The 288,358-nt window shown below is 40.9% G+C and overlaps 2 protein-coding genes, 2 long non-coding RNA genes and 1 pseudogene across 4 annotated transcripts in view; 2 read left to right on the top strand and 3 right to left on the bottom strand.

The window, feature by feature from the left end:
* The window catches only part of LOC140694402 (uncharacterized), a 44,985-nt gene extending 31,549 nt beyond the window's left edge, over nucleotides 1-13,436 (top strand). The window contains exon 2 of the long non-coding RNA XR_012070056.1: nucleotides 13,180-13,436. This is a non-coding gene — a long non-coding RNA (uncharacterized lncRNA). The remainder of the gene's footprint in view (nucleotides 1-13,179) is intronic.
* A 61,557-nt stretch (nucleotides 13,437-74,993) lies between these two features.
* On the top strand, nucleotides 74,994-246,706 carry LOC140694505 (netrin-1-like). Its single transcript, XM_072957723.1, is given in 6 exon segments — nucleotides 74,994-75,117; nucleotides 75,584-76,106; nucleotides 76,109-76,663; nucleotides 209,547-209,623; nucleotides 233,944-234,110; nucleotides 246,646-246,706. Coding segments are annotated over 5 exon segments (1,281 nt in total). The 5' UTR covers nucleotides 74,994-75,117; nucleotides 75,584-75,646; the 3' UTR covers nucleotides 246,668-246,706.
* On the bottom strand, nucleotides 90,383-90,658 carry LOC140694396 (small integral membrane protein 36-like). Its single transcript, XM_072957658.1, has one exon. The coding sequence runs from the start codon at nucleotides 90,656-90,658 to the stop codon at nucleotides 90,383-90,385; it is 276 nt and encodes a 91-aa protein (XP_072813759.1).
* On the bottom strand, nucleotides 141,109-141,729 carry LOC140694455 (matrix-remodeling-associated protein 7 pseudogene; annotated as a pseudogene).
* On the bottom strand, nucleotides 220,360-268,419 carry LOC140694506 (uncharacterized). Its single transcript, XR_012070135.1, has 6 exons — nucleotides 268,185-268,419; nucleotides 265,521-265,635; nucleotides 260,443-260,577; nucleotides 233,920-234,094; nucleotides 233,646-233,743; nucleotides 220,360-220,730 (listed from the first exon to the last, which is right to left on the bottom strand). It is a non-coding gene; the product is annotated as an uncharacterized lncRNA (long non-coding RNA).
* Nucleotides 268,420-288,358: the final 19,939 nt, after the last annotated feature.

Here is a 288,358-nt window from a genome sequence, read left to right as displayed (position 1 = left end):
AATAGTGCTGCTACGAACACTGGGGTTCAGGTGTCATCCTGAAGTAGGGTTCCTTCTGGATATAAGCCCAGGAACGGGATTCCTGGGTCATACGGTAAATCTATTCCTAGTCTTTTGAGGAATCTCCATACTGTTTTCCACAGTGGCTGCACCAAACTGCATTCCCACTAGCAGTGTAGGAGGGTTCCCCTTTCTCCACAGCCTCTCCAGCATCTGTCATTTGTGGATTTTTGAATGATGGTCATTCTGACTGGCGTGAGGTGATACCTCATTGTAGTTTTGATTTGCATTTCTCTCATAATTAGTGATATTGAGCATTTTTTCATGTGCCTATTGATCATTTGTATCTCTTCCTTGGGGAATTGCTTGTTTAGGTTGTTTGCCCAATTTTGGATTGGGTTGTTTGGTTGTTTCTTATTAAGTCGTATGAGCTGCTTATATATTCTGGAGATCAAGCCTTTGTCAGTTTCATCTGCAAAAGTTTTTTCCCATTCCATAGGTTGTCTTTTTGTTTTACTTATAGTTTCCTTTGCTGTGCAGAAGCTTGTAAGTTTAATTAGGTTCCACTTGTTTGTTTGTTTTTTTTTTTCCACAAAGACTTTCTTTAAAGCCCCAGCAGACAGAATGTATCTACCCTTTCTGTAGCATTAACACTTTTTGCCTCCATTATCATATTTATCATATATGCTCTTGGGTTAGAGTTATTTTGTGAAGCCCACGAGGTTTCAAGTACCTGCATAGACAGAAATTGCTCCTTATTGGTCTTTACACCATCCTTGGACCGGGCTCCACCACCACCATCTTCACAATACACACAGTGCAGGCTACCGTGCCTTATACACTGCAGGCATTTGACAAATATGAGTGGGGTCTGTGAATTGCTGGGATGTAGGAAAGTATAAGTGGAATGGAGATGGGGAAGAATTCCTTATCTTGACCAAATGGGGAAAGGAAAAGTGGGTGGCTATAACCCAGGGGCTGCAACCGCTTATTAAAATTAGATCTTCACTGTCAGAACAAATTCTCACACGTGCTTGGTATTAGGTATCTTTCAGGGGCTGGCTACTTTCACACCCCCTTCTAAGAAAGCTGCCTCCCCTTCAGCCCCTGATGAAGTGGTGGATGAGTCAACTCTATTTGTTCTGCCGTAGTCCACCCTCCAGCCTGGGTTAATTGGATCAGGGCAGCCAATTCACAGGAAGCCTGGTTACGTGTAGCCTCACATAACAAGATGACTTCAGTCAATGGCTCTTCCACTGAGAATGTCAGATTGGGACTTGGAGCAAGTATTCAACCAGGAGCTATAAACACCAGAGTTTCTGTAACAATAAAAACAACATAGCTATATTTATCCAGCATGTACTGTGTGCCATGACTAGGCTGTGTATTTAAGGACAGTATCTTACTTACTCCTCACAGTATTCCGTGAGTTCAAAGCCATTATTAGCTCCCTTTTATACATGAGGAAACGACACAGAGAAGTTACATGATAAATCAGGAGTCAAACTCGAGCAATCTTTCTCTAGAGTCTGTTCCCCAACCTCTGTGCTGACATATTTGTTTCCCCAGGACGGGGCAGGGTGGGACAAAATGTCCTGAAGACCCAGGGATGGGGCACCCCTTTGAAGGTCATGGGCAAGACAAGGAGTAAGTGGAGGAAGGCAGTCTACGGAGGAAAACAAAGCAAGCAGGGTGGGAGGAGGGTCAAAGAGAATGTAAATAAAAGATGATGAAGCCACAGATAGGCCTCATTTCCCGGCAGCTGTAAAATTCCCAGGGGCTTGGCAATATTGTGTTTCCTGCCATAGGGTTTTGTGACCCGGCTGCTTATGATAAACTGACTTGTGTGTGAGCTAAATCGAGGGGGACTTTGCAGTGACAAGAACTCGTGTGCACGTGCTCAAATCCTGTGTGTTCCCGCATTGAAACACAGTTAGTTGTGGACTCAGAAGTCACAGTTATTGTCCGGCCCCCAGCTCAGCTCTACTCCAACTCTGCAGGCCCTCCAGCTCAGGAAATAATTCCTTACTCAGAGTCAGAGGACGTGGTTGGAGTTCCATCTCTGCCGTCTTATTACCTGTGTGACCTTGAACTGGTCCTTGATGTCTTTGAACCTCAACAGTTTCATTTAGCAAGTGTGCGGGGGAGGGGACAGCTAATAACAAAACATTTGCCCTACCTCCTGCCTCTAGCCAAGAATCCTGACTGCAGCTTCACTAAGACAGAGTAGGTGAAGAGGCTGTGCAAATATGGAACTTTTTTTTTTAAGCTTAGCGTTCCTTAGGGCTTGGGTGTAAATTATGGCTTTTATCAGTGGTGCTGGGCTAGTCAGTAAAGGAACACAGTAATGTTATCACCATCGCATTTCCCTTACTCGTGTCTCTGTTTACAAAGTCACAGTTATTGCCAGAAAATACTCACATTCCTTTGTTCTCATTGAGTCAACTCTGGAAACACCAGTCTCTTTATCAGTAAGATGATCTGTTTTTCCTCTGCTCTTTTATTCATGAGCAGAAACACCCTCCTGGGCTGGCTCTCCATGGGCTTGGCTCTCCATAGTCTTCCTCTGTTTCTCTGCTTCACCAAAGCTTACCTACTCTGCCAACTTGGGCCGAAACGGCCTCCTCCCCACCTACAATGAAGGGGTGTCTGTGACTGCTGTCTAGGGGACCCTAATTGATTGTTGGAGAGAAACTTGCCTGGCCACAAAGAGATGGGCCTGATAGGTATTAGCTTGAGAACCCAGCCAACTGTGTGATTCTCTGATACAATTAAGATCAATTGCATCTTGTAATACAAGTCACAGAGGGGTTTTGAATTTAGTGTAATTTCTTTGATGGGTTTGTTTGTAAATGAATCATGTCTCCTTCAGAAGTATCATTTTGTGGTGTTTTCCCAACTTCAGAAACTTTTAGTGTCTCATCAAAACCACAAAACTCACTAAATCATAGTCTTCCTTTTGGAACTCATACAGACATAATCCAAGTTTACTATAAATAAATTATGAGATAGTTGATGCTTGCTTTATTAAGTTTGGGAGTTGGGAGGGTCCTGAGACACAGGAGCCCTGAGGTAGGCTGGCAGATAAAACACAGGACGCTCAGTTGAGTTGAATTTGAATTTCAGGTAAATAACAAATAAACAACTAACTGTCGATGAAGGATGTTGAGGCCATCAAGCCATCGGCCACTGTAGCTGTGCACCCAGAGGGGATTCAAGAGGGAGAAAAACAAGATACTGGTCCTAGATAGTTAAGGTACATATCAAAGGAATGATTTCAGTGAGCCCAGATTCTTGCACCTTCCCATACATAGAAAAGCACTAAATTCATTCTCCTGAGATGTTTGTTTTCCTTTAATTAGCAGCAATGTTTTGATATTCTGACTACCCTAGTTTTGTTTTGTTTATTTTTGTTTTGTTCTGTTTATGCAAAAACTTCTATATATCCTGGCTCCTCCCTTACCTCTTCAGACTAGTCCCTCAGAGTTATCTGAAAAGCTGTCTCCTGGGCTTAAGTCCGCTGAATAAAACATAATTCTCAACTTTTAGGCTGTGCATTTTTTCCAGTCGACACAACCACTACTAAGCTTTTCCAACAGGAACGCAGAAGGAGGCTAGGTCATTCCAGGAACATGGCCTTGGGCTGCTGGAAGCCACAGTGTTGGTCTCTAAGTGTAGGGGTTTGAATGAAATCCTTGTGTGCCCAAAGCTCTTTGTAGTTCTTGCCTTCAAAAGTGCCTGGCACAGGAAATTGTGCTTAACAAAAATAGTCGTCCTGTTAACAAGTTAAATGTGAGCCCCAACCCTGACCTCCAACCTTGGAGCTCTAACTGAATCAAAGCCCCTGGCCTGGTGGTCAAGAAGTTCTTTCCTGCTCAGGGTCATGCTGTCAATTATGAAACTGAGTTTGGTGCTAGCAGGACAGATGTTTATTCAATGCCAGAGAGTGAAGAAGAGGAGCTCAAACTCTAAAGATAACTTCTCCATGAAGAGAGGAAAAGGGGGGGAGATTTTAAGGGGTAAGAGGCAGGTGCAACATCAGAAGCTGAAAAAAAAAAAAAAACAGAGATTTCCAGGAACAGATGGCATACACAGGCCCTCAGGCCCCCTTGTACATGGCACAAATTGTCCCTAGCCGAATACAAATCCCCTCTTTGGATGGGGATCTTAACACAGTAATGAAGCAAAAGCTGCTTTCAGATGCTTCCAGATTTCATCTGCACAGGTGCATTCCTGTGGTCAAGTCACAGCTGGTTTGATGCAGTTGACCACAGTATATCTCTCAAAGCAAATATCTCTCAAAGGATAGCTGCAAAATATCTCCGCTAAATACCAGGTAGTCTTGAAACAAGCACAGAGATAAACCAAGGCAATGAAACTGGGGACCTTTATCCTACTTTGCTTCCTATCTTGGATCTAGATGGTTAGGTCTAGTTTTGTTGCCAGCCTTTCTGGCACCCTGCAGATAAAACACAACTGGCTTGCATAGTTAAAGACAACTTCTGCCCCCTGGGGCTTGGGTTGTATAGCATAGGGGACCATTTCTTTATTAATTCAAAATACTATAAGATCTTTCATAATCAAACTGTATCCAACCAGAATTTTTTACAACTTGTGTGTGAACAAAGGGCTTTTGGCAGGGGTGAGTTTAGCTCAGCAGTAGAGCATGTGCTTAGCATGTGCAAGGTCCTGGGTTCAAACCACAGTAACTCCATTTAAAAAAAAAGGAGGGGAGGGAGCTTTTGATGCAAACTTTCAATGTTAAAAAAAAAAAAAGGGACTAGGAAACTTGTTTAACTTGCTTAAAATATCATTAACTCTTAGGAAATTGTTCACAAGCAATGGACATGCTGCAGTTTAAAATGAATCTCATTTTTCCACTGAGTCGTATTTAAGACTTGCCATCAATGTTTTAATTGACGTAGAATTGGTGATCTATAGGTACAAACTACACATATTTAAATTAGTCTATAATTTGTACCATATGTTAGTTCTCAGCTTGCCCTCCCTTAGTCCAAAATACAAACATTTCTCAGTTTCTGAATAGGTCAAGGTACTTCGTTGATTTAATTATATCTATATTGCAGCCAGTCTGAGCTGGGTCTGGAGAAGAATGTGTGTCCTATTTTTGTTTCTCTTTACTCATTAGATTTCTATTTTTAAATGGTACTGCATTGTGAGTTTAACTTAATGCCCACAGAAGCAGCCATGGATGGAATTCTATTCCTCCTTGAGTTTTCACAGATTCAGGCTTTGTATAAAGAGCCTGTTTATCCTTCTCAGATTAGCTTCTTTCTCTTTACTCTGACGGCATTACCTTAGTTCTGACCTTCATCACTTCTTGGCTGGATTATTCTAATCATATTTCACCTGGTAATTCTCTTCCTGGCTTTACTCACAGTGTCTGATATGATAACTTGCATGTGACAGAAGCCCAGAATAAGAGTGGCATAAATGAGATAGAACTTTACTTCTCTGGTGCTCAAAAGTCTGGCTAGAATGGCAGCTCTCGACCAAAGCCATGGGAGCCCATCTCCGTCCATCTTGCTGTTCTGCTCAGCCACATACTCCCCGCATTGCAGTTCAGTCTTTGGGGAAGGGGACATGGATGAGAGGGCAGTACAACTTTACCTTTAAAGGCGTAACCCAGACGTTGCACTTCATCTTCCATCCCATTGCCCAGAACTTAGTCATATGGCCCACCCTTAGTTGTAAGGCAAGCTAGAAAATGCAATCTTTATTTGGTGCCCAGCTAAAAAATTGGGGTCTCTATTAATGCAGATAAAGAAGAGAAGGATATATAATGGTGCTGTCCAATATGGAAGCCACTAGCCACATGTGGCTATTTACATTTAAATTTATTAAAATTAAATAACAGCATAAATTCAGTTTCTCAGATGCACTAGCTGTATTTCAAGTGCTCGGTGTTGTGAGTGGCTACATGCCATGAGATTGGGCAGCACAGATATAAAACTTTTCTATCATCATTGTAAGTTCTACTGGATAGAGCAGATATAGAAAACCAACAATCTTATTGTCACCCCACCAATTCTTCACACAGAATTTAACATAAAACTAATCCCCTTGTTTGTGTGTTTAAAGAGTTTCAATGGGTCTCTACTGCTTTCAGCATAAACCCCAAATCTCCCTAGCCTAGAACATCAGCCCTTTGTTTAATCTGAACCTTTCTTACCACTCCATCTTCATCTACTACACTTCTCCATAAATGCCTTTTACTTATATCATGTGGCATTGCAGGTCTTGAAACAAATCATGCTTTTGCACATGTTGTGTTCTCTCTGTTACTGGAAAACTGGGTTTGCCTCTTGGTGGGTGTCAAGCCAAAAGACCCCCCTACCTTATCTGCTTACAAAATTCCCCCTTGATATATTTCACTGTTAAGTCTAGAGGTCTATCTTCTGTAATTGCTTTCTGCTGAGAATGGGTGTTGTAGTCTCCCTGGTTAGAAGAGTGGAAGTCTGTCATTGCTAGAACTAGGTAAGTTTTGGGGTCCACCAAAGTACTGTCTGAATCTCGCTTGAATAGCATTATTCTAGCAGATGTGGGAGAGACACAGCAGGAGAGAAAATTAGCAGCATCTTTGCAACGTCATCAGCAAAGACTTGAGGCAAGGACGCCCTAAACCAAACCATTTTCCTAATATTTTCCCAAAACTAGGAAGGGGATCATTCCGAGAAGAGATTTGATTTTTCATTTGCATGATAAGGTGAGCCACATTAGAAGACTCATCAGGTATAGAAAACAGCATTTGGGAAGTTTTATAGTATAAGTTCCTCCTTGAGAGGCTGTTAAGACATCAGGGGCCATGTGGTTTTGTAGGACCATATTTTTTATCTGAGAAACATTTGCATTCAGCTGATTGGCAGCCTGATTATTATCTCTTTAAAGCTTGCTGGGTAAAATTTGTTAAGCACGCTATGTGAGGGATGATGTCCTCTATTTTTTATCTCTAAATGCATGCCTCTTCTCAATGGCCAAAGCAGATGTACAATGCATGTTCAACAGTCCACAAAACAGGCCATTCTGGTCAATGTAAATTTAAACCATGTAGCAGTCAGAATGACTTCCCCATACTTCAACTGGAAATTTTTTTTATCACTTCCCCTTTTGATTGCCAAGCTTTTGATAGATCAGAATATTTTTCCCTTAATGACAGGGTGGTTGCTGCCTGCTATGGGTCCATCATGTCATGTCCGTTGGTGCTAGGCCTCCTTTTGTTCATATATTTACCTAGTTATCCACGTTGAGGGAAAGCTAATCAGACACAGTGAACAAGTTCAGAGTTATGTTAACGGGGAAATGTGTTTTATAAGCTGTACATGTCATCAATCATGCCAAATTGTCACACAAACGTTATACATGCGCTTTTAGCAGTAGACTTAAATCAAGCCATGATACATATTGTGAGTAGTTAGTTATACTCTGTGATAATCTCACCGGAGAATTTCCTTTCCATCCTAAACCCTGGGGAAACTTTCAGTGTTAATAGGGAGACAAACATTTGATAAACACTTCAGTTAAATTAGTAGGATGGGTCTTAGAGTTCTGGTCCGGATTTTTGGGTCAACTGCCTGCCACTGCTGTTGTCTTTTTCTCCTCCTGCTATGGATGTCTTAAGGCATCAGCACTCCTCTCTGTAGACCAGTCCAATGCAGAGCTCCTTGTGCATAAGGGTCTGATAAGGGTCCTTTTAATATCTCAATTAAACTTTACAATAATATAACATAACAGCAAGGAGATATCTTGAAAGTGAGTCTTAGGTAGTAAATATAGACCTCAGTTAAGAAAACCAGAATTTAATATCCACTGAAGCATAATCTTGTTCCCTCTAAAATTACCCCCATTTCTACCAAATACAAATAAGACTAATTTGTTTGCAAAATAAGTCTGGTTAATGGGCCACATAGGCTCTTTGAATTGGCTATGCTGGAACTTTTCATAAGGTTCCATCACATAAACTTTCTGTTAATAGTCTTATGAAGCCATCAGCTTTTGCATTAGGACTTTTATTTTCTTATCCAGTTCCACAGTATGACCTGAAATTTATCAGAAACCTGTACTTGTCAAAAGTTCTTCCTGTGAATCTTCTTGAAGATGAAACATTTTTGCAAAACATCAGAGTAAAATAATAACTATCTATAAATGACAAAAGACTTAATAGTCATGATTAAACCCCTGACCACAATGCAGTTGACAAAAAAACTTGGTTACCATAACTAGACTTATGACTGATAATATTTTATAAGGACATACCAGATTTTTTGGAATTCCCCATAGTTTTTAGAAATCTATATTAATATTTACCCATACAGTATAACCTGAAGAGGCTTGTTACCACTCATTTGACAATGCTTCCCATGTCATTAAACATATCAAATAATCCTATTTAATTTAGTCTCTCTCTGAGATGCCTTGGGGTTCCTTGGAAGAATCTTAAAGTTAGCTAGAGGTCAAAAGAACTTCAATTAGTATTTGCTATTTGGGAAGTTGTCAAAAATGTCATAAATTTTCCAAATACCTGGTCAAATAGGATCATAGGTCACTGTGAAATAACCATTCACTTAACCAAAGTGACAATAAAAGATCTCATAGGCAAATATAGAAAGTTACAATCAGATCTCTCAAAAGGCAGAGAAAGTCATAAGCTATTATCAAAAGCAGCTCAACACCGTAAGAAAACTTTGCTTTCCCAGCAGAGACAGAAAACCAAATTCTAGTCTTGCTTAAGACTATTTTCAATAACAAAATTCATTTACTTCATTATGTTTAATCTAATCTAAGCCAATCCTGACCATGTACGGAACTCTTTTCTCAGTGATCCTTCTCCACAAACCTTCTAACTTTTTGTATCCATATTATTTTGTCCCTTATTTTCTTTCCCATTTGGAAACAACCAGCTCTTGGACAAAACTACCTTTTTTCCCTTTTAGCAAAATACTTTTCCATTCCTCATACCTTCTTTTACTGAAAATATGTTTCCTACTTTCCTTGCATACTGAAACATTTTCCTTATTATTTTAGTAGCTTTAATTACATATATTACAATTTTAACCCTTAAAACCCCTAATCTCTAGCAAAAACCAAGAAGCAAGTAATTGTGAACTGTTTGGCATACCAGTACTTCCTGGCTGGCAAACTTATGAACATACTCTATTAACTGTAGAAACACACATTTTCTCATAGCAGCATTTCTTCCCTTAATGTGTTACAACATGTGCATTTAATAAAGCCAGACATCTTTACTTTCCCATTTCCCTCCTGTAAGATGACAAAAGTGGGTAAACTTAGACCTGCTTAGCAATTAATGTTCCAGTATTTTATTTTATTTGAAATGACCTGGATAGCCAGTGAATTCATTTAACTTTATATAGTTTCAAGTTGCCAAAATCTGGAAAGACTATTTTTAATTATTCATAAAATGAAATTACTCCTAACAAGTTTACCTTAAAAAAAAAAAACCTCATCTCATTTATATTTAATTTACCAAAAAGTTTCATCATATCAAGTTATTTTCCTTTCTGACAACTTTGCAACATATATAATTTTATTTGACTTCTAGTAAACCTAGGTACAATAAAAGTATTATACTTAATATTGATGACTCTAAAGACGTGTTTATATTAATTAAACCAACAAGATTTTTTTTAACATTTTTTATTGATTTATAATCATTTTACAATGTTGTGTCAAATTCCAGTGTAGAGCACAACTTTTCAGTTATACATGAACATATATATATTCATTATCACATTTTTTTCTCTGTGAGCTACCATAAGATCTTGTGTATATTTCCCTGTGCTTTACAGTATAATCTTGTTTATCTATTCTACAATTTTAAAATCTCGTCTATCCCTTCCCACCCTCCACCCCCTAAACCAATAAGCTTAAGCTAGTTTCAAAACTAGATATTGATTTAATATTAAATATTTTCTAGATCACATAAACCCTAAATTCATTCTAGGCAGTTTCTTTTATATTTCTGGGAATTTATATAAGCACTCAATTTCCCTTAAGACTATTAAATAGAGCTCATTCTCAAATTAATTTTGATAATACTATCTGGATGTAAAGACATTTCATATCTATAATGAACATAGACATACTTACATCCACATATACACAGAGATCTCATAGTTCTGCTTGAGTTTAAAAAGGCCTTTTTTTTTTTTTCAGTCTCAGAAATTAAGAATGGTCTAGAGGAAGGTTCCTGAGAGCCTGGGTAGAATATTTACATCTCAAAAGCACAGGGAGAGATATGCAAGTTCCTCCGGAAAGCAAAACGAGTTTTGGAACAGTTAAGGAATCTCAGAAAAGAAATGGAGCTATTAAAAAATTGAGCCAAGTGGAAATTCTAAATCTGAAAACTGTATGTTAAGGAAAAAGTTTATTGGAGGGGTTTAACAACAGATGAGATACTGCAGAAGAAATGAACTTGAAAATGGATAGGCAAGCCCCAGCCTGGGAGAAAACATTTGCACTCTCTATGTGTCTGACAAAGGTCATGTATCTCAAATATATAAAGGACTCTAAATCAATAATAAAACACTGATTCTGTAAAAATGGGTAAAACACTTGAACAGACACTTTACAAACAGAAAGGTACACAAGTACCCAGCAGCCCTTGAAGAAGCGCTCAGTGTCACCCGTCACCAGGGAAATCAAGGAAATGAAAATTAAAACCTCAGCACGCCAGCAGTATACACCCTGTAGAATGGCTAAAATTAAATCTAAAAGACTGATGCCACCAAATACCAGCAAGGAAGTGAAATAACTGGAATCCTAACACATTGCTGGGGAGAGTGCAAAACGGTAAAGCCGCTTTGGGAATTCATTTAGCAGTTTATTATAAAATTAAGCATACATTTATGACTCGACAGGTATTACCCAACAGAAATGAAGACATATAGCTACGAAAGGACTTACAAAATAATATAAGTATGAATTTTTAATTCATGATAGCCCCCAAATGGAAAGAATTGATAAATTTTGTTAAATCAATGGAATGCTAAGTAATAGGAATGACCGTATACATTAGCACATGCGTGAATTTCAAAACCATTATATTGAGCAAAAAAGAAGACAGACACAAAAATGTACATACAGCATAATTCCATTTATGTGAGGTTCTGGAACATAAAGGCTTAGTCTGTGGCAACAGCAGTACAAACTGGTTGCCTTGGTGGAAGGGATTGTCCAGAATTGGGAAGGGGAACCAAAGAGCTTTCTAGGGTGTTAAGATACTAGTGTATCTTGGTGGGGGTATAGGTTACGTAGGTGTGTGCATTTATTAAAACTCCCTGTTCACTTAAGACCTATGCATTACACTATGTAAATTAACAATTTTTAAAATGACCACCCCCCCCACCCTCTGCCAAAAAAAGAAAACAGCGAATGTAATTTCAGGAAACTGACCACCTTGGTTCTCAGTTCAAATCCTGATTCTGACACTTAAAAGCTATGTGACCTTAGTCAAATTATTTAATCTGTCTGTGTTCTAGCTTTCTCATCTGTAAAGTTGGGATAAAAATAGCACCTAAGTTAGGGTTGTGAAGATTAAATGAGTGCTTCAAACAGTTCCTGGTACATGGAAACACAGTAATGACCATAATTAAGAAGACATACCTGTTCCGTTTGTTTTAGGATTAACTATGTCCTGGTTCTTTGAAAGTGGGTAAGGCAGGTGTTGTATCTTGAACTATTAGCAGAACGTGTGTCAAAACCAACCTGCAGGCTTGGTTTGGTCTGTTGTTTATTGTTTCAGCAGAGGAAAAGAGTGATGTCTTTGTCCAGGTTACTTTGTGTCTCTGGCCTTAGTGTCTTCATCTCTGAAATAAGGGGGTTGTGTGGGATGAGTGACTCATCACTGGGAGTCAGATGCCCCTGTCCGATTCCTGTGAAAACCTTAACCCTCTCAGAAAAATGCCCCTAATACACGTACACAGTGAATATTGTGTAATTAATGGATATTAATTGCTTTAAAACCTTTAGGAAATAGTGTGTGGGGGGTTATGTTTTGCTGTGTTTTCCTTTTTAAAGAAAATGAAATCTGGGGTGGTGAGATGTCCGGTATTTGAATTGGCCCCTTCCTCATCTTTTGATCCCACAAAATCCATGGTCCTTATGAGAGCTTAGACAGAAGGGCTGATCCTCACCTTGGCCCTGGACCTCACAGCTGACTCTCAGCTCTTGTCCTCCATGGCTGCCGTGGCCTTGGCCTGGAGCCTCCCCGCATTCCCTGTGAGGCTTGGCCTCAGGGACCCGCCCTGAGGCTCACAACGTCGCAGCTGTCAGTGCCCTGGCCTCTGGGACTTCCACACGCGTGTCCCCTCTCAAGGCTCTGCCGCGACCCAGCTTAGGCTTCCACTCGCCCTGCGGAGCCGGAGACCTTTCTCTTCCTGGTTCCCAGGAACCCTGGCTTGTTTCCTCATCCGCTTCCTGAGCCCTGCCCCTGTTCTCCCCTCTCATTCACACAGCCCCGTGAACCTTGTAGGTCTTTGGAAACCAAGGGCCGCCTATGCGTTCTCCTTTTTGTGCTGAAGCACACACGACGGTTAATTTCCTGCTAAGCTAAGAAACTCCCAGGCCCGAAGACAAAAAGGCCTGGCAGCATCTAGAAGGCTGGAAGTCCATTGTTCACCTCGCACCCCAGGTCGCACCTCGCAGTGACTTCCTGGTCAGCCCCGAGGAAGCTGTAAGCTCGCAGAAGAGGGAGGAGTCTCGGAAAAGGGATTAGTGTAGCCCAGTGTCGGAGGAGGACGGAGGGTGTGGGTTGTAGGTGGAGTGGCGTGGGTGCGCCTGAGTCGGGAAGAGAGCTCTTTAAGGGGGAAGATGAGAGCTGGGATTGTACTTTATTAAAATGGACCGTCCTGTCTGGCTGTGACTGCAGCCTGCTTACACCTGCGGTCGACGGCAGGTGGCGCTGCTTTTCACCGTGGAACCTGTGACCTGACTGCTTGGTCCAGTCAAGACTGCCGACCCAGATAGGAATCCAGGTCGATGTATGAGACAGACTTCTCAGTGTTGCTCCTGTTTACAGAGCAGGATTCTGTCTCTGCAAAGCTGCTTCATTGTCTGGAAACTCAGGAGGCTTAGGGGGAGTTGCAATGAACTCTTTGGCTTTTAACCTCAGCGTGACGTCATTTTTCCTTCTGTCGACAGAATAACACCGATGGACTCCACGAACTTGCCGGTGGGGGCTTAATTTATTGCCTGGGAGTTGTGTTCTTCAAGAGTGACGGCGTCATTCCGTTTGCCCATGCCATCTGGCACCTGTTCGTGGCCACGGCAGCCGCCGTGCACTACTATGCCATCTGGAAATACCTTTACCGAAGTCCAACAGACTATGCGACACTTATGACCAAACTGTACTAGGTCTCCAAACCAGTATTATTTCAATTATGGCACTTAGGAGTCGGGTAAGAGCTGAAAATTGCACAAAGGAGGAAAAACAAAAAAAAGAAGACTGCACTGACTTTCTTTGTATCTTTTGAATATAATTACTGTGAAAGTGTAAAAGCTGTGTTCTGGAATTTCCCCCCCTCACAGCTAATAAGGCAGTGAATTAATTATTCATTCCATTCCACTATCATGAAGGACTCTGGATAGACTTGGCCAGCTTGATGTTTACAAACCAGAATTTTGTATTTTAATTTTACAGATTTTACTACATGATTTTTTCTGAATTACTAGGTCAGGTTGTCAAAGTCAGTGCAATAACAAAACTTCCTTTTTAGGAGACAGTGGATTCTATCACTTTCCCATTAGCTGTGTGAAGAATCATGGACAGAACTTTCACTACTTTTTTTACCATGTTTCATCTTGGCATGATGTGGTCATTTTTTAAATAGAAACTTCAGTTTTTTGTAAATTTTAAAAAAAAAATACTTCATTGAAGTGCATCTCTGTGGTTCCTCATCCTTGTGAATTTTTGCAGCAAGCTGTCAACATTCCACAAGTGAACAGACAGACCTCTTCCGATCGTTTTATTAAACATGGAGAAATTGCCGATTTTGAAAAACTGCAAGTTTTCCAAACTTTTCTGCCAACCTCTGACTCTGAATTCCATGCTGCTTTGGGCCACATACTTGACCTACTTTGGTTTACCCGTGATGAAAAAATATTTTGATATCATTAACTTTTTCAAAAGACTCAACTTTTTCTCTGTGTCTTTGCCATGTTTTCTTCAGGGTCTTTTTCCGCAGTGGATGAGAATTCAGTCTGTCCTGGGAGCATGTTGTTGGGCTGACCGTCCGCTGGACTCCAGTGAATAGTGGGAATGCCTATTTGGTGCCCAGTGGTTACGTCATTGTCACTTAGCTTTATATTATCAGTTTGATATTCGTTTTAAATTGTGGAACTAGATGCATAAATTCACATTTCTACCTTTCCTTTGCATCTCCTGATATACTTTTTTCCTTTTTTTATAGAAAAATATTTAAAGCGTTGTCTGCCAGATAGAAACTCATGTGTCTATGGTCCATGGGTTATATCCAGGCTCAGTGGAGTGGTATTTAATATATTGTTTTGGTTTTCCCTCGGTGTCTTATATTAAGATTAACGTATTAGTTGCTTTGTTGATTAATCTCTTGTTGGTGTTTTAATAAGTGGGATAACCTTGCCTTTTACTTTTAGATCAGGTGCTGATACTGCCTGTGTTCTAGTAATGGGTTTGATCATTGGAATTGTTGGATTGACAATACATTGAATTCAAATTCATTGAAATTGTGGGCTGTTGTGGCTTTAAATGAGGGTTTATTTTGTGGGTGTATGTTTAGAACTCTTTGAATTTGGTATATTATACGGGAACAGAAGAACTGCTTTTTGCTGGTGACTTCTTAAATATGCAAGGTATACCCAGTGATGACACTGACCAGACCACCCCTGGCTGCATGATCCTGAACATCTGAATGCCTATTATTTTATTGAGTATATTTTATTTTTAATATATTAACTTTTGTGGATTCATTTAAAGTCTGCTCAGAAGTAACACTGTCAGAACCACTAAAATGTATGTAAAAAATTGTGCTGTAGACTAAAATAAAATTGCTACTTGGATTTGTTCCACTGCCTCTAAATTAGATGACTATGAAAATGATAATATATTTTTGAAAGCTTGAGCTCATCCAGCATTTGTAATTCGTATACTGGCCTTTTTTTTTTTTTTTTTTGGTAAAGTCAGAATGGAAAGGAAAACAAAAGTGCCCTATCATCTAGAACTTTCCAGTCCACTTTTTTATGGTAATGGAATTGCCAGAGCCAGCGTAAACATTAAAATCAACCCACATTTTCAGTTTAAAACATGCTGGTCTGGGCCTAAAGCTTATCAGTTTTATAGATGATCTATCTTCACCCAGAGAAACCTTTGGCTTAGTTTATGTAACATATTACACTATAGGGCTGAAGTCACAGGCTTTTCTGTTACCAAGCAGACACACATCATGTTGCAAGCCTAACAAGTTTGTAGTGTTAGAGTTCCCTCTGCCTATTCTGCAGGGCAGGTAACAGAGAGCTTCCACTGCTTCATCCTTGGTCCGGGAGCTGGGCCAGGAGCCCAGGTCTACATCCAGTTCCAAAGCCTCTTTACACCACAGCATTGGTAGGGTCAGCAGAAACAAATGACTCGAAAAACTTGACCTGAAAATTGGCCAGGAACGCACACGGAAAAGAAAAATATTCACACAGTTTAGAGCCTCCGTGAACCATTAGGCAAGCCTCCGTCAAATCGAATTTTGAAGATTGAGGATCCTGAAGTGTAATTATTCCCAAGAATTCTGTCCTCCGTTCCACCGGGGTAACCTCATGTCTTTCTGGACAGTCTGCCCACTTTTGCCTTCCTTGATCAATATCTCCAGCCTAAATCTGTTTTCTGAAGGCCAGACCTCTCTGATCAACTGCCCAGATGACCCCCGCACAGGCACATTTTACTCACCCTGCCCCAAACTGAATTCATTCTCTCTCCTTATTCCCCACCAAACCCACTTCTCTGACATGTCCTGTCCTGGTTAATACCATGGCTGCAGCCATAGCCGCCTGTCCATCCTTGATTTCTCCCACCCCTCAGTTCCAGCCAGTCAGCCAGAGCTGCCACTTACGTTCCAGCTGCCAGCTCCCTGATCTGAGTCCTCACCCCCTCCCTACTTCGGGGCCCTAGAAAGCCCTGCTTAGCAATCCTCATATTCCTGCTGCTACCTTCTCATTTATCCCCCTGCCACAGGTTACACCTCCAGACACGTCCACCCTCCACCCTGCTACCAGGGTTTTCCTAAAAGAATCCAAGCTTGCCTCTCCCTGGCTTCAGAACTGCCATTGACTGTGAAGCCGACCACCTCCGCATGGCCTCTTCACACACGAGTTCTTCCTGATCTTCCTCTTCCCAGCTGAACCCCACAGACCAGCCTCAGCACACCTTGCCCTCACAGTGCCTTTGAAACTGCATGTCTGTCCCTGCTGCTCCTTGGCCTGGAATGCCCTTCCCCTGCCCTGGAAACGTTGGCTGGGTCCAGTCCTCCACCAGGACCACCTCTGCTGTGCAGTGAGCGGTGCCTTCCCCTGACTCTGCAGCCCTGACACTCCGTGGCCCTGGCGTGTCACCCTGGGACACGTCTGCTTGTCTGCCCTCTCTCTGGCCCGGGACTGACTTCTCTCCAGGCAGAAGCTGAGCTGAGGGGCACCCATGTTGGTCCCCAACACAGCACTGGGCTCAAAGAAGGAGTGGAAAGAGGGCTTGTGAATGAAAGGAGAGCCAGATGGGCAGTTTGGAGGATGGTGTAGTGGGAAAGAGATTGAAAATAAAGTGGTTTTAGGACAGACTTGGTTTTCACCCAGCTCATCTGGTCCATGAAAGCCAGGCAGTTCTCACTGACTGGTGGGAGCCTGACTTCCACTTCCTTGGCCTCACTGGCTTCCCTGACCCAGGGTCAGCTAGAACGTCTGTAGCAACCACAGCAAAGCTGCTGAGAAGTTGACATGGAAACATTAAACAGTGTGTCCTAAATAAGGAAGAATCCAAGCTTGTTTACTGAAGGGTTCAAAGAACCGAGTATTTATGACTTAAAAGTCTGGAGTGGGGAGCACCTAGCATGCATAAGGTCCTGCCTCAATCCCCAGTACCGTCTTTAAAAATAAATAAACCTAATTACCCACCCCCAAAACAAACAAAAAAAGCCCCCCTTCGCCCCACAAAAGGAAAACTAATTTGCCTAGCCTGCCTCCCTCTGGTCGTCTTTTCTGAACACAATAAAATAACTGGAGGTAACACTCAGTTCTGCAACCCTTGTGCCTCAGTGCAGACTACACTCAAAAAGGAACAACTTGAACGTAATTCTAAATACTATTTTGTAAATTTTTACTCAAAATCATGCAACTATATAAAGCACTTTGGAAAACAGAGAACAGAAAACCAACGATTACACAGTTTACTCATCCTGATGAATTTTCATGTCATTCTCTTTTTCCCTGTTTATGGGATTTGGTGTTGGTTTTAACACAGTTGTACATATGTCACAGATGCAATTAGAAATAGTTTTTTCCCGCTTATAAACATTTAAAATTTATCATATAGTTTTCAGAGCCAGAATTTTTATTCGTTCCGTCATCTTTCCAGACCAGACATGCAGCCTGTATTTTGCTTAGTCATTCACCTAATTTGTGGGTTTTGGATTCAGATTTTTCATTATTGTCATCAGTGCTGCATTGAGCAGCTTTGAGTAAAACTGTCCATGTTTCTGTCTGGCTCTTGAAGGTAATAATGAGAAACAATGGAGGGCTTCCTGTGTTTGGGGGACTGGTACTGTGCTAATTACCTGCATTATCTCACTTCATCTTTACAGAAAAACTTATGGGTAGATAATTCTATTATCTCCATTTCACTGATGAGGAAGCAAGCACAGATGAGTGAACTTCCTCGTCCAAGGTGAGTATCAGGGTCAGACTGAACCCAGGAAGCCTAGAGTCTCCATGTTTTCATTCTCAGGAGGGGATTCCCTGGGACAAAGGCTTACTAATGGGTTTACCCAAAGGAAGACCTTTTAAAAATAAAGCTCATCCAAACTTCCACTTTTTACTTGGCATCTTCAGGTTATGTCTACTCTTCTCGTGGGCCAATTAAATGGAGAGTGGTAGAGGAAAATCTCCAAATGAAACTGACCTTGAAGAAACTTGTTCACCTCCCTCCTTGGGAAGCAAAATAAAGTTTCCCAAGAGGGCCCGAGGAATCTTTTTAGTTGAATGAGGTTAGGATTATTGCATGCATGTCTTTCTGCTGCTTTTGCTGGTTGAAACAGACAGCACCAATGCAATCTCACACACTATAAACCTTCCTCCTGCAGCCCCGCGATGTGTCTGTGGGTGGGGTGATTGTCCCAGGAAACAGTGCACCCTAGCCGCTTTGCAAAGGGAGTTAAACTCTTCTCCTCAGGGGCCCGTTCCACACAACAGCACATTCTCGTTCTCCTACACAGTCCATCATCTGTCAGACATCACCACACTCCTGGTCAGAGGTCCCTTTGGTTCTGTGCCCGGCCAAACTTAGTACACCCAAACAAATGTGTCAGTCCCTGAAAAAAGCCAGAAAAATGTTTTCATCGGAAAGGTTTGGTTCTCTTAAAATCACGAGTGTTTTCTGAATCTCACTTGCGAGCTGCATGTGGCATCGGCATGGACTCAGCCAGCCTGTGACAGATCGGCTGGTGAGCTCAGGCAAGTTCCTCATCACCTTGGGGCCTCGGTTCCCATCAGCAGAAGGGGCCCAGCACCTCCCGAGGATCAAGTGAGACACCAAAAGTGTCTAGTCCATGTATCCTGCTGTATGACCAGCTCTAGACGAATGTTAGCTTCCTTCCCATACGGCTAAGCTTTTAAAATGATGGTTGTAGCCCACCTGCAGAGATGTTTCTGCAGACACAACCTGAAGGAAGTGTGGCTAGCACTCTTCAAAAAGTCTTGTGCACTTTTTGGCTCTCAAAAATGGTCCTGGATCTTACTGTGGCCAAAGTTAAACTGAGATACATGTGGCCACCCCGGCTTTGTAATGATTTTTTTGCTCTTTGTAACAAATGCCCTTTAAATATTCAATATTTCTTGAGACAGGCTGAGCCCTCCATGGACAAAGGGTGGATGAGGAAAGCTGAGTGGTTCTACGTCTGTGCCCAGGTGGGAATGAACATCTTCCACTTGGTCAACCCAAAGGCCTTCAGTTAACGGGGCCCCCACTCTGGGCCAGTCATTTGGTCACTGTCTGTTGTTGTATGAGTGTGCCGCTTGGGAGACTCACCCATCAGCCCCACTTTTGGCGGCTTATTAAAAAATTCCTTCTGGGTTGGGGGAGGGGATAGCTCAAGTGGTAGAGCACATGCTTAGCATGCATGAGGTCCTGGGTTCAATCCCCAGCACCTCCATTAAATAAGTTAATAAATAAACTTAATTACCTCCTCCCACCAAAAAATAAAAATAAAAAGGTTAAGAAACGAATTTATTAAAAAAGAAAAAATAAGAATTCCTTCTAACCGTGGGGCTACACGGTTTCCTTCGTCTTGTTCCTTTCCCAGTGATGTCGTCGGATCCTCCTGTCACACATTCATTCAGCAGGTTTAATGGGTGCAGGTCTGTGCTGGGGACTAATGTAGCCCTGGGGATGCTGGGAAAAAGACAAAAACCCCTGCCTGTTGCTCAGGCTAGGTGATCCCCGGGCTCTGCTCCCTTACCTGGTTCTGAGGCTTGGTGGGTCTCGGCTGACCTGCTTTTTGGCACTTTCCGGACGACTGTGGGCAGCGAACACAGCAGTGGGAAGAGGCACACAGAAACCCATGCTTCTCAACAGGGGTGACTTTATGCCACAGACTTGTGTTTGCTGGGCCACCTTCGAATTCCCTGTCTGAAAAATCAGCCCTTGCCTTGGAGAGCACTGAAAGCAGCTAATGATTTAGAGGCAGTGTGTGTGGACTCTGCCCTCAGATGTGGGAGTCCCTGAGGAAGCTCATTTGTTCATGTGTGTCGGCCACCTTTGAAGCAGGCTTTCCCCAGCCTCCCCGGCAAGGGGTGAGGAAGGAGAAACCTGCCTTGGTGTGGACAGTGGCTGGGCTGCCTGGAGCCCCTCCATCTCTCCCCCCTAGTCCTGGGGTGTGTCATCCACGTGTCAGTGGCTGGGGAGACAGTGCCAAATAGGGGAAGTCTGTGCCCTCCAGCCTCCCACGGTCTCTTGGGGAGAAGGACGTGGGAACAAATTAGCAATGATAATGCCACCTAATTGCAGTGCTTGTATTGGGTGCTATTGTTGGAGGAGAGAGATGAACTCTGCCCAGGGGAAGTGCAGAACCCTTGGAGGCAATTTCAGTTGCGACTTGAAGGATGAGTGAGGAATTACTAGGGAGACGAGAAGTGAGGGGGCAGTGGATAGAGACAGGGTGGGGGAAAGATAACTTCTGGTGTAGGGACAGCACGGGCAGGGGTGTCTGGCAGGAGAAAGCATGGTAGGTTTCAGAAAGAGTGTGGGGTGCCCAGGGCATCTGTAAGGGGAGATGATGTTAGCAGATAAGAAAGAACAGCTTATATCGACTGCGTGCCAATCAGGGGCCTGTCACACATGATCTCTCAGGAAGGGAGAGAGAGAAACAGAGAGGGAGAGACACAGATGCATCTATTATTTTGGAGTGTGAAGAAGAGGATCTTGTATGCATGTGAATTTTTCTGCAGCAAACTCTGAATCCTAGAAGGGGTTTCTTGGTGCCAATATTTCTGGGCTTCCGTTTCCTTTTCTCTACCCCTCATAAACACACCACACCAGAGAATTATTATAGAAGGCGACTATTTCAAGGTTCAGCTGAGCTAATTTCTGTGTTCCTGTATCAAAAATGAAATACTGAACGGTAGAGTACACTGGGAGTTGGTGGGATGGATCCTCCGTCATTGGGCATTATTATCCTCTGCTCTTGACAGAGATAATCGAGATCTGAGGGTGTTGTGGAGACTGTCATCCAGGCACCCAACTCATTCAACAAAGAATGAGCCTCTCCTAGGTGCCAGATGCTGTTCCAGGTATTGGGGATACAATAGTAAACAAACGAGACGCAAGTCCCTGCCTCGTGGGACTGACGTTCTCATTAGGGAACTATAAACAAAATGTGAAAGGAAAACATACAGCGTGTTAGATGGTGATCAGTGCTACGGAGCAAAATCAGTCAGGAAAGAGGCAGGAAAGAGGCTGAGGGTGAAACAGAGCAGGGCCCTGTGGGGTCCTCCCTGGTACAAATCTGTCCCCTGTTTCTTGGTTATAGGAAATAGGCTTCATTCAGCCTCGTCGACCTTCCCCTGAGTTCCAAAGGGCAGGTTCAAACAGCTGCTAATCAGGGAAGGGAGAGAAGGCAGGAACAGTCAAAAACAAGAGTGCCTCCTCAAGAAACTAAAAATAGACTTATATGATCCAGCAGTCCCACTCCTGGGCATATATCCAGAAAGAATTCTAATTCAAAAAGATACATGCACCCCAGTGTTCATAGCAGCACTATTTACAGTAGCCAAGACATGGAAACAACCTAAATGTCCATCAACAGTTGACTGGATAAAGAAGTTGTGGTATATTTGTACAATAGAATACTACTCACTCATAAAAAAGAATAAAATAATGCCATTTGCAGCAACATGGATGGACCTGGAGATTATCATACAAAGTGCAGTAAGCCAGAAAGAGAAGAAAGATACCATATGATATCACTTATATGTGGAATCTTAAAAAAAGACACAAATAAAATGGAAACAGACTCGCAGATATAGAAAACAAACTCATGGTTACTCGGGGAGAAAGGGGTGGAAAGGAGGAAAATGGCAGTCTGAGATTCTGAGATTTGCAGGTACCACTATATATAAAATAGATAAAAAATAAGTTTCTGCTGTATACCACAGGCAACTATATTTAATATTTTGTAGTAACCAATAATGAAAAAGGATATGAAAAGGAATATATATGTACATGTATGACAAACATTAGGCTGTACACCAGAAACTGACACAACATTATAAATTGACTGTACTTCAATTAAAAAAAACACACACACACACAATAGTGCAGCCTTGGGACAGGGTCCAACTTCCTCTTCAAGGAATATACATAACAATGTCTTTGAGTTCTTCTGCAGGAACTAAGACCCCCATCCAGGTGAGGATGGTAACTTCAGGCTGAGCACAAGATTTCTGGGCACCGCCTTGTTACAGGGCACCAACCAATCTGAAGAAAGTCACACCCCCTGCAGCCCTCACACCGACCAATCAGAAGACAGTCACACCCCCTGCAGCCCTCACACCAACCAATCAGAAGACAGTCACATGCCCTGCAGCCCTCACACCAAATGTTGCCTTTAAAAACTTCTTCCCAAAAAACCACTGGGAGTCTGGGTTTTTTGAGCATGGGCCCTGCAATAAACCTTTTTCTGCTCCAAATTCTGATGTTTCAGTTTGTTTGGCCTCACTATGCATCGGGCACATGAACTTTTCAGTAACAAGGGCAAGGAGTAACTTGGGCTCATAGACAGGGCCCTGGGGAGACTGAGTAAAGACCTGAGGGGCCCTGATTCCTGCTGGGAAGATGTTCCTAAGAAGGCCTGAGGTGGGAGCATGCCAGACAGGCACAGCAGGAGACCGGTAAGGAGTGATACAGGAAAAAAGTGGGGCTTCATGCAGGAAAGAATTCAAGAACAAGCCATAGTTGAGTAAAAGTAGATTTGTTCAGAGAGGTATACACTCCATAGACAGAGTGCAGGCCATCTCAGAAGGCAAGAGAAAGGCCATGGGGAGGGTGGGAGGAGTTGGTTACAGTAAAAGTAGATGCATACTCTGTAGATGGACTGCTGGCCATCTCAGAAGGCAAGAAAGAGAGTGACCACAAGGCGTGGGGCTGTTAGTTTTCAGAGGCTTGGTAATTTCATATGCTAATGAGTAGGAGGATCATTCCAACTACTTTGGGGAAGGGGTGGGGGATTCCCAGGAACTGGGCCACTGCCCTCTCTTTGACCTTTTATGGTCAGCCTCGGAACCATCATGGCACCCGGGGGCGTGTCATTTCCCATGCTAATACATTACAACGTGTATAATGAAGTTCAAGGTCCACCGGAGGTCAACTCTCCAGCCATCCTGGGCCTCAGGGTCCATTGGGAGTTGACTTTTCTGCCATCTTGGTGCTAACTGGTGTGTCATTCCTTTAATGGCCACGCCCCACCCGCTTCCCTCCTGTCTCAGGAGCATTTTGAGTGAGGGGAGAGCAGCCTTGGCCATGAGGTCAGGGAGGCTGACAAAGACTATCTCTTTTGACAAAACTTGAGTCAGGCTTCTTTCTGGGTCCTCCTTCTGACTAGTCCTGGTCTCGGGCTCTGTCCTTGGCCTGTTTAGTCCAGTTTTAGCAAGAATCCTGCTAAGTCAGTTTAGTGGAAAATCCCCCACCCTCTATCAGGGCTAATGAAATTCCTCGTCCCCCACCGTTGATATCTCATAACCCTGGCCAGCCTTCAGGCCTTGGTATTTTCCTCTTAGTAATTTTCCATCCACTGGCCACCCCACCCAACCTACTCTCGGCTATAATTCCCCACTTGTCATCGTTGTATTGAGTTGAGTCGAATCTCTCTCTCCTTCTCTAAACCCCATGGCAGTAGCCCCCTGAATAAAGTCTGCCTTCGCATCTTTAACAGAGGAAGTGAGTGGCAGATGCCCGGGGCCTTGGAAGTCCATGGGTGCACATGTGAAGCTGTTACTAGTGGCACAATTCCTTGTGGAATCATCCATCTCCGAGGTTACAGAGATCCCAGCACCAGGTTCTGAGTTGAGTCCTGGCTCCTAAATAGCAGAAAGGACATCGGCAAGTCCCTGAGTTTCAGTTTGTTTATCTTTAAAATGCAGATTTTCGTAGTTAAGACCAATCTTGGAGGGTAGTGAAACACTGTGAAAGTGTTCATTTGAAAATGTGGGCCTGAGTATACCCAAGCAGCCTTGAACTGTCTAAGTGCTGAGAAGGGAGATTTGCAATGAAGTCACTGGGAGGGAGCCAACCCGACTCCCTCCCCTCCCCATCTCCACCCTCCCTGACTGATCTTTGCTCCTGAAGAAGAAAGCTTCTTTGTGCAGTATCATATCACTCTTCTGCCCATTGCTTTAACTTGTTCTTGCGGAGGCCTCAGTGGTGGAAATCTCTCCTGTATCTGGCCCAAGTTCTTATCAGCTCTAGGAATTTGAGCCAGGGAGAGATAAAAGTCTGACTCTTCAGTGATCTGTCTAGGGGGCTGTGACCTGGCCAGTGGGGAGGAAAGAAATGAATAAGTGACTTGGCCAGGCCAAGCCTTGATTTCCTCAGCTGTAAAGGGAGGATTATGCTGTCACCTAAAGGGCTATGGTGAGATTATTGGCACGAAGGATCTATCACTGGACCTGACGATAGGTGCTGAATTCCATTTCCAAGTATTCTTCCTCATCAGAGGTGCTGTGGAGAATGTGAAATAGCTCTGGGCTAGGAACTGGGGTGAAGAGATACAGGCAGGTGGCTCCCCTTCCCAGCTCCGTTCATCCCAGTCAGTGAGGGGTGGCCCTCCTAGCTAAGGCTCTGCCTCGAGCCCATCAGCTACGGGGGCGTTGCTCTCCCAGCCAGGTCTCCTCATGTTTGGCCTTCATCATACTCACCCACCCTAGGACTTGGCAGCACTGCCCATCTCCACCTCTGAAATCTTCCCTGATCTTCTTGACATGCTGCTTCCTGCTTCCCCCTGCATGTCTGGCCTCTTTTTCAGCCTTCCTTCCTGGCTCAGGATGATCCAGGAAGGAAGGGGGCAGGGCACAGCCATTAAAGGAATGACAGATATTAGTACCAAGACGGCGAAAAAGTCATCTCCCAGTGGACCCTGAGGCCCAAGATGGCTGGAGATTCGACCTCCAGTGGACCTTGAACTTCATTATGCACATTGTAATGTATTAGCATGGGAAATGACATTCCCCGGGCGCCATGGCAGTTCTGAGATTGACCATAAAAGGTCAAAGAGAGGGCGGTTGCCCAATTTCTAGGAATCCCTGCCCCTTCCCAAGTATTCCCAAGTAGTTAGAATAATCCTCCCAGTTGTTAGCATATAAAAACAACAATGCCCTCCTGGCCTCTCTCTCTTGCCTTCTGAGAAAGCCTGCGCTCTGTCTATGGAGTGTATATTTTACTTTAATCACCTTCCCCCACCCCACCACACACACACTCCTTGTGACCTCCCTGCCTTCTGAGATGACCTACACTCTGTCTGTGGAGTGTGAAACTCTATAAATAAATCTACTTTTACTAAACTATGGCTCACTCTTGAATTCTTTCCTGTGCAAAGCCAATGACCCTCACTTGGTGGGACATGTCCCAGGGACTCAACTGAGACCTGGGACATGGCCATCCTCTCTCATCCCATTTTTCACCTGTATCAGTCCAGCTCTACTTGATCTTAAATACTGTTTTTGTGGGGTCTTCTCAGCCCTCTTGCTTCCTCTTTCCCCCTACTCATCCTTCATGAGCCCACTGATGCCAATGTAAAGGGTCTCTAGCCCCAAACTCTCTTGGCTTCCAAATTCTTAAAGCCACTTGTGTGCTGGCTACTTCCATATAGATGTCCCATACTCATCTTGGTCTTTCCAAAGCTAAATAAATCATCTTTCTTCCAAACCTGATTCTCCTCCTGTATTTCCTGTGTAAACTGGCAGTCAGATTATGTACAGTCACCTAAGCCAGAAACCTGGGGGGGCCACTCCAGACATCCCTCCTTCGCACTGGGGACCTTCCATCAGTCCCCAAGTCTCATTCTCTCTGCTCAGCACTCTCCCTCTGACCCCCTCTCCCTCCTCCACCAGTGCTGGCTGACTGAGGCCCTGATCCATTTTCAGCTGGTTACTGTGACAGCTTCCAACAGGTCTCTGCCACCCACCCTGCTCCTTCAACCTCACACATCCCCATTCTAGTCTCCACATGTCAGCAGAGTATTCTTTCTAAAAAGAATCTGACTCAATTCTCTGAAGTAGTTCCCCATGTCCTTCAACATAAGCCTAGTGCCGGATCTGACACTACTTAACTGTCTGGGCTCCCCTCCTGCTACTGCACAGGTACCCTCCAGCCACTCAGAAGGCTTGCTGCTCCTCAAATGTGCCACTGCTATATACGCCTGCGTGCCCCAGCACATGCTATGCCCTCTTCCTAAACGCCCTCACTCCGCCTCCTTTGCCTTTATCCATCCACAAGGAGAATTCCTAGTTAGGCTTCAAGTCCAAGTTCAAGTGTTCCCTCCTCCTGAAAGTCTTTTCTGACTCCACTAGGCTTAGAAAGGGCTCCTCCTTCACAGTCTTCAAAGGCATTCCACTATGATAGTTCTTAATCACATTGCATTGTACTCATCTGTTTCCTAAAACAGATGTCAAGGTGAAGGAAGCTTTCTAATCTTTGGACACCTGATCCTTAAGAAGTTCTTGACACACAGGAGCTAGTTGGAACATACATGCTTATTCAATAAGTGAATGAATGAACGATTAAATGAAGAATTGATGGTCAGTGGCATCGAAGGGGGCATTTGTTGAAAGAGCATCAGTAGCATTGAGGAGACGAGAAACTGGGGGACCAGGCTGTCAGATGAGCCACTTGAAAGTGAAAGCAAAGAGAAGAGAGTCTTGAGTCAGGCTTAACCCCAGTTGACCTTCCTCCTTCCACCCGACATTTGTCTGGGTTTCTTCACCCATTTTGCAAAGCTAAACCTGAGCAAATAAAACTGAAGAAGGTAAAAAAAAAAAAAAAGATCCTATTATTGCAATGCTCGATTAAAATGATCACACTCTTTGAGATGATCTGCTCTTTGAGATTATGATCTGCCCCTTAGCATGGATAATCAAGGACTGACCGCATCACTTTCTCAGGACATTCTGTTTCCTGAACCATCAAGTGCAAATTGGTAACACCTAATGGGGTAAAAGCTGCATCCAGCCAACCAAATCAACCAGGAGGCATCCAGCTTCGGAAGACCTGAGGTCCCACCCCAGCCAGGTGAATCACTAAGGTTGTCTTAGCTTTAATTCCAGAGTAGCAGAGGTGCCAGAGCCCTGCACTATAGCAACCCAAACCCAGGTGATTCCGAGGGATGCTCTAATAATAACATCTCCCAGCGTAAGACGTTCTACTTTAGAAATTTTCCAAGTGCCTTCACGACTATTACCCTGCCTTCTTTTTCAGTTTTCTTGCGAGGTCATTTGTTGGCAAATGGCATAATTCCTATGTTACAGTTGAAGAAAGTGAAACTCTGAGGCGGGAAGAATAACCCAAGATCACACAGTGAAACGGAGATCAAGCCAGAACCTGCACCCGGGGGAAGAAATACCTTCTGAAGGGCCTCTTCACCAAGTCTTCTCTGAAGCATCATCTGCTCTTCATTTAAGTCTGGGGGAAAATTAAATTTGGGGAAAAAAAGAATAGAAGCATAATTAAAGGATCTGGCAAGAGAATAGAAAACCCGGAGGGAACAACGCATTCCTTTGTGCCTTTCTTTTTTAGCTGCTTGAGCTCGCGCATTTTTCTTATTTCTTATTCCCAAATGCCCTTTTTTTTTTTTTATAAGGTGAATCTTAAAGCACTGAAGCCCAAACCCTTCAAGCAACCTGACTTCCTGGGTCCTGACCTTTCCTTGATTCTCTCTGCCAGTGGTGGGTCGGGGGAGGGGAGGGGCTGATGGAGCAATTCAACTCCTTTTAATTTTTTTAAACTTTTTATTATGGAAAATTACATCTGTATGCAAAAGTACAGAGCAACTCAGCTCTAAACAGAAAGATAAATCATGCAAAACAAAACCTCGAGGCCTGAGTATTGTCAGTCCATTCTCCCACAGCCCTGAGTTAATGGTACAGGAGAAATGGGGGGCGCGAGAGGATGGCCATGTCCCAGGTCCCAGGTGAGTCCCTGAGATGTGCCCCATCAAGTGAGGTTCTCTGGCTTTGCACAGGAAAGGATTCAAGAGTGAGCCATGGAAGAATGAAGGTGGATTTATTCAGACAGATACAAACTCCATAGACGGAATGCAGGCTGTCTTAAAAGGTAAGAGAAAGGGAGCGAGGGGGAGAGGGGGAGAGAGTGAGTGAGCCCACCCCACAGCCCCGGGGATGTGGGGTGGGTAGTTTTCATGGGCTCTGTAACTTCATATGCTAACAAGTAGGAGGATTATTCCAACTACTTTGGGGAAGGGGCTAGGATTCCCAGTAACTCGATGTCCCATCACCCACTTTCTGACCTTTTATGGTCAGCCTTGAAACTGTCCTGGCACCCGTTGGAGGCCCATTTAGCACGCTATTGTGTTTCAATGAGTGTATATTGAAGCTCAAGGTCTACTGGGATTGAATCTTCCACCATCTTGGTGCTAGTTGCTGTGTCATTCTTTTAATGGATGTGCCCTGCCCTCTTCCCTCCTGTCTCAGTAGCATAAACTCAAGAATTGAAGGAAAATGTCCACATTCAGCTTTTCCTTTTCTGAATTGCATGGCTTTTGGAAAGATGCTCTGAGGCTTGGTTTCTTTGCTTGCCAAATAGGACCAATCAGGCCAACCGCACAGAATGGCTGTGACAGTGAAATGAGATAATGTCTAGGAATATGTTTTCTAACTTATAAAATGCTCTCAAACTGTGAAGAACTATTATTAAGATTTCACAGGCCCCTGGGAACATCACCATGCAGAAGTGTGGTTAATATGCTCACAAATGTAGATAGAGTTTTGTGCAACAGGAGCTCTGCATGCCCATCCTCTGTTCAGATTTTGTCCTGAACCGGTCATCTCATGCCATTTTGCTTTTCAGCCACTTGACTACCAACCTTGCTGCCCACTACTTCTTTTCCTTCTTACTTCAAGGACAATGTATCCATCAGTCTTGCCCTCCCAACTTTACCCAGGTTTCTCTGGTCAACATTTTCGGTTTTCCATCCGGACTACACCAACTCAGGCTGCTTTTGTTTAGAAAGACCTCTTCCAGATGGCACCTGTGATCGTCTTATTCCAGTGAGATGATGATTGGAAGCACCTCCACCCAATAGCCAGGACCCAGGCAGGAAGCACCGAGGACTTAGGAAGGAGGGCAGGAAGGAAGACCCCTGTTGCAGGCTCAGCCTCTCTCCTGTGAGTCAAGGAGAGATGCCACCCTGTTTAGAAGGTGGTTTAGGGGCCAATGGCGAACAAGATGCATTCCACGACCTCATGAAGCTTATATTCCAGAGAGGGAACTGACTATAAATGAGTAAGCGTACAAATTAAAAAGAAGTAAAATATAGAACAAAGAATAGTTCGCATTGTGAAAAAAATAATGCAGAGAGACTGGGGCAAGAGACTGGAGGCAGGGGTGGCTAAGTAAGACGGGATGGTCAAGGTCATGGGTTGTATAAGTGCCATCCCGACTCCACCTTATCAGGAACAAGGAAGCTAAGTGCTCCACTGGGAGCTGGCAGCCATCCATACCCTTCATGGTTCTCATTATAGGACGAAGCCACCAGATAACAGAACAGAAATAGATAACAACAGAAAAAAGGAAAAATTGTGTCTTGATCCTGTGGTCAAGCCAATGTATCATGGAACCCTGAAGTCTGCCTAACTCCTCGGCCTCCCAGTTAGGTGAGCCAACAGCTGGTCCAGGCCATTTTGATTTGGGTTTTCAATGCCCAGCAACCAAAGGCATGGTGACTGATGAGTGACTCTTGTGGCCTAAGCAGCTTATCCACTGAGCCACATACAACTCTTCCCATGAAGATTCTGGCAAACCTTAGTTTCTCCATTTCTTACATTCCCAGGGATGCCATTACCCAGATGAGGCCCTTCATCATGTGCCTAACATATTAATGACACTTGACATATGTCTGTGGAGCTGCATTAAGTGAATAAGCCAGAGGGCTGCTTCAAAGTGGAAAAGACAGAGGAAGTCCAACTCTTCCAAAAGACAAGAATGTTCCAAGATAAAACCTTGTAGCCCTTTTCTGGGTCACAGAATGCTTCCACGTACCTTGTATCATTTAGCCTTGTACAACATGAGACCGTCAGTTTATAGATGAAGAAAGGGAGAAGGAGAAAGGTCAAGTTGAGGAGCCTGGCAACGAGGTGGTACTCAAAGGTATTCTGATTCCCAATCTCCCACTCTTCTGATTCTGAAAATGAGCTGGTTGATACAACAGGAATTTAGGCTCTAGTTATGACCAAAGATGTTCATGGGTTTAGTGACCTCAGAGAGCAAAGATTCTGGAGATGATGGTGTGGAAAATGTTTATTCAGGTCAGCCAGGCACTAGAGGGGCCACGTATCTGTGACAGGAACACAAGAGCTCTTTTCTGTGTTACTTCACTGGAACCCTGCTGATTCACAGGGAAAGTAGGGTAAGACTTCTATGGTGCCTTCTTACCACCCCTACCCTTATAATACCAGCAATCAATTTACTGCACTTTTTTTCACTGAGTAATTCATCATTTTAAAAAACTTACTTCCTTTGCCATAAACTTTTTAACTTTAGAATAATTGTAGATTCACAGAAAAGTTCGGACAATAATATGGAGTTCCCATATATGGTCTCACCCAGTTTCTCCTATTTACATCTTGCATTAGGACAGTATGTTAGTCACAATTAATGAACCAAAATTGACAAATTATTGATTCAGATTTCCCCCATTTCTAGCGGATGCCCTTTATCTGTTCCAGGATCCCATCCAAGATAACATCCAGTCTTCCTGTCTCCTTAGGCTTCTCTTGGCTGTGACAGTTTCACAGTTCTGAGGAGTGCTGGGCAGGTATTTGCAGAATGGTCCTCAGCTGGGATTTGTCTGATGGTTCTCTCATGATTAGACGGGATAATGGGTTTTGAGAGGGAGACCACAGAGCTGAGTGCTGTTCACATCACGGATACCAAGGGTGCACACCATCAACACGACTTACCACTGCCCTGGGTCACCTGGCTGAGGCGCTGGTGGTCAGTTTCCTCCACTGTGAAGTTAACTCTCCTTTCTCTCTTTCCACTCCATGCTCTTAGGGAAAAAGTCACTGTGCACAGCTCACACTAAGGAGTGAGGAAATTTGCTTCCCCTCCTTGAGGACAGAATATCTACAGAAATTACCTGGAATCCTTCTGCGGGGAAATTTGGCTCTTCTCTCCCATTTGCTTATTTCTTCAATTGTTTATTTCTAACCGTATAGGCTCATGGATATAATCCAACACTATTTATTTTGTGGCTTGGATTGTTCTAGCTTTGGCCACTGGGAGCTCCTTCCACGGGCACTGATTGTGCTTTTAGCCCAAATATATGTTCTAATGTCTTTTTACCTTAAAGCAATGAAGCAAAGACCCAGAAGAACCAAAGTTCTCCCCATGGCCTCCCGCTTCATCTTCACCACAAATTTGTGTCATTTTGGTCCAATCTCAACTCTTTGTCTTCACCAACACCATCTGTTTCTCTTCACCTCTGCTGTGGCTGTGAAGCCAAAGTGAGATGAAAGGGAGGAAAGGATGCTAGAAAAATTAAAAACAAAACATGCAAACATATCATTTAAAACCTCTGCCCCCTCTCCCTGCTCACATCAGTAAAGCTTCACAGCTCAAGCACTCAATAAATATTTTCTGAGCAAGTAAATGAAGGCATGAGTGAAGGAAAGAGACACACACACCTCCGGAGCTGGGACAGCAGAAAAACAATGGAAAAGATGTGACACAGCCCAGGGGGGCAGGCAAACACAACACCTCCACCTCCTGTCACTTCAGAGCAAACTTCTCAGGTGGGCTTACGATGTGCAGACCCCGAGCCTAGGGAGGGCAGGGGTGCCTAAGGCACAGAACATGCCAGGAAGGAATTTACAGTCTAGCAGGTTCCAGACACACAAGCAACTGTCCTTAGAGGGTACAGAAATGCACCTCTATTTTGTTATTTTTTGTAACTTGACAATCCCTATAAAAGTCTCTTTCCCCTGCCTCGCCCACTTCTGACTAAGTCCTTCGTCAAGCCGGTTCCAGACTGTCCCAGTCAATCCCATATTTTCTACTTTCCCGTCCCAGCACCTACTAGGACGACATCTGAGTTCCAAGTATTGGATGCTAAGTGGGTATTGCACTGGCCTCTGCCTGGATCCTCAGGTGGGGTTACCTGTGATGTGGTTTCCTGTCTACCTGCTTCATCATGATGCAGATGCCGATGGGCTCGACCAGCTGGCTGCCTCTCATTGTCCTTCTTGGATCCACAGGGAAATGTTGGAGCCTAGGAAACCGTGTGTGGCTGCTTCCGGCTCTCTCTGCTCTCAGCCTCTGGCGTAATAATCTCTGCTTTTCTGCTCTCAGACCACAGGGCTGTAAGGAACACCTGCAGGTTGCCTGGGTCCCAGGCCCAAGACAGGGCTCCTCTACTTTTGGAAGCTCACACTCACCTGGGGACACCCACATCCCACCACCTTGGGGCTGACTCTGGGGAGGAGGGACCCTTCTCAGGTGCACTCACCATCCACTTTCTTGCTTTCCTTCCAACCCTCTAACATTCCTCTTGGGAGATGGAGGCTGGCAGAGGGCGCCGGGCTCAACAGTTAAAATCATTACAGTTTACAGCTGGATTACAATTTCACTCTTAACACTCAATAATTTGACCAAGTTGTTCTCGCTTTTTAGTCCCAACTTGAACTCCAGATACCCTTTACGTGCCAAAGAGATCTCAAGAGGGCAAAAGAAGGTTTGGAGGGGGAAATAGCCAGATGGAGTGATTGAGTAACACACCAGAACCAATGAGAGTGAAAAGCTGCATCTTCTCCCTCTAGAAACATAATATGGTGAGGCAAAAAGGGCGCAGCAGCCCGTCTTTTTTCATCTGCGCCCCATCTGTGCACTTACTTCACTCGCCACCTCTTCTCCAGGCAGTGAAGACTTCTGCGTAAAGAGAGTGTTTCCTCTCTTCTCCTCTGTATTGGTGAGGAGATTGAATGACAATAGGACCTTAGGTTTGCCTAAGTCTGCACAGTTTATGGGAGCATTTTACATCCTTTAGTGTATTAGGTTATCACATCCTTCGGAGGAGGGCAGGTATCATCCCCATTTTACAGACGAGGACACCAAGGTTCGGAGTGGTTAAGGGACTTGGCCTGGGAAACCAGAGAATGGTAACAATCACCAGAACGTACTGTCTCCTGTTTCTAAATCCTCTGTGAGGGGTACAACTCAAAGGTGTTCCTCATCACCTTTGGAGAAGGAAGAAGTAGCAAGGTGGAAAGTCCACCTCTTTCCTTCAGCTTCATGGAAATTGCCATGATATGACAGTGACAAAAGCACTAATTCTTCAGTGATGGTGAACGTCTGCCCTTCGTTCCATGAGGGGAGTATGTGATAACAGAAGGGTACAAATTTGAGTGCTCATCATTTGTTCATTCAACAAACATTAATGTCTGTTAGTGTTGGATGGTGTTCTAGGTGCTAGGTATAAAAAAGATAAGGAGGTTTTACTTTTTATTGTATTTTATTTTATTTATTGAAGTACAGTCAATTACAATGTGTCAATTTCTGGTGTACAGCACAATGTCCCAGTCATGCATATATATACATATATTCATCTTCATATTTTTTCACTAAAGGTTATTACAAGATATTGAGCATAGTTTTCTGTGCTATGCAGAAGAAACTTTAAGGAGATTTTAGAATTAGCAAAAGACACGTGAACAAATAAATGAAATACAGTATTTTTGCAAGTCTTAAATGTTGATACACGGTTCAGTTGGGCACAGAGAGGGGCTGGTCAGTCCTGGGGAGCAGAGGTGGGAGGCTTAGTCGAGGACGTGCCTCTTGGGCTGACCCTGAAAAATAGGTGGGTTTTGCCACGTGAATCAGGAGATGAGGGACAAAGCAGTGGAGGGAGAGGAGGTGTCAGTGGGGAAGGGCACAAAATGAGAGGAAATACGCTTCCCTGAATCATTTTGTGTAGCGGGGTTGGAACGGGGATGAGACTGAAGACCCCGGGAAGAAGCTAGGTCCTGGCGGGAGGGCTGCAGAGGCCTTGCCAAGGGCTAGGGTTTTGTCCTCAGTGTCACTCTGACCGAAAGGGTAGCACTCCCACATGTGACTGGAGCATTGGAAATATGGTAGAGTGACTGAGGAAGTTAATTTTTAATTTTAATTCATTTAAATAAAAAGTGGTACTCAATTCAGTTACTGAAAAATGCTGGAATATGTTTGGAGCAACTTGGATAAGTACATCTACTTTTTCAACTCCCCTGTAAATTTTATAAAATCTAAACATAAATCAAGTATTTTCAATGAAGACTTAATATCTGAATTGAGAGGCACTGTAAGCATAAGAATATGTACCAGATTTCAATAATTTGGCATAAAAAAGGTATAAATATCTCATTAATGATTTTTATATTGGTTACATGTTGAAATATTTTTGATACATTGGGTTTAACAATAAATCATTTAAATTAATTTCTTTTTGTTTTTAACTTAAAAATTTTCTAGTAGCCACATCAAAAGATTATGTAGAAGCCTCCACTATATTTCTCTGGGGACAGTGCTGCTTGGGCACTAGGGGAACAATGATGAAATTTATGTAGTGTAGAGACCTGATCAGATTTGCATTTGGAGGGAACATCCTGGCAGGAAAGGAAAAGAAAGGAAACTCAGAGGGATCTAAGGCTGGAGAAAGGGACACGGTGAGGAAATGACTGAAATAGTTCAGATGTGAGAAGAAGCAGGCCTGACTTAGAAGCTTCAGGAAGGGAGTAATTAGATAATAAGACAGGTCCATCTAGACCATTCATCAGAATAACCTGGTGGACTTGTTACACCACAGATTGCTGGGTCCCAGCCCCAAATGTGCTGATTCCGAACAAGGGAGGGGTCCAAGCATTGTTAGTTCTAACAGTTTGCAGACGCTGTTGCTGCTGACAATCTGGCGACTTTATTCTGAGAATCTCTCCTCTACAGGACTTGGCCACTAATAGCATATAGGAAGAGAGGGAGCAGAAGTCTGTGAACTTGCAGGTTCCTGCTACAGCTGTCTGGGTAGACGGGGTCTTAGAAGAGGAGACATTTGTTTGGGACAACATGGGATGGGTTCAGTTTGGGATATTTTGAGTTTGAGGTCCCTTAGGAACACCCAGGAGGAGACATCACATGCGTAGTTGGATATACAGGAGTCTGGAACTCAGGGGAAAGATTGACTGTAATGAAAAAGTTAGAAGTCATCTCAATGGAGTTGGCAGTTAAAGGCCTAAGCATAAGTGAGATTGAGTGAGATGATGGGGAAGGAGAAGAGAAAAAAACCCAAGGGCAGATTCTTGTAGTTGAAGCTATGTTTTGATCAAAATCATCAGTGTTCATGAAAGATAAGATGGGCGTGAATTTCCACTTGTCATTTTTAACTGTACGCCTCTGTTGTTTGATCATGGTGATGCAGGCTGAGGTAACAGTGTCAAAGGGCCTTAAAATTCTTAAGATTCTAATCAAAGGTTAGCTATGCTTCACCACTGACACAGCAAGCATTAAGCAAAACCTTTGATTTATGAATTTGATCATTAATAAAATAGTCATAAGACAGGAGGGAAGGGGGCAGGGCACAGCCATTAAAATAACACAGCAACAGCACCAAGATGGCACCAGTAGACCTTGAACCTCATTATAGGCTCAGTGTAATACATTTGCATGCTTAATGACAGTCCCCAGGTGCCAGGACAGTGTCTAGGCTGATCATAAAAGGTCAAAAAGGAACCAGTTCCTGTGAATCCCAGCCCCTTCCCCAAAGTAGTTAGAATAACCCTCCCGCTTGTTAGCATATGAAGTGACTGAGCCCATTAAAAACTCCCAACCCTAAACCCAGCGGCCTCTCTCACTCTCTCTGGCCCTCTGAGGTGGCCCACATGTCTGTGGAGTGTGCATCTCTCTGAATAAATCTACCTTCATTCTACTATGGCTCGCTCTTGAATTCTTTCCTGTGTGAAGCGATGGACCCTCACTCGGTGGAGCGCGTCCCAGGGACTCAATTGAGAACCTTCCTCCTGCCCCACATTTTCCTGCAACCGTCATGGCCAAGACTCTTCCCAAGCGTCAGTTTCTTCATCCATAAAGTTGGGATGCTGATCCCTCTCGCAGAGTTGCTGGGAAAATGGGGATAATGTGTGTCAAGCACAGGACCTGAGTGACACACAGGAGCACCTCAATATGGGTAATCACCATTATCCCTGTGAGACTGCTTCCGGGTGAGGCTGCATCACTCACTAAGCCTGTCGATAGGGGCCAAGAAAACTCTCGCTTCACGTGGAATTCCAGCCAGGGCCAAGAGTGCGACTGAGAGTCAACAATAGCAACAGTAAAGTCAGTATTATAATTATCACAGTTTTAGAGTTCAGCAGGGGACGCAATTCTTCAGAGTATTGTGTGTTGTCCACTGTCCTACTGTGTTTTTATAACGATTAAAGTGGAAGGGAAGGAGCCTCCCTAAGTGCTAGACAAGCTGGATATATTATTCCACTTAATTAATCAATGCAAGATCTTTCAATAAGGCCACCGTGAACGGCTCTGAGTGTTTCTTAGCAAGAGGAGGAGGAACGGAGTCCCTGTGGTCCTGACAATTGCCACTGCTGAGGCAGTCAACGGCTGGGTCATTGCAGGGGGCTTGTTGTCATGTGTTCAGAGCAGCAGAAGGCTGGTCAGACTCCTCACTCGGCTCTCAGGCAGGCTAGACAAGCACAGCTGTTCTTTTGGTTATTTAAGCCATTTTCCCCATCATCCTCTCCTGTTCTCTTTTTCTTTGAAAGCCCCAGTGCTTCCTTTGATTTGCCTGCAATTTTCCGCAAACAAAACCCTTCTCCCCTGAGAGAGAAAGTCCTGCTCACGTTACCTTTAATCTGCATATCGATGTCAGCATCTTAACCAGAGAGCCTGATCTAGTCCAGCTGCTTTGACTGAGATGTGGTCTGGAAAAGTAAGATTGAATTTGCGGGGCTTGGCTGACAATCACTCCTAGTCCTCCTGTATTTTTCTCTCCAGAGAATTCTCACCTCCCTCCGGGGCCTGGTGTGCTAATGAAATAGAGACTCTTTTTTTGTTTCTGCTGGGCACAAAATGAGGCCCCGATGCACTTCCTAATGGTTTATTTTCCAGCTGGGCTGAAAAGAATCAAAGCCACAGCTACCAGCGAGGGCCCACGACGTCTAACAGAACAGGAAGCCATTTAAAATGCTAGAAAAATAAAATAAGATAAAATTAAATTAAATTAAATTAAGTGGGAGGCCAATGAGATTCTCTGTAGTTATTTTATCAAGTAGGAAGAGATTATTTTTATATACATATGAACGTATGTCATTAACAATTGATCTAATAGTAAGTCATTTATCAAACAATCAGCAATGTCAGTGCTGTTTAAAAAAAAAAAAATACTATCCAGGGAATGAGGGTGTAGCCCCGTGGCAAAGCACCTGCTCAGCATGCATGAGGTCCTGGGTTCAATCCCTGGTACTTCCATCAGAAAAATAAAATTAAAATAAAAAAAAAATAAAGTGAAAGCCTATCTATACACCCCTTCATGTAACTAATCCTTCACTCCTTCCCTCCCTCCCAACCCCTACACTCTGCCACCAAGGACTTCTACTAAGTGATCGGTAGACTTCCTCGAACACGCCTTGAGTGTCTCCTACATCTCCTGGCCTGAGTTGAGACCCCAGGCAACTGTGTGCCCCTCCCCCTCCCTCAGCTCGGGGTCCGATGGGAGAACGGTCCTTCTGGTTGGTCATTGTTGGTCTCACAGTTATCCCCCTATCCTTCCTCTTCTGACTCCTTCCCTTGTTCACCAGAGACCCTAGCACGTGACCCATGTCTCTCTATCTCTTGCAGTCCGTGCCCTTGAACTTAGTAACTTCCACATGCAGATAAGCTGCTCACCCAGCGCCCTGCCCCTCAACTCACTGACCTTTCTTAGCTGCATCTCAGCCCACGCGCCCACGATTCCATCTCCAGGTCCCCACCCCCCTTCCCAAGTGATGCTTTTGCAGATCTGCTTTTTAGACCCCGTGTTTCTATCTTACCAGGAATTCTTCAGCCTCGTGGAGGACTCCAATCTATTCATCCAATTGCTTTCTGTTGTTGTTCATCTGCCCTCTTTTGACATCACTTAAATCTTCATGGCTTACAGTTTGTGATTTCTCAGTACCATCATCACACCCACCTCACAAACTGAACAGATTCTCTACCAGTCCTTCCGGGAATGGCTGCAGAACACCACAAAATGGCAAACTGTGGTCAGTTTAAGTGAATAACTCGCTTTAGATGGGTACACTGTGATGCCTGGGATTCCTACGCTCTCTCGGTCGGCTTGATTCACTCCTTTTGTTCACTCCTCCAAGTGCCCAGTCTTACCTCTTATCTTTGGGGTTAAAATCCAGGCCATCAGTGGAAGTGCTCCTTTCTTTCCTGGACCAGCCATGACACCTGCTTGCGCCTGCACCCGTCTTCTCTTTCCCTTCTAGTCCAGGGGAGCAAGTGCCCATCTCCTCCTCCTCTGAAGGTGCCTGGGTTTCCTCTCTTGAAGGCGAAGCCCCTTCTCCACTGCACATCATTAACTGCCCTTCATAATGGGATCACACACAATCCCGCCCACACACAAACTTGCTGCAAGAGTTCCCACCTTAGAAACTTTACAAACCAGCAAAACGACACCCTTGGAGAGCTCCCCCTACTCTCTTCACTCCTCAGACTTCGTTCAGACCAGCAGTCTATCTTCACTTCCTGTCCTCACATTCACACTACCCATCTGGATCTGGCCCCTCCCCTCATCACTCCAGAGCGACTCCTCTCAAAGTCCCCAGTGACTTCTCTGTCCTCATCCTGCTCTGATTGTCCCCCAGTAGGCCAGGCAGTATGAGCCCCCAGAGCTGGCTGGAGTCAAAGGAGAGTTCCTCTAGGCTTCTCTTTCCCTGGTTTTCTCTATTAAACTCTTGGCTGCTCAGTCATTTTGCCTTGCCTTTTGCAGATATCAACCTCCTTGATTGCCCTCCACACAGATCACCGGGATTTTCAGCCACACGCTGAGGCATGGAGTTCTCCACTCTTTATTCCAAATAAACTCAGTCTGCTCAGGCAGAGCTGTGGAGTTTTCCTCCTCATGGCCTGCCTTTCCCACAAGGCAGAACGCCTCCACCACTGCACTGGCGCTGGGTCAGGGACCCTCATTTCCCAGAGTGACGTCCCTGCTTTACAAGTGGGTTCTGGGGGAAGGGGAAAACACTTGTCTTCTCAGCATGGAACCCCTCCTTGCTCCACAAGTGAGCTGGGGTGGGGGCCACCAGGGCCCTAGCATCCTCGACGTGCCATGCCTGGGGTGGACCTTCTGCCCTACATGGGGGCCATATGAGGCGAGAGAGACCTGGTCCCCTCAGCGTGCCCATCTGGAATAGAACTTCTGCAAACTGGGGGCAGGGGCTGAGAAATACCAGCATCCTGCCTTTTCTGGGGTCAAACTGCAGCCCCAGACTGGGATCTCAGGAGAGATGGGGCCCTTGGCTGCACATGCCCTGAGCAGATCTTCCATAATGTGGAGCTAGTGGGGAGGACAGTGGAGCAGAGCAGGTCTCAGACACCACAGATTGTCCCTGTTTTATTGAGATAGTGTAGATTTTCTTGAAGGAATGTTTCTCCTTTGCTGTATGCCCTTAGGACACTTTCCAGAGACTGTAAATGATGGATAATTAAAATATACCCAACTAAATTATCACTTTTTTTTCTTTTTTGCTGGGAAGAAAGTCTGCCCAGCTTCCTACTCCATCATTCCAGAATTCCACCTCTTCCTTCATCTTTCTATGCCCACCATATTGTCTCTTGGCATGTTAGCGCAGCTGTCAACAGCACAAGCCCCGGTCTAACTGGCTTAGGTTCAAGTCTCTGTTCTACCACTTCTTTGTTATGTTACTTAGAATGAGTCATTAAACCAACGGCAGCTACCTCAGAGGGCTGTGGTGAGGATGAATGAGCTAATTCTAGAGTGGTGGTTGGCTCACAGGTAGACACCCACTAAGCGATAAACTCTCACGGCCTCTTGTTGAGCGCTGCACGGTGACAGACTGCCACAAGGGGGCACCAAGACCCAGGTGTAATGACAAAGCACTGGAGGGGTGGCCCCAACAGTTCCATCTGCAGGCCAACCAGAAGTCAGAATTTTTCCAGACAACAGAAGATGGGAGTGGGAGGCACTTCTTAAACGTCACCACAGCATATTCCAATGAAGACGGAAATTCAAGACCTCCCTAAACATCACCAGGTGGCTTCCCCGTGGAGACTGAGCTGTGTACCAGGAAGCACGCTGTGGAGAGGAAGGTCTCATTCAGTCTGCAAGGTACCGCTCCTGTGTGCAAAGTCGTGACCAAGGCGTGGGGAGGATGCAAAGTTTCCCTTAAGGAACAGTCAAATATAGTAAGTTGGTGTTTACTTATTGAGGGCCTGTCAGGCACTGAGGTTCTAAACAGCATAAGGCATCACCCTATTTCTTCACTCTGACTGAAGAGGGACCAGGGGCTCAGTTGGGGATTCGATGTTTTCAAAGGATGATAAAAAGTCGACAGATATTCTGGAGCAGGGAGGAGGTACCTTAATGCAGAAGCACTTAGCATGATTTATTCAGCGTGGAGGGCAGGAAAGGAGAGTGGCAAAAGTCAGGGAAACCATGGCGAGGTTGCAGCAGAGCAGTGTGAAGCCAAACTTCACTAAAGCAAATACTTTGTTGGGGGGCATGTAATTAGATTTATTTATTTGTTTATTTTTTACTAAAGGTACTAGGGATTGAACCCAGGACCTTGTGCATGCTAACCATACACTCTACCACTGAGCTATACTCCACACTCCCCTTTTTTTTCCCCCAAAGAAAGCATCTTTTAATCTTTTTTTTTTTAATGGAGGTACTGGGGATTGAACCCAGGACCTCATGCATGCTAAGCAGGTTCTCTACCACTGAGCTATCACCCGCTACCCACCCCCACAAAAAAAAAATTTAATAGAGCTAAATTTTAAGAGAAACCCCAATAGTTAAGAGAAATCAAAATGAAGCTGCTGTTCTGGCTGAGACAGGAGTATGGAACCTGGGTCTTCACCTGCTAGGGCTCTTTCTTACCTTCTTACAGCCCCCAAAGGGTGAATTGGCTTCAGTTTTTAACAATCAAATCAAATGTTGGGAGAAGCTTGGGTGCATCTCAGGGTAGCACAGTTTGAAAGCCCCAGCGATGGTCCCAGCACGGGGAGTGGATGAGACCCAGAAGGATGATGACAAGGATGAAGCAGACAAAGCAGGAGGTGAGCCAGCTCTTACACCTGCTGCCCCGCATCCTTCTCAGTTGCAGCTGCAGCCGGTGCATGGCATCCCCTCTCTCCTGCCCTACTTCCCCCCGCTCCTCCGCATTCTGCCCCTTGTCTCACACCTGCGGAGGCTCAGGGTCTCAGCCATTCTTTGGCATTAATCTTGGTTCTCATCCTCGGTTATAGCTCACATTGGCCTCTTACTTCCCAGAGACAGACCAGCCCACCCCAACCATATAAATGGGAGCCCCAGGATGGACCCAGGAGACCACTACTTTTGCCAGGATTTTTCTAGCTCCTGTGAAAATTAGGAAAGAAAATGAAGGGGACCTAGAAACTGATTGTATATGGAGGCAGAATGACTATAAGAACTATGTATATACCTATATATGTGTATGGAGCAGAACTATCAAAGGAAGGGTAAAACGATGCATTAGTGATAAGCTAATATTTATTAAGTGATGTCTGTGTACCAAGCACATGGCTAAGATCATATATATACATATATGAGAGACTGACAGGAATAAGACAAGTTTAAATGCACAAAGTGCACTGTTTCTAATGAGACTCAGGCATTTTTCCTGAATAAAGACTCCTCGGATTGTTGCAAAACTTTGGTTAATTTCCAGAGTTTTGAAAATGTTGCTTCTGAGCATGTTTGCCAGTGTTCTCACTGCTATGTGGAAGAGCCGATTTTCAGAAGTCTCTGTTCTGCCGTTGTGCAGCAACGACACCACATTCTCACTCATACTTGGCTTGTAGTCATCAAAAGCCACAGTCATTTGTCATGAACTGCTGGCTACTCCTTCCTGAATTTAATCGTTTTAAGGTTTAAGACTTCTCTTTTTTTTCCCTAATTAAATCTCATTATTCTTAATTGTTGTTGCTCCAAGATGTCAAATAATCATGAATCCTGCATCAGTAAGTGTGCTTTTTAGTTTCATTTAAGTCACAGATACCGTTACTGGCCAAGTCAGAGTGTTAACCAGACTTTTGGTGCTTTACCAGGTTACCCATCCAGGGAGACTGTTCCTCCATTAACTAGTTTTGGAATCTTTATCTTTACCAAACTGTGACTCTAGCATTCCAAAATCTATCGGTGAGAAAACTTTTTCTAATAAGGGAAGTTGGTTAATTTTACATGATTTATCCTTAGCAAATTTTTCCAACTCTCATTCTTCACTCTTTCTTTACTGTTCACACACCATTTGTTTCTAAAGCATGTTGTATGTAGGGAAATACCAAGGATTCATCATTGCCCCCTTTTGAAAAAGTAAGGCAACATTGGTCTGTCCTCAAGTTTCTAGTCCGTGTTTCACCTCTCCACATATTTCTCAAAGGACAGTGCCTATTGGGTGAGAATTAATCTGCACCCTGAGCAGTCTTGTTCCTGGTAGAGGGAGGGCTGGAGGAGTGTGGTCTGGGGGAAAGCAGCTTAGCTGCAGAGGCTGGTTCCAGTACGGGCAGGCTGGGCATCTAACGGACAGCTCCAGGCGTGGTGTGGGAAGTCATCGAGACCAGAGTTCCCAAATGCACTCAACTGAGGGCTGAGCTGGGGATCAGAGCTGGCTTTTTTTTTTAATAATCATAAGAGCATTTAGTCAATGATTAGTGGACAGAGGGAGGAGAACCCAGCAGTTCCCATTCCCTAGGAAAGGGGGCTGGTGTGAACAGCATGAAATAATAAGGCCCAGCTAAGCTGAGACTGGAATTCAGACATAGTCCCCAGGGCAGGAGTCCATGCTGTGAATTGGGCAAATGTGTGGACATAGGGGACACCAGCCCCATTGATTCCCTAAGCTCCTGTCTGTCTCATGAATGGCTCATGGTGAAGTTTGGAGCATCTGTGATTCCAGCTGAGAGGGACTAGAGAAGGAGGAACCCTTGAGAAACACTATTTTTGAGAGTTTGCCTGGTACAGTGGGAACAGAGGTTGAAGGAGGCTAACCACCCTGTGGCCAAACCTCTTGGCAAGTTGCTTAATATCTTTGAGTTGCAAATTTCTCGTTTATAAAATAAAGACAATTGTAGCTCTTTCTTTCGCAGGGTTGGTATAAAAGTCAAAGATGTGCATTAAACACTGAACACACGAGAATCCCAATAAATTGTATTTTGGGGAATTCCATTTTGTCCGTGGGTTTCTTTCTGAGCGCAATTTCCCACCTCTACTGCCAGATGGCGCCTGTGAGCAGCACTGCCCTTTCCAAAGGCTTTCGTTCCCACCCTTCGGGTGCTCAGGCTGGCATTTAAAATCCAGTACTGCACACAGACTTCGCGTTTTTGATCCATCTGCTCCATGAAGAACTGTGAAACTCAGAAATACCTACTTCTAGCCAGACACCCATCCCTCCACTAGGATTCGTCAGTTGATGAACCTTTGTGATGTAACCCGGCAGTGAGGTGTTCGAAAGAAGTCGAACACGGAATTAGGAATCTGACTTTTTGCGTGTTTATCTCGATTATAAGTTAAAGACTCTGGAAAGAGTGCAGAGAGTCAAAGTTCAGGCATGTGGATTTGAATCTGAGCCAGCTGAGCAACCTTGGAGAATGTGTTTGACCTCTCTGAATCTCAATGTCTTCATCTATAAAATGGTTGTGGTCATTGTGGCTGCTTTGTAGGATTGTCGTGAGGATAAATGGGATCACAGGAGCAGGATAATTAGCATGGAACCTGCTACACAGTAAGCACGAGCCGAGCGTAAGCAATCACAACTGCTCAGAGCATGAACTCTGAAGGCAGGCGGATGGCGATCGGGCGCCTGGCGCCTGGCTCTTTCAGACGCTGCATGACCTTGGACACGTTGTGTCAACTCTCTGCGTGCCACTTGCCTTGAAAGCCACAAGATTCTTAGGAAAATTACAGAAATGCATCTTTCACTTTTTATTGGTATCGTGACCCATTTCAGGATTTACGTTTACCCATTCAAGATTAAAATTATCCCAATGACTTTTTTTTTTAAGTAAGTAATAAAATCAGGGTGAAGGAAAACCAAGGATAGGAAAAGTAAGAGACGAGTTAAGATCTTAGATCCTATCATCAAAATCTGTGTAATTGCTAGTGATGGGTCACAAATTTGGCTTCGAGCATCTTAGCATCCAAGGCAGGAAAGAAAGAAATATGGGTAGTTAAATGAGTCAGAGTGCCCAGATAAACGCAGAGGAGTTCTGAAGAAGTTCACCTATTCCTCGATCTGAGACTGAGAAGACTGTATGTGGCACACGTTGCATGAACAAACGTTAGGCACATAAATGTTAGCCATCGTCATCTTCAGCACAGAGGAAAGAATGGGTCTAAGAATAAAAGCAACGTGGGAAGGGCAACATGTGAGCTAAGTAAGACTGAACAGAACTTGCCAGGTGCCTGGAGGGGGCTGGAGAAGGGAGGGAGCCGGTTCATAAGGGGGGAGGATGGCAACCCCTGGGTTGTCCCCACCCTCCAATGACTGTCAGGCTGAAAGGCACAGGGACGTGCAGTCTGAGGGAGCTGGAGGCAGCGCTGTCACACAGCTGCTTCGGTTTAGTCTCTCCCTGCTGGACATACGGTGTTTCATGACAATCCTCAAAGGGAAGCTAGTTGTCTTTTTTTTTTTTTTTTTGAGTGATTTGTTTTGTTCTGTTTTCCTGAGGACCCAGCCTTATGGCTCTTGGAGGAGGAAAATGGTCAGGATAGTTACAGAGAATATTCTGTTTTTCCTCCAGGTCTTCTCAGCTGTTACAGCCAGCGATGGGGGTTCTGTGATGTAACATCGAGAAAGCGTCTTTAGACTGTAAAGACCCAGAGAACAGTTAGGCGATCGTGTACTTGCTCCTCCTCTTCCCCACTGCACGCCCTGCCCCTCTGCTCCTTCCCTTCCTGCTTCATTTCTTCCAGCACATTCTCTCTCTCCCTCTCTCTCTCTCTCTCTCTCAGTAAGCGAGAGCGGGTAAGATAAACGGACAGAAAACGTGTTTCCTCCTGCTTCAGCCTCGCAGATGGGACAGGCTCTGAGAAACATCCAGGATCCAAGTCCCTGCCGTCCCCTGTCCTAAATAAACCTACATGCATAGACAGAACATCGCTGCCTCGTGGTGTGTGTGCCCAGGAGGCTGGAAATGAGCTCATTCGTGATTACAATTAGGTTTGGCTTCCTGAACACACACTTGGTATCACCACCTTGCAGGCAGAGATGACTGAGCAGTCACTCATTTTGGGGATATAAACACCCTTTGGGCTCTTCCTGGCCTGTCCACATAGGAGTAAGTGATCATGTAGCCCAGGGCAGTTGCTTACTATCTCTGCAATCAGCTGTGTTCTAAGAACTCTCCCCAGGGCCAGTTCTGGAAAGGGTTCTGATTGTTATGTTTGTACCCTCCCTAGGACGTGTGTGGCGGAGTCCACATGCTCTGCCCAGCCATGCTGGAGGGGGCAAAGGATGGGTGAGTCAAAACATCTGACCTTCCAGATCTGACTGCCACAGAATGTTCAGTGGCTTTGGATAATTCACTACTGTTTTCTGGCCCTCAATTTTATCATCTGTAAAAAAAAAAAATAAAAAGTATATTAAATTTTTTAAAAAACTAAAAATAGACTTACCATATGATCCAGCAATTCCACTCCTGAGCACATATCAGGAGAAAAATATAATTCAAAAGACACATGCACCCCAATGTTCACAGCAGCTCTATTTACAACAGCCAAGACATGGCAACAACCTAAATGTCCATCGACAGATGACTGGATAAAGAAGATGCGACATATGTATACAGTGGAATACTACTCAGTCATAAAAATGAACAAAGGAATGCCATTTGCCACAACACGGATGAACCTGGAAATTGTCATTCTAAGTGAAGTAAGCCAGAAAGGGAAAGAAAAATGCCATATGATATCACTTATATGTGGAATCTTAAAAAAAAAAGGACATAAATGAACTTATCTACAAAGCAGAAAGAGACTCACAGACATAGAGAACAAACTTATGGTTACCGGTGGGGAAAGAGGGTGGGAAAGGATAAATTGGGAATTCGAAAATTACACCTCTTGGGGAGTGATGGTAACATTAACTATCTTGATTGTAGTAATGATCTCATTGGTGTGTACATCTACCAAAATTCATCAAATTGTACATTTGAAATATGTGTAGTTTACCATACAGGAACCATACCACAATAAAGATGTTAAAAAATAAAAATAAAAATAAGATTTTTACGTGTGGATTTTTCTGGGAAAGTGTCCATGACTGTCATTGTTTTCTCAAAAGAGTCTGTGACCAACCATGGTTAAGAATCCCTGGACTTAGTGATTTAGAAACTCTTATCATCCAATTTGAAGTAATTCTTTGGCTGTTTCTAAGAATTTTATGCATCTAACTGTTCAGCAGTTTTGCCTACAGAGGTACTAGGTCACTTGAAATGGTCCAAGGATACAACAGTAAATAAGACCCCTTCCAGAGACCACCCTTCCTTGGGAGAGATGGACCTATGAACAAAAAGATGTCTGAAACATAAGGATGGAGATATACCCTGGGCACTGAGGGACACAGACACCTGGAAGTATTGTAACTGTGGACAGAAATAAAATGCACAAACTTAGAGTTGAGAGTTTTGTTTTATTTGGCGGATTTCCTGAGGACTCAAGCCTGGGACACAGCCTCTCAGATTACTCTAAGAGGCTGTTCCAGAGCAGCAAGGTAGAAGCCAGGATATCTGAGTTTTTGCAACAAAGACCAGGTAGTCAGAACATCAAAAGGTTACTTTTTCCTTTTTTAATTGAGGTATAGTCAGTTTACAATTTTGCATCAATTTCTGGTGTACAGCACAATTCTTCAGTCATACATAAATATGCATACATTCATTTTCATATTAAAAGGTTACTGTTAAAGAAAACCAGATAACTCAAGTTAAGGAATTTTGTGCTTTTCTATGTATGGGAAGTTGCAAAATCTGGGCTGACTGAAAGCATTCCTATGATAGGCACCTAGCAATCTAGGACCAGCAACCTGTTCTTTAAAATCCTGCGTTTCCTCTGGTTGTGGGAGTGGGGAGGCCCCTTTGGGAGTGTCGGCAGAGGCTGCGCTGCCCTGCTTGTCTGCATCCCGGGTTACCCCCTCTAACTGCCAGGGGTGGTGGTAGTGGCTGACGGTTTGATGGCCACAGCGTTCTTTGTTTACTGATATGGCTGGCAATAATTTTCACTCACATAACCCTTCCTCTTCACCTCCGGAGGGACATAAACTGCTGAGAAGGGAAAGCAACTTCTCCTAAGGGCAGCCCTCCAGGTCTACTGAGTGGAAGACACGTCCCCAGCCAGCGCTGAAGGCCACAGATGCTCCCAACACCCCCCACACGGGGTCTCTCTCCTGGTGCTGCCAGCAAGCTTGTTGGCCTTATGTGGAAATGGGGTGTGACCCCTACTGACTGGTCCTCAGATCTGTGCCTCGGGGAGGAGAAGCCACACACCTTGCAGGAGCCCCAGGATCCCACCAGCTCCTCTTTTCTTGTCCCTCCTGGGGCCTCTCGGGCCCTTTCAGGTCCAACACTGCAGGAGAGTGAACTGTGGAGACGCTGAAGAATGCGTGTCACAGCGGCACGCTAATCTGGCGCAGGGTAGACCCTAGCAGTCCCCGATGACCTCAGGCTCTGCAAGAAGCATTGTTAAATGGGAAATCTATTTAAAACAAAAGAAAAGCAGGAATATCGATACTGGCCCATGGCCGACCAGGGGGCAGGTGCTGCAGCCAGCAGGCTGGGTTCTAATCCCAGTTCCCTCACTTACCTGCATCCAAGCTTCTCCATCACGTTGCTGTCCCATAGGCCTGCTACCACCACCTCTGCCCTCAACTATTCCACTTAACTTCCATATACGTCTCCCTGTAATCCATTCTCCATACGGGAGCCAGAGGGACCTTTTGAAAACATAAATCAGCACATGCTACTCCCATACTAAAAGTTTCCAAATATTTTCACTGCACTTGGAATGGAACTGAAACTTCTCACCAAGTCCTGTATCACCACCCATGCTCTGGCATCTGCCTCCCTGTCTAGCTCCAACCTGGCCCCCTCCTCCTCCCTCGCCAAGCTCACTGACCTTCTCTGTCTCTGCCTTCCAGTACTGTGTGGGCCGCAGGGGCTTTGCACTTGCTGTTTTTGTTGGCTGGACTGCTCTCCACTGGTCTAGGCATGGCTTCCTCCTCTTGTGATTCAGGTCTCAGCCTAAAAGGCAGTTTTTGTTAGAGCTCTTCCCCAAGGACCTCATCTAAAATTTCCTCACCCTTCTCCATCACAGACTTCTCTCTCTGCTTCCTTTTACTCTCTTCACGCTGTTTGTTGTTAACTAAATTATCTTGTTTATTGCCTCCCCTGCCCCACTGATGAGCCTCGTCTGTCCCATTCACTGTTATATCCCCAGCACCTAGAATAGGGTGTGGCCCACAATGCAAAATCAAATATTTACTGAGTGATTGGATGAATAATGATGGTAAAGTCATCTAATATGTTTAAGACCCCAAACCTCAGCTTCATCGCTGATCTTTTATTATTCTCAGAAAACTCTCTGGGGTAGCTACTACTATTATGGACACTTTGTAATTGAGGAAGTGGCAAGTCAGATGAGTTAAATAATTCACCTCAAATCATAATTGTGGCCTGGAAATATATCCCCTTTGAGACTGCAATTCACATTTGAGGGATGGAGAGGAGCAAGGGAGAGAAATTCTCTCCATTCCTCCAAATTTAAAACCCCACCATCAAATTGTTCATCCACTGGAGAACGGGATAAGGCGCTGCCTCTCCGGTCCACCCAAAAGCAAGCTCTGTGGCCAGGACTCAGTCCCAGGGGGTGATAGACTCTATTCCCACACATGGTTCTCCTACCTCTGACTGATTCTGAGCACAACCACGACATCCAGCCATTCATTCATTTATACATCGATTGTCACATACATACTCTTAGCAGGCACTATGATAGGTCCCTGGCAGCTCCAGGAAGGAACCCGTGATTCATGCTAAGAGTTTGCACCCTGGTCTCCCCTAGAAATGGGTGGTCCCCAATAGAGTCTGTTGATCAAATTCTAATTCTTTTGACTAAAGATAATGTGTACAAAATGCTTATTGGGCAGGATTCTGGCATGTAGTAGGCTCTCAAGGAATATTAGTGATGAAGACATTAGAACCTGGACTTCTTTTCTCAGCCAGGCTGCCTACAAGGAGAGAAAAGACTAAAAATGCCCTTGGCTGGGGAGAGGGTATAGCTCAAGTGGTAGAGCGCATGCTTAGCATGCACAAGGTCCTGGGTTCAATTCCCAATGCTCCTTCTAAACATACATAAATACGTAAACCTAATTACCCTCCCCCTGCCGCTAATAAAAATAAATTAAAACAAATGTGTTAAAAAATAAATAAATGAATAAATAAAAAATAAAAATGCCCTTGGCATTTTTTCCCTTCCACAGCCATCCCATTAAAAACTCCAGCTCACGTGACCCCCACTGCCTTTTCCTAAATCTACAGCCTGTACAAGCAGCTGAAAGTAATAAGCATAATTTAAATGCTGTGTCTTTCCTAATTAAAATACATCCAGAAGGGGATGCCAGAGTTATTTTAGTCCATGTGGCAGAAGAAGTTCCATTATATTAATCCAGGCTTTTGAACGGGGCCAACGGAGAGATGTGCCCATGTGTGTGCATGTGTGTGTGTGCATATACACACACATGCATGCACGCGGGTGCAGTGTGAGTTTGGGGTGCCATCAAGAAGGCATAGCTGATGGGGCCATTGGGGATTGCTTCCTGAGTGCCTCAGGCTGGTGAACGATGCTGGGGTCTGCATTGGCCTTCTTAGGTGGTTCTGAAGAAACAAAAAGCTGCAACCTAGGATGCTCTATCTGGCAAGACTATCCTTTAGAGTAGAAGGAGAGAGAGAATTTCACAGACAAGCAAAAACTTAAAGAATTCAGCAATACTAAAGCTATCCTAAAAGAAATATTGAAATGTCTACACTAAAAAAAAAAAAAGCAGGAAGCTATAGAAATGAGAAAACCATAACTGGAAATATGATAACTACAATGAGCTGCAAGAGAATAAACATGAAGATAAAAAAAAAGGACATCAAAATCATGAAAGGTAGGAGATGGGAGTAAGAAAATACAGATTTTTTGGTCTCTTTTTTTTTTCTTCTTCATCCTTTTTAGGATGTGTTTTGAGCCTACATGACTACCAGTCTAAAGCAAACAGATATAGTAAGGAGTTAACATACTTGAAAAACAGGGTAACCACAAATGAAAAGCATACAGTAGAGTCACAAAAATCAAAAAGAAACCAAACTAATACAAAACAAAATGACCAAACCAGAAAAATCCCATATGATATCACTTATATGTGGCATCTAAAAAAAAAAAAAGACAAACTTATTTACAAAACAGAAACAGACTCCCAGACAAAGAAAACAAACTTACAGTTACCAGGGGGGAAGTGGGTGGGAAGGGATAAATTGGGAATTCGAGATTTGCAGATACTAACTAATATATATGTAACAGATAAACAACAAATTCATACTATATATCACAGGGAACTATATTCAATATATTGTAGTAACTTAAATTGTGAAAAAATATGAAAATGAATATATGTATGTTCATGTATGACTGAAGCATCATGCTGCACATCAGAAATTGACACAACATTGTAGACTAACTATACTTCTATAAAAATATATATTTAAAAATATGTATGGATTAAATTATCTAATCAAAAGGGGTAAAGTGGCTGACTAGATTAAAAAAAAATAAGACTCAACTGTATGCTGCCTACAAGTGACACTTCTGCTTCAAGAACACATAAGGCTCAAAGTGAAGGGATGGAGAAAGACACATCATGCAGACGGAAACCAAAAGAGAGCAGGGGTAACTGTGCTTATTGACGTCTGGTGACAAAAACTGTAACAAGAGACAAAGAAAGTCATCATTAATAATAAAGAAGTCAGTTCATCAGGAGGATATAACAACTGTAAACGTAGCGCAGCCAACATCAGAGCACCTGAATATATTACGCAAATATTAACAGATCTGAAAGGAGTAATAGAAAACCATACAACACTAGTAGCAGACTTCAGTACTCCGCTTTGAACAATGAATAGCTCATCCGGACAGAAAATCAATAAGGAAACATTGGACTTGAGCTATACTTTAGACCAAATAGACCTAACAGTCATATATAGAACTTTCCACCTAAAAGCACAATATAAATTTTTTTCAAGTACACATGGAACATTCCTCAGGATAGATCATATGTTATGTCACAGAACATGTCCTAGGAAACTTTAAAAGACTGATAAACCAAGTATCTTTTCCAACCACAATAGTATGAAACTAGGCATTAATAACAGGAGGAAAATTGGAAAACTCACAAATACGTGGAAATTAATGCACTCCTAAACAATTGATGTGTCATAATAAAATCAAAAGGGAAATAAAAAATAGCTTGAAACAAATGAAAGTGGAAAGACAACGTACCAAAACAGACAGGTTGCAGCAAAAGCAGTGCTAAGAGCAAAGTTTGTAGTGATAAATGCCTACGTTTAAAAAAATCTCAAATACACAAAGTAACTCTACAAACTAAGCACCAAAGTTAGCAGAAGGAAGGAAACAATGAAAATCAGAGCAGAGATAAATAAAATAAATGATAGGCAAACAGTAGAGAAGATCGACAAAACTCAGAGTTGGTTTTTTAAAAAAATGAACAAGATTGCTTAGCTAGACTTACCAAGGGGAAAAGAGCGAGGACTCAAACAAAATGATAAATGAAAGATGAGACATTACAATTGATACTACAGAAATACAAAGACTATAAGCGACTACTATGAACAATTATGCACCAACATATTGGACAACCTATAATTCATGAATAAATTTCTAGAGACATACAACCTACCAAGTCTGAATCATGAAGAAGGAGAAAATCTGAACAGACCAATAATGAGTAAGGAGATTGATGCAGTAATTGAAAACCTCCCAACAAATGAAAGCCGAGGATCAGATGGCTTCGTGGGGGAATTCTACCAAATATTTAAGGAGGAATTAATGCTGGTTCTTCTCAAACTCTTTCAAAAAACTGAAGAAGAGGGAGTACTCCCAAACTCGTCTCATGAGGCCAGCATTACCTTAATACCAAAGCCAGATGGGGATACGTCAAGAAGGGAAAGTAGCCCAGTATCCCTGATGAACACAGGTACAAGCATCCTTAACAGAACACCAGCAAACCAAATTCAACTGCACAGAAGTACAAAGATTACACACCATGATCAAATGAGATTAATCCCTGGGATGCAAGGATGGTTTAACACATGCAAACCAATCGATGTGGTGGATCACATTAACAGAATGAAAGCCAGAAACCACGTGATCATTTCAATAGATGCAGAAAAAGCATCTGACAAAATTCAACATTGTTTCATGACGAAAACTCTAAACAAACTGGGTATCAAAGGAACACACCTCAACATAATAAAGCCCATATTTGTTTACTCATCAGTTAAAGATCAGAAGGTTTCTCTCTAAGATCAGGAATGAGACAAGGGTGTCCACTCTTAGCCCTCCTATTTAATATGATACTAGAAGTCCAGCCAGGGCATTTAGGCGATTAAAACGAAATAACGGGCACTCAAATCAGAAAGGAAAAAGTAAAATTATCTCTGTTTGTTGATTGCATGATTGTATATATAGAAAATCCCAGACTCCACTGGAAAACTGTTGGAACTAATGAATGAATTCAGTAAAGTTTCAGGATACAAAATCGAGTTGTGTTCCTATATGCTAACACTAAACTATCTGAAAAAGAAATAACTCGGTCCCATGTACAATAGCACCAACAACAATAAGTTAGGAATAAATTTAACCAAGGAGGTGAAAGATCTATATACCAAAAACTTGAAGATAATGATGAAAGAAATTGAGGAAGACACAAATAAATGGAAAGATATCCTGTGTTCATGGATCAGAAGAGTTAATATGGTTTGAAAGTCCATGATACGCAAAGGCATCTATAGATTCAATGCAATCTCTATCAGAATTCCAATGGCATTTTCCACAGAAATAGAAAAAAACAATACTAAAATTCTTATGAACCCACAAAAAAACCCTGAATTGCCAAAGCAATCTTGAGAAAGAAGGAGGCTGGAGGCATCACACTTCCTGATCTCAAACTGTATTACAAAGCTGTAGTAATCAAAACAGTATGGTACTGGCATAAGAACAGACACATTGATGAATGGAACAGAATAGAAGCCCCAGAAATAAACCCCCACATATATGGTCAATTGACGAGAGCCAAGAATAATCAATAGGGAAAGGACAGTTTCTTCAATAAATAGTGCAGGAAAACTGGATGCAAAACATGCAAAAGAATGAAATTGGACTCCTATCTTACAGAACATACAAAAATTAACTCTAAATGGATTAAAGACTTAAACATAAGACCTGAAACCATACAATTCCTAGAAGGAAACATAAGGGAAAATCTCCTCGATATCAGTCTTGGATATTTGGAAAATTTTGGATGGATTTTTAGATATGACATGCAAATCGTCAGCAGTGAAAGCAAAAATCAACAAGTGGGACTACATCACACTTAAAAAGCACAGCAAAAGAAACAATAAAAAAAGTCAATAAAATAGGCGAAAATATTTGCAAACCACCCATCTGAAAATGGGCTAATATCCAAAACAGACAAGGAACTATGCAACTCAATAGCAAAAACCAAACCATCAGATTTTTTTAAATGGGTGGAAGACTTGAATAGACATTTCTCCAAAGAAGACACATACATGGCCAACAGGTATGTGAAAAGATGGTTAACATTCCTAATTCTCAGGCAAATGCAAATGAAAACCACAATGAGATATCCCCTCACACCTGTCAGAATGGCTGTTGTCAAAGAGACAAGAGGTAACTAGTGGGGAGGGTGTGGAGAAAAGGGAGCCTAGGCCACCTGATTGTGATAAGCATAGCATGCGTCACATCGTTACTCGGTGCACCTTAAACTCACACGATGCTGTATGTCAATTCTATCTCAATAAAGCTGGGGGGAAATTACTTTTAAAAAAAAAGTTACAGTCTTCAGAGTCAGACCTGGGTCCAAATACTGGCTCTGTCACTTTGTCGCTGTGGGACTTTGGGACAATTACTTAACCTCTCTGTGCCTCAGTGTCCTCCTTTGTAAAATGTGACTGACAACAGTACCTTATCTGATAGCATTGTGGGCATGAGCACCAAGACCTGTAAAGCACGTAGTGAGTGATCCCAAAATGTGTACTACTATGATTGTCTGACCACTCCAAGCTGCCCTCTGACTTCAGCTCTTCCCCTGTGCTGTGCCCACCTCTAGGAAGGCTCCTCCTCACTCTCTTTACCTAGCTGACTCTTCCCCATCCCTCAGATTTCAACATAAATGTCACCTCCTCAGTGATGCCTGGACCCCCCGCCCCTGTCCCACCCCAGCCTTTGTTATACTCCCTCGAGTGGCTCCTGTGTTCCTTGTAGTGCTCATCTTCTCTGCAGTCACATAGCTGCTTGTGTTCTTGCTTACTGGATGACGGGCTCTGAGAACAGGGACTGTGTCTGCCGGGTTCCCACTGCACCCACAGTGCCTGGCGTACAGGAGGTGGTCAGTGACTCTCTGTGCTTAGGGCCCCAGGTGTGCAGATGCCTGAGTGAGGAGCCATCTGGACTGTTGTCTGCAGAGCAGAAAGACATAGAGTCACAGGCTTCTGACCCTTTTGTTTGATGACAGGAAGACTTCTGGACCCTTTGGCTGCCCTTTTTAGACCGGAGAGTCTGGGAGGGAATTCCTGAGGTGTCAAAACCTGTGTTGTAGATGACCAGCTGGCCCTGAGACATCAGTTGGCGGGAGTGATGGAATGTGTACAGAGAGATGCAGCTGCCCGGCTCAGGAGTGAGCCGGCCTTGCTTTGCTAAACCAGCTGAATTCCAGAAATACCAGCGGGGGGATCGGGTCACGTCATACCTGCCTCTCAAGACGAACAAGCTGAAAGTTGGGGCGGGGAAGGGTAGAGGGGCTGGTGCCATAGCATCTGAGAAAAAGGAAGGACCAGATGCAAGGACTGGAAAAAGCCCCATAGCAGGTGGAGGTGGACATAATTAACGGAGCCCGGGAGCAAGCCTGGACATGCCAACACGTCAAAACCTTGTCCCCAGGGACCCTGGTCTCGCTGGCCCCCTCCCTGAGAAAGCGGAGCAAGAATAACTTGAAGCTGACGTGCCCAGTAAATGTACAGCAGGAAGTCCTCATAAGCCCGGGGTTTGCTCAGAGGCCCTGGCCCCTGTGGCTAAAATCAGGATTATGTCTGTGCTGATTTTCTTCCCAGCTGGGTTTTAGGAAAAGCCTCAAACAGACCACTGGGTTGTGCCCAAGATTGGCAGGCGAGAGCAGCCTCCCTCTTCAGGCTTCCCCTTCCTGGACAAAGAGCTAACACTCAGAGGAAAAGACCCCATCCCACAGCCTCCCTCTCCCCGGAACCCCCTTTGAGTCCCGGCTCTCGTCCCAGACAAGTGTGTTTGTGTGGACAGAGAAAAATGAATAACTTTTATGAGCTGAGCCCTAAGCAGACCAAGTGCCAGCTTTGCTAGTAGCGCCCAAAGCAATTTTGACCCTGGACCGGGGGTTCTCAGTGGAGATGCTATCGTTCAGTTGAAAATTTGTGGTGGCATGGCTTTGGCTGTCACAGGGATGGGGGACACTACTACTATTCAGTAGTCAGAAGCCAGAGGTGCCAGACATCTGCAGTGTACCTAGGAGACAGTTGTGCACCACCTGACTTCCCATACAATTTTCAGATTTCCCAGTGGACATTCATAAAAACGAAAAGCCATCTGTGCCTAGAGCCTGCTTTTATTTTGTCTATGAACACAAAGGATTTGTTTTGTTTTGTCTTGATTCACAATTTGACCACACACTGATATTTCCAGGAAGGCAACTTGACCAAGAACTGTTGACCACTGTGGAAAATCAACACCACTCAAGGTGTCTGAACCACGAGAGCAGAACACCCCTATCAGAGACCATTTGCTACTGTGGTCTTCTTGGTAATTCCACCCTTAGATGCAAGATTTCAACTGTTTCATTACGTGACACCTAATGTAGCTTTGCCCAGGCATTTGTGTACTGAAATAGTTACTTCACTATACATGACTTTCTTTTTATTTATTCTTTATATTACTATCAGGGCATTAGATTGATACAGGGGGAAATTATGTGTTTTGGAAAACTATATTGTCTATAAATTTCATTTTGGGATAAGGGAGAGTGTCATCAAGTATTTGTAATGAGGGGGAAAGGCATAGCTCAAGTGTAGAGTGCATGCTTAGCATGTACAAGGTCCTGGGTTCAATCCCCAGTACCTCCATTCAAAACAAAACAAAACAAATATTTGTAATGAAAAGGAGGAGGGTGCTGTGAAAAAACTAACCCCCGGGCCTCACTGCCTTCGTTGGATGGCAGTACATGAGCTGGTATGTACCTAACATTTTATTTTGTTTGTAAACGCGCACTGGTTTCTCAGGATTGGAGAGAATTTTTTTTTTCCCAGTGAGTGGTGCTGATTAGAGAAATTTACCGCACTGTAGGTGATATTACTGTATATAGTTCACAGGTGGAACTGCAGCTGCAGCTCTGTTTGCATGTTCATCAGAGTCCGAGACTTAACTGCAAGAGACCCCGGGGCCACTTTCGTTGCCCGAAGTGGTGTGATGGCGCCACCTAGTGGGACAGGGGAGAATAGCAGGTCTGTGAGATAGGTCAAGCACTTCAATCTGCAGGTGGGTAGCAATAACCGAGTAAATTCATTCACTAACATTTAGGGGGTGCCTACCACATGCTGTAATTTTACATACATTAACTCATTTCATCTTGACATAATCATTAAGAAATGGGCACTGTTATCCCCATTTGGCACCTGGGGAAACTGAGGCACAGAGAAGGTGAGGGACTTGTCTATGTTCAAGAAGCCAGGGAGAGGCAGGGCTGGGATTTGAGCCCTGGAGCGCTGGCTCTACAGTTGCTGCTCTTAATAACTGTGCTTTAGCCTTGCAAGTGGCAGCTCTCCTAGGAGACCCTATTCTGAGAGTCAGACTACTGAGTCTGCGGGGAGACCTGCAGCCATTTGGAAGATTTCCAAAAGAGAAGAAAAAGAATAGAAAGTTCATACCTAAGTATGAGGACCTGGTAAGATCCAGAAAAGTCTTGCCTTTGTATGGGCTGTGGAAATCTCTGTGCATAAGTGCCCAGAAGGTGCTTGACCCTGAAATGGCTAATCCCTCAATTATACTGTGTGTTTCATGAGAGCAGAGACACAGTAAGTATGTTTTAATATAACGTCAATCTTGAGATACATTTCACATACCATACAATTCATCCATTTAAAGTGTACAATATAATGCCTTTAGTATATTCACAGAGTTGTGTAACCATCACCACGATCCATTTTTATCACCCCCAAAAGAAAGCCCGCTCCCATTAGCATTCACCCACCTCTTATCCCCTACCCCCACCCCCAGCCAGCCCTAGGCAACCACAAATCTGTTTCCTGCCTCTGTGGGTGTGCCTATTCTAGACATTTCATAATAAATGGAACCATACAATATATGACCTTTGGTGACTCGTTCCTTTCACTTAGCATACTGTCTTCAAGGTTCATTCCTGGTGTAGCCTGTATTAGTACCTCATTCCCTTTTATGGCTGAATAATATTGTATTATAGGGATAAGCCACATTGTATTTGGCCATTCATCAGTTGATGGACATTTGGATTGTTTCTGCTTTGGGGCTCTTATGAATGATGCTACTATGAATATTTGTGTACAGGTTTTTGTGTGGACATATGTTTTCATTTCCCTTGGGTATAGACCTAGGAGTGGAATTGCTGGGTCATACATTTAACCTCTTGAGGAACTGCCAGACTTTTCCAATCGCGGCATCTTTTTTCTCATCCCCACCAGGAACGCGTGAGGGTTCCAATTTCTCCACATCTTTATCAACACTTGGCATTATCTGCCTTTTAAATTATTATTATTATAGCCATCCTAGTTGGTGTGAAGTAACATCTCACTGGTGGGGCCATTGCTTTTTAGATTCCCAGACCACTGGAGTGGGATGGGATCACAGCATTCAGGTAGCCCAATTTTGTTCATTTTGCAGGAGAAGCTGTGAAAGTGGAGAGAGAAGGGACTAACCCTAAGGCACAATTAGTAAAGGAGGCAGTAACCGAGTGTATATATTTTTTCTTTTAACCAGCTAAACTAAAGCCAGATGGCCCTGAAAAGATGAAAGGATCTGAATGATGCTATTCTCTAAAACCTAGAAGAAATTTCTGCACTGTAAAAAATCAGAAGACGATGAATCAACAACTAATAACTAATAGTCACAAATAGTCACTCCATGGACCTTCCAGATCATGGATCACAGATCAAAGTAAGCACTTTCCACTTGCTTCCCTGCTTTATACTGACAACATCATAGCTTGCAGAGTTGTAAGTGTAAATAAAGGGTCATAGATTCCTGGGGGCGGGTATAGCTCAGTGGTAGAGTGCATGCCTAGCATGCATGAGATCCTGGGTTCAATTCCCAATACCTCTACTAAGTAAATAAGTCTAATTACCTCCTTTCATTAAAAAAAAATTTTTTTAAGGTTATGGTCCAGTTAATGTCTGTTGAAGTTAATAGGGAGACACTCTTGGACATGCAGACACTTAAAAAGTCCAGCATCCACATGCCCTTCCCCCAAGAGTTACTAAGTTGTGTGAGAAATGAATCAAAATAAGGAATTCAGGAATGAGAAAGACCTTGATACCAAATAGCAGTAAACAACGAAGACAGAAAAACCGGGTTAATTATTAACGCAGTTTGCAATCTCAACACAAATGTCAAAAACTAATTTTTGAAAGAGAAGACACCTGATGTAAAATTTTAATAATGGCCTGAAGCTAGAATTGTAGTTTATGCCTGCAGACGTGTGCCCTGCGCGGCGGTGAGTTCGGCGGTGGCGGGTCCCCAGGGGCCGGTCTCGCTCCTGAACTCACTCTCCTGAGCTTAGAGGGGACACCCAGGATGGAGGGTTGCTCTCCGCGCGTGCCAGGCCAACTCCTGCTTCTTGTCCGCTGAAGGTGAAGTTCCTTCCACCTTCCCTCGGGTCCTCTTAAACTTTTGTTTCAAGAGTGTGAATATCACATTTTCCTAGTTTTAAGTGGCCACAGTTCTCTATTTGATAGCTTCAGTCATTTCAGCTGTGACCGGGGGAGGCGTGTCACTCGCCATCTTGGATGAAAGGACGAGAGGACCAGTTTAGCGCGGACTTAAGGAGCGTCTTGGGGTGATGACAGTGGGGACATAATCGCACGTCCTCGGACAAGAATTCTCAGTCCTATCCTCTCCCTCCCTCCCCCTCCCCCAGCATCCGGCCAAAGATACATTCCTCCATCACCAGGCCAACCAAAGCTTAGAGTGGGTAGGATGGGTGCTTTTCTCTTGAGCGTCCGTGTGTCCCAAATTATTCCCAACCTGTCCTCCTGTGCTTCAGGCTCAACTCCGCTGGAGCGGGCGCGGCGGGGCGCCGAGTGGGAGCGAGTGGCTGGGTTGTGTCCTGGGCGGGCTGGGAAGCAGGGTGGCCGCGGGGGTGCGGAGCCGCAAGGGCTCGGCCGGCCTGACACCACCTGGCGGAGTCTCGGGGAAGAGTCTTAAAGGCGCGCGCGCCCCGCGCCCAGCGCACTCCACCGGGAGCCGCCGAGAGCTCGCTTCCCTCTCCCGCACGGCGCTCCGGGAGGTAAGTGCGGTCCGCCGAGCCGGAGTCGGGGCCCGGTGGCGCGGCCCCGTGCAGCCCCGCGCTCGGGAAGCTCGGGTCAGGGCCGCGGTGGCCAGGCGGCGCCCAAGTTGTTTGAAGGCCTCGGAGGGCAGCTGGAGTGGTGAGCTCCTGGGCGGGGACCGCGGGGTGGCCGCGGGCCGGGGCCGTCTGAGGACGGGCGTCCCCGGCGGTGATGCCCGGGAGGCACCGGCGCGCGGCGCACGCTCCAGCCTCGGCCCCGCGCCCCGCGCCCCGCGCACTTGGCGCGCTCCGGCCGCGCCCCCGGCCAGCCCAGCCCGGCGGAGCCGCCACCTGGGCTCCGCGCCTTGCTCCCCGCCCGGGGCCCCGGCGGCCCGCTCGCCCCGCGGTCGCGCCCGGTCACGCCGGCAGGCCGCGCTCGGCGGCCGGCCAAGTCCGCCCCAGTCCCGCCGCGCCCGCGCCTGCGCCCCGGGCCACCCCGCCCGGCCTCTCGGCGCTGCGCCCCTCGCCTTCCCCAGCTCCAGTCGCTCGCTATTTTCACACCTCCCAGTGCCCCGGCCCCGGCGCCTGATTCAGTGCTTAGTAATTAATTTGGCGTTTCAGAATGGTCAGCGGGCTGGATAATGGGCGCATTCATCCCCCGGGCTAATCTGAACAGAGGTGGGAAGAAAGGCTTTCACAGGCAGAAAATGCCATTCGCTGAGCGCTCAAAGGGGCTGTCACTCCTAGAATAAATCGCCGCCGCGCCTGCCGGCTCCTCTGGCCATTTCCATACAGACCGGCCCGCGCCGCGGACCCACCGGCCTCGGCCTCGGCTCCCGGGAATCACTCACTCGACTGCCTTCGACGGGAAAGTCGGGCGACAGCGAGACCCAGGCGGGGCCCGAGGGGAAACCAGGAGGCAAGGGGCTCGGGTTAAGGCCGCAGGGGACAAAGAGCTTGATTAGAAAATCAAATGCTAAACTAGAAGGAGGCGCAGCTATTTCAAGCCGCGGACGTTGGAGCTGGGCTGGGGGAGCATCCGTCCCAAAGCCTGAGGTTCGCATAAAAGGAGGACGGCCCAGAGCCGTCCACAGCTGCCCGAGGTCACACAGAAAGCTTCAGGATCTCCAAATTGTACCTGGAAGCCAGCGCACCGAGCATTGATCGCAGAGACAGGGCGCGCTGGTGGAGTCCCGACCCTCACCAGACGTTTAATTTCGGATTCCCTGAGACATAAGCTCTTGGCCTGCGGGGCGGGAGGTGACACCATGCCCTCCGCGGCCTCCAGCTCACCACTCCTGCCTGGACCCTAGGGTATGCCCAGGAGCATGAGCTGAATCGGTGACCGCTCTTTATGCTCTGGCCTCGGGTCTCCCCGAGTGTTGGGCACAAGCTGTCTATGGGCTCTGCGAGTGGGGCCTCTCCCCGGCGGCGCCCCCTGCCCTCCGCGAGGGAGGATCGTGCGCGGCAGCCGCAGCCCTAACCTCGAGGGCCGCGCTGCTACAGCGCCCCCAGCCCGGCCGTAGAGCCTCGGGGTGGGCAGGGCTGGCTTGGCTCTCTCCAGAGTTAAGCTCCAGACACTTGACTCTCCTGCCGTGAGGGCTCACCGCGCGTCCACCGCACGGGGCAGATTTGGCCCTGGGCCCTTGCGCCCACGGGGAGCCTCCCATGGGGGAAAAGAAGGAGCTCTGGCCCTAACGCCCAGCCTCACCTTGGTTGAGAGGCTGGAACAAGGGAAGCTAGCTGGAAGGGGCCTTTCTGGAATGGCCAGATGGGTGTCCCAGGGTGTGGAGGGGATCTAACCCCATGCCACTCACCAACTTCTGAGTGGAAGTCACTCCTCCCTCTGAGTCTCAGTTTCCTTGTCTGCAAGGCAAGGGTGAAATGAGATCACACTTGGCTCCAAGTGCGGGAACCTGGGTAGAAGTATCCCAGGCACCGCTCACACCCCGACCAGCAGCAGCTCCCCGGCATCTCTCCAAGTCTTCATCAACACCTCTCCTCCCAGTTTAAGGACTCCTTGGATTTTTTTTTCTCGGTCTGCTTCCACCGATTCTTGCTGCTTCTGGGCTCTCCTTGAAAACACACATTCAAGAGCAGGAGGGAGCCCTTCAGAGACTCTCAGGCCATTTTACAGATGGTGATACTGAGCCTGGAAGTGGCCTGCGGGTGCCATCCAACTAATTAGTTAGGGGACTTGAACTGGAGAGGGCTTCATGCAGAGAAGCCATTCTGTGACTCTGGGCAGCAGCTCCTGTCCCCACCTCCCCAGGCTTCCCCAGGCCTGAGGAGGGGCCCAGAAATCTGCATTTTAAACAAAATTCCTAAAGCATTTTGATGCTGGTCGGGTAGAAACTATATTTAGGGAAACCCAGCCCAAACTGGGCTCTTTCCCTAGCAGCCCTGTCCCTCTCAGGACCACCGGCCTTGATCAGCAGAACAGTTTTTACGGTCTCCCACCCCTCTGAAGGCCTGTAGTGGGTGGCGTGTGCTGCTAGGAGATACCAGGGGTCTCCTGGGTGTAAAGCCTATGAGGGAGCAGATGTAGGGGAGCTGAGCGCCCTGCCAGATGAGGAATGGTCTCAGTGGGCTGCTGCTTGGACATTGCACTCCCCACCCCCAAACCTAGGGGCCTCCTCTTACCAACACACTTTCACAGCTGGACCTAACTGTGCACTTCAGGCCCCACACAGACAGTACAAGTGTGCCTGGAGGCCCCCCTTAGCTGGGCAAACCTTGCCCACGCCAGGGACAGAGCAGCCCGCCTGGGGATCGGTGCCAGCAATAACCCAGGTGCGAGCCGTGGCCCACAACACCCAACACCTGCCTCTTCCCCACCCTGGGGCTCAGAGGAGAGAAGGTGTGAGGGGGGGCAGGGGGCAGGCCTGAGAGGCTGGAAGAAAGTGAGTGGGGGGAGGAGAAGCTGTTAGGAACACAGGGGGGCCGGGGAGGGGACGAATCCCTATTTATGTGAGCTGTTTGTAGCTGTGGATTGTAAAACTGGGCAGGATTCTCTGGAGTAATTCATAGTGTTTGGACAAGACAGACATTGCTCTGCTTTAAACAAACCTCGAGAAAGGTCAGGCTGGTTCATCCCTTTGCTGCAAATCGCTGAGACTATCCAGATGATGAGAAAATCAGATCTTAGCTGAGGGGGCCCAGGCAGGAGGAGGCAGCTGTCTCCCGAGCCCTTTGGATCCAAGGTGAGGGCACCCAGCCCCGGGGAGGGTCCTTGGCTCCCACTCCGGAGACCGGAGACGTGGGGTGTGTGTGTGTGTGTCACAGGTGATGAGACATCATTCATGCCAAGGATCCTCTGCTTTCTTGAGCCAACCTGACCTGCAGTGAATCTTCTTCATGTGGGCGAAGAGTTAATGAGAATCAAAGGCCCACGGATGCAGAATTCGATCCACTAACCTCAAGCCCAGATGTGCTCCTGCACACCAAGAAATCCCTGCTCCTCACATAGGGTCTGGGGCCCTCGGTGTTCATTTGGCAAATGTTTCTGAGTGCCTTCTATGTGCCAGGCCCATGCTAGGTGTTGGGCATATGGTTGTGAACAAGAAAGATGTTGCTCCCCGACCCTCCCCCTCCCTGTGTTCCCCCAGAAGAGAAGCCTCTCCACCGCCACCATCACCTCAGCAAGCTCCCTGGCTGAGACCCAGCGTGTCAGGTCCCAGGCCAGGCCTGGCAGCAAGGACCGGCTTCCGTAAGTGTGAACTGCCATCGGGATTGTGATTTCGACTGTGGTTGTGACTACGGTTGTGATTGTGATGACGGCTCCGACGGTGATGATGGGGGTGATTATGCCTGTGGTTGCCATTAGGAGACTCCACTACTGAGGGATCTACCTGACCCTGAGCTGGATGCTTCGTATTGATACTGACTTTCCGTGCTTGTTGACTTACCATTAATATTAATTGGTAAGTAGTAAAGTATTGTTGATGCTTGTTAACACCGAAGCTCAGTCTTTCTCTGGTGCTCATTGTCACTGTCCTGTACCTGATCTCCTGGTGCCTGGGGTAGTTTGTCATCCTCTCAAGAGGATAATGGTAACCATGGTGATGGTAGTGGCACTGGGGTAGCTGGTTCCACACGACTTTATTAAAATTATATTTGTTCAAGCCTTTGGACACTTCAGGGTTTTTGTATAGGCCTTTTTTTTTTTTACTCTGTACTCCAGATATCCATGGGAGAGATGGAAGGAAAGAAGGATGGAAATAAAGAAGGAAGGAAAGGGGGGGAGTGTCTAGCTCAAGTGTTAGAGCGCATGCTTAGCATACACACGGTCCTGGGTTCAAGCTCAGTACCTCCTCCAAAAAACAAACAAACAAACAAACAAACAAACCTAATACCCCCCCCCAAGACGGAGGGAAGGAAGGAAGGAAGAAGAGCAGCAAAGGGACAGATAATCTTACTATCCCCTTTTTTTCAGAAGAGGAAATCGATGTTCAGAGAAGTGAAATGACTTGCCCCACTGTCTGAGTTCGGGTTGTTAGAACAGGCGACCACAGACTAGCGGCCTGAGCGACAGGTGTTTATTTCTCACAGTTCTGGAGGCTGGGAAGTCCAAGGTTAAGGGGCCAGCCCATTCCGTTCCTGCTGGGAGCTCTTTAACTGGTTTGCAGACAGCTGCCTTCTTGCTGTGTCCTCACGTGATGGAGAGAGAGATCATGTCTCTCATGTCTCTTCCTTTTTAAAAAAATTTTTAAATTAAATTTAGTTGTTAAAATTTAGATGTAATTGGCATGCAACATTGCATTAATTTCATGTCTCTCTTGTAAGGACCCTAATCCTATCATAAGCGCTCTACCTTCACGACCTAATCATCTCCCAAAGGCCCCACCTCCAAATACTATCACACTGGGGATGAGGGCTTCCAATAAATTTGGGGGAGGGACATAGTCATTCAGTCCCTAGCACCCACGGCCACAGAGGTGTGAAGGTCAGGAAGGGCACATGCCTGGAGCACAGTCTGAGCCTGCTCTGCCCCGCTGCTCACCTAAGCACCTCCCGGCCAACAGGGCGAGGAACCTGGGGCCCCTGGGAGACCCCATAAGCCAGGCTCAGCCAGAGGCGAGGAGGAAGCTCCCTAGGCTGGGTCATGTCCATCCAGCCATGTGTCTAGTTTCTGGCATCATTCTGGGGGCTGGCCCGGTGGCGCTCCCTGCCTGATGTTAGCATCAGTGAGTCCCCACCCCCCCATTCCTACTTTCCTTTAATACTTTATTATAGTTGAATAATCCATGCATTTATACAATCGGTTTGGAATCAATGGTCCATGTCTCTTTTCCTCTGTACCACCTCTTGGAATTAGCCCCCTCAGTTTTCTCCCTGTGTGACCTGTAGACCAGTAATACCTCATTTTTACTGACGTTTGCCGGAAAATAAGGTGTTCCACGTAGTTGATTTTTGCAGTTAACAGAAGCATACTCCTTTGAGCACAGAAACTTCTTATGTAATTGTTTTTCACGAAAAACGTGTTTCCATCAAAATCATGATTTTTCCCCAATCTGTGTTAGCAGAATCAAATATAGCAGGTGTGACCTACATGTGGTGGAATGGGTGACCCACAGCCCAGTCCAATGGCTCCTTCTGAAGCCATCTTTAGGGGCATCTGCCTCTGAGCAATTCACTCAGCCTCCCTGCCTCAGTTTGCTCACTTGGGAACAGGGGAGCAGTGGATGGACGTTCTCCCAGGGAGGCCCCCATGCCTTCCTACCTCGGCTGGGTTCTCATACAGTAATGCCCTCAGGAAGCTGGATGGTTGCAGGACCTGGGTGGTGGCTGGGACGGATTCTACTGTCAGCTGTCCCTTCTCAGTGTATCAGTGATCCCCAGTCACCCATTCCTCTGGGATGCTAATCTGCGGTTCTCTGTGACCCTGGAGAACAGAAGATGCCTGACCTCATCTTATAAACACTTCTAAGTGAAGAAGTCTGGCGTCCCTGAGGACTGAAATCCCCAGATATCGTGGTGATTCTTCTCTCAAAGGCCTAGGAGACTACTGACTTGCTTCTGGACTGTGTTCTGAATTGTAAAGGATGCTGCAACCCTGGCCTCCAGAAAAGGGGATTTACACTACCTTAATACAGACGTCAGGCACTTGGCAAGCTTCTAGGGGACGTGCTGAACTCCACATTGTGGGAGGTAAAACAGCAGGGAGATGAAGCCACAGAGCCCACGTGAAGAAGACCCAAAGGGAGACTTCAGGAACGTTTCAAAACCAGTGTTAGCACACCATCTTTCTGTTCCTTTCACTTACCCCAAGCTCGCCTTTTAAGAATTGCAAGAGTCCCTCTCAATCCTGGCATTTCTAGGATTTGGTGATGTCTTAGTTCCTGTGGTCTCTGTACCAAATTGCCACAAACTTGGTGGCTTAAAACAACGAAAGTCCATTCTTTCATCGTTCTGGAGGCCAGAAGTTCTAAATCAGGATCACCGGACTAAACTCAAGGGCTGTGCTTTCTCCAGAGGTTGGAAGGAGAATCAGCTCCTTGTCTCTTTCCGCTTCTGGTAGCTGCCAATATTCCTTGGCTTGTGGCCACATCACTCTCATCTCTGCCTCTGTCTTCACATGGTCTTCTCATCTTCCTTCTTGTCCTATCTCTCTCTGCCTCCCTCTTATACACTCATGATGGCATTGAGGGCCCACCCAGACAGTCCGTGATAATATTTCTATCTCAAGATCCTTAATCACACATGCAAAATCCCTTTTTATTTGCCATATACAGTAACATTCACAGGTTCTAGGGATTAAGACATAATCATTCCTGTGCGGGGGCAGGGGGGTGTTAAATTTTTTAGCCTACCACAGCTGGTCACATCAATTATCCATAATTTTGTGGTCTTTGATTAATTTTTAATGAATTTGTAAAGGCTTTCCTACTCTGTGCCAGGTAGTCTGTTAAACACTAGGATTCAAAGAGAAAAGACACAGTTCCTCACTCAGAAAGCTCATGGATTAATCAGGGCAACAATATGATATTAAAAGCCACAGGAAAGGCAACTTCAAGGCCTTAGAGTACCTAGGATGCATCCCATAGAGTTCAAATTCCTTATCAAAGTCTGCAAGGTGCTGCATACTCTGGCCTTATCAACTTCTCTGACCTCCCTTCTTACCACTCCCCTTCTCACTCACCAAGCCCCCACTAAGTTGACTGCCTTCTCATTCCTTAAACAAGACAATTCTACCTCAGGACCTTTGCACTTGCTGTCTCCTCACCCTGGAATGCACGAAGCCCCGGTCTCCTCACCATATCCCCACAGCAACCTTCCTCACTTAACTCTGCTCTACTGGACCAGAGAGCCCCCAGCCCAAGTACCTTGTCTAAAATCCACCTTTACCCCTGGTATGCTCTGTCCCCTCCTCTGCTTTATTTGTGTTCCTAGTACTTATCACAATCAAGTTGCCCTTGTCTGGGCCATGACCATGCTCCAAACAAGCATTTTGAGATGTGATGGCTAGAACTTTCCAGAAGATCCTAAACTCAAATGCATCCTGTTTTCATTTCCAATTCTCTTCCTTGTTTGGCCTGAGTAGCACATTGACCTAATTTCAAGTGGATCAGAGTGGGGTTGTGGGGGAGGCTTCTGCTAGGGTGAATCTGTAAATGTAAGGAGCCATTTTTCAGTTGTCATAATGACTGGTGAGTGTGTCGGGGGTGGGACTTAGTGGCATTTAGTGGACGGGAGTCAGAGATGCTGACTGTCCAGAGGTGGGCTGGACCGTTCTTCCCAGTGAGGAATTGCCTGGCCCCAAATGCCGACAGCACCTCTGGGGGAGAAACTATCTTAAGGAAACAGTTTGTATTTGAGTCCTAAAATAGTATTTTTCAGTTGTAATTGACAACCTTTCACTCTATAAGAGTATTTCAAATGATTTCTCCCCAAATACATCACCTTCTGCTAAACCTATGTCCCACAAACCATTTGCGTCCCCTTCCTCTTGGTGTCACTCCAGTGTCACCTCTACATTTTGTAGTTTCACCGAGGGGATGCCCTCTTTCAGATTCTGTGTAAGTGTTCCGTGAACTTAGCCCCACCTCAGGGCTCAGAGGCCCCCCCATGATTTTTCCCACCCAGAAAACCGTCCTTTTATTTGCACCCTTTGTGTCTTTCCTCCAAGGCCAGCCTTCCACCCATGACAAAGCTTCCCCTGATGGTGACCCATTTTCTTTATTTAAATAGCGTTCAGGGTGGGACCTTGTCAAAAGCTTTTTGCAAATGAAAATAAATTACATCTGCTGGTTCCCCTTATCCACAGGCGTTTTTCACCCCTTCAAAGAGCTCTGGTAGATTAAAGGATTTGGCGGATTTGGGGTTTGTATGGGCTTCTCTGCCCAACTCCGGAATCCTCAGCCAAGAAGCCGGCAGTAGGGAGGGCCTGAGCTGAAGGCGCAGATAAACAACACAGAGGCGACGAATAAACCTCCAGGAACCCCCACGCTATACGCGCCTGCTCTTCCATGCTCTAAACCCTTTTCCAGAACAGTCACATCTCTTGACTTGTCAGAGGACCTGGGATCCCTGGAGCAATCTCCATGAGGCTGATCAAGTGAGCTGAGTCTCGAAGCCTTGAAATGAGAGGAGGTCCCAAATTCTTCCAGGGTGAGCGATCTGAGCATTATGAGTAATAGAAAAAAAAAAAAAAAAGGAAAAAACCCAAACAATAAAAGCCCTAAACTACCATGTATTGAGCACCTACTCTGTCAACTTCTTTCCTTTCCAGTACATCTTTTTAATCACCCTAACCAGCCTACAAGGTAAGTGTGATGACCCCATGTCGCCGTGAGAAAATGGATGGGTTTTCTACTTGATGGGTGAAGCAGCTTGCCCAAGGTCACACAATTCAGTTGGAGTTGGACTCGAGGTTTGTCTAAGTTAAGTTCTCTCTGTCTCTGAAAGCAGCACAGTCACACGGACCACACTGACCCTCTGGGAGGTCAGATGCCTGCATCAGTTTCCTCTGCTGCTACAAACTCCAGTCTATGTTGGAAGTCCTGGGAACCAATTCATCTAACGTGTGTTCTCTTAACTGAACCAGACGTGCTCAGAAGCCAGTCCAGCCAGGTCACAGCTCCAATTTCTGGTAGACTTGGATCCCTCTCCTGTCTAGAAATGGCTGAGACCCGTTTGCATCAGATAACATCTTATCCATAGGTGGTAAGAGCTTTGAACCCTGCAACCAGACCATTTTAGTTCAGATCTACTTAGTGAGACGATCTTCGGCAAGTTACCTTCCCGAGTCTCAGCTTCCTCCTCTGTAAAATGGAGCTAATAATATACCTATCTCATAAAATTCTTATCCAAATTATGAGTTAATGACTGATAAAATGCCTACAAGAGGGCTTGGCACACAGCAAGCATTATATCAATGTTTGATTTAAAAAGTTAAAAAAAAAAAAGAAGAAGAAATAAAACCCTTAGTCATGCCCAGGATGAAGGTCCCTCGGGTCATCTCATTTCTTCGAATTCCTGACTCTCTTCCCTGCAAACCATTAGCCTGTGTCCTCTGGTCCTTCCCCCCACCCCCCCCATGGTGGGATGTTCCCTTCCCTGCATCCTCACCCTGTTCACTGGTGGCTCTCCTGGCCTTCAAGCTTACCCCACATACCCAGCGCCCAGGCAGGGGGAGCTGTTGTCCTCCTCAATTCCCACTGTTCCTCCCATCTTTGTTAAAACAACAGCAAGGCCCTGCTCCTTTAAGGCCGGAACCACACAACTGCTCTGTCTTCTATATCTCATCCTTGCCATCTCCACCCCATCGAGGTCACTCTTCTTTTTCTTTGAAGACACTAGCACCTGGGTCAGCATTCATCTTGGCTCCAAGCCGTGATGCTGGTACTGAGATGGACAGCCCAGCTGGCGCGTTGACCTCTCCAGTCACCTTCCCAGACTCAGCAGGCCTTGTCGTCACCCGGAGCTGTTCCACCTCTGGGACCCTCGGTGCAGGCATCCAGTTTTGGACCATGATCATCTCAGTTATTCCCATCTCATCTCTTCTTCTATCTTCCTGAACCTCTAGACCAGCTCTGTCCAACAGAACTTTCCGTGATGATGGAGATGTTCTTTATTGGAGCTATCCAAGTCAGGGGCAGCTGAGGAACTGAGCTTGAAATTCTATTTAATTTTAACTCATTCACTGAAATGGCCATGGCGACATGTGGTTGAACAGCAGGGCTCTAGGACCCTGGCCTGTTCCTTCTTCCATTGGTGGCCTGATTTCACTTCCTTCTCTCTTGAGCTTTGTCTCCACGTTCCATCACAGCAGCCACCCTCTTGCCCTTGTCCCTTGGTCCCACTTCCTGGAAAAAACTATCAACTTTAGATTAATCCAACTGTTCTGCTTTCTCTAGGTCTACACAGGGGCTGCTGGGCACTGCTGGGGCTTGACTTTGCTGGGAGACATTCTTTCTCATAGATGGTCACCAGCCTCTATCAGACCTTGAATTCTGTCCAGCCAGCACGTTCCCTTCTCCTTAAGGACCCAATCAAGACTTCCTGCCTTTCCAAATCTGCTCCCTTACTGTCAGCAGGTGGTGTCACTTCCTAGTGCATTGAAACAAGAGCAGCTTTCAGACCACCTGACCACCCATTTTCCGAGGCTAGTTTTATCTGTCTTCAGCATCCTCCTTCTGAGCCTTCTTGTCAACATTCAGGCTCGCTCAGATAGCCTTATCTTATAAACAACAATAGAAAATGCCAACCTCCCGTCAATCCCGTGTCACCTTCCAATCACCCCATCTCTTTCCTACCACTTGTTTTCACACCTCTCCAAAGCCATCTACACTTGCTGTCTCCACTTTCTCACCTCCCGTTCACTTTATAACCTGAGGCAGCCTGGCTTCTGTCCCCACCACTCCTCTGCCACTACCAGTCAAGGTCACCAATGACTTCCTTGTAGTTTAATCCAAAGGACTCTTTCAGATCTTATCTTGACCTTGAAGGCATGTGATACTTGCTCACCGCCCCTCCTTCCTGGAAACTTGCCTGTTGGTTTCCAGGACACCTGAGTCTCTTGGTTTTCTTCCTCCTACTCTGGCCACTTCTAAGTTTTCTTGACACTATCTTTCTAGGGGGATCCTGGGACTTCACAGGTAAGGCTGGGTGCCAAGAAGGGCGGCTCCCCCTCCCAACGCAATCCTTGCTGGAACACCTGGGAATGCGCTTTCTCACCCAAGAGCCTCCCTGTTGTGTTTTGAATGCGTTTGTCCTGTGAATCCTGCCACTCAGAGCCTGACACGCCTTTTCGGGTGTGTATTTATCACCCCCACTTTGAGAAGCTCTCACAACACTTGGACATCTGTTTTATTCATTTGCCCCCTCAAAAGGCCGTATGCTGGAGGAAGGGACACTGACAGATTAGAGAGCATTGGGAGAGGCTGCAGAGTGGTCAGAAAAAAAGGGTCCTGTGAGAACTCATACAAAGAACTGGGAACATTTTGCCTAGGAGCGATAAAACCGAGGGGTGACACGGGGCTGATCTTCAAAAATTTGAAGAGGTAGAGCCTTGGTCGGGGCTGCTGTATGGAATCGAACCAGCTGTACAAGTGACAGGGTTTTCCCAGAATGCTGTGGACCTCCAGGCTGCAAAGTGACAGTCCTGGGCACCAGGACCTACCGCAGAAGATAAGCTTAGACCTCAGTGATCACAATAAAAGTGGGAAGTGCCCTCCCTGCCCCACATATCCTTCCTGAAGACCACTGGCCTAAGCTCAGCTGGCGAGGTGCAACCCCAGGGAGTACAGCTTCAAACTTGCTGCCACGTGAGGCCCATCAAAAGCTCTGGGACAGAAACATAGCAGGAGGAAGGCTTGAGAGCGCTGGCAATCCGGTCTTGCAGATACTCCAGGAATCAAGTCAGGTGGGCAGTGAGCAGGGTAGCCCGATGAGCCTCTTTCAGACCCATTTTTGTCAGACTGTCTTCCTGACCTGTGTTTTGGTGCGAGGCCATTAGTGTACACTGTGGGCCATCACAGACACCCTCTGAGGGGCTTAGGGATGTTGAAGATGTTTGCTTGTTACCTCACACTGTGTTCTCTTTATGAGGCCCCCCAGGAGAAATTCTTGTCTGATTTTAGTACCAAGAATAGTTGTAATTCTCTTGAGTAATAGGTCTGTTTTTATCCCATGGACGCTGGGAATTGTGTAACTGACATGGTCTCCTTTTCATTTTGGCTGCGGGAAAGCTGAGAGACAAATTTGTGGCCCACCCCCAGGAAGTGAATAGGGCATTCTAGGGGGCGCTTAACCTTGATTCCCATCTCTACTTTGTCTTCCCTCTTAGTTTCTCTTTCTTCTCTTAGTTCTCCTTGTTTTACTGTGTACAGTCAAGAACAGACAAGCAAAAACAAAAATCACCTATAATCTAATCTCACTTTCCCAAGATACCTACAAGGAACAATGTTGTCTTTTCAGGCATACTTTAAAAAATAAAAATGAGAGTATGCTATGCATAGTGTTTCTTGGAGGGGGCACAGTATTCTGTAAATGGCTTTTTTCGTTTTATATGTCATGAACCTCTTTCCATGTCATTAAATGTCCCTCTTTAAATAATTTTAAAATTCTATGAAGAGCTAGCAATTTAAAACTAACAAATAACATTTCCGCAGCCCCTTAATGTGTGCCTGGCTTTATGTATATTCACCTTTATATGAAAGTATACTCACATAGATGGATCTAAATACAATATGTATGCATACATATTATAAGCTATAATTTCTGTATGTGTTAACTCATTTAATGCTTACAATCCTGTGAGATAGAAATTATTGTCCCCCTTTAACAAATGAAGAAACTAAGGCACAGAAAGATGCAAAACTTGCCAAGGTCATACTTTGGCTCCAAAGCACGTGCTCCTAACTGCTCTGCTGGCTTTCCGTATGCCACTGGGATTTCACAGTCCACAATGGTTAAACATTTCACAGTCCACCTGGTTAAACATAAAAAAGAAACATTTATCTCCTTCCACCTCACTTTCTTATTTATGTTATTTTGCTTTGTTTTAAGTCCCCTTGTAAGTCACCCAAAATCCCCTCTGCCACAAGGCAAGTGTAGAGAGTGGTACACAGCACAAGAAGGCAAAGTTAAAGTGTTCCCCCAGGGGAGGGGATGAATCCAGGCTGCCCTGCAATGGAGAGGATTTATGTCTTTGGTCTGCGGTGAACTTCCATCCCTGGAAGAGCTGGCTTGGGTGGCCGTCTCTCAGGGAGGCTGGGGAGGGCTGTCGTCCAAAGAGAATGAGCTGGGCCAGACCAGCCCCAAGGCTCCTTCGTACATTCTCGGAGTTTATGAAAATACCAGTAAGACAAAATGAGGCACTCAATGGAGATAATGCAGCAAGTCAGCTGTTGGGCCAGAACCAGGACCCTGTGCTTTCAATCCAGGATCACTCATCTAAAAGTAACAACCGCAGTTTAGTTCCAAACTCTCAGCCCAGTGTATTCTTTCCCCAGAGTGCTTTGGCTACTGCTGCAAGATGGTCAAAAGGATGCTGTCACTGTCCTCTGTCCTTTTGTTAGTGTGGCAGAGAGGAAGGGAAGGAGAATCTGGGTGGCCCTGAGGATGCCCTATGAGACTACAGTTGGGTGGGACTATCCATTTGACAAACGGGAGGACAGGAAGGAGCCAGGTTTCTTTCTATTCCTGGATGTGATGTTTACTAGCTGGGAGATCTTGGTCAAGTTTCTTACCTCCTGAGACCTGAGTTTCCTCATCTGCAAAATAAGAGTTTAATACCTACTTGCAAAGCTGTTGTGGGCTCCCAAGAGATAGTATGGGCTACAGCACCCTTAAAAACTGAGCCAATAAGTACCTATAAGGCTGCCTCTGTATCTGGGGGCAGCTAGACAGAGGCCTGGCAGAGCTGTCCGGGAGGGGCGTTGGCCAGTGCCCAGATGCTGTCTGGCTTTTTCCCCACTTCACCCTCCAGCCCACTACAGCTCCTCCGGCAGGAAAGGGGCCGTGTTCCCAACAGAGGCCCACAGCATAGTGACAACTGTGCGGGGGTTGGGGGGCTTGGGGTGGGGAGTCAGAGCTCTTTCTCGCCGGACTCCAGGGGCTTGGGGCAGGAGGAGTAAGCCAGCAGAGGTTCCATCCTCCTCTTCCTCCAGATCCCGGGCTGTCTGCCCACGGGGCACGGCCCTGTACGCGGTGCCACCGCGGCCATCAGGCTGGGTTAGAGGAAGGCCCGACCCCAACGCGGCAAAGAAAACAAACACAGATGTGTTTGCCCGGGACCAGGAGGGAGAAAAATCTCCCACTCCCCCGCCGCCTGAGCGCTCCCCTGGGCGTGGGGCCGGCGGAAACCTGCGGGGCTCTCCCGGCAGCGCAGGGCCGGGGCGACGCGGACGGTCCCCGGCCGGCCCCTCCTCCCTCGGCGGGGTGCGCGCCGGGCCCAGCCCCCCTCTCCGGGGTTTCCCCGGGCGCTTTCCTCGCTTTCTCTTTGTCTCTGCTTCTCTTTCTCGGGCGCCCGGGTTCCCACCCGATCGCGCTCCCGCTCTCTCCAGGTCCCGGGCCGCTTCCCTGTAGCTTTCTTCTTTCCCGGGGTTAAAACTTTGCTCGCGAGCGGGCGGCAGCTCGCCGACGTTATTGGCCGGCGCCCCGCCCGGCGGCCCCGCCCCCCGCCCCCGCGCTCCCCTCCGCCCCCCACTCCCAGCGCGAGTGGCGGCGGCGGCGGCGGCGGCGGAGCCTTTGGGGGCGTGCGTGCGTGTGTGAGTGCGCGCCAGCCAGCGGGAGTGTGTGTGCGCCCCGGGCGCGGGCTGGGCGGCACTCGCACGGCGGCTGAAGCGGCGGGAGCCGGGCGGTCGCGTCGTCACTCGAGAGAGAGAGGCGGCGGCGGCGGCGGCCGGGCCGGGCCGGGCCGGGGCTGGGGCAGCGGCGGCCGCGCCGGGCATGGAGCTGGCAAGCCCGCGCTGAGGCAGGACTCGCCTGCTAGCAGCCAGCGAGAGGCTCTCCGCCGTCCGGCGCGCGGGCTCCCCGGCCGGGGCCGGGCAAACTTTTCTTTCTCTTTTGCCGTCTCCAGAGGTAAAGTCCCGAATGCGGACTCGCCGGCGGGGTTGCGATTCGACACAGCGGAACGGGACCCCGGGCTGCGGGGAGGAGGGGGCGCGCGCCGTGCGGGCTCGGGGCGGGGGGGAGGCACGAGCTCTCCTGTGTCCGAGATCTGGGATACTGGCGGGCCGGCCGCGGACAGGCAGACGGGCGCGGGCATGACCCTCGGGCGGCGTGGAGGCGGTGGTGGCGGGGAAGCCGAGTGATCGCCCGCGGTCCCGACTCGCCGCCGGCAGGGAAGAAGAGGCGCGGGCCGTACGGGCTTGGGGGGGGTCCCCGGATTTGCCTGCCCCCGGGACGCGGGGAAGCGAGGCGGGCGTTCGGCCGCGGGCTTGGTGCCGGGGAAGCCGGGCGTTTGCCCGCGCCCCCGCTCGCCGCGCCCCCGGCGGGTGGAGGGAGCGGGGCGGGCTGGCTGAGCGCGGCTCCCCTCTCTCCGCAGGCGCCTTCTGCGGCGGGCAGAAGACTCTTCGGCGCGGCGGGGCCGGGGCCGGCTGGACGCAGCATGATGCGCGCAGTGTGGGAGGCGCTGGCGGCGCTGGCGGCAGTGGCGTGCCTGGTGGGCGCGGTGCGCGGCGGGCCCGGGCTCAGCATGTTCGCCGGCCAGGCGGCGCAGCCCGACCCCTGCTCGGACGAGAACGGCCACCCGCGCCGCTGCATCCCCGACTTTGTCAACGCAGCCTTCGGCAAGGACGTGCGCGTGTCCAGCACCTGCGGCCGGCCCCCGGCGCGCTACTGCGTGGTGAGCGAGCGCGGCGAGGAGCGGCTGCGCTCCTGCCACCTCTGCAACGCGTCGGACCCCAAGAAGGCGCACCCGCCCGCCTTCCTCACCGATCTCAACAACCCACACAACCTGACGTGCTGGCAGTCGGAGAACTACCTGCAGTTCCCGCACTACGTCACGCTTACGCTGTCTCTAGGCAAGAAGTTCGAAGTGACCTACGTGAGCCTGCAGTTCTGCTCGCCAGGCCGGAGTCTATGGCCATCTATAAGTCCATGGACTACGGGCGCACGTGGGTGCCCTTTCAGTTCTATTCCACGCAGTGCCGCAAGATGTACAACCGGCCGCACCGCGCGCCCATCACCAAGCAGAACGAGCAGGAGGCCGTGTGCACTGACTCTCACACCGACATGCGCCCGCTCTCGGGAGGCCTCATCGCCTTCAGCACTCTGGACGGGCGGCCCTCGGCGCACGACTTCGACAACTCGCCCGTGCTGCAAGACTGGGTCACGGCCACCGACATCCGCGTGGCCTTCAGCCGCCTGCACACGTTCGGAGACGAGAACGAGGACGACTCGGAGGTGGCGCGCGACTCGTACTTCTACGCCGTGTCGGACCTGCAGGTAGGCGGTCGCTGCAAGTGCAACGGCCACGCGGCCCGCTGCGTGCGCGACCGCGACGACAGCCTGGTGTGCGACTGCAGGCACAACACGGCCGGTCCGGAGTGCGACCGCTGCAAGCCTTTCCACTATGACCGGCCCTGGCAGCGCGCCACCGCCCGCGAGGCCAACGAGTGCGTGGGTGAGTGGGGCGCCGCGGGGACGCGGGCGGCGGGCGGGGACCGGGGCGGCGGCTCCTGAGTCTCGCGACCGTGGGTTCTCCGGAGCGCCGGTGGACTCCGCCGCTGAGGGTCGCCAGCTGCGTGGATGTGGGAATGGTGGGAGGCGCGGGTGCAGTGTGAGTTTGGGGTGCCATCAAGAAGGCATAGCTGATGGGGCCGTTGGGGATTGCTTCCTGAGTGCCTCAGGCTGGTGAACGATGCTGGGGTCTGCCTTGGCCTTTTTAGGTGGTTCTGAAGAAACTCATTGAAATGGCCTTTCCATGAGGAGATGCTGTCCTGGCTCCCTCCGCGGAGGCTCCACACGCTTGGCGGCTCTTCTTGGAAACACTGGTTGCCAGAGCAGCTGTGTCAGCCTGGCTTCCCCAGAAAAGAAGGGAAAGCCAGCAGGGTGCCCTCTGCTAACCCAGGGGCCTCTTTCCAGGAGACGCTCCCAAGAGCAAACCACGCAGGAAACGAGAACCCGATAGCGAGGAGATGACAGTGGAAAAACAAGGAGGCAGAGAAGAGAAGGCAGGAAAACTGAGAAGGGCTAGGAGATGCGAAGGGCTTAAGAGACATTCTCTCTGAGGACAGGCCTTGCTTTGCATGGACAGGCCTTGCTCTGTGGGGGAGGACAGCGGGCTGAAGGGTGAAGACAGTTTGGGGCACGTTTTCATTTTCAGAGGATTCTTCTTTCCCATCACCTGGCCCGGAGCCCTCACTGTGACTGCTAACATTTTTGAAATACACTTCAAGGTATTTTCTCCTAGTGACAAATCTGTTTCTTTCCCAGCAGCCCTGGGACCACATAGCTGCTAGGAAGGGAGGACAGCCATGGAGCAGCAAAGAAGGAAGACAGGTTATTAAGGAAACTCCACATTCAGCAGGAGAGGGGTGGAAATGCATTGCAGGTCTGAGAAGGAGGCTCAGAAGAGAGAGAAGACAGGACAAGAGGTATGAGATGTGGCTGTTTCTGCTCTTCAGTTGCAGGTCAAACAGGCGGATTAGGAGGGACAGAGGACATTTAGCAGAGGTTAGGAACACCCAGACAGGGAAATAGGATGACTTACCCCTGGGAGATGCAAATGCCTCAGCCCATGGTGGGCCCAGCACACGTGCAGCATGGCCCCAGGGCAGCGGGCACCAGGGTGAGGAAGGTGTCCAGGTGAGGGGCCAAGCTCGGGCTTGCAGGGTAGTGCAGATTCCAGCTTGGCGAGGGGGTAGACAGCCGAGAGTTCCTAGAACCCCAGGGGGATGCAGAAGCTGAAGTAAATAAAGGACCAAAAATAGATCTGGGTGGTAGATAAGATGGCTGCAGGGAGTAGGGACTCACTTCTAGAGGCCAGGTTGGGGACCCCACACAAAGCTTCAGAGGACAAGCTGGGATTTCCCCGAGGCAGACCCCCAGGAACCAGACCAGGATGGCCCACGGGTCAGCATATACCCATGACCCGCTTGTGGAACTGATGCCAAGTAGGACCCTGCAGGCCACCCTCCCAACCCCTGCCTCTTGTTTATAGAACAGCTGACATCTCCCAGGCCTCCCTGAGCCATAAGAGAGTAGGCTCAAGTGCTTAATCTCTCTAACTGTTACCAAGCCTGCTGCCCGCAGGGTCATCCCCCTGCACCTCCCTCGAATAGAAACCAGTTGCTCTTATCTAAGTCTCAGGAGGCAGCCGCAAAGAGAAGAAACAAGAACTGGTTAGAACTAACAAGGCCCAAGATGGAGGAGGATCTGACTTCCGGTGGACCTTAAGCCTCATCACACTCACTGCAATGCTTTAGCACGCTAAACGACGCACCCACCAGAAGCCATGACAGTTGACAGCTGCCATGACAACAACCGGAAAAGTTCATACAAGGATGGAAAAAAAAAGTGGGGGTTGGCGATTGGCTTCAGCACACCCAGAAGGAGGACATGATGGCAGAAGCTTCTCATAAAAGTCCACGAGGCTCGACTCTGGAGCTGGAGCTGTCTCTCCTGGCCATCTTGGCTGACAGCTCCTTGCTCGAGCCCTTTCTTTCCTTCTCCCCTTCTGAGCAAAAAAACAGGTCTTCCTTTTGTCCCTCTGCCTCTGCTGCAAATCCTTTCATGGCTGGCGACAAGCACGCACACTTCGGTGGGCTTCTTATTTAAGGGGTCTCACTATCCACCAACAGAACTATGACTCCATCCTGCTACTGTAGGACTTTTAAGTTCTGCCTCCACTCAGACACAACTTGGAGAAAGAGAAGAAGGTGGAGCGATATCTTGAGGGAAACTGCCCCGAATCTTTGAATTGATTGAATCCTCAACCCAAAGACATCGAGTGGAATGAAAGAGTCTCTTTTAAATTGGAAAAGAAGAAATTAATTTTAATTGGTCAATTAAGTTTTCTGGGGACTCAAATAAAGATGAAATCAATTATAGATACTTTTTGGAGCTACATTTTTCCCCCCTAAAACAGAACTGCAGTGTAAACTTTCTGACCTCCCTGTTAAGAATGACCTTTCACATCCACAAACAGATTTAGAGCCTGAGTCTTCTTCACATTATCATTTTTGAACTTGACATCAAATCAAAGTAGATGTTTTCTTCCAACTTTACAGATGCAACAAAAAAAGATGCTCAGTGATGGTTGGAACTTTATTCAAGTTCAACAGCATGGAAGAGGGCCTCTTACAGGTCCGTTTCAAAACAGGCTGCTGAATCTCAGTCTAACGTATTGGTTCTCACCCGGGGCCATTACTGCAGACAACTTTGGTTGCCACACTGAGGGGAGAGATGCTACTGGTACCCTGTGGGTAGAGGCAGGGATGCTGCTGAACATTGTGCGGTGCAGACAACAACCCCACGGCAAAGAATTATCTGGCCCCAGATGCCTAGTGCTGAAGTAGAGAAACCCTCTCATACACACACTATTGGGGGTTGATTCCAAGGGGGGAAATTGTATCTCTCCTTTCACACTCGTGAAAATGGACTAGGATTCAGAGCCAGGGTGACTGATTACTATTTAATAAGGAAGACACAACTGATAAACCTTAACTTGCCCGAGATAGAACCTCATCGGAGCTTCGTGTCTAAGATGGGTGAGTCAAAGATTTGGTCGGATAAAGGGGAAATTGTGAGCACCCTGGGCATACTCAGAGCAGATAATTTTTAACTTCCTTTCCTCTGCACAATACAGTTATCTTCAATAACAATCAAATTAAAACAAATAACAACAGCCAGAAAAATGAACTTTTTAAATTGAATGTCATATACATAATTACGGTGGTAATAAAAAATAAATACAGTGAAAAAGGAAGAAAAGAATTTTATATGAATAGTTTAAAATTATATTAATGCATTTTCTTTCAAAGGAAAAAAATATATACCTGTATATTGGTCTGTCGCAATAACGAAAAATAATATTACAGAGTGTATGTTAACTGACTTCTTGCAAATTTGTCTTCTGTAAGTTTGTCAGTGATTTCATGAAAATTGGTCTTCTTTTTCAAAATTAGTCTTCTTTGTATATTTATGTTCACCAGACAATGCAGCCACATTTGTCAAGCTATCTTCACTCATAGTTAATCAAAAATTTTTTTATTACTTTTAATTCTGAAATTTCTTTCACACAAAGCAACAAGCTTACAAATAGGACTTGCAATACCTACTTCAGGGCAAGTTTGGCTGAGATACATAAAATATCCCATTTCTCAATAAATTTCAGAAATGCCAATACTCCCCATGTCTTTGTTCCTCTTCAGGATTTGTTCTAGCAGCATTCCAAAGTTGGCATGGTTGAAAATTTCCATTTAAAATATCTCCAGCAGAAAATCCATCTAATTTCATTGCATCTGGTTAAAACTTTGAAAATTTTTCTTCCACAAAAACAGAAAATGGCTGAACAACAGAAAACATTGCCATTATCATTTAAAAAATCACTTCAGACAGTAACCCCCCTTTCTGCCTACACTCAGGGCTGATCTGTCTTGCCCCCCAGCTCTCAGTACTCTGCCTGGGGATGCTTCCTGGAGGAGGTGAGTTTCACTATTCAGGGGAGGATCTGTGTGGTAAGGCAGGCTTCATGGATTCAGTGTTCCACCATGAGGTCTTTTTTTTTTTAACTTTTTTTTTCTCTTTGCATAAAGAATATGCAAATACAGGAGGGAGGGTAATAGCTCAGTGGTAGAGCATATGCTTAGCATGCACAAGGTCCTGGGTTCAATCCTCAGTACTTCCATTAAAATAAATAACTGAATAATTAAAAAATAATAAATGAATAAGAATATACAAATAATAATCATAAAAGTAATAAATAGATAAGAAATTTGCAAAGAATATGGAAAAGGAAACACATTAAAGAATAAAAATGACACATTGCATTAGGAGTATGTTTGGTTTTCCATCCACAGTGTACAGCTTCTGCCCTCAAAAATGCTGATACATTGTGGGCAAACTATCACTGTAGGAAGTCAGCCATCGCAAGAGGGACTGGGGGAGTGCTTGCGCTGGGAGTCGGGTGAGGTTCAGAGGAGGGAGTGACTGCATCCAACCAGGAGACTAGAGGAGATGTCACAGGAAAAGAGACACCTCAATTTGTCCTGAAGAATGAGTAGGGTTTGGGTACTTGAAGAGGATGTTAAGACCTCCGTTCCTCCCTCTGCAAAACGAGAACCAGATCACTTCGTCCCTTGGGTCCATGTGGAAAATAACACAAGAGGAGACAAGGTGCTCTGTTGGACAGAGCCTGGTCCCAGAAGTAAGGGTTTGCTGTAACTGCGCTTGGCTGTGTATGACGTTCAGCAAGTGCGTTTCCTTCTCTAGAAGACAAAACGAGAGATTTACCAGACGAAACATCTCAAAGGCGCCCTCTGACTCGACCATTACTGTGTGATCCTAAAAGTGCCTTGGGGCAGATTTCTGAGAATGGAACTGGGTTTTCTGTTTGCACACTGGTGAATGAGTATTGCTTAAGAGAGTCAGCTGTGGTGTTGATAAGGTCACAGGCTTTCCCTGTCCCATCACCTGCCTGGAGCCTTGTACCTCTGTCCTCCCCAATCACACCCACCTCCACCACTGCCAGCCAGCACCCAAGGGAGGGAAGTGAGAAGGGAGATGGAGGGAGTGGGGGAGGGGAGAGCTAGCGGGTGGGGGAGAGAGGAAGGCAGAGGACGACCATCCCAGGGCACAAATAGCTCGAACCCCAGCATCCCACGAAGAATTGTGAGGCCAAGGGAGGGGAGTCTCCTCCCCTTTCTGCTCACCCACCCCCGTCTCCTTTTTTAAATCACTTTTCCTCTACTTCAGAGATTCATCTTCTTTCAAAAGAAAGAAAGGCACTTTGGTCTTTTAAGGGTACCTTCTCCTGAGGCTTTTGTGTGTGTCCGCTTCCCTCTGTAGTTCTGGGGAGGCAGCAGGGAGGCAGGGGCACCTGAAAGGAGGGTGATGGGTTCTCTGCAAGGCTGCCCAGGCGGGAGGTGGGGTGGGCTGGAGACAGGGAGAGGGATCTCTGGGCTGTCGCAGAGGCCTTGTCAAAGGGCTTGTTTTCTGGCCTTCAAAGGTATGAACAGAAAAGTCAGGAAGCAGAGACGAAGGAAGGACAGAGATGGGGAAGACTGATTTTTAGGGAAGGCAGACCTGGCTCAGCGGCTTCTCTCTTCTGAATCCTAATCTGATCTCAGAGGTGGTGGGTTGGGAATCAGCACCCTGGTAGAGGCATTTTAAAAATTATTCAAAATTCATTAATTAAAGCTGAGGAGGTTGGGGCATGTTTGCTGGGTGTTGAGGAGACGGTGATGGGCTGCGGTCAGCACACCCTCCCCGCTCCCCCTGGGGACATAGTTCAGGCTGCCCGCTCCTCTCTGAACTTGGATGAGGCTTGCTATTGACAGCCCTCAGTTTCCTTGTTTATTCTACCCCGAGCACCTTGTAGGGTTACTGAAAGGACCAGAATGAGAAACAGATGAGCTACCATCCTGCGATGCAAAGGTGTTCAGACGCTTTGGGAGCCTCGGCGAGTGGAAGGAAGACTTCCTTCCCTGAGAGCATCTTCCTCGTGTGAGAAGTTCAGGAAGAGACCTCCCCTCTTCTCTCACCTGCTTCCCAAGTCACAGGAGGCTGCCAGGGCAGAAGAAACCTGGAATGTCGCTGGACCTTGTGACTCATGCCGGGAGCCACCTACTAGCTGGGAAAAGTGCACAGTTCCCAGCTGGCCGGGGCCTGCGGGTTCACACTGAAGGGCCTGGATTTCTGAATCTTTGCATCCTGGGACTCATTTTCAGGGGTGGGACAGAGTTTCTAGAGAGAAGTGGCTCAGGGACTGCTATCTGTTTGGGGAGTCGGTATATTTAGAAGAAGTTGAGTCATGTTAGTAAAGCAAGAATTCTGGTTTTACTAAGTACATGCTGATTTGTGGAAGCTTTCAGAAATTAGTGCTGATCACCAGGTACAAATTTCTGTGATGCTCCGTTACCAGTTCATCTTGGAGTGGAAAATTAAGGATGTGATGTTGGTTCTTAGGGGGAAGGTTGATGTTACAGCAGGGGCACTAGACTGGGAGTTCGCCAGCCTAGGGTGGACTCCAGGCTCCACCAGCAAATACTTGATTTCTCATCTTAAAAGAAGGTTAGTAGATGAGAGATTCTCCAAGATTCTTTCTTAATTCATTCCCTCTCTTCTAATATGTCAGTGTAGGAATCTTACAAGTAAATCTAGCCTAAGGGACAAAAATGCTAAATGGTCTCATCATGTTTTATTATGTCTGTGTTACTCATCTGACTTTCAAACCAGAATGAGGACACAAACCCTGGGTACCTCCTGCAAGGTCAAGGAAAGGGGGAGGTGGGCAGCGAGAGGGAAGAAACTAATACTTGCTGAGTGTCTAATATTCCAAGTTGCCAGGTGCTTTATAAATGTTACCTTGTTTAATGCAAACAGTATTAAGACAGCATTAAATGACTGTGAGGCTCAGAAAAATTAAGTACCATGTTACTAGCTGAAAAGACCTTCTTCATAGTGATCGCTCAATGAGTATCCATTTATCAAATAAATGAATGTCAGAGATGCAGGGTTTGAGTCCAGGTTTAATTCAACCCCAAAGCCTTAGATCACTAATTCACAAGCTGCAGTTGAAATCACCTGGGGAATTTTTTAAACTGCTGATGCCTGCATTCCACCTACCCCAGCAGATTCTGGTTTCAGAATTCTTTGAGCCTTGGTTTCTTTAAGTGAAAGGTGAAGACTACAGCCTCAGATCCACATCCCTCTCAGGGTGTTTTGATAGTCAGGGGTGTACAGGGGAGACTCAACTAGGAGAGTTCTGTCAGACCGCAAATCAGGCTGGTCTTCCACACCAGAGGCTGCACATCTCTGGGCGGTGCAGGCAGGGGTGTCTTTACAAGCTCCCCAAGATGATCGTTCTGTGCATCCATCCTTGGCTGTAAGCCATCTATCGACTGAGCTCATGTAATGAAACCTGAGAGCTGTCCTTGACTCTTCTACCAAGATCCCTAATCTATCCATCCGTCTCATCCCTAAAGCCTTATTGGGAGACTATTGTAGGAAACTCTCTCACCCTCCAACTCTTCCTGATTCCTTGCCATCCATCTTCCATGTAGCTGCCAGGATAATCTTTCTAATACAGGAATATGCTTATGTCATTCCCCTGATCAGGCTGAAGTCCAAAGGCCTTGGAGGGATATGCAGGGACATCCATGGTCTGGCCGTACTTCATTTTCCACCATGCTCCCCTTTGGACCCTGTGATCCAACGATGCTTCACCCTAGGAGGGTTCTGGTTTCTCTCACCTCTGTGCTGCTGCCTGGAATGTCCCTCCCCATCTTTTCCTGACAAACTCCTGCTTTTCCTCACTCAGCTCAACCATCACCTTCCCTGTGGAGCTCTCCCAAACCCATCCTGTTCCCCATCAAAGAGTGAGGGAGGCTAGGGGGCCACTTCTATTTTATGGATTTTTAGGGATATTTCAAAAGATGAAGTAGTGCCAAAGAAAATGACTCCCAAAATTGCCATTCTATCTCTGTGAATGTACATGTATTTGGTAACAAATCACATATCCTAATTTGAGACCTTTCAAAAATGTAGGACTTGACCAAATGACCATCCTGCTCCCTACCCCCCCCCACTCAAATACCCTGCTTTGAGCTAGCACAATCTTCAGATCGGAGGAGCCATGTAACTAATGGGTTATGTGTGCAGAGGCAAATTTTAAGGGAATTTCTAGTTCCTCAACTTCTACATACTTTTTCTTAAACGAATCTGCCCCAGAAAGTGCTTGTTTTTTCTTTTCTTTTTTCTTTTCTTTTCTTTTCTCTTCCTTCTTTCTTTCCTTCTTTCCTTCCTTCCTTCCTTTCTCCCTTTCTTTCTTTCTCTTTCTTTCTTTCTTTCTTTCTTTCTTTCTTTCTTTCTTTCTTTCTTTCTTTCTTTCTTGGTGAGGGGGTGGTTAATTAGGTTATTTATTTATTTACTTACTTACTTATTTATTATTGACGTGTAGTCAGTTTAGTGGCGTGCTATCCCCCCATGCCAGAAAGTGCTTGTTGATAAGTCCTCATGCTGTTTCTCCTTTTCTTTCCTGTCCTTTCAAAGTCATACTCCTCACACCTTACCCAGGATGAGCATACTTCCCGCCCACCCTAAGTCTTACTTATGGGGGGCTCTGTTCCAGGTGTAAATACTTGGGGCACCAGGCGATGATGAGGAAGTTGACTGTCTTTAAAGTCTTTGGTTGTCAAGGCAGCACAATCTCCCGCGTCCGTCTCCCTAGATATGCAATTCTATTAAAGCTTTGCTTTCTAAGGTCAGTAAGTGCACCAAAAAATTTAACATGCGCGTGGTTTTGATCAGTTGCGTAGTAGCAATAAAGGGAACTGCAAGTTACACCTAGGGAAATATTTTTAAACTTTTGGAGTCTTATGTTCAGAGAGAATAAAAATAATCTCAGTCGATAGATACAGTTTTATGGCTGAAAAACATGGAGAGTCGATACAAGACTTTCAAGCAGAAAAATATATAATGTTAGAAACAAATTCAATGAGGGGAAAATACAATGGAAATAATAAACTTGAGGGGAAAAGGAGTGGCGTACAAATTCCAATGGCATTTTTCAAATGGATGCTGGCAGATATCAGCTCACTTGGGTTTTGGTACCTCATTGGCTACATTAAGAAGGGCCGTGTCATGCTTTATTAAAAGGCTGATATTTAGAAGCAACTAAATATTGCCCTTTTTGCAACTAAAACAACCTTGGATACAAATCAATACAATAAGCGGCAACATATTGGGATATCTCTAGTGAAAAGCCTATTGCAATGTCTACTGCATGAAAACATCCCTACCGTCAAACCATCTCTTACAGCCATGTCACTGTTTATTAGAGTCCAGTCCGCAGCTTATGAAAATAAATACTTTGAAAGAGTGTGTTACTTTAAGACTGCTGACTTGAGAGAGAGGGGCAAAGTAATATTCAGTAAATATCCAAAGGACGGAGCAGTCTAAAATATTTAGTTCCCCTAGTCCTGACTCTGACCTGTGTGAAAATAATACAGCCCTCCCAACCCCATCATTCTCAGTTGCCTCAGCCTAAGAGGCACAGATGGTCTCTCAGGTAACGAATCCAGTATTATTAACAGTTTCCACTGTGAATGAATTGGTCTTGCTGAAAAGCACACAGTTAGGTCTGCTTGTGGATGAGGAGCAGAAGCCCTGAAGTACTTCAGTTGCCTCTTTTTCATCAGGCTGTAGGACGTTCTCTGTGGTAGCAGTTGTCTGGGGAAGCTTGCTGGGTTTGAAGATCTAGTTTGATTTGAGTAATTTATTAATAATTTGGAAAAAAATCCAATTAAATTTGTGTGTGATTCTAAATTGAGAGCTCCTACAGGGACCCAGAAGGAACAGAAGTGTAAAAGGAAAAAGTTCAGAAGATTCTCATCTGCATTTCCCCAGCCCCCTCTCCCCTCCAATATCTTGCTTTCTCTGCTCTTCATCTTCTCACTCTGATTCTTCATTTGTTTCTGACTCTCTCTCTCCCTCTATTTACACACACACACACACACACACACACACCCCGCTACTAATCAGAGGTAGCATGTGAGAATAGCCCTCTTTGGGGGAGATTTACTCACTCCCATACTGCAGAATCAGACGCAGAGCGCTGCCCTCACTCTTTTACCCCCTCGCACTCTAGACTCATGTTCCCCCTTTCCTTCTTAATCTTCCAATAGAATTGTAAGCTGTCAGAGCTAGACAGAACCTTAGAAATTCTACCCTCTCACTTTATAGAAGAGGAAACTAAGAGAGGATATATGTGACTTGTTCATGGGCACTGAGTTAGTAGCAGAACCAGGACTAGAACCCAAGCAGCAAGTGATAAATGATGGGGAATAAGAAAGGAAAAATATACAATGGCTTTTCTCCGGATAGGCTTCATTTTAAAGTCTATCGCTGGGCCCCACAGAGACTTGCCTCTGCTCCATTATTTCTTCAGCCCATTAGATCATTTAACAGCTCCGTATTAAGCCTCTCCCCGGGGCTGACATTCTAGCACAGGAAAGAGAGACAAGGAGGAATGAACGTGGGTTTGTTCCTGTCCTTGAGTGACTGTAAAAACCCTGAGAACTGAGTTCAGATCCTGTCTTTCCCTGTGGGCTAGCTACTTGGCCTTGCACAAGCTCGAACACCTCCCTGAGTCTCCAGTTCTTTGTCTCTAAACTACACTGAATTGTGTCTGTCTCACGGGAGAGAGGGAGGATTAAATGAGATATGAGTGAAAAGGATCTGGCATGCAGCAGATTCCAGATAAACCTCTGTTCTCTCCCTCCCTTTTCCTTTGCCTTGAAAGTGTTTTGCTGCGTCCTTCCCACAGCAATCACCTGAATTAGGCCAAACTGTTGCATTTGCTTTAATACAAATTGTGCACGATGGGACACTAATGTATTAAAATTAGGTGGGATGAGGGAGTCCTAATCCCAAAAGGAAACAAAAGTAAGGCTGTAGCATCTGAATGTTAAAGGAACTTCTTGGTTTTAGCTGGCATCCGTGCCACGGGGTTTTAAGACATTAGTTACAGCTTCACGGCTGTGCAGCTAATAATTCCATGGGAAATTAACGCTTTATTTGAAAAATAAGAAATAAATGGAAAAGTTTTAAAATACAAAGAGGTATGAGATCATGCAGTAGAGAGGACTTAGGGGGACAAATAGGAAACAGAACAGGATCTTAGTCTCAGCTCTGAGGCCAAGTGCTTGTGGAAAATCACTCTTGCTTCTGGGCTGGTTTCCTCATCGGTGAGATTCTTAAAGTCACTTCTAGTTCTTATAAGATTCTAGCGCACCTGCTATACAGAAAGATTATTTCAAATGCTGAGGAGCTGGTTCTTGTTTGGAGAACGCAACTCCAAAGGAGCCACACACCAAATGAACGAGAGGATTGGAAACACTTAATGCCCTTTATTCTAATATTCACCTTAGAGTCTTTTTAGTTTCTTTCTTTCCTTCTTTTTTCTCTCCTTTGGCTCTATTTCTGTTCCCTTATCTGTTGTCTGTTACTCTATTTGTTTTTTTGTTCTTTTCTTTCTCCTTCTTTCTCTTAGAATTAATCTCTGTTAATCTGTCCTTTTCAGTTGACCCCAATGTGGCATTGAGATATAATTAAAAATATGTGTGTTCTTAAAACTTACGAATGAATGATTATTTCAAACTCTTAACTTTTAGATTAGATGAGCTGAACATATTATGTGTTTCGCTCTTAAAAAGCTACAGTTACAATGATCATTGTTACCATCACTTTTTCTTGCTGTCCACTGATTTTTTTTCCCTTCATTGATATATTTTGCCTCCATTGATTTATGTACATTCCCATAACAAAGAAAAGAATAAAGATTAGTTCAGGTGAAGTTCACACCAGGGAAGGGGCAGATCCTTAAAAGCTTCCCATGAATTTATCGTATTTTCCCATTTATTTTATATTTTCACTATTAAAGTGGAGATGGCTTCTTGACCATAAAAAAAATTTCTCAGATAGATTTTCAATATAGTTTTCAAATCACATATTTAAAAGAACATATGATTTTCTGATATAAGGTGAACAAAATTTAAAAACTGTTAAAGATCTGAAAACAAATTACTAGGATTTGCTTAATTTTTGTTCTAGCTACTTTACAGTCCAAAGGTAAAACCATGCCCATGGCTGAAGCTGGCAGGGAAGGCCGGGCTGCTCCCTCCTCTTCAGTTTTCTATAAGATAATTTAAACTTAATTGCTTACTTTTTCTTCACAGTTTTGGAAGCCATCAGTCTGTCACCATCAGTGAACGCTTTGTTATCCCTTCTGTCTCAGATGCCATCTCCTGTTCTACCCTTCAAATCCCCAACACAATTTTGTCCTAGGAAACAGCTGCACATCTCTCAAGCCAAATCATCTCATCTTTGATGCCCGCGTCTAAGGTGAAATTGACCCTTTGGCATTATTCGAACGTTTCTTGAGCCCCCTCTGCATGCTGGACTTTCCTATGCTTCATGGTCTGAGTCGTGCCTGCCTCCTCCTCTTCCCGCCAGGCAGCAAAGACCAGAGGGAGGGTCGTGACACACTCCTTTCTCTGTATTTCCAACAGGGCCTGATTGGAAGAGGGGTTTAGTAAATTATCAAGTGAGCATGTCGGTTGCCCTGAGCTCGGGGAAGGGAAGACTAATAAAAAACACATATATGCAATGGAGATACTAATTCAAAATTGTGGTGACAGATGAATGAGCAGGGAAACACATCTAATAAGGGGACAAGAAGACAGCAAGTAGTGCTGGGGGACTGAAACACGGACCCCTGGGACCTAAGTGAATTTTGCAAGGAGTCCTCAGTAATTTTGCACTGGACCAGGTCAGATTTGAGGACTGGAGATAAAACTGCTTGATGAGAGGTATGAAAGGGAATCAACATTAATAATCGTAAGACTAACCTTCTGTGAATTAACTTGTCTAAACACCCCCAAACAGCTGGAGGTCCTACCACTAGCCCTGAGGCATAAAGAAATGGCTCTGGGCACTCAGCTAGTGAGTGGAGGAGGCAGGGTCTGAACCCAGGCTCCACACTTTGTCACTTAAGCTCTGTGCTCTACGATGGCTGTGTTCACCACAGAGACTCACAGTGGGGAGCAGAATGTGAGAGCTAGTATGTATAGAAATAATAATAATCTGAAGCCTGGAAAAACGCAATGGTTGCCTTGAAAAGAAGGGACTGACTAAGTATAGCATAAGTTTGAGCTAGCCCCGTTCCTCATTACACACACACACACACACACACACAGTTGCACCCCCTTTAAACCTTTACTCAAAAGTCAGTCTTTCCTGGAAGCTGCAAGGGTGGCATCAGTAATATACATGTAACCAGCTCCACTAAACAATAGTATTGGCTGGTGGGTATAGCTCAGTGGTAGAGCAGGTGCTTAGCATGCATGAGGTCCTGGGCTCAATCCCCCATACCTCCACTTAAAAAAAAAAATGTATTGCTGAGGTTTTGCATTTGGAGAATGTGACCAAAGCTAACCTTGGGCTTCTTAACTTAAACAGTTGCTTCTCCCACAAGGAGGATGAGGAGGAAGCAGGAAGTACGGCAGGGCTCCCACTTACCTAGCCAGCAGGACCCATGCTCAGAGACACTTGGAGTTACGTGGGAGAATGGTTTGTCCAGGATGTCTAGTGCCCTCTCCCCAGTATCCTTCAGCCAGCCTCAAACCATTGTGCTTTTCTTCCCCAGTGGAGCAGGGTTCCCAAAATGAAGGCCCCTTGCCCAGGGGGGCCCAGGAGGGCTTTGCTGCATCACCACCAAGTGGATGGAGGGCTGGGCATCCAGGGTGCTCTCAGGTGCGTACTCCTTACTGGGGTCCTTGCCTCGGCAGTCATACAGCACGCAGGAGATGAGGAAAACCAGGAGCAAGATGACGTAGCTCGCAATGAGGATGATCAGGTTCAAGGTGACCGGGTCCATCTCCAAGTAAAACTCCATCACGTCGCTGACGGTTGGGAAGTGGGTCTAGAGAAAGGTGGTGGGGCCAGTTTGGGGGTTGCCTGGAGCAAACCCTCGTCCATAGGAACAGCTACATTGGCTTGGGAATAAAAATACATTAATCCTCACTCTTCCGGGAGCCTCCCAGATTAAAGCTGCTTGGTTTAATAACTTAAGCTCTTGCTGTTAATACCACAGCCACCAAAGCACAGACGCTGTCTCTCATCAGTTCACCAATGCAGAGAGAGAAAGAGAGGGGTGGTTTATGTGTTACCAAAGTGTGGTAGGTAAGCAAGGGTTCCATATAATTTGGTGTCCAAACAGGCAGCTGTGGTGAGCAAAAGTCAGGGCTGTTAATAAGCACACTGGTAAAAGTTGGATTGTCCTGGGAAAATTGTGAAATATGGTCACTGTTTATATAAGGGAGGTTGATTTTTTATTTTCTTTTTATTAAAGTATAGCTGATTTTCAATATTATATTAGTTTCAGGTATACAATGTAGTGATTCAATATTTTTAGAGATTCTATGGCATCTAAAGCTATTATAAAATATTGGCTGTATTCCCTGTACTATTCAATATATCCTTGCATCTTATTTATTTTATACATAGTAGTTTATACCTCTTAATCCCCTACTTCTATCCTGCCCCTCCATGCTTCCCTCTTTCCACAGGTAACCACTAGTTTATTCTCTATATCTGCGAGTCTGTTTCTGTTTATTTACATTTATTCGTCTAATTTTTTTCGATTTCACATATAAGTGATATCAAACAGTATTTGTCTTTCTCTAACTTATTCCACTGAGAGTAATACCCTCCAGGTCCATCCCTGTTGTTGCAAACGGCAAATTTCATTCTTTTTTATGGCTGACCTGTGTGTGTGTGTGTGTGTGTGTGTATCTCACGTCTTCTTTATCCAGTCACCTGCTGATGGACACTTCCGCTGCTTCCATGTCTTGGCTATTGTAAATAGTGCTGCTGTGAACACTGGAGTGCATGTATCTTTTCCAATTAGTGTTTCTGTTTTCTTGGGATATATACCCAGGAGGGGAATTGTTGGACCATACGGTAGTTCTGTTTTTAGTGTTTTGAGGAGCCTTTGTAGCGTTTCCCATAGTGACGGCACCGGTTTACATTCCCACCACAGTGCACGAGGGTTCCCTCTTCTCCACATCCTCGCCAATGCTCATTGTCCGTGTTCCTTTTGATGATGACGATTCTGACAGGCTCGAGGTGAAGTCTCTTTGTGGTTTTAATTTACTTTGTCCCGATGATTAGTGATGTTGAGCATCTTTTCATGTTTGGAAAAATATCTTCTTCTGCCCATTTTTTTGTGTTTTTTTTTTTTTTTGATATTGAGTTGTATGAGCTGTTTATATATTTTGGATATTAACCCCTTGTCAGTCACATCACTTGCAAATATTCTTTTTCCATTCAGTAGGTTCTTTTTGGTTTGTTGATGGTTTCTTTTGCTGTGCAAAAGCATTTAAGCTTAATTAGGTCCTATTTGTTTATTTTTGCTTTGGTTTCCTTTGCTATATAAGCGAGGTTTAAATACCAAGTATCTATCTTTGGGGTGATTTGGTTCTTGGGAATGGATGTGTTTCTTTAATAAGCAGAACACACCCCGTGCATGACATGTTCACCCTTTCTGCCTCTATTGGTTGCCTCATTCATCAATTCAAAAATACTTTTTGAGCATCTCCTGTCTTCTAAGCACTGTACTACACAATAATAAAACAGAGAGCATTTAGTCCAGCAGGGGAGAGAGACATTAACAAATAATTATGTCACTGTTTAAAAACAACGGGAATAAGTTTATAAAGGACAAGCAGAAGGTGATAGATGAGCGTGTTCCAAGGTGGGTCAGAGAAAGCTTCCATGAGGAAGAGACATTTAACCTATGACCCGATGATAGGCAATATTTGGCCAGGTTAGGACAGGGAGGGAAGATTCCTCCAGCCACAGAGAATAGCATTCATGAAAGATCTGAGCAGAAAGAAGCCTGGAAAACTGCAGGAACTGAAAACAAGGGCAGCGTGACTGTGGTTGGGGAGCAAAGTGTGGGAGAGCGGGGCAGGGGTCAGACTGCAAAGGGAAGTGTGGGTGCTGTTCGGGGCTTTGGAGCTGATGCTAGAGCAATGGGCGCAACTGGATGGATTAATGCAGGGGAGTAACTGGACTGATTTGCATTTTAAAGAGATCATCTGGACTGCTGTGTTGCTGCAGGAAAATAAGCAAATTGAAAAGGAGATCAGATGAAAATAGAGATATCTCTTGATTTATAATCATCCTCCTGCCCCCGTGGTGGCCTGTCCCAGTAGGCACGTGACCCGGGCGGTTCTGAGCAAAAGGCCCCACACTTGGTTTAATGCCCTGCTGTCTCCATTTTGAAATTTTTAATCTTTCTTTTTGGATCTGGACTTACAAATTATAGATCTGACCTTGGTCTCCTATACGCATTTTTGGCCAAAAAGTACCACTTCTCCAAGAGCTAATGGGGCTCTTTCGCCACTCCAAGTTCAAGTCCAAAGGTTCCCAGAGGTCTGCTGGTGTCTCATCATTATTAGCTTTAATGACCTAGCAGCTTCCCATCCAGTCCTTTATGCCCAGCTTCCCTGGGAACCTGAGGGTTCAGTGTGGCTGTAGAAGGAGTTCCTATTGATTTCTCCAGATAAAATATTCCCTGATTCTGTGGTCCTGGACTAACCTGTGGAATTACAGCCAAGAAGGTGAATTGTTCTCAAACACTGCAGGTGTCGATCCAGCCCCATTGGAATCAACTGGACTTCTTGGGAATACAGATTCCCAGATCAACCCCAGATCTATTGAATTAGAATCTTTAGGGCTGGAGTCTGTGAATCTGCATCAGTGAAAAATCTTCGTGGATAATTTTGACATGCAACCAGGAGGGAGAATTGTGGCGTGGCGATAGAAGTATGAAAGAAGGATGTGTAGACAATGGGTCATCAGAGCAGTGAGTGGCCACTAAGAGATGTCATTGGAGGCATTCGACACAGACATCACACCGTCTGAGGTTCTGAGTCCAACAAGCTCAGATCATTCATTTTTTTCTAGAGAAAGTCCTTTGCCTGGTGGCTATTCACATTTACCAAGCTCGTAACAGACTGATGTTTAAAACAGAACACCAGTTTATTAAGTTACAGTGAAAAAAACAACCGTCAGAAGGTCCAGAGGGCTTGTGCTGGGATGACCAAAGTTTCTCGGCGAGCCCAGGATCTCAGACCGTGGAGTTGTCTGGTGCGTCTGTAAGTCACGTTGGTGCTCCCAGATCACCATAAGGCTTTCAGAGGCAGCATAAGGTACCAGGAGGCTACTTTCTTTTGCCCACTCTGCACTCCACATTCCTGACTTCTGAAGCAAACTGATGTCTGCACAGCACAGACAGTACTCGGGGGAGTTCTCTGATGACTTTAACCAAATGATACAAACACTTGCTGAAGCTGACTCTGAAATGAGGACTACATACGGGTTAGTCCACATTTAATTGAACTGAAACGTAAGCAGCAGCTCAGCTGGACCGAGTGGAGTTTCTGCCTCGGCTTCAGGGTTCTCTGTGCAGCGGTGATGAGCGGTGATCATGGTGGTTGATCCGGTCTGGTCACCTCTCTTCTTGTTTTGTCTCAGTTCTGCTGACTCCCCTGTGATGTCCCAGAATATCTCATTCAAGGCTATTGTCTTTGCTTCAGGATCTTATTACTATCTGCAGAGACTATTTTTGTCCTTGTATCTACCCGTGCTCAAAGGTCATTTCAAATCCAGCCTTGTGGAGGCTTTGCTTCCTTCCAGTGTGTTTGGTGAAGCGCTGGCTACCTGTTTTGTGAAATTAACCCCAGAGGCGGCTGCCTTCTTCAACCTGCAGCCCAGCATCACCAAAGCCTCTTTAAAGACATTTCCTCTTCTGCCATCTAGTGGCCAAAGCAGAGACTGCTAAATAAAGAAAACGACAATGGCCAAGCTGGGACGCTCTTTTAACTAGCAGGAGAGGGTGGAAGTAACAACAAGCCACGTTGCAGAACAACCCATTGAGGTATTCAGGACATTGTGATTCCTTCGTTCATTTACAAACATGTGTTCTGCCTTGTCCACTTACCATATGGCAAGCTGCTATGCGCTTTGGAGCTTGATGGAGTGATAAACACTGAAATGGTACTGTGTGCCCAGAACTAGGGAGCGAGCACCCATGAGAAGGGGAGGCATCCGCTGTATCTTAGGCAAGATGAGACAGAAGCTCAGAGAGGCAATGGAACTCTGATAGGCTCATTCACTCTCCCTTTCTCCCTCTCACCCTGCCACCTTTCTTTTCTCAGATATCAGATAGTCCCTGGACTCTCTGTGTGTACACACTTGTTCACAGCACAGCCCCTTTTGTCTGTTGACCTGGGATGTCACCTAATGATACCAGATAGATATGTGTTCCATGTAAATGCATTTCTAGGCAACTAGAGTTTGTTTGTTTCTTTAAAAAAATTGGTGAGGAGAAGTGGTTAGATGGATTGATTGATTGATTTTAATGGATGTACTGCGGGTTGAACCCAGGACCTCCTGCATGCTGAGAACGCACTCTGCCACTGAGCTATACCTTTTCCCCTGGAATTTATTTCTTAAAACACCAAAGTATGCTTGGATTTTTACCTCTTCTGGATAGGAGTTTATCTGCCATGACACAGTGCCTTACTTCCTCAACAAAATGCAACTTCCCCAAAAGTCTTAGTGTAGCTTTCATTTTCAATAACTTGAGAGGTGAAACTGCCACAAACTTACCAAGGAGGCACTGGAAGTTTATTTTACCATTGAGGACATTGAGGTTCAGGGAAGTGATTTGCTTCAAGCCAAGCAGGTGGTAAATGACAGAAATCAGACTGCAAGCCAAGTTTTGAGTTCTAATCTAGTGCATTTTCACTGGAGCCACTGACTAGATAGAGAGGAAGATGAAAGAACTCTGGATGCAACAGATGCTAGAAACATGAGAATGGTAATCATCATTAAAAAATGCTAACCATCTATATTTTCAAAAGTCCCCTTGACCTAAGAATTTGCACTAAGAGAGCATAACTCTACTTCCAACCCGCTGCCCCTCTCAACTTTTGTCAGAAACTAGTCAGTGGCTCATCTGGGAGCTTCTGGAAAAAACCTACCACACACAATCACAGACGACTGCAAGATACGTTTTTCTATCTGTACTAAGTTGAGTAAGTCTCCTTCCAAATTCATATCGTCTTAGAAATTCAGACTGTGACCTTATTTGGAAATAGGGTTTTCACCCATCTAACTGGCTAAGATGAAGTCCTCCTGGGTAAGGATGGGCCTTAAATCCAATGACTGGAGTCCTCATGAGAAGGTCGTATGAAGACACGGAGACACACAAGAGGAGAAGGCCAGGTGAAGATGGGGACAGAGACTGGGGTGAGGCAGCTACAAGCCAAGCCACGCCGAGGATTTCTGGCAAACACCGGAAGCCAGGAGAGGGGCATGGGTGGGATGGATTCTCTCTCAGAGCTTTGGAAGGAACCAAGCCTCATGACATCTTGATTTCAGACTTCTAGGCTCCACAACGGTGAGGGAGTACATTTCTGTTGCTTTGAAGTGACCCTGTTTGTGGCACTTCGTTACAGCGGTACTAGGAAATCAGTACACCTGCTCTCTGAGGCTTGGATAAAACCAGGCATGGCTTGGGGCAAAGTGGGAGATAAGCAGAGGTCTACTTCGGATACATCCCCCCATCCTCTCTTTTGGTATGTGCCCTTCTAGCTCTGGTTTTGGTTCCTGGCTCCTTCTGCTCAGATAGGGAGGTTCCATGGAGAGAAATGCCTGAGATGAAAGAAAATTCCTGTACACAACATTTGCTTCCATAAAAAAATAAACACAAGGCCTTCAGTTTAAAATAGCAATTGGGATCACAGAGAACTATATACAATATCTTATAATAACCTTTAATGAAGAATATGAAAATGAATATATGTATATATATATATATATATATATATATATATATATATATGCATGACTGGGACATTATACTGTACACCAGAAATGGACACATTGTAACTGACTATACTTCAATAAAAAATAAATAAATGAGATAAAATAGCAACTGGCTGGCAGCTCCTGACGTAGCCTTGTATATCTCCCCAGTAAAAGTCCTTGAAAGACACAGAAGAATACAAAGACCTACAAAAGAAATAAAGAGCATGTAGCAGGGAGTGATACTTTAAAGCTGCTAAGGCATTGCTTCTCCCCTCTTCCCTCACCCATTTCTCTTCCCCTTCATTGTCCAAGATTTCTAAATGTAGTGAGTCTCAGGAGAGATGCATCCTGGTCAAGTCAAATTCATCATTCTTGAGCCCCTTTGTAGACTTCTGTAAATGTATACTGAAGTCCATTGACTTAGAGCCAGGCATTGTGCAGAAAGCAAAGACCTTCTTTAATATGATAAAATATTAGCTTTGCGTACCAAGAGACTTATAAACATAGAATTTACAGCACAGCCCAAAATACAGGAGAGAGAAAGTGATGGATGTGAGCAACTTTCCTACCTATGGGAGTAGGAGTTGAGACGGGGATTCTAATGGGAGGTAACCAGAGCTCAGATGTCGATGTGCCCTTGTGAGGGGGCCCTGCCCTTCCCCGACACCATCTATTGGTGGAGAGACTGTAGAATGGCCCAGACCGGCACTCCAAAGCAGAAAGCTTTGGGATTTGAGTCCAGATGGTATGTCTCTGGGAGACTGTCAGATTCTTGCAGAGCCCTCAGTGCAGATATGACACTGAGCAGCAGCGTGCTGGAATAGCAGAGAACAATTTCCGAGAAATGTGGCTAACTGGACAAGCTGTCTTACAACTGCAGGCAATATCAAGATGGCCTAAGGAAAATAGCCAAGAGTTTCCAAGACTCCAAAGTGGGATTGAGGTGGAAGAGTTGAGAGATGTCTGATTGAAAAGGGCTTATAGTTCGAGCAAGGGCACAGAGTGAGCAGATCTGACAGCTGTGGGGCTGGAGGTCCGGGCACGAGCAGTGATGTGGCTGGTGCAGAGTCCGACGCCCAACAGCAGATGGGACAAGCCCCACGGCAATAGGGGACATTGAAAACAAATAAAAATATGTAGACTGTATATTCCTTCCCCAAAGCTGGGACAGTACCTAAAAATCTGGAACTTAGATGACCCCCAGAGAGAAGGTGGTAGGGAGAAAGGGATAAGGGAGAATCCAGAACTTGAATAAATATTTACTTCCCAAAGATGGAGCTTTAAACAAGAAGTAGCTGAGTTACTTTTTTTGGACATAGTTGAATTTTCACCATTGGCAGATGTGGGGACTTCTGAACTAATTTATTTTACTAACAGAGAAATGAAGGAAAATGAGATTTGTATATTTGATTCGTGGCTGTGAGTTATAGATGTATTCAAATAAGACTGAAAGACAACCTAATACCAGAATTTGAGTGACTGTCGACTCTCATTCAAGCTGAATTTAGCAGTATTTAGCCCTCACTGCAGGGCATAATCAGGACTTGCATTATGAAAAATAGAGAATGTTTAGGGATAGTTGGACATTTCTCGGACCAACCCCGCCATCTACCCCTGCATCATAGACCCAGGACACGTGGAACCTTCTCACTCTCCTCCCATCCTGAGCATCTTTCATCCAAGAGAAGTGAGTCGGGAAGGAGGGGGTGGAGGTGGTGCTGGCACCTTACATCATGGGAAGCTATTCTTCATAAGTTAGATATAAGGGTGGTCAGTGTGATGGTTTGACATATGTTATATATCAATTATACCTCAATGAAGCTGGGAAAAAGAAAAGAAAAGCAAAACTATTTTTTTTAAATAAAGGAAGCAAAAGATAAGAGGAACTTTGAGAGAAGTCACAATGGGCAGGAGATTAAGGAGGGGTCAGATCACAGGGATGGGTAAGCTACACTAGAGTCTGGATTTTCTCCTGGTTGCTGTAGGAAGCCGTCGGAGAGATGTAATAGAGTGACAGTGATCACATTTAATCTTGGAGAAACTCTCTGTGATTGATCTTCAGAGAATGAGGCATAGAGAGACGCGAGTGGGAGAAGAGAGATCGAGAAGGGCAGCAGTGTCATAGCTGAGATACGGTCGTGACATGGACCAAAATATTGATGATGATGTGATGAAGAGGCTTGGGTTTGAGAAATATCTGCTGCACTTGCTGAGGACTGGATCTAAGTGATGCAAGAAAGAGGATTTTGACCTGAGCAACTCAGTTGAAGTGGGTACCACCTATGGGGTTACCACTTCGGGACATGCACATGGCTGGTTTGGGGGTGGGTCAAGAGTTCTCCTCTGGATTAGTTAAATCTGAGATGCTGAAGGAGATAGCTGAATATCTGAGTGTGGATCTTAGTGGGAAGATCAGTGTTGCACATACAGATTTTGGAGTTGCAAATATACAGGTAGTATTCACAGTCATGGAACTGGGTAAGATGACACTGGGAGAAAGGGTAGGCAGGGAAGAGAAGAAGGTTTGGAACAGGATCCAGAGTATTTCAACATTTAGAGATTCAGCTGAGAGGAAGGAACACTCTTCAGTTTCAGCAGATGAAACTGAAGAGTGGCCAGTGAGGTAAGAGGTTAAGAGGCAAGTCAGGGAAGCATGGTCTCAGGGAACCTCTGGGGGAAGTGGGTGTAGAAAAGGAAGTAGCCAACTGGGTTAAAAGCTGCTAAGTGATTGGGTCATGAGAATAGGAAATCGACCATTGGTTCTGAGATCTTGATAAAAACTGAAGGAATTTTTCTTGGTTGGGGGGAGGGTGAGGGAGGGAGGGGTCACATGAGAAATGAGACTCCAAAAAAGCAGGTTGAGCAAAGAGTAGAAGGTAAGAAAGAAGAGGCAGTGAGTAAAGGGTATTTCAAGGAGCTCGGCTGTGACAGATTAAAGAGCAGTGGGAGTAGCTGGAGGCCAGTGTGGGAGGGAAAGACTGGTGTTTTTTCTTAAATTTGTTTTAGATGAGTGATAATAACACATGCATGTCAGCCAATGGGAACACTCCAGTTGTGAAAGGGCAGTTGATAACACAAGAGAAAAGGGGAGATTATAGGGGCAAGTTCTTTGAGCAAGATGGTGTCCAGTGTAAACCTGGAAGAACAGGTCCCAGCTGGGAGCTGGGGTAATTCCTCCATCATGTCAGAGAAGAAAAGGTGAGTTCTGAGTGGCTTTAGTAGTAGTGATGCAGGAAAATGGATGTGGCGCATGAGGAGGGCTGTGTCTCAAGTCTCAGCTGAGCCCTTGGGATGGGCCCCACCATGTGTGGGTCCTTGGCTTCACACAGGAAAGAATTCAAGTGCGAGCCACTGTTGAGTAAAAGTTGATTTATTTAGAGAGGTACATACTGCATAGAGTGTAAGGCAAGAGAAAGGCAAGGAAATGGTTGTGGGACTTGGGTGCTCAGGTTAAAGTAAAAGTAGGTACACACTCCACAGACAGAGTGCGGGCCGTCTCCCAAGAGAAGAGAGTGGAAAAGGCCACTAGGTGTGGTGTTGTCAGTTTTTATGGTCTCAGTAGCTTCATATGCTTACAGGTGGGACCATTCCAACTACCCTGGGGCTGAGATTCCCAGGAAATGGGCCACCGCCCATTCTTTGGCCTTTTGCGGTCATCCTTGGGACTGTCGTGGCGCCTGCATGCATGTCATCTATCACGCCATTACAATGAGCATATAATGAAGCTCAAGGTCTACTAGAAGTCAAACGTTCTTAATCCTCAAGGCCAACTAGGAGTTGAATCTTCCACCATTTTGGTGTTAAATTACTGTCATTCCTTTGGCTGTGCCCTGCCCCCTTCCAGCCTGTCTCAGTAGGAAGGTGAGGTTAGCTTTGTCCGATTCCTGAGTTTTGTTTTGTTTTGTTTTTCACTCAGGAATATGTCAAAGTCTGTAGCAGAGACTGGGTGAGGGATACGTGTGGTCTATTGAAAATAAGAGGTTGTGAAATATTTGGAGAAAGAGAAAACAACTGTCCTGGAGAAGCAGCAGGAGTGCTGGGCAGTGCTGAGTTGAGACTCATCATCACAAGTTTAAAGTGAGACAGTTAGCTCAGAGTTGGCAGACAGTTTAGGTAAGCAGATTGGAGGCTTAATCTGGCAAATAAAATAGAAGGTAGGACCAGGAAGGGTGTTAGGGAGGAGATGATTCTAATACTAGATCAAAGCTTCTAAGCTGGAGGGAAATGAGGTCAGAAGAAGGGTGGAGTAGTGATCAATGGTAGGGTCAGGGCAGTGGTGGTCCCTGTGTGGCCCACACAGGGTTGGAGCAGAGAATTGAGTCCATGTGCTGGGAGGGTAGGAGGTGGTGGGTGGAGAGGAGCTTGACTGATGGAGATTTTGGAGGGTGTATAATTATTGGTGATGACAAGATTCAGGGAAAGCCATGAGAATATGGATGACCCAAGTGATGTGAGGGGCACATCCTCTCAACCGAGTAGTAAAACATTTTCAGGAGCAGAGGACTTGTTGAAATTGCCAAGAGTAAGAATGAAGAGGAGAATGAAGCCAGCGGAGTGCTAAAACCCTTGATGATCAGGGGGTGGTCAGTAGGTGCCCAGATGATGTTAAAAGGAAGAGGTGTCTGGTGGTCAAGTCTGATGGATACAGGGGAAAAATCTTTTTAGAAGTAGCGATGCAGGGTAACAAATCACCTACTTAAAGTGCAGCCTTGAAGTATATGTAGTTGTATTAGTTTCCTGCGCTTCTGAAACAAATTAATACAAACTTTGTGTTTGAAACAACAGAAATTTATTCTCTTATGGTTCTGGATGTCAGAAGTCCAAAGCCAGTATTACTGAGCCAAAATTCAGGTGTTGGCAAGGTGGCACTCCCTCCAGAGATTCTGTAGGAGAATCTGCTCCTTGTCTCTTTCGTCTTTTGGAGACTTGTGGCACTCCTTGGCTTGTGGGCTCATCATTCCAACCTTCAAAGTGAGCATCTTCAAATCTCTTTCTCTGCTCTGTCTTCACATTACCTTCTCCTCTGTATATGTATTAAGTCTACTTTTGCTTCACTCTGAGCAGGATGCATTTGATTGCATTTTGAACCCACTCAGATAATCTAGGATAATATTTGCTTCTCAGGATCCTGAATTTAATGGCATCTGCAAGAATTGCTGTGTAAGGTGACATTCACAGGTTCCAGAGATTGGAATGTGGATCTCTTCTTGGGAGGTCATTTTTCAACCTGCCACATGGAGTATGGGGGAAAACAATCAGCTTTTGTTTGAGAAAGGTGGTGGGGAACAAGTGTCTTCAGAGACAGATAGTCATTTTTCAATAAAATAATACTAGTTAGTAATAATAACTGTAATAATTTTTACTAAGTAAAAATTTACTAAGTCAATTTACTTAGTAAAAATTATCTTGAGTTAGTATCTCTGACTGTATGAACAAAAATCAGGGAAGAAAAAGATGACAAGAACGATGCTAAATTCTTCATCTTAAGTAAGAAAACCTCAAGTTACAACTTCTTAACTTCAGCAATCAGAAAACAATTTTGTAGCTTGCTGTTGGAAGTATTGACAAGAACTCTTAGGCAAAAGTAATTGCACCAGGCTAGTCACCCACTTTGAGAGAAAGCAAATTTTATCACTTTCCTGGTCTGCCTTCCTGTCTTCTGCTCTCTTTTCCTTTTCTGGTTAGAAATGCTTCACATGCATGATGACAGTCTGTATTTCTTTATCTGAATATCATACCATCTGGAGGCATTCTGCATCCCTTTTGGCTTTGGACTTTTTATAACCTGTGATCAGGGTATAGATGGTTAAAGATGCCTGCTTTATCCAGTTTCCCATGTAAGGATTTATGTAAGGTTCGTGTTCATTTTTTTTGATGTGTAGATTGCATTTGGGAGGACGTGCATGGATTTAAGTTGTATACTTGGCTCCAAGATGTAACTGGAACTTTGGCAGGATGCCAAAAGCAACCAAGAGGAAGTTATAAGCACCAGACGGAATAACAGAAAATCTTGGTGGTTCTGCATTCAAAACATATCAAGCATCTAAACCTTTCTTACTATCTTCACTGCTTCTACTTTTGTCAAGCCACTGTTACCTCCCAGCTTGACAAATGCAACCAGCCAGCCTGCTCACTGCTCCCCACTCCCCACACCCATCCTGAGATGCAGAGATTATCCTGGATTCTCTGAGTGGATATGCAATCAAATGTATCCTAAGAGTGAGGCAAAAAGAGATTCAAGACATGTACAAAGGAGAAGGCAACGTGAAGATCGAGCAGAGAGAGATCTGAAGATGCTCGCTTTGAATACTGAAGTGACATGACCACAAGACAACACAACCTGTTCTCAACACAACCGCAGGTGTGAGCCTTTAAAAATGCAAATCAGATCGTGCTTCTCCTTTGATCAAAACCTTCTAATGACTTCTTATTTCACTCCAGCAAAAGTCAACATCCTTACAATGACAGTGAAGAACTGCTCAGGGGGCCTGACCCACCCCTCCTCTCATTTCCAAGCACTTCCCCCTCCTTTGTTCTGCTCTGGCCTTGGTGGTGTGCCTAGCCACTCCCACCTCAGGTCGTCCCACCCCACATTCTGTTGGCCTGAACTGTTCTTTCTCCCATTATCTGCATGGCTTGTTTCCTCAAGTCATCGCTAAGATGTGACCTTAGGAAGGGGGCTTGCCATGACCACCCTTAGAAAACTGTCACCCTTACTGTCCAGGGTGCTCCCTTCTTCCTTCTTCTTCCTTCTTCTTCCTTCTTATTATTCATAGCACCTGTTCACACCTGACACACTCCAAGCGCCAACACGTATTATGTCAGATGTATATGGCGCCCCCACTGGAAAGCATGTGTCACAAGGGCAGACAATTTATTCCATGTATGGCTGGATCCTGGCATAACTGCCCAGAACACGGCCCGCTGGGGGCACTAGGGACGTATCAGGATGGATGAATGAGTGAGTCATTCACAAGTACACCTCTTGCCTTTCTTGCTAAAGTCTCAAACTGTCCATTATGATGTAAGGGTCATGAAGAGAGACTTCCTTGACAGGGGACTGGAGAAAATAATATAATGAGGAGAAAGGTCCTAGCCTGGGGTTGTGGGTTGGATTGATTGTGTTCCCCCCAAATTCAGGTGATGAGGCTATAACCCTTAGAACCTCAGAATATGACTGTATCTGCAGACAATTTCCTTAAAACGGGGATTAAATGAAAATGAGGCCATTAGGGTGGGCCCTAAGACAGTATGACGGTTGTCCTTATAAGAGTGGAAGCTTGGACACATAGGGAGACACCAGGGATGTGTACACAGAAGAAAGGCTGTGTGAGAACCCAGGAAGAAAGGGACCATCTATAAGCCAAGGAGAGGAGCCTCAGGTGCAACCAAACCTGCCAAGACCTCGGTCTTGAACTTCTGGTCTCCTGAATCGTGAGAAAAAAATTTCCTTTGTTTAAGTCCTCCAGTCTGTGGTATTTTATTATGGCAGCCCTAGTGAGTGACTCCACCTAGCTCCAGGGAAAAGTGACCATTTGGTTTGGCTTGGAAATGCCTGGGTGCCCTTGTATCTATGAAGCCAAAGGGGGAACATGAGCTCATTGAAGGTTTCTACAGTTCTATCCATTCAGAGAGTTCTTTGTTACTAAGAGAGAGAGATGTTCTACTTGGAGCAGTTGTGTAAGGCTAGATTGACTTCATTTATTTATCTATTTTTATTTATTTATTTTTTAACATTTTTTATTGATTTATAATCATTTTACAATGTTGTATCAAATTCCAGTGTAGAGCACAATTTTTCAGTTATACATGAACATATATATATTCATTGTCACATTTTTTTCTCTGTGAGCTACCATAAGATCTTGTATATATTTCCCTGTGCTATACAGTGTAATCTTGTTTATCTATTCTACAATTTTAAAATCCTGTCTATCCCTTCCCACCCTCCACCTCCTTGGCAACCACAAATTTGTATTCTATGTCCAGGAGTCTGTTTCTGTTTTGTATTTATGCTTTGTTTGTTGGTTTGTTGGTTTGTTTGTTTTAGATTCCACATATGAGTGACCTCTTATGGTATTTTTCTTTCTCTTTCTGGCTTACTTCGCTTAGAATGACGTTCTCCAGGAGCATCCATGTTGCTGAAAATAGCGCTATGTTGTTGGTTTTTATGGCTGAGTAGTATTCCATTGTATAAATATACCACCTCTTCTTTATCCAGTCATCCGTTGATGGACATTCAGGCTGTCTCCATGTCTTGGCTATTGTAAATAGTGCTGCTATGAACATTGGGGTTCAGGTGCCATCCTGACGTAGGGTTCCTTCTGGATATATGCCCATGAGCGGGATTCCTGGGTCATATGGTAAATCTATTCCTAGTCTTTTGAAGAATCTTCATACTGTTTTCCACAGTGGCTGCACCAAACTGCATTCCCACCAGCAGTGAAGGAGGGTTCCCCTTTCTCCACAAGGCTAGGTTGACTTTAATACTTCCATCCTGAAGTCATGAAGGATCCACCGAGAGGCAGACCACTGCCACCACAGTCCTCACTACCGTCACTTATTCTGACTGAGGGTCTGCCACGGGCCAGGTTCTCTTCTAACAGCTTTGAGTGCACGGAGCCATCCAATCCCCATGATTGCTCCACGAGGGGTTATCACTTCATTTTATAGATGAGAAAACTGAGGCACAGAGAGGTGGAGAAAGTTGCCCACGGTCATACGTTTTAAGAGACAGAGCCAAGGTTTGAAACAGGCAGTGGCTCTGAAGCCTGGGCTCTTAACTCTTGCCCTTCACCTCCTTTTATATATCCTTCCCTGTCTTCAAAAGGCTTTTTCTGCACATTTAGATTGGCTAGTCAATGGCCTACAAAGGCAAGCTCTTAGCTTAGCTTTCTATTAGCACCAACCTACCTTTCTAGCTTTATTTTTTATTATTCACATACTTATAGAAAAATTGAATCATCCCTTGTCTCTTAACTTTTCCTTGCTCCCTGCCCCTTCCCCCAGGTCCTTGCTTTCTTGATCTTTGCTTTTTTTTTTTTTAAAGGTCATTCTAGTTTCCCATAGTGCCTTCTGTCCGAATTCTTACCTACATTATCCTTATCTAGAATCTACTCTTTTTTTTTCTTTTTTCTTTTTTTAATTGAACTACAGGCAATTACAATGTGTCAATTTCTGGTGTACAGCACCATGTCCCAGTCATGCATATACACATATATATCCATTTTCATGTTCTTTTTTATTAAAGGTTAATATAAGACCTTGAACATAGTTCTCTGTGCTACACAGAAGAAACCTTTTTTTTAAAATCTATTTTTATGTACAGTGGCTAACATTTGCAAATCTCAAAACTCTTAGATTTATCCCTTCCCACCCCCTTTCCCCAGGAATCATAAGATTGTTTAGTCTATTTCTGTTTTGTAGATGAGTTCATAGTATCCTTTTTTTTTTTAGATTCCACATATGAGTGACATAATATGTCATTTTTCTTTCTCTTTCTGGCTTACTTCACTTAGAATGATGATCTCCAGGTTCATCCATGTTGCAGCAAATGGCATTATTTCATTCTTTTTTATGACTGAGTAGTATTCCATTGTATAAATATACCACAACTTCTTTATCCAGTCATCTGTTGATGGACATTTAGGTTGCTTCCGTGTCTCTTGGCTATTGTATATAGTGCCACTATGAGCATTGGGGTGCATGTATCTTTTCAAATTAGAGTTCCCTCCAGTTATATGCCCAGGAGTGGGATCATAGGATCATATAGTAAGTCTATTTTTAGTTTTTTAAGGAATCTGAATACTGTTTTCCATAATGGCTGCACCAGACTACATTCCCACCAGCACTGTAGAAGGGTTCCCTTTAGAATCTACTCTTGAAGACCAAATCCAAATCCTACCTCCCTCGTAAGGTCTTACATTAACTCTCATTTCTGAAAATTTCATCACACGTACTACTAATTTGGGGATGAATCATGCACTTTTTAATGAAAATTCTTCTATTGATGGCTCAATAGTCTGTATAAATATTCTCAAAGCATAACTTTCTACCAGTTTTATGTCCCATCTTCAAAACAGATTTAATTCATTGAGGGCAGGAATAAAATACCTTCTGCATATGATATGTTGAACATAATGAAAATAGAGATATATTGATCTGCTTTGACTTGGAAAGAGTCAAGATAGGAGAAGGAAGCAATAAATATAGTCATTCTGATTAGTAGCTAGCACCACGCTGAGTGCATTATGTACATTAGCTCACTTATCCCTTACATTGTATAAGTGCTGTCTGTAAGTACTATCACTATCCCCATTTTATAGATGAGGGAAAAGAATCTTAGACGTACTGTGTAGTTTGTCCTGGGTGACACAACTTGCAAATGTTGGTGCTAGCAGTCAGAAATGTGATGGGCTAACATGAGGGATTTATAATCAGGAGGAATTTGAACAGAGTGTGTCATAAAAAGGGAGAACATGAAATGACCACCAAAGTTCTGGTAGCCATAGCCTTGAATTTCATTGTTCCCCAAGATCTGTGTTCCTTTTGGGGACACAGCTAGACTGCCACAGTTAGGTGTGGTTTGTGCCTGAGCTCTGGCCAGTGGGATGTGAGCACAAAGGATGGAATTGTCTTGTCTATTCCAGAAGGGGACACAGGTGGAGATAATGATGTGGCCCTGAAGGATGGCAGAGCCACAATATGGAAGGAACCTGGTCCCTGGATCACCATGCAGTGTGCTGCCTGTTGGGCAGGAACACCACCTTGAGACAGTTCCATAAGCAAGAAAAGAGCTTACTTGCGGGGGGAGAGGGGGATGGGCTACTTGTTACTCCTGCCTAGTTTAACTAACTGTTACACTCTAGTAATTGTCAAGACATCTGTCAAGGGAGTGAGGGTGCTCTCAAACCATCCTGGTACTGAATAAAATATCTGTTGTGGAGTAAAGCTGAGCTTAAAACATCTCTCACTCAGCAATTAGCAGCCACTATTTCACATATGGTGGGGGTGATATTAGTAGTGTTTGTTCAGTCAACTGTGGCCTCTGATCCATTGTGCTATGAGACAGTTTTAAGTAAAATGAAGCAAACTGGAGAATAATACCTTTCAAAGTTATGAGGAATAGACATTTCCCATCCGCCCCTAAACTGGGAGCCCCTTGGTCCACACACGTCAGGTTCTCAGGCTTCTGAACTGAAATGGTCCATACCACAGCAAATACTTTATAGAACAATAGAGAATTTGTAAAGCGCCATAAAAAGCCAAATGACAGTACTTTTTGTTATCTTAGTCAGTAGTTTAAACATAAAAACTTCTGAAAATATTTTGAATATTGATACAATTAACCCTGGTTGAAGTCTTGGAAAGAATTTGATATTTTTCTGTCCACTCTCCCCTTGTCCTTCCTTCTTTCTTTCCTTTTTATCAGTTGACACATTTATTGAACCTCTGGCCTGCGGCCATATTCGGGCTTGGCCTGGTCTCTTTCCTCAGGGCGGGCGGCTGCAGTCTCCCTCGCTGACAGTAGAGGGCACCAGAGGACAACAACCGCGCCTAAGTCAGATCTGCGGTCCCATCTTCCTTCACATCTGGTTTTTGGATGATAATGGAGTTTTCTCATTTTCCACTTCTTTATACCACTGTGACTTTTTTTGGCAACAGCTGAGAAAATTAACTGATTTCTCCCACATGACCACTCATAGTTTGCACCAACCTTCCTTCTCTCTGCTCTTCACACTCTTATCCGTTTCCAGATGTTTTTTGCTCCATAAAGCACTTGCTAGATGGTCTGTGGGGAGTGTCCAAACCCCAGGACACCACAAGTTTCAGAGACCCCCTCCTGCCTCTTCTCAGATGTAGGGCTCACGTAAGATCACTGTGTGGAAAGCCTGAAAAATTAAATCATTTGGAAAGAAGATATATCCTCTGAATCCCATAATACACTCAACAAGCATATTTTGGTTGATGTGTGGTTTGGCAGATTTGTAGTTTAAAATGGTGGTGGGCGTGTGTTGGAGGGCTGGATTGGGATTCTGCTGCGTTTACATTATTTACTTTCTCAAATAGGCTTTTTATTGCCAACCAAACATGGGAAAAAGAGAGAGAGAAAATTATCTGGGCCAGTTATCTCTGGCTGCGATGGAAAATTGAGAGACCAAAGCTGCCACGGCCAGAAAGGACATTTTTTCTTCCAGTAGGGATTCTCTGATGCATTCAGAGCCTTTAACTCCTGCGAACACAGTCTAAGTACAAGCATTCTGTATTCGGCCAAGATACAATAAGCCGTATTTTTTCAGAAGTCAGGGCATGTCAGGAAAGGAGAGAGGATGGTCTCCCAGGGCAGTTCAATAACTTTCTAAACGGAGGCTCAGAGGCTTAAGCTCACTCAGCCTGTTGAACTTTAATTCTCCTCAGTCTGTGGCTCTTTCTCCCACATCTTGCTGTATTGTTAACTAAGGTAACCTGTCAGGGAAATCATATTCTCTTAGAGTTGCCTGAAGCTGCAAGTAGGTGTTTCTCTTTAGAAATTTATATCTCTATCTGTCTCTCTCTTTCTTGGAAAGAAATGCCTCATGTGACCTCTTACCAAGAGAGGGCACCCTCTGAATAGAAATTTTCCCTTCTAGACCGTCTTATAGTCAGAAAAAGCAGACCAGCCCTACATTGATCCCTGGAATGGAAACTACCAATGTAGGTTGGAAAACCTTGTATCTAACCTCAGAAAGCACTCCGCTTAGTAGGGAAGGCAGGGACCAGGCTCTGCCTACCTGCCCCAGGAGACTGGTACCCGGTTCCTCCCGCAATGTGTCTCCACAGCTTCATGTGTGTGCTCATGCTGGCCTCTGCCTGAGATGCCCTTTCCTTTCTTCCTCCTCTGGACAATTCTTAGCCATGGGTCAGAGTCCTAAATCGTCCGTTTCACATTTCAGACCTTCTCTCCTTTGTACCCCAGAACTTTTCACATTCCAGGGTTAGACTTATATTGTTTATTATTTTAGTGTGCCACGTTATCACATTTTTATCCTCAGTGCCTAGTCCAATGGGGGGGGGCCATAAGAAATACTGGACAATGCTCTTACATATATGAACACACACATCAACACAATTATGATTTTTTACCAACTTGGATATCATCATAGATGGGTAGGATTATCTGAGGAAGTCTTAAGCTTATAGCTTAATTGGTTTTGCTTTCATTGCTAAGATATTTCAAAGAACATGTAGTTTGCACATACAGAAATGTTGGCAAAAGAAAAGGACTGTTATCCAAAATGTACAATGAACTCTTAAAACTCCACGCTAAGAAAACAAACAACCCAATTAAAAAAAATGGGTCAAAGACCTTAACAGATAGCTCACTAAAGAAGATACACAGATGGCAAAGAAGCAGATGAAAAATTCCTCCACATCATTTGTCTGTAGGGAAAAGGAAATTCAAACAACAATGAGATACCACTGCAAATCTATTAGAATGGATGAAATCTGCAACACTGACACCACCAAATGCTGGTGAGGATGTGGAGAACAGGAACATTCATTCATTGCTGATGGGAATGCAAAATGGTACAGCTAGATTACTTGGGAAGACAGTTTGGTGGTTTCTCACAAAACTAAATCTATTCTTAGCATACAATTCAGTAATCATGCTCCTTGGTATTTACCCAAAGGAGTTGAAAACTTATGTCCACACAAAAATCTTCACATGGATGTTTACCAAAACTTGGAAGCAACCAGGATGTCCTTCAGTAAGTAAATGGAAAAATAAACCAGTGTCTCCAACAGTGGCATACTATTCAGGAGTGATGTCACCAAGATGGTGACATAGGTTTTTCCTGACTTCATTCCCCATCACAAGAAGGACAACTAACAAAGATTCATGGGTAAGACATCACCAAGAGAATCCTGGAACTTGAGGCTGAGGCTGAAGCACCCCCTGTACCACTGTTACCATGACAGACCCATTAAGAGGGAGAGGGAGGAGCTATAGGCTGCTGGCATGGCCCCCCAGATTGCTTCAACACGACACCCAGGTCATCCCTCAGCCTGTGATTCCTCCAGTGGGAAAAGAGAGGCAGGAGGGACATCCAGCCTCGCCCCCAGGCATTGTGGGTCACTTCTTGGGAGCCCCCATGGGGACTGCAGGGGAATCTGCAGGGCATGAACCCAGGGAAAGTGACTGTGATGAAGAAGCAGGAGAAACTTGCAACAACGAGTTCTAGGATCTTGGCCGACCCAGCTCCTACCTGCAGAGCCCAAGTGGTATCGCAGCCAGCAGCTGCAGAACCAAATCGGTGGTTCTTACCAATGTAACTCTCGCCTGGCCCACTTCTGTGTATAGTTCTGGAATATTATTCAGTGCTAAAGAGAAATGAGCTATCAAGCCACAACAAGACATGGAGGAACCTTAAATGCGTGCTACTAAATGGAAGAAGCTGATCTGAAAAGGCCACATAGGATATGATTTCAATGGCATGACGTTCTGGAAAAGGCAAACCTATGGAGACAGTGAAAAGGTCCATCATTACCAGGGGCAGGGGTTGGTGGACAGAGGAGTAGGTAGAACACAGAGGAGTTTTTAGGGCAGTGAAAATACCCTGTAGGAAATTACAAGGATGGGTATATGTCCTTACAGATTTTTCTAAACCTATAGAATGTGTAACACCAAGAATGAACCCTGAGGTAAACAATGGGCTTGGGGGTGATTGTGATGTGTCAGTGTAGGTTTATCCTTAGTGGAAAAGGTACCACTCTGGTGAGTGATGTGGATAGTGGGACAGGCTCTGCACGTGTGAGATCTGGAGGTACATGGGAGATCTCTGTAGCTTCCTGCAGATTTTATTATGAACCTAAGACAGACAGGGAAAGGAGAAGGAAGGAAGGAAAGAAAGACAGAAAGAGAGAAAGACTTTTTTTTTTAATAAAGAAAGAAAAGTAGCTAAAAAGATTTGGACAAAAAAACCCAAGACACCTGGGTAGAATTTAAGCTCTGCCACACACTTCCTGTGTGACCTTGGGTGTGTCTTAACTTCTGTGGATTTTAGTGGCTGCAGTCTCACTTTTAGTGATTCTTTCAGATGTTTAATCTGGGTCTCCTCTAGCGCTATTTAAAATCACATGAAGAAGAGCTCACTGATATTAATATTTATTCTGAAGAAGAAAAGGAAATATTGGTCAGAACCATCCTTTTCATGTTTCCTCTAACTGCAGTACACAAGAGATATTCAGACACAGATATTAAAAACAGAGTATGTTTAATTTTTTTAAAAGGCTAGTTGGTTTTGAAAATAATCAGCTGAATTTCCCAGTGAGTCATAACTAATTTTCCATTAAAAGTACTTTATACAATATTTAAACCTAACTTTTCTTCCTAAATAAATTAGCACATGTAGATACAGCCTAGCTATAGGAGATGAGTCATCACTGAGGACATCGTGGTCCACCTTGTTGAGTCAACTGAGACTGTTTCCAAGGTCAGTCGTAAAAGACTCCAAGGCAGCCCTTTGGGGATGAGGTGTTTAACTGATAACTCATCAAACTGAAAGCTGAACTCTCCCCCGAAGCTGGAGGGAAGCAAGAGAAACAAAATGAGAGAAGTCTGATTTAAAAACAACAAAGCTGCAGAAACCCTTCACAGGAATCTCTAAACTCCACTGAGATTTGGCAGAAGATCATTTGGATGGATTGCATGTAAAGATGTTAGCAATACAACTTGGCTTTCCAGAGATCACCCTGGGAAGTGAAAGTCAGTGGTGGTGCACAAAGGTGGGGGTGGTGGAGGGGCAGGGTGGGGACTCCAAATCACTCCAGCTCAAGGATGTGAAGTTAGTGTTGCTTTCTGAACCCAGAGCCTCAGATTGGAATTGACTTTATCCCTTCGCTTCCATTTACAGACCGAGCCCAGGGGTCCTTTGACAGTCCATATTTTAGTAGGGCAGAAAAGGTTTTCTGTTTAGTAATTGGAGTGGGAATCTAAAGGGTTGTAAAACTGATGAATGCAGATGGCTCCAAGAGGCAGTTAAAAATTCAGGAAAGCAGAAAAAATTGCTTGGATGTAGAACTCCTCACTTGGGAATGGTCCAGGAAAAAAGAAGGGAATTTTTTTTTAAACCCTTTTCCCTTAGGCAAGTTTAATGGTAGACATAGGGAGACAGGTTCAGGAAATAAAACAGAGGTATCCCAGTTGGCTCTGGCCAATAATAGTGATATAACTTTCCCTGCTCCCCCCCCCCCAGTCATCATCACAGCTCAGATCTTCTGGATTTTCAGATTCTGTTTCTATCTCCTTCCAACCCATCCTTCTAAAGCAGCACATCTTCCTCACTCTGGTCCCTATCAAGCTGGATCTCCATCGTCCATAGATTAAAGGCATAGCTTCCGAGTCATGTAAAGACCTTCAGAATCTCAGCACTGCCTCCCTCTTCCTTTTCTCCTGCCAATTTCCCCACACATGAAGCTTCCCATTGTTTCCTGTTCAAGTGCTGGTTTCCCGGAGGCCCATGCCCTCACCTTCCTGCAATGCCTTTTCCTGTGGGTTGGGTGAGCTCCTATGAATTCTTCAAAACTTGCTCCAGCTGTCACTTTCTTTTGGACTTTTTGCATCTCCCCAAGCCAGAGTTCTTTACACCTCCTTGCATTGTCTTAGCGTAGTGTACACACAGGCCTCCATTTTTGTTTTCATTTCTCTTTCCTGAGCTGAACTGTGACCATTTAGTATTTATCTTTGTGGTCCTGCTCCTAGCAACACATATTTGTGGAATAAATAAATTTCTTGTTACTTAACTGTTGATAAACGTAACCTTTGATAAAGTGGGAATGTTATTTCATAATGGCTGCACACTGAGAGAAATAAATGCAGAAGGAAAAAAAAAACACTTAAACTACTTTTCCCTTTGGAAGCCAATCCTGTTTTGTACAGGCTACTTTTATTCTGGTCACCTATCAGTACTCAGCCACTGTTTTACATAAACATAGACTTGTAGGAGACATAATTGTTTAAGAAGTTGAAGGCAACCATAATAATAAGTTAAGAAAACACAATAGTCCTGAATGGGACCCGAGCAGGACCTAAACAAATCAGACAATGGAAAGATAACATTCAAGACAATGAGATGACGTTCAGAGATATTTGCCATCATGTGGAAGAAGTATCTATCCATTGTGCACGGGGAGGTCATTCATAGGTAGCCCAAGGCTCAGTTGTGTGTATGACCTAGTCCCCTCACCTTCTGTTTTCATTTTCACTGCTATGGAAAATGCCACCTGTGGATTTTTGTGGAGTCTCCCTGTCTTCGTCCATGCTGTAGTCCCAGACATTGTTCTTCGCTTCTGCTCTACTTTCTTTTTCTCTCTTATTGAAGCTTCGCAGGAACGAAGGGACCATATCAACATAGCACCATATAGATGACACCATATCGACGTGAAAATGAGCGTTGCATATCATTGTCCTAAAATACCAATATGTTATTGGCTGGCTACATGGAGGTGATGTGGAGGGCTGGCCTTCCTTTCCGTGGCTCAGACATTCTGTTTATCTTTTCTTATCATCCTGCTTGGGTTTCCTGCTGAGACCTAAAGTCCTTCCCACTTAATTGCGTAGAACGATTCACTTCTAATTTTTCATATCCTTCCAGATTATGGCCTGAGGTGGGGCGGGCGTTCACAGTGAGGTTCAACACAATGAATATATGTTTCTAAATGAAGAGCATCTCCTCTGATCTGATGCTACTCTGCAGGTAGGCACAAGAGACCACAGTCTGTTCGAAGTAGTAATTTTCTGCTTCTGGGTAACCAGAGAAATAGTTGCTTTCTAGGCCCAGAATTTTCTAGAGCCAAAAACGTGAAAGCCAAGAAGGCCTGATTTGGAAGCAGTATTAGAACTCAGACAAACAGGATATATCTATGTCTTTTCTTTTTCTTTTTTCTTTCGTCCATGTTTTCAACAGTTGATCTACATGCTATGAAATCCAGCTGTGTAAAGGCTACATGGGAAGCTATTCTTATAGCATGAACACTGGCCATGACCCCAAAATGAGTCCGATGCTTCCTGCAGGCTTTAGTTAGCCCTACTCCTCCTTATTCAATAATGCTTTAAGTCTATCCAGTTTAATTATTTACTTTCAGCAAAATTGAACTTAGATGTCTCAAAATATGATCATTAAATATATTCAGCTTTGATTACAATTACAGATTTGTCCAACACACCTCATCAAATTTATGGTTTCTAACAGTCAAACATATTAGCAATAGGACATCCATCCATAACTAGCTAGTCTGTTTTTAAAAATATTGAGAAGTAATACAAATAATTTTAAAAAGCCATAATTAATTGAGTATTCCTGTTTGCCAGTCACCCTTCTAAGCCCTTTGTGAGTAATAGCTGCCTCACCACAACCCTATGAGGTAGGTACAGTTAGCAACCCCATTGTGCAGATGAGGAAACAGAGGCACAAAATGTTCACTAACGTGTCCCAGGAAGGAAGGCATCAGCAGGTGGTCTATTGGGTGACATTTGGCCTATGGGTTTCATGTTGGGTTTTTCTATTCCAAATGAGATGAAGAGACTAAGATCCACAGAAGTGGAGATGTTGTAAAGAATTGGACTCACATCAGTTGACATCATTTTGGTGCATTTGGCATTATAGTACCAGATCTGAAAAGCTTTGGAGTTTCAATTTTTGAAGAAGGGGTGTGTTTTGCAGCTCTCTGGAAGTAGTCAACAAATGGCAGCCAAGGTATTGCAGTGGCCATTTGAGTCATCTGTTACTAGGAATATTTTGCCATTGTTTTCAGAAAAGAAGTAATTATTATGTATTAACCTGTGACTGATTCAGGAATGCCATTGGTCATTACAATAAAAAGTTCCACTGCTATGACCCTTTGTTAACCTTAGAAGTGTGGTTTATCATTCTTGTTATATAATTAAGCTTAAACTTTATAGAACAGAGAATGGCATGGAAAAGAAGACAAAATTTCTAAATGTGCAATCATCTTTAATAATCTGGGCTCTCTGACAGCAAGCCACTTTCTGTCTGAGCAAATGACAAGTTAATTTAGAAAAATATAGAGCCATCAAAAAGATCTTCTCATGACAAATTTTCAGTTCAGTTGAAAAAAAAGTCAATTTAACAGTAGCAAATTTTTTTTGTTCTTAATAATAGAAATTGGTTCCTGTTAGCCTAAGCAAGAAGGAAGAATTTAATATGATGGTAGAGGAGGGTGACCTGGGAGCCAATGGCAAAAATGCAGCTGTGACTCAAAAGGGACTAAGAAAGCCAAGGGAAGCCCAGAAAACAGGCTTTCTCTCTGTTTTGTTTCCATGTCTTTCAGCAAATCCTTTTCATTTGGCTGTCTTTGCAAGCCATCGCTGCTATTTCTACTCATAAGCTAATGGCTGTGCCCCAGTTCTCATGTTTATGTAGTTTTCACATAGGGGAACCCAGACCCACGTTGAGAGTTCATTCTTAGTCACAGAGCTCTGATTGGCTGAGTTTGGTTCTGATGCTCAGCCACTGCCAATCAAATGAGTCCCAAGCAGTGGTGCTATGTAACTAAAACATGGCTTAGCAAATCAGAGTGGAGAGCAGGGTACACACCACAAAGGTCTCTCCTGTTACCATGTAAACTAGGTCTCTGCGTGAACCAGCCCTTAGAAATTCAAGGACTATGTCGAATTCAAAGACAGTGACTTTTCTATCCAGTGAGGAATAATTTTAGACTAGATCGTTGAGTGTGTCATTTAGTCAACAAATTTAAAAAATCAGCCTGAATGAACCAAAATGTTCATGTGAGTTTTCTGTAAACCAAAGAATATAATGGATTCCAAAGCTAAGTGAAAGTGTTTTGGATTATTCTTGATACCACACCCTTAATTTGTAGGGATAATTGAGATGCAGCCAAGCTTTAGGTCTTGCTGACGATGCCTAAGATCTAGCTTAAATTAAACTACCACATTTCCTGCTGTAATTGATGGTCAGATCTTTGGAGACGGTAGGGTTTTCAAATGCCTGCATATAATTATATAAATCAACCTAAGGGATGCATGAGTAGAGAAAGAGGAAATCCTTGTCATGTCTTTTGTATTCCTCTAAGACCTGAAAAACTTGCAAGATCATCCAGTTAACGATCCCCTTATTTTACAGACAAAGTGAAGCACAGAGAGGGGAACTGACTGGCTTATTATCCAATGACATTTGAGGGGCAGATCCAGTATTAAAATCCTAGTTTCCAGTCTACTTTTTATTATGTCTTACTATTAATTGAAAGGACTCAAAAACATTTGATAGCACTGCTAGGGTGATATACCTTCACCAGTTTTTAAGTTAATTTTTCCAACATCTGGATTTTACTTATTCAGCCTAATCATTTTTTCAGACCTTGAGTATAAATGCTCTGTATAATTTTCTGGCTAATTCCATTAACTTGTAACAATAACTCAGCAGCACAGATGATTAAATAGTAGAGAAAAATGTTTTTTTTTTTTATTTTTGCTGTCCATTATTTCAATAGAGAATTACGTTTTCTTAATTGCAGAAGGAATACGAGCAAACAAACACTTTGTAAATTGGAGCAAATTTGCTTTTTACTACAAATTGTTAAGAAATCTGTAAGGACAAATGTCCATAATTATATGTTTGTGTTTTGGAACCATGAGAATTCATGACCCATGATGTCTTTTGTCTTTGTTTACTCTACTCCATGAAGACAGGCTCAAGAACTGGGATTTAGATTAAAAAATTAAGGACTGGTTCATCTATTTACCTGTGCACAATGTTCTTTCTCCTTTTATTGTTCACCGTGAACAAAGAGGAAATATGACTAAAGAGATTTTACTGATCCAGAGACGGCCATGTTAAATTCTAATATGCATTCTCAAGTCCAAATAATTTGAGGAATGAAGCATGATGATAAACAGGAAATTGAAAAAAAAAAAAAAGGTAAGTGCAATGTGCCAATCTCTCTTGGCCAAGTGGCATGGGGTTAGAGTTCTGAATTCCTGGATTGTAATTTTTTTTCTAAAAATAAAAGGGTTTCCTGGGAAGAATAAATACATTGATCATCATAATTTTTTTAAAACATTTTAATTAAAATTATTATCAAAGAAAAGCTAAGAATCATAGTATAAAAAATCAAATAGAACTGCAGTGGTCCTGCTCCCTAACACTGACTCATGTTCCTCAGGAGCAGAAACTTTCAACTCTTAGCTGATTCATCTGAATTTTATCTCCATATTACTAAATATGTTGGAAAAATATCAATTTTTTTTTCAATTTTAGATATTATTTTACCAATGGACTCTGTGCACAGTTTTCCCAACCCCTGTCCTCCAGAGTTACAGCTGTGACAGTGTTTGCATAGTCATCATATTATTAGCATGGAATTTTGGCTTATCCAGAAATTACAACACTAGGAAGGTGGAGGTAATAGTGTATGCATGTGTATAAGTGAGGGATGTTATACGTACACCCTTCTTTCACCTTTTCTTTCATCATCAGCCTGAGGGAAGAGAGCTGCTGAATTGCCTAGACAAACGACTGTTGACTTAATAAAAGGCTATACATTGATGAGCATCATTCTTTTTGAAATGGAGGGACTTTAGAGTATCTTCCACTCTTTAGAAATGGGAGCAAGGGCACAGGCACCAATGTGTTCAAGTTTAAAAACTTCATCCAGTTTGAATCTTAGGTTATTATGTATTTTCTAGGTTTACCTTTGATGATAATATTTATCATTTGTAGATCCTATAAAAATAAATATACACTTATATCACTAAGATTTCTCCATTTTTTTGTTGTTTTCAAATAGAATCTGATTAATAAGGCCCAATACTACCTCTCCAAAACTGCTAAAGTGAAATCTGTCCAGACTCAGATAAATGTGAAAACTTATAACAACACCTAAAGTTGATACTGACAGTCCTCATGATGCCATATTTGGGGAAGATTTTCCAGTACCATCATTTTTTTTAACTGAACCAAGAATAATTATAGTGTGTGACACATATTTTGTTACTTGGAATTGTGTAAAACTTGAAAACCTAACAGGGATAATTTTCCTTCCTTATAGCTTGAGCCTTGGGTCAAAAATGAAGAATTTGTCCCATCTAGAAAATTGCATTATCCGTCCTTTAAGTCAAAAGTAACAATTTTTGAGGTAACCGGAAAATGGTTCTAACTCCTTCCAACCCCACCAAGAAACTCCATCAGTGTAAATAATGAGAGGGATTGAACTAGCAGATTGCTTTCTGAGTGGTTTATTCCCAATATGTTAAGTGGCAATACTAGATAAGAGACTGATAAAACCTGGTCATAGTGCATGTTTGAGATGAAAGAGTTTCATACATTATGCTGAGTCAGTGTCAGAGAAATAGTGTATGGAGAGGAATGTTAAGCTTTAATTCAGCAGAAATGTACTAGATTCCTGACAAACATGGAGAAGTGGCTTACGACTTCCTTGAATGCCTGATAGAATGTATTTAAAACATATGGACATTCAGTAAAATGATTGAATATAAAATAAATATATACATAATATTTTTGCATTATGTGGCATCACTCACCATTTAGAAAGCATTAAGTCACTCAGTCAACAAATATTTATTGAATGTTATCTACAGGGCACTGTGAAGATTCTAAAAAAGATTCTGTGCAAAACAGAAAAAATAGAGGCAGCCTAAAATGAACTGAATAAGGAATGTAAAGACCTGTAAGAAGAAGACCAGAAAAGTGAAACAAAACAAACAAACAAAGACGTCTGCTGAATGAAAAATATAGACTTAAGTATAGGGTAAGAGATTTTGTTTCTTTTTATAGGAAGCGTAAAACTATAAAGATGTAGTAGGCAGAATAACACCTCCTGCATCCCCAATTATATCCTTATCCTAATTCCGGGAACCTGTGAATGTATTATCTTACATGGCAAAGAAGAATAAAGGCTGCTGATGGAGTTAGGATTACTAATCATCAGACTTTAAAAGATGGAGGTGATCCTGGATTATTTGGGTGCGCCTAATGTAATAACATTATGTTAACTACGACTCCCACTTTTTCCTACCACTCCTGCTTCAACCTTATAACTGCCCTTGGAACAAAACCACAAGTGGAACTGGGATGGGGTGGAGTTAGGATTACTCTCTGGGCTGAAATCAACGTAATGGAATGAAAAGTGAATGACACCCTGCATTCAGAGAACTGGGCTCTAGTCCAAGTTCTACAGTGAGCAGCCCTATAGAAAAAGAAATCGTTAAGTCGAAAGTGTGATCAAATAGATGATACCTGAGAAGGACTCAACCAGCTGTTGAATGGCTCTGAAGATGCAGGAAGGGACCCCAAGCCAAGGAATATGACAGCCTCTAGAAGTGGGGAATGACCGTCAACAGACAGCCAGCAAGAAAATGGGAACCTCTGTCCAAAAATCACAAGGAGCTTAATGCTACCACCAATCCAAGTGAACCAGGAAATGAATCCTTCCCTAGAATATCCAGAAAGGAGTGCAGCCTTGTCAAAACCTTGACTTTAGCCCAGTGACATCCACTTCAGACTTCTGACCCGTAGAACTGTAAGACAGTAAATTTGTGTTGGTTTTGATGTTAAATTTGTGATAATTAACAGCAACAACAGAAAACTAGCACAAAAGCTAGGAATTCTTTCCAAATTAATTTACAGCATTTAAACTACTAGTCTAACCAGAGTCCCAAGGGGATTTTTTTTCAATTTTACAATTATCACCCTAAAATTAATCTAAAAGGATATATGAGAACAAGTATAGTCAAAAGTTTTTGAAATAGAAAAGTAATAAAGACAATGTTTAAAACCTGTTAAATATATTAAAATGCTACAATAATTAAGACATTCTGGAAGTAGCACTGGGACTAGGCAAATTAACAGAAAATAATTGAGTGGGCATGATTTTTTTCTTGATATACTAATAATCATAATATATGAAAACTCTATACAAATCAATAAATGAAGAATGAACACATCAATAGAATATTAGTAATTGACACAAACATGAATATATTAAAAAATCTTAGTTTTAATAAGAACAATGAAAATTAAAATTATGTTTATCAAGATTTTAAAGTACTCATATGTTTGTTTTATTTTATCGTAAGGTTTAGAATTTTAAACATTTTTAAGACTATTAATTCAGTGGCCTTAGTATAGTCCTAATGTTGTGCAACCATTCCCACTATCCATTTCCAGAATATTTTCATCATCTTAAATGAAGATATATACCTATTAAACAACACCCCTTCTCCCCTCTTCACAGCTCCCAGTCAACTCTATTCTACTTTCTGTTTCTATGAATTTGCCTAATCTATATACCCTCTATAAGTATAATCATATAATATTTGTCCTTTTGTGCATGGCTTATTTTACTTAGCATAATGTCTTCAAGGTTCATCCATGTTGTGATATATATCAGAATTCTCCCTTTTTTAAGGCTGAATAAATATTCCATTGTATGTATAAGCCACATTTTGTTTATCCATTCGTCTGTCAGTGAACAGTTGGGTTGTTTCTACTTTTTATAACTTTTAGATATTGTGAATAATGCAGTTATGTTGGTGTGTAAGTATCTGAATCCCTATATTTTCAGTTTATAACTAGAAGTGAAATTGCTGATCATTTGGTAATTCTATGTTTAAATATTTGAGGAACCACCATTTTGTTTTCTACAGCAGCTTTGCCAGTTTACATTCCCACTAGCAATGCACAAAGGTTCCAGTTTCTCCATATATTAACCAACACTTTTTATTTTGAATTTAAAAAAAAATAATAGCCACTGTAATGTGTGTGAAGTGTTATCTTATCTGAATTTGATTTACATTTTCTTAATGATTGATAATGTTGAACATCAGTTTTAGCCCTTAGGGAAGGTCTTTGATCCATTTTGAGTTAAAAATTATATACAGTATAGGGGTCCAGCTTCATTTATTTGAATATGGATATTGCACTATTTGTTGAAAATACAACCCTTTCCCTATTGAATGGTTTTGGTACCCTTGTCAAAAATCAGTTGGCCAAATATATGAAGGTTTATTTCTGGGATCTCTATTCTATTAATTGGTCAATATATGCGTCCTTATGCCAGTACCACACTATTTTGATTACCTTTGATTAGCTTTGTAGTAAGTTTTGAAATTAGGAAATAGGAGTCTTCCAACTTTGTTATTCATTTTCAAGATTGTTTTGGTTATTCAGGCTTCCTTGAGTTCCACAAGAATTTTGGAATGGGTTTTCCTATTTCCAGAAGATGCCATTGAAATTTTTATAGGGATTTCATTGAATCTGTAGATCACCTTAGGCAGTATTTTTTATCTCATTTTCTTAATTTCCTTTTTGAATTGTTCATTGTGTATAGAAATGTAACTGGCTTTTACATGTTGATTTTGTATCCTGTAGCTTGTTGAATTTCTTTAGTAGCTTCATATCATTTTATTGTGGAATCATGGTTTTCTACATATAGAATCATGTGACCTGAAAAAAAGATAATTTCTTCCTTTCTAATTTGGGTGACCTTATTTCTTTTTCCTGCCCAGTTGCTCTGGCTAGAAGTTCCAGTGTTATACTGAATAGAAATGGCAAAGCAGGCATTCTTGTCTTGTTCCTGATCTCAGGAGAGAAGATTTTAACATTTCACCATTGAGTATTATATTAGCTCTGGATTTTTTTGCATAACTTTATCATGATAAGGAAGTTTCCTTGTATTCTTAGCTTATTAAGTGTTTTTCCAGAAAGGCTGATGAATTTTGTTAAGTGCATTTTCCAGCATCGAGATGATTGTGTAATTTTTCTTCCCTTCATTCTATTAATGTGGTATATTGCGTTGATTGATTTTTATATGTGGAACCATCCTTGCATTTGGGAAATATATCCCACGTGGTCATGATGTATAACCCTTTTAGTATGCTGCTGTATTTGGTTTGCTAATATACTGTTGAGGATATTTACATCAATATTAATAAGAGATATTGTTCTGTACCTTTCTTTTCCTGTAGTGTCTCTCTGGTTTTAGTATCAGGACAATGCTGACCTCATGGAGTGGATTAGGAAGTGTTCTCTTCAATTTTTTTGAAGAGTTTGAGGAAAAATGATGTTAATTCTTCTATAATGTTTAGTAGAGCTCACCAATGAAGCCACCTGGTTCTGGACTTTTCTTCATTGGGAGGTTTTTGAGTACTGATTCTGTCTCCATACTTGTCTATAGTTTTTTCCCTTTTTATGAATCAGTTTTGTAAATTATGTGTTTCAGGAAAATTTCTATTTCATCTGGACTATCCAATTTGTTGACATATAAATATTCATAATATTCTCTTATAATCCTTTCATTTCTATAAAATCAGTAGTAATGTCTTCACTTTCATTTTAGAGTTTAGTAATTTGAGACTTTTATTTTAGCTTTATTCAGGTATAATTGGCATACAAAAAATTGTATACGTTTAATGTGTACATTTTGTAAGTTTGGGCATATACACACACCCATAATACCATCACTGCAACCAAAATACTAAACATATCCATCATTCCCTAAAACGTCCTTGTATTCTTTGTGGGATTTTTTTGGGAAGAACACTAACATGAGATCTAATCTATTAATGTATTTTAAAGTGCACAATGCTGTATAGTTAACCATAGGTTCTAGGTTGTATAGCAGATCTCTGGAACTTACTCATCTTGCATAACAGAAACTTTATACTCATTGTAAAACAGTTACTCATTTCTCCCTTCCTGTAGCCCCTGGCAACCATCATTCTTTTCTCTGCTTCTGTAAGTTTGACAGTTTAGATAACCTCTTACAAGTGGAATCATGCATAACTTGTATTTCTGTGACTGGCTTTTTTTCACTTAGCATAATGTCCTCTAGTATTTCCTTATTTTTAAATGCTGAAAATATGAAAATATTCTATTATGTATATATATATATATATATATATATATGATTCATTTCTCTGTCTATTTATTTGTCAGTGGACATTTAGGTTGTTTCCATATCTTGACTATTGTGTATAGTATTGCAGTGAACATGGTGGTACAGATATCTCTTCCAGATCCTAATTTCAATTCTTTTGGATGTGTACCCAGAAGTGGGATTGATGGATAATATGGGAATTCTATTTTGAATTTTTTAAAGAACCTTCATATTGTTTTCCATAGTGGCTGCATCATTCTACATTCCTGTCAACAGCATATAAAGGTTCCAATTTCTCTACGTCCTAACAGTTATTATCTTTTTTTCCCCCATAATAGGCATCCTAAGAGATGTGAGTTGATACCTCATTGTGGTTTTGACCTACATTTTCACTGATGACTAATAATGTTGAGTCCCCAAAATTTGTCAATTTTGTTGATCTTTTCCAGAAGCCAGTTTTTGGTTTTTTATTTTTCTCTGTTGTTTTCCTCTTCTCTATTCTGTCTTTCTCTGTTCTAATATTTATTATTTCTTTTCATCTGCTAACTTAAGATTTAATTTGCTCTCATTACTCTAGTTCCCTCAGATGTAAAGTTAGATTATTGATTTGAGATCTTCCTACTATTTAAATATGCATTTATAGCTATAAAATTTCCTTTTAACATGCTTTTGGAGCATCTCATAAGTTTGATATGTTGTATTTCATTTTCATTTATCTCAAGGTATTTTCTAATTCCTCTTGTGTTGTCCCTTTTGACCCATTAGTTGTTTAAGAGTGTGTTGTTCAATTTCTACATATTTAAAAAAAATTCCCATTTTCCTTGTTATTGATTTCTAGTTTCATTATATTATGTTCAGAAGGTATACTTTTATGCTTTCAGTCCTTTTAAATTTATTAAGACTAGTTTTATGGCCTAACGCATGGTCTGTTCTGGGGAATATTCTACATGGACTTGAGAAAAATATGTATTTTGCAGTTGTTGATTGTTGATTGCAGTTGTTGTTATTTTGTATATGCCTGTTAGGTCCAGTTGATCTGTAGCGTTGAGTTCAAGTCCTCTATCTGCTTTCTGATCTTTTGTCTGGTTGTTCTATCCAGAATTGAAAGTGGGGTATTGAAGTCTCCAATCATTATTATGTTGCTGTCTATTTCTCTTTTCAATTCTGTCAGTTTGTTTCATGTTTTGGTGCTCTGGTGTTTGGTACATATGCTGTAATTGTTAGATCTTCTTGGTGAATTAAGCCTATATCAATATATAATGTCCTTTGTTTATTGTAACAGTTTTTGGCTTAAACTGTCTTTTTCCTGATATTAATATACCCATTCACCCCTGGTCTCTTTTGGTTATCGTTCACATTAAATATCTTTTTGTCTATGTTTACTTTCAATATATTTGTATTTTTAGATCTAAAGTGAATTTCTTGTACATAGCATATAGCTATATCATGTATGTTTATCCATGCTACCAGTTTACCCCCTGTATTATGGCTATTTCCTATTTGTTTTATTTATGTCTTATAGGTTTTTTTAATACCTAATTATCTCAATTATGGCCTTTTGTGTTTAGTTGATTCTTTCTATTGCAAAGTTTTAGTTATTTTCTCATTTCCTTTTGTGTATATGTTACAGACATTTTCTTTCTTCTTACAATGAGGATTATCTATAACATACTAATTTGCCCATATACTTACCCTTACTGGATATGTTTATATCTTCATATGGCTTTGAATTTCTATTGAGTGTCACTTCATTTCAACCTTAAGAACTCCCTTTAGCACTTCTTGTAGGGAAGATGTAGTGACAAAGAGCACTCTCAGTTTTTATTTTTCTGGGAATATCTCTCTCATGTTTGAAGGACATTTTTGCTGGATGTATAATTCTCATTTAACAGGTTTTTTTCCCAATGTTTAAATATATTGCCCTGTTGCTTTCTGGTCTGCAAGGTTTCTGCTGAGAAATCCACTGATAAACTTATTGAGAATTTGTAGTATGTAAATGAGTTGTTTCCCTTGATACTTTCAAGTGTCTTTGTCTTTTAACAGTTTGTAATGTGTCTTGGTATAGATCTCTTCGGATATATCTAATTTGGAGTTCACTGAGGTTTTTGGATTTGTAGATTCATGTCTTTCCTCAAATTTAGGAAGTTTCAACCACTATTTCTTCAAATAATCTTTTCTGTCCTTTCTTTTTCTCTTGTCTCTCTGGAGTTCTTGCTTATATTGATCAGCTTGATGATGTCTCACAAGTCCCTTAGGCTGTCTTCACCTTTCCTTTTTTTCTTTTTTATGTCAGACTTGATGATTTCAACTGGCATATCATTAAGTTCACTGCTATTTCTTTTCCGTGATTAAATCTGCTGTTGAAACTCTAGTAAATTTTTTATTTCAGTTATTGTACTTTTCAGCTCAAGAATGTCTATTTCATTCCTTTTTATAATTTCTTTCTCTTTGTTGATGTTCTCATTGTTCTTGTATCCTTTTCTTGATTTCCTTTAGTTCTTTGTGTTTTTCTTCAGCTCTTTGAGCATGTTAAGACAGTTGTTTTAAATTCTTAGCCTAGTAAATCTATGTCTAGGCTTTTTCATGAATAATTTCTGTCAGTTTATTTTATTACTTTGAATGAACCATGTTTCTTTTTTTCTTTGTATCCTTTATGATTTCTTGTTGAAAATTGGGTATTTAATTATTATAATGCAATAACTGTGAAAATTAGATAAATTTCCTTCCCTATGGTTTGCTGTGTTTGTTTTGTTTTGTTGATTGTTGATGGCTGTAGTATGTCTTAAAATTGTTCCAAAACTTTTTTTTGCAAAGGCTATTCCTTGTCATATATATGAAGTCTCCATTTCCTTAGCTCATATTCAGCTAATGTTTTGACAGATGTTTCAAGGAAATATCTTGAATGAAAGGAGCTGAAATTGACAAACAAAAGTTCCAACCCCGTCCCCCCAAAAAAAGAGTGAGCAACCTCCTCTCTGTCTTGCTGATTGTGTTTGTGCTGGAGCAGTTCTTTACCATTTAGCTGTATTTGAGCCTAGGAACCAGATGGAAGCTGAAGATCTTCTCAAGCATTTTCTGAGTATGCATTCTCTTTGGACCATCATTTGGTTTTCAAGGTTTTCCCACATATGTTGCTGCTTTCGAATGTTCTAATTTCCCAGAGTCACACCCCAGATTATATGGACCTTAGATGGTCTGTTGTGTCTTCACTCAGAATCTTATGCCCCAGGCATATGTAGGTATATAGTCTCATTGTAGTTTTTATGAGAAGTGCCTAAGACTTTTCCAGCCTGTGTTCCAAGTTATATGAGACAGAGATGAGTGAGTCAGGCCTTCAGGTATCCCTAGACAGTGTAGAATAAATACACAGTAATTTTCAAATAAGATATGCTATGCTCTTGCTGGTTCAAGATGTGGGCCTAGGAACTGGTTTGCTGCTGCTCAAGACCAGGAACATCTCAGCCACACCATGGAGGGTGAAAATTCCATGAAACTTTCCAACAATTTTGAAGATGGCTTTTTCTTGATTGAATGTTTGCTTAGTTGCCATAAATCTCTGATTGCTTTTTAGAGCTCCTACAAAATTTTTTTTCAGACAGCTTATGGTTGATTTTTTTGTTATATTTCTGTAGGTGAACAGGAGTTACTTGCTCTGCCATTTTGCTAATCTGTATTTCCCTACAAAGTTTCTTACAAGTGTTAATATCCAGTATTGGCTAATGTTTGGTGACAGTTAGGCATTCTGATATACTGTTTGTAAAAATGGAAATTAATATGCTTTCTGGAAGGGAAGTTAGATATATATATTAATTATTTTAAATGCTTATACTCCTTGACTCATTAAGTATGCTTCTAGGAAATTGAAAGTTGTTGTGGTATAATGTTAAATGGAAAATGTGCATATAAAATTGTCTATAGTATATAGTATAATATCAATTCATACATATCTATATATCACTATTTTGATCTATCTGTTATCAATCTATCTGTCTGTCTATGTCTTTACTTTTAGGACCAGGCAAAAAGGTCTGTGGATTGGTTCAAGTTTGAAAACTGGAAAGACTTATGACTTAGATCAGCTTAAGTGGTTTTCATTTTAATTTGATTACTGAAACTGTTAATAATATGTGCAAATGATGCAGTAATTAAAGGACAGAAATGGAAGAGTGACTCAGTTGCCTGATGTCTCCCTAGCAACTAATTGAACTGTGTACAAAATTCAGAGATGGAAGAAAAAATGCAGGGGCTGTCTTTCATAAAAATGAGGAGAAAGAAAGATACGTCTGAATATTTAATGGTTTAACTATTTGCAAATAAGGCAAATCATGACTTAGTCCACAGTCACATGTATCTATTTTCTCTTTCTTATTGCAGCCTTGTGTTTACAGCATGCCTGGCCAATGGCCTATCATAATTACTTCAGAAGCATTAAAAAATTGTGTTAGAAAAAATGTTTTCAATGCTAAATACAGTTTTTTTTAACATCATAGTAAGAAGCAAGCCTCTGTCATATAATATTTTAACCAAAGAGTATGAATAGTCTTCTCACTCAGCATTCTACCCAAGTATAGAAAATATATTGCTATTCTAACCTAGATAATAGTATAACCTCAGGATAGTGAATGAAAAGGGGTCTTTTTAAGTTGAATTACATCTTTTCTACCTCAAAGGAAAATCAAAGCGTCTGTAATTTCACTTGTTTTGTTCTTCCCTTTAGAAGCATCCGTGGTATGTCATCACGTAATAGGAAAATCTCACCAGTAGCATCATGAATAATGGATCTTCTAATGCAGTCATTCTATTTTTCTTTTTTCAAAGTCTGTTGAATGGAAAAATAAATGAAAGAACATGTCTAGAGTATTTTATTTTTCACTTTGCTAAGAATAATTTGGTATTTTAACTCCTGGAAAGAAAAGAGAGATTCTATAGATTCCTGCCAAATTTCTAGACCTTTCTAGTAATAGAGATGAAGATGGTTTTGTGGAGGACTTTTTTAAAAAATTTTTTATTGATTTATAATCATTTTACAATGTTGTGTCAAATTCCAGTGCAGAGCACAATTTTTCAGTCATACATGAACATATATATATTCATTGAGACATTTTTTTCTCTGTGAGCTACGACAGGATCTTGTATATATTTCCCTGTGCTATACAGTATAATCTTGTTTATCTACTCTACAATTTTGAAATCCCATCTATCCCTTCCCATCCTCTGCTCCCTTGGCAACCACAAGTTTGTATTCTATGTCTATGAGTCTATTTCTGTTTTGTATTTATGCTTTGTTTTTATTGGTTTTGTTTTTTGTTTTTTTATTAGATTCCACATATGAGCGATCTCATATGGTATTTTTCTTTCTCTTTCTGGCTTACTTCACTTAGAATGAGATTCTCCAGGTGCATCCATGTTGCTGCAAATGGCGTTATGTTGTCAGTTTTTATGGCTGAGTAGTATTCCATTGTATAAATATACCACCTCTTCTTTATCCAGTCATCCGTTGATGGACATTTAGGCTGTTTCCATGTTTTGGCTATTGTAAATAGTGCTGCTATGAACATTGGGGTGCAGGTGTCATCCTGAAGTAGGGTTCCTTCTGGACATATGCCCAGGAACGGGATTCCTGGGTCATATGGTAAGTCTATTCCCAGTCATTTGAGAAATCTCCATACTGTTTTCCACAGTGGCTACACCAAACTGCATTCCCACCAGCAGTGTAGGAGGGTTCCCCTTTCTCCACAGCCTCTCCAGCATTTGTCATTTGTGGATTTTTGAATGATAGCCATTCTGACTGGTGTGAGGTGATACCTCATTGTAGTTTTGATTTGCATTTCTCTGATAATTAGTGATATGGAGCATTTTTTCATGTGCCTATTGATCATTTGTATTTCTTCCTTGGAGAATTGCTTGTTTAGGTCTTTTGCCCATTTTTGGATTGGGTTGTTTGGTTGTTTCTTAATGAGTCATATGAATTGCTTACATATTCTGGAGATCAAGACTTTCTCGGTTTCATTTGCAAAAATTTCTCCCATTCCATAGGTTGTCTTTTTGTTTTACTTATGGTTTCCTTTGCTGTGCAGAAGCTTGTAAGTTTCATTAGGTCCCATTTGTTTATTCTTGCTTTTATTTCTATTGCTTGAGTAGACTCTTCTAGGAGGACATTTTTGAGATGTATGTCAGATAATGTTTTACCTATATTTTCTTCAAGGAGGTTTATTGTATCTTGTCTTATGTAAGTCTTTGATCCATTTTGAGTTGATTTTTGTGTATGGTGTAAGGGACATAATAAAAGCTATATATGACAAACCTACAGCCAGCATAGTACTCAATGGTGAAAAACTCAAAAGCTTCCCACTAAAATCTGGGACAAGACAAGGATGCCCACTATCACCACTCTTATTCAACATAGTCTTGGAAGTCCTAGCCACAGCAATCAGGCAAGAGAGAGAAATAAAAGGGATCCAAATTGGAAAAGAAGAGGTAAAAGTGTCACTATATGCCAACGACATGTTACTATATATAGAAAACCCTAAAAGGTCCACACAAAAACTGCTAGAGCTGATCGAAGAATTCAGCAAGGTAGCAGGGTACAAGATTAACATTTAAAAATCGGTCACATTTCTTTACACTAATGATGAATCAACAGAAAAAGAGAGTAAATAAACAATCCTCTTTAAAAGAGCACCCAAAATAGTAAAATACCTAGGAATATATCTAACCAAGGAGGTGAAAGCATTATACACAGAAAACTATAAACCATTGATGAAGGAAATTAAAGAAGACTTTAAAAAATGGAAAGATATCCCATGCTCTTGGATTGGAAGAATCAATATTGTTAAAATGGTCACACACCCCAAGGCAATCTACAGATTTAATGCAATCCCTATGAAATTACCCAGGACATATTTCACAGAACTAGAACAAATCATAATAAAATTTATATGGAACCATCAAAGACCTAGAATTCCCAAAGCATTACTGAAGAGAAAGAAAGAAGCTGGAGGAATAACTCTCCCAGACTTCAGACAATACTATAGAGCTACAGTCATCAAGACAGAATGGTATTGGTACAAAAACAGACATACAGACCAATGGAACAGAATAGAGAGCCCAGAAATGAACCCACAAACTTTTGGTCAACTCATCTTCGACAAAGGAGGCAAGAATATACAATGGAATAAAGACAGTCTCTTCAGCAAATGGTGTTGGGAAAACTGGACAGCAACATGTAAAGCAATGTGGAGGACTTTTTATTAGACATGGAGATAATAAAATTATACAGCCTAGTATAACTGTAGTAGATTCCAGTATTGTAAACATTTTGAACCATTTTTGATGAATTGCCTACATAATTAATTAAACTTTGTTCAGGTGAGCATGCTTCAACATACAGAAGTTACATATTTTGTTGTATATAAGTTGAAGACTGAACTTTTATGTAAGAATGAACATTGAAGAGTAAAATTATTTCAACTTAACTCTTCCTATTTGAATCCCACTGAGAACATCAAAAAGAAAATAAAATAGAAAAGAAAACTCATTCTTCAATGACATAAACATTGACAAATCCTAAATTGTCTAAATCATAAGTTTAAGAAAATGAATACAAAATACTGTGAGATTTGGCTGAAAAGGATGGTCACAAAATGATCTTCAAGAACTCAAGAAAGAAGAGGAAGAGGGAACTAAAATATGCTCCTTCAGAACTTAGGCAGTCAATAGATTTCCCTGAAAATAAGTGTCAGTATCCTTAAGAGTTTAGCTAATGATCCTTGATTAGAGTGCCCATATCTATGACTACAGCAATCTCCTTAATCCAGCAAATTGAGAGGAGTAATTCCCCTAAGCAAAATATTTAAGGAGGTGCTAAGAGGTAGAAAGCATGATCATAGACCTTCATTGAAACTGCTGACTGCTCCCCTCATTCCCTTCATGCTTTCCAGAGTATTTTTCAGAAAATAGATGACATATAAAACTTCCTTCTTTCAAAGATAACTAATAACCAAGGAGTAATCTCCATATGATTATCTACATATTTCAGTTAAAAGTAAGGAAAAGCAGGTACGCAAAATATAGATGCCGACTATAAATTAGAAATGGAAATTTCCCAGAAAACAGGAAATTTTAGGACAAATAAATATCCATAGACTCAAGGAATTTCCTGGAGATATAATTTTGAAACAAGAACAATTTAAAAGAATTCAAAGAAGAGACAAAAGTTGAAAAAAGATAGTAGGACAACAGAAGGAGATGGAAAGTGAGCGAGCATAGCTCAAGGAAAAAAAAATAGAAAGGGATAATTAAACCATTAGAGCAAAGGAAATCACATTAAAAGCTATACTACAATTGTAAATACAATTGAGAACACAATTATGGTAATGAAATTTGGATATGTGAGAGTTGTCAAAGTTAGTTTAGGAAAGAAAAAGATGTTTGTGATTAAAAAGGAAAAAACATTGCTATGAAAGACAAGCGGTAGAGATCCAACATATTCACAGTTGATTTTCCTAAAGGGAGTGCTGAATAAATGAAATAGACAAACCGTTGTAAGGTATTCTAGAATGAAATTATCCTGACTTAGAGATTTCAGTCTACAGATCTATGGCTGCATCAGTATATATATGTTTTAAAAAAGGAAATACAAAACCTCAGCGGCATACAAGTGTTCAATTGCTCATGTAACTGAGTGGTCAGCTAGGCAGTTCTGCTGATATTGGTTAGGTTCACTCATATTTCTGGATTTTGCCTGCTGTTGGTTGATATAGGGTGTTCTTGACTGTGGCAAGTGAAGGACTTGGTTTTGCTCTGTGTCTCTCATCCTACGTGAGGGTTAGACGGCCATGTGCTTTTGGCTATGGCAGAGATGCAAGAGAGAGAAGTTTCCAGAATGCACATTTCAAACCTCTGACTGCATCATGTCAGCTAATATCCCACTGGCCTAGGCAAGTCACATTTGAGACCAAGATCAAGGGTGGGACAGATCAACCTTCCCACATGTAATAACTTCATAGCTACATGGTGAAGGGTTTGCTTACAAGGAGGGGTGAAAAAACAGTGTCATCACTGCATTCTACTCTGTACTGTTTTTAAGGAAAATTGATGTATTTCAACATCAGGACATATCTGAGTGAAGTTATGGAATGTCAGTGATAAGAAATAATTAAGGCATCCAGAGATGATAATCAAGCCACTTACAATTGGTTCAGTATATCAGAGAATATGAAGTTCTGAGGTAGTAATTTCCAATAGAAATATAATGCAAGTCATGTAAGTTTTAATTTTCTAATAGCCACATTAAAAAAATAAAAAGTAACAGGTGACATTTATTTTAATAATGTACTTTATGTAAGCCGGTATATCTAAAATATCATTTCAATATGAAATCAATACAAAGATTAATAATGAAATATTTTATACACTAAGTCTGAAATCTGCTGTGTATTTTACACTTATATCACATCTCAATTGATTTAGTCACATTTCACATGCTCAGTAACCACATACGGTTAGTGGCTACTCTATTGGAAGGCAGAAGACATTCTCAAATATGCAAGAGCTTACAAAATTTAGTGCCCATGGGCTTTAAAAAAAAACAAACCAAAACAGACAGAAAATATACTCTACTTGATGATGAAGTTTATCATGGCTTTTCCATTCCTTGCTTTCCATTCCTTCCTTCCAAGGAATGGAAAAACCATGATGAAAGGACTGGTGGCATGCACTGAATCCTTTTCATTTTTTGATAGAATTAGAACAGATCAACCATGGAGATAGTGGTTGCTTGAAATGGCTATACAAATTATACAATCATTTTTATATTATCAAAGTTCATTACTAATGAAACTCAGGAATTGAGGGTAGGTACTTTGGGAGAAATGTGGGCTAGTTTTTTATTTCCTAACAGGAAGTTAATAGACACTATGCCTAATAAAAGGCATATGTACCAGGCACTGTTCAAAGTACTTGGTAGGAATGATCTCATGCAATCACCATAATAATGTTAGGAGACAGGTATTACTATTTTTCTAATTTTGAAGATAAGGAAACTGAAACACATATAGGTTGAGTAACTTGCCACCTTGGTAAGTGGTGGAACTAGGTTTCGGACCCAGAAAATCTGATTTTGAGTGTTCATGCTTTTAACCAATTTGCTGTGTTACCTAATGTAGAAGAGTATAGTAAAAAATATATATATATCAAAAATGGCTCTTAATAATTTTTAATATTTAAAAAACTTCAGGGAACTCTTTTAACAACTAATACCTCGTTATGATGAAACATTTATCTAAAGTGCAGTAATTCTTTAATTTTTTTCTTTACTCTTCTTCCTGCTAAAAATCAATGAATTAAAATTAAGCTGCCCATAAGCATAAGACCTATTGACCTATCTTTCAAGTGCGAGGGTTTTTCCATCCTTGAAAATGATTATAGTGCACAAAAAAACGTTACTCATAAGTTCCATTAGCTATAAAAGTAATATTGAGTTTATTAAAGTCACAGACTCAAAAAGCCAGTTATTCTTTTAGATTTTCATTTAAGTTTTAAGTATCACTGTATTCATATATATAGCTAATTACAAAAATCAACTTTAAGAGAGCTTTTATAACTTAAATTTGCATAAATATTTTCAGTTATATAGCTTACTTTAATTACTCATATAACTAACTGGAACAGAATAGTCCCAGTAAACCTGAAAGTTTGGTGAGTCTTGAATTTTCTTAGCTAAACCCTACAAATATTTTTCAAGAACTTATTATTGAACAGGTTCTGTTCTTGGCAGTTAGATGGTAGCAGTAGGTGAAACATAAGGAAATCCCTGCCTTCATGGAATTTTCATTCTAAATGTTCCCATTTTGTATATAAGCTTAGAAAGATTTCATTTTAAATTCATAAATTTAAATCAATTGTTTAATTGCATATTTTAATTTAAAATGACAAGTTGACACATTTCTCCAATAGAGCAAACCCTCAAGCGTATTAACTTTTAAAATACCAAAATATAAACAATTTTTAACAACAATTTTAATACTATAGGTTTGATTCTCTTAAAAACTTCTGCACTGAATTATAAATCTCAGGATTTTAAATATGCTCAATTACTAAAAAAGAATTTTGTTATCCTAAATGATTTTGGGAGATAATATCACAGATTGTGCTGGTTAGTTTCATGTGTCGACTTGGCTAGGCTATGGTGCCAATTGTTTAGTTAAACACCAATCTAGATACTGTTGTAAAGGTATTTTTTTAGATGTGATTAACATTTAAATCAGTAGTATTTGAGTATATCATATTACACTCCATAATGTGAGCAGGCCTCATCAAATCAGCTGAAGGCCTGAAGAGCAAAGACTGATGTTCTCTGAAGAATAAGAAATTCTGCCTCAAGACTGCAACATAGGAATCCTGCCTGTATTTCCAGCTTGCTAGCCTGCTCTGAAGATTCTGGACTCAAGACTATAATATTAACTCTTACTTGAATCTCTAGCTTGCCAGCCTATCCCACAGGTTTAGGTCTTTTCAGCCTCCGCAGTCCTATAAGCTAATTCCTTAAAATAAATCATATATGTACTTGAAAGGATGAATATGTTGCATGAATGCACAATTTAGATGTAATTTTTATTTGCTAGTCAATGAAAATTAGAAAAATAAAAATAGCTAGTCACCATCTTAAGCACTTTACATGCTTTACCTAATTTGATCATCAGTCAAATTACTCCTCCTATAAATTTTAATAAGATTCAGGTTCTTCCATCATCAACATACTGCTCTCTACTTAGCCCAGGACATGATAGATCAATGCAATTATTAGCCACAGACATATGTCAAGATGCCATGAGTATTTTCACATGAACTAAATTGAATGGGATAGAAATCAATAACTGTGTCAAGGAAACCAGACTCAGACCTGAAATACAGCACATTTCAGTGGAAGGTGACAGGTAAGGAGTGACAGAAAAAGAATAACATATTGTGAACAAAGTGCATTCAACCACTAGGAATTGGATCCAGCAGCCAATATATTCAATAGTGAATATAATATGCTTGTACATTCCCCATTGTTACTTATCTTCATGTTCGCTTTAGAATATATGCACAACATTTGCCTCATAGATCACTGTATGTAAGAAGAGGCATCAAATCTGAAATTATAGAGTGGAAAAATATTTTTTGCTTTCATTTTTGCTATTATCCTGCCACTTTGGAACCCACTAAAGAATTATTGCATTATCTCAGTGAAAATAACATAGTAATTTATTATGGAAATGTAACTATTAAATGTAACTGATGTGCTATGAGTGTTAACCTAATTACTCAGCTAAACTTGTTGACTAAAACAGATTTTCTGGTGGTATATCTCAATCAATGCATCAATTGACCTTGTTCACGGTATGCTTTTTTCTTAGAAGTCACTTGTATTTGATCTTCTGATGGTGACTATATTTTTCATCCAAGATACTTGTGCATTGCTTACTGAGGCTTTGCAAGCATCTTAGCTGTTCATCCTCTTCTACTGTTAAGAGTACCACCTAACTGGACTTCCTTGGCCATCTAAAGGCACCAAGTATATCCATCTCTATCTTTAATCCCTGTCATCAAAATTAAGTTTGGTTTAGAGGGCAAGGTAGTCTCTATATTTGAACTCCTATAATAAGAGCTGGTAATCAGAATAATTAACACTTGATTAGGGACTATAGTTGTTTATGGTTGGAAAATATATCTGAGTACTTTACTATAGTCTTAAAGTTGAGAAGAACAATCCTGGACTTAAATTTTTTTCCCTTAGATACTGTGGTAGGATATCTTTGACATACTAAACAATGTATTTCTAACTCCTAGCTTTGGTACTACCATAGGTATAAAAGCACCAGTATGTAATGATATATGTAATGATGTAACACCAAAACAACCAACATCAAGAACTAGAAAGAAAGGGAAATGATTGAAGAGAAATATGGTTCATTCATATAATGGAATATTATGCAAATATTAAAATACCAAGTTAAATTTATACCAACCAACTTGGAAGACTTTCCACAATGCAGTATTAAGTGAGAAAATGAGATGCAGTGAAGTTTGGATGATTTATTTGCATAAGCCAAAGATTGAAATCCCATATGTATGAATATGCATGTATAGGTTTGTGTATAATTTTATGAAAATGGAGAAGAATATAGAAGAGTATATACCAGGCGATCAGCCTTGATTATCTAGGGTTAGGGTGGGATAATAAAGAAAGTTGGAGGAAAGTAGGAGGAGAAAAAGGGGAAAGGATAAAATGAAAACATTATTTACAGGCAGAACTTTGAATACATGGATAAGTATAAGGTGCACAACTCAGCAGTAAAAGAATAAGGAAAGAAGACATCAACTATGTGGAACAAATATAGTGTGAGACACACAGAAGAGGATTTAGAATATTTAGAACTATTCCCTTAAACTCAGTGATTAATAATTATTACCTGTTCTCTAAGCAGAATGAATTGGGGACCGATGTCAAGACTTCTTATGAATGATTTATGCTTAGTTTTGTATATTACAAATTATATAAATTTCTCATTAGAAAAAATAATATGAGAAGAAAAAAATGACTTAGATTCATCCAAATTTGACTAGTTATTTTTCAGATATACTGATACTGTGATAGGAGTGTTAATGTTATTTTTTCATTTTGATGATATTGGATAGCACTAATGATTTTTTCACTTTTAAATATTTATTTTAAACTTTATATACATCAAAATTCACATATTTTATGTACAGTTTTAAGTATATAGATAAATGCATAGTTGTATAATCACCTCCATAATAAACATAAAGAACAGTTCTATCACTTCCCAAAAAAGTCCTCATAATGTTGCTTTGTCACACTTTTCCCTCCTATCTCCTGCTCATTGCCACTGATTCATTCTCACAGTTTTGCCTTTTAAAAGAACACTGTGTAAATGGAATCAAACAGTAGATAGTCTTTTGAGTCTGATTTTTTTCACTTGGTGAAGTGAATTTGAGATTCATTCAAATTGTGACATGTATTAATAATTTGCTGCATTAATGACTGTGATAAAATATAAAGGAATTATTAGTTCAACAAATTGACTTTCCAAGGAAATTCTTTTTTTATATTGAAGTATAATTGATTTACAATGTTATATTAGTTTCAGGTGTACAATATAGTGATTTGATACTTTTATAGATTATGCTTAATTGAAAATTGTTATAAAATATTGGCTCTATTCCCTATGCTATACATTGCATCCTTGTATCTTATTTATTTTATACCTAGTAGTTTGTACCTCTTAATCTCCTTTCCCTGTTTTGTCTATCCCTCGACCCCTCTCACCACTGGTAACCACTAGTTTGTCCTCTGTATCTATGAGTCTGTTTCTGTTTTGTAATATTTACTGATTCATTTTAATTTTTCAGATTTCACATATAAGTGAAAATATATAGTATTTGTTTTCTCTATCTGACTCATTTCACTAAGCATAGTACCCTCTAGGTATATTCATGTTACAAATGGCAAAAATTCATTCTTTTAATGGCCAAGTAATATTCCATTGCACATATATACCATAGCTTCTTTATTCATACATCTGTTGATGGACATTTTGGTTGTTTCCATATCTTGACTGTTGTGAATAATGCAGCTATAAACATTGGGGTATACCTATCTTTTTGAATTAATGTTTTCATTTTCCTAAGGTACATACTAAGGAGTGGAATTGCTGGATTATATGGTAGTTCCATTTTTAATTTTTGGAGACCCTCCGACTGTTTTCCATAATAGTTGCACCAATTTACAATTCCCACTAACAGTTTACTTGAATTCCCTTTTCTCCATATTCTCACCAATATCGTTTGCTCTCTTTTTGACAATAGCCATTCTGACAAGTGTGAAGTGATAGCTCGTTGTGGATTTGATTAACATTTCCATGATGATTAGTGATGTTGAGCATCTTTTCATAAGCCTGTTGGCAATCTGTATGTCTTCTTTGGAAAAATGTCTATTCAGATCTTCTGCCCATTTTTATATTAGATTGTTCTCTTTTTTTGGATATTGAGTTGTATGAGCTTTTTTTTTTTAATATGTTGGATATTAACCCTTCATTAGACATATCATTTGAAAATGCCTATTCCTGTTCAGTAGGTTGTGTTTTTATTTTGTTAATAGTTTCCTTCACTGCACAAAAGGTTTTTAAGTTTGATATAGTCCTGCTTGTATATTTTTGCTTTTGTTTCCTTTTCCAGAGAAGATAGAACCTAAAAATACCACTAAGATTTATGTCAAAGAGTGTCTTCTAGAAGCTTATAGTTTTCTTCTGAGAGCTTTATGGTTTCAGATATTGCATTTAGGTCTTTAATGCATTTTGAGTTTATTTTTGTATGTAGTGTAAGAAAATGTTCTAATTTCATTCCTTTCCATGTACCTATCCAGTTTTTCTGGCACCACTTATTTAAAAGACTGTCTTTTTCACATTGTATATTTTTGCCTCCTTTGTTGTAGGTTAATTGGCCATATGTGTGTGGATTTGTTTTTGGACTCTATTCTGTTCTATTAATCTGTGTGTCTGTTTTTGTGCCAAGACTGTACTGTTTTGATTACTGTAGCTTTGTAGTATACTCTGAAGTTAGGGAGCATGACTCCTCAATCTCGTTTCTTCTTTCTCAAGATTGCTTTGGCTTGGGGATTTTTTTGTGTTTTCAGACAAATTTTAAAAATATTTGTTCTAATTCTGAGAAAAATGCCCTTGGTATTTTTCTAGGGATTGCATTGAATTTGTAGATTGCCTTATTGATAGTATGGTCATTTTAACAATATTAATTTTTTCAATCTATGAACACAAGATACCTTCCAATTTATTTGTATTGTCTTCAGTTTCCTTCATCAGTACTTTATAGTTTTCACAATAAAGGGCTTTCACCTCCTTGGATTACTTTATTTCTAGAATTTTATTTTATTTTTTGATGTAATTGTAAATAGGATTGTTTTCTTGCCTTCTCTTTATGACAGTTCATTATTAGTGTATAGAAAGGCAACAGATTTCTGTATGTTAATCTTGTACCCTGCTACTGAATCCATTTATTAATTCTAATAGTTTTTTGGTGGAGATTTTAGGGTGTTATATATATAGTATCATATCATCTAGAAATAGTGATAATCTTACTTCTTCCTTTCCAATTTGGAAGCCTTTTATTTCTAATTCTTTTCTGATTGTTGTGGCTGGGACTTTTAATACTATGTTAAATAGAAATGATGAAGAGTGAATATCTTTATCTTGTTCCTGATTTTATTTTATTTATTTATTTTATTTTTTTAAGACCATCTACTCAAAGTTTATTGGACTGAACAAAGGCTGAATACACAGATCCAAGCCATCGGGAATCCGTGAAGCTCAGTGTCTATAAGCCACGTTCAGAAAGTGTCCAGAAAAACTTAATAATGTGGAGGGAGTCACCCATTAATCAGTCAGATCCAGGCCTGCTGCTGTTGCTGTGGTGGGGGGCAGGTGTGCTCACAGGAGCATGGCTTCCGTTCGTCCCGTGGTTCTAGGTGGCGGCTGCCTTGTTGCCTATTCTTTTTTGCTGTTAATGGAGGGACTGAGGATGAAACCCAGGACCTCGGGCACGCTAAGCACGACTCTACCACTGAGCTGTACCCTCCCATCTGCCCTATTGCTTGTCTGTCCTAAACCCCTGAACCTAACCCAGAGGAGAAGGTCCCTGGGTATGTAATATGCCTGAGGGGGTGACACTGGACATCTCCTGGCCTTCCATTAAATAGAAAGAAAATCTTTTTCTATAAACTTACTGCTTAAAAAAAAGTTTTAAATGACATCTACCTAAAAACCGCAGATTAGTTTGGCATAGTACAAATGTTGTCCAATACAGAATTCCAAGAAACCAATCTGGAACTGATCTGATCATCTGGTGAAGTTCTAACTCATCCAAGAAGCCTAGGAAAAGGCAGAGTCGAGACATCTATTTTAAGCGAACACCATTATTACTGCATCTGCCAAAGCAAAGGTAGAGATTCAGCTGAGCTGGTAAGAACATCAGTGAAAAGGCCTCTTAGTAATAAGAGGGCTGGACTGCAGCCTGCTCTAAATAGAGAGTAAGGCCAAGAGGCAGCGGGCAGCGGGTCCTGGTTCTTTGCTGCCCAGTCCTCAGTACAGGTCTCTCACCCCCAAAACTGAGCCGGGCAGGGGGCGGGCCCCCAGGGGAAGGAGAGCAGTGGACCACCCCGACCAGCCAGCACGCACAGGCCGCTCCCTCATTTGTGCATCACACCCCAAAGTCTTTCACGGTTTGGCTTTAGTGAAGAAAAGCAGGAGGGCTGGAATGAAACTACCAGCTGTAAAATGATGGCATTGCTGAAATTGTTGATATCTCAGGTGCAGAGGGTGTGCAGACAGGAAGGTTGGGTCATAAGCGAAATAAAAGTCTAGGAAGACCCTTCAGCTTCACAAAGTGACCCACCCAAACAGGGAGGGACAGGCCCTCCCAGCCGAGGGAGCGTCCTGGCTGAGGGCCTAGGCCCGGCAGATTCATGTGGGCAAGAGGCACCCCAGAGAGCCTGTCAGCTCCTCTCAGGGCACTCCACTTTATCGCTCAAGTTTTAAGATGCCAAAAGGAAAAGCCTTTAGGAGGAGGCTAAGGATAACTTCATTATTCCTCGGTTCTCTGTTCCTCCTCCAGCTCCTCTTTGGTCATCATCTTCTTGTACTGGTTTCCCCGCAGCTTCCCGGGGCTGTATTTGAAGGAGAAGGCCTCTGCCCCGTCTTCTTCCTCAGGCTCTGCCTGGGGTGGACCTTCCTCGCTGTCCAGCCCCTGCTCCTCTTCCTGTTTGGCCTCGGCGGCCTGCTCCTCTGCCTCCGCCGGCGACACTGCGGGCTTGTCCGGCCGCGCGGGCTCCTCCGGCCCCTCGGGCGCGGCCGCGGACTCCGCGGCGCAGGGACCGGGTGGCGCGGGCGCCCCGCTGGCCTCGGCCGGGGGCGCGGGCTCCGGGGGCGCGCGGGCAGGCTCCAGGCTCGCGGTAGCCCCGCGCCGCACCAGCAGCCAGGCGAGCAGTAGCGCCAACGCGGTGGCCAGCACGGGCAGCGCGGCCAGCAGCTCGGCCGGCGCCTCCATCGCGCCGCGGCTGCCGGAGTGCCTGCCCGCGGGGACCCCGAGGGAGCCCGCCGCCTTGTTCCTGATTTTAGAGGAAAAACCTTCAGCTTTCAACATTGGCTATGATATTAGCTCTGGGCCTGCCATAAATGGCCTTTATTATGTTGAGACATATTCCCTCTACACCCGCTTTGATGAGAGGTTTTTTATCATGAATGGATATTGGATTTTGTCAAATGCTTTTTCTGTGTCCACTGAAGTAATCATATGATTTTTATCCTTCATTTGTTAATGTGGTATATTACATTGATTGGTTTGAGGCTACTGAACCATGCTTTCATCCCTGTAATAGATCCCACTTGATCATAGTGTATGATCATTTTTATGTATTTTATTGAATTTGGTTTGCTAATATTTTGTTGAGGATTTTTGCATCACTCATCAGAGATATTGGCCTGTAATTTTTTTTTTTGGTAATGTCTTAGTCAGGTTTTGGTATTAGGGTAAGGGTGGCTACATAGAATGAGATTGACAGCATTCCCTCTTCTACAATGTTTTAGAATAGTTTGAGAAGAATAATTATTAACTCTCTTTAAATGTTTGGTAGAATTCCCCTTGATGCTGCCAGACCTGGATTTGTTGTTGTTGTTATTGTTGTTGTTGTTATTATTTCTGATTCAGTTTCAATAGTAGCATCAGTCTGATCCATTTCTTCTAGGTTGTCCAGTATGTTGTCATATAACTGTTTGTGGTATTCTCTTACGGTTGTTTTTATTTCTGTGAAGTCAGTTGTAATTTCTCCTTTTTCATTTCTTTATTTTGTTAATTTGAGTTCTCTTTCTTTCTTAATCAGCCTGGCTGAAGGATTGTAAATTTTGTTTATCTTTAAAAAAAACAGCTCTTAGTTTCCTTGATCTTTTCTGTTTTTTTGATCTATATTTTATTTCTGCTATGATCTTTATTTTTTCCTTCATTCTGCTTACTTTGGGCTTTGTTGTTCTTTTTCTAATCAGTTTAGATGGTAGGTTTTTTATTTGAGGTTTTTCTTGTTTTCTTGAGGTAGGTTGATATCACTATAAACTTGCCTCTTAGAATTGCTTTTACTGCATTTCAGATTTTGGAAAGCTATGTTTTTATTTTATTTTGTCTCAATTTTTAAAAAATTTTCTTTGATTTCTTCATTGACCCCTTAGATTTTTTAGTCCCATGTTGTTTATTCTCCATGTGCTTGTGTTTTTTTTTTTTTCAATTTTCTTCCTGTAATTGATTTCTAATTTCATACTATTTTGGTCAGAAAAAATGATTCATAATTTGTATCTTCTAAGCTTTGATGAGACTCATTTTGTTGCCTAGTATGTGATCCATACTGGAGAGTATTTATTCCATGTGCACTTGAAAAGAATGTGTATTCTGCTGTTTTGGGATGGAATGTCTTGCAGATATCTATTAATTCCACCTATGTGTCACTTAAGACAAATGTTTCCTGATTGATTTTTATGTCTAGATGATCTGTCCATTCGTGTAAGTCAGGTGCAAAAGTCTTTAACTCTTATTATATTATCTTCAAGTTCTCCTTTTGTGCCTGTTAATATATTGTAGTGAATGTTATATCCTCTTCTTGTTTTGATCCCTTATCATAATAAAATGCCCTTCTTTGTCTTTTGTTACATACTTATTTAAAGTCTCCTTTGTTTGATACAGGTTTTGCTATTCCAGCTTTCTTTTCATTTGTATTTGCATGAAAAATCTTTTTCCATCCTCTTACTTTCAGTCTGTGTGCATCTTTAATTCTGAAGTGAGTCTCTAAGCAGCATATAGACGGGTCTTGTTTTTTTTTATCCAGTCAACCACCCTATATCTTTGGATTTGAGCATTTAGTCCATTGACATTTAAAGTGATCATTGAGAGGGATGTACTTATTGCCACTTTAAACTTATTTTTTGGTTGTTCTTGTAGTTATTCTCTGTCCTTTCTTTCTCTGTTTTGCTTCTTCCCTGTGGCTTGATATGTTATTTAGTGATAGGTCTGTGTTCCTTTCTCTCTAGTTTTTGTGTATCTGTTGATTTGTGCTTACCAAAGGGTTTATATATGTTGACCTATAGCTATGTCTACTTATTTTAGCCTGGTATTCATTTAAATTCAAACACATTTTAAAAGACATTTTAATTCTCCTCCCCCACATTTTGTGTTTTTGATGTCATATTTATCTCTTCACTGTTTATTATAGTTATAGTTGATTTTACAATTTTTGTCTTTTAATCTTCACAATAGCTTATTTGAGTGGTTGATCCTCAACCTTTACTATATGTTTGCATTTACTAGTGGGATTTTTCCTTTCCCATAAATATTTACTTCTTATAGCCTCTTCTTTTCCACTCAGAGAAGACCCTTTAACATTTATTTTAGGGTAGGTTTAGTATTAATGAAGTCTTTTAGTTTTTGCTTGTCTGAGAAGTTCTTTATCTCTCCTTCAATTCTAAATGATAATCTTGCTAGGCAGAGTATTCTCGGTTGTGGGTTTTTCTTTTTCAGCACTTTGAATATACCATGCCTCTCCCTTCTGGCCTGCAATGTTTCTGCAGAAAAATCAGCTGATAGCCTTAAGGTTCCCTTGTTTTTGACTCTCTGTTTTTCTCTTGCTGCCTGTCAAATTCTCTCTTTAACTTCTGTCGTTTTAATTTTGATATGTCTTGTGACTGTGTTTGGGTTCATCCTACTTTGGACTCTCTGTGCTTTCTGTACCTGGATATCTGTTTCCTTCTTCAGGCTTGGGAAATTTTCAGCTATAATTTCTTTAAATATATTTTCAACTCTTTTCTCTCTTTTCCTTCCAGGACCACTATAATGTAAATGTTAGTACACTTGATGTGTGCCAGGAGTCCCTTAAAGTGTTCTCATTTTTTAAAATTTGTTTTTCCCTTTTTTGTTCTGATTGGAAGACTGAACAATGAAATCATGCATTCTTCTGTATCACCTAGTCTGCTATTGACTCCTTCTAGTGTGTTTTTAAATTTCAGTTATTGTATTCTTTATTTCTGACTAGTTATTTTTTATATTTCCTAGTTCCTTGTTAAAATTTTCACTGTGTTCGTCTATTCTTTTCCCTAGTTCATTCAGCATTTTACTACTAATACCTTGCTCTCTTTATCTGGTAAATTATTTATTTCTGTTTCATTAAATTTTTTTTCTTATTCTTTTGTTTGAAGTAAATTCCTCTCTCTTCTAAGTTTCTTGTCTCTGTCTCTATGAAATTAGATAAAAGAGTTACCTGTGTTGGTCTTGAAGGGCTAGACTTGTGTGGCAGGTCCCTATGCAGCCTGTGTGCACAGTGGTTTTGGTGGGAGAGATAGACCTGAAGTGAGCACACGTCTTCCCCTGGGGTTGCTGGGAGCTATCACCTTGGTGAGAGGTGAGCAGGAGATGGAGGGGCTGGAGCCATCCCAGATTTAACCTGGGGCTTCTCCTCTACTCAGTGGCTAACATCATCCTGTTGGAGGAGGGGTTGGTTCCCAAGCTGCTAGAACATAAGCCCTGAAGTTTGGATCCAGACTGGCTCTGTTTTCCTCTAAATGTGTGCTCTCCCCTGTCTCAGCACATCACCCTCACCTCAGAGGGGAGCAGTGCTGGAGTAGGAGAGGCTGGTGCGGGCACTCACCATGGGTCAGGGCATGGCCTGTTGTGGTCCCAGCCCTAATCAGAATTTTAGACCACTCTCAAGGCACTGCCTCTGTAAGCACGAGCAATGGCTGCCCCTGCTCTGCTCAGATGCTTTTCTGGGTCTGAGCCACCTATGTTCCTCACAACTCTGCATGCCCCTCAGCTTCAGTAGCCCTCACCCTTTTTTGGAGCTGTGCCAGAGAGCAAGAGGGGCCAGAGCTGGCTCTCAGCTCAGGCTGGAGCACACACCAGGGCAATCGAGGGAAACCAGCCAGGGTCCTGGGCAGTTTCAGTCTGCTTGCTCCACCTTGTTTTGGGAGTATACAGGTGTGTTCATTCCCTTCATGAGCAGAGTCTATATTTCTTACAGCCCCACTGGTTTTCAAACCAGCTAAGGAGATTTGTTCTCCTAGTATTGGATCCTGGGGCTAGGGGACCCAGTATGTGGCTCAAACTGCTTACTCCCCAGGGAGAATCTCCAAACCCATGTAATCCCCTCCTTTTCTGTGTTCCCTCCAAGGGGTGCAAGTCCCAACCTGATTACTTCTCTTCCCTTCCTACTAAACTCCATGTAGATGTTTCTTGCAGCCTTGGTTGTACAGGAGTCTTTCTCCCAGTCTCCAGCTTGTTTTTAGTGATAATTGTTCCACATGTATTTTTGATGTGTTCTTGGTGAGGGAGGTGATTTCCATATTCTCCTACTTCACCATCTTGATTTCTCAAGATTTCAGGTTTTAATCTAAGTGTGATGGTAAGTTCCTGTAAAATTTCAAGTAGAGATCTAATATTATCTGAGCCAGCTGTTTAAAGAATAACCTAGCTGGTGTTTGGAGAACCAATTGAAGGGGGAAAAGTGAAAACCAGATGATCAGTCAGGCAACTATTGCAGAAGTCCAGGGGGGAAATCTTGGTAGCTTAAATATGGTGATAGTGATGGAAAAGATTAAAAGTGATACAGTCTTAGATATGTTTTGAAGGTAGAGCCATATGGAATTGAGGATGGACTGGATATGGACTGGAAGAAAAAGAAGTCCAGAGTTTCTGCCCTAAGTAACTGATGAATGGTGGTGTTACATATTGACATAAGAAAGACTGAGAGAGAAGCATTTTGTAGAGTTTGAGTTAGTTCACTTCTGGACAATGAATTGGACCAAAAAAGTGTGCTCCTTCTCAGATTCCCTCAATTGCCTCATTTCTCTCTTCTTATTGGCAACCTTACTGCATCAGGTTGTTGCTCTTACATGTCTAGATGTAAATGAAATTACCCACCATGTGTGTGGGATCTGTCTTCCTAAATACGGTGACTAGTTATCATGGTTTGTACATGATTGAGGGGCTTCTAAGTTAGCGGGACTATTAGTGCTAAAACCCAGTCAGTTCCAGGAGAACTGCAATGGTTGGTTACTCTATTCTTGAGTAACTACCAAGGGGCCAGATGATGTGACCCAGAAGTTTGGGAAAGTTAGCTCTTTATCAGATGTAGTTTGACTAACGGGAGATGACACAGATGGAATTGTAGGCTGGATTTTCTAGATATAAATGCTCACATGGTGTTTCATATGTCATAAAGTTATTGTGGGTTAACACAGGTGCATAAAAGGATGCAGAAATAAGATCAGATAGAGGGAGATTTCAAACTGTGAGAAATACTCAACAAAGCTTTGGCTAAGCCTGTGGTTGGAGCATGTAAAGGCCATTAACGTTATCCTAAAGTAGGCCAAAATGGCCTGGCTTTTATATCTCTGTAATCAGTTTTTGATTGTGAGCTGTTCCAGGAATTATGTGCTCTTGGGTGAGATGGCTCTCTGACGGAGCTGACTGCTGGAGTCTGACTCCTGACAGCACTCCCAGAAGCTGGGCAATGAATCCTTTCTGGAAGGCAGTTATGAATAAGCACATGTTCAAGCCCAACACAGAAGGGACTTAGCATATAAATTTCCCCATCTTTATACCCTTCGTGGACAGCTCTGAGGTATGATTTCTTTCTGCAAACCTTGAGATGTCTGTATGTTGAGTGAACATGCCTGTTGAGGAATCTAACGTGCATTTCATTTTCCTTTTCCTCCTTGCCCTTACTGACCTGATTTATCCTCCCAAATAATGCCAGGATTTTGATGTTTACCTGAGGCTTTGTTTCAGAGAGGACTTGGACTTAGACATTTGTATTAAATATGAGATGCCCGTTAGACATCTAACTGGAGATATCAAGTAGGTAGCCATAAGGTCAGAGCTGCAATTACACATTTCTGAGTCATAGATGGCATTTAAAACCATGGGAGTGGGTGAAATGACAGAAAAAGAGTGTATAGATAGAGAAGAGAACAACATCAGGCTGAAAGTTAAATTGTCAATAAATAGAAGCTATTCATAATCCAAGTATTATTTCCTTAAACATTAGCATTTGCAAACAAAGGATATATTCCCAGGCACCACTACATTATTGCAGTTTAAATACATTAATTTTGTCATTCATACACTACAGCAGAGATTTAATATTATCTGGAAAAATGGGATAGGCAGAAACATGAAGTGAGGAAAAGGGAATGTTGTCTCTAAAGGATCCGTCTGTTGCAATGTTCTTGAGTCTGAGATCAAGGAACATAAAACTAAATTAGGAAAAATATTCCATCAGTACTTTAATTGCAATATTATGCATCCTATACCCAGGAGGCATTTTTTTTTTACTACCTGTATACTGCTTCCTTTGTTGGATAATATTGTCTGAGGTCGCAGAAGACCTCAGAGAACACAGAGTCAAATTCGTGGCCTTGAGTTCCAAAAATAGACTCATAGCACAGGAGAAAAACAATCTTGAAAGCTAAGGCTTTTATTTAATAGGAGCTATCTTCTTGGAATTCAAAGGCTAAACCCTGATGGAAGCTGTTTATAATTCTTATACCATACAATAAATATTTTAAAAATATAGGTAATGAGCCACGTGATGCAATCTGGGGAGGGGATTGGAATTGACTGATTTAAAAAGTTAAATGAGAAAAAAATACGATCATTATTGATTTTATTTCAAAGTAATTAAGTTCAAATTTTAGAAATCAAACAGAAGTTGGGGCTTGGGAAATACATTTAGTTTAGTCACAAGAAAATGATGAAAATTATATTTTTCACAGTCAACACATAAAATTTCATGTTACTTTGTGCCTTCATTGTTTAATTTTCTATTTATAAAAGTCACACAAAATCATTTTATACATAGCAGAATATTTTTGCTTTGGTAAGGCAAAAATATTTGAATTGGATGATATGTGTCACCTCTACTCCAAATTTCCATGTGCAGTTTGCTTTTGGCACCTGTGAGATGGGGATGATTACCTCCCTCACATGTCTGTAGCTAAATATTTACAAGGGAACAGATGATCCTCCTAGGGGAAAATGAATTAGGACTCCAATTCTTTTCCTTTGAAACTGAGAGTCATTAAAATATATAGGCGAAGGGTGTGAGACCAGAGGGAATAAGATGCGACATGAGAGAGAATTCAAAATAAATGAGAAGGGAATCCGGACTTCTGGTCTAGGCTTAACGCAAAGGGCTTGGAGGCAGCAGACAGGGGTGACTGAGTCTGGGTGCTCTGTGCAGCTCCTATTGGGTCCTCATTTCTCAGCCACACTGGTTGTGATTATACTTTGTATTACTGATGGATTGAAGTTGATAATATTTCACTTAGATTTTTTAAATTATCCATAGTCATAGTGAAGATTGATCTTTGGTTTTCTTCCTTTCCCTCTTTCCTTCCTTCCTTTCTTTTCTTCTTTCTTCTGTATTTGTCAGGTTTCAGTATCAGGGTTATGCTACTAAATTCTACATTGCTTTGCATGCTTTGTAACACTTTAAGTAGTATAAAGATAATCTTTTCATTGGCAATGTAATACACCTTACCCTTTAAACCATCTAAGTCAGGAAATATTTGCTGGTGATCATTCTTTTTTCTCCATAACTATCAAACTTCCAGGTTTCTACATATTTGGGGGCCTTTTGGTTTATTTCATTAAAACTTGCTAATATGTTAGCATTATGTTTCACATATCACTCCTCTTTTTTGTAGTTGACTTATCCTTTTTCTCAAGTTTTATGATTGTGTTTAATCTTTGCTTTTCTTGATTTCATGTTTTCATTATGTTTTTTAAAGAACAACTTTTTTCTGTTTCCTATTTTAATTCTCTTGTTACTTTATTAACCTCTTCCTTTTACATTCCTGAGGTCTACTTGATGTTCTTCCATTTTCTTAAGCTTTGTGTTCTCTTTAGTTTACACAATCATATTGCATTCCTTAGTGCTCTGTAGAGTGGTAGTTGTTTTATTTTTTTAAATTAGACGACCCATTTCAAAGTTTATTGTGGAGCAGAGACTGAATTTTCATACAGAAGTGCTTATTTGGTGTAGTCCCACCTGGGAAACATTGACAGTGTTCTTCAGTTCCATTCCCTAGTAACAACAGTTTATTCTTTTGACTGCTAGAAAATACTACATCTTGTGATTAATTCCAATTTGTTTTCCCTATATGTTGTCATTTGAGTTGCTCCAGTTTTTTTGGCTATTATTGATATTGTTGCTTTCACATGTCTCATGATATTCATTTGCAAAAATATATTTGTATATGCAATTAATTTAATGCAAAATTATTTTCCAAAGAAAATGTTCTCCCTCCAGGAATATATAAGATAACCAACTGATCCACAATATCTCTAAAACTTAGCATTGTCCTGCTTTTATTTTTATTTTTTTGGCCAATGGTATGAGTATAAGGTATTTTTCATTGCAGTATTACTTTGTATTTTCCTGATTACCAGTGAGATTGAAGATCTCTTTCTGTTGGTTATAAATGTTTCCTGTTCTTGAAATACTTTTCTCTTTTTTTTTTTTTGCTGATTTTTCTATGAGGGTATTTGTTCTCTTCTGATTTATATGATTTATATGACTTATTTGTATATTTTCAGTTCCTGTCCTTTCTTGGTTATGTGTGTTGTAAATACATTTTTCTCCCAGTCTGTGGCTTGTGTTTTCTTTTCTTTCTTTTTTCCTTGTGTGTGTGTGCGGTGTGTGTGTGGCTTGTGTTTTCACTTTCCTAAAAGCATTGCTCCCTGACAGAAATTATTAATTTTAATAGATTCAACTTTATCATCTCTTAAAAAGCAATGTTTTGTGTCTTAAGAGTTCTTTCTCTACCCCAAGGTCAGGAAGATATTCATCTATATTTCCTATTAAACATTATACAGTTTTTTTATATTAAAGATATTTGATCCATTGTCTAAAGTTAATTTTTGAATCATGTGAAGAACAGATTCAATTTCAGTTTTTCCCTATGAATAACCATTTTTCCACCTGCTTTTATTGCATAGTCCTTTGTTTCCTTATTTATCTACTGTGTTATATTTGACTTATATCAAAGTTCTACATGTGTGTGGGCTTGGGGAAATAAAATTTTCTGGATTCCTCAGTTCTTCTGTTAAAAAGTCCTAATGTCCTGAGTCACAAAAATATAAACATAGAAAATATTTGTCTGCATTTCTCCTAGAAACATTTAACTCTTCACATACCATGAGAATGAGATCTGTAGCCATTTTTCTGTTAATTGTTTTGATCCAAAGGGGTAATAAAACATCTCGTATCTCTTCTAGAGAGAGTCAAATAGTTGCAGTCCTGACTAGGTTGGTAGGTTAAGTCTCAAGGATCCAGAAAGACTGGAGCACCATCTCCCTTGGTATTTACATGCCAAAGGGATGAAGCCCAGAACTTGGCAACATCTCTGTGTTATAAAAGCCAGAGTTAACTGGGGTTTATTTAGCCCTTGGAAAGATGCATTTATATTCTAAAAGGTGAGGGTGAGAACCCAGGATACTTTCCATCAAATAACAAACAAGGCAAAGGGGTTTTCCTCCTTTTTTGAGAGGGAAGGGAGTGAGAGGGCAGAGGATGGTCGTCTACCTCCTGTATATAAATGGAGAATATTCATTGTTCACCATCCCTTGTCTGTGGTCCAGGTAACCTGCCATCCTGGTAGAAAGATTCCATAAACTTTCACAATGTCTGTGGATCTAAGTGTGGGTATTGATGCTGCAGTGTTTCTCTGGTTGTTCATCTGGTTGTATCAATAAGGAACTCTATTTATCTGATCTAAGTGCCTCATGTTTCATCGCACATATAGAACCTATATATGAAATATAATTATTAAATATTATATAGTATGTACTATAAATATATATTATATAAAATGTTAATAATTATCTGATATATTAATATAATATATATTTATATGTATATATATACTTATTGTGCAAGTGAGATAACTTGCACAATATCTTCACAGTTTTTAAAAAAGCAGTAGGTCCCTTTCTCAACTCTCTATTCTAGCCATTGGTAAATTTTTCTGTCCTTAATTACTTTAGCTTCATAATAATTCCAGGTAGCTAGTACGACAAATCTGTCTTCTTTAGAAGTATCTTGGCTAATCTTGGAATGTAATTTTCCATAAAATTTTATGACCAGCTTAACCTACATGAAAAACTGTTAAAATCTTGATGGAATCACACTAAGCCTATAGATTCAGGAAAATTGCCACCACTATGATATTGTCTTCTATACTGAACAGGTATATTTCTCCTCCTATTTTAAGTCTTCCTTAATACATCAGTATAATTTTATTATTTTCTTTGTAGAGATTTTCAATATCTTTGATTCGATATATATTTAGGGAACTGACAATTTTTGATGCTTTGTAATTAAAAGTGATTCTAGTTGTTTATAGTTTATAAAAATGTATTTGACTTTTGAATATTGATTTCTAGCTACCTAATAAAACCCTTCTATTCATTTTAATGTTTTATCTGCAGATTCCTTTGGAATTTCTATGTAGATAAGCATTTCATCTGCAAATAATGGCAATTTACCTCCTTTTCAATCCTTGTGACTTTGATTTATTTTTCTTTTCTTATTGTGCTGGCTAGATCTGCATTATAATGTAGAATAAAATTGGTGATATTGGCAATCTTTGTATTGTGTTTGATTCAGTGTTTCTCCATTCTCTCATTTTGATATGTAATACTTTATTATGATTTAGTTTTAGGTATTTTTAAAACTTTTGTTAAGATTTTTCTTTTGACTAATGAATTAGACTTAAATTTTTTCTAATTATATTGAATATTTAAATTTATCTTATTATTATTGGCCTCTACCTTATTTCTGTTAGGGGTCAAAATATTATCTGTATATCATTAGTTCTTTCAAATTTGTATTTCAAATGTGTCTTTATAGACACATCTTAGTTGTAATCCCAGTGAGTCATGCTTTTGTGTAATCAATTCCCCTTGAATGCTCATGGATAGTACCTGGGACTTACTTCAAACCAACACTATATGGCCCAAGTGATGGGCTGTTGCTCTCTGATTCATTTATCTTATAAGGCAAAGATGAAGACATTTTTTGAAGATGTAATTTGAGTCCCTAATTACTTGACTTTAAGTTAATCAAAGTGGAGAGTATCTTGGGTGGGCCTGACCTAATAAGTTGAGCCCTTTAAAGGAAGATCTAGAGGTTAGAGACTTGAAGCTGCAGAGAATCTCTCTCCTTGCTGGCTTTGAAGATGAAAGCTGTCATGATTTGTACAGCTATTAGGAAATGAATTCTGCCAATTTTCAGGACTTTGGAAGTGACTTCTTCCCAACTTAAGCCACAAGATGAGAATGCAGCCAAGACAACGCCTTGATTTGTTATGAAGCATTGAAAATTAATTCATTTTGTGACCTAGTACATGTTCCACTTTTGAAAATATCCCATATGTGCTTGAGAAGAATATACATTCTCTAATTGTTGGTTGAGAAATTCTTATGTATTCATGAGATCAAATTTATAGTTCTTCACAAGCTTCCTCATTCTCTCTCCAATTCAGCATAGCTTTCTGTGTCTCTAGAATTTTTCCAGTTTCCCCTGTGTTTCCTATCTTCTAGGATATTCATTTATAAAAGCCATCCATGGTTGAACTTGGTGGATAATGGAGTTTGAGTGACAGATACCTAGCATTGTGTACTAAATTGCCACCTTGTGAACACCAAAATAACCCCTTTTCCACTCAACTGTCAGAATAATCATTTTAAAAAATGTAGATTTTATCAGGTAATGTCTGTTTTAACACATCAGTGGGTTCCCATGGCTCTATTTTCCTCTTCATTCTCTGCACTTCTGAAAATTGCTGGAATTGTTCTTTGAAGTCCTCGATGGTGCCGTATTCCCTCCTGTTACAGGGCTTTTGCACATGTTGTTTCCTCTGTTGGAAATGTTTTCCCCTCCTCTCTTCACCTAGTTAAATCTGATTGATCTTTGAAACTTCAGCTTGAGAATCCTCATGGAATCCGTCTGTTAACTCTTGGACTAGGTCAAATGCTCCTGGTCTCAGAGCACACAGTAGTCCTTTTTCATAGCACTTGCCAAAGTTGCAGTTTTACATTTGAGTATTTAGTAAATGTCTGTCTACTCCTCTATATTACAAGATCCATGAGGCCAAGGATGTTGTTTATCTCTGTACAGAATTTTAGTTCTGTTGCCTGGCACTGTGTCTGTCAGTCATATAGTACTTGCTCAGTTCATGTCAAAATGAGGCAGAATCGTGAAGTAGCAAATACCAGGATTTTGGATTTTTACTTCGAATCCAGCTTAGCCACTTATTGTGAGACCAAAGTACTTAACATCTCTGTGCCTCAGTTTCTGCATCTGTTAAATGGGGATAATAATGGTATCTACCTTAAAGGGTTATTTAGAAAATTAGATAAGTTATTACATGTAAAGCACATGAAATGGTACCTGGCTCATAATAGATGTTGTATTATAGTTCATTATTATTAAGTGAAAAGAAATATACTTTCAGATTTGCAGGCTTATAACCTTATAATCTAAAACATAAATAAGTATATAACTTTTTTATTTGTAATATAGAGTTGATTGACCAAATTATACAAAACTCTGTTGTTCCAGGAGGGTTCTATGTCACTATTATTTTGTCATCATTTTACACCTGGCGGATTTACCTGATTGATGATGATGCCAAAGTAGCTCACCTTGGACGCCTCCTTATAAGTTTATAAGTATGTTATCATCATCTGAGTCTCATAACAACCTGGTCAAGGGGGTCTTTTAGTCATCTCCTTTTTTTTTTCAGATGGAGAAAATAAGGTTCATAGAGTTTATTTTTTCTTGGAGCAATACAAAAATGAAATTAGTACTTTCAGTATTCATGTTAACTTGTTACAAGGGAAATGTTCTTCACTGTGCTGTGTGGGACACTGAAAAAGGGAGCTTATAAATAAAACTGCAGAAAATATACATGTCAACAAAAGACATTTGACTGGGCAGGTAATATGATAGTTGTTAATTTCTCAAGTCCTTCGATTAATCTGTTCTTTTTATTTTGTCTGGTCATTTACAGGGGCTAAAAGCTGAGTGTACTTCTAAAATTGAATGCAACCCTTCAAGCTGATGTACCTCTGTCTGAAAAATATTTTGTCCATGACTTGTTGTAGTTACAGTCACCGAGTATCTTATTTCACTAAATTCAAAACTCTTGCAGGGGATGGTATGACTCAAGTGGTAGAGTGCATGCTTTGCATGCATGAAGTCCTAGGTTCAATCCCCAGTACCTCCTCTAAGAATAAATAAATAAGTGAACCTAATAACCTCCCCCAACCAAAAGAAAAACTCTTTATGAGATGTTTAAATAAGATAAGCTTGTGCTGGTACATTGTTTGTAAAAATACATTTCTTATTTGATTAAGATTATTTAAACCTACTTTCTCATTTGCTTTTGTTATCTGTTTCCATCTACTGTTTCTAGTATTCTGTTCTCACTTAAGGTTATTCCACGGTGAAGTAGCCAACTGCTTTTAACTGCTGTGTTTCCTTACAATTGCATAATTTATATACACAAAATATGTTTTTCTTGCAAAATGTGAAGCAGTCTGCTCCATTTGGTAATTAGTTGTGTTTCTTTCCTAATCAGCTAGCGATTTTTCACTATCGTCTGTGGTTTCTCCCTAGTGTATGCCAAGAATGAAGAAGGTTAAAACACTATTATCCTCATTAACTTGCTTAGGTCAGGCCCATGGGTGGGAAACTGTTTATTTTTTTCAAACTACCATCTGAGTATTTCATAATTATGATTTCCCAGAAATTCAAGTTAAGTACAAATGGGATAATGGCAGAAACCTGTTCATTACTCTAAATTATAGTAATTTTCTAATCCAATGACCTCTACCACACACTGGCCACCACCTAAAGCGTTTGTCACTGGTTTGCTTTTGGCTTGTTATCTTATTGTTATTATGAATAATTTATTGATAGAGGACAAAGGGTCATTTACTTTCACAATAATACAAATAGAGTCATATTGAGCATTACAAGAAGCCAGAGAATAACTGCCCTTTTTTTATTGTTATTACTTTCTACCATTCACCCTTTTGGAAAGATTATTATACTTTTCAATTTCCATCTGCAATGATTGTAGAAGTTTTTTTCTCCCCACCCCCTCCCACCGTGGGATTGCATGATGGCTTATTGCAGTTAGAGGAAGGACTTTCAAAAAATATTTTTCCTCAGTGCTTTCCTATGTATTGGTTCCCCTCCTACCCTCGCTGACATTCTGTCTCCTCTTTTCCCATTATCAATAATGAATTGCAGGGAAATCATGGTGGATATTGCACACAATCAGTGGAACTTTGGAGTGGACCTTAATGTTGCAAAACACTTTTAGAGTCTGGTAATGAGATGCTATGGAGAAATGAGCAAAGATGGGTAATTTATCTTAATGATGACAGCAAAATAAAAGGTATGAGTCAACGATAAATAGAAAGTATAGAAAGACTGGTAATAAAAGAACAGAGTTTTGGCTTCATAAGCATTAAGAACAGGGGAAAAAAGAAATCCAAGTTCACATACATACTTCTCAACAAAAAGGACCCAGAAGTTAGGAAGCCACTGAAATAAAAGTTGAGACTACATATGAACTTGGACTAAAATAATTGCTTCACTAATTGCGTGGGATGTAGGTGGGGATAGGGAACAACTAATTTTCACTTGGTCAACATTTATTAAACACTTCTTACATACAAAGCACTGACCTAAATTGTCATAGGGAAACAAATGAAATTAGAGACTTACTATACAATTCTGGGTGAAAAAGGGTTCAAGCATCAATCCCCAGAGTGTAAGAAATGCTAAAGCTTTTCCTATGGGTAATATCAGGAAGTTCAGAAATCCAGTCTATTCTTTTTCAACATTCCATCTATCTCTCTCTTCTCAGTCTGTTAGCCAGGGCTATCTTAGCGCTTATGAATATATTTTTGTGAGACTGAAGGTGAGAAGAGTTCTGTTATTATTAGCACTCTTTGTTATATTATGCTGATTACAATCTAAGGGCTTTGGCTGCTGATGAATCAAGCAAAACAGGAAAACCGAGTGACATCACCTGCTTTCTTAGAGATTCTCCAAAGGGAAATGCTCACTTTTCAGTATTACAGTCAATGAAAAGGCTTTCCACCAAACTGCTGAGGGCTCTTTGGAGTAAAGTTATTTTCTTTCACCTGGTCATGTATAAAAGTCTGTCCCAGGGTGATGGGAGTAGGCTAAGCTCTGGTCTCAGCTGCCTCATAGATATCGGTTAGTAGCAATATAGGATGCTCTATTCATTCTCAGAATGAGCATGCACAATCTGTTATGAAGAGAGGTGTGGAAGACTGCTAAAGGCATCAACAGTTCAGGGCACTGGGAATAGTTCAGTTATGCACCCGCATCTCTAGAGGACAGAGTTCATGTCATAGTCTTTGTAAATAGTACCCCCTGTGTAATCTTATATTGCGACCCTGGCAAAGCTGTTTGTGAAAGTTGGGACTGAGTTATGCAGTAGATTATAGGCTCAGTCTTTTTCACAGGATATTTCCATGGTTTCATGGATTCAGTAATATAGGCTTTTTTGGGGTTGGGGGATGGGTACTTATATGCAAAGCTAGTTTTTTTTTAATTGAAGTATATATTTTTTTTACAATGTGTTAATTTTTGGTGTACAGCATAGTGATTCAGTCATACATATACATATATATTCCTTTTCATATTCTTTTTCATTATAGGCTATTATAAGATGTTAAATATAGTTTCCTGTGCTATATAGAAGAAATCTGTTTTTTTATCTGTTTTATATATAGTAGTATCTTCAAATCCTGAACTTCCAATTTATCCTCCCCCTTGCCCCCGGTAACCATAAGTTTGTTTTCTATGTCTGTGAGTCTGTTTCTGTTTTGTCAATAAGTTCATTTGTATCTTTTTTTTTCTTTTTTAGTTTCCACATATAAGTGATATCATGTGGTATTTGCCTTTCTCTTTCTGGCTTACTTCACTTAGTATGACAGTCTCCAGTTCCATCCATAACATAACATAACATAACATTTTTTCAATAGTTCTTTGTAGGATGGTGATTCCAGTTATTTTCAGCTGAAAAACTTAATGCCTTAATAGGCTAAATTTTGCATCTCTTGGCAATCATCTCCTTCAGTGTAGATGCTTCATGTACCCAGAACTGCTGACCTCCTTTTATTTCTGGAGACCAGCTTCCCACAAGTGGGAAGATAGCCTTTTCCTCAGCAATTCCAAATCTCCTGAAAGTCCCCTCATTTGCTGCTTCTTGGGCAGTGGGATCTACTTATCTCCCACTTACATAAGGAAGACAACAGAAATGACTCTTCACAAAACAAACAAAATCTCCTTCAGGGTTGTTTATTGTCTTTGAAGTAGCTAGCAAATTTTCTCACTAAAAAAGTTTTTAAAATATGCATTTTTAGTACTGTTGGGGTGTCCCTCTGGTAGATCCCTTGCTATATAAATAGATACAAACATGACACGGGTGCATGCATGTGTCATAGAAGAAGTAGTATAAGATAGTGTAAGTTGTATGAGAGATACAAAGTGCTGTGACTGCACAGAGGACGGAGAGATGCTCTTTGCCTTAATGAAACCAAAATCTCACTCAGGAAAGACTTTGGAGCTAGGCTTAGTCGGAAATGATCATGTGGATGATATTTCCAGGCAGAAGGAACAGCATGGGTGAGGACATATAAAGAGAGATGCAAAGGCTTTATTTGGGAGATAACAAAGAATCCAGTATTTTTAGAGCATTTGCAAATGAATGAAAATAATTACTAGTTAAGTTTAGAAAAATGTATTGGGGAACACCTTAAAGACATTTCTTATTTTTGATTTAACAAATATTTGTTATGTGCTACTGTGTACCAAACACTGTTCTTGCCCTGGAAATACAGTGGAGACCAAGACAAAAATCCCATCCCTCATGTCATAACTTTCTTATAAGGTAAGACAAGATTGAAAAAAAACTTCGTAAATAAAGTGATTCCAGATAGTGAAGTAAAATGAGAGAGTGTGTTACAGGGACTGGGAGGTGAGGAAGTCAGGATCTACTTTAGAAAAAGAGGTAAGAACTATTCTCTTGGAGGAAATGACATTTGAACTGACAAGTTTTAACTGTGCGATTTGAACTGCTGAATGATGGCAAGGAGGCGGCCTTGCATAGAGTCAGGACAAGAAACTTTAAGGCAGAAATAACAGCTAGTTCCAAGGCCTGGGATTAGAAATGAGCTTGATGTCCTTCAAAAACCATAAAGGAGCCAATAGAGGTAGAGGGAACTGAGGAGGTATGGGAGTGCTATACCCTCAGGTAGGCAGCAGGATATGCTAAGTGGAGTTTGCTCCATTAAATGGTGGTGAATACCAATAAAGCCCAGAGAACAAGGCCTGGCACACGGGAATTGCTCAATAAATGTTAGTGATGATGATGGTGGATGTGATGGATGCTTGAGAGTTTAGATCAGGGTGTTGATGGATTTATATTTTAAAGATAACCATTCTGGATGCTGGGTATGTGGAGCGTGGATTTCAGAACAAGGGTAAGTGTGGGTGGCAAAAGTGGAAGCAACAAAACCCATTAGTGGCTATTACAGTGTCTCAGTTGAGAGCTGTGTTGTTTAAGAGTTTGGACATCATCCTGGCTTTAGTAGGGAGCCACCAAAACTTTCTTATAAGGGAAGTGATGTCATCAGACAGTATCTTTATGATTATTAAATGCAGTATTCTTTTTTGTTTTGGCTTTCAAAAACCTGAAGTATAGTCAGTTACAATGTATCAGTTTCTGGTGTACAGCATGTTTCAGTCATACATATACATACATATATTCCTTTTTATATTCTTTTTATTATAGGTGACTACAAGATATTGAACATAGTTCCCTGTGCTCTACAGAAGAAATTTGTTTTTTTATCTATTTTATATATAGTAGTTAATATTTGTAAGTCTCGAATTTCCAATTTATCCCTTCCCACCTCCTTTTCCCCAGTTACCGTAAGTTTGTTTTCTATGTCTCTGAGTCTGTTTCTGTTTTGTAGATGAGTTCATTAGTATCTTCTTTTTTCTTTCCTTTTCTTTTTTTTTAGATTCCACACATGAGTGATATCATATGTTATTTTTCTTTCTCTTTCTGGCTTACTTCACTTACAGTGATGATCTCCAGGTCCATCCATGTTACAAATGCAATATCCTTTAAATCACTTTTTAAATAATAATTTTCCAAAGAAAATTCTGAAGTGGCTCCAGGCCTTGCTACTTTGGTTGCCTTTATGAATTCTATATGTACTTTTCTTGGGTTGGACTTAAAGTGCAGTTCATTTAGGTGATGAATTTATTCACTCTTGTAGACCTACCCTATATGCTTGTAGATATTTCATCTAAATTGTACATCAATGTTTTGCTTCATTGGTTATAAACATAGGCTTTCAGGACAATGCTCTGCATAAAAGCAGAGTCATGATAGTCATATATTAAACTTTGTATCCTTGTGGAGAAATCTGGTATAAATAACACGAGGTAGCAATAGCCTGCTTATTCTTTGAGACACTTCCTTTAGAAATTTCAACCCACGTTATTATCTTACCATTATTTAATTTTACAAGCTCACATTTGATATACCCACATTAAAAAGCAGATGCTTTAATTGAGAGTAACCTCAGACAACCATCATTCCTTAAGCACGTTCACTTCAAAAATATGGTAGTGGAAGGTTTTTAAAGTAACTATCTTCATGGAAATCATTTAGGGAAGATTTTTATGTAGTCAATTCCTGACTAAATATAAATAATTTTATAACATCTTTCCAAGAGTAAATGAATCAGTGATTACATTAGTGCATTTATGGGGGATTGGTTAAGAGATTTACGTATGAGATGGTTCTTTAGAGTGTGAAAACTCAGCAACAGTATTGTTACCATAGTAGTCATCACTTCCTTCGTAATTGTCTGATCATTTACTATATTTAATACCAACAAGTAGTTAAGACAATATGACGATTTGAAAACTAAACAACATTTAAAAGGAACCTTCAAACCCCCCAGAACACAAACATTAATTTGTGTCATGTTTTTAGCTGATTTGATCTCCAGTTTAGAAAATTCTCCAGATTTTATACAATTGTAGGACTTAAGCACCCTTTATTATCAAGTTTCCACAATGGCCAATAATAAAAACCTATTTTCTGACAAGAAAAAAAAATGCTGTCATTTTATTTTACAACCCAGAAGACAGTTGCTAGGGTCTGATTGAAAGCATGACATATCAACAAGTCACCATCTGGTGTGGTAGTGTAGCTTTGCTCTTCCGTGACCCAACTAGCTGAAAATTGGACTTAAGTCAATCGTTGCCTAGGCTGAGTTCCACAGAGGACCAAAAATATCATCTGCCTTAAAGTGCTAGCTGGTTAAAGAACGCTTGTCACAATGACCTTTAAGCCAGTGTCTTTAGAATGCTCTGAAAGGTGTCGAATATCTTTGCTTTCTAGCTGATGGTTGCTTCAGCTTTTGCTAGTCCCCTTGTAAGTAACTGGATTATTCACAGGTGAATTGTCACTATAGGTGCAATATCAGAGGGCCAGCCAGAGACTGCCAGTGTCATAGAGAACCATCACCTTTATATTTTTTCGAGACAGAACAGTGAGCTTGCTGCCAGTTTTTTTCTTTAACTTTAGTTGATCTACTCCTTCAACAAATTAAAAAAAAAAACTTTCTTCTGGTATGACTGAGTTATGTGCTTGCTTTTCTAACATGTGCTTACTTTTATAATAACACTTGAGCTGCTTATTACAAAGGGAAAAAGTAACTGCCAGGAAGGAAAACGTGGTGTACATCCGAGTTCACCTTAAGATGATAAACTTTAATGGAGGAAGTATAGCCCGTAGTTTTTGGTGTTAGATTGGGTTCCCATTGTATATCTATCTGCTTAGACTGACAGTTCTGAAAATTAATGATTTTGCTTCAGTCATGATGGATAGATGTCACAGACATACTGGAGTGTGATAGAAAAATATCTTCTTTGGAGACTTGCCATACATTTCCCCTCCCCACCTCCAAAAATTGCATGTGCCTCAGAGACAGATATTTCTGTCAACATGTGGCTGGGATACTGAGGCTCATGAGACAGATTTTAAGACAAAATACTTTGCTCAATTCTTATCTCTTCTCTGCAGATAATGCAAGAGAAGACTGTTTCATGTGCAGAGAATCAGACAAACCTGCTATAAAATCAGAGAGCAGAAATACATTTAGCTTAAAATTCCACTTATCCCTGTCAAGTGTTTTCTTCTACCATTTATCAATTTATTTCTTCTAAACTACCATAGATGCTCCACGTATTGAAACCATTTTTATATAGTACAGTGATGGATTACCAATGGATTCCATTTATAACAGTGACTCATTCAATAAGCATTTGTAAAATCAGGACTTTTAAAAATTTTATTTTAAATCATTGCTCTATTTTTTTCTTAATATTTCTGGAAACAAAATTATACTTCCTTACTTTGAAAGAGAAGCTTAATGCTGTGGGATGCCTATATATTTTTTTGATTATTGCATTTTAATTGTCATGAGAGTTTATTATTGTTAGTTTACTTCTCCATGTTTTCTTCCTACATTTCTACTCAATCTTCTCTGCATATTTTGAGAAAAAAATGAAGACATATGTTTTCTCATATAATTCCCATCACCTAAAGCCTATGTGTCCGATTGAATTAGTGTAAAGCAATAATCACTACTGCCAGGGCTAACAAAGAGCTAAATTAACATAGGAACTGGCCTGGTGGCTCCCTTTTCTGAGCTATTACTGCAATTATGGAGGGCAGTGTGGAGTTTGACACTTGCTTGTGCATATTAGTTCTCTCTCTCCACCCAGTTAAATTTGCTTGATTGAGATAATACGGTTTATGTCGCGATGGATCATGGGGAACTAGAAACTAAGAGAGAGCTAGAAAATGGCACACATTGCTATTGCCTATCCTGTTTCTCTCCCGTAGCCTGCCTGCCACCCCAGCTCTAGTTTTCCCTCTTTTCTACTTCTTCACTTTGCCTTACCTGCTAAAAAGAAATGTCGCTGTCAGCCCTCCAATGCAATTTCATTTTTCTGGATGAGACATAGGCAGGAATTGGATGCTAGAGCTAAGTGTCTGGATTGATCTCTCGCCCTCATATCCCAAAGTGAAAGCTGATGAGGAAAGAGTGCATAGTATATTTTTTCATGATGTTTTGTCTTGTAAACACAACAGTATTCTTGTTTAATCAAGTTATCTTTTATGTGAAGTATTAAGGACAGGGTGGATGGATTATAATATGTAGAATCATTATAGAGAACTATGCATTACCACGACAAAAAACCTTATAAAAGAGGTTACTTGCATTTGCCCATTGTGGATACCTGTGTGTTGAGTTTAAAAGTCAGGAATAATACATTTCTTCAGTTTATCAAAATATGAATACCTTGAGTCGTTATTTAACTCTAAACTTTAAGAAGATAAGAGGACTTTAAGTTGAGTAGTAGATATGGTTTTACTACACATATAAATGAACTGTAAAATGTATTTGATGGACTCTGATATTAATCTCTAGTTTGCCTTCATAAGGAAATTGTGATAACTTTTGACCAGTGTGGCCAAGGGAACAGCTTTTGGATAGTTCAGTCTGTTCTCATGTGCCATATCTTGTATCATTTTAGTTTCACATGGTCTAATCTTACTGAGACACTGACTTTGCAATTATTTAATGATTCTTAGTCATTTACGCATGTGCTCAAAGAACAGCCATTAAATACCAAATCTGCAGTCACTGATGTTTATAGAGGGTTTTGCTTCCCTTTAGTTTGCTCAACCCAATGCCATAGGTGTGCTTTCCTACGTTTCCATCGTGAGAACCTACATTCTCTACGGCAACTGTGCTCTATTTCTAAGGTAAAGGATAGCTGTTATTGTTGCCAAATTTAAAACCTTAGTCACTGTGAATATTCATTTTCCTGCTTAGAGTTTTGATTTTCAGTGGATATTTTACTGTCTAGAAAAACAGACTCCAAAGCATTTCTGCAGCTAAACTATTAAAGACCTCTCCTTCTTTTCACCATGGTTTCCCATCAACCCCCTGCCACTGTGAACAGTAGTCACTCAGAATTTGCTCAGAGGAGTGACAGTTTACTTGTTTCATGTTCACTGATACTTGTGGAAATATTAGATCTTGATTCCAGTTTTGTCCTTGACTCTACACATGTATCATGGAAGTGACCACTGGTGGTACATGCATTTCATGATAAAATGACTTCACATTCAGCTGGGCTGAGATGTACACAGAATATCTGAGAAAATTTAATACATCCTTCACTGCAGGTTCAAACAATATATTCCAAATATATTCCAAACTACAGAGAGTCTACCAGGGGGCATGTATTTGGAAGTGGCTTCCCTTTTCTCTTACATTTGCTCCTGATCTTCTGTGGCTCCAGTTGAATTCTTTATTGAGGACATTTGGATCATGCCTCCTGTTTGTGTCCCTTCTGTGCCTGTCTTTCCCTTTCAGTTGTAATTGCTCCTCACCCTTCCGTTTTGTTGCACTCTTCCCTTCACAGCAAGGTCTACCCTCTGCTCATATTCAGTCTGTGGTGGGGTTTGCTACTGCTTTTCTCCATTTCATCTGTTTTTATTGCTGGACACTTGGACAGCGTCCCTCACAATGGTCTGATACCACTCTGAGGTATCTCAAAATCATTTACTTTTTAAAGATTAGCTTCTTACCAGAATACCTCCTGTATTTTATGGTATTAAAATATCTCTTTTCCTAGACTTCATTTATTAAATACTTATTGTTATATTCCAGACGTGGTGTTAAGTAGTTTACAAGTACAGCATCATGAAGTTCTCACAGCAGCTTTGTGAAATAGGTAGCTGGAGGTCTTTCTGTCGTGAGGAAATGGAGACAATGGCATTAAATAAATTGCCCAAAGTCACATGGCTAGTTAGTGACACACCTGGGCTTTTATCACAGCAATTTGATGTGACAGTCCAGTTTTGTTTTCCTTGATCTACAAGCCTTGACATTTACTTCTATTATTAATATAAGCTCCAGTATTATCCATATTATTTAGGCTTCTGTTAGGTTCCAGTGAGGGCAGGTGCATTAGGGACAGAGTGAGGGAAGGAATGTGCTCTGCCTCACGCAAGCATCTTGCTATCATTTACTATAAAATTCTTTAGGGGGTCAACATCCTTTTTTTAATTTTAATTTTTTATTTTATAATTTTTATTGAAGTACAGTCAGTTACAATGTGTCAATTTCAGCATAACGTACAGCATAATGTCCCAGACATGCATATATATACATAAATTTGTTTTCATATTCTTTTTCATTAAAGGTTATTACAAGATACTGAATATAGTTCCCTGTGAATGAGCCAGCGTTCTTTAGTTAATGGGAGTATGCTTCATATTATATTAAAAAAACTATTAAAATATAGAATGATTTAGCAAGTGATTAAGCTAAATATTTTTAACTGGCAAATATTTGAAACAGATTGGAAAAAGTAGCTTTTAGATAAATTTTAACAATAGCAAAGGCAACTTATTTGTACTGGTTGACCCTAGACACTTAATTATACCAATTAACATTATAAACTTAAGTCAAAGGACAGTTTAATTTATGGTGGAATTACTAAAAGTTCTTTACCACTCCTCAGACATACTCGGCACAATGTCATCTTGAAATAGTACAGTGTTCTCAGATTGTTGCATGAGTATTAGGTTTGATTTCCCAACTAGATTTTTCTCTCTGGGTAACAATTCTTGTTTTACATCATTCTTTTATTGCAGCACAAAATATACTACAGTAATAACAAATTGCAACTTTTCTCTCAAATAGTGTAGTTTAGTTTCCTAGGGCTGACATAACAAAGTGCCACAAACTGGGTGGCTTAAACAACAGAAATGTATTCTCTCAGAGTTCTGGAGGTTAGATTTCCAAAATCAAGGTGTTGGCCGGGCAGGCTTCCTCCAAAGCCTCTTGAGGAGTATCAATCCTTGCCTCTTACAGTTTCTGGCAGCCCTGGGTGTTCCTTGGCTTGTGGCAGTGTAACTCTGATCTTTGTCACTGTCTTCGTGTGACATTCTCCCCTGTGTGTGTGTCTGTGTCTCTTCCCCTATTCTTATTAAGACATAAATCACGTTGGGTTAGGACCCATGCTCATGACCACGTCTTAACTTGATTACATTTGCAAAGACTCTATTCCCCAAAGATTCTATTTCCAAATCAATTCACTCTCACAGGTATCAGGGGTTAGACCTGCAGCATATCTTTTTGAGGGATACAAGTCAACCAGAAATGTAGTGTTTTGGAAAAGATAAAAACTTTGTTATTCACCTGTCACTTAAATTCTACTCTAGGCTGGGTGCAAAACCTACTCTAATTCCATTCCAATTTTCCTCTTATCCTAAACCAGGGGTTCGCAAACTACAGCTCATGGGTCAAATCTTGCCCACCACCTGTTTTTGTAGAGCCCATAAACTAAGAATGAGACCACATAACAAAGTTTACCATCTCTTCCATTTTAAAATGTACAGTACAGTAATAACTGTATGCATATTGTTGTACAACAGATATCTAGAACTTTCTTATCTTGAAAAATTAAACTTAAACCCATTAAACAAAAACTCCCCATTTTCCCCCTCCCTTCCAGCCGCTGGTCACCACATTCTACTTTCTGCGTTATTTATCTTTTGTGACAATCTTATTTTGTTTAGCAGTGTCCTCAAGATTCATCATATGTGTGGCAGGATTTCCTTCTCTTTTAATGCTGAATAATATTTCAGTGTGTTTATATATCATATTTTCTTTCTCCACTTATACATCGATGAACATTTAGATTGCTTCTACTTCTTGGATATTGTGAATAATACTACAGTGAACATGGGTGTGCAGGTATCTCTTTGAGATTTTGTTTTTAATTCTTTTGGATACATAGTAAGAAGTGAGATTGCTGTATACATGGTAATTCCATTTTTAATTTTTTGAGGAAACCGTCATAATGTATTCCATAGTGGCTGCACTGTTAAAATTCCTACCCATAGTGCACAAGGGTTCCAATTTCTCCACATACCCTTCAGTATTTATTTCTATTTTTGTGATAGTGGCCATCCTCATGGTGTAAGGTGATATCTCATTGAGGTTTTGATTTGCACTCCCCTGATGATTAGTAATGTTGAGCATCTTTTCATATGCTTGTTGGCCATTTTTATATCTTTGGAGAAATGTGTATTCAAGTCCTCTGCCCATTTTTTAATTGAATTGGTTTTGTTGTTGTTGTTGTTGTTGTTGTTAAGTTGTAGGAGTTTTTATATATTCTGGTTATTAACCATTTTTCTGATATGTGGCTTACAAGTGTCTTCTTCCATTCTGTAGATTTGCTTTTTACTTTTTTAATAGTATTCTTTGCTTTGCAGAAGGTTTTGAGTTTGATGTACAACCACTTATCTAATTTTGCTTTCGCTGCCTCTGCTTTTGATGTCATATCTGACAAATCATTACCAAATTCAGTGTCCTGAGGCTTTCCCCCTGTTTTATTCTAGTCCTATAGTTTTTAGGTCCGTAATTCACTGTAAGTTAGTTGTTGTATAGTATGTAAGGTAATGGTTCAGCTTTATTCTTTTGCATGTGAATATCCCGTTTTTCCTGCACAATTTGTTGAAGAGACTGTCCTTTCTCAATGTGTAATCTTGGCACCTTCGTTGAAGATCATTTGGCCATTATACAGGGGTAATCTGGGCTTTTCTGTTCTATTGGTCTACATATCTGTCTTTATGCTAGTATGGCACCACCTTGATCATTGCTTTGTAATATGTTTGAAATTGTGAAATCTGAGGCTTCCAACTTTGTTCTTCTTTTTAAAGATTCTTTTGGCTATTCAGAGTCCCTTGAGATTACATATGAATTTTCAGATTTTTTTCCCTTTATCTCTGTAAGATGCTATTGGTATTTTAATAGAGAATGCATTGAATCTGTAGATTGTTTTTGGTAGTGTGGACAGTTTAGCAATATAAATCTTCTAATCCATACACATGGAATGTCTTTTCATTTATTTGCATCTTTGATTTCTTTTAACAATATTTTGTAAGTTTTCAGTGTACAGATCTTTTGTCTCTTGGTTAAGTTTCCTCCTAACTGTTTATTCTTTTTGATGCTACTATAAATAGGATTGCTTTTTAAATTTCTTTTCAGATTGGTGATTGTTAGTGTATAGAAATGCAACTGAATTTAAAGAGTTGATTTTGTATCTAGCAACTTTGCTCAAGTCATTTATTTGTTTTAACAGTTTTTTTATGTGGAATAATTAGGATTTTGTACATATAAGACTCTGTCATATATATACAGTGATATTTTACTTCTTTCTTTCCAATTTAGATGCCTTTTATTTCTTTTTCTTGTCTGAGTGCTCTTGTTAAAAGTTCAAGCACTATGTTGAATAGATGTGAGGGTCATCTTTCCCTTGTTTCTGATCTAAAGGAAAACCTTTTAGTCTTTTACAGTTGAAGATGATGTTAGCTATGGGCTTTTCATATATGGCTTTTATCATGTTAAGTTAGTATCCTTCTGTTCCTAGTTTGTAGAATTTTTGTTGGATTGTTTAGTTTTCAAAGGGTGTTGAATTGTGTCAAATGCTTCTTTGTGTCAGTTGAGATGAACATGTGGTTTTTCGTCTTTATTGTGTTAATGTGGTATATTATATTGATTTTCATATGTTGAACCAACCTTCTTGCATCCCAGTATAAATTCCACTTGGTCATAGTGCAATATTTTTTTCTATGCTGTTGAATTCAGTTTGCTAATATTTTGTTGAGGATATTTACACCAATATTTATCAAGGATACTGGTCTCTAGTTTTCATTTCTTGTTGTGTCTTTGTCTGGTTTTGGCATCAGGGTATTAACTATCCTCACAGAATGAGTTTAAAAGTTTTGTCTCATCTTGAATGCTTTGGAAGATTTTGAGGAGGATTGGTGTTGGTTCTTCTTTAAATGTTTGGTATAATAATTCAGTGAAATTATCTGGTTCTGGGCTTCTTTTTTGGCAGGTTTTTGATTACTGCTTCAATTTCCTTACTAGTTATCATTCTATTCAGAGTTTTTCTTTTTCTTTTTCATGATTCAATTTTTGTGGGTTGTATGTTTCTACGAATTTATCCATTTCTTTTAGGTTAGTTAATTTGTTGGTGTATTCTTAACATAGTAGTCTCAATCCTTTTTAATTCTGTAATATCCATTGTAATGTCTCCTTCATTTCTAATTTTAGTTATATGAGTTTCCTCTTTTTTCTTTTTAGTCTAGCTAAGAATTTGCAACTTTGTTGATCATAAAAAAAACCTCTTGGTTTCGGTGATTTTTTTCTATTGTTTTCATGTTCTCCATTTTGTATCTCTGCTATGATCTTTTAAAATTCCTTCCTTCTGCTAACTTTTGGTTTAGACTTTTTCTAGTTCCTTGAAGTGTAAAATTAAGTTGTTTACCTGTGATCTTGTTTAATGTGTTTATCACTGTGTATTTTCCCCTTGGAACTGCTTTTGCTACATACCATACGTTTTGGTGTGTTGTGTTTTCATTTTCATTTTTCTCCAATATTTTCTAAAATACCATATGACTTCTTCTTTGACTCTGGTTGTTGGAGTGAGTTGTTTAATTTTCACATATTGTGGAGTTTCCTGTTTCCTCTCTGCTATTGATTTCTAATTTCATTGTATTGTAGTTGAAGAAGATACTTGGCATTATTTCAGTCTCTTTAAATTTGCTAATACTTTCTTTGTGACTCAACTTATGGTTTACCTTGGAGAACATTTGATGTGCACTTGAGAAGAATGCATATTCTGCTGATGTTGGGTGGGGTTTTGTATATGTCTGTTAGGTCCAATTTGCTTGTAGTGTTTCTTAGTTCTTTTATTCCCTTATTGATCTTTAGTCTGGTTGGTCTATTCATGACTGAAAGTTGGGTATTGAAGTCTGCTGCTATTAATGCTTTGCTGCCTACTTCCCTCTTCATTTCTATCAATGTTTGCTTCATATATCTGTGAACTCTAATGTTAGGTACACATATGTTTATAATTGTTATATCTTCCTGCTGAATTTGTCTTTTATCCTTATATAATGTCTTTATTTGTCTCTTGTAATTGCTTTTGTCTTCAAGTCTATTTTGTCTAATATTAAAGTGTGACCACTCCTGCTCTCTTTAGGTTTACATTTTCATAATCTACCCTTTTCCATTCTTTCACTTTTAGTCTATGTGTGTCTTAAATTTAAAGTGAATCTCTTGTACATAGCATATAGTTGGACACTTCTTTTTTTATCAATTCAACCAGTCACAACATTGGATGAATGTTACACTCTTCTCTTTGCCTCTCCAGGGAGAAGTCAGAAGTTTGGAGTTTTCTCCCAATCTTAACAATGCTGTGCTGGGGGAGGGGCTCTAGCCAGTGAGTGCCACAAATTTTCCTACAATGTTTTTATTCAGTTAGCTTAATTGTTACCTAAGGTGCAGAAAGCTCTTAACTCATCTGGATTTCTCACAAAGGTAATCAGTCCATGTAAGATTGTTAAGTCAATGTCTCCATGGAAGAAGGGTTGAGGGCTTCCTATTCTGCCATTTTGCTAACATCATTCCTTTGGATTTTACGTTTTTAAATGGTTGAATGAATTTAAAAGAAGAATAATATTTTGTGGCATGTGAAACTTATATGAAATTCGAATTTCAGTATCCATAATTAAACTTTTATTAGAACACATCCACACTCATTCATTTACATATTATCTGTGACTGTTTTTGTGCTATATTGGCAGAGCTGAGCAGTTGCACAGAGTAACTGCAACAGGGTTGAGCAATTGTCACAAAGCCTGAAATATTTACTATCTGGCCATTTGCAGAAAATGTTTGCTGACACCTGGTCTAGATTCTTGAAGGCCTCCTTTTTCTGATGACGCACATAGGACTAAGAAATGTAAACCCAGGCTGACTTTTAGTAAGCAGTACCTCATAGTGTTCTCTAGCATGGAAATAATAATACTTGGTAACATTTTTGAGCATTTACAGTGAGCTAAATACTTTGTAAGGGCTTTATATATCTTATCACTTAATCCTTACTATAACCGTAAGAAATGTGTATATTATTAGTTCCAATTCAGTGATAAGTAGTCCAAGTTTTCATAGAGGTAAATTAACTTATTCAATAATATAAATCTAGGAAGTCAGAGAGACTTCTCAGGTCTTTTGACTCTAAAGTCATTGCACTTTCTACTACTGTGTGGTATTTTAGGACCTCAAATCCCGTCATTCCAACTAAGACTAGAACCAAGGTTGTAGAAAACTGTTCTGAGAAGTGATAATTATAATTGTTCTTTTTTTCCTCTGCCTAGATCCCAAAGGTAGCGAGTTAACTATTATTATGGGTTAAATTTAATCCTCCCAGGAGATATGTTGAAGTCTTAATCTCTGGCACTTTATTTGTTAATGGAGTCGTTACAGATTTAATCAGGTTAAGATGAAGTCATACTCAATTAGGATAGGCTCCAATGCAGTAAGACTGGTGTCCTTATAAGGAGTGAAAACAGAGCACAGGGAGGTGAATGCCATATGAAGACACAGAGGCATCCTGAGAACACAAAAGAACACCATGTGACAACAGAGGCAGAGACTGGATTGATGCAACTGTAAGCCAAAGAACACCAAGATTGATGGCCACCACCAGAAACTAGGAAGTGGCAAGGAAGAATTCTACTCAGAGTCTCAGAGGATCATGGTCCCACTGACATTTTGATTTTAGACTTCTAGCCTCCAGAAATGTGAAAGAATAAATTTCTGCTTTAAGTCACCCGGTTTTTGGTACTTTGACTTGGCAACCCTAGAAAAATAAAGTAGTTACCTAGAATCTCTTTGTTCTTAAGAAGTTTATGATGCCGTTTTTAGATATACTATTACTGGCTTTTTAATTTTATGTAGTTGTTTCATTTTCTTGGGTTGTTTTTTCCTTGCATTCAGCTGTTATGCTGTTTAATTAAACTCTTAACCATGCTAAAATTGTTCACACAGGAACATAGGACACACCAGATGAGTGTAGCTCAAATTGATTCTAATATTTAAGCTTGTAAAAGCATGTTTATTCCCTAATACCTTCTAGAAAGTTAATGAAAACAATTAGGTGTAAATTTGTTTTCTTTTAAGTCAATTCCCTGAATTCCATCTATGATTTTTTTCTTTATTGAAAACCAAATGGTTCTGTATTGGCTGTTATTAAACTCTACGTTGAATGCCAGCATATTGACTGAGATACCACTAAATAACTGGAACCGATTATTTGATGGCAGTTCAGCCCGTGCCATTTTTTGCAGTGTCTTTAGAACCTTAATTTATTTGTGAGGACCTTTAACTGGTTTTTAGGATGCTGCTGCTTCCGGAAGGATGATTTTCCCTCCTCAGGCCCATAACACTCCCAATACAATGAAGAAGAGTGAAGGGGAAGGTGGGATTTTCTATTGATTCAAGAGAAAGGATGCCTTTTGCCTGAAAAGAACCTCTAATGCGACTATTCCTGTCTACTGTTCAGTGTGTTCCTTTTCTAAGCTACATAAAGATTTTCTCTTGAGGTCTTTTTCTTGATTTCATGTTAAGCAAATAAATATAATGAAACAAAGGATACATTATATGACTGTATAATTGAGTTTAAAGTTAACCATCAGTGCTACACTTTGTATCAAACCTTAGTGTAGTCATCAAAAAGACCAAATGCTTTGCCTCAAAGGAATACCTCTTTTCAGCAAAGGATCCTAAGAAAAGTGAATATCCACGTGCAAAAGAATGACGTTGGATCCTTATACTTCACCATATGTAAAAATTAACTCAAAATGGATCAAAGACTTAAATGTGAGAACTAAAACTATGAAACTATTAGGGGAAAACATAGGGAAAAAGATTCATGACATTGGGTTTGGTAATGATTTCTTGAGTATGTAACCCAAAACACAGGAAACAAAACAAACATTGATAAATTAGACTTCATCAAAATTAAAAACTTTGTGCATCAAGAAACACTATGAAGAGAATTTAACTTTAAAAGGCAACCCACAGAATGGGAGAAGATATTTGAAAATTATATATACAATAAGGGATTAATATCCAGAATATGTAAAAACTGCTGTAACTCAGCGACACCAAGAACAAACAACCCAAATAAAAAATGGTCAAAGAACCTGAACAGACATTTCTCTGAACAAAATACACTAGGGACTTGAATAGATATTTATATACCAATGTTCATAGCAGCATTATTCATTATAGCCAAATGTCCACCTACAGATGAATGAATAAACAAAATGTGTTTTATACATGCAGCGAAATATTATTTATATATTCATATAGTTTTATTGAGGTATAATTGACATATAGCATCATATTAGTTTCAGGCATACAATGTAATGATTCAGTATTTGTATATATTGCAAAATGATCACCACGATAAATCTAGTTAACATTTATCACCATAATAATAGCCACTGTAATAGTTTTGAGGTGGTAGCTCATTGCGGTTTTCATTTGCACATCCCTGATGATTAGTGATGTTGAGCATATTTCATGTACCTATTGACCATCTATGTAGTCTTTGGAAAAATGTCTATTCAGGTCCTCTGGCCATTTTTTTAATTGGGTTGGTTTTTTTTGCTGTTGAGTTGTATGAGTTCTTTATATATTTTGAATATTAACCTCTTATCAGGTATATCATTTGCAAAAATCTTCTCCCATTTAGTAGGTGGTCTTTTCGTTTTATTGATAGTTTCCTTTGCTGTGCAGAAGCTTTTTGTGTAGTCCTATTTCTTTGTTTTCACTTTTGTTTTTGCTGAGGAGACATGTGCAAAAAAAAAATATTCCCAAGACCAATGTCAAAGACCGGCCGTTGATGTTTTCTTCTACCGCCAGTGTTTTCTTCTAGGTCTTATATGGTTTCAGATCTCCCACTGAAGTCTTTAATCCATTTTGAGTGGGATTTTTTTGTAGATAGTGTGAAAGAGTATTCTAGTTAGCTTCTTTGGCATATAGCTGTCCAGTTTTCCCAGCACCGTTTATTGAAGAGGCTTTGTTATCCCAATTGTATATTCTTCCCACATTTGTCATGTATTAATTGACTATTTAAGTGTGGGTTCATTTCTGGGCTCTCCATTCTGTTCTATTGATCTATATGTCTGCTTTTGTACTAGTATCAGCCTGTTTTGATAATATTAGATTTGTAGTATAGTTTCAAATCAGGGAGCATGATATCTCCAACTTTGTTTTTATTTCTAAAGATTGTTTTGGCTATTCGAGGTCTTTATGTTTCCATACAAATTTTAGAATTCTTTGTTATGGTTCTGTGGAAAATGCCATTGCTATTTTGATAGAGATTGCACTGAATCTGGATATTGCCTTGAATAGTATGGTCATTTTAACAATATTAACTCTTTCAATCTATGAACAAGGTATACCTTTCCATTTGTGTCATCTTCCATTTCTTTCAATGCCCTATATTTTTCTGAGTGCAGGTCTTTAGTTCCTAGGTCTTTTTTCTTTCTTTTAAATGCGGTTGCAAATAGGATTGTTTTCTTAGTTTCTCTTTTTGATAATTTGTTATTAGTATAAAGAAACAGAACAGATTTCTGTATATTAATCTTGTATCCTGAAAATGGTTCTCTGAAGTTCAAATGCATCCTAACAATTCTACATATTTACTCCCCTACTCTTGTTTAATGTTTTACACATCATATTTTACATCTCTTTGTTTTGTGTATGTCTTATCTACTGATTGTGGATATAGATGATTTTATCAATCAGTATTTTAACCTTCCAACTAGCTTTCTTACTATTTTTACTGTATATTTGCCTCTACAAATGAGTTTTTTTCTTTCATAATCTTCATACTTCTAGTTGTGGTCTTTTCCACTCAGAGAAGTCCCTTTAACATTTCTAGTAAAGTCAGTTTAGTAGTACTGAACTCTTTTAGCTTTTGCTTGTCTGTAAAACCCGAACTCTCCTTCAAATCTGGATGATAGCCTTACTGGGTAGAGGATTGTTGATTATAGGATTCTTCTTTTAATCACTTTAAATACGTTGTGCCACTTCATTCTGGCCTACAACATTTCTGCTGTAAAGTCAGCAGACAGTCTTATGGGAGTTCTGTTGTACTTACTTCGTTGTTTTTTCCCTCATTTCTTTTAATATTCTGTATCGTCAATTTTTGCCATTTTAATTACAATGTGTCTTGTCATGGACTTCTTTGGGTTGATCTTGTTGGGACTCTGTGTTCTTCCTGCACGTGGGTGTCTGTTTCTTTTCCCATGTTGGGGATATTTTCAGCTGTCATAGCTTCAAATAACTTTTCTGCCTCTTTCTCTCTCATCTCCTTCTGTGACACCTATAATGCAAATTTTACTATGCTTGCTATCATGTAAAGGTCTCAAAGTGTCCACATGTTTTAAAATTATATTTTCTTTTTTCAGTTCAGCTTGCATGATTTCTACTACTTTGTCTTCCAGTTCACTGATCCGTTTCTCTGCATCATCTAATCTACTGTTGATTCCTTCTAGTGTATTTTTTATTTGAGTTACTATATTCTTCAGCTCTTTTGGGTTCTCTTTTTATATTTACAAATTCTTGGTTAAACTTCTCACTGTGCTCATCCATTCTCCTAAGTTTATTGAGCATCCTTATGATCATTACCTCGAGCTTTTTATAAGCTAGATTGCTTATCTCCACTTCCCTTAGTTTTTCTTCTGGCAAAAGACAGCTTCTGTATCCTCTGAGGGAGTCCCAGTTACCTTCTGCCTCCCCAGGATGCTTTTTCAAATTCAACAAGTAGGTCTGACCCAGGTTTCTTTCAAATTACTGTCTCTGCACTGGGTCTTGGAGCACATGAGATTTTGCATGTGCCCTTTAAGTTCAGAGTCTCTGTTTCTTACATCCCTATAGCTTTCCCATATCGAAACCCTGCAGGCCTTCAAAGCCAGACATTCTGGGGGCTCTTCTTCCTGGTGCAGGACCCCCCAGGGTGGGGAGCCCAATATGGGGCTGAGTCCCCTTGCTCCTTGGGGAGAACCTCTGCAGTTGTGATTATTCTCCCTTTTGTGCCCCTACCCAGGCATGTGTCTCTATTCTAGTGTCTTTGACCCTCCTGTCCATCTCACTGTGGTTCCTTCTTTATATCTTTAGTTGTGGAAAACATTTTCTGCTAGTCTTTAAGTTGTTCTCATGGGCAGTTGCTTTGTAAATAGTTGTTAATTTTGGTGTACTTATGGAAAGATGTGAGCACAGCATCTTCCTACTCTGTCATCTTGGTGACTCCTTTAATTTCGTTCTTTTTTATGGCTGAGTAATATATATATATATAACCACATCTTCTTTATCCAGCCATCTGTCAGTGGACACTTATGTTGTTTCCATGTCTTGGCTATTGTAAATAATGCTGCAATGAACATTAGGGTTCAAATATTTTTTGAATTACCATTTTCACTTTCTTTGGATAAATACCCAGAAGTAGAATGGCTGGATTGTAAATTAGTTCTACTTTTAATTTTTGAGAAACTATAGTAGTTTTCATAGTGGCTGCACTAATTTACATTCCCATCAACAGTGCATGTGGGTTCCTTTTTCTCCACATCATTGCCAGCACTTGTTATTTGTTGTCTTTTTGATAATAGCCATTCTGACATGTGTGAGATGATATCTCACTGTGGTTTTGATTTGCATTTCCCTGATGATTAGTGATATTGATCATCTTTTTGTGTATCTGTTGGCCATCTCTGTCTTCTCTGAAAAAATGTTCAGATACCCTGCCTATTTTTGAATAGGCTTGTTTGGGTGTTTTTGCTATTGAGTTGTATAAGTTCTTTATATATTTTGGATATTATCAGATACATGATTTGCAAATTTAGTAGGTTAGTAGGTTGCTTTTTATTTTGTTAGTGGTTTACTTCTCTGTGCAAAAGCTTTTTGATTTGATGTAGTCCCACTTGTTTATTTTTACTTTTGTTGCATTTGCTTTTGGTGTCATATCCAAAAAATCACTGCCAAGACTGATGTCAAGGAGCCTAATACCTACGTTTTCTTCTAGGAATTTTGTGGTTTCAGGTCTTACATTCAAGTCTTTAATTCATTTTTGGATTAATTTCTGTGTATGGTGTAAGATAAGGGTCCAGTTTCATTCTTTTATGTGTGGCTGTTCAGTTTTCTAACCACCATTTATTGAAGAGGCTATCCTTTCCCCATTGTATATTTTTGGCTCATTTGTTGTAAATTAATTGACCATATATGCATGGGTTTATTTCTATGCTCTCTATTCTGTTCTACTGATCCATTGTGTCTTTTTTCATGCCAGTACCATAATGCTTTTATTACAACAGCTTTGTAATGTAGTTTGAAATCAGGGATGATGATGCCTCTGGCTTTATTTTTCTGTCTCAAGATTGCTTTGGCTATTTGGTGTCTTTTGTGGTTCTATACAAATTTTAGGATTGTTCTCTTTTTGTGGAAAATGACATTATAATTTTGATAGGAATTGCATTGAACCTATAGGTTGCTTTGGGTAGTAAGGATATTTTAACAATGCTCATTCTTTCAATCCATGAATATGGAATATCTTTCCATTTATTTTTATCTTCTTCAATTTATTGCATTAATGTCTTATAATTTTCATTGTATAGGTCTTTTACCTTTTTGGTTAAATGTATCTGCAGATATTTTTTTCTTTTAGATACAATTGTAAATTAGATTGTTTTCTTAATTTCTCTTTCTGATAGTTCATTATTAGTGTATAGAGATGCAGCAGATTTTTGTTTATTGATTGTTTATCCTGTATTACTGAATCTGTTGATTAGTTTTAAGAAATTTTGGTGGAGTCTTTAGGGTTTCCTAAATGTAATATCATGCCATCTGCATATAGTGACAGTTATATTTCTTCCTTTCCAATTTGAGTGACTTTTCTTTCTTTTTATTGCCTAATTACTCTGGCTAGGATTTCCAATACTATGTTGAAAAAATAAGTGATGAGAGTGGGCATCCTTATTTTTTTCTGATCTCAGAAGAAAAGCTTTCAGCTTTTCATCATAATGCAATATTATTTAAAAAAGAATTTTTAGAAAGGAGTAGAATTCGCAAATATAGTACAAAATGGATGAACCTTGCAGTCTTATGGCAAGTAAAATAAGCTAGATACAAAAGGATAAACATATGATTTTATTTATATGACTTTCCCAGAATAGTCAGCTTCACAGGGAGGGAGAATACAATGTTAGTTACCAGGGGCTGGAGGGATGGGAGAATCAAGAGTTATTGGTTAATGGGTACAGAGTTTTGGTTTGGGATGGTGAAAAATCTCTGGAGATAGATAGTGGTAATTCTTGCACAACAATATGAATGGACTAAATGACATTGGACTGTACTCTTAAAAATGCTTAAAATTATAAATCTTATGTATATTTTGCCCCTCAAAAAAGAAAGAAAAAAGGAATACCTTCCATTATTCCTTTATTTTTCTGGTCTCTAGTTCATAGAGAAAGAAGCTTTTGAACATGTATTTAGTTTAAAGATTCCATGATTTGACCCTATTTGTAGCTGCTGATTTCAATTAGGAAGTAAACGAAGATGCTAAATTGGCTCAACTATTACATAATTCTTTCACCTGAATATGCTTTCATCTAAATTATCTTATTTATCTTGATGTCATTATAATATTGGCCAAAATAGATATTATAGCTCTATTTTATAGATTAACTTCTTCAGTTATTAAATCCTTGCTATGCTTACTATATGCAAAACACTGGATTTGTTTTTGAAGCCACAGACATGGCCCTTGAGCTGCTAAGGTCTAACAAAATCATACCACTAAAGATACAGGAATGACCCAGTGAGGAGGGTGCGCTCAGTGGTAGAGTGCGTGCTTAGCATGCACAAGATCCTAGGTTCAATCCCCAGTACCTCCGTTAATAAATAAATAAACCTAATTACCTCCTCCTCCTAAAATCAAAGATATAAGATGGACCCTAAAGATTGTGTGTTTTAATATTCTCATTTTATAGGCTCAGAGAAGTTAAGCTACTTACCTATGGTCACATAGCTAGTTGCTGGCAATCTGGACAAGAATCTCCTTCTTTCTAACACAAGAACAGTGCTCTTTTGATTTCACCAAGCTTCCAGTCAAATAGGATATGTATACAGACAAGGATGGGTTATAAAATGTCACATGAAAGATTCAAATGGTGGGATAACTGCTCTCCTATAAAAGGATAAAGAGAGAATTAGTCCTGGAAGAGACTATTCTTGAAGGATGGTTAGGACTTATATATATGTATATATATATATATATATATATATATATATATATATATATATATATATATATATACGATTGAGAGAAAGCATGAAAAGGAACATGAAGCAGAAGGATTAATACGGATAAAAACATAGACTTTAGGAAACATGGTGTGTACACTAGGAATAGGAAGTTTTTCCATTTAGTTCAGTTAAGTGTGTGAAGAGAAGTAGTAGGAGATAGGGCTGAATGGTTTTTTGGGGAGTCAGGTCATGGAGAACCTTGATACTGGATTTGATTAGTTGGACAAATTCAAGGTGGATGACGTGCCTTTTATGGTTGAATGGGGGAAAAATCTAAGTTAACTCAGAATTTGCACAGTAATCTATTAGAACCACATCAAGAATTTAGGCCAACAGGCTCCTAGTAATCTATTTCTTAGTATGCTCCATTGTTTTTAATTTTGGATATTATCATCTAAATTTGTATGTCCTGGCATAATTTTAATGTCTTGCTAGTCTTTTCCCAAACTTGAAAACTAATATGATTTCCTGGTGTAGTACAAAGGAGAGTCCATTATTGATGTCTCTAGTGGCAGTTTTAATGCTGACCAGAACTTACATGTTCTGTATTGCTCGTATCAAGATATTTTGCCTTAAATTTCATTAATTGTCTTTGCAAATGAAATGTTTCCCTTGAGTGACATTTTTATGTTAAAATTATACTGTATTTGATTTCAAAAGCAACCTAATTAAGGTAGACATCCTGTAGGAGATTTAAGCCTCACCTCCCGAAGGAATCATGAAACAGTTAGAAAAATAATGAATTGCATCTTATATAATCTTTATTGCTACTTTAAAAATGAGTAATATATTCAGTTTGGGTTGAAATAGCATATCCCTAAGGAGCCATTTGTTTTCACAAATTAGATTGGTTCCTCACATACAAGATTATTAAGCATGAAGGTGGAAGTTATTGGACATTGTATGCCCTATAGGAATAGTTTTTTTTCTCCTTCAGAGCTGAGATCAATTCACTGATTGAAGGCAAAGATAGTTAATGATGAAAAAAAAGAACAACGTTAACTCTTTTTCTTGATAGCTTCTTGTACTTTTTACCTCCTTTCCCTATTTGTTGGTTGTAGGTCAGGTGAAACTTACAACTTGACCCTCTTTTTTTTAGGGATTCTTAAAATTAGTCGGGTTAGTGGCATAGCTATATGGTTATCTTTAGCAGAAAATCAATTAGAGGAATAGTCACATCTATGACTAATACAGTATGGATAAATTATTCTATTTTTGTTTTGAGATCAAGAAGGCAGAAGTGCCACCTTTAAATCTTTTATTTTTCATCATAAAATAAAGTTTTCAAAATACCAGAGACCTTATCTCCTAAAAGTTTGGACTAACTAAAGTTAATAGAATGTTACTTAGTTGTTAAGAAGTTTGCAATTGTCTAATTGGTTAATTTAAACAAGGTAATTTCAAATGGATCTAATTTTTTTTTGCCTTTTATCTTTATAATAGCTAAGACAAATAAATAAAATCACAGAATGTTCAAGTAGGAAGTAACATACATACATGGATAAATAAACTACTGAAAATTTTCTCGACAGACCCAGGCAACTTCTTTCTCAGAAGTTCCCAGCAAACTTCTTATATTTTACTGGTAGAGCTCTCATATGTTCTTCTTTGGGGCAGTTTCAGTTTATGCCTCATATTTTGATATAATTATTAAAAGAATCTACTTTTCTCTCTTAAATGTGTCCTATTTAATTACTTGGATTATTATATAGATAGTATGCTTACCTACTTTTTGCACTGAATTGGGTCATATTCTTATCCCTAAAAATAACTGACCCCTAAAAATAACTGTTGGCAATAAATGATATTATGCTAATTATCTTGGGCCTAATTCATATGATCTGTCCTAGAGGCCAGAGGTGCAGTTATCTTCTTCTAAAGCTTAAGGGCTACATAGGAGAGGTATGGATAGCTGAATAAAAATCAGGATATTTACCAAGAACAGTATTAAATTGATGGGCAGGTGATCACAAAATCTACAATATCTGCCCTTGCTCTCTTTCTAAGCATCCTAATATCTGTTTAATCTTTTATCATTCTAATTCCAAAGCATGACATATTTTCATCTTTCAACATTGTCTCCCTGCTTGAAAGCAATTATTGCAGAAATAAACTCTTTAATTGGTGATAAGTGGAAATATTTGGAAAGTTCAGTTAGAGAAAAATAATCTTGCCTAACTCTAAAGACCAAGATAGAATTTCTAATAAAATGTCTTTTATTCTAAAGAGTAGATATGGTTTCAACCAGATAGGTTTCTAACTGTACCAGAGTATTTATGCTAGAGACCAAACTTAGAATACCACCTCAACCCCCAGTCTAGCAAGCCAGAAATTCACTTCACTGGTTGTTTTCCTTAGAAGTAAAAATTATCTTTTAGCCATGAAATGCATTAGTAATCTTCTGAGAAGGAAGTGTTAAAATTTAAGGAAGCAGATTTCACAAAGGCAGCTTGTAGCCATTATATCTGGAAAACATAACGAACAAAGACTCTTTGTATTTTAAGGGTTATAAAGGAAAAGCTGCCTGATTTCTGGTGTGTATCTACTAGCCTAGAAAAAGGATACTAGTTGCAAGTTCTCAAAGGTTAACAGCCTTAACACATCTAGAAATGGTGATTCTATGGGTAGTGGTAGTTTTAGAGGGGAATGGTTTGGGTAAGATGAAAGATTAGGTATCTAAACCCTGCAGCCCTGAGAAACCAGTGAGAGACATCTTGAGACATTTTTTAGGACAGTGAAAATTGTACCCTTAGAATCATTTTACCTTAAAGGACAACATTGGTTTGTTCTGAGGAGCTGGGGCCAGTGAGACATCCCTTCAATTTAGATCTGCAACCGTGGTCAGTTATGGAAGATCACTGTTGAACAATGATTCTATGTAGTAGCAAAAAGCAAAGGCAGTGGTTTTAACAGAAGCATTAGATATCAGAGCTCTAGCTGTTTAAGTATGGAAGTTAAATAAACCTCCTCATTTAGACTGTAAACCTTGGAGTTCTTGGCCAATCCAGGGGAAATGAGAGCTCCAGACAAAAGGTGTTTAATCTGTTAATTTACAATGTGTTCTCAAGCCAGTTTTAATTTAATTTAGAGAAATAACCATATCAGCATTCAAAAATTGATGAATGATACATACTAGCTGTGTTAAAAGAAAATGAAACAATTGTAGAATCTCAGAGATGAAAGAATCCTTGAAGGTTATCTCTCTACCCATTCATCTAATGTTCATTTTGCCTTTCCATTATCCTACTGAGTGGATCTTTACTCTGTGCCTAAGGTTAGCTTATCACCTATTTATAGAGCTCTGATTATTAGAGGGGCCTTCCTCAAATGAACCTGAAGTATATTTCTAGGGTAATATCTACTTTTTAGTCTTGATTTTGTCCCTTTCTGTCCTACAGACAAACTCTAATTTCTTTTTGTACAAAATGGCCTTCTAAATATTTGAGGGCAGCTATGATATCTGCTGTGAATATTCTCTTTCTTTCCTTTCCCTTCCTTTCTCACCTTCTCCTGTCCTTTCTTCATATTCAAATTAATATTTTGTTTCTTCAAAATTCCTCCAGTTAAATAATTTTCCTCTCACCATCATTTTAAAAGTTATTATAAAATATTGGCTACAGTTTTTCAAAATGTTTTCCCTTCTCCTTGAGGGAAGCAGGAGGGGATTTTCCCCAATATTTACTGTAGGAACCTGGCCAAACTCCTGGAGATAAATCTCACAATAATGTAAGGAACCCCCTCATACTGAACCTGGACTGCTTCTTCTTGAAGTTTTTAACTCTCGAAGTTCCCTACATTGAGCCTTAAGCAATTCATCAATTACAGTTCCAGTTTTCCTAACCTAGCACTGATTACTGTGGCAGTTTCCCTCTTGAGTCTCCACTGCAGAGGAGATCCAGATGGTGGAGTAGGAGTATGTGGAACTCACCCCCCTACACACACAAACACATCAAAAATATACCTATGAGTGGAACAATTCTCACTGAAAGCTAACTGAAGACTGTAGAAAGACTCCTATACAACTAAGACTGTAAGAAAGATCCACACAGAATTGGGTAGGAAGGGAAGAGAAGCGATCAGGTCAGGACTTGTGTCCCTGGAAGAGGACACTGAAGAGGAGGGCAATTATAGGGGCCATGATCCTCCATGGAGAGTAAGGGGTTTGAGCCATATATTGGGTGCCCCAGCTGTGGGTTCCAACACCAGGAAGAGAGTCCACTTGGCTGGTTGGAGGACCAATGGGACTAACAGGAAGACTGTGGGAAGCCTGGACTCCACTTGTAGGGAGCATGAACACACTTGCTTATTCCTGAAACAGAGTAGAGAGAGCAGATTGAAATGGCTCAGAACACTAGCTGGTTTCCCAGGGCCAGGCTGGCATGTGCCCCAGCCTGAGCCAAGTGCCCACTTCAGCCCCACTTGCTTCATGATGCAGCTCCACACTGGGGTGAGGACTGCCATTGCCAAGGCTGTGAGAGACAAAGGCAGCTCTGACCTATAGCAGCATCCAAGCAGGGTGAGGGTGGTCATTACTGGTGCTTATGCAGGCAGTATGGCAGAAGCAGTCCAGTTCTCTGAGTGTGGCCAGAGCCACCACAACATGTACCTAGACTCATGCTAAGCAACTGTACCAGCCCCTCTTACTGTAACACTGCTCCCCTCTGGGGTGAGGGTGCTGCTACTGGGAAGAGGAGAGCATACATTTAATAGTAGCAGAGCTGGCTCAGACTTGACACTTGAGGCTTCCTTTCTAGTAACTTGGAGCCCACCCTTGCCAACAGTAGGCTGGTACTGGCTGGTGAATAGAGGAGAAGCCCTAGCTCATACTTGGATCTGCCCCGAGCCCCTCCTTCTCCAGCTCAACTTCCTAAAAAAGATGATAGCTGCCAGCATACCCTGGGGAAAGATGTGACTCATACCCATGTCAGATCCAGCTTTCCCACCAAATCCAGTAGGCACACACAGACTGTATAAGGATACTTCCACACAAGGACACCCCTTCAAGAGAACAATATGTAATTGTTACACTAAATTTCACGAAGACAGTTATAGCAAAACAGGCCCACCACAAGAAACAAGAAAAATATCAAATAACCTAACCTACTATTTAAAGGAATTAGAAAAAAGAACAAAAAACAAAACTCAACATCATAAGAAGAAAGGCAATAATAAAGATCAGAGAGGAAGTAAATAGAGACCAAAAAAAAAAAAAACCAAACTAAACACAGCAGAAAAGATCAATGAACTCAAGAGCCAGTATTTTGAAAGGATAAACAAAATTGGTGAACCTTTAGCCAGGCTTATCAAAAAGAAAAGAGAGAGGACCCAAATAAACAAAATAAGAAATAAAAGAGGAGAAATAACAACTGATATCACAGATAAGAAAAATCACAAGAGAATACAGTGAATAGTTACATGCCAAAAAATTGGACAACCTACAAGAAATGAGCAAATTTCTAGAAACATAACAACCTTCCAAGACTGAATCAGAAAGAAAGAGACAATCTGAATAGACTGATCACTGGTATTAAAATTGAATTTGTAATTTAAAAAATATCCCAGCAAGCAGAATTCCAAAACTGAATGGCCTCACAGGCAAATTCTATCAAACATATAAAGAAGAGCTAATACCTGTATGTTCAGACTGTTCCAAAATATTGAAGAGGATGGATCACTCTCAGTTTCATTCTTGAGGCCACAATTACCCTGATAACAAAACCAAACAAAGATGCTACAAGAAAAAAATTACAGGACAATATCTCTGATAAATATAGATGCTAAAATTCTCAACAAAATATTAGCAAACCAAATTCAGCAATAAGCAAAAAGGATCGTACACCATAATCAGTTGATATTTATTCCAGAGATGCAAAGATAGTTCAATATTTGCAAATCAATCAGTGTTATATACCACATTAACAGAAGAAAGAATAAAATCACATGATCTGTTCAATAGATGCAGAAAAAATAATTTGATAAATTTCAACATCCATTCATGACAAAAACTCTCATCAAACTGGGTATAGAGGGAATGTATCTCAACTTAATTAAGGCCATTTATCATAAACCCACAGCTAACATACTCAGCAGTGAAAAGCTGAAAGGCTTTCCCCTAAGACCAGGAACAATACGGGGATGTTCAATCTCACCACTTGTACTTAACATAGTATTGGAAGTCCTAGCACAGCTATCAGACAAGAGAAGAAATAAAAGTCATCCAATTTGGAAGGGAAGGATTAAAACTATTGCTATTTGCAGGTGACATGATACAATATATAGAAAACCCTAAAATATCTAGTATCATTAGAACCAATAAATAAATTCAGCAGAGTTGCAGCATTTAAAATTAACATACGAAAATCTGTTACTTACCTATACACTAATAATGAACAAGCAGAAAGAGAAATCAGGAAAACAAACTCATTTACAATCACATCAAAAAGCATAAAATACCTATGAATAAACTTAAACAAGGAGGTGAAAAACCTGTGTTCTGAAAACTACAAAACATTAATGAAGGAAACTGAAGATGGTATAAAGAAATATAAACACATCTCATGTTTATGGATTAGAAAAATTGATATTGCTAAAATGTCCATACTACCCAAAATATAGCCATTAGTTTGTAATAAATTGAAATGGAGTATAATCTATAAAAATATTGAATCACTGTGTTGTACACCTGAAACTAGTGTAATATTATAAATCAACTATACTTCCATAAAAACTTTTGGCTATATTCCCTATGGTGTACATCCTTGTATCTTATTTATTTTGTACTTAGTAGTTTGTACCTCTTTTTTACCCTTCCCCTATCTTGCCCTTCCCCTGCCGCTCTTCCCACTGGTAACCAACCACTAGTTTTTTCTCTATCAACCTGTTACTCTTTTGTTATATTCATTCGTTTTATTTTTAGATTCCACATATAAGTGAAAGCATACAGTATTTGTCTTTCTCTGTCTGAGTTACTTCACTAAGCATAATACCCTTCAGATTCACCCATATTGTCGCAGATGGCAAATTTTCATTCTTTTTTGTAGCTAAGTAATATTCGATTGTGTATATACCATAGCATCGTTATCCATTCATCTGTTGATGAACACTTGGGTTTCTTCCATATCTTGGCTATTGTAAATTATGCTTCTACTAACATCGGGTTGCATATATCTTTCTGAATCAGTGCTTTTATTTCTTTTTTCAGATACATACCCAGAAGTAGAGTTGTTGGATCATATGATAGTTCAATTTTTAGTTTTTTGAGGAACTTCCATACTATTTTTTGTGGTGGCTGTACCAATTTACATTCCCACCAACAGTGTACTAGGGTTCCCTTTTCTCCACATTCTCACAAGGATTTATTATTTGTTGTCTTTTTGATGATAGCCACTCTGACAGGTGTGAGGTTATATCTTACTGTGGTTTTGATTTGCATTTTTCTAATGATTAGTGATGGTGAAAACTTTTTCATGTGCCTGTTGGCTATACGCATGTCTTTTTGGTATATCTATTCAGATATTTGCCCATTTTTTAATTGTGTTGTTTGATTTTTTATTGAATTATTTGAGCTCTTTATATATTTTGGATATTAACTCCTTATCAGAAATATCATTTGCAAATATCTTCTTTCATTCAATAGGTTGTCTATCCATTTTTTGAGGATTTCCTTCACTGTGGAAATTTTAAGTTTAATTAGGTCCCATTTATTTATTTTTGCCTTTGTTTCTTTTTTCTAAAGAAATGATCCAAAAAATATTGCTGAGACTTATGTCAAAGAGTGTATTGCCTATATTTTCTTCTAGCATTTTTAATGGGTTTTGGTCTATATTTAGATTTTTAATCCATTTTGTATTTTTTAATGTAGTATGAGAAAATGTTTTAATTTCATTCTTTTATATGTAGCTATCCAGTTTTCTCAACACCACTCATTGAAGAGACTGTCTTTCCCCGATTGTATATTTTTTCCTCCTTTGTTTTAGATTAATTGATCATATATATATGGGTTTATTTTTAGACATTCTATCCTGTTTCATTGATCTATGGGTCTGATTTTGTGCCAGTACCAGTGTTTTGATTACTGTAACTTTGTGTATATTCTGAAGTTATGGAGTGTGATACCTCCAGCAATCTTCATTTTTCTCAAGATTGTTTTGTCTTTTGGGGGTCTTTTATGGTTTCATACAAATTTTAGGATAATTTCTTCTAGTTCTGTGATAAATGTCATGAGTATTTTGATAAGGATTGCATTAAATTTGTATATTGCTTTGTGTAGTATGGACATTTAAACAATATTATTCCAATCTATGAAAATAGAATATTTCCACTTTTCTGTATCATCTTCAGTTTCCTTTATTAATCTCTTATTAAATAGGTCTTTCACCTTCTTGTTTAAGTTTATTGCTAGATATTTTATGCTTTTAGATGCATTTATAAATGAGTTTGCTTTCTTGCTTTCTCTTTCTGTTTGTCCATTATTAGTGTATAGGAAAGTAGCAGATTTCTGTATGTTAATCTTGTTTCTTACAGCTTTAGTGATTCATTTATTAGTTTTTGGTGGAGAGTTTAGGGTTTTCTGTATTTTGTAGGGTTTTCTGTTTATTGCAGATAGTGACAGTTTTACTTCTTCTCTTCCAATTTTGATGACTTTTATTTCTTTTTATTGTCTGATTGTTTTTTAAATAAAAATGGTGGGAATGGGCATCCTTGTCCTATTCTTGATTTTAGAGGAAAGGCTTTCAGTTTTTCATCACTGAGTATCATGTTATCTGTGGGTTTGTCATAAATTGCCTTTATTATGTTAAGATATGTTTTATTTATATTTTCAGAGTTTTTATCATGACTAAGTATAAAATTTTGTCAAATGCTTTTTCTGCATCTATTAAACAGATCATGTGGTTTTATCCTTCATTTTTTCCTCACTTGATCACCTTATTTGAATGTTTTCCTGCTTGCCTATAGTCTACTATTATGTAATACCCAATGGGAACTAAACCTAATTTTCTAGATAGTCTGATGACTCATTGTGTTTTCTTTCTTTCTTTTTATTTATTTTTTTAACTTTTATTGAGTAATAGTCATTTTACAATGTTGTGTCAAATTCTAGTGTAGAGCACAATTTTTCAGTTATATATGAACATATATATTTTCAAAATAGTCACTTCTTTTTTGCTATGAGCTACCACAAGATCTTGTTTATATTCCCCTGTGCTATACAGTATAATCTTGTTTATCTATTCTGCATTTTAAAATCACAGTCTGTCCCTTCCCACCCCCAACCTCTGGCAACCACAAGTTTGTATTCTATGTCTATGAGTCTGTTACTGTTTTATATTTATGTTTTGTTTTGTTTTGTTTTGTTTTGTTTTTAGATTCCTCATATGAGTGATCTCATATGGTATTTTTCTTTCTCTTTCTGGTTGACTTCACTTAGAAATGACATTCTCCGGGATCATCCATGTTGCTGCAAATGGCATTATGTTGTCGGTTTTTTATGGCTGAGTAATATTCCATTGTATAGATGCACCACCTCTTCTTTATCCAGTCACCTGTTGATGGACATTTAGGCTGTTTCCATGTCTTGGCTATTGTAAATAGTGCTGCTATGAACACTGGGGTGCAGGTGTCATTTTGAAGTAGGGTTCCTTCTGGATATATGCCCAGGAGCGGGATTCCTGGGTCATAGGGTAAGTCTATTCCTAGTCTTTTGAGGAATCTCCATACTGTTTTCCACAGTGGCTTTCCTTGCTTCCCTCTCCCACTCTTAATGATTTAAATGTCTTCTTTTACAGTTTTGTGTTTATTCTTTTTGTAATTCATGGCAGTTATCTCCTTTCCAGTTATGAGTTTCTCATTTTTGTAGCATCCTGCTTCTTTTCTATTTAGAGTGGACTTGTCAATGGTTCTTTTAGCATGGGTTTAGTGTTGCTAAACTCTTAGTTTTTGCTTGTCTGTGAAGTTCTTTATCTCTCCTTCTATTCTAAAGGATAGCCTTGCTGGATAGAGTATCCTAGGCTGCATCTTTTTTTTTCATTCAGGACTTTGAATATATCTTACCACTCCCTTCTGGCCTGTAGTGTTTGTGTTGATAAATCAGCTGAGAGCCTTATGGGGGTTCCCTTGTAACTGACTCCTTGTTTTTCTCTTGCTGCCTTTAGGATCATTTCTTTATCCTTGACTCTGGCCACCTTGATTATGATATGTCTTGGTGTGGGTCTGTTTGGGTTCTTCCTGTTTGGGAACCTCTGAACATCTTGTACTTGGATATCTGATTCCTTTAGGTTTGGGAAGTTTTCAGTCATGATTTCTTCCAAGACCTTTTCAATTCCTTTTGTTCTCTCTTCCTCTTCTGGAACCCCTATTATGCGTAGATTGGCACGCTTTTATGTTATCCCATAGGTCCCTTATATTATTTTAATTGTTTTTTATTTGTTTTTCTCTCAGCTGTTCTGATTGGGTGCTTTCTGTTGTCCTGCCTTCTAGGTCACTTATTCGTTCCTCTGCATGATTTAGCCTGCTTTGTACAGCCTTTAGGTCAGCTCTCATCTCAGCAAATGAGTTTACTAATTCTACTTGGTTCTTCTTTATAGCTTCTATTTCATTTTTGACATATTTTATATCTCTAAACACTATTTCTTTTAGTTCCTTCAGTACTTTGATCACTCCTTTTTTGAAATCTTGATCTAGTAGGCCATCAGTGTCTATTTCCTTGATCGTGCTTTTAGTGGATTTCTCTTGATCTTTTAATTGGGAGTGGTTCCTCTGCTTCTTCATCTTGCTCATATCTCTCTGGCACTGTGGCTTAAGGAGTATCAGTTATCTATTTCTCCTGGAGACGGTGTGCTCTTAATGATTTTATTGAGAGGTCTTTGTGTCTTTGCCCTGTTTCGCAAACTCAGCTTGCTGTTTCCAGAGGCCCTCTGTTGGCGCCCTCTTCTGTGCTGCTCCTAGTGGCTGTCAGCTAGCAGATCACGCCCCCTCCCAACACTGGGTCAGGTGCTGGGCTCTTATCTGGTGGGCGGGTGGGTGACTCCCCTTCTCAATGCAGCAGTCAGATGATGCACTTGGGGGAGGCAGGTGGGCAGATTGCGCCCCCTCCCAGCACTGTGGTCAGGTGCTGCATTCCTGCCTGGAAAGCAGGTTGCTGCCTTCCCTTTCCCGTGCCAGTTGCTCCACTGCTCTGTGCAGCTGCTCGCTCTGCCTTGGGTCTGCGTTCCAAAGGCGGGCTTGGGGAAGACTGCGGAGACCCAGTGAACGAGCACCAGTCCTCCTTTGCCCCTCCCTCCCCGCGGGATTGGTCCTGCACTGGTTTGCTTTTTCTTTTTTCTTTTTTCCTACCCAATTTTTGGTGTCTTTGTCTTTCAAAGAGGGCGATATTCTATCAGAGTTCGACAGGTGCTCTGGTTGGCTGAGTGGGTCCGTAGATGTGAGTTTTGGTGTATTTGTGGGAGAGGGTGAGCTACAAGCATCCTTCTATTGTTCCATCTTGCTTCTCTCTGATGACTCATTTTAAGTGTATGTTTTACTGTAACAACCAAGAATAAATTAGTTACTTGGCAACCACAACACACTATTGTCTCATGATGGAGATTTCAACTGAATAAAGTTCAAAAAACTTATTTACACATGTTGTCTCTAACGTTTTCTCTCTTCTATGCAAGTGACATTAGGGTTTTTGATGCAGTGCAGGAATTTGCCTGAGGTTCAATTTATTATCCTAGCTCAATAATAAATAACTTTTGTGATCTTGATTTTATCAGCCAGGTTATTTGCTCCCTTTTCTAGCTTCTGTCAGCTGAAAACTTGATAATCATGCCTCCTCAGTCTTTATTCAAGCAATTGGTAAAAGTTTAGGGAAAAAAGTAGTTGTATTTTGACATGCCATATGATACGTCTCTTAACATTTGGTAAACAGCATCTTTTAAATAAAGTCATTCAACTAGCTACAAATCTATCTACTTTTATTAGCAAGTATCACATATCTTTCCATCCTATACTCAGAAATATCTGAGAGCTTGCCAAATGTCTCCCTGATATACAGATATACTGTCTACAAAATTTCCTTCATCTATCAATTTAATGACCCTATAAAAAAGGGAAATAAGGTTAAAAGTGATTAAAAGATGAAGTCATTTGAATTATCCTGGATCATTAGGCAAACTTCAAGAAGAACAGCTATAAGTGAAATCAAAGGAAGCAAGTTTTTTTTTTTGTCAAAATTGGATAGATATGATTGTAGACTATTAGCAGCTGAAGTCTTTCTTATATAACAGTACAAAGGTGCTACAGCAATTCAAATGGGCCACTTGACCTCTCAGGGTATGCTTTCTCACCTAATTTCACTAGTAATGCCCTTGGTGATTAACCTTTTCACTGGTTGCCTTCCATAAACTGAAGGAGTTAAGTGAAGCTACACATTTAAGACAGTTTCCCAAACAACGGTGAATGAATATCATTCTACATAAATAAACATGTTTATTTTCACTGTCTGGTTCCTCTGATATCATACAAAGACAGAAAGCTCATGCAGTTAGAAGAGCTTTAATAAAAATTCATGTTGTAGGGGGAAAAAAAAGGATCCATGTGCTTTTCAGTATTTATCTTCTGTTTGTCATCATTCTTGTTAATAACCTCTTATTGGGCATCAGAACAATGCTTTGGCAATGACCCAGGGTATTCTGTAAAGATGTCACGGTTAATTTAGATAAATATTAGATTTTCCACATCTTCTGGAAGCAGGGGTTATTGTTCAGTATCAATGCTTCCAGCAGTACTAAATATTCTCTCTCTGTGTGTGTTGGCCGGCAGATAACCTGGATAAAATATAACCCATCCAGTTAAGGCTAGCAGGAGAGTGATTGCTTTCCCAAGCCACTTTTTCAAAATGTCTTCTTTTTTCTCTCTTTGACTCTCTCTTTAGGTATTCTCTGTTCATTTCAAACACTATTTGTTGTAGAAAGTAGAAGAAAGTGTCACTTTTTAAATTCAAAGTTCAAAATTTGGATTTTTTTCTTTCCTATTTATTTCTCTCCTGATGTCTGCATTCATTTCCTTAGATTTATTTCCCTTGATAATTCTTAAACCTCTCTGTGAGTTCATATGCAATTCCTTATACACATTTCCGTTCTGCTGAATATTGATTACTCTTTCATTGTGTTACACTATACCTTTTGATCTGTTTTTCAGTTTCTCATCCCTATATTGTTAGCTATTAATTTTAAATAATGTTTAGTTTTTGTTTTAACTTTTATATCTACAGATATTTGATTCATTAGTTTGAATTACTTGCTTATTACTTCAAGAAATTACAAATTATATTTAATTGTATTGATAAAATAGTGGTGTATGATGTTGCTAAAAAACATCAGGCAATTAGATGCTCCATTGGTGATGGAGAAGATGGAGCATCTAATTGCCTGATTTGTCAGGAAAGGCTTCTCAGAGGAGGAAGCATTTGTGCCAAGACTAGGGAGGATGAATAGGACTTTATAAGTATAAAAAATGAAGGACATGAGGGCAGAGAAAATGCTATATATAGGAGCATGTAAGCATGAAGCATGATAGTACATATGGGGAAATCTTAATGCTTCAATATGACTAGTGTATATTAGGAAGGGGAAGTGACTAGTGAATATTAGGAAATGTGGATAGATGAACATACACAATCTAGATCGTGAAAAGCCTTATATTTTAGTGGATGATGTGGAACACCAAATACATTTTGAGAAAAGAGTAACATGATTAAGGTTGTGTATTGAATGTATCATTCTACAGATGGTTTGGAGGATATATTGAAGCATGTGAAAACTGCAGGCAAGAAAGGAATTATTGAAATAATTCAAGTGAGAGATGATGAGGGCTTTACCTAAGGCAGCGGCAGTGGAGATAGAAAGAACAGGGTAGGTACAGGAGAAATTCAAAACTTGATGATTGATTGTGTGCCAGGGGACATTGGAGAAAGAAGAATATTGGATCATTCCATAGTTTCTGGCTTAGGTGACAGGATGGATAATGATGTCATTCAGCAGAGTTGGGGATATATATAAAGGGGGCATAGATGAGGAAGAGATGAAAATTCAGGTTTAGAGATATTTGTTATGAGACAGCATTGGGACAAGCAGGAGGTATTAAGTAGAATTTAAACTTAGGAGAGAAAACTGGGAGTTTTAGATGCAGATATGTGATTTTTTAGCATAAACATGGTAGTTGAAGTAGAAGGATGTATTTGAGATTGCTCAGGCTGAGTGTGTGAGACAAAAAAGTAAAATAACAACAACAATAACAACAAAATGAACAAAAAATGAGGATAGTGTCCTGGAGAATTTCCCAAAGGACACAGTAGAATTATTCTTTATCCTGTGTAATTTCTTGATTATTTAAGTGGATCCCTAATTAACTTATATCTATCATTGCAGCACGATTTCATTAAAATGTTAAAAATAAATGGCTGTGTATATTAGTGTTCTGTCAGTTTTGCTCATATTTAAAAACTATTCCTCTTCAGAAAATTATTCTGAATTTATTTATTTATTTATTTTAACATTTTTTTATTGATTTACAATCACTTTACAATGTTGTGTCAAATTCCAGTGTTCAGCACAATTTTTCAGTCATTCATGGACATATACACATTCATTGTCACATTTTTTTCTCTGTGATTTATCATAACATTTTGTGTATATTTCCCTGTGCTATACAGTGTAATCTTGTTTATCTATTCTACAATTTTGAAATCCCAGTCTATCCCTTCCCACCCTCTACCCCCCTGGTAACCACAAGTCTGTATTCTCTGTCCATGAGTCTTTATATTCCACATATGAGCGATCTCATATGGTATTTTTCTTTCTCTTTCTGGCTTACTTCACTTAGAATGACATTCTCTAGGAGTATCCATGTTGCCGCAAATGGCATTATGTTGTCGATTTTTATTCTAAATTTATTTATTGAATTCTTCTAGTGTTAGTGATTTATTCTTCAGCTTTTATGATAACCCCTACCTAATACTTAAATTAAAATGGCTCAGGTCTTTATCTCAAAACTAATAGAATACTCAACATTCACCAATATCTAAAGATTCTCATGAGATTTGTTTCTTTTAATCATTTCTTGTCCTCTCTGCTACTGAATTTTCAGTACATTTCTTTTTGGCCTCTTACTTCTCTTTCCTTTTCGCTAAGTTTTATGTACCTAAACATAAAGTATTGCCCTTTTCCCCAGTTTCTCCAGAGTCTTTCACATCCATTGTTGTGTATGGACACATTTACTCAAGTTTCAGGAGGATAATGGATAGGGGTTTTTATCACAAAACTACACAGCAGAGAAGTAAATTTAACTGTGGTCTGATTTGGAGAAAATTATCTACTTTCTTTGTGGCTCATTTATCATCAGTAAAATGGAGATGTTACTTTCCTCATAGGATTGAATGAGTTAATATGTGGACGGTGTTTTGAATAATTCCTGGCAAACACCCAATATAATGTTAGTTATTATTATTACCTTATTCCTTATCTCTGATTCCTACCAGTGCTACCTACAGTCTTCTCCCCATCTACAATTCCAGATCTCTACAAATTTTTATGAAAAATGACTCCATTCCTTGTTTGTTTTTAAAAAAATCCTTAGAGTAACAATAACTTGGCTAAAGTATGTATTAGACATAAAAAATTTTAAAAAGATATGTATAAAGTTGTTAGGCACTCCTCCCAGTAGGGAATCTTATAAATGTTTTATAATTTATAAATGGTTTTGTTGTGACAGAAAATAAGTCTAAAGGATAGCTGGTCAAAGAGAAGTCGGTTTTTATCTGAAAACAAAAAATTATCTCTTAAATAACAGAGAATGGGAAAACTAAGAAGAAGAAAATATACTCTTTATTTAAGTAGGTTCATAAAAATATAGTTGCTACTGCTTTTAGCACCTGAGGAAACTTTTATCTCCTCTCTGCATTCTACAATGTCTGACCTGAGTTTCACTTATTAAAAAGGATGCTGCTTGTTTAGGCAAAGTATGAAAGTGGAGGTATCCAGGGATACCTGGCTCCGTGCTGACATTTACTAACGTTTTCTAAAATGTTCACTTTATATGACAGATACGTTTTACTCAAAATGATACACAAATCACATCTCAGAGATTTTTTGTTTGTTTTTTGCTGAAAGGAAATTTCCAGGGAGAAGAGAAACAGTGTGATAAGAATAGCATTCTTTTTCTTAACCTGTCTCCCTATCATAACCCATTATAATTCAGGTATATTCAACAATAAACTACACTTTTATACTTGGTTTTTGATGACTAAGTAATGTAAACTTCTATTGAACTTCTATTAAGAGAGAAAATGACAGAAGGAAATGCTCAGCTTTGTAGTCATGCAGATTTGCATTTGAAGTCAAGCTCAACTAGTTGTGTGTTCTTGGGCAAGTTAGTTGATTTTTCTAGGCTTCAGTTTCTCATCTGTGAATTGGAGATAATAACATTACACAGTACAGAAGTTTTGGCAAGGATTACTGTAATGCATATGAAATACCTAGCATAATTTCTGGCCCATACCAGATGCTGAAAAAGTGCTAGCTGGATTGTAATGAATAATTATTTGTTTGAAAATATTTATTTAGCACCTCCTGTATGCTGAGTACTGAGTTAGCTACTAGGTATGGTGACGAACAAATCAGGCATGGTCCCTACCTTCATAGAAAACCATCATCATTATTATTGCTATTATTATTAACTCCCATATTCAGATGATCAATTTTCACAGACTAGGAGTAAAAGAACTATAATATTTATAATGAGCATTGCTTATTATTTTTTTATTATAAAGTCAGTACAGTGTGTGAAATGGCTTAGGACTGTTGTTTCAACTATCAATTCTTCTCTTTGATGTTTATGGAAATTTGGAAGCTATAGGAGTTTGGAATGATTCTGTACCAATTTTACAGTATATCCTATAAATGTGTTTATTAAATAACTTTTCACTGATATGTTTCAAAATATAGAATGAAACATTTCAGGATATTTTAACTTAGATATTTTGGATTCTGACAAATTGACACACAGCAATGTTTTGAAGAAAATTATGTACACATATGGGATTAACAATTATTACCTTCCCAAGCAAGAACATTAATTTTTTAAATAATTTGATTATGTTTGAAAATTATTTATGTTTCTCGAAAACCTGTCACTATATATATATACATATATATGTGTGTGTGTGTGTATGTATGTATGTAGTAACTGAGCATTTAAAAACATGCTTAAGGATCTCTGAGACATGGAAATTTTTCTAAGTTTGGGATATCAAGTGATATACTTATTAAGTAAAATAAAATAGCTAAGATTTTTAGTACCCACTATTTTAAATTACTGTATTAAATGCTTTACATGGATTTAAGTCTTTCATTCAAAGTTCACAGCCAACTATCAAATACTACTTACTATAAATGTCCCAACTTTATAATTGTTTTCTAAACATGTTCTATACCTATAGGGCACTGTTATGGGTACTTATGCTAAGTGATGTCTGATAATCACATGGAAAAAAATGATTTATAAAATAAGTTCTAGATGAGTGGGTAAGATGTAGAAATCACATTCCTGGAGGGTAGAATTGATAAACTCTGCATTGTGGGACAGGAATGTGATTTGAGCCTTGAAGGATAGATTTGACTTCTCTTGATAAGGAAAGTGAGGGCAGGCTTTTCAGGTGGAGACATGTCATGAGCAAACCAGTTTGGCTGACATAGTGCAGTGTTTGTATTTTGGAGTTACGGGAGCTTGTCTTTGTTAGACATAAAGACTTGAACCAGAACATAGAAGACCCTGGATACTAGACAAAGAAGTTTAGCTTTAGCCTACAGGATATATTTACTTTTTATTTAAGGATGAGGACAGCATAGTAAAACAAAGTTTGAGGAAATATAATTTCATAACGGTAAACAGATGGATTGATTCAAAGATCCAACTTAATTGGCTACTACAATAGTTAATCTTAAAGAAATGAAGGCCTAAACTAAGGAGGTGAACATGAAAACGGACAGAAAAGAGAGACAAATCTTATGGTAAGAAGGTAGAGAGCTTCTTCGCTGAATGAGAGCAGAGAGCAAATCTGAGATGGTACCAACATTTGGTTTCTTAATGATGGAAGGAAATCTTTATCCAAAATAAGAAAGTAAAGTAGATTAATTGAGTGTGGGAGAAAGAAAAGAGTGATGTTTTACACTTGCTGAGTTTGAGGTGACAATCCAGAAATGTCCAATAAATATATGAAACACAAAGATGGAGCTCAGAAAAGAGGATAAGGATGAATGAAATTAATGGCTGAGAAAGGGTTCTCTTAAAGATAACAGAGTATGGGAAGACTCACTAAGAGAAATCACAAGGAAAATCCAGAGTCAAGGTTAAGCCTTTGATTGAATGTCCAGTCTGCCTACTTGAGATAGAAAGCAGTATTAAAAATGCTTATATACTGAGGATCTAAAATCAAGGAGCCCTTATCTAATTTCTGGCTCTGCCTCTTACCAGCTATGTGAGGAGGAAAGTTACTTAACTTCTCTGTTAGTGGAGAAGTTAATGAAATGGAGACTCCATTTCCTCATCTATAAAATAAAGATCCTGATATGATAATAGAGGTTTGTCGGACTGATCAAATGAAATAATGCATGTAATCAGCATCATGCTTTAAATACAGCAGAAGTTCAGAAACTTGAGTAGGAGGAGTAGTAGTTGTATTCTTAAGATTCAATATCCTTTAAGATTAACTTTAAAAAAGATTTTGTCCCCACTACTTAGCTACAACCGTCCTTGTCAAGGCTATGCCAAATCCAGTGGTCAATTATCAGTCCTCATCTTGGCTTCGTAACTCTATTTAACAGAGTTTATCATTCCCTACTTCTTGAAATACTTTTTTCATTTGGCTTCAGAAATACCTGGGCTCCATCTTACATTAGTAGCTGCTACTTCTCAGTGTCTTTTTTATGGCTCCTTCTCTGCACACCTCTAAATATTAGAGTATCCTAAGACTCAATTCTCAGACCTTGGTCATATGCATTCCCACAGCTTTTAATATCTTTTATATGCTCGACTTCTGAATTTTTATCTCAGGCCAACCTTTCCTTTGAATTACAGACCCATCTGTTCATACATTTACATGACCTTTCCTATCTAGTGAGCAGTTCAAACATAAAATGTCCAAAACCACACGCTTGATTCTCACCCCCCAACCTATTCCTTCCATGGTTTACTCCTTCTCAGTAAATGGCAACCATCTAATTGTTTAAGTTTAAAACTCGGGAATAACTCTTAATTCCTTGCTTTCTCTCACACCCTATACTTAAACCAGCAACAAATACCTTCAGCTCCATTTTAGAAGTATATCCCATTTGAGTATTTCTCACCACCTTCACCATTTTTATCCCAGTCCAGGTCACCAGTACTTCTCATCTGGACTACTGCAAGAGTTGCCTAACTGGTTTCCCCTGCTACCTTTCTTGCCTCCTTTAACACGGTTTTCCATTCAACAATCAGAATGATCCTTAGAAAAATTTCAAGTCATGCTACTCAAACTTGCTAATTGCCCCCAGAGTAAAATCCAAACTCCATACTCCAAGCACCAAAACTGTCCCTGATCTAGCTGTGTACTGTGTATTTTACCCCGTCTTCTACCGCTCTCCTTTTACCCTGTGCAGGCTGGCCTTCTTGTTGTCACTTGAAAGCATCAAGTTCTTTTCCAACCTTAAGAATTTTGTGTTGCTGTTGCCTTTGTCTGAAACATTCGTCACCATCAAAGCTTCCTCATTTCATTCAGATCAGATCTCTGCTTAATTGTCACTTTTTCAGGAAGGTCTTCCTTCAAGATTTCATTTAAAACAGCTCCAGATTTGCTCTCCCCTTATCCTGCCTTGTTTTCCCACATAACATTTAGTGTCACTACTGGACACTATGTGTTACATTGTACTTTATTATGTTATATTATATACACTGTGTCTCTTAATTTTCTCTCTTTATCTTTACTTTATTTATCTTATTTATGATCTTACTGGTCTTATTATAAGTAATAAGATATATTTATCAGCATCAAAATGTGAGCTCCTTCTTAGTCAAACTATTTTAGTTTATGTTATGAGTCTCAAATTTTTGCTAGAAAATTTTACCACAATCTATTGGAATCAAATATTGAAGCTGGCATGTATTCTGAGTTAAAGAGAAGTGATTTTTTTAAAAAATTCTGCTAAAAGAGTCCTAATTCTTCCCTGGTGGTAAAAAATTGTACAAAATAAATGCATCAAAGAATTTAGCATCTGAGCATTTCTAGTTTTTTCTTTTCAAATGGACTTTTTAAACTTTATTTTTATTATTTGTTAATTTTTCTTCCAATTTTATTCAAGTGTGACAGACGTAGAGCACTATATAAGTTTAAGGTGTACAGCATTAATGATTTGACTTACATACATCATAAAATGATTGCCACAAGTTTGGGGAACATCCATCCTCTTGTATAGATACAAAGTAAGAGAAAAAGAAAAAAAAATTTCCTTGTGATGTGAGCTCCTAGGATTTAGTCTCTTAATATTTTTAAATTCCAGTATGGAAACAGAGAACGCCTGTTTAGTTCTACACTTTAGACCAATATCTGTTTTATTAATGCAACTGTGACACAAATTCTCCTTTCCCTTTTAGAAATGTTATGGTTTTAAATTACGATTATTTTAATTGTGTAATACATGAATGATTAAAAAACAATTTTCATACATAACATACAGCAGTGTTAATTATATTAAATCAGGTTGTACATTACATCCCTAGTACTTGTTTATCTTATAACTGGAAATTTGTACCTTTTGACCACCTTCATCCAACTCCTCCTCCTCCCACCCCCCAAATAGGCTCTTTTATTAAAAGATCATCAATATGTAATCAAAGAAATGTAGGAAGATGTATACATTACAAAAAAACCCTAGATTAAGGCTAATCTAACTTTTTTGTTATTTTCTGTTATGAGAGGAAACAATCTTTAGCCCAATCTCTGTGTCTGAAGAACAGTGTAGCTGCAATTTCCCCATTTTTATTCTTTCTAAAATGGATTCCTTTATCCTAGCTGCTGCTGCTGCTGCTTTTTTTTCTGAAGCTATTAAACTTATATGCTATGGCAATATTTTCTAAGTAAAGCAGACAAATCTGGAAACTGACTGACCACAATATCCTTTGAGTGGAAGATGCATTTTGAAGATATCTGTACGAGGTCTCTGAAATAAAACATTCTGAAGGAGAAACATGTAATTATTAAATGATTTTCCCTGGATCAGCTTCTGCAAGGATTTTCATGATCAACGATCAAATCCTTCCACTTATGACGTTTCTTCCACTATTACTTTTTTGTTTAAAATATAAATGCCTCAAAGAAGACTCACAGTAATAATCGACTTAGATTACCTACCGACAAGTTTCCAAAAGTAAGTATTTGAAGGCATAGAGTATTCTTAAAAGGGAGACTACACCACTGAAGAGAGAAGGAAGAGTAAGGAATATGGAGGATAATCTTAGCATCCTTATGTTTTTCTACCTTCTTTTTATTTGTTTCTTTGTTCATTTATTTGTTCCTTCCTTCCTTCCCTCCCTCCTTTCTTCAAGATATTTACTTTTCACTCTACTAGGGCGATAGGAGTACAATGGTAAATAAAGTCCTTGACTTTATGAAACTTACTATTTTGTAAGGGGAGTACAGACATTAAAAAAAGTTAATAATACTAATGAACATATAATTAAAACTGGATGAATATCTTGAAAGAGTGATCTTATCAGAGTCTATAGTGGTTGTTTATCAGTTAGGGTGACATCTAACTGAGAATAAGAGAAATCCATGCATAGTGAATTAAACAAGATAAATGCTCTCTCTCATATAAAAGTCCAAATGAAGACCATCAGGACCTATATGGTGGCTTTGCTCTACAATGTCCTTAGAAACTCAGACTTCTGTCAACTCATTACTCTGTCCTCTCTAGCTAGGGTAATACTCTCATTCTTAGGTTCTAAGATGGTGTCCCTCATACTCAATCTCCAGGTAGCAGGATAAAAGAGGGAAAGAAGAAAGAAATGAATAATATATTTCATGTCACTTGCACTGAGAACTGTTTTATTTCTGTCACTGAAACTAAGAGCTGAGTGATGTAGAAAGAGAACTTAATTTGGGTAAACAGTGAGGAAAGAACATGTCAGACAAAAGGAATAGCAAATACAAAGGTCCTGTGGCAGGATGAAGCTTAGCGAGTAGAAGGGCCTTTGTTTCTGTGTTAGTGCATCTTATAACATATTAGTTTTGAAGCCCAAATTATAAATAACCACATTCATTAAAATCACTCTGTACAAAAAAACTTGATAAATTGTTCCATTTCTGGAAGCAGTTGGCTTAATTTTTTCAAGGTTGATATACTCCTTTTTTTTTCATATGTAAGATCTTAAATTTTACATATTTCCTTTGCAACATGATCTTACCATTTCTTATACTAAAAAAAATGAAAACACAGCATTACTATGCATATCTTGAAAATAGTTTTTTCCCTCAAAATCTGGATCAAAAACTTTTTGATTAATGTCAGCAATACTTTGTCATAGAGTTATTTGGAAAATGGTAGTGGTCAGATCAGGCAATATTAAATATAATTTTCCTTTTAATATGGCTCTTTTTGCTATTTGATAGCCTAACTCAAAGTTGAGAATAATTGTTCTGCTTAGTTAATTTGTTAATAGTTATTTCATTACCAGGTAGTCCTTAATGCTGAGACTTTTAATGATGCTAACAAGAAAAGAAAATTTCCAGCATTGTCTCAAGTATGGATGTTTTAGGATACATTCTATTTTTAGTAATTCATTTCCTTTATTACCAACTTTTTAAACTGCATGCTACTTAGCACAGGTCACTATGTTTGTTTTCCCAATTTCAGAACAGTGCCCTGCTTAAGTGGATCACTCTATTAGAAACAATATTAAATGGTTAAGTTCGGGACCCAGATAATGTATCAAATTAATATGGAGTATTTTAGAATTTTAGAATTATTGTCTAACTTTCAAGGAAAGTTTATATATATAATATTATTTTTGGAAAGAAATATTTTGGTTTGAAATATTTTTAAAGTAGGGAAACAGCATGACTGTGGATTAGTCATGAAAGTAAACACCATAAAGATTTTGAAATGTCTGTGTCTTCCTCAGAATTGTTATTTGTGATGAAGGCCTGATCATAAGTGCAATTTTTATCAAATATATATATTTTTTAATTCCAGGGAAGGTGAAAGAAGTTTATTTACTACACAAGGCATTGATTAATTTTTGTCCTAGTTCACCTTTTAAAAATTATCATGTTAACTCTTACAAGCTTTTTCCTATGACTTTGCTGTTAAAGACATAAGCAGCCCCATTTTTCTTTATTAAATCTCTTAGAGGGAAAAGAAGAAAGCTAGGCAACAAGGGAATTAGATTAATTATTTTTAACATAATACAAGGTCATATATGTGAAAAGAATATATATTGTTGCACCCCTAAGCTTAGAATCAATGGCAATTTGATTTTTTAAGATGTCCATAAGATACAGCTACTGTAATCATCTTGACAAGAACTGATGGGAATAGTCATATAGTTACTGAGCTTAAGCATAGCTAGAGAAAACTGGATGAGAAAGTTCAAAGAAATCTGCCATGTAACAAATATGATGACTGCCAAATTTTCAAAATCTCCAGTTCAGACTTACTGTAGAAATCAGGTGGCACTAGGAAGGTTTAAAAGAATTTAATTATAACATTAACTAGCTCTATGATGTTGGATTAGTGGTTCTCAAACACACTTTTAGAAATAGAACCCAACAAAAATAAACAAATGAAAGTGGTGATGCTTTGGTTGAAGTGAACAGATCTATAGTCCCAGCACTTTTCCTCCTTTTCCTCTGTAGGCTCCCGAGACACCTCTGATGACACTAGGGATGTTTCTGCAATTTGATTCCTGGGTAGCCCTGATGAGAAATAGGGAGATCATATCAATTGCTGGAGAATGTGTTGTGTCAGCATGAAAATGTAAGAGATAGCATTCTGGTCATTTTGATTTTTTTGTTAAGATTTGTATTCATTAATCTGTTCGTTCGTTCATTCATTACTGAATCATAGAAACTTAGTATTGGGTAATTAAAAAATCTTCCTCACAATCATTCTTCTTTCTACATTATAATGGGAATGGAATGGACAAGTGAGATAAGCTCAGTCATTTGGAATCTCTCTCCCTGAACTTTTTGGATCTTGAGTCAAGTCAAACAAGAAAGAAAGGAAATGGAGTTCACTGAACTCAGCAATTGTGCCCTGACAATTGAGGAGTTTATCCCCTTTCCACCGTAATTCCTGTCTTGCTTACAACTCTTTTTTTTCAGTTTTCCTATCCACCCTATGAGCTAGCTTACATTTAACAAAATGCCCCTATTGGATATGCATCCTCAGTAGCCACGATTGTGGCTAATATTCAGGGGCCAAGATTTACATGTCTGAATTCTCAGTGATCTCGGACAGTCTATAAGCATAGTATTTGAGGTATTTACATGTAAAGTTTCTTTTAGCTAAATTATCCCAATAAATTTATATTCTGAACACTAGCAAAACTTGTGGTTAGTGGGGCTCTTCCTCTCTATTCTGGAATGGATCCTCGGTTTAGTTAACTAAATGTATCAGTGGAAGAGTCTTTGATTTGGATACTATGGCATTCAGTCCCACATTGCGGTTATAAGAGCCTCTCTTTCAATAATTACCCCAAGATATATCGTTGTTCTTTTTACAGGCTGCCTACCAACGATCTAGTTATTTTTTAAGTACAAATTTAAGACATTATATTTGATTCTCTTGGAACTCTGAGCATGCTTCCAGGTGCTTGCTTTCCACAGTATTCAGAATTCCCTTCCTCAAGGTCATGCTGCTTTGCATATAACCCAAGTCCGTAAGACTTAAAATGGGAGGTTTCAACCACTCCATAGGTAGATAACTTATCACCATTCTCCCAGAAGCATCCCATAGGTTGTTAGAATTAAGTATGATAGTCACCTATAGCCAGAAATCTGTTTTGTCCTGAAACAGGAGATGAACAGTCCATAATGATTAATCTGCGACAGAGCCTTTATTTCTATAAAACTATGGGAAAGAAAAACACAACTAGTAGATAAATCTGAAAATTGGCCTTAGTCTGTTTGATATAGTTACAGGTTGTTAGACAACTCTATCTTTCTTAATATCATGTATCACAGGAATTAGAAGGCACAAGTCTTTTGCAACATAGATCCCTTTCTCTGGTTAAATGAAGTTAAGGAAAATTGTTTCTCTGACTCTCTTGTCTGGATAATTTCTGTAGCTGACTCCTTTTCATAATCAGTTTGGATGGTAAGTTTGGGATACTAACATATTATAAAGACAGAGTAATAAACATTTCGGGATGTTTGCACAAGTAATAATTGTTGGTTAAAATCAACTTCCACAATTTACTTGAAGTTCAATAATGAAGTAAAGTAAAGGTTATATCATTGAGGCAGTTAAAAATCCTGGGAATAACATAAGTATTTCATGACAGGGAAAGTGGATGTGAAAATAAAAGATTCATGACAAATCCAAATTGAAATCTAATAATTGCCTCATTTGTTCAGATAAATGAATAGAACAATAGAATTTCAGATATAGGAGAGATGAAGGAAATTATATACACACAAACATACATACAAATAAGAGGAATTATTATGGAAGAAACATGGTATTTCGTGTGTATCATTGTCTGGTAAAGTGTAGTTAGAGAGGAAACTGTGACTCAAGATAAAAAAGGAAATTTGTTAGGCTGTCAGTATTTCCATTTCTTTTTGATTTGTTGTATCTATCTATTTTTTATTACGAAGATATGAAGGACTGCCTTCTTCTCATTTATCAAAGAAGAGGAGGATCTTTGTAAGTGAAGAAACACACATCCCAAATATTCTTAAAATCACAAATTGGATCATTAAGTAATAGCAGTAGCTCATGCAAACAGGGTTGTGCTGTTATATAATGAATAAATTACACAAATTACAGTTTTTACCTTTCATTGGAGAGATATAATTTCCCTAGTAAAAATTAAGTATCAGTCCTTAAGGTTCTGAAGTTTAAACTGGATCTGAACTGAACCCCTGTGAGCAGTTAAACTTTCTATATACTACATGAAATTTATGATCTTTGTGTTGAATACATTTTTTGACCCAGAGTTTCCATTTATTCTCAGTTTAAAAGGAATTTTTGAATTAATCAAATCTGTAAAGAATGCACTCTCATTTTTACATGCATTGTGTTACTGAAACTTACATCAATGCTTTGTACAGCTGCTCATCTCAGAAACAGGCAGGATATGTAAGCTTCTTGCTCAATATATCATTACTTTCTTTTGACCATTTAGGGTTTGTTGGAAAGCAATTATCATTAGTATGTTTTTGTTTTATCATGTATCACTGAGTCACTGGGAAAGAGAAAATATGCAGATTATCTTTTATGACACTAGTGCTTTCCTTTAGATGTGTAAAAAGATTGAACTCTAAAATCAATTATTGGAAAGGGATAAGAAAAGAAATGTAGAAAACAAAATCCATCAGTATCAGTGAGCAACTCTATCTAGTTGTAGAAACACAACAAACATGAAAAGGTGCTTGGCCATAATGAGGAAGAATTCTAGGGTAGAGCTACTGAACATCCCTTCAGGTCAGCTGTGCATATTTGCTGAATTCAGGAGCGATATCCCTGTTTCCACAGGTAGTCTGAAAAGAATTCTTACTAAAGGCAGCTTAGTGCTGAAGGGTGAAGTGAATAAGAAAGGATTTTCTTTTCTGTTGGCAAAGAATAATCCCTCACAATCCAAATAAAAATCGATCTAGTGTACCCAATCCAGGGGAAACTAGTCTCTATCCCAGGAACTCTGGTACATTCATGCTTTCCTTATCGATTTCTCCCTGAGCTGTCCTTTGTATCTAGAACACCACTTGGTTCATATGTGATACTTAGATAATGTTATAATTCCTGTCCTTTTTTTTTTCTTTTCTACCTGTCTCCCTATGTTCTTTAACTCTCTATTATATCTTCTTTTTATATACTTTATTTTTGTCTAGTTTCTACTTTAACTTTCCACAATTTTCTCTTTAATTAATTTGAGCATAGTTTTTAATTTATTGAATGGTTAAAGGTACAGACTCTAGAAATGGAATATTTGGATCTGAATCCTAGCAACACTACCATTAGCTGTGTGACCTTGGGCAAGTTACTTAATTTCTTTCCTCACTTATAAAATGGAGATAATAACTGCCCAATAAAGTTATGACGGTTGTATGAGTTAATATACATATAACACTGAGAATAGTGCCTGGCACAGAGTAAGCACTATTTGTGTTAATAATAGTAAAAGTAATAGTAGTAGTAGTACTAGTAGTAGTAGTAATAATAATAATAAAATGATGATAATAATAATAATAATAATAATAAAAATAAACAACAACAACTAGTATTATTTTCATGGTTATGTCCTAGTGTTTTGGTCTTCACTGATTCCTTATAATCTATTTTTAAAATCTCTTAAAAATTCCAACATATGTTATCAGGATTTTAACAAAAAATATTTTTCTTTAACAAAATTTCTATCCTCTCTCTGGACATAAGTTTTCAACTCATTTGGTTAAATGTCAAGGAGGTTGATTCCTGGATAATATGGTAAGAGTATGTTTAGTTTCGTAAGAGACTATCAACCTCTCTTCCAAAATGAATGTATCATTTTGCATTCCCACCTGCAGTGAACAAGAGTTCCTGTTCCCGCACATCCTTCTCATCGTTTGATGTCAGCATTTTGAATTTTAGTCATTCTAATAGATTTGTAGTGACATCTTATTATTGTTTTAACTTGCATTTCCCTAATGAAACATAATGTTCATCTTTTCATATGCTTACTTGTCACATGTATATCTTCTTCAGTGAGTTTCTGTTAAGGTCTTTGGTCCATTTTTCAATCAGGTTGTTCATTTCCTTTTATTTAGTTTTAAGAATTGATTGAAGGTTCTGTTGAGTTCAACTATGTTCTTACAGCTTTTCTGCCAGTTGGATCTGTCCATTTCTGATAGAAAGGTGTTGAAGTCTCCAAATACAGCAGTGGATTAATCTATTTCTCCTTGCAGTTCAATCACTTTTGGATTCGCACATTTTGACTCTCTGTTGTTACCACATACACATTACGAATTTTTATGTCTTCTGGGACAATTGACCTTTTTATCATTATTCAGTGTCTCTCTTTATCCCTGATAATTTCCCTTGCTCTGAGGTTAGCTCTGTCTATAATTAATATACCAACTCCAACTTTCTTTGGGTTACTGTCAGCATGGTATATCTTTCTCCATCCTTTTACTTTTAATCTATATGTGTATCTTTATATTTGAAGTGAGTTTCTTCTAGATAACATAGTTTTCTCATTTTTTTTTTTTGGTCCACTCTAGCAGTCTCTGTCTTTTAACTGGTGTATTTAGGCCATTGACATTTAAAGTGATTCGTGATATAGTTGGATTAATATCTATCATATTTATGATTATTTTGTATTCATTGTCCTTATTCTTTGTTCCTATTTTGATCTTCAACTCTTTTTCTGTCTTTTGTAGTTTCAATTGAACATTTTATATGATTATATTTTTTCTCCTTTCTTAGTATATCAATTATACTTCTTATTTTTGCTTTTTTTAAGTATCCCTAGATTTTGCAATATACATTTAAAAGGAATTCAAGTCCACTTTCAAATGACACTGTATCACTTCACAGAGAGTAAAAATATCTTACAATAACAATGTTCCTAATTTTTCCCTCCTGTCCCTTTTATCATTGTTATCATTTATTTTACTTATACATGAACTAAAATCAGTTGATATTTTGTTGCTGTTATTATTTTGAAGAAACTGTTGTCTGTTATATTAGTTAATAAGAAAAACAAAAGTTTTTCTTTTACCTTCACTTATTCCTTTTCTAAAGATCTTCCTTTCATTATGAAGATCTGAGTTTCTGACAAACAATTTTCCTCTATGAAGAACTTCTTTTATCATTTCTTGCTAGGCGGGTCTGCTAGCAACAGTTTCTCAGTTTTTGTTTGTCTGAGAAAGTGCTTATTTCTCCTTCACTGTTAAAGGATAATTTCACAGGATACAGAATTCTAAGTTGGTGTTTAGTTTCTCTCAACACTTCAAATATTTTACTCTGCTGTCTTCTTGCTTTCATGGATTCATATGAAGAATCAGATGTAATTCTTACTTTTACTGCTCTGTAGGTCAAGTATTTATTTCCTCTGACTTCTTTCAAGATTTTTTTCTTTCCTTGATTTTCTGCAGTTTGAATATGACATACCTAGGCTGAATTGTTTTTGTTTTTGTTTTGACATTTACCCTACTTGCTGTTCTCTGAACTTACTGTATCTGTGCTTTTGCGACTGACATTAATTTGGGGGAAGTTTTCAGTCACTGTAGCTTCAAATATTCCTTTTGTTTCTTCCTCTCATTCTTCTGGTATTCCTGTTACCTGTATGGTACATATTTTATAGTTGTCACACAGTTCTTGGATATTCTGTTCTTTGTTCAGTCTTTTTTCTTTTTGATTTTTAGTGTTGGAAGTTTCTATTGACATATCCTTAAGCTGGTATATTCTTTCCTCTACCTTGACCAGTCTAATTAATAAGCCCATCAAAAGCATTCTCCTTTCTGTTATAGTGTTTTTGATCCTTAGCATTTCTTTTGATTCTTTCTTAGAATTTCTTTTTCTCTCCATATATTGCCCATCTATTCTTGCATGATGTCTACTTTATCTGTAGAACCATTAACATATTAATCCATTGGTTTAAATTGCTCGTCTGATAATTCTAATATTGCCATATCTGACTCTGGTTCTGATGCTTGCTCTCTCTCTCTTCAAACTGTTTTTGCCTTTTAGTATGCTTGGAAACTTTTTGTTGAAAGCCAGACATATTGTGCTGGGTAAAAGACCTACAGCAAATAGACTTTTTAGTAGTATGGTGGTAAGACATGGGGAGAAGAGAAGTATTCTTTAATCCTATGATAGGTCTCAGTCTCATAGTGAGCCTGTGTCCCTAGATGGTGAACGTCACAAGTGCTTCTTGATTCCTCCCCCACCCAGGGAGGGACTAGACGGCTAGAGGGGACTGGAATTGAGTATTTACCTTCCTTCACATGGAAGACTAGAGGGATCTGCATTTGGGTGTTTCCCTTCTCCCAAGTGGCATGATAGAGTGGGGCTAGGTTGAGTATTTCGAGTCCCCCAGATCATTAGACTATAATAAAACTGCAATGGTTTAGGCTCTGATAAATTAGTTTCTCCTTATTAAGAACAGAATGTCCTGGTATATTTCAAAATAGCTATTTTTCCTCTTCCCTGCAGGAAGAACAAGGAGACTTTTCTCCAGTCTTCACTTTGGGAACCTGGTAGAGCTCCTGGAAGTAAAACTCACAAAAAATGTAAGTACTACCTACCCAAGACTGCCTCCAGCCATAGTTTTTAACTCTTAGAGTTGTCCACACTGAGCCTCCACCAATTTATCAATTATAGTTCAGGTTTTCTACCCCAGTACTGGTTCCTGTGGAGGTTTTTGCTCATGGGTCTCCTTTGTGGTAAGTTGTGATGTTCTGTGTATACCTGTATGTCTCTTTAACTTTGAGGATAGAAATTTGCCCTGTAACCCCAATTCTCTGACAGGTCTAAGAAAGACTATTGATTTTTAGTTTGTTCGGCTTTTTATTTGAGGTTAGGATGGAGTGACAACTTCCAAATTCTTTACGTGCTGGAATGGAAACCCAAAGCAATTTTCTTATTGATTTTTACCATTTTTGTTGTATACAAATCTTTCACTGTGATTTTTAAGATAGTCCTAGGCTTATTTTCTCTTTCTGAATGTGTTTTAATTACTACAATGTGGGGATATATTTCCAAATCTGGTGGAGTCCATTTATTATTTTTCTTCCTTTTGGTATTGCTGTCTTAGCTATCCGTGCTCCTTTATTTTTCCATATATGTTTTAGAATAAAGGCATTTTCCCAAAATTTTGCAGTTTTTAAATTAAACATGTATTGGTTAAGTTTTTAATAATTAAAATATATAAAATGTTGACATTCCTTCAGTGAACATGGGGTATCTTTTCATTTATTGAAGTCTCTTTTATATCCATTAATGTTTAAATTTTTTCTTCATAAAGATCATGTTTATTCCCCATTTGTTAATTCCTTGATATTTTGTAGATTTTTTTTAACTATTTTGAATGGTGATGTATTAAATTTTCTACTTAATTTTAATTTTGTTAATGTAGAAGAATGCTATTGATCTCTGAATTTTTAGTTTATATCCAGCAACCTTGCTAACCTCTCTCTCTTGATTTAATATTTCATTTACTATATGTTATATAATAAATACACTACATATTTTCATATAGATTATGTTGGCTTTTTAATCAAATGGCTTTTATGACTACTGAAAAAGAATAATTTTTCTTCACTTCTAATCTTTATACATCTTTCTTTTTATCTTTTCTCATTGTCTTGACCTGGATTTCTACTATATGTTCAACCTATAATTGACGTTGAAATCCATCAGATGAACTTCTGTTGAGCTAGCTGTATGATTTTTACAGTTAAGTTCATTAATATGGTAAAATATATCAATAAGCTTTCTTCTTGTTGAAGCATTATTTTTTTCCTAAGATAAATCCTAACTCTGATCATGGTTAATCTTTTTCTGTAACTCATTGATGGTTTTAGTTAACTAATACTTTTATTTAGGACTTTCACAAAATGTTTATAAGTAAATCAGACATTTTTAAAATTTTTTGTATTGTCCCTTTCATCAGTAGAAAGACTTATAAATAATAGAGATTGCCTGAATTTTTTTTTGACATATAGTACTTTCCTTATCATTCAGTTCTAATTTTCCTTAAAATTTTCCCTTTTTATTTTATTTTTGGCATTCAAAAATGATATAATTAATGTAAACAACTTGATGAGTTTGGGCATAAGTACACACTCATGAAACCATCACCACAATCTATGCCATAATCTTATCCATCACCTTCAGAAATTTCCTCTCACCCTCATTTATTATTAATAGTATTTTTTGTGATAAGAACACTTACTATAAAATCTATCCAAAATTATTGACTTATTCAATTAATCTACAAATTTGCCTGTTTTTAGTCTTTTTGATCTATCAGTTTCTCTAAGAGATATATTCATATTTTAAACTATGATCATTGGCTATATATATCCACCCAGAGTTCTCTCAGCAGCTGCATGTGTACTCATTATGCTCTGTATATATTCTTAACCACATTCCCTACAGGTATGGAATATCACTTTTTGGCCCTGAATAGTTCTCTAAAATAGATATTTACACTCACTTCCCATATTTCATATTTGTCTTCCTGAATAGTTTGTCTTCTTGCTAGAATAATCTTTCTTAAATTGTCTTCAAAGAGTATATTAATGTTGTAAACATTCTGAGACTGTAGATTTCTGAAAGCATATTTATTTCTCTGCTAACATTTAAGTGATAGTAGAAATGGATAGAAAAGTCTAAATTTAAAGTTTCTTTACTTCAGTACCCTTTTGTGTTCTTATACCCAGTGTTACTATTGAGAACACTTAAGAACCTTAGTAAGTGACATCCTTTTTTCTATCCAGGTGCTCCCTTCATTTTGTTTTGATATTCTTAAATTTCATAATTTATGTTATTTATGCAGATTTTTAAAAACCTTTAGGTTTGGTCCCTACCAACCCTTCAAGCTGATGACTTTATATCTACTTATAATTTAGGAAAACTCTCAGGCATGACTTTTTTAAAGATTTCTTTGTTCCATTTATCTCTTCTCTTCTTCTAAGGTTAATATACATATGTTGATACTTTTACTCCTATACTTTTAACTCATGTATCTTAAGTGTTCTTTTATGTATATTTTTATCTTCCTTATGCTTCCTAGGAGAGTTCTTAAACCTGATTTTCTGGTTCACTAATTCCTTTTTTGAGAGTATCCTTGGTTAATCAGCCCATTTTTTCAGTACTGTATTTTAATTTGTGTCTTTCTACTTCATATTTCCTATAACCTCCTTTGTGTTGTTGAGAATTTGTAGTATATTTGTTTAAAATTATTACTGTAATGATCCATTAATTTTACTTACTCTGGCATAGTTTTAGTTTCCTGCATTTCTTTTATAATGTTCTGGCTTCTCAGATATCTTTTAATGTTTTTTTCTGTTAGCTCTTATGTTCTTATGAATATGAGCTGCATTGTCTGCTGATAGTATCTGAGGGATGAAGGAAATCCCAGGCCCTGATTTTGCCCCTTTTTGGCATTTAAGAGTATGTGTATGTACGTGTGTTGAATCTTAAAATATGGGCTTAATACTTTTTCCTTGGGAATACCTACCCCTGAAGAGCAGCATTATAACTTGACTGATAATCAAGCATTGCTTTTGCTAAGAGCTACCTTCCTTGTTTGTTACCATCTAACTTAAAGTGCTCAGAGGCTTAGTTGGTCTGAAATTAGTAGTAGTCACCTTCGTTCTAGCTGGGATCTAGCACTGCTCTGATAATACACAGCCACTTTCGTTGCTGCTGTGATGGCTCTGCTGTTTTTATCCTCCATATTTGTGACAGGGATAGCAGTGATCCACCCAGGTAAATGTAAAGGAGAGAAAACTATGATGCTTTAGACTGAATTTGGCAGGTTGTCCCCCCAAAATTCATACATTAAATCCTAATGCCAGTTATGATGGTATTAGGAGATGAGGCCTTTGGGATATGATTGGGTCTTGAGGGTAGAGCCTTCATGAATGGTCTTGATGCTCCCAATGAGACTAGTGTTCTTATAAAAGAGACCCTAGAGAGCTCCCTCACCCTCTGCCTAGGGAGGACACAGTGAGAAGACCACATCTATTAACTAAGAAGTGGGCTCTCACCAGAAACTGAATCTGTCACCACCTTGATCATGGACCTCCTAGACTCCAGAACTATGAGAAATTAATGTCTGTTGTTTTTAAGCCACCCAGTCTATGCTGTTCTGCTATAGCAGCCTGAATGGACTAAGACAAACAGGAAGCTTTTTCTGGCTTATCTCCTGCCCATAGTGTCTGGCCCTCTTTGGTGAATGCTGTTTATTTCCCCTCCCACACCAAGTCCCAACCAAATTTTAAATCTCTGGGTGTTTTACATTTTCATATTTGATCCTGGGATCCATCAACTTCTCTCTCACTTTTGTGACATCAACCTGGGTTTGAATTCAGGGGAATGAATTAGTAGCTACTGTTAGTGCACTGTCTCATCAGAAACAAGACACTTCCAATATATTTTCATTTATTTGTTGAAAGAATATAATTCTTTCAAGGTTTTTTTGAATTAATTTACAGCTAAAAAGTCACACAATGCAATCCATAGTTTAAAAATAAAAGTATGGATCAGTGGAAAAATTAACAATGAAGCAACAATTCTGCTTTAAGTTATAAGAAGAATATATTAATCATTATATCAATTAAAAAGGCAAATGCTATGAAAATGGATACTCATAAATTGGAATAAGTAAAGGCTTCACTTTATTGTTTACCTTTCACTTTGAAGCAAATGTAGGGATAGACTAAATGGCTTAGTTCAAGTTCAAGTTTTAAACTCATAATACTCAGGGAAGAAGGCAAGGAGCTCTCATCCTCATTTCTTCTGTATGTATCCTTTTCAGAGCCTAGCTTTATTATTACTACAAAATTGTATGCATATGCATTTTAGCTTTTTGCACAACAGAGAAAATTATAGTCATTGCATACTTTGCGTGTCTGAAATTAATTACTTGTATTACTTTGTACTGTCAATGCAAAGCACAATGAGAGATATCATACATAAATAGATGTATATATGTATATACTACTATTTAAAGTATTACAAATTGAAAATAAAATATTTAAAGGGGCTATTTAAAGCTGGGTATCTTTAGATATAGTGAACAAACCAACAAAATTCCTTCAGGTTTTATGTTTTAAATGTATATAGAATCCATACTCCTTTTCTGTTCATATTTTATTATTGCACTGAAGGTTTTATGGTAAGAAAACTTCATGTTTTGGGGGGAATATAAGCATAATCATGCCTATTTAATTCCACATACCTTGGAAACTGAGTAATAATAAAAAGTCACCCTGGGACCTACAATACTGATTTAAATCAGTCATACTATGTCATACTTTAGTTATTGCAACAGTTAAAAGTCTGGATCTAGCAGTAATATAAATTTCTTTTTTTTCCCAGATATTTGTGATAATTTGCTGAAAACTATGCACTTGAGGCTAAAATATAGGAAATAACATTTTATCATGGACATTCTTCACAATTTTCAAAAAGTATACTTTTTAGAATTAGAAAATTGGAAAATTATTCTCTTAAAGTGAGTTAATAATGATAGATTTCATTGATTTATCCATATGGAAGAATTATTATTAACCATATAGTTTAGAATTTGCTTTATTGCTTTGCTTTATTGACTTGTTTCTGATCTTGGTGTAACTGGGTTGAAGATTTATTTGAAGGAAGCAAAGACTATTTTACATGGATATTTTATAAGACTAGAACAGAGAAAGTGTTTTAGGGGGGAATATCCATTATGAATATTACTTTAACAACCACTTTCTTTTAAGATTATATATCCTTGAAACTAGTCAGGAGGTAACAAAAAGACACAAACTCTTCCAAATTAAGGGAACCAATCAATCAGAAGTGAGCTCAGGGAACCAATAGAATTCTAGGTGTAAGTTAGCTGCTTTAGAGGCAAAAAGTGAGATGGAGGCTCTGGGCCAGGGAACCGCTCGGTGCTGGGGCCCTGCATAGGGGTCCTGCCGGTGTTTTTATGGGGCTTCCCACCTCAGTTTTAGGAGAAGAGAGGCTAGAGGTTAGTCATTTTGGAGGGTGGGAGAGCTTGCTGACAGGAAAAACATGGTAGATGTGGAAGGTATGACGTGTGAGGTTTTGCAAAGTGGGTCCACAGTGCTTCTCCTTCCCTCCTACACATCTCCACGTGTATGTGCAGCTCAGACCCCATTTATATGTGGTTGCGCGTAAAGATGTATGTGTGTGGTCATCTACATTAGGTTTCACGTCTATTAGGGTTATTATCTTCATATATGTGTGATTTTTCTGTTGATCAAGCAGTGTGAGAAAAGGCACAGCGGTGAGAAACATGACATTGGGTTCAGGAAATTGTAAGCTGATTAGCTTGACTGGAGCCAAGGGTGCGGGGGAAGGGCTGGCTTAGCTTATGTCCCTGGAGGGTGGGTACTGAAAGGAAGGTGCAGATGGGACACATTAGCTTCTCTGGACAAAGGTCACCTTCATTAGAGGCTGGGGATGACTGCATGCCAGTGAGATAGGTGCCAGTCCAGCTGATGTGAGCTGATGTGACTCTCGGGGTACAGGAGGAGCCACCTGCCAAGGCACAGTGCCCCCAGCCTCCAGAGGACATTTCTCTCAGACTAAACCATCAGTCCCACGAATCTGAGAAAAAAAAGACCAAGTAAATTGCAAAAACAAAAAACTTAAACAAAAAAATCCCAACCTCCAAACTCCCTTTTCTTCCCCTCGGGAGGGCGGTCTTTATCAGAGGATCCTTGGTAGCTAAAGCTGGGAGCAGGGCTGTCACTCAGCACAACTGAAGTCTTTAACCCAGAGGCAAACCTGCTTGTTCTGCCGAATGCCCATTGGCACCTCAGGAAGCTTGCATCTCCATAATATATTATGGGAAACAATGGCTGAAATATCATGTTTCCTGGAGGTTTCTGTTTGCATTTAAATACGTTGCCAGGAAGTAAGACATCGGCACATTGAACACACATATGAACTGGAGGAATTCAACAGAATCCAATCTGAGAGCATCCATGTTCAGCAGAGAGGCTGCCCCCACCCCTGCTCCCACAGCTGGACCAGATGGGAAGACAGACGGGGAGACACGTAAAAGGTGAAGGCAGCTGAGGAAGTGCAGTGGGTGGGGGAGGGGAGGACCCAGCCTGGGAGAGGGTGACTAAGATGTCTTCAGGAAACAGCACATAACAGGGGGCCTTGAGCAAACCCTGGTCTTTGATAGGTGGGACTAGGGGAGAAAGGGCTCCAGGGGAAAGAAAGGATGGGAGTAAATGAGGTAACAGAGAATTCAGGAGTAAAAGGGAGCCTGAGATTAAAATACAGATTCGCAGGGGGAAGGGTACAGACCAGTGGTCAGGCACATGCTTATCACCCATGAGGCCCAGGGTCCAATCATCAGCATCTCCACCTAAACAAACAAACAAACAAATCTAATTACCACCCCGAAACCCCCAGAAAAGAACATAGATTTGGAATCAAAGTATTAGGTTCATCAAGTCCGATGATCCGTGGGGGTCATGTGGTGATGTGCAAATAGGTTCTCACGTTCCATTTTCTCGCACCCCTGAATAAATCAGCACACTCGCCAGTGGCTCTGGCTCCCTGAAGCGATCGCTCTCACGTGGGAAGGTAAGAGGAGGGTGGGAGTGTGGTGTCCGCCCTCCAGTGACTCTCAGTGGGGAGGCTCCTCCAAATGACAGTAGCGCCTGGGTTCTAATAGAATCCCTTGGCTTGTTTTCCTTGAGTGTTTCCCTAGGCCAGGCTGAGAGGGAAACCTGGGGATTGGGCTTGGAGTCCAAGTAGCAGCAACCGCCCCCCGATGGAATGTGGAAGTATTTAGAGGACTTCACCCTAATGGGGAACAAGTGTGATCCCATTCATCTACTTGGATATTGGCTCCACATCTCCCCGCCACACAAGGTTGGGTTCCGGAATCCTGAGTGTGGGGAAGTTCCTCCAACTGTCAGCAGCGCTTGTGTTCTACTTGAATCCCTTAACTTGCCTTCCTTGATGGTTTGGCTAGGCTGGAGTGCAGGGCAATGTGGGGTTTCGGCTCTAATGCCAATTATTAGCCAATGCATCTACATGGGAATCTGAGAAATATTACCTACAACCAGCAACGTGAGAATACATGTGCCACCTGAAAGATGCCTGGACTCTGTTTCCCCACCTCCAGCACACAAACGAGGAAGTGTTCTGCTATCCTGAATGTGGGGAGTTTCCTCCAAATGACAGCAGCACCTGGGGTCTAATTGAATCCCTTAGCTTGACTTCCTTGAGTGTTTACCTAGGCCGGGCTGGGAGCGAATGTGGGGGTTGGGCTCCAAAGACAAGGGTTAGCAAGTGCCCCTCTATGGGCAGTGGAGGTGTTTAAACCAAATCCCCAACTTTGGAACACCTCTTCCCCCATAAAGATGCGTGAAATGTCTTTCCCAGCTCCAGAACACCCACGAAGGCTTTTAGATATCCTTAGTGTGGGGGGGGGGGCTCCTCAAAATGACAGCAGCGCCTGGGTTCTAATAGAATCCCTTCTCTTGTAATAGGACTGTTTCCCTGGTCCGGGATTTGAGGGAAAGCTGGGGGTTGGGCTTGGACGCCAAGTAGCAGTGAGTGCCCCCTGATCGATTGAGGAAGTACTTAGAGGAATTCTCCGTAAATGGAACATCTTTGCCCCCATACATCTGGGTGGAATGGGGCTGCACACCCCCCCCAACACACACAAGAATGTGTTTCGGAATCCTGAGTGCAGGGAAGTTCCTCCAACTGACAGCAGCGCTTGGGTTCTAAGTGAATCCCTTTGCTTGTCTTCCCTGATGGAAAGCCTAGGCGTGAGTGCGGGGGAAAGTGTGGTTTGGGCTCCAAAACCAAGTATTTGCGAGTACCTGTCTATGGTTCGTGGAGGTGTTTAAACTACATCCCTAATCTGGGAACACCTGTGGCCCCATAAAGATCCGTGGAGTCTGTTTCCAAACCTCCAGCACACACACGAACACTTGCAGTTATCCTGAGAGTGGGCAGCCTCCTCCAACTGACAGCGGGGCCTGGGTTCTAATAAAATCGCTTAACTTGTCTTCCCTCTTTGGTTGCCTGATACGGAGTGCGGGGCAAAGTGGGGGTTGGGCTCTAAAACCAAGTATTAGCGAGTGCTTCTCCATGGGAAGTGGAGGTTATTAACCAAAAACCCACAACCTGGGAATACCTGTGCTCCTTGAAAAATGCGTGGACTCTGTTTCCCCACCTCCAGCACACACATGAAAAAGTGTTCTGGTATCCTGAGTGTGGGGAGGCACCTCCAACTGACAGCAGCATCTGGGATCTAATAGGATCACTTAGGTTGACTTCCCTGAGTGTTTTCCAAGGATGGTTTGGGAGCGAAGGTGGGGGTTGGTTGGGCTCTAAAGCCAAGTAATAGCGTGTGCCTCTCTATGGGCAGTGGAGGTGTTTAAAGTACATTCCCTCCCTGGGAACACCTGTGCCCCCATAAAGTTGCGTGGACTATGTATCCCCAACACCAGCACACACACAAAGACTTTTTCAGGTATCCTGAGTGTGGGGAGTCTCCTCCAACTGACAGCAGCGCCTGGGTTCTAATGGAATCCCTTAACTTTTCTTCCCTGACGGCATGCCTAGGCTGGAGAGTGGGGGAAAGTGGGGGTTGGGCTTGAAGTCCAAGTAGCAACGAGTGCCCCCCAATTTACTGAGGAAGTACTTAGAGGATTTCACCCTAAAGTGGAACACCTGTGCCCCCATTCTTCTGCGTGGTCTCTGGTCTGGGTCTCCACACCTCCCCCACACACAAGGCTGGGATCCGGAATCCTGAGTGTGTGGAAGTTCCTCCAACTGACAGCAGCGCCTGCGTTCTAATAGAATAACTCAGCTTGTATTCCCTGAGTGTTTCCCTAGGCCGGACTGCGAGTGAAAGCTGGGGGTTGGGCTTGGAGGCCAAGCAGCACCTTGTGCCAACCGATTGTCTGATGAAGTATTTAGGGAACTCCCCTACCGGGGAACACCTGTGTCACCATTCATCTGCTTGGATTGGGGCTGCACACCTCCCCCACACACAAGAGTGTCTGCGGAGTCCTGAGTGTTGGGTAGTTCCTCCAAGTGACAGCAGCACCTTGGTTCAATACAATTACTTAGCTTGTCTTCCCTGATGGCTTGTCCTGCCAGGAGTGCGGGGGAAATTGGAGGTTGGGCTCTAAAACGAAGTATTAGCGAGTGCCTATCCATGGGATGTGGGTGTTTAACCTACATCCTCCATCCTAGGCATACCTGTGCGTGGACTCTGTTTCCACACCTCCAGCACACGTGCGAAGAAGTGTTCTGTTTTCCTGAGTGTGGGGAGGCTCCTCCAACTAACAGCAGCACCAGGGATCTAATAGAATTCCTTAGCTTGACTTCCTTGAGTGTTCTCCTAGGCCGGGCTTTGAGCCAAGGTGGGGGTTGGGCTCTAAATCCAAGTAATAACCAGTGCCTCTCTATGGGCAGTGAAGGTGTTTAAACTACATCATCTACCTGGGAAAAACTGTGCCCCCATAAAGTTGCATGGACTCTGTTTCCCCACTTCCAACACACACACGAAGACGTGTTCAGGTATCCTGAGTGAGGGCCGGCACTTTCAAGTGACAGTAGTGCCTAGGTTCTAATAGAATCCCTTAGCTTGTAATCCCTGAGTGTTTCCCTAGTCCTGGCTCTGAGGGAAAGCTGGGGTTGGTCTTTGAGGCCAAATATTAGTGAGTGCCCCCCAATGGACTGAGGAAGTATTTAGATGAATTCTCCCTAAAGGGGAACACCTGTGCCCACATCCAACTACGTGGAGTGGGGATACACAAATCCCCCCCCACAAGTCTGGCTTCCGGAATCCTGAGAGTGGGAAAGTTCCTCCAACTGACAGCAGTGCCTTGTTTGTAATAGGATCCCTTAGCTTGTCTTCCCTGAGTGTTTTCCTAGGCCGGTCTTACAGGGAATGCGGGGGTTGGGCTCTAAGCCAAGTATTGGCGTGTGCCTCTCTATGGGCAGTGGAGGTTTTTAGCCGATATCCCCCAGCCTGGGAACACATGTGCCCTCAGAAAATGTGTGGACTCTGTTTCCCCACCTCCAGCACACACACGAAGTCAAATACGGTGGAATGACTGCTGTTATTTTACAAACTCTTAAATGGATTGATTTCTATCTCCATTATACAAGCACTCCTGGGTAACCTTTATATTCATGTGAGGATCAAAAGAGTACTCATTAATACTATTACCATACTTCTACTGAATTAACTCTCCTGTAACAGTATAATGGCCACACTTCTTAACAACTGCCTCTGTAAGGGTCTTGTAAGTCACAAATATTTATTATAAAGAAATTATATAAAAAATAATAACAATTACAACAACTATGTTGTTTATAACGATGATAGTGTTAGCATCTCCCTCTCATATTAAACAATACCCATCACTGGATTCCTTAGGAAGCAACGCCAATGCCGTTTTGGACTCTTCTAAGTCTTCACCCAATGAAGCCTTTTTACTCACGCTGGTCCACCACAGCCAGAATTGCTGTTACTTTCATGGTTGACTGCCACGCTGTGATGTTCTGGGCTTTTTCTGGCACCATGCGTCTATACTTTGTAGTCAAGTTTCCACGTACCGAGTCTGATTTGCAATATATTGTTCTCCAGAGCCAACAGAGGTGCCACTGGAAAGAGGCAACAGATAATGTGGTGAACCCAAACTGAATACCTGTTTAAGGAATGGACACATAACATGGAGTGGTGGACGGATGGAAAGACAACATCAATTCCTTTACTCCTGTAAAGAGAGAGGGGCAAATGGTGAACTAAATCCCAAAGAGAAAACACATTCATGGTAATAATAATGTTTAACAGTGAAAGAATCCAAACAAAAGGCAAATATAATATCTCTGGGAAGAAGACTTATTACAAACTGTTTCTTTCACGTATATACCCTTAGTAGGAATAACATACTTAAAAATCTTCAACCAACCATAGTTGTTTGCTCGTAATAAACTTGGGAATCTTGAAGCATATTATTCACTCTCAGTGTTGAAATAATACAATCTTGGAAGATGATTTGTCATTGAGGATTAAGAAAAATAATATTGTGGTTGTATATAAGAATTTAAATCGGAATAAGGAATGTACTTATGGGAAAGCTCTGCATAGAGAATGTTGGAGGAAATGCACTGAAAACAGGCAAGTGAGCAAGCTCCCTTGAGTCTGGGAAGGTGAGTGCAGCACATTCAGAGAGTCTATGAAGTTATTACAAGTCACAGAAAGGTATGCAATTAAAGTGTCTTCCTAAGCAAAATATCCTTCTTCAGGAATTTTTATCTTGATATTTCTATGATCTGTGTGGTCACAGGAAGTCAAAGTTATGGTGGTGGCTTAGAAGTTCTTTTCTCTCTGTCTGTAGTTTACAGGGCATTGCTACAGATGGGGCAGCAGAGATCTGTGGTAAGCTGTTCCATGGGGTGGGGGAGCAGTTAGAAATGATAAGGCCAGAAATCTAAAAGACTTTTAGACCCTCCCCTCCTAACTGGCAGACCTTTAAAGTAAACTAGCACAGGTATGTAACTAAGACAGAGGATGAGAGGCAAATTTAAAGTCCCTTTAGTGTTACTGATCAGTCAAGGGGTAGGGACCACTCTGGCCAGGAACGGCAAGACCGTGGATGGGGTGGATGTGTAGGAGGAGCTGATATTTGCTTCTGACCTGAGAGGCAGGGGTGTGTTGCATAAAAGCCGACAGTGCTGGAAAGATGCAGTAGGTCCACAGCCCAAAAGGAGCTGTCATATTCAGGGAGGTCAGAGAGCAAGAACCAGAGTTAGTCATGCCACAGAGTCAGCAGCGTGGCAGCAGTGATATCAGTATCTGTGTCCATAACCCACCTAACCCTACATGAACTCATCTGCCTACAGGGGGCAGGTAAGTAGCAGAAATGTGTGGAGTGGGTGCAGCCACTGGCAAATTGGCAAGTGGACATCCTAAGGAAACACACTGCTCACAGTCACCATATTGGAAAGAGTGCCCCACACTGTCAGATCTCCTTCTCATTGCCAGAAATTAGGAGTTTATTAGCAATCAACCCAGTTAAAAACCCAGAAAATATATCATTTATAATGACAACAAAGGCACAGACTATTCAGAAATAAATTAATTAAAAATGTTAAGATGATTCTGATAAATGACTTAAAAAAAAGAAAAAAAATATGATGATTGAATGAGCAGTAGAATGCACCATACTCTTCATTGGGCAGACTCAAGCTTGGGGGACATAGAACATTATTTCTCCAAAGTAAATTTAGAATCTGAATGCAAATTTAGTTAATAATCCAAAATGGATTTAAGAAAAATATCTGAAAGGTGATCGTATTGTTCTTCCAGAAATATACACAAATATACAAATAAAATAATGAGGAGGGAAGTTTGAATTTGCAGTATTAGGGATATTCTGGGAAAAGATTAAATAGGACCAACTCTAGGAGGCATTAATCTATAGTCATGGAAAAAGTATAGAAATAGTGCACTGAGAGTATGAATGTAATACAATGCATTTCAAGAATAGACGTGGATATTTTTGAGATTTTAGTAATATTATAAAACTGACACTTCACATCAGTGGATTCAAGTACTGGAGTAATTAGCTAAATCATTGGAAGACCTGGCACAGTGTCCTCACTTTTGATATTAAAATAAATTCCAGATAATTTATTAATTAAAAAATAAAATACCAGAAATAACCCAACATGATTTAATCTGTTCAGATATTCAAACGAGAAGAACTTTCTAAAAAGCTTTTGGAACAAAGACCAATAACAGCAAAGGCCTAGGAACTCATCAAGGCCAGAAACGCCCACTGTAAAACAAAACTAACCCTCGCCCAACCCTCTCACGGCTCTGTGTTGCTCTCTGATACTTTCTACTCTTTCTTCTTCCCTTTAAAGTCCAGTTTCTTGGAGAAGTGCCAGCGCTGATGACTCCTCCAGGGCTCGGAGCCCTGCATCCCCCACGGCCCTCACCGCGGCACTGAGACAGGAGTTGCACTGCCGGCGGCTGCGTGTTTCAAACCAGTGGGCATTTTCAGCTCCTGTTTATTTGATTACCAGGTAGCTTTTGCCGTGGACAAATATTTTCCTCTCAGTGGAATGTTTTCCCCCCTTAATTTTTGTTTTACTTAAATAAATTTTAAAAGCCCAGGCAGAAAAGTGTGTGTGCACATATGCACACACACAGATACACACAGACCTGTTTTTTACAGGCTACCTTAGTCCTCCTCCTCCCTTTCCCCAGTCTCGGCAATTAAAGGTGGGATTTAGCCCTTGCTTTTTTGCCCCACACACCCCCAGTTTCTCACTATGCTCCCTTTAGTCAGTGTTCAAATCCCTCTTAAGCCAGGTTACAGCCTTCTCTGTGTTGCCTCAACTAGCTTTCTCCCAACTGCTCTACTGTTCTTTCTCCTGGTGGATTTCTCGTCTCCCATTTGCCATGTTCATGGCCCTTTTCCCCAGGGCCTCGTCTTCAGTCCTCCACCTGGCAGGACTGAATCGCCTCCACGGCCTCACCCACAGCTCCTCTGAGCTCCTGACTGGTGAATCCAGCTTAACAACAGACATCACCCCTCAGATGTCCCATAGACACTTTGCACTCAAACTGCCACACACAGAACCATCTCGAAATCAGCTCTTCCCCTTACACTGCCCCTGCAGATCCTCTTTCAAGATGGGTCACTGGAAAGTCACCTCAGCAGCTCTGCGGCCCGCCGCCCCAGCCCTGCAGTCCCTACTGCAGCAGTCATCACTTCTGCCGCACATGTCCCTCTCCCTCTGCTCAGGGCCTCTCTGCAGGCGTGTGCCACTTGTTGTCTGGGTTACCTGGGTTGTTCCCGAAACATCCTTTGCCCCCAAAATATGGGCCTCTCCCAAAAATAGTATCTTCCATTCTGCTGCTAGAATAACCAGATATTCTTCAACATAAACATTATGCAATTCTCTTACTTACAAATATTCCAATATATACCTGTTTCATTAAGGATACATTCAAGTCTAAGCACACAAGGCCCATCGTGACAGAGGCCATGTGCACCTGATATTCCCACCTATGGATCCTTTGTTCTAGCCCTACTTGTTGTTCTTCAGTCTAGCCAAGCCAGTTCATGCCGTGTACACTTATGTCTCTACCTCTCTGCATGAAGTGTTCACTCCCTCTACCACACATTAGAGAGCTAACTTCCTTTCACCTTTCAAAATTCAGTTCAAATATTTCTAGCTCTAGGAAGTCCAATTTGTGTTCACCTGGTTAACAATCCATCAACTACTCGCCAAGTCTCGCCTGGCCTGGGGAGTGCAGACACCAAGTCTTATCTGTCTTGGTCTCCCCAGCAGCTGATACAGTGTTTGGCATAGCAGGTGCTCAGTGTTTTTTGGATAGATAAACGAATGAATCAGTAAAGAGATGAGAGGTCTACAATTCCCCCCAGTTACTCAGCTGCCATTTTGGGAAGTCCATTCTGCAGAGTTAAGGAAATGTCAGTGCAGGTGGTGGGCAGACAGAACAGAGGTGAGGGCGTGGGGGAGACAGGCCTGGTCCTGGAGAGCGCAGGAGAGGCGTGGGTGGGATAGCACTGGAGAGAGAGGGAATGGACGGTTCGGGTGCAAGGAGATGTTGAAGAACAACTGATATTAACTGCAATAAATTAAATGGAGAACATAATATATGAAGGGAAGATCAAGTTAACACAGCAAGGGTGGAAAAGGCAGTACCAGAGACAAAGAGCTCTCACTTCATCCCTCACAGCATTTCATTTATGGCGCCCGCCCTCTGGGAAGGCAGCGTCAAATTTTTGAGAGACTGGTGTTTGTGCTGTGGGTGCTCTAAGTACAAAATGGTATCTTATGGCTTCCAGATTTTAAGACTGATAGATTATTTCTCTTATGTCCCATGTCTGAGTTCTCAGACAGCAGGATCTTTCGCTTGTGTGGGGAGAGCTATTGTGGTTAACAACTCAGGGTTACTCTAATAATCTCAAAGGACAGTGGGGAATTCACTAAAACAAATAATAGAGAAATTTCACTCAGAAAAAGCCATATGCCATATAGAACCTTGTGGGGGCCTTGGGGGCAATATTACCGCCAACTCATCTAACAGTTGTATGTGAGTGTGCTGAAACTCCAAGCTCAAGTCACTTAAACACGTATGAGGCCCAGGGTCCAGGCTGTGGTGCTCCAGACATGGACGGGAGGATGAAAAGCCTGACTACAGCCTCCGACAGGATCAGTCCAGCCATGTAGCACAATGGACACGGACACGATCATGCACCATCAAGACAAGAATCAAGTGCAATTCATGCCTAGACAGGAGAGCAGATAATCTCTAAAAAGTGGAGGGGTCCCTGCCAAGGCTTGGCAAGAGTCCTTCCAGGCAGAAAAGCAGAGAAAGATACTTCAGGCGAAGGAGACTAGGGTTGGTGGCTGGGTGCGAGGCCTAATGAAGCACAGGTGGAGGGCTCCAGGGTCATCTGTCAGTAGCTGTTCCCCTTCAGCAGCTAAGAGGCATAACTAAAAAGGCAGGTGGGGTGACATTAATGATCATGGGGAAAACTGGGAGGAGGAAACTGAGGTCAGGAGATCACCACCAAAGGCAATTTATTTTAGAGGAACAAAAATAATTCAAAAAGCACTTGGAAATTCTACCTCCCATGAATGAAAAGAACACAATATAAGTTTCACTCCAGCATTGAATACAGAAAAACAGACTGCCCACTCTCAGAAATGGATTGAATTTTCTAATTCATCAGGGATTATTTAGATAATAGGAAAACAAATAAATCTGAACAATCTCTCTAGAATAGCTGTTACTCCATCCTGTTATGTAGGGAGAATGTAATTTAGGAAAAAGTAAACTCCCTCTATCTGTAGACTTATAAACAGGAAGCACAAAGGGGTGCCTTTGCAGACATGAACCCGCATGCATAAATGCAAAGCCTATTGACCAAAATCCTTTCTTGTCTCCTAAGCTTAAAAAAAAAAAAATTCTTCAAGGCAGTGGTGAGCTGAAAGGGCTCAGATACAAAACGTTCACTTCATCAGCCTTCTAGTAGATAAAAGTGCGCCATGCATAATAGAAAAGATAACGTTTCCTATGGAAATCTATTTTGAGATGCAACAATTTAAAGGCAACTGAGAGCTCAAAACCAAGTTCAACCAAAGAGAAACAGAGCCCAAGCAAATGTACAGAAATGGACAAAGACATTGGAGAAGGAGGGGATGTGTGCTCTACCGATACTCCAGATCAGCAAATTCATCCTGAATTCAAGCCAGTGATGTGCCATGAGGTCACTCAAGGAATCAGGCAGAAACCATATCAAAGGCAGGTGTGAGATGTGGAAGGGGTGACCCTGTGAACCTTGCTGCAATGAGGCAGGATGCCCTTGCGGGCTTTCTGCACAGGCTGGCTAGCTCACATGACTCTGTTTAGAAGGATATCAGCCAGCAGCTGTGCCACACGGGCTACAGCCCGAGCTGAGTCACATCTAGTAACGGTTCTGAGTTCATCCTCAGACGACATGACCAGAAGGATCTGAGAATCAATGGTGGAGACGTATCTGAATGAGTATTCCATTTCATTCCTTGGCAGTAAACATTCAGCTTTGTACAACATAAATATTGACAAAGATACACACAGGCACCCTATTTGAAAGCCTGACTGCATAATTGCATCTAATGGAGAAAAGCGGGCTCCATGTCGGTATGCTAGGTCATTGTTTGGCTCGGTAACCGATGCTTCTGAGACCCAAAGCATATTCTAGTATAACCGACAGCACAGAAATCTCCACTGATGACTTACTCATTTCAGGGTATTCATAAAATAACCCCAGTTTGCCCATGGGATACAGACGGTTGTCCCATTCCCATCGTGGGGTGGTCTGTTCTGCTTCTGGAACTGTGGCACCATTAGATTAATGACCCAGCTGTCAAACAGATCAAATTATAAGGCAGGATATTATCAGACCAAGGTCATTAAAGTATTACTGACATTTCAAGCTGAACACATCATCTTCCCAAGAATTTAATTTCTTGTTTTCAGGATTAATTTGTTTTTATTGCTGCCTCCCTACCCTCAAAAATTGTGAAAACTAGTCCTGACCACGTACCTTGGGTTTACCAAAATTGTAACGACTACTGCTACTTTATCTCCTACCTCCTTTTCAGGTGGGCATTTTAGGTTTTAGAAGATGCCTTCCCTCAGTTGTCTTTTTTACCCCCATTTCTCTGCTATTATCCACCATGGCCTTTCCAGTCTGAAAATCTCACAGAAAATAAGTAAAAGACAGAAATACAGGGTCTGTGAGCTGGTGATAAGTGCTGCGGAGGAAAATAAAGGAGGGTGAGGAATGTGTGCTAGGGAGGAGTGGGGATGGGGCAGTGACCTTTGAATAAGGCAAAGAAGGAAACAAAGGGGTGGGCAGAGGAGGGGCAGAGGGAACAGTGATTACAGGCCTGGAGGTCTCTCACGCTGGAAAGACAGCATGGAGACTGGTGTGGGCCACAGTGAATAGGAAATAAGTGGTGGTTTTGGGGGTGGAGCCTTAGAGGCTGCCATGAGGATGTGGGCATTTTTCCCTCTGAAGGAATTGCGGAGCCATGGAGGGTCACCGAGCAAAAAAGTGATACTCTAACGTTGGATAGAACAGGTCCAAGACCCTAATTTAAGCTGAACAAATCAAGGGCCAGAGAAGTGGCATGCCACCTCAAATTCAGTGCAGAGCTTGAAAGAAACACAGCCTCGACTCGCAGCCCAGTGCTCTGCCCCCTTCCGGATGCTGTCCCACAGAGCTGTCTCTAACGTTATGTTTTTTCCTCACTCAGAGGCTTGTGGGGCAACTGAATGCTTTCCCCTTTTTCAAGTGGCAATTTGTCCTGAAAGGAAATCAGAGTTGGCAGTGAAACAAGGTATGGACCTGTAGCCTACAGAGCTGTTGTCCCTGAAAGCAACAGCTGGCGCGTGGTTAACTCGTGGAGTTCAGCAGAAGAGACAGAGCAACAACAGACAACTTAGCGTCTGGCTGAGCTTTGACTGACTGCACTGCACGTTTGGATGGATTTCAAATTTGGACAGTGAGGCGGCTTCACACGAAAGGCAGGTGTATACATCATACATGCCCACACGTCTGTATGCATACACACGTAGACACACACAAAGCATATGATGTGACTTGTAAAGAGCTGCCTCTTCTTGGTTTCCCACGGCCTCTAATCTCAGCATTAAGCTTTCACTGGCCATGCTCCCAGGTTTGCTACGAGATTTCTTTGCAATGGAACATGCCCTTCGCTTCACAAACTTTCCCCACTTCTTTCAATGACATGAGGGGAAGAGCAGGGAGCACTGGGAAGTGCTGGGGATATGGACTCGAGATACCCCTGAATCTGAATCAACACTTCATGTCTTATTTTTTATTTAACTTTATTTACATTCAAAATGCAACTGTTGCAGATCTCAGAAGATGATTTACACTCACTGCTATGGCAGAATGTTGCGGTTAGTAGACCCACCACTGGATCCTCTTATTCAACACATTCTTCCAATAATTCAGATATTACTGTATCACAAATGCCCATTTCTATATTTTGATATCTGCTTTCCAGTATAATTATCTTCCTTCTTTATTCTCTAAATCTTATGATTTTAAAACATATTTCTGAGAAGTGTTCCACAGGCACTTTACATATGATAATTTGATAAAGAGATCCTGGAGATCAAAACCACATTTAAATCCTGAGATAAACTCAACTGTGTCATATACATGTCTAGGTTTAGTCTGCTTACTTTGTTACTTTGTTTAGTAATTTTTGTTTCAAACAACAAGATCCTTCTGTATAGCACAGGGAACTACACTCAATAACTTTTAATAGCCTATAGTGGAAAAGTATATGACAAGGAATATATATATACATATATATATATGAATCACTATGCTGTACAGCAAGAATTAACACAATATTGTAAACCAACTATACTTTCAACAAAAAAAGTTGAAATAAAATTGAGAGATGAAACTTCAACTGCCCAGGCTGCTGTCAGGATGAAATGATTCAAAGCAGGCCAGGTATCAGCAACCACCCTGACACAGCAAAACCCCATGTGGGGTCTTCCTTTTGAGCAGCACAGGCTAACCGGCTGTGGTCACCTGTAAATAGGGTTGAAGTCACTTAGACCCTTGGCTTGGGATCACCGTGGCCACAGGTTTGGTGTCACTGCAGCTCCTACGAGAATGATGGGGCCAGCCTGCTGCTGAAGCCGCTCCCCAGGCCGCAGCCCAGAGCACTGCAGGCAGGTCTGAGGTCCGGCCGGGGGCGCGCAGCTCCACAGCCACTCGGAGCCCTGCGGTGCGGGTGGCGCTGGGACCACGCTCGTCCATCACCCTCCCTAGCACCCAGACTCGGGATTCTTCTGGGGGAATTTTTCTCTGCCTCATACTTCCTGTCTCAGCCTCTTGTGGAATCCGGTCCATGCCACAGGGAAGCAGGGCTTTTACCCTCCGGGACCCAAATCCATCACGGTATGGATCCAGGGTGAAACTTCCATGTTAAATCACCTGGCGCTCCCTTCTTGTGCTGAAATGCCCTCCCCTGTCGATGGCATTAGGTCGTATTAGAAGTCCCGACTTGCTTGTCCTTAGCTAAGACTCTGAGCCTCTTGCTCAGTCTTCCTGAGTGGAACCACTCATCTGTGGCAGAAAAGCTTGGGCTCTCGTCTACCTATCATTGTCCACGGTCTTTTGGGTTTTCTGTTGGTTTAAGGTTCTCGTGCAGGGATATCAATTTGCACATGAGAAGCACCTGTAGACATTTAAAAAAATACAGACACTGGATCCTCCCCCCTCTCCAGCCAAGGCTGGAAGCTTTCTTCCTCTAGCAGGGGTTACACAATCATTTCCTTGGGAACTGACCACACATATTGGCATAATCATAGTAAATTGCCCTTTACACTGTGCTTGCCACGTGGCATTTTCTACTTCATGTTGTCTTTTTACCTTCATTATCACATTTAATCCCTGAATTATAGATTATCACCATTTCTGTTGAGGACACTCCTACTTGCTAATCTTGAATACAAGTATCTTTGATTCTCTTAATCTATTTCATTCCTGAGTTTCCTGTTCCTGAATTTAAAGAGTGAATTATGGACACATGTATTTAAGATTCTCTTATTATATTTCTCTGACTCATCTTCTAACCAAATCATATCTGGAGAAGAGAGATTTTCTCTTTTAAACATTTGCTTTTTCTTATTATATAGTAGTGCATACACACAGTGGAAAATGTAGAAAACATATAAAGTAAGAAAATTACAGCCATACATTATCTAAACACCAAAGGACAATGCTATGTCATTTTGGGCATTTAACTATTTTTCTTAATATTTTATCATAAAATTTCCCTAGGAAAGTTCCTTAACCCTGGAATTGTACTAGCCTTTTGTCCAGTACAGAATAACATTCCCAGAAATGACCCCAACATCAAAATAGTATGTGAGGCTGGGAAGGCCACAGGGCACTCAGCTTATTCTCTGAGTCCTACAAAGAATGCTGTTAATTCACTGATGTTACGCATTCGATGCCTGTGAGTCACTCACTCACTCAGCTGGCTTGGACTGAGACCTACGTTATACCAGGTGCCGATCCAAGTGCTGGGGAGACCCCAGAGGGAGCCTGGATCACGGCATCACTCTCCTTCTTCATTTACTCCCAGATTCCTACTCAAGAAACCCACATGGGATTGGGGGGGTGGAGGCAGGTGAGATATAGTGAAATTCATTTCATTATGTTCCTTTAGACATATTTGAATAGCATGAAAATAGTCGCTAATTTTGATAAGTTTTCTTTTCCCTTCCTATGTATTTTTGAGGATGGGTATAGCTTTGGTGCAGCAAGAGTAATTGATAGATCTTTGGTATGTTAGGATTTTATATGAAAAATTAAGAATGAAACTGCACTTAAACAAAGAGAAGAGGCAGTGAGGAAAACACAAGCCACCCTCGAACTTGGCTACAATTCAGAATTCCTGGTTTTCAAAAAAGGGAATCATAATTCAAAATAAATTCCCTAAATATTTTAGCCCATAGTAGAAATACATGGAGGAAAAGTTCAGCTCACTGGAACCTAGAAAAATGTGCTTACTTAATCGAAGGTATAAACAGACCACAGATACTATAATGCATCCTTTACTTTAAACTAGTTCATGTGAGCAAGTTTCATTTCACATGAATTGCTCAGTACCAGTTTAGGAAATATATCCTTCTTGATTGGTAAAAATAGCTCACGGATAACCAGATTCAACAAAATTTAGTGTTAAATAATTTACTTATTTCCTTCAGGAAATGCTTTTGAGTAATCTGAGTTAAGTATTTCCTCTATCTGATCTATTTCTTTTCACAGAGAAAAGTAGTATTATTTGCACATGAGCTACTTTTACTCCTCTGGAAATATCTGACTGTGAGCTCAGGGTAAGTGTTGTCTACTGCACAGTAGGGAAAAAAAAGATTCATTTCACAGCGAAGATCAGAATCTTGTTTTTTTTGAGGGGCGTGGTGAGCTGGGGGACAAGGGAAATGCCTTTGTTTCGAGACAGACCCCAGTAATCCATACTGAAGCTGAAAGATGAAGCCCTTGTGAAGAAATGTGGAAGGACACACTGACACCCAAAGATCTTCACTCGGCAAAAACAGAAAGAAAGAAAGAAAAAATAATTTAACTGCCCTATAAAGAGAATGGACAGAAACTTGGTAATAAGGGCGAGAGAAGGAAGGTTAGGGAAGGGAGGAGAAACAATGAAGGGGAACTTGGATGTGGTGGGCAGAAGAGCAGGTTTCTGGAGCCTACAATGAAGGATGATAAGAAAAAAAGTAAAGTTTAAAAAAGTTACAAAGTTTAAAATAGTTTAAAAATTAAAAAACGAAGTTAAAAAAATTAATTTTTTTATAGTGGCATGGAAGATTTTAAAATGATGGAGGTTTTTTATTTCAAAATTCAAGTTGTTTGAGTTTCTGCCCCATGCTCCAAACAACAGTAAGGCCTGCTTGTGTAAGTGGTTTTGGGGGACACCACAGAGAGGGGCGAGCTCTGCAGTTACGTTGGCCAGGAGCAGAATGCTGGTGTGGAAGGCAAGACAGAAGAGAGATCAACAGTTTCATGAAAACAGAAACTCAAAGCCAGAAATAATCTTAAAAAGGTTAGTGTGGTAGGCAGAAAAATATTCCCCCCCGCCAATATGTCTATGTCCTTATCCCCAGAACATAGGAAGAGGTCAGATTCCCTGGCAAAGGGGGCCTATGGTTGCAGATGTGGCTAAGGTTGCTAACCAGTCGACTCTAAGAGAGACCAGCTGGATTATAGATGTGGGCCCAGTGTAATCACCAGGGTCATTAAAGGAGGAAGAAGGAGGCAGAAGAGGGGAGAGAGGAGAGGAGATCTGACCACAGGATCAGAGTCAGAGGCACACAACAATGCTGACCTTGAGATTGAAAAAAGAAGTCACAGGCCAAGAGATGCAGGTGGCCTCTGGAAGCCAGAAAAGTCAAAGATACAGGTTCCCCTGAGACCTTCAGAAACAGTCGTGCCAACACTTTGACTTCAGCAGGCTTCTGCGTTCAAGAAAACTACAAGGTTAAATTTGTGTTGTTTACTGGAGACTTTTCCTTTTTTCTTCCTACTACCATGACGTTTGGGGATACTAGTTACAACAGCAACAGAAAGCGAATACAGTAAGCTCCTTGAAATGTTCAGAAATTGCAGATAACACTGGACTGTCCACTTTGATGTGGGATTGGGCTTATGTGAAAATCAAAAGGACAGTGTGACCTTGGCTAACATCTGCTTTTCTCATTTTTAGGAAGAGAACAGTAAGTCAAAATCTCTGTAGTTATTATTTTAGACAAGTGTTTCTTAAAACGTTATGTAACCCTGTGCCTTAGGAACCCAAGAGAGACTCTGTTCTTAGAAGAACATGGATTCAGAGAGATAGGGTCTTACATCTGAGTCCCACAGTGGTCTCTTATTGGCAATGAGAGCTTGGGCAAATCAGTTACCCTCTTTAAGCCACAGGATCTTCATTTGCAAAAGGAAGATAAGAATAAGGATTGTTTGGGTGATTAAATTGTACACACACACACACGCACACATACATATATGTACAATATTTAATAAAGTGACTAGCACATACTAGGCACTCAACAAATTTCTGTTATGGATTTTTAAATGCATATATAAAAGGAGGAGAAATTTGCAGGAAGTTGTGGGAAAACTTAGTTCATGGCCCCAAAAAGGGCCATCTCTCAATGGGCTCTGATCAGTCAGTCCCCAGTGGTGGGCTAATAAGCAGAGACTATAGCACTTGAGGATTTATGTTAAACATAAAAAGGAAGGTATTTAAACATAATTATTAAACAGCAGGTACGTTTATACTGTTGGCTGGATCATCTTATCTGGAGAGCTTTAATAAGCAGAGAGTCTCCCCTGTTCTAGAGATGGCCACGCAGGAAAATGACGTGGGTGGGTGGGCCGTTCTCACCCCAAGAACACATGACTGAGTACTTACGGAAGCAACACCTCTTGTATGTTATTCCAGATGGACTGTCCTCCCATGATTATTGTCAGCTGTGTCATCAGTTCAAGGAGACAGCCACTTGGGTCACACTGGAATATTAGAAAGAAAATCTCATTTAAATTTTAGATAGCTCTAACATGAAATAAAGTCATTATTTTATGCCTAAAAAAATCAAAGGATCAGAGAGTAAAGACACTCTTCATTGGGCAACTAAGAGAAATCCTGAAACAGGTTAGACTGTCAGAACACAAAGCTGTATTCACACCTCTTCATTTCTGTATTTTTACAGCCAATACACCAGATCTCACGGATAAGTCACAAATCTGCCCTTAAAGAATGTGATGTAGAAACACGAGGAGTAGTAGTTGACAAACTGAAACAAGAACACCTTCATGGCTGGGTTATTCTCATAGTCAGTCTGGTCCTTGGGAGCTCTGCAGCTAGAATAAAGAAAAGGTAAGTCTGTAAATCTGTGAACGGCTTTGAAACCCTAATCAAAGCCACGGACACATGAGTTAACACGCTAAATATGTATGTGTATATATATATATATATATATATATATGTATATATGTATATATATGTATAAATATGTATGTATATATATATATATATATATATATATATACGCAATTCACACTGTTTTATATCAGCTGTTTTGAATTTCTTAACTTATCCACTATGTTATTTCCAACTGTACACAATGTTGTAAGAGTTTCTCCCACTAAGAACGCAATATCCCACAAGGCAAAAAAAAAAAAAAAGTCACCCGTTCCTTAAAATTTATAAGGACAACAGTATCCAATGGTCAAGAACTGTCCTCTGTCAGGTGTAATTTGAAAGAAAGCTACTTCTAAACATCCTGCTAAATAATATTCTCTTGTCTCCCTGAACGGCAGTAAGGTAGGACTATTGAAGAAGACAAACAAAACATGGGGCAACTTGCTAGAAGCATTTGGGGAACATAAAACGGGTCATCCTCCTAGTTCAGAATTTGAATTGGTCATTGTATTTTCAGAAGATGACCACTGAGCAGACCACTGGGAGAACCACCCAGCCACATGCAACGTGTGGGAAGCACTTAACTTAGGTCGCTAAGCCGCTGGGTGGGATACAAGCCAGAGAGAAGAAACATTTATTATAGAAGCCGCAGCTGATGAGAATGGAGCTACACTAACAGGAACAGCATGGGGGGAAGACACATAAAACTGTCCTCTCCGTAACGCACAAGCAAATCTGCCACTGGAACCACGACACTCTTCCACATACTTGCAATACAGAGACTATTTACTTTCAAAAATAGGGTACATTATCTAATGTAATTGAAATTATTATTAAGCACTGACATATTTACACAGAGCTTGGACATTCTAAAGCTTCCTTTGTCCCTTTTACTAATGCAAAACTGGAGCTAATTCACTTCTCATATAGGCTAGAGGAAATACGTTTACACTTGAAGATTACTAAAGACTGTAATGTACTGGAATTGAAGTGCCTAAAAGATAGTCTCTGTTTTGACCTGGTTCTAAAACTGGTGTAGAAATGGCCTCAGCTGCAGGAGGAGCTTACCAGAGTCAGTCATCATGATTGCCACTTTCTCAAATATGGCATTCAGTGTCACCATGATGATAAAACTGATGAGGGAAGCAGTGATGGGCGTGGCCCACCTGCAAAGTCAGGTACTTTTGGATTGGGTCTGTTCCATTCAGGTTCTTGGGAGGTTTTGCAGAAAATACAATGAACACTGAAAGTCCGTAGACAATGATCCCAATAACTGAAGGAATGGTCAACAGGACCTGACAACCCAAAAACCCAGCAGCATGAGACTCACTAATGATCGTATTTTTACACAGAAAACTTGCCCCCAACCCAGCTTAAACAGAAAACATGCATGTGTTGTAAACCTCACATAAACGTGAGATGTGATACAAATCACACGTAAATGCATAAGAGACGTGAATATCAGGCATGTTAAATTTTAGGGGAGGAGGAATGAAAGATGTCAAAAAGAATGAGTGCATCCACTAATGTAACACGCTGAAAGCAGGAGCAGCTGTGTGCAGGGCGTAGGGAATATATGGGAACTCCACTTTCTGTGAATTTTTCTGTAAACCGAAAACTGCACTAAAGAATGAAGCCTGTTAAGTATATTTTAATGGGTGAAAATGGGGTAACTGGTGGCATGTTCTTTTGGAGGGAAGTCTGTGATAGCAGAACCAATGAAAGTATCCCTTCTATATCTGTAGAATTACTTAGGTTATGAACTAGTTGTAACCCATGAAGGGGATATGCTTCCTTTCAAGGGAGAACCTATCACTGATTCAGGGGTCAGCAGGTGCTAGCTGTCGTCTTCATTCTGAATAGAACCAGTGAAGCTGTGGACATGCCCTGAGGGAAACAGTGGAAGTGACAGCAGGTCTCTGCTGATGAAAGCTTCACACGCTTTTCATACTCCTTGAGATCTTAAAATGGCAGGTATTCCTACTCCCTGCATTTGCACAAGATTCATGTCCCTGATCCACTGTAGATCTGACTGCGTGGACCCAAGGGCAGCGGGGGTGTCTGAAGCATTATTTGCACGTGGCTGATAGGGTTTCAGTTCCTCACTAGGCAGGTTATTTCTGGCCACTGAAGAATGCATATTAAAGATCCCATTTTTAAACTGTTTTCCTTCCATCTACCTTCTTGGTCATAGTCCAGAAGCATGTACTCAGTGTCCCTGGCTGCTCCTGCTGGCTGCCCCAGAGAGAAAGGTACAAAGAATGTGAATTTCAGGACTAAGTGAACCACATCATGTTATTTATAGTAACAGTGGTCCGCTGGCTTGCACCTGCAGGGGAGAGCAGAGGGAGTGTTTACAAGCCCCTCCTGGAGCCACACTCATGCATCTGGATCCCAGCTCCGAAGCTAGCTGTGGGGCCTTGTGCAAATTTCTTAACCTCAAGGGGCTTCAATCTCCTCACCCATATAATGGGGGTATAATAATAACAATTTATAAGACTATTGTGATGAGTCAATTATTTACTAATTGTGAAAACAATTGGAACATTAACCACAGGCATGTGAAAAACTCTACCTAAGTATTAGCTATGAATATGGTGACCAAAGTCTTAAAAAGGTGTTTTTCTTAGTTTTTAAGCCATCAGTTTGTAGAGAAAGCATTTTATTTTCTCCTCTACTCTCTTTCATCATCCTTTTCTTCACAGTTAAGTCTTCATGCTTGTGAAAGGAATAACTTTTTGGTGTGTGTGTGATTAAATGTGAAAATTAGTTAAGACTGAGAAAAATGTATTATAGAAGGTATATTAAGCCTTCCTCTCTTGTACAGCACATATAGGCCATTTAAATAGTATGCATTTTTTAAAAGTCTGCATAATAGATTTTTAATTATGTATTAAGTAAACATAATAGTTAAGATTCCTTAAATGCTTACTATTGCTTCAGCACACATCTATTTTTCAAAATCCTCACAATCACCCTGTGGGGAAGGTAATATTATATCTCTTTTACAGATGAGGAAATAGGGCCACGTGGAGATGACGCAATTTGCCCCAAATGAAGCAACTTTAAGTGAAAGTACTGAAATACTCAGAAAGCCCAAAGACACACTAACTGTATATCACTGTCCCCTACATGGTCTGTAAAATCAATTCTAATTCATTTCAGAACTTTTACAAACTTGACACATTTCCATTATTCTCTGAAACACTTAATGGGTTCAATATTTCTTAAGAAACAGGAAAGCTTTCCGTTCTCCTTCCTCAAGTTTCTTCTTATTTATCATCTTTTCTGATCATAAATTTAACATTTGCTCATTAAAGAAAATTTGAAAGTACTCAGTAGTGGACAGAACTGCTGTCCTGGATCTGTCCCCAGTCTTAGAAGAGGACCCAGAACTTGCTTTAGGATAAGTAACCTCCATTTTGTTTTTAGTCCTGTGATTTAAGCTCGATTGACCCACTCTTTCTGAAGCACCAGAAGTAGATCTCAGTTGGTTTAAGACAAATAATACCCCTCATTCTATTGGCCTCACACATGATTGGAGAATTGGCAAATAACCCAGGAAGAGCCACTATTATGTGAGGAGATACGTGCTGGTGTCCATGTGAATCATAAGCTTCCTCTATCAAGAGAGGAAGCTGCCAAAAGAGACCTGTCTTGGTTTGGATGGATGATCTGGGATGTTGAGTGCCCAGAAGCATCATGCTGAGACATCTTTAGATACAGAATGAAGACAGGACAAAAGCAGCCCTTGACATCATCTGGGCTAGGGTATCTCTCCTTGACTGAAGCCAGAGCTCAGACCTGAGGTTTTCATTTACAGGAACCAATAAATCCCATGCATCCCCATTTTTTGGTTGTTGTTTAAACACATTGGAGATTGATTTTGTCACCTACAATCAAAAGACTCCAACTCTGAAAATGAATAAAAAATAATATAAGACTAATGCTTCTACCTATAGACATAATTCCTTCAGAACGGTGCATTGTTTGTATATTACAAATCATTTTATATATTAATTTTATTCTCAAATCTATCATAAGCATAACACTTTGACATGTCATAAAATATTTTCATTGACACACTTTTCGTGGCTGCATACTATTCTACTTTGTGAAGTGTTGGAAGAATATTTTGGCTGAGATTTTATATATATATAAAAGTATGTCTGTGACTTGCATCCATACTGAATTTTCCCTGCCATTTTGAAATAATTCCTGATTAAAAGTTTTTCAAAGCTGAATTAGTGGATTAAAACATATGAATAATTTTGACTCTTGATATCAACTGCCAGACTGCTTTCTAAGAAGGCTTGAGGAGTACACCAGAAGTTAACACAGCATTGTAAATCAACCATACTTCACAAAAAATTATCCAGTAACCTAGGCATGGGATTGGTGATCACTGTCATTTCATCCTCATAAACAGAGCTGTTTCACTTGAGAGGTGGAAAACTATTTCATTTTGATGTGCACTGAGTGAATTACCATTGAAGTGTGACATCTATTTTTTCCTTTGTGAATGTGTGTTCATCTTCTCTGCCTTCTATGCTCCTGAGATTTTTTTGATGTTACCTTTGAAGTGATCTGAACTCTCTATGTATTGAAGGAATTAGCCCCTTGTCGGATTTGTAAACAAATAACATCCTCTGGTGTTTTGTTTAAAATTAGGATGCTTCTGATGCATGGAAATCTTTGTATACTTTCCTCTGAAACTTACTGTTCATCTAGAGGTTGTATACTCATCCATATTTATTTCTAGTTTTTTTTCTAATTGTGTTACTTTTTAAATGTTTCTGGAATTTATCACAATATATGGTTCACTGTATGATTTCAATCTTTTCTTTTCCCCCCAAGTAGCTAAAAAGCGTTCCATTCAGAGAATAACCTTTATTTATCTCCCTGATTTGTAATGTCTTCCATCTCTTATATTAAATTATTATTGATATCAGAGCCCATATCTGGACTTCCTGCCCTATTTTCTAATCTGGCTATTCTTGAACTAGTAAAACTCTCATTATCTTATTAATTATTATATTACTAATATGATTTTATTCACAATAAATCCAAATGAATTTTATAACTTCTGATATTTTGGAGATATGATCTTTTAATCTAGAATCATGTGATTAAAGCACCTTTTGTATCTTTCAGTAGTTTCTACTTTTATTTTTTGACAGTTCCTACTATCATTTTGTTAGGCTATTCTTAGATATTTTACCTTGGTTGTTACTGTTGGAAAATTTTAGAAACCTTAATGCCTCCATCTGGTCTCTTAATCAGACCCTGGAGTATCCTAAACCACTGATCTGATTTGAACAAATGAGGTGAAAAGAATTGGGGGAAGCACTGTGTGCAGAAGAGACTGTGGAACCTCCAGAGTGGCGCCCTGCGTTGGCTCAGATGTTCTCTGGAAAAAGTTTTCTCTATGAGACTACATAGTTCCCAGCTTGACTTTCAGTTTTCTCAGCATTTCACATTAGATTTTAAAAGTCTGTGGCAGGTTCTTACACAGAAAAGAGCACTTGCACAAAGGTTTATATGTATACACTTTCTCCGGGTGGTAAATGGAACACGCTCTTCTTCCTAATTAAAAAAGCATGTTCAGTCAATCAAGGGATTACACCAATGAAATGATATTTCTCCTAACTGGTCACTAAATCCTAAACATAATATAAAAAAATAATAATTTTCAGACATAGCCTCCTTATTTGTAAATGCATGGGATTTTTCCTGTTTTTTTTCTTTTCTTTTCTGTTAACGATGTCAAACACACAACAAAATATGTACAGTGTTCGTTTAAATACTATTTTTTGAAAATGCACATGTGAAAAGTAAACTGTTTCCCTGCCATGGTCTGAGCACCTGACGAGGCCAAGATTTAAAGCTCTATTCCTTAGCTTGCCTTTGATTTCAGAAGTGACGGTAGTGACAGCTTAGAGTCTGTGCAGGACAGAAAGTATTACAGGTGTCTGCAGCTAACTGGTCTCCACTGTGTGTTTCTTCGTTGAGGTTTATGTGTTAATTAGCTACAACTATGAAGTTGTAGAGTTTCTGTTTTAGAGTTTATATTTAGAATTTTTTAAGAGATGAAATCAGTAAGACTCAAGATTTACCTGGATTATAAAACCAGATATAGAATAATAATAGCTGTAACTAAGTACATGGCCCTTCCTCTGAGCCAGGAAGCCTTCCAAGGAGATTCTGTACATTACTTCGACCCGTCCTTACCACTGTCATGTAGAAGCAACTCTCTTATTCTTATTTTATAGGAAACTATGGCACAGAGAAGTTAAGTTGTCCAAGATCACTCAGGAAGCAAGCTGCTGTGTTCAAATATGAATTTAGGCAACTTCATTCCCAAGATCTCACTACCACAACTCTGGCCTCTCTAAACAATGGAGCATGCTTTCACAAGTAAAGCAAAATACTTCAAATAAAAAACTAAAAAAAAAATAATAAGGAAAATTTTTAAATAAGGAAGAACGATAAAGTTAAATGAGTCTTCATCTTCAATTTTTCAACAAGCATGTTCCAATGAAAATTTAAACTTATTAGCTGGCAATTTTAAATTTAAACTTGGCAGTTTAAATGACCAAAAACTTTTCTTCAGTATTTTTTGTATGCTGCCAATATGGTAAGTTTTTGTTTTTCAGGACTCAAAAGCATTATGAACATCTAATTTTGTCTAAGATTCAGCTTTCATCTCTGAATGTACAGTCTTTCACCAACATATGCTTTACCCCCATCTTCAGTTGTAAACAAAGGGAACTATTCATAATGGGGATTATTAGAAGCTTATTACATTGTAAAAGACAAATGTCACTTTCTATTAGTAGCTGAACCTCATTTTTTTCCATTTATAAAAAGAGGAGTTTGACCTGCTCCCTCCAGACTTTTTCAGTGCCAACATTCTGTAGATCTGTGATTCAATTTATTAAATCTATATTTGGAGACATTTTCAGATGCTCCTAGTAAAGGCATTTTTTTCCCAAGAGTTATTCATGCTCACAACATACTGTCCTGCTGCTGCTGACTGCAAGCACCAGCAGCTCTGAATTATCTCAGCTGATGGAAAGAAGCAATAATACAGATGACTCAGAAATCATCTTTTCATAGCTCTGGAATGTTGATACAAAGATATATAGTTTTAATTTTTTAATTTTGCAGCAGGAGTGGCAGCAATAAATTTACATTTCCAATTATGTAAAATGCCTTGCTCAAACACTGCTCAAACACTGATGGCACCTCAACAAATGTTTCCCTGCTTCTTCTACCCTTTCTCTGACTTTAGGATGAGAGCCATGCTTCTTTGTGCACATCCCAACAGGAAGGGGGAGCAGTGACCGGGACTTAGTTCAAGACAAAGGGGCACCTAGTCTACGATGAAAACGAGGCCGCAATAATGAAGGCGCATGTGAAAAAATGGGAGTCAACTATAAAAATTTGTAGAAGGAAAGACAAATCCCTCTGTCTCTTCTGTCCAAAGGACCTGAGGGTGGGGAAGGGGATGAGAATGCTTTAGTAGCCCCTGCATTTCTATTTTCCACCACCCCAGTCACACAAACTTAAAATAATATTCTTAAATACGAAAAACTGCCATTTTCCTCAATCATCGGTAGGGTAATTTTTACAAATCATCATTCTGTTTTAAGACTCGTAACTTCAAATAGTAGACAAAAACAACATGAAATGTTAATTGAAAATGTCGCTTCAGGGGAAATCCCCTAAGCCCTTCTTCCCACCAGACTATTACCCCTAGGCCCCAACTCTAGAGAAATTGCAGAATAACCACTGTTCCCTCCACCATTGTATCTGAGTCTCTACAATGCTCTGAGAATAAAGAGGAAAAAGACACAGTCCCTGCTTCCGGGAGCTCCTAGGAGCACAGGACTCATTGTAAAGTGATGGCTGAGGAGGCGTGTTAAGAGGGCTTGGATAACAGTCAGCAGAGGGTGCTCGGGGCAGAGAGCTGGAACTGTAGCCAAGGCTCTCACAGAGGAGAGAACCACTGTGGTGATTTCTGAGATGCCCTAGAAGCGATCTGGGGAAGGTATAATGTTAAGGCCATTTCTCCCTGGGGAGCTGTGCATGCAAAGGAGGGAGGCCAAACAAAGCCAGGTCCCTTCTAGGAACTGCAAATAGTCTAGAAGCGAGCACAGGGTGTGGGAGGCAGGTGAGGCAACCAGGTGGAGAGATCACAAGTGCACATCACAAAGGACTCTGTGTGCCTCCAAGGTAGAGGAGACAAGCAAAGTGATCTAGAAAGAGACAAGATAGAGGCAGGGAGGACTATTGGCAGGTTCATGTGGAGGCCTGCTGAGGCCCTGCCTGGAGGAGAGAGAAGAAAGCATTTCAGCAGGTGGACGGATTGGCCACAGGTGTGATGGAAGGGCAGGAAGAGGTCAAAGATGCCGGCCAGCTTTCTGGCTTTGGCAGTGTCTAAATTATAGTGCCATTCCATGAAATAAGAAGAGCAGGAAGAGGGGCAAGTCATGAGAGGAGACAACTGATTCAGTTCTGGCTGGGTGCCTGTGGGCTCCAGGAGAGATGTGCAGTAGGCAAATAAGAGTCTAGAAATCGGGAGAAAGTTCTAGGCTGAGCCAAGTAGTTTTCTTGTTTCAAGAGGCTAATGTGTGTGAGTGGACAAGCTCACAAGAGGTGTATAGGGATAGCTCTCACCCTCCTGCATATGGGAAGCATCTGGGAGCCTTTAAAAAATAGTGCACCACAGCCTGGAGTGGGGCCTTTGTACTCTTTATTGTTTTTTAAATACTTTTGGGGGGGGGGATAGTTAGCTTTATTTATTTTAATGGAGGTACTGGGAATTGAACCCAGGACCTCTTGCATTTAAGCACGTGTTACACCGCTGAGCTGAACCGTCCCCACCTTTTTTTGTTTTTAGACATTAGCTCTACCATGCAGTCAGGGTTGAGAATCAACCTGTACAGAGCAGAGATCCTTGGGGGTAGAGAACAAGGAGAAGCTGCCCAGAGCCCTGCAGACCCCACCAGGGGCAGCCAGAGATGCAGGGGGCCTCGGACGGGCTGCAAGGAACTCAATACTCCCCAATGGCGAAGACGACAAACATGTTTCAAGCTCCCAATTCCCAGCAGTGTTTGTTCTGACTTTACTAGATTTCCAGTAATACTGAGCGAGAATAGAAATTATCTGGACACAGGGATCAAATTCAAATCCTAAATATGACCAAACTTAGCTGCGTGATTACTGATTAAAAGTTACTCGTCTGCCACGTGAAAATGGGGGACCTAGCACCTTGCTCGTGGGCTGCTGTGAGCGTAATGAAATGACATCTATAAAGGCCCTCCTGCCTCTCAGAGGTAATTGCTAGTATTGTCCCCATTTGGGACACCAGGAAACAGAGGCACAGAAAGCTTCAAACATTTGCCCAAGATGAGGGTTGGGGTCAGGAATCAAGCCAATGACTTCTTGGATCCAGAGCCCAGGATCTTCTTACGAACAACACGGCACTGCCCAGGCTCCCTGCTTCAAAACCAGCCTCCCTTTGGCTCAGTTCCATGGCACCTGCACTGCACAGATGTCCTCACTGCCTGCCTGCCCTCCCGGTGTCTGACCCCAGCACTCCTCCCTCTGTCCCACACAGCGCTTCCTTGGGCACACCATCGCTCACGAGGCCATTGCTGTGGCTACTCGGATGTTTACACGGAAACGCAGGTGGCAGCCCAGCTTTTTGCTATACATGCTGCTGTCAGTGGAGGCAAAGAGCTCACAGTTGGTGGGGGAGGCCACTTGTGGTCTCCTCCTTGGCTGGAGAGCTGGATGAAATCCAGTTTCCCTTTGCAACTTAGACATCCAGCATGAGAGATATGTAAGGCCATCTGGCCTCTCAACATAGAAATGATGCCCCCGCAGTCGTTCTTAACATTGTAATCTCCTGGCTCCACCAGGGAGCACAGGCCATGGCCTGTTGTCCACCAAGTTTTGTTTCCTTGCACAACAGCTACAATGGGGTGAGTTAACACCGGACCAGAAAATCTACAAAGCCCTCGTGTACTATTTCCTGACACTTGCAGGTCACCCAAATACCCCAGATCCTCCAAGTAAACAACTAGTAAGAGGAACTGAGCTGGCTCGTCTGTCAGACCCCTGATGGCAGGACTGATTTGGCCTCTCCTGCTCTCGGGATGATCCGTTCTCCTTCTGTGTGCCCTTCCCCGAGTGAAAGGGACTGTTCTTTGTTTATGGGCTAGGGAGTATTTATGGCTGTCTGACCAGAACCTTCAAAAGTAGAGCTCTTGGTGAGAGTGGAAGCATGGCACCCACGTCTCATGAGCTCAGCTACTCAACAGCCTCATCTAGCTAAGACTGTGGCCAACACCAGGGGTCCATGCTGTTGAGTGTTGGGTCTGGAGAGCAATGCCTTCGCCACTGAGAAGCTGCCCCACCACTTGTGACCTTGTCCCCATCGAGGGGGAGGTGACGCATCCATGGGATGAAAGCCGCGAGGGCACTAGGTGACTGTGGACCAAGCTGTGACTGGCTGGTCCTGCCCCCCATGTGACCCATGTTATCCTCAAGTGCAGAAAATCCCCAAAAAGACCCTTGCTTGAGTGAATGGGTCACCTATAAGCCAACTGTTCTTGAGCCGCCTAAGAAGCAACACAGTATATACAGTGAGCCACCCACTCACTGAAGTCCCCAAGGCTCACAGCTCCCTAATGTGACACCAGGTACCCCCAGCAAACAGAAGACCCTTACTTTATAATTGACTTGAGAATTCTACTGCCAACACTGCCTTCCACCTTCCACTTATAAAGTTCTTTCCACTCTGTCCCCTGCTCTGCAATTGTGCAATCAGTCCTGAGCTCCTTCATGAGACAGGAGGGAAGGGGGCCGGGCACAGCCATTAAAAGGATGGCACAGCCATTAGCACCGAGACGGTGGAAAAGTCAACTCCCAGTAGATCTTGAGCTTCAATACACACTCACTGAAATACAGCAGGATGCTAACTGGCACTCCCACAGGTGCCAGGACAGGTTCAAGGCTGACCATGAAAGGTCAAAGGGTGAGTGGTGGCCCAATTTCTGGTAATCGCAACACCTTCCCCAAAGCGGTTGGAATATTCCTCCCACTTATTAGCATATGAAGATACTGAGGGCATAAAAACTAACAACCACACCTCGTGGCTGCTCTCTCTGCTGAGGGAGACAGCCCACACTCTGTCTGTGGAGTGTGTATCTACTTTTCCTTTAAACTGGAGCACCCAACCCTCACGCCTCATGGCCTTTCTGTTGCCTTCTGAAACAGCCCACTCTGTCTGTGGAGTATATATCTCTCTGAATAAATCTACATTTACTGAATTGTGGCTCTCTCTTGGATTCGTTCCTGTGCAAACCAAGGACCCACACATCACGAGGTGCATCTCAGGGACCCAAATAAGACCTGGGATACGGCCATCCTCTCCCCCACATTTTCCTGTATCATACATTCCTTCCCAAAGGATCTCACCTTGTGCACTCCAAAATAGACAGCACCCATGTGTCCTGACCTGGATCTGCTTCTGCGTTTATCATTTCTTATGTCCACTAGAACGTCATCTTCATGAGGACAGGGATTTGGTTCTGTTCACAATGGAAGCACCAGCACATGACAGGTGCAGAAGAAGTATTAGCTGAATGAATGAGCTGTGGGAAGTCCTGGGAATTCAACCTGGAACTCCTAGCCACTTGGGCCCCAGCTCACTCCAGTTGCTCCCTCCTACTCATGGCTGACCTCTTGCCACCACTCTCTGCTCTGCCATCACCTGAGCCTGGATGAGCTGAGATGAGCACACACCACGGAGAGCATGGTGAATGGTTCACGTCGTTGCAACACACTCGCCCTCTGACTGCCAGGGGTTACTTAGGATGGACAAACTGAAGGGAGCACCATGTGCACCGCCCTAACCTACAACTCACTTGAAGCACCAGGAATGCACACATGGGAAGCGCAGGCCCTTTCCAACCTAAGGAGAGGGACTATGGGTGAGAAGAGGGTCTCTGTCAACTAACAGTCTCTTTACAAGCCCAGTCTTAGAAAAGCTCTTTAAAGACACTTTTGGTATCTTCCTTGTGTTTCGGTAATCCCTCTAGATTTTGTCATTTTAATCTATGCATCAGAAATACAGATGCTCTTGAAATCTCTATTGATTTTCAATGAAGAAAATCCTCAATTTCCTTCTCTGCTAGGAAAATTACTGCACTTTATATAAAAAAAGGCAGCTTCCTTTCATGAGTTTCTATCTTCAAACACCTAATTTCACAAGAATCAGTGAAGCAGGACATGAAAATCTCGCTGTGCTTTATCACCTACTGGTGGGCAGGAATGAAATGAATGAGTACTGATCTCATGAGACGGGAAGGCTGGGGCTGTCTTATTCCTGCTACAGATGGAAGGGTCCATATCTGTGAGGGGGAGGAAGGACCAAGGATGAGAAATCAACATTTTCTAACCCATTTCTCTTTTTCAGAGTCCCAGACAAAACAGTGTGATTGTATCAACAAAACAAGAACATCTGCACCCTTTTGAAAGCACGCTACAACTTTACTACTACACACGGCACTCTGTCATTGACCTAAAGGCTGATGGCAGCCAAGAAATTTGCAGGGATCTTATTCTGTGCTCATCCGTTTTGTCTTTGGAACCTCAGGAAGTTTGCCTCCTCTCCCTGAGTGTCATTTTCCTCATCCTTCAAATGGGAGTGTAACAGTCATTCATCTGCTCAGTGTCTATTTGACAACAGGAGATGCCTTATGAAAACAATAACAAAAAAAGAAAAACAGCAATTCTGATCTGTGCTGTCTTCCTCCTCCTCCCTGAACTTGAACTTACAGGCTAAAATGGCATCTTTCACTAAATCCCGAATTTATGGAGCAGTTCTGATAAGGAAGTCACAGGACTGCCGTGTAACTGAGAAATGACCCGGTGAAAAAGAATGAGTTGCCAGCAAATCCTCAAAACCCGTAAGGGTACAAACCCTGGGAGCTAAAGCCATGGGTGGGAGTCCCTTAGTTCCCCATTTCACAAAGCCGAGAACTTTGCAGGGCCCATGAAAGACACAGATAGCCCAGTACAACCACACCATGTTTTGGAGTACACCGGGGCCACATCGCTGCTGACCTGCACTTCTGTGTGTCCCAGAGCAAGAGCCCTGGACGGGGGTGACTGTTTGAGGCTGGACAAGAACTTCCTGTTCTGTCTCTTTTGCTCTCTCTCTTCCTGCAATAAAACAACTGGTAGGACTCTGGTGGGGAGCACTGCACCCACATTCTCTGGCAAACCACACACCAGGCTGCTCTAGCTGATCTGAGAGAGGACTATATATACTCCAAAGTCAGGCAGAAGGCTGCCTGTGGCCTTGGGAATCCAAACCAGCTTGTCCTGTTAATCAGGATATTACACATCTAAAGAAAGTGTGCACCAGATGAAGACGATGCCTTAGACAACATCGGTGGTTATGTCCAGCAGTGTCTAAGGACAAGTCCTGCTCTGGTAGATGGGAGCATTTTGGTTGCTTTAAGAGTTTGCTACTGAAGGGCTGGGACATTTCATTGGGACTTGAAACTCCAGACCTCTTTACTCACATAGGCAGACAAGTTAGGTGAGCCAGCTCAGCCTTTATTCCAACTTCCTAACCAAAAGGCTATGAGGTTGAAAATATATTTCTCAGACTCTTCTGCAACAAGGCTTCCAGATGTGGCTTTAAAAATGCCCATCAGAGATTGAGATTTGCAAATATTAACTACTATATATAAAAATAGCTAAAAGAACTAAATTTCTTCTGTATAGCACAGGGAACAATATTTAATATCTTGTAATAAACTTCAGTGAAAATTATATGAAAAGGAATTCATACATATATATGTGAATATGAAGGACTGGAACATTGTGTTGTACATCAGAAATTGACACATTGTAACTGACTATACTTCAATTAAAAAATATATATATATAATGCCCATCAGCAGCATCTGAGTGTGACTGAAAGCAGAAACCCAGATGAATGGAGGCAGAGGTGGTTGGAGGAGCTACGTTATTTTGCTGGGGTGGATGCAGCCGGCATGGCAGAGATCTAGAAGGAATGCTCACAATAGCCACTCACTGATCTGCAAGTGAGTTAGGTTAACAGCTTCCTGAAATCCTCCCCACCCCTCCTGATGAGCCAGGTGTCTGGTGTTTTTCTGGAAATCACTAGGCGCAGCCTGGAACTCAAAGGTAAAAATTAAAAACTGCAGTCAGGCAGCGAAGAGACTGGCAGGACGCGTTGGACAAAAGTATGTCAGAATCAACAAGGAATGGGGAGGGGATAGAACGTGTGCTGAGGATCCTGACTTCAGGGGTGGATTGTCTATGTTGAGGACTCTGAGTCAGTATGAGTAGATGGATTGATGTGGACTAAAATGGTGGCCATTGTTCAGATAAGTGTGTGATTTGGAGTATATTTATTTGAGGAGGGTTTTTTTTTCCCCTTCAAAATTGATCATTTCTAGGGAGCAGAAGAATACTCTGCCACACAACATCTAAGTGCATAAGAGATGCTACGGTATGATGGTGGTATGAAAAATTTCAGTACTGCAGTTTCAAGCTTTCCTTAATGAGGTGCACAGCAGTAGGTACTTAAAATAAGGTACTTATAATAAAGACATCATCATATGTACATATCCTTAAAGATACACATATGGTGCTATTAAGTGGGTCTGAAATGTGTTCTGCATTCTAAAATCTGATGAAATAAAATCAGTAGCTCAATATGCCTGTCGGCTCTAAAAACATGATGTAGCTCATGATCACAGAAAGCAAGATCAGCAAGGAAATTTGAGATTTGTCTTTTCCAGTGTCAAAGTTAATATTTTTTGCTTTACTTAAAAAGCATTTTTTTAATTAGGGCTGCCAGCATCCATTGGTATACTGTGTTCAGTAGATGTGTTCAGATGCTTTAGACAGTGAATCAGACCAAAGACTGAGGTTTAGACAGTAGTTAAATGCCTCACCCGTGTGATCAGCATCCACAAACTGGTATACTGAAAATTCTTAAAAGTGAGAACTTCATCAAAGCAATGAAAAGTGAGGGGAAAAAATAGCCACAGACTAGTGGAAGTTTCATAACTTGTAAAAATGACAAAAGGCTATTCATGAACATATTTTTGAATACCCCTACACTTTAATAAGATAAACAACAATCTGACAACAGGTTGCACACTGCTCCCTGTAGGAGAAGCCATGCAGGTGGACTCTTATGTGAATGGGGCTGGAGCTGTAGAATTAGTTAGTCTTGCAAGTAACTCAGTTAAAAACAAATGCAAATGGGATACACTTCTAGACTATCTGAGTAAACATCTTGGAAAACTTACTCCTCTATGAAGCAATGACAATGGCAAAATTTGTCAAAATTCAACTCTGTAGAACTCTGGAAATTAAACCAAGACTTCCAGCAATCCAGGGAGTGTTTTTTTGAGAAAAAAAAAACAGCTAAATCTCCATAAAGATAGTGAGTTTTGTGGCATTGTAACTTGATCTACCCCATCCCTGTATCCTCACCTAAATGGTGGCCTTTAAAAGCAATAGTCTCACAATCAAGGTAGGGGCAAAAGTGATTTAAAATTACCCAAAAAATCCGCCCCCAGAGAGCTGTCACTATTTGACCTATCACAAACTCATGCTGTGCAAACAGCCTGTCCCCAGAGTGTTTGTGGAAAACAATCAGCAGTGAGTATCTAACATTACAACTGCCTGAGGCAGTGGGACCAGTAGAGGCTAACTAGGTGCTGACTAGGAAACTTAGAAGGCAAAATTGAGTAATGAGACGTTCTGGGGGTGAAGGTAGGGTTAAAAAGCTCCAAAAAATTCTGAGAATTGTAGAAGGCCGTACACATGTGTGGCACAGGGCAAGGAAAGATCTGAGATAATCTTAAGCCTTCAACTCTGGCTGAACTTGAGGTTCTGCATAAGCAAGAACTAAAGGCTATGGAAGAGCTGCAGACTACCTGCCGTTGCTGAGGGCATCCCTCAGCACACAGACACAGCCACCGGGCAACAGCTCAAATGACTGGCTCCAGGCATTGAAAGAAATCACTGTCCAATCATTATTACAGTGATGACAACTAGGCTTTCTTCACACACACTGATCTCATGGCCATGCATGATAAAGAATACAGACTTTACAGAATTTGCTCAGGAAAGTATCTAAATAAATAGCTGCAGCAGCAATGACAATGGAAGCAACAATTAACCCTTGAGATGAGGAAAATCTGGCTTTCAGATCTGCCACATTGTAATATTTTAAATGTCCAGCTTTCAAAAGAAAATTACAAGATGTATGAAGAAAAAGAAAAATTTGGCCATAACAGGGGAAAAAGTAGTCAATAGAAACTCCCTGAGGAAGCCCAGACACTGGACTTACTAGACAAAGACATAAATAAGCAATTACACATATGTTCAAAAAACTAACAGAAACCATGCCTAAAGATTTAAATTATGTGAACATCTCATTGTACAGAGAATATCAATAAATAAAATTTATATTAAAAACCAACCAGAAATTCTAGAAATACAAATATAATGACTAAAATGTAAACTTCAATAAGAGGTTTCTCTGTAGATATGAATTTGTTGAAGAAAAAGTCAGTTAAATTAAAACTACTGAGATTATCCAGTCTGTGGATCAGAAAGAAAAAGGAATGAAAAAAAATGAACACTGTGTCAGAGATAGGTGGGACACCATCCACAATACCAATACACACATAATGGGAGCGCCAGAAGGTAGGAGAGAATAAAAGGGGCAGAAAGAATATATAAAGAAATAATAGCTGAAAACTTCCCAAATTTGATGAAAACATTAATTTGTACATCCCAGCAGCTCAACAAACTCCACGTGGTATAAACATAGAGACATCTAAAATAGGCACATCAGACTCAGTGTGTCAAAACAGAAGAACAAAGGATCTTGACAGCAGAAAGAGTAATGTGGCTCAACATATAGAAAGGCTCCTCTGTAAGACAGTTGATTTCTCATCAAAAACCATGGAGACTAGAAGGCAGTAGGACGATATCATCAAAGTGATAAAAGGAAAAGACTGTCACCAAGTATTTTATAGCCAGCAAAATGATTCTTTAAAAAAATTAAAGGAGAAATTAAGACACTGCTACAAAATCAAAATCTGAAAGAATCCATTGCTAACAGGCCTGCCCTACAAGAAATACTAAGGATAATCCAGCAGGTGTAAATGAAAGGACACTCACCTGAAAAATAAAGAGCACTACTACATGAGTAAAAAAATAAAACAGTATAAATCGAGTATTACATGTAAATGTTTTGTTGTATTTGATGTAAAGGACAACTGCATAAAACAATACTTATGAAACTGTGTAGATGTGCTTATAAATGCATAAAGGTGTAATTTGTAAGACAGTGGCAGCATGAGGAGGGGGAGGGAAAAGATTGATACCAAAGCAAAATTTTGGTGCACTATTGAAATTAAGTTGGCATTCATGTGAACTAGATTGCTTTAAAACGAGATGTTAATTATAATCTTCTGGGCAATGGAGGAGAAGTAAGGAGGAGGAAGAGAAGGAGGAGGAGGAGGAAAAAAGATAAAATAAACAACAAATTAAAATGGAACACTTGAAAATGCCTACTTTGAACAAAAAAGTGTAGTAATAGAGGAATGGATAAAAAAAAGACATATAGAAAGCAGATAGCAGATGTACCTTCAACCTGATAAGAAATTACATTAATGTAAATGAATTAAACATTCTAATCAAAATACTAAAGGCAGAAATAAATGGAATAGAGAATAGATGAACAACAGAGAATAATCAACAAAAAGAAAAGTTGGTTCTTTGAAAAGATCAACAAAATTGACAAATTTTTAGCTAATATTAAAAAAGAGAAGATTCAAATTACTAAAATGAGAAATGAAAGGAAGGATGTCACTACTGCCCTTACAAAGATAACAAGTAATATAAGGGAATATTATGGATAATTATATAGCCAATAAATGAGATAATTTAGATGAAATGGATAAATTCCTAGAAGGACATAAATGACTGAAGCTAATTCAAGGAGAAATAGAAAATTCAAATAATCCTACAGTAATTAGTGACGAAAATAGTAATCCAAAACATTCCCACAAGGAAATGCTAGGCCCGTATGGCTTTGCTGGTGAATTCCATCAACTACTTAAAGAAAAGACAAAAACAAAAACAAACAAAAAAAGAAAACAATGCTTCACAATCTCGTCTAAAAATAAAGAGTTGGGAACACTTCCCAATTTTTTCAATGAGACTAGTATCACACTGATACCAAAACCAGACAAAGGCATCACAAGAAAACTAAAGACTATCTCTTATGAATATAAATGCAAAAATCCTCAACAGAATACAAGCAAATCCAATCCAGTAACATATAAAATAGACCACAATTAAGTGGGATGTATCCAGGTATGCAAAGGCAGTTCAACATACAAAAGTCAATTCATGTAATATGCCATACTAATAGAAAAAAATGTATAAAAACTAGAAATAGAAGAGAACTTCCTCAATTTGACAGAGAACACCTATGAAAAACCTGGAGCAAAGATCACACATAATGTTGAAAGACTGAAATATTTCCTCACACAATCAACATTGTACTAGAGGTTCAAGTCAAAGCAAACAAAGAAAATACAGCATCTAGATTAGAAAGAAAGAAATAAAACTGTTTTGATTCCAGATGACATGATATTATATATTAAAATCACAAGGAATTGACAAAGGAATAAAAAGAGAGAAAAGAAAAAAAATCCTATTATAATTAGTAACCCAGTCTGACCAAAATTGTAAGACACAAATCAATATATAAAAAAGTAATTATATTTCTATACAACAGCAGAGAATAATCTAAAAATAAAATGAAGGAAACATTTTCATTTACAATAGCATCAAAAAGAATAAAATACTTAGGAATATTAAGAAAAATATGTGGAATACGGAGAAAAATGTCTGAAACATGTATATAGAAAACTAAAATACTACTGATAGAAGTTAAAAATGACCTAAAATAAATGGAAAGCTCTTCTGTGTTCATGGATCAGAAGCCTTATTATTGTTAGGATGGCCATTGTCCTCAAAATGACCTATAGATGCAATGCAACTCTGGCTTTTTGGCAGAAATGAACAAGCTGATCCTAAAACTAATATGGAAATGCAAGATACCCAGAATAGTCAAAACAATCTTGAAAAAGAACAAAGATTTGAAGTTTCCAAATTCAAAACTCACTAACAAAACTAATCCACACAGTGTGGTACTTGCATAAAGGACAGAAAAATAGATTGAGAGAAAAGAACTGAGAGTCCATAAACAATCTCTTACACGTAACCATTTAATTTTTGACAAAGGTGCCATGACAATCCAATGGGGAAAAAATAATCTTTAGAAAAATGATGCTGGAACGCCTGCACATACACCTGGAAAGAAAGAAAACTGAACTTTTATCTTAACACCATATATGAAAGTTAACTGAAAATAAATCACAGACCTGAAACTATAAAACTTTAAGAAAATGAACAATGAGAAAATCTTCAGGACTTTGGATTACAAATACTTGTAATATATGACACCAAAAGCACAAACAACAAAAGAAAAAAATCAAGTAAACTGGACTTCAGTAAAATTAAAAACTTCTGTGCTTCAAAGGACTTCATCAAGAAAGTAAGAAGACAATCCACAGGATGGATGAAATTATTTCCAATATTTTCCAAGATAAGGAACTTTTATCCAGAATAGACAAAGAAGACTTAAAACATGACAATACAAAGACAAATACAATTAAAATGGGCAAAGAATTTAAATAGATGTTTCTCCAAAAAACATACGAATGGGAAATAAGCACATAAAAAGATGTTCAACATCAGTAGGCATTAGGGAAACAGAATCAAAAGCACAATGACATGCCACTTCATACCAACTAGGATGACAAATATTTATGATATAGGATATATAAATATGTACCTATAAACCCGGTAATAAAGTGTTGATGAGGATGTGGAGAAACTGGACTCCTCATACATTACTACTGGAAATATAAAATGGTGCAGTCACTTTAAAAACTACTTTAGCAATTCCTCAAAATTTTAAAAGTAGAATAAATACCAGCAATTGCATTTTCTGATATATCCTCTAGAGAACTGAAAATATGTGTTCACACAAAAACTTGTCCATGAGCATTTACAGCAGAATTATTCATCATCAACTGATGGATGGATAAGCAATGTGGAGTATTTATAACAACGGCATATTATTTGAACACATAAAGGAATTTGGGTACTGATATATGCTACACCATTGATGAGTCCAGACTACGTCACACTAAATGAAAGATGACAATCAAATAAGGCAGCATACTGTATGGTTCTACTTATATGAAATGCCCAGAACAGGCAAATACATAGAGGCAGAAAGTACAGTTGTAGCTGCTGGGGGCTAAGGGAAAAGGAAGGTTAGGGACTGACTTACTAAAGGGTACCAGTTCCTTTTGGGAGTGATGGCTACAAAGCCCTGAAATGTACTTAAAACACTAATGCACACTTTCAAATGCTGCATTTTATGGTATGTGAATTATACCTCCATAAAGCTGTTATTCTTGAAGCTGAGCCCACCTATGGAGCAACTGGCACAGCACTGACTGTGGCATCTGGAGAGGGAGTGACCAACCTGCCCACCACGAAGGAGAGCAGCACCTGACCCAGTGTTGGAGGTGCACGATATTCTTGCTGACGGACACTGTGAGTAGCACAGACGAGGGGGCCAACAGAGCAAGCTGATTTCGTGAAACAGGGTGAAGACACAAAGACCTCTCAATAAAACCATTAAGAGTGCACAGTCTCTAGGAGAATGCATCTTTGTTTTTTAAATCTTTTTATACCTGTTTTATTTTCTGTTAACTTTTTAATCCTTAGTTTTTAAACAGTTCTATACATTTACAGTTCTCATTTCATTTTTAATTCTCTTGGTTTTGATCTGTTATTGATTATTCACAGGTTTTAAATATTGTGTTTTGATATTTTTCTTCATTTTATTAAGGCTTTTAAAAGACATCTCAACTCAACTGCTATTCTGCTTCAACTTCCTCTTCTATTATTGATTATACACTGTCTTCAAACCTTCTTTTCCTCCATTCTTTTAAAATTCTCTCTCTCATTTTTAAGTTTTATTTCCACATAGGCTTTAGATAGATAAATAAATAAACTCCTTTAAGGACCACAATAGATAACTGATACTCCTTAAGCCACAGTGCCAGAGAGATATGAGCAGTATGAAAAAGCAGAAGAAGTATTCCCAATTAAAAGAGCAAGAGAAATCCCCTGAAAGAACGATCAATGAAATAGACATTGATGGCCTACTAGATAAAGATTTCAAAAAAGAAGTGATCAAATTACTGAAGGAACTAAAAGAGATAGTGTTTAGAGACATAAAATATGCCAAAAACAAAATAGTAGCTATAAAGAAGAGCCAATTAGAATTGGTATATTAATTGGCTGAAATGAGATCTGACCTAAAGGCTGTAAAAATCAGGCTAGATAATGCAGAGGAACAAATAAGTGACCTAGAACACAGGACAACAGAAAGCACCCAATCAGAACAGCTGAGAGAAAAACAAATATACAACAATGAAAGCAATATAAGGAACCTATCTGATAATATAAAGCATGCCAATCTATGCATAATAGGGGTTCCAGAAGGGGAAGAAAGAACAAAGGGGATGGAAAAGGTATTTAAAGAAATCATGACTGAAAACTTCCCAAACCTAAAGAAGGATTCAGACACCCAAGCACAGGAGGCTCAGAGGTTCCCAAACAGGAAGAGCCTAAAGAGACCCACACCAAGACATATCATAATCAAGATGGCCAGACTGAAGGATAAAGAAATGATCCTAAAGGCAGCAAGAGAAAAACAAAGAGTGAGTTACAACAGAAGGCTCTCAGCTGATTTCTCTACAGAAAAACTATAGGCCAGAAGGAAGTGGCAAGATATATTCAAAGTTCTTAATGAAAAAAAGGATGCAGCCTAGGATACTTTCTCCAGCAAGGCTATCCTTTAGAATAGAAGGAGAGATATAGAATTTCACAGAGAAGCAAAAACTAAAAGACTTTAGCAACACTAAACCCATGCAAAAAAAATATTGAAAGGTCTACTCTAAATAGAAAAGAAGCAGGATGCTACAGGAATGAGAACTCATAACTGGAAAGGTGATAACTACCATGAATTACAAATAGAATAAACATGAAACTGTAAAAGAAGATATCTAAATCATTGAGTGGGAGAGGGAAGCAAGAAAAGCCTTCTTCTTTTTTTTTAAATATTTTATTCTCAGTAGGATGGGTTTGAGATTACATTTCTATCTGTTTAGTACACACAGTTACAGTAATTGGTTAACAAACTTACAAAAAAGTGTAACCACAAGCCAAAAACTTACAAGTGAGTCACAAAAACTAAATACAATCCAAGATGATACAAAACAAAGTTACCATACCACAAAAGGAAGAAGAAAGGAACAAAGAAGAAATAGCAAATCAACTGCAAAAAAAAGTTCAAAATAGAAATAAACACTCATCGATCATTAATTATTGTAAATGTTAATGGACTAAATCCTCCAGTCAAAAGACAGAGTGGCAGACTGGATAATAAAGCAAGAACCTTCAATACACTGCATACAAGAGACACACTTTAGGGAGAAGGACACATATTGATTGAGAGTGAATGGACGGAAAAGGCTTTTCCATGCAACTGGAAATGCCAAAAAAGCAGATGTAACAGAACAGATTTGAGACAAAATAGACTTTAAAACAAGGGCCAGAAAGAAAGATAAATAAAGACATTTTATAATGATTAAGGGAGCAATACAAGATGAGGATATTACAATCATTAGTATATATGCACCCAACATGAGCACCTAAGTACGTAAAACAACTACTAACAGAGATAAAGGGGGAAATTGATAGGAATACAATCATTGTCAGAAATTTTAACACCACATTAACATCACTAGACAGATCTTCCAGACAGAAAGTAAAGAAGGCAACAGAGAAATTAAATGATACAATAGAAAAATTAGATTTAGTGGATATTTTCAGAGCACTACAACCCCCTAGAATAGGATATATATTCTTTTTAAGTGCGCGTGGAACATTTTGTAGGATTGATCATGTACTTGGTCACAAAAGAAGCCTCAACAATTTTAAGAAGATAGAAATTATCTCAAGCAACTTCACTGACAACAATGCCATTGAAACTAGAAATAAACTAAGGAGAAAAAAAGGAGAAAAAAAGGAAAGCATAGAGATTAAACAACATGCTATTAAAAAAACCAATGGGTCAATGATGAAATCAAAGTTGAAATTAAAGAATACCTTGAGACAAATGAAAATGAAAACACAACCACACAAAACTTTTGGGACGCAGCAAAATCAGTGCTAAGAGGAAAGTTTAGGGAGATACAGGCCTTCCTCAAATAAGAACAATATCAAATAAACAATCTAACCCACCAGTTAAAAGAACTAGATACAGAAGAGCAAAAACACCCAAAAGGCAGCAGAAGGAAGGAAACAATAAAGATCAGGGAGGAAATAAATAAAATAGAGATTTAAAAAATAAAGAAAATAATCAAACCAAAAGCTAGTTTTTTGAAAGAATAAATTAAATCGACAAACCTCTGGACAAACTCACAAAGAAGAAAAAAGAGAGAACACAAATTTGCAAAATAAGAAAGGAAAATGGAGAAATTACATCAAATAACATAGAAATACTGAATATCTTATGAGAATATCATGAAAAACTACATGGAAAAAAATGGATAACTTAGAGGAGATGGACAAGTTTCTGGAAACATACAGACCACCAAGTCTGAATCAAGAAGAAACTGACCACTTGAACAAACTGATCACTAGGAATGAAATCTAATAAACAATAAAAAAAAATTCCCTACAAATAAAAGTCCAGTATTGGACAGCTTCACCGGGGAATTCTAACACACACACATAAAAGAACTCATACCAGTCCTTCTCAAACTCTTCCAGAAGATTGAAAAGAAGGAATATTCCCAGACTCTTTCTATGAAGGCACCATCACCCTGATACAAAAACCAGGCAAAGACACCACCAAAAAAGAGAATTACAGACCAATATCACTGATGAACACAGATGCAAAAGGTCCTTACCAAAATACTAGCAAATAGAATCCAACAGAACATAAAAAAGATTATACATCATGCTCAAATGGGGTTCATCTCAGGGAAACAAGGGTGGTTCAACATATGCAAATCAATCAATGTAATACTTCACATCAACAAAAGAAAGGACAAAAACCACATGATCATCTCAATAGATGCAGAAAAGTTTTTGAAAAAATTCAACACCAATTTATGATAAAAATTCTCACAAAAGTGGGTATTGAGGGAGAATATCTCAACATCATAAAAGATATATATGACAAGCCTACAGCCAGCATAGCACTCAACGGTGAAAAACTCAAAGGAATCTCACTAAAATCTGGGACAAGAAAATGATGCCCACTATCACCACTCCTATTCAACATAGTCTTGGAAGTCCTGGCCACAGCAATCAGGCAAGTAAGAGAAGTAAAAATGGTCTAAATTGGAAAAGAAGTGGTAAAAGTGTCACTCAATGCAGATGACATGATACTATATATAGAAAACCCTAAAAGTTCCACATAAAAACTACTAGAGCTGATCGAAGAATTTAGCAAGGAAGCAGGTTACAAGATTAATGTTCAAAAATCAGTTGTATTTCTTTACACAAATGATGAATCAACAGAAAAAGAAAGTAAAGAAACAATCCCCTTTAAAATAGCACCCAAAGTAATAAAACATCTAGGAATAAATCTAACCACAGAGGTGAGAGAATTATACACAGAAAACTATAAACCACTGGTAAAGGAAATTAAAGAAGACTTTAAAAAATGGAAAGGTATCCCATGCTCTTGGATTGCAAGAATCAATACTGTTAAAATGGTCACACACCCCAAGGCAATCTACAGATTTAATGCAATCCCTATCAAATTACCCTGGACATATTTCATAGAACTAGAACAAATCACAATAAAATTTATATGGAACCATCAAAGACATAGAATTTCCAGGGCATTACTGAAGAAAAAAAAAGAGGCTGGAGGAATAACTCTCCCAGCCGTCAGACAATACTGTAGAGTTACAGTCATCAAGACAGCATGGTATTGGTACAAAAACAGACATATAGACCAATGGAACAGAATAGAGTGCCCAGAAATGAACCCACATACTTTTGGTCAACTAATCTTCGACAAAAGAAGCAAGAATATACAATGGAATAAAGACAGTCTCTTCAGCAAGATAAACATAAGACAAGATACAATAAACATCCTAGAAGAAAATACAGGCAAAATATCGGACATTCATCTCAGAAATGTTCCCCTAGGGCAGTCTACCCAAGCAATAGAAATAAAAGCAAGAATAAAAAAAATGGGACCTAATGAAACTTATAAGCTTCTGCACAGCAAAGGACACCATAAGTAAAACAAAAAGACAACCTACAGAATTGGAGAACATTTTTGCAAATGAAACTGACAAAGGCTTGATCTCCAGAATACATAAACAGCTCATATGACTTCATAAGAAACAACCAAATAACCCAATCCAAACATGGGCAGAAGACCTAAACAAGCAATTATCCCATGAAGACATACAAATGATCAATGGGCACATGAAAAAATGCTCAATATCACTAATTATCAGAGATACACAAATCAAAAATACAATGAGTTATCACCTCAAAGCAGTCAGAATGGCCATCATTCAAAAATCCACAAATGACAAATGCTAGAGAGGTTGTGGATAAAGGGGAACCTCCTACACTTTTGGTGGGAATGCAGTTTGGTGCAGCCACTGTGAAAAACAGTATTGAGTTTCCTCAAAAGACTATGAATAGACTTGCCATGTGACTCAGGAATCCCGCTCCTGGGCATATATCCTGAAGGAACCCTACTTCAAGATGACACCTGCACCCCAGTGTTCATAGCAGCAGTATTTACAATAGCCAAGACATGGAGACAGCCTAAATATCCATCAGCGGATGACTGGCTAAAGAAGTGTTATATTTATAAAATGGGATACTACTCGGCCATAAATACTGACCGAGGCCATTTATATATATAGGCCATTTGCAGCAACATGGATGCTCCTGGAGAATGTCATTCTAAGTTAAGTAAGCACGGTAACAAGGAATAAAGAGAAATTACCTCCAGGTACAGTTATTTTGATTAAAATATCCATACATAAAGCAAGTCACCCCCACGACTGCTGCCAGGAGGAGCATCTGAGTGTATTAGCCCAGCCAAGCAAAGAAGATTCAGATCTTCTCTCCGTAGAATTTCCTGCAGAAAGACAGAAGGAAGTTTCAGAAGACACACATAAACACTCTGTAGCTTCATCCTCATGTTAACTTCTTTTTTCTTTGTTTTTTGGGGGGTCATAATTAGGTTTATTTATTTTTTAAATGGAGGCATTGGGGATTGAACCCAGGACCTCATGCATGCTAGGCATGCACTCTACCACTGAGCTCTACCCTCCCTCCATCATATTAACTTCTGATTCTAAATCAAGGTGGCTTTAAGTTTAAACCTCTGACTCAATTCACACTTAAAACATATGCATTTTCATAGCAGCCCCCAAATTCTACCATGAAATAAGAAGTGTTTTATGTATCAGAAATACAGATCACTGGTTCACCTGCTGAAGAGAGATAAATGAGAACAGACGAGGCCGACTCCAGAGCAGATGCAGGGGATCATCACCACTCACTGGACAGTCTGGCATATTCAACAAATCCCCCCAAAGATCATTCTTAACAGGCTTGACACAAGTGGACATCAACAACAGGCTCAGTCATCTGCTCCTGCCTTATCTCGGGAAATTGCCTGGAGCAAATGCATCGTAAACCACAGATAATAAGGAAATGGCTGATAATGATAACAACTGGGATTGCAATGTCTCTCTGAAAAAATATTTAAAAAACTCATTGAGGGAATGGGAGAGGGCAGGAGGGATGTGACTGAGGAAGGTACTGCCCTGTATTCTTTGTATCTAGCACGTCTGTTCCTAGGTTTTTAAAACCCTTCAATGTTTCTCAGTTAATCTGGAGTAGATGGAACAGGCCAGGGAGGCAAGATTAGGAGAAAGGAGGCAGGACATGAAGCGGTGCCAGGCTGGTCCTGAAAGGGAGACAGACACAGACAGGCAGACACAGAGGGTTTAGGGATGAGGTGAAACAATGAGACGGCGGCTAAGGTGTGTCTTGCTTTTGCTGATAATTCCCTCAACTGGCTCACTGCTGACTCGGCAGTGCTGGGTAAAACCTGTGGATTTCCTCAGCTCTGAGTTCTCTCTGAGGCTTCCGGCTCAGTCTGGAGCTGAGATGAGCTCCATGGGATTAGCCTAGGGGGACTCAGCTCTGAGAACAGCCTGCAGTCCTGGGAAACTTCACACAGGAACCCCCTTGGGCTGGACCAGCACTCACAGGGCTGCTGTGAGTCCAGCTCCATCGTCAGAGACCTGGGCGTGGACCATTCCATGGGGAAAAGGGCTGAGCCCGATGCCAAATCAGATAGGAGAGACAAATTGTGTTCATTCTCATGTGACTGGGTTTTGTGGCCTGGCTCACAGATGGCAGGCTCAGGATGGTGTCTGGCCAAGAAAACCCTGGCAATGGGTTTGAGGTGTTTTGGACTCTTTCTTGTTAAGCTTTTTGTAATACATACTTGTCAACTATCCGTCCTGAAAATGCCACATTCGAAACTGAAAGAATGTTAGAAGTTGCCTGCTCCAACTGCCCAATGGTAAACACACATTGCTGCAGTTAGAGAGCTGGTCAGGCAGCCTCTGCCTGGATATTTACAGTGACGGGGAGTTCATTACTTCCAAAGGTTACATGTCGGCAAGAAGGTCAGAAAGAATTTTTGAACCTTAAACAGATGTCTGCCTCCTAGTCCTTGCTGAAAGTCTAGGAATAATGAGGATCCCTTCAAATGTAGTTTTGTCTGATTGTTATCTCTCTCTGTCATAAACACCCCAATTCTTAATATCAATTTTTCAAAATTCATCTTTGACTTCTTTTTATCAAAGTTATACCATACATTCATTAAAGAGTCAAACAGTTCTCAAACACCAATTGTAAAAAGGAGCAGTTCCCAGCAACCGCCACATTTCCTGGCCAGAAGCAACCAAGTTCAGCTCCTACTGCTGACTTTTAGAATAATTACTCCCTATCTCTGACTAATATCCTTGTAACACAGCCTACAGACTTTTTCAGCTTTATGTATCACCTATTTAACTATTTTGGAAAATGAGGATTCAGCTCTCTTTCAAACCCCATCTCATCTACACACCCAAACCTTCATTCTTCCAACCTTTTGATACAATTACATTATAATTTTGATCAGCTCAGTATCCTTGCTTTACATTATTAGGACTCTGTACAGACTGTTCACAGGTGTAGCAAGTTGTCTGCTAGCCTTACTTTTTCCTTCCCTACTTTGTTTTCCCTGGAGTTAATAATTGTCTTGGTGGTTCATAGCTTAGATTTCTGTGCACTTAACAATTCAACCCCAGACCTTCTCTTAATGAATAACTTTCTCAGTACTTTCCAATACATTGTCTACAAATTTCATCTCCTTGAATAAATCTCTTCAGGTCTCCTGCAACCTGGATTAACGACATGCTAGTCTTGTCAAAGAGATCAAGGGGCCACTAGTGGGAAGCAACAAAGGGAACACATGGACCAGGAGCAGGGAACAGATCAACATATTTTCCTTAGTAAAACATACTTAAAATAGTGGGAAAATTGTTTTCTTTACAAACACAAACACACACACTAACCCCAAAAGCCCATAAAGAATGATTAAAGAGCCATCAAACCCATTGCCCTGCCATCAAATTTTGTGTAACATAAAACAAAAATAACAGAAGGAAAATATCATATAAAAATTAATCTCAAGGGGGATGGGGTACACTCTGTGGCAGAGTATGTGCTCAGCATGCAGAAAGTCCTTGATTCAAACTTCAGTACCTCCATTAGAAAAAAAATTTAAAAAGTAAAGAAAAATGTATCAACTTTAAATATTTACATATGTACAAACATCCTCTTTTAAAACTGTGTTCTACAGGATAACCGGGGTTAAGGAGAAAGTGCCTCTTCATGACTGTGATCCTGCTGATAATTGAGGGAGGAAATTAGAGTATGAACACATGAAATAAAATCCTTTATGAAATAATGATCCCGGGTGACAATCATTATTGACTGCTGTCACCACAAAAAAAGAGAGTCAACTAGACAATATGTACCTTATGACAGGAGTACAAAACTTCACATAACAAGTATTCTTGCACAAAGTTGAACCTCAATCAGATCAAGCTTTTAGGGGAGGATCAAATCACTTAGCTAAAGCAAATACATAGGATGGAGAAACAAGTCTAACACCACAGGGGAGAGTGAAATCAGACAAACAGGAAATAGAGAAACCTCTCAGCAATTTCAAGGAAAATGAGAAACAGGAAAATTATAGATTAGAACCTACTTGAGAGATATGCTAGCTGCAATGTCTGAACCTAGTCTGGTTCTTGATTTCAACCCCAAATATACTTAAAAGTGTATTTCTTTGACAATCAGGGAATTCTTTTGTAACCCTAAAAAAAAAAGGAATATCCCAAGTTTATTTGATAGAGACTTTGTCATTTCACTAATCAAAGGTTAAGCTATGAAGGATTGTCTTCAAAATAACCCTGTAGTGGGGGAGGGTAGGAGGTGGAGATAAAAGATGCAACAACAGTGACTCTGAGTTTATAATTCTGGAGCTGGGTGACTGATACAGGCAGGCTGGCTGTACTGTTCTCTCTAATTCTGTACATGTTTCAATCTTTCCATAAAATGTGAAACAACAAAAAGACTTCAGTGTTTTAAAACCCCCACTTTGAAGGTTAAGAGGTTTGCCCAAGTAGGTGGGCACCTGCATGAGGCACTGAGATGAGAAAGAACAGGCACCTGGCTCCAGGCCGACCTGGGGCTACCTTGACCCTCCTCTTCTCCTCACCATCCACAGCCAGCCCATAACTGCATCCCGTCAGCCCCACTCCCCAAATGCATTCCTCATTGGCTCCCACCATCTCTCATCTGTCTCAATCCAAGAGCCTCCTACCGGGCCTCCCAGCTTCCTGGGTCCCTGCCATTCATTATCTACATTATCTTTGCAAAATGTGAGTGAGAGAAAATTACTTTAGTGATTAAAGTATCGTGACTGCTTCTCACTGCACTTAGCGTCTACACTCCTGTCCGTGCTCCTGATGCCCTTCTAAACCTCGCGTCTCAGCACTCTCACCAGCGTTGGCTCCAGTATCTCCTCAAACCTGCAGAGCACATTTGTGCCTCGGGGCCAATGGACAAGCTGCCTCTATTCCTGGGGTGAACTTTCCCAGATCCTCAAAGTCCAGCCTCCTTATCGCCATCTCAGCTCACAGGTAACCTACTCAAAGATAGCTTTCTTGACTCACTTCCCCCCAAGTCTCCCATCTCAACACTGTGTTATTTCCTTCATTTCAATCTGACATTTTTTCTTATTCGCCCGATTACTTTTGTTTGCTCGGTTGTCCTTGACCTCCCTCCCCCCAGCAGCCTTGCCCAAACAGCATAAGCTCCCGGGGAGCAGCCGGCACTGCTGCTCTGAGAAGACACATGCTGAGCGTGACATTACAGTCACGTAGTGTAGTGAAACGGTGTCAAACAGCAGATACAGCAAAGCAGTGAGAATTTCTCTCTTATTTTATAATTTAAGTGAAATTGAACATTTACTCCTGTTTAATGAAGAATTTGGTAGGTCTTTGGTCCCAGTTTCAGGACGGCAACCACTAAAGCCTTGAAATTTCCCAAGATAGGAGTGCCTTTGCTATTCATGGTGGAACCTTGGATGGCTTGTGTCCATGAGATGACTCAGGATGGGGACTGGAGTGCCAGAGACAGCAACCATGTGATTAGAGGAGTGGGGCTTTGAGCTATGTGACAAGTGAGTGACCACCAGGGGAGGAAGGGGCTCAACGGTTAGGGCTAAGGAAAGGTTTGACTTACAATTAGGGTTTGGTTTAGCCATGTCGGTAGTGACCCAATAAATCATGTCTTTGTAATAAAGCCTCCAGTAAAAACTTGGGGCAACAAAGCTCAGAGATCCTGTGCACTTCCTGGTTGGTAACACTCTTGGAGGACTGTCACACTCAGATGCCGTGAGGGCAACCCTGAGCCCTTCCCACTGGAGTGCTCTCCACAACAGCTCACCTGAGGAGATCTAAGGGCTGCTTCTTGTCTGTGCTTCGAGGAGGAGCCCATTCCCTGTACAGAAGGCCCTGTTCGCTGGGGCAACTGAGGTCCTCTGACAGAGGTTGAAGTTGCACTGGGAAGCAGAAGCAAACAGGTGAGCATCACTGTCACCACGTGTCCACATGTTCTGTTGATAAAATATGGTGCTAACACTTCATGGTCATTTGTAAATAAGGGGCCCTCACTTGCCAGAAGGGATGGAGGTACCATATAATTTTTCATAATTCTCACCCAGGATTATACTAACCCCTTGAGGGTCATTTGCAAACATGGGTGGCAAGGAACGTTTGGATGTCACAGTCCTGGGACCACCGTGGGTACCTGGTGAGAGCCTTGCAGATGCTTAATGGCCTACAACCGAGCCAGTCTTCCACAGCAAAAAAAACTAGGCCACCCAAGTGCCCAAACTGCTGCAGTGGAGGGCTGATGGTCCAGCCCCCTCCTTGGACACCCAGGGGAACCTGGACTCTGGCAGGTTGGGGGCAGGGTCAATTCTAAAAACCAGGCTTTTTTGTCCCCACAATTCAGTAGTTATTCGGTGACAGCACATGGACTATAAACAACAAAGAAACTTGACATGATGTTATATATTTAGCTTACTCAAGAACCAAAATTTAAATCCAGTCATTCTCCTTCCCACCTGACCTACTTTCCTTTCTCCTGTACTAGCACCAGATTATTACCCTCCCAGCCTTAACATGGGTCCTGACTCCACTTACTTCCCTCCCAAACAACACATGAGATGATTCCTCAGCCTGGATGTGGGGCCAGCAATTACAACAGGCTTTAGTGAAAAAAACTGGTTGTGCGCTGCAGCCAACTAAACACTGTAGAATCCTGGTGTCCCACATTAGTAATCATGACAGCTGTTTGCAAGTGCCCCCAAAGTTCATTTCAGACTCTCACTACTAATATTGCTGGAACATAAATATGAATCATATGGACTGCTGGGCTGGACTGCTATGCTAGGTCTCTGATCCAGGAAGCTCAGTGTCTGCTCCCTGCACCCAGCTCCCTGTTCTGTTCATGCATGTGCATCAAGCAGCTGTTTAGTGTCCATTTTAATATCTTAAACAGTGCATTTCAGTATTGTCTTCATTCACAAATACGTGTACCACACAGTAGGAATGATCAATCTCAGTCTTTGTTTCTTTGATCTTAGAGAGTTGGATAAATGGATGGCAATGATAACAAAGTCATAGAGCGCTATAATATAGTATTTCCTTTATTTCAATAACAGGATTTATTTAGAGAGCTTAGATATAACATCCTTGCATCCGTGGCTTCATTAAGCGTCTGAAGCCGTTACATTTTAAAAACTTCATTTCAAGCGAGATGTTATCAGTTAGAGAAGCGCTCCTGAATTTGAGGGGTTGCTGTCATCTCAGACACAGTCCCTAAAAAATGTCAGCACTCTGCAGTATTGCCATCATGACAAGAAACCAGACAGATGAAATTTGGAAAAACCTGTGGCTTTCTAGTGCACAGACAGAAAATGGTATTTCAGAGGGTAAAGCCTGAATTACAGAAAGTGATAAATGAAATGGTCTAACATGCATTTCCCTTACAAAGAACTAATACTTCTTTGGTCGATAATAACATCTGACAGTAATTATGAAAAGAGCTGACACATGCATAGTACTTAATATTAGCCAGGGCTGTTCTAACATTGACACAGATTCATTAATCCCCATAGCAACTCTACGAGGTGGGTACTAAAATTATCCCCATTTTATTGATGAGGAACTTGATAGACACAGAGGCTAAATGACATTTACAAGGTCGACAGCGAGAAACCAGCACAGGTGTTCCAGCTTGAGTCTACGCTCCTGGCCACTCCTCTTTTTTTTTTTTTTTGGTGGTGGGGAGATAATAAGGTAATTCTGATGGGGCGTGGGGAGGTAATTAGGGTTATTTGTCTATTTTAGAGGAGGTGTTGGGGCTGAACCCAGGACCTTATGCTTGCTAAGCATGCACCCCATCACTTGAGCTGTACCTTCCCCTCTCGAGTCTATGCTCTTAGCTGCTAATCCTCACTGTCCCACATGGTAACTCTGGGGGGATTACAGTTTATTCATTCACTCGTTAAACTCAGCCTTCCCGGTGCCTGGGATTCAGCAGTGAAAAAAGCAACATGGTGCCTGCCTTAAAAGAGCTTGTCACCTTCTGACATATTATCTTCACTTTACCCGGAAAGAAACAAGGTCAAGAAGAATAGCCTTTTCCTGTTAACACCAGAGGAGATATGTGGTGCTTTATTTCATTTTTGCCATTTGACTTACACCATGGGGAGGGAAAGCTGCCTTGCAGATCCCGGAGCTCACAAGCCGGTTAATCCCAAATTTTTTTTAACACTGCCCCTTACTTGATACTTGATCTGAGAAAGGATGAAATAAACCTAAAAAGATTCTAAGAGAGCGTGTGGTTTATACAGGGTAATTAACCAGCCACTGCTTACTATCCTAACAGGAATCTGTAGGCATATTTCTTTTCTTTCTCTTTTTTCCTTTTTATAGGCAGCTGTTAAAAACCAAACCAAACCAACCAAACCAAATCACTGATAATTCACAAGCAGGTTCTAAATCACCCCCAAGACAGAAGCTAAACTCGGTTTAGACTTACAATGTGGCTTCTGGTGGTGGGATTGAAGAATATATCTCTATCCTGAATATAAAAGTCATTCACGCAGCTCTTCTCAAATAGGGCAATGAAAAACTCTTGCTTCGGCTTGATGATACTTTGATCCACTTGGAGGACCTTCATAAAACAGCTGAAATTACCAAAGGCTGAGGACCGGGTTTTCAGATCATTGGGCTTCAGAGGCAATATTATGTGCAGTATCTCAGCGTATGTACAGAGCACCTCCCACAGGGTGTGTACTTTTGCAAATACAAGCTTGTCATCCAAAACCTATATTGGGAGAATGAAAACACAACCGGGAAACTATTTTCATATTTTTAGTACACAGATTTTTCTTACATTGCTGGTAGTTAAAGCACTTATGTAAACACACACACATATGACACTGGTAAAGGTGAAGATATAATAAAAATAGATTTGCAAACCATCATATATTTTTTCCTTAAAGGTAATTTCTTTGTTGAAATTACTGAAAAGTTATTTAAAATCCTTACAGTTCATTCATAAAATAACCAGTGTTTTAGACGAATAAAGTAAACTTGTTAATTTTTAGTCCAAATTAGTAACTAAAAATAGAAACACCAAAATATTCTTTGCAGTGGTATTGTAATGACAATTTTATAAATTTCTGAAACCTAGGACAATTTACATATCTGTTCAATATAGTGTTAAACAGCCATTAAAAGGGATTTAAAAGAATTATATTTATTGATATGGAATATATAATAAAAGGAGAAAGCAAAAAATGTGAAATAATAATTTTCCTTTTTGGAAGAGAAAAATATCTTCATTTGAACAAAAAATGCTTAGAAGGATTTCAAGATTCTTTATGTATAATTAAGGTACAGATGATTTTTTATTCCACTGTTCTTTCATTTTCAATTTTGGGGGGTAATTTTTATAATAAAAAATCTTTAAAAAAGTTCTTGCATAAATACATTAATAGATATATTTATGACTACATTCCCTGGCTATTAAAAAAATATCTCCTAGCTGTGGATCTGAAACTTACATTTCATAATGCAGATTCTGACTGACTCGTCTCCCAGCCCACAGCGAAGGCACGGCTAGCGTGACATGTTTCAAATATCATTCCAGGTAACATGCAGGCTCCCAGCCAATGGCTGCAAGGGGACTGACACTGATCTGGTTGCTCCCAGCTGCAGACCATCACAGATGAGGTTAGATTCACAGGCTCATGTTTCCTCTGTCAAAAGAAATCAGAAAATGTTAGGCTTTTACTTTCACCAAGGGAACAAGAAGTTGTTTGATATTTTTAGGCAAAAAAAAACAACAAACCAATTTTAACCTGTTGAAAAGACATTTGCTCAAAACAGCACAGTAGCAATGAAGGTGCTCTGGCTGGCAGCTACTTATTGGATTCCTGTGAGTGCTGGACTCCTCACATGGAATTCCGTTGGCACTGCAGAAGGCCTGTGGTTGTCCCCATGGGTTTGAGGCCATATGTGGCAAACAAAAGTCTCTGGCTTTGCCATAATTTCAATGCCTTTTTTGGCTTATGAAAGGTTTTGCACTCAAATGGAGTTTTCTTGAGTCAACTCACTGATGTCATTTACCAGAGTTATAGTCCAGATCTGACATTCTAGACTCTTAAAATCTTGCAGACATTCAAATGTTTCAGGTTTGGATGTGTATTCACCTCTGGAGGCCTGGACCATATTCGGTAAAGCCACCCGGACATGTTCAGCAAAATGCAAAAAATTTTTCTCTCTACAAGACTGAAATGTCTGTGAAGGTATAAAAACTTCTGAATCTACAAAAATAGGGAACCAACTCATCAATAACATATTTATCCATAATGCATGAACATTTAAAAAAATACTGTATTTACTTCTATCAAATTCTATCTGGCTTTTGACAAATTGTGTCCTAAACTGTAAGGAAAGTATATAAATGTAGCGAATTTTTGAACTTTTAAGAGTAAAAGGAACCCTCCTACTCGGTTGGTGGGAATGTAAATTGTGCAGCCACTTTGGAGGACAGTAGAGTTTCCATAAAAATCTGAAAATAGACTTCCGTGTGATCCAGCAATCCCATTCATGGGTATATGTCTGGAGAAAAATATTATTCAAAAAGACACATGCACCCCAATGTTCACAGCAGCACTATTTACAATAGCCAAAACACTGAAACAACCCGTGTTCACTGACCGATGACTGGATAAAGAAGTTGTGGTATATTATATAAATATGTATATACACATACATATATACACATGAACACACACACACAATGGAATACTGATCAGCCATAAAAAATAAAATAATGCCATTTGCAATAACATGGATGGACCTACAGGTTATTATGCTAAGTGAAATAAGTCAGAGAAAGAAAAACAAATATTCTATGTATTAACTTATATGTATATATAAAAAATAGAACAAATTAATTACTATAATAAAACAGAAATAAACTCACAGGTACATAGAACAGACTGGTGGTTACCAATGGGGAGAAGGAGGAGAGGGGAGGCAGGAAGGGGGTAGGGGATTGAGAGGTAAAAAGTACTATGTATAAAATGGATAGGTTACAGGGCTGTATCATACAGCACAGGGAAATATAGCCATTATTTTATGGTGACTTTAAATGGAATATAATCTATAAAAATGTTGAGCCTCTGTGTTGCACACCTGAAAATAATATGATGTAAATCAACTACTCAATTACAAAATTTTTAATCAAAGTTTTCTTTTCATATTATTTGCAATAAGTTAGAAGCCAGAACTGTCAATACAAACATAGTGCAAGTCACAATTTTCCAGTAATCCCATTTAGAAAATAAAAAGGAACAAGTGAAATTAATTCCAGTTATAATTATATTTATCCCAAAATATCCACTATACTATCATTTCAAATGTGTGATTGACACTTTTAAAACTTATTAATAAATATTTTACATTAGTTTTGTTGTACAAAGTCTTGAAAATCTATTATGTATTTTCCACTTATAGAACATCTCAATTCACAATAGCCACATGTGGCTAGTGGCTACCATACTAGACAGCAGATTACACCAATCACACTTCTGATAAATTACCTGCTCTTACCTATTTAAAAAACTTGCAGAAAAGGCTTTAGATATTCCCTATATCAAACAAAGCAACCTTGACAGGTGGGGAGTATCTTCATTATAAAGTGAAAAATAAAGGTAAGAGAGCCATGGTTACATGTATGTTAATGTAACAATACCTTCTTAATTCATTCAGGACTTTACAATCTTTCTTCATATGCCAAGGATTCACTATCACTGCACAATAATTTTCACTGTTATTATCTTTGGAATTGAGAGGCTTCTGATGACCCTGCTTTCTGCATCTGTACATAAAAGAAAACAACAAAACAGAGAAAGAGACCTTATTAAAGATAATTTAGGGGGGAGGGTATACCTCAAGAGAAAGATCATATTCTTAGCAGGCACAAGGGCCTGGGTTCAATCCCCAGTACTTCTTCTAAAAATAAAATAAATAAAAACCTGATTACCACCCCCCTGCAAAAAATTAATTAATTACTTTAATTAAAAGTTAAAAAAAGATAATTTAGTGCAGGCTTATCAGGCTACAAGAACTACAGTGAATGCTCCCCCATTAATTTAGATGATGTCTCACAGCATTTCTCAACATAAAGGCTAAAATATAATTGAGAACACTTTGTGATGGTCAGCATGATTTTAACAAAAGAGTAGATAATTAACTCCCTGGTGTCAAAGCTCTGTCAGAGATGGGCACAGAAAATTTAGTAAAAATGATTTTGCATATACCTTTGAAAGAAATGCTAAGAAATGATCTATTCTGTTGGAAATTAGCCTGCTTTTACATTCTGCATTAGGCATACGTGTTTGCAAACCAGGCAGGAACTGGATCATATTTTACAAATACTTTAGAAACTGATTTGAATTTTGCTCTCTACCTGCAAGGCTATTTCTTACGTAATTACATAAGCTGGCCACTATACTAAATTTTGTTTCCCTGTTTGCTTAATCCTCACAACAACTCTGTAAGCTGCTATTATTACCCCTATATAACAGATAAAGGGCTTGAGGCAGAAAATAATTTGGGTAACTTGGTAAATGGTGGAGCTGGGTAAGACTGCAGCCAGTCTGACACTCAAGTCCATTCTTCCCACTGATGTCTGATACTGCTACCTACATTCAGCAATGACCACTGATTTCATATTTAAGTGTGTCATTTCTAAAAGCGCAAAGCTAAATTAGTACTGCTGTGTAAATTATTCTTTTGAGATGTGATTGCCAAAAAAACAAAAACAAATAAAATCAGAGTGCCACTGAGGGGAGGGCGAACTGCATATGGATGGACAGAAGGGGACTTTGTGAGGACACAGTTGCACAACTCTAGAAATAGCTAAAATGGCTGACTTATACAATTATAATATGTGAATTTTATGGCCTGTAAATTACACCTTAATACAGCTATTAAATTAAGAAACTGGATACCAAATTAAGACTAAAACACACACACACACACACACATATATATATATATATATATATATATATATATATATATATATATATATATCACACAAAGAACAACAGGCAAATATCATTATTTACTGCACCATTATTTCATGCAGCTTCCATTCCTCACCCGTTCCTGAAAGGAAGACTCATTTTTAAAATAGTCTTTTAATTTATTTAGCAAATAATTTTTGACTGCCTACTATGTACCCAGGACTAATCTAGGCACTTGGAATAGATCAACAAACAAAACAAAATTCCTGTCCTCACGGAGCTTTGTTGGAGTCTAGGTGGGGTGGGGGGTGGAGATGACAATTCACACAACAGAGCAGCAGAGAAGGTGGCATGTTAGGAAAGAGGAACCATGGAAAAATCAAAAAAGGGCAAGGTAAAGAGAGTTTAGGGTATGGGATGAGGGTGATGTTGTATTAAGTACCAGAGCAGGCCACACTGAGGACTGAGGTTAGAAATAAGACTAGGAGGTGAGAAGTCCCAGGTGGACGGAATTACCATCACCAAGGGCAGCGTGCACCTCGCATGTTCCAGAATGGGGGCACTGCTGGAGCTGCGGAGAAGGGTCAGTGCAGATCCAGTACGGCCTTGGAGGACGTTGTAAGGACTGTGGCTTTTACCCAGAGTGAAATGGGGAGGCACTGCAGAAGGACGACACAATCTAACTTAGGTTTTCAGGGCTCACTTGACTACCGGGTGAGAATAGTCGAAACGGGTCAGAGATGAAAAGAGGGAAGCCTCTGAGAAGGGCTGTGCGGGAGGAGAGGACAGTGGCTCAGGGCAGGGAAGCAGCAGTGGAGGCAGGAGCCATGGTGATAAGTGGCTGGGCTCTGGATATGTTTTAAAGGCAGTGTTAAACCAGATCTACTGACAGAATTCATGTGGTATGTCAGTGAAAGTCAGAATAACTCCAAGTTTTTTGACCCAAGCAGCTGGAAGGATTAAGTTTCCACTAACTGAATGGGGGAGGCTGCAGAAAGGACCAGTTTGGGAGGTAGGAGGACCAAGAGCTCAGTTTTCACACATGTTGGTTTAAAGATATCAGAGTTCCAAGTGAAGATGTCAAATCAGCAGAAGATTGTAAGAGTTCAGATTTGGAGAGAAAAAGTCTAGCGGGAGATAGAAATGTGGGAATCATGGGTCACACAGGTGGTAGAGGAAGACATGAAACCCAGGTACTCAAACATTAAGATAACTTGGCATTAACCATAGAAGTTGTCCTTGAGGGCCTGCCTATTAGGTGTGGATATCAGTCCTATTTCCCGACCACTCGAGTTTTAAAAAGGAACTTATAAATGAATTCGTGCAAGACACTGCCTCCAGTGGGTGGGTCCAGAGCAGGAGTGGGAGAATGGGATGGTGCACGCTACTCCCTATGGCAGAATTTGTGTGTGTGTGTGTGTGTGTGTGTACACATGTGTGTGTGCACCGGGGGATGAGACATACCTGGCTTAAGAAAAAGAGCTAATAAATCTAGAAGCCGAAAAATGAAAGAACATCCAGATATGGTAGAGGGAACAGGGGAAACACGGTATACTGTAAGACATAGCCCCATAATGCCACTTCCCACCATCCTTTCATCAGGAACACAGTTGGAAAGGAGGGAATTATGTAGTTACGTGTGATGTACACAAACTTTCTGACTATGTAACACTGAATATCTTCATATGTAGCAAGTTAATGATATTTATATCTGCTTCAAGTTTAATAACAAGTTCACAACAGAGGGAAAATAAAATACTGAGGACTGGTAGAAGTATCATAGAAGTCATTTCAATGCTCAGAATGGAAGCAAAAGCAGCTTCACCCCACAAAGAATGTCATTAAGGGTTAAGAATGTTTATATTTGCTTAAGAAATTGAGAGTTACAACTTCCTGCTTTAAAAAATTAACTTTAATACAGATACCATACTATAAGCAACGTCTATACTGGAGCTTTCTTAAAGCTATTTTTAGTTCCTGTTTGTTCTGATGTACTCCAGAAACTCTGCAAAGAAAACTTTCTATTCAAAGGCTTAAAGGAATAGAAAAAGAAATAACACTGCATTCTTTTAAGTGTTCTCTGTACTGAAAGTCACTTGCAAATGCAGCACCCTGCCACAGGTCTACATTTTTAACAATAAAGTACTTTGTGCAGTTTTTCAATTTCTATGTGTCTTTGTGTCAGTCTCTCACTCAGAAGCAGAATGGAGTACCAGAAAATGACACATCATGTCTAAAACTTCAGATGTGGGAGATGAACTTACACCAGGAAACAGCTAAAGTGGGAGGGCAAGGTTTACCTTTTAAGTTACCGTAAGTGCAGGTACACCTTCTCCCTGCTTCCCCTGTGAAGTGGAGAAATATTCTTTTCCAGAAAAGCTCTCATTCTGAGAACTGCCTTCTTTAAAATATTTGGAGATTCTCTTTGAAGGCTCTTTCACTTTTAAGTCTTTCCCCAACTCTACATCCCATAACAAGTGTTAAAATTATCCAATAGCCTATTGTTACAGAACATACTTTACAAAAGCTGAGGTCTCCCAGGGTTTGGATCCCAGAACTCTGCTACCAGATAATCCTAAAGCCTTCCTTCCATAACTGACTCTTCCGCCAATTCCCAGCTGCGGGCAAATTCGGCTTCTCAGACCAGGTAACTTTCTAACTCTGCCTACGAACACTCTACTGTCAGTAAAGGAAATCTCAGACAGGAAGAACTCAATGCCCCTAGTGAGGGTTGCCTCCTTCAATCAATCAAGATGCCATCACAAAGCAAATATTTAAACCTACTGCAAAACTTCTGAATACATCTTACAAACAATATAGTTTGTATAGATGCATACTATTTGCTCTGGAATAGTGATTTCCAATGGAAGGAACAAAGGACCACATGACCCAAGCAATTTTTTAAAACTGCACATAACCATCCCTCTTCATGTGAGGATTCAGGCAAGCCCGTCTTACAGGCCTAGGTGTAACAGAATGACAGCACCTCTAGGAGTAGGATGAAAAGCAGCGAGGTAGACTTCTAGTGAAAGGGGGTGATGTAACAGGGCCCATCGCCCACTTACCTCCCACCACAGGACAATCCTCTCAGATCGAGAACACTTTGGGAAACAGAGGTTGTTTATGTTTCTATGGTTTTATGGTGGAAATAATGCCCTGAGTCATGTGAAGTTGTGGCTGCAAAATTGAACATGGGACCAGACATTTTCACATTCAGGAAACAAATAGCCCCCGGGGAGCCACCATATCTGCTCTCCCCTTTGCCTGTTCACCCCAAGAGCTGCAGGACTCCCCTGCTTGCAATGACACCCACCACTTCTCACAAATTCTTGCCAAGTTCACGTCAGCACCTGGTGGTATCAAAGTCACCATTTGAACTTCTATGAAGTCCCTCCATTACTTTATATCCCTTCTATTTTCTCTGTTGTCTTCCTAGCTACACTTGCATTCACAAGATGGTTACCGCACTAACATTGCCTGTGTAATCAGTCCAAGATATACGAAGTAGAGATTCAACTGTAACCAGTCCCAGAATAACTGTCATGCCACTCTAGTTTCCCAACAAAATACTCTGGCACCCCTCATCTCACCCAAAGAACCACCGCATTACTTAGAGGTTGTAAATGTAGAGCGCTTTCTCTTCTGGGAAACACTGTGGCTTGTGGTAGAGTTGTGCTTTCAGTTTTTGCAACTAGTAACAGGCAAAAAGGCATGTTCCGCAAATTTTCTTCAAGCGTTTGGAATTTAAACTTTCATTAGATACAGAGCCGGTGGACTAACCGTAATCTATGAACATATGGTCATATTATCAAATAATGTTCATGTCTGCCTTACAGACATGTAAGAACTTAAATTACGCCTGCATCCTCTAGGACTTTAGAATTGGATGTGAAGCATGTGAGTTAAAAACCTCCTATCCAGTCACAGAACACCTTACGGACAACATCACACTAATGCCATTGAATACATTAGTAGAGTCCATGTATGGTTAAGTTACATCTCCAATTTCTCAGAGCAGGAAAGGAGATGCCTAGAAAAGCTGGAAAAGCCCAATTACCAAAACAGCTCAAAAGTTAAAGCAGACTCCTGCACCTCCCAGAGCAGAGGGCGGAGGGGGCATTGGCCACCAGCTGTCCTCCCCTAGGAAGTTGCATGTGGGGAAGCAGGCAAGAGTGGGTGGCTGGGACTCGGAGGTGGAGAGGTGATGAAAGCAAGAGTGGAACTGCTCTGGTCCTAGAACAACAGAGCTGTAAAAATCTCGGCTTCAATTCAACACGCTCCCTCTCCCACTTTCCCTCCAACCTACGTGACAAAAAGAGCAAGACAGGCACTTTCTGCCCATGACGGTGACTACTAGCAGGAAAGGGACCAGGATAAAGGCATGTCGTATAAAAGATCAGTCTGAATTTAAGGCTATGTTATAAATAATGAATAGCACTGTCAGAGTGGGACACATGTGAGGCGCTCAAATTGGGAGGAGGAGGTTGAGGATCCATTTCCAGCACTTCCATGTCTTTTATCACTCCTATTTCTGACCTTTCCTTTGTCACTTTTTGTAGCACTGCCATCACTGGCAGGTAAAGAGGCAGCAATGTGACTTGGCCGTTTGGCTGATGGGGCTACATTTCCCAGCAGTGGAATGAAAAGGCACTGGAAGAGGATCAGCTGGAAGATGTGAACCGCTGTCCTGGCCTGTGTCAAACACTAACCAGGTGACCCTGGGTTAGGCTCTTAGTCTCTCTGGGCTTCCGGCTGTTTACTTAAAAAATAAGGTTTTGTCCTTGCACAAATATATCCAATATGAAAAGTAACGTGAAAGTCAAACATAATGGCATCTCACCTGCTTGCCTCAGGGAACTGTACAAGCACTGAACACTATGTGAATGTAAACACAGACTTAAGAAAACTATTGAGCTAAAACGCTAAACTGAACATGGAGATAAAGTTTTTTGGAGTTTCTTGGCTTTCTTTTTTAACTGCAACACGGAATTAATAGTTATTAGCTATAATCCACACCACCACCACTGCGAATAAATAAAGAAGGTAAGCACTGCCTGGATGCCTGTTATTGCCCGATGCTAAGCAGGGTGAGGGGTATAAAGGAGGCTGAACAAGGGAGTCTTCTCCAGTTACCAGCTAAGTGAGGAGACACATTGGAAACCACCCAGGAATGGTACCAAGTCAGTACTCAAATCCAAGATTACAGACTACTGATCATAAACAGTACAGGAATACAAAGAGGAGCTAGAAGTATTTGGAATAAATAGGGAAGACTCTATGAAGGGGATGGGGCTCCAACTAGTTCTCAGGGCAATTCTAAGCTGTTTTAACTGAGGACTGGATAGGAAAAGGCTGGTGACTCCTGGTTTTTAATAAGGCACAGGTTACCCTAGGAGGCTAAGTTACATAATGATTGGAACAAATAAGGTAAGTCCAAAATGATGAAGGGTCGAGGCTCCCTGGCTGAGATCTGGTTGTGTTAAGTCTTTGACTTGACTGTAGATGTTGGAGCGCCAAAACTGTAGGTTGACTGAAAGAGGGGAGAGAATATCCAAGAATTCAGCAGAAGGAAAAATTCATGTATCAGGGATGAAAGCTCTTCATCAGAGTATCAGCAATCAGAATAGACACTTGAAACCAAAAACATACAGTTCAAGAAGCTGACAAAATGTGGAGGGTGGTGAGAGAAAGATAAATCAAAGACCACTCCAAGCCTTTGTGTATTCAAGACCGGAAGAATGATTATCCCACTGAATAAGTGGAGACGCTGCAAGAAGAAAGATTATGAAATCAGCTTTAGACATGTTGAATCTGACGTATGAGCTAAGAGTAGGTTTTCTCTAAGAAGCTCAAAATTCAAAACTGAAGCACAGATGTTGAGTACAGGCTTAAGATGCAGATGGACAAGACATGATAAATCTCCTAAAAGAAAACATAGGCAAAACATTATCTGACATAAATCTTAGCAACATTCTCCTAGGGTAATCTACCCAGGCAATGGAAATGAGAGAAAAAAATAAACAAAAGGGATGTAATTAAACTCATAAATTTCTTCACAGCAAAGACAACCATAAGTAAAACAAAAGTAAACAACAACCTACGAATGGGAGAAAATATTTGCAAATGATACGACTAACAGAGGCTTAATTTTCAGAATATATAAACAGCTCATACAACTTAATAACAAAAAAACAAACAACTCAATCTTAAAATAGGCAGAAGACCTAAACAAGCATTTCTCCAATGAAGACACAAATGGCCATTAGGCACATGAAAGAATGCTCGATATCACTAATAAACTGAGAAATTCAAATCAAAACTATAATGAAGTATCAGCTCCCATCAGTCAGAATGGCCATCGCTCAGAAGTTCATGAATGATAAATGCTAGAGAGGCTGTAGAGTGAAGGGTACCCACTTACACTGCTGGTGGGAATCTAGTTTGGTGTTGTCATTATGGAAAGCATGGAAATCCCTGAAAAAACTAAAAGTAGACTTACCCTATGACCCAGAAATCCCACATCTGGGTATATAACTGGAAAGAACTCCAATGTGAAAAGATACCTGCACACCAGTATTCACAGCACCACTGTATACAATAGCCGAGACATGGAGGAAAGCTAAATGTAGCAACAGATGACTGGATAAAGAAGTTGTGGCACATTTATACACTGGAATATTACTCCACCATGTATAGGACAAAATAAAAGCATTTGCAGCAACATGGATGGAGCTAGAGATCGTCATTCTAAGTGAAAGCAGCCAGAAACAGAAAAATACCAAATGATACCACTCATATGTTCAATCTAAAAAAAGAGAGAAAAAGACACTATGAACTCACCTACAAAACAGAAACAGACTTGCAGACTAAGTAAACAATTTTAAGGTTACCGGGGAAAGGGGATGGGAAGGGATAAATTTGGGAGATTGAGATTTACAAATGCTAGCCACTATATATAAAAAGAGATTTTAAATAAAGTTTCTTCTGTATAGCACAGAAACCTATGTTCATTATCCAGCAATAACCTATAATGAGAAAGCAGATACAGCCACCAACTGAGGAAGCAAGTGAAGAAAGGAGAGTTAGTTATGCTAGGCTAGAGCCCACTTCTAAAATCCTTGTCAGCCACTGAGGCTACCCTGAGTACACTGAGGCTTCCTCCCAGGGACAGGCTGACATGACATGCATCCTGCAAACCTGGGGCAGCGGATGCTGTCCCCAGGTCTGGCCCTGGGGGAGATGGGAGAAAGTCCCCCTGCTCCCCTTGGGGCAGCACCCCTCCCCGCAGCCCCCGCCACCTGACTGCACCACGCCTGCCTCTCAGGAAACCACTGACTTGAAAACAAGTGATCCACGAAACTGGGGCAGCGAAAGAGAGATGGGCAGCGAGCTGGCAAGCTGGAGGACTTGCCCCCATCTCCCCCACGGCCTGTCCAGGGCTCGGCCTCTTCTGCTCCAGGCATGGTCCGCAGGTAAGCCTGCTTCCGGGAGGAGGGCGATGTGTGGTCGAAGGCAGTGGTGGGTTATGGGATCTGCCCATGGGAGCCCGTGGATTTGCTTCAAACTCCCCAGCGCATGGCCTGAGCTTGGCCTCTGCTGCCCCAGATTCGTGGAACTCAGGTTACAGGTCAGCCTGCTCCTGGAAGGCGGGTGCTGTGCTGTCAGGGAATGACGAAGGCTGCGATGGCGGGATTGGGGCTGCCCTGTGGGAACGCGGGGGTTGCAACAATTTCCCGCTGCTGCTGCCACCATCCCAGCACACCGACCGCACCGCGCCCACCTCCCAGGACCAGACTGACCTGCAACCTGAGTCCCATGAACCTTGGGCTTTAGAGGCCGCCCCCAAGGTCAGGCAGCGGGGAAGATGGGAGCAAATCCAGGGGCTCTCATGGGGCAGCCCCCATTCCATCCGAGGCCCCGCGACCGCACCGCACCCACCTCCCAGGAGCAGGCCGTGGTCTGAGGGACAATCGGAGATGCTCCGGAGCCGTCCGGCGCCCTCCCACCTCCCGGGGCTGTAGTTGCTCTCCTAAACCCGGGTTTAAGCGGCGGCACAAACGCGGGGTTCAGGAACTACTAATAGCGGGGTTACCATGAACCTCAGCGGCGGCTGGGACCCACCTCAGGGTCCTAACGGGACGCGCGGCCGGGACATCACCTCCGCACCCCTCCCTGTGCGCCTCCCCAGCCGCACAGCCCAGGCGTCACCCGCCGGCTCCCCGAGCAGCGCGCCCCCACCAGCGCCCCCTTAACTGCCCGGCAGCGGTAGCCAAGCCGCGGGCAAGCGGCAGCCCAGACCCCAAGCCGTGTTCCTCTTCCAGGAGCTGGTCCAGGAGCAACGGGCTGCCGCCAGCTTCCACGCATTCTGGGCGGGTTCCGGCGTCCGCGCGTCTGTCCGTCTGTGCGTGCGCGCCCCTCCTCCTCCCGCCTGCAGCGCAAACTGCTCGGGTGGGTCTCCTGCTTTACCGGCCCTGGCCACTGGGGCCGGGAGGAGCCAGTTGGGGCCCCTCCTGCTCGTCCCGCCGGGTCTCCATCCCCAGAGCCTTCACCCAGCCACCGACTGGGTCCTGGCACTGAACTAGAACCACGACTGTCCTGGGCCAGGCCACACCCCGCCAGCCCCACTTCCCCTGCTCACCTTCCCCTCCCTGTTTCTGCCCTCCCACCCCTGGCCAGGCCCAGTCTCCCACCAGACCATGCAGACATGGCTTCTTCTCCTCACACCGAGGTCCGTGCCCTGACACTCCGTCCTGCTAGATCTTTACCTATGGCCCCTACACCATCATGCCTCACAACAGGACCCCCAACATCCTGAAACTGTTCCCCTCACCTCTCAGCCTGGTCAGTTCCATTCTGAGTGGGCCCTACACTCCTCAACCTATACTCCCTCACCATGGGATCCTCTTCACTCTGAGTGCACCCCTAACCTGAGCTCACTCCCTCACCCCTCACCCTGTGGTTGGGGCGGGGAAATCCGGGCTCCAGTAATGATGACCACTGCCACCAGTGGGGGACCCAGCCTAGTGTGCACATTCATAGTTAATGTCTGAGGCTACAGGGCGAGGCAGGCTGGGCTGAAGACGGTTCCAATTCCCCCCCTGGCACCCTGATCCCCGCACCCTGTGTCTCCTCTGACCCAATGGGTCAGGGTGATCCCAGGCTGCCAGCCACTGGCCTGTGGGCCTTGGGTGGTTGATGGTCCTGATGGTGATCTGGACCCCTAGGGCGGAGGCACTGGGCACGCGGACCTTTGGTGTGGGGGAGTTCAGAGGGTCCACTTGAGCCCAGGGGTAGACAGCATATGGTGGGCTGTGTGCATGGGGCTGTGTGCGTGGCCTGGGCTCAGCCCAGGTGGGCGCAGGGACCTTGTTCATTCACACCAGACCAGAGGGAAGAGGGATGGGAGCTTTCAAAGCATCAAAGTTAGGAAGCCAAGACTGGAGAGTAAAGTAGGAAGGTGCACTGTCCAGGCCACTATGTATCCCGCCGCGACGCTGGTCCCTTGCATCAGGGGAGACTGGCAGTTGAGTAGTGAATGAGACATCCCCTGCTGTGGTATAGTTTACAGGCAATTGAAGGGAATTTGACAGGTAATTTTAATCCAATAATTGTCACTTTCTCTGCGGGAGATCAGGTCTAAAGTCATGGGGAATCTGGCAGGTATCCTGCCTGAACTCCAGCCTAGGACAGTGGAGGACCCACCCAGGAATCATCATCTTAGCTCTCACAAAAAGTCACTGCAATAGAGAAGAACAAATCTGACTCCATATTGGATCTATTCATTTTCATTTAACCGTCTGCCGTGTTTTCTAGGCTTAGTCTTGCTTTCTCTGCTCCTTTTGTAAAACAATGTTGCCTTTAGCCTGAAATAAACATGAGAGTCTATTCTCAGGGCTCTGAACTTTAAGAATATTAACACTTTTGCACTCCTATAAAGATAACAAGTTGCAGAATAGAAAAAGTTTGTTTTGTTGCAGGTTTTACAGGAACACCATCATCTGACCCACGTGGATAACTGCAAAGAATTCCATGAACAAAGAAATCCTACACTAAGAAGTTTGCAACAACCAACCACAGCCCCTCCCATTTTTAGTAGAAAAGGAGCCTGAAGTCTGACTTGAGCAAGATGGTTCTCCAAGTCTGCCATTATCTTGGTCTGCAGCTGTCTACGTAGACCAGGTCATAGTGCCTCTGTAAAACCTCTAACAAAAACAAAAGTCATTTTCTATTCTGCAACTTGTTGTCTTTATATAAGTGAAAAAGTGTTAATATCCTTAAAGATCAGAGCCTTGAAAATAGGCTCTCCTGTGTATTTCAGGCTAAAGGCAGCATTGCTTTACAAAATGTGCTGAGCTAGTAAGATTAAGCCTAGAAAAGAGGGCACAGGGTTAAAGCCAAAAGGACAGATCTTCTATGGAGTCAGATTTTTTCTTTTCTATTATAGTATATTCTATTTTTGTTTTAAGATAATAAGAATAAAGTTTAGCCTTCTCCCATTTTAAATTGTGCAACTTTAAGGAGCATTAAGTGCATTCACAGTGCTGTGAGACCAGCACCACTGGTTTCAGACTATTTCCTTCCTCAAAGTAAAAGCCTGTATACAAAGCAAACCTCACATCCTACCTCCCCCAGCCCATGACAAGCCCTAATCCCCTTTCTCTCTATATATCTTTACCTATCCTGGAGGTTCCTTATCAAAGAAATCATATAAAAGGTGTTTTTTTTTTGTCTGCCCACATATCTTAAGTAGGGACGGGTGAAATTTTGTTTGTTTTTCACGTGAATTAGCATTTTTGTATTTTGAGAGGAAAACCAGCTGGATTAAAGATGAGACGTACCCTTTTAGTAACTCTGGCATAATCTCGGGGTAGGCACTGCTGTTCTAAGTGTGAAACCAGAGCCAGAAGGGAGATGCTTAGCTCTTCTTGTGGCAAAATAAAAGCAAACAAAAACAGAAAACAAAGGCCAAGAAAGACAGCTGGAAAGACAAACCACAGCCTGGAACAACTTTCCTCATGACCCAAGGGCGGAGAAAAGCTTCACATCCCTGTGGTCCAAAAACCTCTTGAAGCCCAGTGATCTGAAAAGAAACTAAACACACACAGGCAGTTCCAACGGGAGGCAGTGCTGGTGGCCGGTGTGTGCTAGAGATGCTCGACCTCTCAGGTGAGGACACAGGCAGGCAGACAGACTGCAGAGACAGCATTGTCCACCATCACACTGGTAGGTCTTTAGCCCGGTGAAAACCAGCCCTGGTGACAACGTGAGCAGGCAGAGGCCCCAGGAGTTCCCCTGGAGGGAAGAGCAAATGGACGCTCCTCTCCGGCAGAACAAGGTGCAGGATACATCAAAGTGCCACAGGTGCATCCCTTCCCTAGCAGTGCTTAGCCTTAGAGGAGATCCCACCAACGTTCTTGCACAATTTTCAAAGATAATTTTTCTTCAGTAACATGAATTCAAAATAATCAATATGTCATCAAGGTATTTTCAGAAGTGACCTGCCCTGGACCCAAACAATACACACACATAAATACACACATATGCACATAAATATATATATATACACATACATACAGGAAAAGAGACAGACAGACTGATACACAGAAAAGCAGGGGGAGACAGAGAAACAGAGAGAGAGACAACTCAGAGAGGCACTGAGAGACAGAGACAGAGAGATGGAACACTGGAGCTGGTAATGAGTGGAACTCACGCACATTTTCACAAGTCAGTCTACATGTCAGAACCTGGTCCCAAAGTCCATCCAACTTCCAGGGGAGGGTGTGGGGATCACACAATGGCGTGGGAACAGAAGGCAAAAACTAGGAAGCCATTGTGGGGCAGCCCACCACAGAGGCCGGGATGAGACACTGGACCTGTGTGTCAACATGACAGAATGACCTAGGAGGTGGTATGCCAGAGCGGATGATGTCAGTGTTGTATTTAATTTCAGTCTCTCGACTGGGAGCTGGGAATCAAGTAGCACGGAAAGTGACTTTCTCCAGACCCCAGGGCAGACCCCAGCTCGTGTGGCATGTGCTCTGCACTCCGCCATCCCTCTGTGGGGTCATTCCGTTGCTGAGTTTGTGCATGAGCTCCCTGTGATGCCAGCCCGTGGGGGTGGCAGATGCAGTAGGTGTTTCTAGGTCTAGAGACAGGATGGCTTCTCTAGGAAGCAGGGGCCAGAACGATCCCCACTGTGCCGAAGGGGGATTGGGGAGACCCTGAGAGGCACGTGGCTTGTCCAGGGTGATAGCACTGCTGAGTGGGGAGAGCCAGGTCTGAACCCAGCTGTGTCCTCAGAGCTGCGGCACTGGCTGCATCCAGGCCTCCCCAGGGCTATGGGGGGGCTGAGTTGGTGTCACTGAGTGTGAACATGGCAAGAAGTGAGAAATGAGAGATCGGCAGCCCAGAAGGGCCCTTGGGGAGCTTTGTGTAAGGAGAAAGCTTGGGTAAGTGGACCCCAGGAAGTGACCTCACTTCCCTGGCAATAGAGCCCAACAGAACTTGGAACCGAAGTCACCAGGCACCCACTCTGTAGAGAAGTCCCTACTCAGCTCACCTGGTTGGAGACAGAGGCATGTTCTGCTGCATCCCATTATCCTGAGGCCACAGTCCCTGGAAAGCCCGCAGCGAGGGGCTGTACCAACGCTGCCGGCGCTGGATCAGGTCTCACTCAAGGCGCCTCTGGCCTTTTGGCCAGAGAGACCCAAAGGTAACACAGGGAGGCCCAGGGCAGGCCAGCACAGGCTGGGCCACCACTCAGATCCCACCCAGGTAGCCCCACAGCCCTGTCCTGTCTGGCGGAGGTGGAGCAGTCATGTTGGGGATGGGTTTCTGCCTCAAGCAAGAGCAGGTCAGTGGCCTGGGGGCCCGGTAACAACCACAACCCAGGTCAAAGCTGGCTGGCTGGGATGTGGAGAGCCGGGGAAGCGTCCTGCTGCCCGAGGTGGAGCCCATGCTCTCTGGGTATGTCTATTCCCTCCCGGGTGTCTGAGCTGAAGAAGGTCCCAGTCTGATCTGGCAGCAGAGGGTCGAGTGGATAGAATCAGGAGTGTTCCTGGCCGAGAAGGGCTCTGAGATTTCCAGGCCGGGTCAGCAGCTGGTCACTGTCATTGCATAGCCAGATACCACATACTGAACAGAAGCTGATGAATACGAACACCAACGCCCCCTCCCCAAGTGAAGGGCTGGTGTACTACTCTCCTGAGGGCCAGTGCAGGCTCCAGGTGGGTCTGGATAATGAGGGGTCCCCACCACCATGGCCCAGAAATCAGTTGGGCAGGCCTCCGACCCAGACATCACCCAGGGCTCTCCCAGGGACCTACCCGGGGCTGACGGGTAGCTCAGCACACCCGGCTCTGAGCTAGAGCACCATGCCCACCTCGCTGCAAGTCAAGTGGAGGACCAGGAGCCCCTGAAGCTGATCCCGAAGGTCAGAAAGTCAGGACTGATGCCTGTGTGTAGGTGAGGGAGGGGTGAGGGCTGGGCCACTCAGGGAGGCTACTGTTGGGACCAGAGAAAAGAATGGCCTCAGACCACCTGTCTGGAAAAATTCAGTCACAGAACTCATCCTGTGGGTACTTTCTGGGTGGGAGCTGTCTGGAAAGGTCTGGGAAGGTTTCTGTCTTTCAAGAGACACATGGAAAAGGAGGCAGGTTTATAAATGTTTCCTCTCTCACAGCATAAACTCTTCCACAAGACTTAAAACTCTCTCCACATCCAATAGTTACAGAGGAGGCAGGGGCAGGGGAAGATGTCAGAGGCCAAAAAAAGGAAGATCTGGATTCAGCAGGAGACCCCGAGCTCCCTCTTGCCGCACCTGCAGCTCCTCCTGAACCTGCTTCTGCACCTGGACTTCTGGGCAACGGAGAACCAGTTCAGGCATCACCACCACCTGGGGAAGAGCCCCCTCTGCACCCACCCACACCTTCTTCTCCAAAATGTTCTCCAAAATTCCACTGTCAGTACCCCCCCCCCAAACTTGACGTCCCTTCCGCTGGAGATGTTTTTGTTTGGTTTTCTTTAGTTTCCTTTGTTTGTTTCACATCATTTATGGCTTCCTTTATTTTTCTTTTTAGAGTTTCATGTAATAAAATATAGACTTTTCCCCTTTTAAATTGTGCAATTCAGGAGAATTTGGGGCATTCACAATGTTGTGCGACCATCACTACCACCTTGTTTCACACTATTTTTTCCTCAAAGTGAAACCATGGATCCAGAGAGCTCACTCCCCTCCCTCCTCACCCAGTCCCTGACAACTCCAAGTCCTCTTTCTGTCTGCGTGTCTTTACCTCCCCTGGGTGTTCCCTTTCAATGAAACTTTATGAAAGTTGGCTTTTTGCGCCTGCCCACTTGTTTTCACCTGGGGCTGGTGATTTTTTTGTTTTCACTTGAAATAGCATTTTTATTATTTTCAGGGGATATCCAGGGGGACTAAAGATGTGATGTACAAAATGAAGCCCTTTTAGTAACTCTGTGCATAATCTCATGGTAGACACTGCTGTTCCCCCTGGGACATCTCAGCCAGAAGACAGAAGGGAATGCTTAGCTCTTCCTGTGGCAAAAACAAAACCAAACAAATCAAAAAAATTAGAAAAAGCCCAGAAAAACTGCTTGAAAGACAAACCACAACCTGGAAAATGCATTCCTCATAACTCAAGGTTGGAGAAAGGTTTCCCATACCTGTATTCCAAAAATGTTTCCAAACCCAATGTTCTAAACAGAAACAGAACAGACATGGGCAGTTCCAATGAGAGGCAATGCAGGTGGCCTGTGTGTGTTAGAGATGCTTGACCTCTCAGGTGACAACACAGGCAGAGGGAAACACTGCAGAGACAGCACCGGTCACCATCACACTGGCGGGTCTTTAGTCAGGTGACAAACAGCCCTGGTGACAATGTAAGCAGGCAGAGGCTCCAGCAGATCCCCTGGAGGGAAGAGTGAAGGGACGCTCCTCTTCAAGAGAACAGTGTGCAGGACGCATCAAAAGGCCACAGATGCCTCTCTTCCCCAGAATTTCTGATCCGTACAGTTCATCCCACTAAAACCCTTACACATCTATTCAAAGATGTCTTTTCAAGGGTGTTCATCACAGCACTGTTTGAAACAGTCATAATTAAAGCAAAACTAATGTTGATGGAGAGGGGATGGGGTCCACTCATTCTGGTTCATGTGGATGAATGAATGCTGTGCAGTTGGAAAAGTGGGTGCCCCGTCTCAACCCAACGTGAAGGGAGGCCTCGGGGTGGAAGTATGCAGACCCACTCTCTGCATCCAGGGTCCCATCTGCACGACCACATATGTGTGAAATCAGCATACATGGAAATTGATCTAATTGTGAATGTGTGAGAGAAAGAGATGGAGAGAGACATACTGAGAGACACAGAGACTGAGACATAAGTACCAAATCATTCATGACAGTCACTTCTGAGGGTGGAAATTATAAATCTCTTCTCTTTTAGGCAATATTTCAATTTTTTGTACTGTGTCTGTATTACTCTACTAATTCTAAAAGGATTAAAATCCTATGTTAATGTGACCCATTCATTATTCATCTATGGAGTAATTAAAGTACATTAATCCTGTTTTTAAAAGAATTTGAAGCCTTCTCAGGATTCAGTTCCATGTCAGCTCAGGCAGCAGAGGTTCTCCAGGAGGTCGTGTCTTT

Source organism: Vicugna pacos, unplaced genomic scaffold (assembly GCF_048564905.1).
Source record: "Vicugna pacos unplaced genomic scaffold, VicPac4 scaffold_21, whole genome shotgun sequence".
Lineage (NCBI taxonomy): Eukaryota > Metazoa > Chordata > Mammalia > Artiodactyla > Camelidae > Vicugna > Vicugna pacos.
This window is presented reverse-complemented; position numbering and strand designations above follow the sequence as displayed.

Excerpts from the sequence above, each read along its gene's own strand:
- LOC140694396 (XM_072957658.1), bottom strand. The coding sequence starts at position 90,658 with ATGGAGTTTTACTTGGAGATGGACCCGGTCACCTTGAACCTGATCATC.